General features: G+C 36.9%; 1 protein-coding gene, 1 long non-coding RNA gene and 2 pseudogenes across 6 annotated transcripts; 1 reads left to right on the forward strand and 3 right to left on the reverse strand.

The window, feature by feature from the left end:
* Positions 1-23,557: 23,557 nt before the first annotated feature.
* TUSC3 (tumor suppressor candidate 3) lies at positions 23,558-230,854 on the forward strand. Of its 5 annotated transcripts, none has more exons than XM_003902455.3 (11): positions 23,558-24,245; positions 95,699-95,868; positions 117,775-117,892; positions 127,214-127,354; positions 131,264-131,404; positions 144,990-145,079; positions 197,324-197,387; positions 210,145-210,219; positions 214,884-214,974; positions 223,708-223,772; positions 229,787-230,854. In XM_003902455.3, the coding sequence occupies exons 1-10, from the start codon at positions 24,108-24,110 to the stop codon at positions 223,724-223,726; spliced, it is 1,047 nt and encodes a 348-aa protein (XP_003902504.1). In that variant the 5' UTR covers positions 23,558-24,107; the 3' UTR covers positions 223,727-223,772; positions 229,787-230,854. The 5 variants fall into 5 exon arrangements, 4 of the variants coding, with proteins under 4 accessions (XP_003902504.1, XP_017817276.1, XP_017817277.1 ...); XM_017961787.2 differs by lacking the exon at positions 23,558-24,245 and adding an exon at positions 68,741-68,953; XR_001905363.1 differs by lacking the exons at positions 23,558-24,245; positions 223,708-223,772; positions 229,787-230,854 and adding exons at positions 68,741-68,953; positions 214,692-214,786 and having other exon boundaries at positions 214,884-214,972.
* Positions 155,415-156,962, reverse strand: LOC116276331 (annotated as a pseudogene).
* Positions 230,855-232,888: 2,034 nt separating the features above from the next.
* On the reverse strand, positions 232,889-237,038 carry LOC103886649. The gene is made up of 2 exons (XR_002523707.2): positions 236,400-237,038; positions 232,889-232,981 (listed from the first exon to the last, which is right to left on the reverse strand). It is a non-coding gene; the product is annotated as an uncharacterized LOC103886649 (long non-coding RNA).
* A 46,130-nt stretch (positions 237,039-283,168) lies between these two features.
* Positions 283,169-284,953, reverse strand: LOC101001775 (annotated as a pseudogene).
* Between the last annotated feature and the right edge of the window lie 3,405 nt (positions 284,954-288,358).

Genomic DNA, 288,358 nt, shown 5'->3' on the forward strand with positions numbered 1-288,358 from the left:
TGGAGCATTTAGTCCATTTACATTTAAGGTTAAGATTGTTATGTGTGAACTTGATCCTGCCATTATGATATTAACTGGTTATTTTGCTCGTTAGTTGATGCAGTTTCTTCCTAGCCTAAATGGTCTTTACATTCTGGCATGGTTTTGCAATGGCTGGTACCGGTTGTTCCTTTCCATGTTGAGTGCTTCCTTCAGGGTCTCTTGTAAGGCAGGCCTGGTGGTGACAAAATCTCTAAGCATTTGCTTATCTGTAAAGGATTTTATTTCTCCTTCACTTATGAAACTTAGTTTGGCTGGATATGAAATTCTGGGTTTAAAATTCTTTTCTTTAAGAATGTTGAATATTGGCCCCCACTCTCTTCTGGCTTGGAGAGTTTCTGCCGAGAGATCTGCTGTGAGTCTGATAGGCTTCCCTTTGTGGGTAACCCGACCTTTCTCTCTGGCTGCCCTTAAGATTTTTTCCTTCATTTCAACTTTGGTGAATCTGGCAATTATGTGTCTTGGAGTTGCTCTTCTCGAGGAGTATCTTTGTGGCGTTCTCTGTATTTCCTGGATTTGAATGTTGGCCTGCCCTACTAGGTTGGGGAAGTTCTCCTGGATGATATCCTGAAGAGTGTTTTCCAACTTGGTTCCATTTTCCCCCTCACTTTCAGGCACCCCAATCAGACGTAGATTTGGTCTTTTTACATAATCCCATACTTCTTGCAGGCTTTGTTCATTTCTTTTTCTTCTTTTTTCTTTTCTTTTCTCTTCTCGCTTCATTTCATTCATTTGATCCTCAATTGCTGATACTCTTTCTTTCAGTTGATCGAGTCGGTTACTGAAGCTTGTGCATTTGTCAGGTATTTCTCATGTCATGGTTTTCATCTCTTTCATTTCGTTTATGACCTTCTCTGCATTAATTACTCTAACCATCAATTCTTCCACTTTTTTTTCAAGATTTTTAGTTTCTTTGCGCTGGGTACGTAATTCCTCCTTTAGCTCTGAGAATTTTGATGGACTGAAGCCTTCTTCTCTCATCTCGTCAAAGTCATTCTCCGTCAAGCTTTGATCCGTTGCTGTTCGCTGAATTTTCTATTGTGTGAAATTATCCTAAACAAGTTTTAGAGGACTTCAGAAGAATGTATAAAGAGGTAAGATTAGTCTAGATTTTTATAGTTACTCATTGTTAAAGACTTCCATGGTTGAGTCAACCAAATTTGACTCACCCTCATCTATTGTATCAGAGATACTTCACTGATCTTAGAATTGACATATCTTATATTCTGTCCTTGATATATTCAGCATATAGTTAGTATTAAAACAATTACAGAGGAATGCATTGACAATCAGTATACAGAATTTGTGGTTTATTTCAACTTTTTAAAGCAAGTTATTTAAATGTTCTCATTTACCTTAATCACTGATAATTTCATTTTAAGTACTAGCTGGATTCTTGCAGACCACTTCTCACTTCGATTACTTCAGGGCGTTATTCAATTGCAAAGCATTACACTTGGGCTGTCTGTATTTCTCTTGATATATACATAGGTTCTTGATGCTATGACAGGTGATATTTTCCCCCCAGAAAATGGTTTGAGTTTCCTTTACTATTCAGATTACTCTTCTTAATTAGAGTAGGTGGGTTTATAAATTGGAGCTGAAAGCATTTGGCTCCTCCTTGAAGTGCTTGTTTTGCCATTCTTTACTTGAAATGTTCTCTCTCACATTTGCACTACTATTAACCAGAGGGCAAAAATCTTTCCCTTTTGGCAAGCCATGTTTAGACAAATTAATCCTATGAAATATAAAAGGTCATTCACTAATGTTTGTTGAATTAATCCTATGAAATATAAAAGGTCATTCCAGTAATGTTTGTTTAAGAATAAAAAAGATGAGTAATAGATATTCAAACAAAATATAAAAATGGGGACTATCCATTACAAAGATTACATTTCCAAATAAGTCTATGATTTTCACAGTAGTACAAATATTAGAATGTTCATCTTATTTAAGTGTCATTTTAAGGAGTGAGATTAATAATTTCATGCTCTTGAAATTAGTTGAATCAAATACTGTGTAAAAATTTTAATTAAATTTGATAGAATTTTAGAAATAATAAGTTCCTTAGAGATCATCCAGTTCACGGTACCAGGGCTTAGATCCTTTTCTTCCCTTATACCCATGACTGACGTCACTAACCAATAGCTGCATTTTCATTGAGAGCTTGGCAAAGTTTCTGAACAAAGAACTCCAGGGATTCTCTACCAATAGCTAAGTTGTCACTTGAGATTACACCAATTTGCCATAATTTATCTTGATCCAGTTTTTAAAAATTTTTATAGATGGAGAAACTGAAGAACAAATAATCGATGTGTGTAATGTTGTAAAACGTTACTTCCATAGCTAAAATGAAAACTCAAGTCTCCTTTCTAGCAGTGCTCTATTCTTCATACCTCATCACACTGAATTACTATCTATGTTTGCTATTGTATTGCCAATCCCAATTACACACACAGACTTACAAAGTCAGACAAGGAACATGGATATATTTACCTACATCTGTGCACCTACTAGGGAGAAGGTAAGTTATAACTGAAAATCTACTTGTGAGAGCTTCCTAACATTTAGCATGAGGCAAAAAAAAAAAAGTGCACAACATTCACACTTAAGGTTTACACAGCTGTTGGATGAGTGTACCTCCTGGAAAAATTACCAAATTAAAGAATGTATACCTCAAAAGGAGACTTTTCTTGTATTTCAAGTTACACTGCGCACAAAACAATTGCTAATCATCAGCTGTATTATATAAATAGTTTGCTGCAATTATATATTTCTGGGCATCATCCTTTTTCAATTTCTCTACCTAAGAAATTTGCAAGTTTACCAGTGTTATCATACATAATGAATATGTGTTTTTAAATTTATTATCATTTTTTGTTCTGATATAATTCACATACCATAAAATTTCCCTTTTAAATTGTACAATTCAGTGGCTTTTACTATGTTCCTAAAACTTTGGTACTATCACAACTATTTACATTTGAAAACATCCTTACAACTCTCAAAACCAAAAAAAGCCGTACATATTAGCACCTTTTCCTAATTCACCCTTCCCCTTTTTGCCAACCTCTGGTAACCCCTATGCCACTTTCAGTCTCTGTATATTTACTTCGTCTGTAGATTTCATCTAAATCTACATAATACCATATGAGCTTTTGTACCTGGCTTCTTTCCTTTAGCACAGTGTTTGGGCTTGTCTCTTGAAATCCTCCTTTCTAATTTTATGATCTGCTTAGTGCTTTTTTGTTGTAGTACCTTTTATCATGTAAAATATAGTATTTTTTCATCAAAATACCATATGTTTTTAATTTGCTGGCTCTTTTATTTGCTATAATCTCAAATTATACATGTTACAGTTTTATTTGTATAGTGTGTGATATTGGGAAAATAGTTGAATATTAAATGGAAAATAGAAAAATAGTAGGAAAAATAGAAAATGTTATCAAGGCCTTCTCAAATCTGTATTTCTTTTCTGTGTTAAAGGAACTATATATGAAATAATTATATTTATTATAACAGAAAAGTGTTTATTTTAACTAGTTGGGTTGGATTAGTATATCAAGTCACTTCTCCTTATGAAAATAGAATCTCAGCTTTTAAAATATTTATATCGTTTCCTTTTTTCCCCATAGGATTATAGACATTAAATGAACTGCATATTTGTAGGAATGGTTACCAGTCTTAGCAGCAAATTTGAACTTTCAGTGAACAACATAGGGTTAAAGCAGCTTAATGTCATTAATGATTTATGTAGGGGTAAATGTATGTACTTAAAGGAGTATTTAATGTTAGCACTGTTAATAATCCCTCTTCTTTTTATAGAATTAAACATAAATGGTATGCTCAAATTTCCATCTAAATATAAAAATATCCCATTTAAAAATAAAAGTGGAATCAATCTAAATTATACTGTTCTTTCTTCTCTGTTTGGAAATATTCATTGAACTTTGCCCATGATTCTACAAGTGTAACCTAAAATCAAATCAGTATATTAAATCTCTGTATGTAAATAAAACATGAAATAACATCTGCTTATATAACAAAACATTATGACAACAGTGTTGTGTGGTCCTGGATTTTGGCTCATTGATTTGGCTTCCTGCTCATTCTGATATACACATCTGCTGACATTAAGCTTTATTACTTATTTTTTAATTAAATTGTTGAAGCATGATGGAGAAGTCATGATTTCGAGAATAATGATCATATTATATTTTCTTACTTGGCTAATTTTAGGATAGTTTTAAAAAATTTTTAGAGATAAAATCCTAATTGAAACTTATTAAAGTTGTAAAGACATTTATATCTTTTTGTATTAATCCCAGAAATGTATTACATGTAATCAGCATTTTTTATAATTTTTCTTTGTTCAAGCTATGTAGGCTTTCAACTAAGCTTATTACTCATAAATTACAGTAACTTTTAGCTGTAATAGATTAAGCCAGGGGTCCCCAGTCCCTGAGCCACATACCAGTCCCAGTCCATGGCTTATTAGGAACCAGGCCACACAGCGGGAGGTGAGTAACAAGCCAGCATTACGGCCTGGGCTCTGCCTCACAGCTTCTCATAGGAGCAGGAACCCTATTGTGAACTGTGCACCTGAGGGATCTAGGTTGTGCACTCCTTATGAGAATCTAATGCCTGATGATCTGAGGTGGAACAGTTTTATCTTGAAGCCATCCTTCTGCATCCTCACCATCCATGGGAAAGTTGTATTCCATGGAACCAGTCCCATGGTGCCAAAAAGCACTGGATTAAGCGGACCACTGGATTAAATAATTATGTAATTACAGAAAGGTTTATATTTACTATCAAAGGCGAGTGGATGCCTGTTCTATGTTAAAATACTTTTATGCATGAAAATTCTCAAGCTCAATGAATGGTCTATTCATATGGAATAATAGTCTTGCCATATTGTCATAGATACTATAATTCTCAGTATATCTGGATGGAGAGATTGGAGGGTCCCATGGATAGAAGATTTAACAATGTCTTTGCTCACTGTCGGCTCTTAAAAACTACTACTTCACTGATACTGTCCTTGGAGCCCCCTAGTGTATACCTAATAAGATTCAGACTCTGAGATTTTATTCTTCCAATTCCCCTTTGATCCTGCTATCCTTTCCTGTCCTAATTCTTCTGTAGTCACACAATTTCTTTGTCATCCAAATTCAATAAGCACCCCTTTTCTGAAAGGCGTTATGAAACACTGAGAAAGAGGAAAAAAGAGTGAGACATGGTCTCCGTCAATAGGGATTCCTGATTTTGTAAGGATGTAGATATGTTTAAATATCTTTAGCATCATGAAGACAAATGAATGCTACCATACAATTGGATTTTCCTTCCAGTTGTGCTACTTAATGAGATTGTAACCTTGAGTAAGATATCCAACCTCTGAAAGCCTTCATCTCTTCATTTGTAAATGGGATAATTTATTATGCAAACAACTTAGTCCAGGGCTTGATACAATTCTACAAATTGTTGGCCATGGTTAGCTTCTGTTATTTAAATGGCATTTATCTATATTTCTGTGAAATCAAAAAAGTTGTATAACATGCCTTAAAACATTCCTGCCTCTGTGTTGTATTAAACCTCTGCATTGTATGATAACCAAAATTTGTATTGAATGTACCTGGAAATATAGAAACATATAAATGATAGAGGAGAGTTATCGGTTTATCTCCTATGGAGATAGATAAAGGAGACAGATACTATGGAGGAGATACAGGTTTAACTCCTCCATAGTTTTCCTCATGCATTCATATTTCTCTCTACCTATGCAATTCCATAGGTTTTTGCCTTTACCCACAAGAAATTTCCTACAAACACCATAAAATATTCAACAAACATACAGTAAGGTTTTTCTGTGTTCTAGTTCTAGGGGATGCAGAAATGAATAAATTGAAGTTCCTGTCCTTATAGTCTCATTGGGAGAAAATAAAAGTAAACTACTCTTAACAACGAAATGACAAAACTGACAGCCGAAGCAGAGCCTGAAACAAAGGCTATGTACAGTTATTTTACTTGGGAATTGTTACAAGAAAAGTTTGGAAGTGTACCACTCCCTCGCCAAACTGGGAAAGTGCCAAGGGACCAAAGATTGAGTCCGGCTTGACGAGTAGATGAGTTTATTAAGACTTACATACAGGGCACTCCTGGATGGCAGCAGGACAGTGCTAGAGATCCATGTCACCTCTCATTTCTAAGCTGATTTTAAGCTAATTTTCTGGCTCTTTGCCTATGGTATATGTATAATGGAACTGTTTTCCTTGGTATGTTTCCAGATAGCCTCTGGGACACTTGGGTTCTTAGGCATGCTTGCTCCTCGGCTGGGTACCATGGTTTTGGCTTACCACTGGCCTTCAGGGTTCATGCGGTGACAGTACACCCTTAACTAACCTGGTAGGGGACCTGTCACACTACCAGAGTGATTGTAGGGAAGGAGTGAGGGGCAATAGGAATGAAACAGAGAAAAGGGAAATCCTTTACAAGGATGGCTGTAAATCTACAACCAACTAGCCATAATAGCAGTTTCATTCAGTTGACGTCAACTATTGGAGACTGGCACATGATCCCATCCAAGGTGTCCAATCTTTTGCCTTCCCTGCACCACATTGAAAGAATTCTCTTGAGCCACACATAAAGTACACTAACACAACGATAGCTAATGAGCCAAAAAAAAAAAGGTCCATGCATAAATCTCATTATGTTTTAAGAAAGTTTACGAATTTATGTTGCGCTGCATTCAAAATTGATGCAGCCCGCAGGTCACTGGTTAAACAAGCTTGCGTTAGGCCTTCTGAGGCACTTTATGAAATGTGTCTCAGAACTGACACCTCCATTTGGCCATTGACTCCTCTTTCTTATTGATCCTTTTCACTATTGGTCAAGGGTAGACCCAAGGTCTTAACTGCTCTGCTCTTTAAGGTTATACATGGTAGAGTGAGTAGCTATTAGGTTAGTGCAAAAGTTATTGCGGTTTTTGCAATTAAAGTAATGGCAGAAACCGCAATTACTTTTGCAGCAATCGAATAGCTGATCTTCCAGGTAACTCAAGCTACTGGGGTTAGAAATTAGAAGCATGTTATAATATTCCAACCTCCCTTGCTTCTGATTCTTTCCTCAGTACTGTGGTAAGGCATTTCTGAAGTCTTCACCTCATTTACAGTAGACTGTTGTTGTGTCCAGGCTTCAAGGAATCAGGTCAAGAGTTTTTATACCAGGTCCAGGTAGTTTTACCAAGCTGTTCCACCACAAGTCGTGGGTAAATGCTAGTAAGTCAATAAATCCTATTCAGAGCCCCCCCCCCCCTTTTTCTCCCCTTTGAGACAGTCTTGCTCTATTGCCAATGCTGGAGTGCAGTGGTGCTATCTTGGCTCACTGCAACCTCTGCCTCCCGGGTTCAAGCAATTCTTGTGCCTAAGCCTCCCAAGTAGCTGAGATTACAGGCCTATGCCAGCACACCCATCTAAATTTTGTATTTTTTGCAGAGACAGGGTTTCACCATGTTGGCCAGGTTGGTCTTGAATTCCTGAACTCAGGTGATCCAACCACCTTGGCCTCCCAAAGTGCTGAGATTACAGGTGTGAGCCACCATGCCCAGCCTATTCAGCCTTTTTTTTTCACCTTGAGACAGTAGTCATGATCTACTCCCACATGTGTTCCACTGGCCAGATTGAGAATACTTTGGTGGGTAAGCTATTCCTCCCAAAGGAGGGGCTGTTTCCATACTCTATCTCTATAGAAATCTAATCCAGGATACAGGATTGGACGCGGTGAGGAGGAAAAGCATCATGTTTTGAAGCTCTGGCTTCACTCAGGGCTTTTGTGATATCTCTAGGCAAAAGGAAGTTCCTTTTTTCTAGTGAGGAATTTACCTCTGACAGGCTCAAGAATTCTGATGATATAAATTATCAAGCTTGTCCACACAGATGCGCTGTGTCAGTGCTTAAATGCCGATGGTTTATTTAAGAAGTGATTTCAGGGAGCAGAGAGAGGGGCAGTGAGAGTAAAAAGGGAGAAGTTAAAATCACTGCAAAGATGCATCGTTAAGTAATCTATCACAGGAGACTGATGCTCAATCCTGTAAGACTCCTGGAACTCAGAAAAGGTTCCAGATACCTTTTCCAGGCTGTTCCATCACAAGTCGTGAATAAGTGCTACTAAGTCAATAAAGCATCTGCCAGCATGATGACATAGGAAAGTTTCTTTCCATTTGTTCTCCTCTCCTAATGGTAAACGGTTGCACGATGGCATTAATCCACTGCCCCAGTGAGTGAGATCGTCTGAGTTGAGGTATTGCCCAATGCACCTGTGTAAAGCCTGAAGGAAGTGGTCACCAAAAAGATGGCTGAAGAAAGGCAGGGGAGTGAGGGTGTAAGATGAGAAGTGGCACACAGGGATCTCTGAGAGTGCTATAATGGAGGTATATACTCAGATTACAATTTCCCAGTATGTGATATATATTTTGCAGTATCCTTTGTGTTTTTACTTTCTCCTTATGTGGTTTTCATAGGAGTTTCATTTGTCTTCCAAAAATACGCAACCTCTTTGAGGACCAACACTATTTATTCTGCTTATTTCAAATTCTAAGATCACCCATCAGTGTATTCTGTTTTCTAATAGTATAGCATGTTAAATTTAACTTTTGGTTAAATAATAAATGCCTTACCAACTTTCCAAATATTTCACTTCCCAAATAATTGGCTTAAAAATCCTTAAAAAATATATATAGTTGTTAGAAGAGGAAATGAGATAAATTAGAAAGTAAAAATAGAGGCAGGGCACGGAGGCTCAAGCCTATAATCCCAGCATTTTCAAAGGCTGAGGCGGGTGGATCATAAGGTAAAGAGATTGAAATCATCCTCGCCAATATGGTGAAACCCTGTCTCTACTAACAATACAAAAATTAGCTGGGCGTGGTGGCGCGCACCTGTGGTCCCATCTACTCGGGAGGCTGAGGCAGGAGAATTGCTTGAACCCAGAAGGTGAAGGTTGCAGTGAGCTGAGATTGCGCTACGGCACTCCAGCCTGGCAACAGAGAGAGACTCCATCTCAAAACAAAGAAAAATCAGAATTTGTTTGGTTTGCATTTGATTTAGATGCTTTTTTAAATACTAAACCAGCGCACAATCCTAATACTGTTTTCTTTGCATATGTTAACTGCTGTGATCATACTGCATACTTTGTTTTGAATTCTTAAAAATACAAATATTAAATAGGAGTTAATTTGCAGTTTTTAAAAGTAATAGGTCTATTTACACAATATATTTCAATAAATCTACAAACCAACCCACCATAATAGCAGTGAATAATTTGGGATAATTCATAGACTTAATTTTCACTTACTATGTCTAATGGAAAGGAGTTGTGCTATAAATAATTCCTATATTCATTTACCTTTGAGTTTGGAATAGTGTGAACTTATAACAATAATAATGTCTTACATTTCCATAAACTCAGAGGGTCTGCGTAAACTCATATTAAAGCCTACATATTTTTTCTTAAATAAATAATAGACCACGTGGAAGTGATATCCAATATTAATATTTAGAGGAAGTTTATTTGAGATTTAAAGTCTCAAAGAGGATAATTGGTGCTTGGATAATTGTGACCATGTGTGACTTCCTTGTTCCTTTTATATTTTGCAGGTAGCTAAAGATAAAAATAGACCCAATGGAGAACCTATTTTTACACACCCAAACCTAAAGTTGATGCTATGGTAAAACTTTTTTCACTGTCATTCTCTCATGAGTGCATAGTGAAGTTTTGCAGACATGCTATAATATGTGCTATTACAACAGATTAAATATAGAAAGAGATCCCAGAATACAGTTGTCTTTTATTAAGCGAGACACTGGCAAAAATGTAAAACAATGTCACTCTTCTGTAACACTGAAATGGTAAAAGACTAACACAGTTAACTAAATTTTAGACTCAAAGGGGGGGGCCTCTGGCCTCTGCTCATGCTTGCCCAGACATTAGAATAATTTTAGAACATTGAAAGATGACATAGGAACAAAAGCCTGAAACTGTTGAAACTAACTCTCAAGATAAAAGATGAAGTATGTATACTAGAGTTTGTTAAAGATGTGAGGGAACAAGGAGACCATTAGCCAGAAACAAAGAGATTTCACAACTTTTCCTACACTCCCTGCTGATGCCCAGATATGTACGCCTTTCTTGGCCACTTCTTGATCTTTGACCCTTCTTTTCCTCTATACCTAAGTAAAACTGTACAAAGCATACAAACACTATGATAATACTTCAGGATGCTAGTGACATCTTCCTGGTTTGCTGTCTCTCTGAGATAAAGTTGTTTTCCTTGCTTCAGCTCCTTGTTTCTTGACTTTATTGGCTGTGGTAAGGTGAGCAGAACAAGTTTGGATTTCTGTTAAATTCTTACAAGTTTGTTTTAAATAAAAATGTTATTTATGTTAACAAGCAATAGGCCTATTATTATTTTTAAATAAGTTGCTTAATTGTTCTCAGTTTTAATGTGTAATATGGCAAATATTGATAGATATATCTCACATAAACAAAAGCTCTTTGGGTCCTCATTAATTTTCAAGAGTGTAAAGTGGTCCTGAGAACAAAAAAGTTTGAGAACTACTGGAGTAGATCACTGATTTTCCCGTGACAAGGCTAGGCAAAAAATCCAGAAAGAGAGCTCATGGTGGTTGGAGGATTCTGTGAAGACTTGTGGAGAAACAGACACTCACACTGGGTCTTCAATGATAAGGGGGATGTTAGCAATGTAGAATGGAAATGACCTCTAAGTCAGGAAGCCAGCAAGAGCAGAGACACAGGTGAGAAAGTGTGGGCTGGGGTAAAGAGCTTGCATCAGTTTGGCCATAATGGGGGAAAAAGTAGTCACAAAGTATGTAAGAAAAGAAACAAGAGACAGGTTGGGAAGAGAAAAACTGGAAAGCAGAACTGGTGTTTAGATATCATTATTTTGGCTGTAGGGAGACAGTGAAGGTTTTCAAGCAGGTGGTAGTAGGGTGATATAAATGTAATTCCGCTTGTGGGAAATTCATCTTGATAATGATTACATCCTATACAGAGGGAAACTAGTAAAGATTTTCTCATAGGCATGTGATATGGTTTGGCTGTGTCTCCACCCAAATCCCATCTTGAATTGTAGCTCCCATAATACCCCCATGTTGTGGGAGGCACCCAGTGGGAGGTAATTTAATCATGGGGGCAGTTTCCCCCGTGCTGTTCTCCTGGTAGTGAATAAGTCTCAGGAGATCTGATCATTTTATGATGGGCTTCCCCTTTTGCTTGGCTCTCATTCTCTCTTGTCTGCCGCCATGTAAGATGTGCCTTTCACCTTCTGCCATGATTGTGAGGCCTCTCCAGTTACTTGGAAATGTGAGTCCATTAAACCTCTTTTTCTTTATGAGTTACCCAGTCTCAGGTATGTCTTCATCAGCAGCATGAGAATAGACTAATACAGAGTCCATATATGAAATGATAAGGACCAGCACGGAAGTTTCTGGGTTTGAAGTCTGAATGATGAGGGAGACTGGGGGTATTATTCAGAAAAACAACCCTCTGCAAGGATGAGAAGAAAAGATAAACCCATAATGATTAGAAATCACCATTTGATGTTGAAGAGGTTTCTAGATCATAAATACTGAAGGACATTTTAAAGTATTAAGTGTATTTTTGTCATATTCAAATTTTGTTGTAAATTCATGGCAAAGTGCATGAAAAATAGAAACGTTTGAATAATTGATTAATCAGAATTCTTCATTTTCAACCATGCTAGTTAACAAAAAGTTTACTATAATTTGCACATTGGCATGCACTGCTTAGCTGTCACACTTAAAAGAAAATAATAGTTCTTATTGACTTAAATTGTTACTTCACACATTATGAATTCTTTTCTATGTGCAGCTTGAATACTTACTGATTTATTTAGAGACAAAGTCTCACTCTGTCACCCAGGCTGGAGTACAGTGGAATAATCTTGGCTCACTACAACCTCCATCTCCCAGGTTTAAGCAATTCTTCTTCCTCCACCTCCCTAGTAGCTGGGATTACAAGTGCCTGGCACCACACCCAGCTATTTTTTCTATTTTTAGTAGAGATGGGGTTTTGCCATGCTGTCCAGGCTGGTCTCAAACTCCTGACGTTACATGATCCATCTCCCCCGGCCTCCCAAAGTGCTGGGATTACAGGTGTGAGTCACTGTGCCCAGCCTTGAATATTTCTTTTTAAAAAACATTTTTGTATTTATAAAATTAATTTAAACTTTGATTTTTATTTTTTCGAGAGATAGAGTCTCACTATGTTGATTAGGCTGTTCTCAAATGCCTGGCCTCAAAGGAACCTCCCCTGTTGGCCTCTCAAAGTGCTAGGATTATAGGAGCGAGCAACTGCACCCAGCCTACAGCTCGAATACTTCTGGAGCTCACTTTATTCTCAGTGGGAAAGGCACTGTATACAGGAACTGAGCTCTAGTTACTGATTATCATTAGACAAAATAAATTCTTCACTTAAAATGCTTTTTCTGTCATTTTTAAACATTCCATATACATTCTCCTCTTCCTCTAACCATATTCACTTATATACACTTTGTAATGAGTAAAACAATTTTTTTAGAAATAAAACCAATATAGATGAAATCCCATTAGATAATAATTTGGTGTACTTTAAATAGAGCTTCTTGGTAAGTCCTGATTTTAGCACAGATAAATATTCTTTGACATATTTCCTTATAAAGAATTTAGTCCCTGAAATAGATGATGAACTGTTACAGGAAACCAGCTGGATTTGTTGTAATTCTTTAGCAATAAAACATAATGATTAATTATAATTTCAATTAAACACAATTTTGTTACTATAAAAAATACACATTCTTAGCTCACCATTTGTGATGTTTGAAAAAAACTATCCATTTATTTCCTTGGAAATGACAAGGTTAAAATTAAAATGAACATTTATTCAGTGAAACAAAATTATTGGCATGCAAGTTATTACCTCATTTGGTGAGTTCAGGAAATGAATTAAGAAAGCTGTGTATTTGAAGATTCAGTATATAGTTTACTCATTAATTTTAAAAGTTCGATTTAAACTTTTTATATAATTCAAAAGAGAATAATTGAAAGGAAGCCAAGTAAGTTGAATCGGTCAATGGTACCCTAACAAATTACAGCATTTTTAAACCTTGAGAAGCACAACTTCAAATACACTGTGAAGTATTCTGCAGCAAACTGCTATCTGTCCAAGTTCACACAATTTATTTGACCTAATAAGGCTAGCAAAATTATCTCTGCTGTTCACCTGGCTTCACAGCTACCTTTCCAGTGTTTTCCTGGCTTCTGTAGAACACGTCTTCAATTATTTCCAGAATCTCAGAGATACTCCCTGCATACTCCTGTGACCCTCTTGGATTCTTTTTTTATTTTTTTAAAATTGCTACAGATTGCTTGAATTAAATAGCTTCAATCATTTGTCTATATCCCTACCTTCCCTCTATATAATTTCATTAAGATAAGGTGAATTTTCTTAGTGAGTCTAGGAAAACTCTGGATGCATTATGCCAAAAAGCAGTCAGACTTTGAACTTTGACCTCAGAGCATCTGATATAACAGAATCTAAGACAATAATGTCCTCTACCTTACTCTTTGATTACTCCTCTCTCACCCCAGTTAATAGCCAATGAACAGTTCTTTGAAATTACATTTCTTAGCCCTACCACCTACTCCACTGACCTTTCCTGATACATAGAACGTGCTAAACAAGTAAGTGACATACTGTTTGTTTGAGATAACCAAATGTTCCATATAACCAAATCACATGCTGTTTTTTTTTTTTTTTCTGAAAATATTCAAAGCACAAACACAAGTTCTAAAATGCAATCGCACAGGTGCATGCTTTTCAGTACCATAATTCCATTTAGTAAATCTTTTACTAAGCGATTCCTTAATACTGTGTTTCAAATGTAAATTTACATTGACTTTGATAGAAATTCTAGGGCAGAAATCAAACAATAATGAAAAGATCATATGCAAGGCTTTTGATAAATGCTACTAAATTATATGAAAAAAGGGCAAAGTTAATTTAATAAGGAAAATGGCATTAAGTTGAGATTTAACAATATTATTACAGTACTTTAATTACTGTTGATTACATAGACATAGCTATTTGAAATTTCACTTAAGATACAGTTTAAAAATAATTGAATGAAATTTACTGTAATATACAAAATCAGTTTCGCTTTAGAATATTTCTAGAAAACAGTCATAGAAAATTTGCTTTAAATAGCCAACTGTTTGAAAAATACTAACATTACTTAGATGTACTATCTAACATATCAGTATGTTTAGAAAAATGACTAGGATTAAATATAAATGCATAATATTTCTAGGCATTGGTTTTCTGTGTTTTTGGAGCCTTCGGGATTTTCCTTTTATAATGTCCTCTGTAGAATACAGGTTGCCATATATATAGTAGTTCTGTGAAAAAGTTTTTTACATTCCTGTATTACATCTTATACGGTACTTGGAATATGGGGCTGAAGTCTCCGCTTACATCTTTGCTCTCCACAGAGCAGCTATAAGGACACTTTGACAAGTCACTGATCTGCTTGCTTCTCTAAAGGAAACACGCTGAATATCTGTGCATTTTCTCAGATGAGGACTTGGCTTATCATTTCTTTCTTGCCCCTACTCCTGTATTTACCCTAACGTCTGGTGTAGTGGATAAGTTCATGTCTGAAATTTGGTTAAATATTTGTAGAACAGGTACTATCTTATAATGGGAGTTGATATGTAGCATTTACAATGTGTTAGATGCTGAAGACTTTGCGTGTATTCGCATGTTTCATCTTCATGGTACCATTATTATCCTCATTTTACAAATAAAGAAACTGAGGCACAGAGACATGAAATAATCTGCCCGAGGTCACACAGCTAGTAAGAGACAGAGCAAGGAGTGCGGCTCCAGGGCTCATGCTTCCAAACACTCTAATGATTAGAGCAGGGACTAAACAGACAAATCAATCATGGTTCCTCTCTTCAAAGTGTTTATCATTCATCAGGAGGGAAACAAACATATTTTCAATGTAATAGTAAGTGCTCATAATAATACTAGTACATATTAAGAGTGTATCTATTCTGAGGTTTGTAATAAGTTTTTCGTATGTATGGTTTAATTTCATCCTCACAAGAGTCTTCTGACTTTTTAAAATTAGGAAATAAAGATAATTTTACCCAACGTGAGGAAGAACTGATCAGCTCCTGACCGTAAACTCACTCCTTGTGTGTGTCTGTGTCCTTAATCTTCTTGGCATGTGATGACAAACCTTGGGTGTCTCTCAGGAAAACACTGCTTCAGTGTGACCTTCTGGGGACATTCCACTGGAAGAGGGAAGAAAGCCTTAGGTGAGCATGTGTATAACTCAGGTAAACACACTGTGTTTGCTTACCTCCTGGGTGCTAGTAGGCCACTGTGCATGTGGGCAGCTTACCCTAAGGGAAGAATCAAGGGAAAGAAGCTTAAGTTGCCAGAAGCAGGCCAGCAAATAAAATCCTAGGTTCAAAGTCAAAGGGGCATTAGACCTCCAAGATGCCTGCCTGGGCCTCTCCCAGGTCTACTTTCCTTTCCTTTCACTCCTGCTGTAAACCTGTTTGTTTATTTATTTATTTATTTAGAGACAGAGTCTTGCTCTTTCCCCCAGGCTGGAGTACAATGGCGCTCATTGCAACCTGCATCTCCTGGGTTAAAGCAATTCACGTGCCTCAGCTTCCCACGTAGCTGGGATTACAGGCACCCGCCACAGTGCCTGGCTAATTTTTGTGTTTTTAGTAGAGACAGGGTTTTGCCATGTTGGCCAGTTTGGTCCCGAACTCCTGACCTCAGGTGATCCACCCTCCTTGGCCTCCCAAAGTGCTAGGATTACAGGCATGATCCACGGTGCCCGGCCTAAAGCTTTTTAATAAACGTTCGCTCCTGCCTTAAAACTTGCCTTGGTCTTTTCTTCTGCCTTATGTCCCTCAGTTGAATGCCCCTCATGCTCTCTTCTGAGAAGGCAAGAATTGAGGTTGTTGCAGACCTGTATGAATTTGCCGCAGGTAACTCAGTTAACCTCCACTATTAATGTATTTTGGTGCCATGTAACTTGGATACCTTCTGCCTGTAACATTTCCTCTATGTTTTCTGAAATGTAAGGTATACTTACTTTCTGACAGGTGAAATTTCCTAGAGATAATTTGGAATTGTACTGACTACTTGCGGAACCTTTGACATTAGCAAGATGTTCATTAGATAGTTACCATCAAAGAAAAAGGAAAGAAACTGTCATGAAACTGTGCTGTCTATAAAAGAAATTATTTTATTTCAGGTAGAAGATGCCATTTCCATTTTGCTTCAGGGTCCAATAATCGCTGACTTTTTAATTATATGGCTTGATAAAATTGTCAATGACTTCCTCTTTTTTGTGTGTGTATATGTCAAATGCACCTAAATTTTCTTTCTTTTCATTGCAGATAGGAGATAACTAGCTTAGTATAGTGATTTTTTTTTTTTCTTTTTTTTTTTGAGACAGAATCTCTCTCTGTCGCCTAGGCTGAAGTTCAGTGGTGCCATCTTGGCTCACTGCAAGCTTTGCCTCCCGGGTTCATGCCATTCTCCTGCCTCAGCCTCCGGAGTAGCTGGGACTACAGGCACTCGCCACCATGCCCGGCTAATTTTTTGTATTTTTTTTTAATAGAGACAGGGTTTCACCGTGTTAGCCAGGATGGTCTCGCCCTCCTGACCTCGTGATCTGCCTGCCTCGGCCTTCCAAAGTGCTGGAATTACAGGCGTGAGCCACCGCGCCCAGCCAATTTAATATTTATCTGAACTTGGCTCCTTTTTACTTATTTTTTCTGTTTCTGTTCCTCTGCCCCTCTTTTTCTGGGACTTGGGAAATTTTAAAGAATAACAGATCAAAAAATTCATTTTCTTGGTATACACGAACTCTGGGAATAACTAGCATAAACATTCAAATTGCTTAAAAAAAGAAAAATAGTGTGTTTCATTTACTTTGTAATTGCGGAAGCTGAGAAGTACATTATGTAAATCAAAGAAAATGAGGCAAGTCTCAATCATTTTAGGAGGTTTATTTGCCAAAGTTAAGGATGAGCCCAGGAAAGATCATAGATCCACAGGAAAAACTGTGGTCCATGTTTTTCTGAAGAGGGTCTGGGAACCTCAATATTTAAAGGAAAAAGGGCAAGTATTGGGGAGAGAGTAAGAAATTTAAAAAGGGTGTGGGCAGATATGAGATAAAAGTTCGCATTTTTTGAGTCTTTGATTAGCTTTTCACAATTTGCATGTGATGCGGTGATACGGTTTGGTTCTGTGTCCCCACCTAACCCTCATCTTGTAGCTCCCATAATTCCCACGTGTCATGGGAGGGACCCAGTGGGAGAAAGTTGAATCATGGGGGCAGGTCTTTCCTGTGCTGTTATTGTGATGGTGAATAAGTCTTATGAGATCTGATGGTTTTTAGGGACAGAGTTTCGCTCTTGTTGCACAGGTTGGAGTGCAATGGTGTGATCTCCACTGACTGCAACCTCTGCCTCCTGGGTTCTGGCGATTCTCCTGCCTCCACCTCTTGAGTAGCTGGGATTACAGGTGCCTGTCACCAGGCCCAGCTAATTTTTGTATTTTTAGTAGAGACAAGGTATTGCCATGTTGCCCAGGCTAGTCTTGAACTCCTGACCTACAGTGATCCCCTGCCTTGGCCTCCCAAAGTGCTGGGATTACAGGCATGAGCCACCACGCCCAGACCAATCTGATAGTTTTAAAAATGGGAGTTTCTCTGTACAAGTTCTCTTTCTTTGTGTACCACCATCCACGTAAGATGTGACTTCCTCCTCCTTCTGCCATAATTGTGAGGCCTCCCAGCCACATGGAAGTGTAAGTCCATTTTTCTTCCCAGTCTTGGGTATATCTTTATCAGCAGCATGAAAATTGATTAATAGAGAGGGGTAGAGGAATAGTCACTTATGCTTTTGTCTAGCTCAGTGAATCTGCATTTTTACATAACCTTAATATAGGGCAGAGGAAGCAATCAGATATGCATTTGTCTCAGGGGAACAGAGGGATGACTTTGAGTTCTGTCCCTTGTTCAGTACCTGTGAAGATAAACTATCAATTTACATTGTTAGGGTGAAATTCAATAGAATGGTTTTAGGGTAAAGATCTTAAGGCCTACAAGGAATTTCCTTGTGGACAGCTTGTGAGGGAGGTATTTTACCTTTGTTGCTGTCTTATTTAGGAACTATAAGAGTTAAAGAAGGGAGAAACACAAAAAGCAGCTCAACAGTCAAAGGTAGGTTTATTTTGGAAAATAAACCTGAGAGGGGCTTCTGGCCAGCTTCAGTCAGGAGCACTGTCTCCTACAGGCTAAGAGTATTTAAGGGTTCACGGTGAGAGAAGGCTCGGAATGTTTCTGTGTGGAGAAGTTTATTGCGGGGTTGGAATGTCTCCCGCCAGACGGGAGGTTATTTGAGCGCAGTTTGAACATTCAGCAGTCTATGAGTGGTTGAAGTATGGCTGCTGGGATTGGCCAACACTCAGCTGTTGTTACATGTGCATATTAAGTGAGGTTTCAATTTTGTCTATTAAGCTAGATTACGGTTCATCCACAAGGACTCAAATATAGGAGTATGGAGTCCTTCTCAGGCCATATTTAGTTTGCTTTAACATTTCTGAAATTGGTTTCATGTGTTAAGTAAATTATCACTCTTTCTATGATAACTTTTTAAAAATATAAAAACATATTCAAATAAATAGAATGATATATAGCAGGTTAGATTCTGGAAAATAATTCATGTAAAACCATTGAGACTGTATGGGTCTTGGAAAGTCTTTGTGCACTCCAGTTTGAAGGCTTATGTTTTAAAGCAAGGATCAGGAATTTGGGTTAGCTGTAAATCACTTTCAAGAGTTTGGACCTCCTTTTGAACCTAGTAGAGTGTCACTGACGATCTTTGGAATAAAGAGAGTGACATGATTACTGCTGTGCTTTAGGGAATAAACAGAGAATGGGTGGAATCATGCATTCATTCAACAAGTGCTGTACTCTGGGTAGCGTGGACCAAAAGGTGTAGAAAACAAGGTCTCTACCATCCTAGAGCTTACGTTCTAATGAGAAAAGACAAACAATTATAGGGCAGAGGAAGCAATCAGATATACATTTGTCTCAGGTGAACAGAGGGATGACTTTGAGTCAGCTAGTGATGGATGCTATTGAAAACATAAAGCAGGCTCTATTCTTGACAGAATGAATACATACCCCGTGTCCCATGGAGTTTACATCCTAACGGGGAAAGACTAGAAATAAATGAAACAGTAGGATAATGTCAGGAAATGATAATAGCAATACTATGAAAAGTTAAGGAGTGTGTATGTCAAGGGTAAGGAGTTCATTTTTAAGACAGGGAGGTTTGGGAAACTAGGAGATGACATGTTGGGAGATCAGAGCCTTGACCTGAATAAAGTGATGAAATACACCATGGGAACATCTATCTTGGTCAAACTTGTCCAACTCGTGGTCTGTGAGCTGCATGCAACCCAGGACAGTCTTGAATGTGGCCCAACACAAATTCATAAACTGTTTGAAAACATGAGTTTTTTTGCAATTTTTTTAAAGTTCATCAGCTAACATTAGTGTTAATAAGTGTATTTTATATGTGGCCCACAACAATTCTTCTTCCATTGTGCCCCAGGGAAGCCAAAAGATTGGACATTACTGATCTAGGTGAAAAGGGTTCCAACAAAGGGAACAGCAGTACAAAGTGTAGAGAAAGAGTATGCATGGCATATTTGGGAAAGCAAGACAGCTAGCCTTGCTGGAGCAGTATGAGAAAGCAGAAGAAAAATAGGAAATGATGTTGGGAAAGGTAGCCTGGTAGAAGGTGATGTAAAGTCCTCAGGGCATGGAAGATTTTGCATTTGCTGGTGAGGAAAGAGATGATACTTTACACTGATTTATGTATTAAAAGGATCACACCAGACACTTTACCAAGAAAAGAATGCAAGAGGGCTGGGCGCAGTGGCTCACGCCTGTAATTCCAGCACTTTGGGAGGCCGAAGTGGGTGGATCACCTGAGGTCAGGAGTTCGAGACCAGCCTGGCCAACATTGTGACACCCCATCTCTAGTAAAAACCCAAAAATTAGCTGGGTGTGGTGGTGGGTGCCTATAGTCCCAGCTACTTGGAAGGCTGAGGCAGGAGAATAGCTTGAACCCGGGAGGTGGAGGTTGCCATAAGCCGAGATTGTGCCATTGCACTCCAGCCTGGGTGACAGAGCAAGACTCCGTCTCACAAAAAAAAAAAAAAAAAAAAAAAAAAAAAGGAATGCATGAAGGCAGGATTAAGGAGTCTTGGATTATGCCTGTATGGGAGGATGGTGAGATTGTAAGTGAGGACTAAGCTCTGATTTTCTATCTTGCCCAAATTTCTTCTAAGGGATCTGGGGAGTCATGCCCTACAAACCATAAATTCTCATCAGATGGGTTTTATTTGACCCTATATATCATGACTGACTTTTCAGTCTGACTATGGCATAATAGTATGAGACAAGGAAAAAGAAAATATTTCCTTGCCATTCCTTGAAATTGCCCTGCAAAGTCTCTTGTGGGAAAAGTCCACATTCTACACAGAATCCCCTTCTCCCTTTGTCTTTCTTCCTTTCTTTTCAGATCCAGTAAGATAATCAGCTAAGAGCCAGGTACCCTTTCAGGTCTGATAAGAAACATGTTACAGCCTGCTCTCTCTCTGAAGTCTGCTATCTGAGATTCCTCTGCACAATAAACCTTGGTCTCCACAATCCTTTACCTTAACCTAAACGTTCCTTTCCATTGGTCCCGGGTTTTCAGATAAACTCAACCAATTGTCAGTCAGAAAATGTTTAATTTTATCTATAGCCTGCAAGCCACACTCCACCGTGCTTTAAGTTGTCCTGCCTTTCTGAACCAAACCAATGCATTTCTTAAATGTATTTGATTGATGTCTCATGCCTCTCTAAAATACATAAAACCAAGCTGTACCCTGACCACCTCGGGCACATGTTCTCAGGACCTCCTGAGGCTGTGTCACTGGTCATGGTCACTCATATTTGGCTCAGAATAAATCTCTTCAAATATTTTACAGAGTTTGACTCTTGTCATCAACATGAGTCAGGGAAGGAGGGTCAACTAACAATGACATCTCATGTGTTTCTAATGAATGCTAGAGTTACAAAATGGGAAATAGAAAACAAATTCCCAGGACCTTGTAGAGGAAGCGTAACTTGGAAACTGAATATAAAGGCAGCATGTTTGGGGAGAACGGGAAAATGGAAGACAGCTCCGAGGCTCTGAAAATTGGTAATTAGAAGGATGGAAGTACCATTGTTTACAATAAAGAAATTGCGACAAGTTGGGGAGAGAAAGGGAAAGATGATGAGTTGTGATTATGTTGAGTATATCTAGATGTCAATATTTTACTCATAAAGATCATAAATTTACTTGTCTCCAAACAGACAGAAGTTGAGGCCAGTTTTATGTCTCAAGGAAAAAGCCAGGAGCCATTCTTTTAGGAGTATTAAAGCAAAAATACACAAGAGGTAATTAGCCTGGGGTGGTTGTGTACCTGGAGCTCTTATGTAAGCACATAGGAACTCATCTTGGAAACGGTTCTTGTAACTGACTTATTAAAAAACTCACGAGCCTCAGGGAATCACAAACAGCTAACAGGATGACTCCTTATACAACTAGGGACCTCCCATCAGACCACAGCCATATAAGTAAATGCCTTATTACACCGTGACCAAGTAAGGGAAACATAGCTGTAGCCAATCAGGTAATTTCCTTACTTTGTTTCTATGTTTAGTCTATTGAAGCTTCCTCTCAGGCCACTGGAGCTGAGCTTTCTGAACGCTTCTGGTTCAGAGTGCTAGAGATATATGAATTGTTCTTTGCTGAAATAAGGTGTAAAGTTTATTTTGTCTAAAGGTTTTCTTTTAACAGGAGTGATAATTCGGGCAAAATGTTCACATAATAGAAATGAAAAGCCTGCGATATAGAAAAGTGAGATGTATTTGTAAACTTCTTTAACAAAGGCTTCCTAGCATAAGCATGGCTGTAGAGCCAGACTGTCAATGTTGGAATTCTTTCTGGGCCTTAATTTCTTTATCTGAAAATGGTTACAATGAGCCTAGGTGATGGGGTTGTTGTGGAGCAAGCGTTCTTAATCTGGAGTCCACACAATTTCAGCATCTGTGAACTTTGTATTGAAAAAATTGTAACTGTATGTCTATTAACCTCAACAGTTTCAGTTTTCAATTATAAAGGCAGGCAACAAACCACAGTAGTATTAACAGTACCTACAGCTTTGTTTCCTATAGAAATTAAAGATATTGTCATACTCAGTAAGTTGTTGCAGATATCTCGAACCATTATATGTATATATTCCTTAAGTTTTATATATATATAATATTTTTATATTCTACATATATTTTTGGAGACAGTGTTTTGCTGTCTCCCGGGCTGGAGTGTGGTGGCATGATCAGAACTCACTGTAACCTGAAACTCCTGGTCTCCAATGATCCTTCCAGCCTCAGTCTTGGAATAGCTAGGACTACAGGTACTCCCCACCATATCCAGCTGTTAATTTTTTTTCTTTTTTTCCCTAAAGACAAGGTCTGTGTTGCCCAGGCTGCTCTCCAACTGTTGAACACAAGCAAGTCTCCTGCATAGGTCTCCCAAAGCATTGGGTTTACAGGTGTAAGCCACTGTGCCTGGCTAATCCTATATATTTAATTTCATGCATTTAGAAATATGTGCTATTTTAAGACTGCGTGTACAGGTTTTATTACATTACCAAAGGTGTTCATGGCACAAGTGAAGAAATCTTTAGGAGAGTAATAAAAACCATGATGCATTACAACAGATCAGGCCCGGTATCAAACGTTCAACATACAGTCTGCTGCTATGGTTCCTTTTTTTTTTTTTTTTTTTTTTTTGAGAGGGAGTCTCACTCTGTCTCCCAGGCTGGAGTGCAGTGGTGTGATCTCAGCTCACTGCAACCTCTGCCTCCCGGGTTTATGCCATTCTCCTGCCTCAGCCTCCCAAGTAGCTGGAACTACAGACGCTCCACCATGCCTGACTATTTTTGTATTTTTAGTAGAAATGGGGTTTCTCTATGTTCGCCAGGCTGGTCTCTACCTCCTGACCTCAGGTGATCCACCTGCCTCAGCCTCCCAAAGTGCTGGCATTACAGGCGTGAACCACCATGCCCAGTCTGCTATGGTTCTTAAAATATTCAGAGAATAAAAATTGAAGTAAGGCTATTCGTTTTTATATTAAAAGTACCTAGTACAGTGCTCTGTACTTATGCATTCCCTGGATGCTGAATGAGTCACTAAATGAATGGAGTCTAGGCTGTGCCTCAGGCCTTCCAGTTGGGGCTGGAAGAGCTGTGAAGTTCTGAGACGGCTTCTGTGCATTGGGGGCTCTGGAGTATGTTAGAAGGTTTCGCAGGGCTCTGGAGGAGAACAGCTGTGTTCCTAATCACGATCGCAATGGGAATGGAGATTGCAGGGGAATGTAGGGGCCAGGTTCTCATTCCCCAAAGCTTCCCCTTCATCATCCAAGAAGGCACTCAGGTCTGTTTGTGCAAGGCCCCAGGTAAAGTGCTGGGCTACCCAGTAACTGGGTTCGGTAGCAGGATGGCCTCAGATTGAGGTCCCAGGGCCAAAGAACCGCCCCTCTCCCCAGCGTGGGTCCAGGAAAGACAGGCTCCAGGCGGGAGCACACGCCGCGCCCCTGGAGCCCGGCTCCCTCGCCACGCCCACTTCCTGCCCCCATCCCGCGCCTTTCCAGGTCTTCTCCCGGTGAACCGGATGCTCTGTCAGTCTCCTCCTCTGCGTCCTCGGCCGCGGCCCGTGTCCCTAGCAAAGCCGCTGCCACCCCGGAGGGCCCAGCCAGTGGGCTCCCGGAGGCTGGCCGGGCAGGCGTGGTGCGCGGTAGGAGCTGGGCGCGCACGGCTACCGCGCGTGGAGGAGACACTGCCCTGCCGCGATGGGGGCCCGGGGCGCTCCTTCACGCCGTAGGCAAGCGGGGCGGCGGCTGCGGTACCTGCCCACCGGGAGCTTTCCCTTCCTTCTGCTGCTGCTGCTGCTCTGCATCCAGCTCGGGGGAGGACAGAAGAAAAAGGAGGTAGAATGGATCCCCTTGGCCTTCCCCTGTGGGCGGGGGCGGGCCGGGGTGGGCCGCGTTGCCAGGCAGCCCTGCCGTGTTGCTAGGCAGCCTGGCCGCCGGCGTGGGCGGTGCCGGCGCTGGGGCGGGAGCCGCGTGGGTGGGAGGCCCTGGGGCCTTTCCGGGACGTGGAGTTAGCAGGGTTCTGACTTGAAAAACCACGGCAAAGCGTGCACTTGACTCTGCTTCTGAGCATCTCACACCTTTCAGACCCTGGACGCTTTTATTCCCAGCTGGAAACCCAGCTTGGAGCAATTGTGTCACTAAAAGGGGTGTGTTGGATGTGAAAATACCCTTTAGAAGTATTTATAAGCCTGCAGGGACTATTTGTTCCTCGTTTTCTTACTCTGTTCTCTTCATTACCCATTTCAAGAAGCAACAGAACCTGTCCAGAGTGTGTTTTAAGTTACTCTGTATGTTTGTTTTTCTTTATGTTGAACTCGGTGTGTACTTGTGAGAATAAGCTTACATTATTTATTTTATGCAAGTACAACAGAACATATTGAGAGTGTGTTTTAAGTTGTCCTGTATGTTTATTTTTCTTTATGTTGAACTCAGTGTATACTTGTGAAAATAACCTGACATTTATTTTATGCGGATTTATTTCTGAAGTTCATTCAATCTGATTTCAGTCTTAATCCAGCATTAACCTTGAAGAGGGTGAGGTTTGAAGTGACTGTATTTAAAGTAGTTGTAGTGTTTGCAAGTTCCAGTTATCCGTAATGGATAGTTGATCTAGCTGCTTCCGCAAAAATAGTTATTTCGGGAATGTGACTAAGGTTTCTAATTGTGGACCATTTTGGTAAGAGTGCTCTGCTTATACAATTGAAGATAGTTTTTTCTAGTTAAGTTGTACCCCCTTACAGGGCTCAAAATCTGAATTGGGTTTAAGATATTAACAAAATTTTGATAGCTGTGTAGAGACAGTGAAAAAATATCCTCATATGCTGAGTAATTCTGTTTCCCTTTCTCTTTATTCTTTGTCTGAAACAAATACTGTGCGTTCCATATCAACTAACGTACGTCTCCTCAGCTTTTAAATTTTAACATGAAAGTAGGCCGTATGAAATTACTGGTGAAGTTCTGCTAAGGGATTTAGATAACCACTGTTAAATTGAAATGGTATTTACAAATATAAATTAATGATATATTTTTTAGCACTTGGTATTTGTATACCATATTCCAAGAGTTTTAGATTTAGTAGTTCACGAGAAAGGTAGAAAAGTGAAGAAAAAGTACACAGCTTTTTCTGGATTACCAAAGCAGAGGGCAATAAAAGATGATGAAGAACTCCATGGAAATTGTGATGTTTTATCTCCTAGGAAGATCCCTAGGACCACGCCAGTTTTCTTTTGAAGGGTGTGAACCCCAAAGTATTTAAGACGGGCCTCAATTTTTTTTGGTCAAGGTTAAGGATGCACTGGTGACACAGCCTCCGGGGGTCCTGATGGCATGTTCCCAAGGTGGTCAGGTTATAGCTGGCTTTTATACATTTTAGAGAGACATAATACACTGATCAATACGTGTAAGATCTACATTGGTTTGATCTGGAAGGGTGGGACAACTCAAAGGGGGAGGGGCTTCCAGGTCATTGGTAGATTTACAAATTTTCTGATTGGCCGTTGGTTGAAAGACTTGTTACTAATAGAAAGGAATGTGGAGACCAAGGTTTTATTAGCCAGATGAAGCCTCCAGGTGGCAGACTTCAGAGAGAGTAGATTGTAAATGTTTCTTATCAGACCTAAGGTCTGTGTTGATGTTAATGCTGGTTGGCTTTTCCCGAATTCCAAAAAGGAGGGTATAATGAGCATGTCTGGCCCACTTTTCCCATGGTAGCGTGAGGTGGTTTTTCTGGTAATCTTGGGAATATGCCCTTGGTGGAGAAGAGGGGCCCTTTCAGATGGTTGGGGCAGAGGTCGGAGGATGCTTACATTTTTGTTTTTGGTTTACAAGGGGGAAAAAATCGTAAAAAGTGTACATGTTTACAGCATCTGAGTATCTCCAATGATAAGATGACTTTAATATATGAAAACGTTTATTGATTTAGTATAATTAAATCTAAATTACAGTGACATCTGTTTCTGTTAAAATATTTTCATGAAATATATTTTTAAAATGAAAAACCAGGGAGAACATTGTTGAAAATTAAAAAAGTTTTTCTTGCAAAATTAGTTTTATTTCTCCTAAGCAGGAGTGCTTGATTTCAATTTATGACGCTATTACAGTGTATATGTATTTTACTGAAGGAAAAGAACAAAATAAGAGCTTAAATAGTTGATGTTTTCAAGACTATACTTTCAGGGATCGTTTCTATAGTTGGTTAAATAGTTGGTGTTGTGGTACTTGACTCAATAAGCATGTGTATTTCTGAAATATAGGCCATTCCGTATCTGGTAGTCACTAAGTTCACAAACTGTGATCTCTTACAGTATTGGAAGGGAAACACTCTTATATTGGAAACATTAAGCGGGTGGTCACCAATGTGGTATTTTCCTAGTGATAGCCCTGGGTTGTTTTGACTGTATGTGGTCTCTATCTTGCTGACTTTAAAACCTGATGCCTATGATAAGATTTGACACTATGAAACCTGAAAGTGTAGCAGCTGAAGCTTAATTTACTATTAATATAATAAATATTATTGACATATGTACCAAAGTAGTTGATTTAGCATGAAGAGTGTTTTTCTTCCTTCTAGAGAGGAAGCCAAATTGAAGTCTTAAAGTTGAGCCTGGAATCAGGAATGGACATTAGTTGATTTAAAGGAAGTAATATTTAACAGACAAACGACGAACACTCTGAATTTTAGTTTGCTTGTTTTAAAATATAAATATAATACTCATATCTCAGGTATCATGTATACCTGTATATAACATCTAAAATATATAACTATATGTATATAAAGACTGTATATAAAATGCTTAGTGCAATGCCTAGGATATAACAGATGGTCACTAAGTGGTAGCTATTACTATATGTTCCTCATTTAAATGAAAGCGTTAGTATAATAAGATTCTGAAATGCAGTAAGGGTTTTTAAATTTTTTTTTTTTTTTGCTAAAGAAACTAACTTTATAATAAATTATATGGTCTCTGGAATAGTCTGTTGCTTATTATGAAGCACTGAGAATTCCAAATTCTCTTACGTTGTTTGAAGATTTCCCAGGAAGAGATTTTGTATCATAGAAGACTTGATGGTATCCCATGGATTTCTGTGTGTGTGTTTATATGTATTATGTTTATGTTTATACACATCCACATATGCTTCTTCATGAAGACATTTTCATTCATTAAAAACAATGTTTTGTTATATTCCCTATTTGAGAATGTGGTTGAGAGAGTTAAGTGAATAGGCAAAGAAGATTGGAGATTTTTATAGTCACTTTTCTTAATTACATTGAATATAGTCATTAAAAACTAATTTCTGAATCCTCACTGATGTTAAGTGATGTGAGTTTCTGGGAGACTTTGGCTTTTTAGTAGTGTATCATTTGCCTATCTAGTGCATCTTGTGTTTCTTTTATTTTGACAGTTTCTCTCTTTCTTATATCATTAACACTTACCAGTTAATCAGCTTCACTTAGAATTGTTTTAATTTATAATGACCTCTTCTGATAATGTGAAAAGTGCTCCAATTCTATAATTATTTCCAGTACACTTATTGACTTTGCCATCATCAAAAGCAGCTGTTATAATAATTTATCTTATCTGCAAAGAATATGAGTAGCTGATAGGCCCTGATGAATATGCAATATGAAAAATTGAACAGCTTATAAATATTTTCTGAGTGATAAATTGACTAAGTAAAACATATTTCAATTGCCTTTGACATAACTTCTATATGTCATTAATGTTTTTAAGTGCATTTTATACTGAGATGTGTAATATCCAGTTAGTTTTCATGGCACATTTGTGAAAGGGAGACTTTCCTATCTTAGCAAATCATAAAAGGGGAGAGGAGGAAGGTAAGCAAGGGATGTTACCTTTAAGCAGAGAACTTAAGTGGAAGAAAAAGTTGGCAGTCATCACACAGGAAATCATGGTAGTTATGCATTGATATGTATGCATATATGCACAGAATATATCGGTGCAGGCAGTTATTTCACTTAGGTTAGATTATATGTATGACTACCCCTTGAAGCATGATTGGAAATAGCCAAAGCTGCTTGTCAGGAATGCCACAATGTCATGGATGACAACAGAAGACATGGGATTCTTGTGTCACAGTTGAAGGAGAGTTTATTATAGCAATAGAATAGTCTCTATGTACGTATAGTTATATATTTTATATGTTATATACGTATTATATGTTACACCCACGTATACGTAATACGCAAGATACAGGTTTTATATTTTAAAACAAGGAAACTAAAATTCAGAGTTTGTCATATACCTGATGTCATACAATTAGAGGCTGAGTTGTAACTGGACCATCTATCTGTCTGACTTAAAAATCCTTGGTGCTAAGTATTGCTGTCATAACTATTAAATATTACTTCCTTTAAAGCAACTAATGTCCACAGCAATAGATGGTTTATTACTCAGCATTTGTACTGGTTCTTTGAGCTTCAGTTCACATTGAACAACATGAAGGGGGGTAGGTGATGCCCACTCGTGTGGTGAATTACACTGCGGGAGAGGAACCTTCCTTCCATTTAAGAAACCAAGGTCTGTGAAAATGGGCTGTACGCTTATTTGACCTCTTTCCTAAAGGGAGATGTTATCTTTATTATACTCAAAAGTAAACACTCATTTTTCTGGAGGAGAACTCTGTCTTCTTTGACTGTGTGCTATGTACAAATATCCTTGAAAAGATGGTCCAGAACAAGTCAGTCAGTCCCTACACTAACAAGTTGTGTTAGAAACCCATGAGGAATTGTCTGTCTACGTAAGAGGTAGGAGCTTGGTCAAAAGACAGCATTTTCAGGATATTTTTCTTCACATACACCACCAGCATGTTTAGTCCCGTATACATGCCCTGTTCCACACATAAGGCACAGAGAAGGGGAAAGAGTGGAAACGGAACTCGAGCTAAAGAGTGATCAACTCTTAACCTTTGCTGCATTTACTTTTTTGTTCTCTCCCTCTTTAGGCCTAAATACTCACTGACTTTAGATGTGAGTGTGATCTGTTATGCCTGTGACTGCCGTGGATTGTTTCAGTGATCTTCAGGGTTTATGTGGCATATCAGACTATCTCAGACTATCAAATATCTCTGATATTTGGCATATCAGACTATAGATTGCTCATCTCCCTAAGAATCCCTCCTGGAGTATCATGCTAATCCCACCAGGATAGAAAACTGACTTTTCGTTAAGCGTAGGAATATTGTGTTCCCCAGCTGGAAAACAAGTACATGAACAAAGGTTTATTTGTTACATAACATGTGTGTATGTGTGTAACAAATGGATATTTCTCCTGGTCTGTATCCAGTCTTTGTTTCTATCTGTTGGGCAAGATTTCTGCAGCTTCTCAAACTGAGTATATCTGAAAGGGAACTCTTGATCCTTCCCTCTGCCCATCTGGCCCATCTGTTTTCCCATTGCTGTTAACAGTGCTGTTTTATGGAAAACAAATTTTAACATTGTAGCACATCATTTTTTATCTAATCACTTGCCGGTATAATATATCTTTGTAGTTCTTGCCCTGTATTTTGCAGATAGTACACAGGGATGCTGGCTTCATATAATTTCTTGGGGAGTTGTGCATGGACTTTCTATTTTACAACAAATATTACTGCTTTTTTTTTTTTTACATAGATAAGTAAGGCATATATAAATAGATTGAATGTTAAGGCTTCAAAAATGTTATTCAGAAGAATAATTTTTTCTTCTTTTTTCGGGACGTGGAGTTTTGCTCTTGTTGCCCAGGCTGGAGTGCAATGGTGCGAACGTGGCTCACCTCAACCTCTGCCTCCCGGGTTCAAGCGGTCCTCCTGCCTCAACTTCCCAAGTAGCTGGGATTATAGTCATATGCCACCATGCCCAGCTAATTTTGTATTTTTAGTAGTGATGGGGTTTCTCCATGTTGGTCAGGCTGGTCTCGAACTCCCGACCTCAGGTGATCCGTCCACCTCGGCCTCCCTAAAGTGTGGGGATTACAGGCATGAGCCACTGCACCTGGCCCAGAAGAATAATTTTTCATGGTAATTGGTATCTGTTTGCCTGCCTGCCTGCCTCCCAGTTGGCCTGTCTCTCATTTCTTTTTAATGTTGGAAGGCACAAGGTCAACAAGTTTAGAGAGTGTTTTGAAATCTGTTATAAAAGTCTTAAGATATGATAGCATCCTGTTAGTTAATGAACAGAAAAAAGTTAAAAATAAAGTGAATTATTTACTGGTATATTTATTATTATTAAAATTTTGGTTAATCATGTAAAGATGCCTACCAAGTTTGATATTTGAAGGTGAAAAATAAATTTTCTTTCCAATTCATGTTACCATGAGAACTCAAGTACCTATAATGTAATGGAAAGTGCACTTTAGTCTAGATTAGGTAAGTTGTAACATTGATTTTATTTAGTGGAAATACTTGTTATTTTAGCAGTATAATTTTTAGGGACGGCATAACATTGTTGTCATTGTGATTTGATTCAACTTTTGGAAATATTTTGGTACAGAGTTTTCTCTGCTTGGAAACAGATAAACCATTGGCAAGTTAGTTTCTAGGAGTTTTGCAGTAAAAGCAAAGGTCATACATTGTGAAATCTTTTTGCTATTCATATTAAGTATTAAATTGAATGAAATACCTCAGGATAACTTACTGAGTTTAATAACTTGGTGGTTGATAATAAGGCTTAAATTATATCAGAAAAATAAAAATAAAACAAGCTGTAAGCACACAGGATGCTAGGCATTTGACTTAGTTGGATTATTGTCATAGATTGAATGTTCATGTTCCCACAAAATTTATAGGTTGAAATCCTAACTTTGAGAAGGTATTAGGAGGTGGGGCCTTTGGGAAGTGATTAGGTCCTGAGGGTGGAGCCCTCATGAATTACATTAGTGCCCTTATAAATGGGACCTCAGAGCTCTCTGGTCCTCTTTCCACCAAGTAAGGATACAGTGGTGAGAAGATAGCTGTGTGAGCAATCTGCAGTTAAGAAGGGAGCTTTCACCAGAACCCGACCGTGCTGTAACTCTGATCTTGGACTTCCAGTACCCAGAACTGTGAGAAATTTTCCGTTGCTCCCTAGTTTGTGGTAATTTGTTATAGCAGCCCAAAGGAACTAAGACAGTCACATATAATTTTCACAGTATCTTTGCATGATAGTTGTGACAAAGTATTTGTCTAACTTTTGTCTTTGTTCACGGTAGTTTGGTTTGGCTTAAGTATTGAGAGAAGCTGGGACACTTAGCAGCCCCAAGCAATAATTCGTATTAAAGATCATCATTGTTTCAGCATCTTGCAAATTATTGTTTTAGACGTGAGTATATGATACAGTTGTACATGACTTTGGGGAAGTTTCTTTCTTCTTTATGGAGGACACACAAGGAAGGGAAATTTTCTTAACCTGTCTTTGGACTGTGTGTATGAGAATGTGACGCTTGGGTTGCTGAAACCATCTTATTACCTCGAAAGTACAAGCCTGAGGGCAAAAACCATTGTTGAAAAATGGGAAGAACTGGGTAGTTGATGACATGTCTTAGCCTTGTAATTGCTCTCTCAACTTCTTGTTTTGTGAGTTAATAACTTTCATTATTGTTTAGGACATTTCAGATTGGATTTCTGATTTTTTAATCTAATATCACTCTACTAAGGGAGGTGTTGTTGAATTAAGAGTGTTGCGCATGATTGTACAACTTGTATGTTTACAATTTTACTCCAGAATTCTCCTTCTACACTGTGTTTTAATAACTAGCTATATAACCCTATTTGTCAATTAGACATTAAATATCAGTAGGAGCTTGTTGAGGTAGATGTAGCCCTCCCTGATCCTTCAATCTCAGTGATTAGTATTAAAAAGTATCTGTGTGTGTTTGAAAGAGAATTTTCCATGTGTTCCTTTTATTGAAATAAGTGTTTTTATTGAGTGAATTGAAGCTCTCTGTTAAATAATGTATGAATCAAAAAATTGTAGGAAAAAGATTGGAAAAAAATTTAATATGTACCTTAAAAATTGTTAGTCCAAGGAATGGGTGGAAGAGTAATTTATACCTCAGATATATTTGCTGCATACAATGTGTTTTCAATATGAATGCTTTTAAAGTACTTATTTCTTATTTTATTTTTTGAGACGCAGTCTTGCTATGTCACCCAGGCTGCACTCTACCCATTCCTTGGACTGTGAGTTAAGATTAAGGAAAAGAAAATGGGACCTCCCTTAAGGAAGAGAGAATGCTGATTGGTCCACGTTTTTAGAATTTTCAAGGGGAATAAAATTTTTTCTCATACTTATAAAAATGAAGTAGTTGTGCTGTTTCTTGCCGTGGTTTGCTGTACATTTTTCCTCTTGGAGCATTTGTGAGGAGGAAGGATGACTGAATCAAGGTTGAATACTATCATAATTAGGTGTAGCAGGACAAGCTGCAGACAAGAACCCCTCAGATACCGAATTGTACAAGGAAAGGGCTTTATTCAGCTGGGAGCATCGGCAGACTCACGTCTCCAAAAACCAAGCTCCCCGAGTGAGCAATTCCTGTCCCCTTTAAGGGCTTACAACTCTAAAGGGGTCCCTGTGAGAGGGTCATGATCGATTGAGCAAGCAGGGGGTTTGTGACTGGGGGCTGCATGCACCAGCACCAGGAATTAGAACGGAACAGAACAGGACAGGGATTAGGTCAGGAGTCGGTCTTTACCGACCAGGCCCAGGGTGTGACGCCGGGCTGTCTGCCTGTGGATTTCATTTCTGCCTTTTAGTTTTTACTTCTTTTTTCTTTGGAGGCAGAAATTGGGCGTAAGACAATATGAGGGTTGGTCTCCTCCCTTAATGGCCCTCTAATTCAGCTTGGGTTTCCATTGACAGCCACATGAGTCGCATGCTTAGATGTTGGAGCGTAGAGTAAATCATAAGAGAATAGTAACTGTAGAATATGATTTTTAAAAATACTGCATTATAGAATGTTAGAGCAGGAAAGTCAGGTTTCAGGCTAAATAACAAAGCTGGGACTAAAAACAAGGTTTCCTTATACCAGAGTTTATGTTACTATGTTCTCATGCTTCATTACAAGAATTTATGCTGTCAGGGTCTTACCCTCCTACCCTGCGCCCATCCCCTGTTCTTTCACCACTTTCATACTGTTTCATGACTATCATGATTCTTTCCTCTGTCTTTTTGTAGCTGATCTTTTTTTAATTAATTAATTAATTTTTTTTTTTTTTTTTAAAAGAAAGAGTCTCACTGTGTCACCCAGGCTGGAGTGCAGTGGCACGATCTCATCTCACTGCAACCTCTGCCTCCTGGGTTCAAGTGATTCTCGTGCCTCAGCCTCCCAAGTAGCTGGGATTACAAGTGTGTACCACCACACTTGGCTACTTTTTATATTTTTAGTAGAGACTGGGTTTCATCATGTTGGCCACACTGGCTTCAAATTCCTGACCTCAGGTGACCCGCCCACCTCGGCCTCCCATTGCTAAGATTACAGGGGTGAAATAAAATGGTGACTTACAAAGTGTTAAGGACCTTATACAGGTTCTAGAAAAAGAAATGTGGATTCTAGTTCCTTTGATTTAAATTCTGTGTTCTTGGTAAAGTCACTTAACAGTTTGGAGCGGCAGTTTTCCTCAAATGTAAAACGAGAGGGTTGAACAAGATCAGGATTTCTGAACCTGGTAAACACAGGAAAAGTTTCCCATTGGTCCTCTGAAATTACATACGTTTTTCATTTGTGGAATAAATGTGTTTTTCTGGCATAGCTATAATTTTTATCAGATTCTAAAAATGCCTAGAAACTGCTAGAGTAGACTTTTTTAGATCCTTTCTAGATTTTTAAGATTATATAAAATATGGTAATAGAATGATTTAGGTAGTTTCTCTATATATCAAAGCTAATTTTGTGTTTTAGAAGTTGACTCATGGTAACAGTCCTGCTTTGATTTGATTACAACTTTCTTATCATAAAGAAGCCTAAATAACATTAATTTTCAGCAATTTAATTGAGTTATATGATCCGTAGGGAATAACAAAAACTAATTGTGGCTGAGCTGTGTAAGTTCTTTTATTTGACTATCAAATAGCAATTAAATTTACACTCTCATTATTTTTGCCTGTTTCAAATACCTAATCTCCAAAGCCATAAATTAAATCAGTAAGCTACTTTTGTACAGTGCTGTAGTTTTCAAAGAACTTCGTAGGTGTTATAACCACAGTAACTCATGAGAAACAACATAAGAAGTTATTGGTCTAAGTATAGTCATTACTGGCAGACTCTTGTGTTCAAGGTACGTGTTATAAGAGTAATAAACAAAATATTCTGCAAGCTTTTAAAAAGGAATGGGAGGGTACTTGTTGTATTACTTCCCCTTTCTCTGTATTCCTTTTCCTTGAAAAGTTACTTCTGTTGAGTTGAGTTAGCCTCATAGCGTTTCCCTATATAGTTCATAATCTTTGTTTTTGGATTTTCACAGGGTTCCATCATGACACAGTAAATAGATGATCCCAGGGAACTGTATACTGTGTTTTACTGATTCTTACTAAAGTAGAAACTTCTTGAGTACGGAGACTTCGTTGATTTGATGTCTTTGCCATTACAGTTATGGCAGAACCCCAAAGTAGACAAGCCTTTTGTGTTTGATTGCTGTTTGGCTGTTGATTTCTTAAGCATATTGTAAGTGTTTTTCATATTATGTATCTTTTGGTGATTTTTACATAGAAATACTATTATTGATGTAAGCAGTACAAAATAAATATATTTGAATATCATTTTCCTAAAATATGGCACATGTTATTGAACAGAGTGCCAAGTTATTGAAGTTTCTCCAATATGTGAGGTGAGCTGTCATTTTTTTTTCAACAAATATTTATTGGTGAATACTACATGTTAGGTAGGTACTGTGCTGGATTTTGCAGGTAGAGTGATGAACAAGGCGGCCATTATCCCTGATGTATCCTACTGCTCATAGCTCAGTGGGAGATTCAGACAGAAAATCAGGCAGTTATAATGTAATATGAGAGGAGAATAAACTGGGAAATAATGGGTGCTATACTAGCATATTGGTGTGAGCTGAAAACTAAAGAGCTAATCATAGGAAATAACCCAGTGAAGAGGGCGAGTGCTCTAGGCCAAGAAAAACAGCACTGGTAAAGGTCCAGCAAGTTCAGAGAACTCAGAACTTGATATGGCTAAGTTTAGAATACACTAAACTTAGGGTGGGGGAATAGTGGTTGAGGCCAGGGTGGAAGTGAGGGTCAAATCTTGAAGACTCTTCTTAAGCCATGTTAAGGAATCTGGATCTGAACTTGATCCTGAAATCAGTGGGGAGAATTGCAGGGTTTTATCTTGGGAGTGTCAAGGTGAGGTTTATACTGAGAAGGATTGCTTTGGCTGTGCTGTGGAGAATAGCTTAGGTGGGAATGCAAGACTGGAGAAGAGGCTTCTGCAGATGTCAAGGTGAAAGGTAATGATGACTTGAAATTAGTTGTGGCAGCGAGAATGAAGAAAAATACCTGGATTTCAGAGCTGTTTAGGAGCCAGACTAGATAGTACTTGGTAATTGGTTGTGTGTGGAATGAGAGCGAATGAGACAAGGGTGATGACTACATTTCTTGATAAAAGGGAAATTCTATTATTGAAATAGGAAACAGGAGAAGGAGATTTTGGAAGGGAGATAACATGTTCACCTTTGAGAATGTATGAGATGCCTGTGTGAAATCTAAACTGAGATGTTTGAAAAGCGGAATATGTGGAGATGAAGCTTTGATCTGGGCGGAAGATAAAATAGACTTGAAAATCATTAGCCTAAATGGGAATTGAATTCATGGTGGTGGATAAAAATCACCCAGCCAGAGCACATACAGTGAAAAATAGAGGACCTAATGCAAACGCCTCAAGGATACCAATATTTCAGTGTGCTGTAAAAGGGATGCTTGCAAAAGATCCTTGGACTTTGTTGGTGGAGGAGCTTAGAAGGAAATGCAGCAAAATTTTGGATGTCACAGGAAGAGAATGTTCCAAGGAGAGGTCAACAGTGATAACTTTGGACTTTGCTGCTGGAGGAGCTTACAAGGAAACACAGGAGAAGTTTGGATGTCACAGGAGGAGAATGTTCCAAGCAGAGTTCAACAGTGGTAAGTGGTGACTACTGAGAGGTTAAATAACAACTGAACAGTTCTTTGGATTTAGCAAGAACAGCTTCACTGCAGTGTTACAGTGGGAACTAGAATGTGATAGGTTAATTAATGAGTGGGTTGTGAGGAATTGGAGGCAGCCAACACTTCTTCTCAAACAATTTGCTGTGAATGGGAAGAGAGTTAAGTGGTGGTAGCTGGAGAAGAAGCTGAAATGAAAATAAAGAATCTAGTGTCAGGTGACTGAGAAGGTAGGAGGAAGGAATGGGAATTGGAGAACAGCTGGTAGCATTACCCTTATATGGGAATGTGGTGGTTTTTAGGGTTGTTTGTAGATACTTCGGTTTTCCCCATACATATGGTAGTGTCTTAGGCCATTCAGACTGCCGTAACCATCAACTGGGCAGCATATACACAATACAAATTTTTTTCTCACAGTTCTGGGGCCTGGGAAGTCCAAGATCAAGGTGACCTCAGATCGGTGTCTGGTGAGGCCCACCTTCTCAGAGATGGCCCCTTCCCTGTCTTCACATGATTGAAAGGACGAACGAGCTCCCTTGAACCTATGGATTTTTTGTTTTGTCAACTCTTCAAAGCCCCACCTTCCTCGTATCATCACAATGGTGATAAGGTTCCAACATAAGAATTTTGTGGGGATACAAACATTCAGACCCTAGCACGTAGGATTTAACTTTCCTAATATTTTGAACTCAGCATGGCCCCATGAGTTACTTTACCCTGTGAAATGCAAGGCGATGTGTTGTGTGTTATTGCTAGGCAGAAGCTTGCAGCATCATTGCATGCCGTATTCTCTTTTCCTGTCTCATGCTGGGAATGTTTGAGATGGTGTATTTTGTATCAGCCTGGGTCCCTGAGTGACCAGGGTGAGCAGCCTCCCTGACAACTCACAATGAAGAAATATACTTTTATTTACTTATTTTTAAATACTAAGATATGGAGCTCTTAGTGCACTAAAGTCTAACCTATTTGGATTGTTTCAAGGACTGTTGACTTTTACATTTTACTATAATTTTTTTTTTTTTTTTTGAGATGGAGGCTTGCTCTGTCACCCGGGCTGGAGTGCAGTGGCGCAGTCTTGGCTCACTGCAAACTCCGCCTCCCGGGTTCATGCCATTCTTCTGCCTCAGCATCCCGAGTAGCTGGGACCACAGGCACTCATCACCATGCCCGGCTAATTTTTTTTTTGTATTTTTAGTAGAGACGGGGTTTCACCGTGTTAGCTAGGATGGTCTCGATCTTCTGACCTTGTGATCCACCCGCCTCGGCCTCCCAAAGTGCTGGGATTACAGGTGTGAGCCACTGCGCCCGGCCAACATTTTATTATAATTTTAAATAGCTACTGTGGAAACAGGTAAATTGACTCAGAAAGCAGTGAAGCGCTGCTAAATCATGTTAGGGGCCATTTGAGTTTGGAGTTTTGGCAAAGAGATTAAAGGAACACACATAGATAAAGAGGATGGAAGGTGATTTTGAAAAATTTACGTAAGATTTCTCCTTGATTAGGTAAGTGGGTGACAGTATTGACAGCATTGCAGTCTTTTTTTTTTTTTTTGGAACGGTGTCTCACTCTGTTGCCCAGGCTGGAGTATAGTGGTGTGATCTTGGCTTACTGCAACCTCTTGCCTCCTTGGCTTATGTACCACCATGCCAGGCTAATTTTTTTTTTTTTTAAAGACATGGTCTTGCTCTGTTGCCCAGGCTGGAGTGCAGTGGTGGGGGATCACAGCTCACTGCAACCTTGACCTCCCAGGCTTAAGTGATCCTCCCACCTCAGCCTCCCTAGTAGCTGGGACCACAGGCACGTGCCACCATGCCTAGCTAATTTTTTTGTATTGTAGAGACGAAGTCTCCCTGTGTTGTCCAGGATGGCCTTGAATTCCTGGGCTCAAGTGATCCCCCTGCCTTGACCTCCCAGAGTGCTGGGATTACAGTATTACGGTCTTAAAATGAGAAATTGTTAGGCAGTTAATGGTAACCTTCGTTTCTCTCATGTTTTACTTCGAAGGTCTCAAACCAATTTCCTGATGTTTTGATATTTTTATGAATCAGATAAACCTTTTCATGTTTGTAATATTTCATAACTGTTGGGATATTGCGTCTGTCTGAAGAATCTTGTAGAAGTTTAGCAACTTTTGATTGTTTGTTCTGAGGAGCCTTTTGTTTAGAAGTATTAACTTTAGCTAAATTTCTTATGGACTTTTTCAGCTGTGGGTCATTTTATGAAATATAAGCCAATGTTGATTTATAATAATTTATAGTTCTGTGATAACATATATCAATAATGTATGCTTTCTGGATATAAATGATCAAAACCTTTAGCAAATAGAGGTAAAAATCAATTTTTCAGTAGGCCTTCATACCTAAGATGGAAATGGAAAAACAGCAGCAATAAGAACAGCTAAGCAGAAGTCTGGCTTCAGAGATCTCGGAGATAAGAACTTCCCAGCGTTTTCTTATAACCTGGAGGGGTAGGAGGGGTATCACTACACAGTTACTGCATGAGGTTTCAGTACTGTAGTGATTTACCAACACTGTTATCTTATGGTTTTCTTCTGAGATGTTATCATTCATGGATTGTATATAAGATATCCTGTTCTAAAAAATCCTATCTCTTAGTGTGGCGTAGCTGATAAAACCGCTTTGCAATTTATCTTCCCATCCCTCTTCTCTCCTCTCCCTTAAGATGAATAATCCACTTTAAGCATTGAGAAATAGGATATAAAGTGCAAGGGTGGTTTGTGGGTATATTAGTTTTATATGGATGCATAAAAAATTGCCACAATTTAGTGGCTTAAAATAGCACCCATTTCTTATCTCCTAGTTTCTAGATGTCAGAAGTCTGGGCATGGTGCAGCTGGATTCTGTCTCTGTTAAGGGTCTTAGGAGGCTAAAAATAAGGTAACGTCAGGTTGCGTTCTCATCTGGATCTCTGGGTCCTCTTCACAACTCATTCAAGTTATAGGCAGAATTCAGCTTTTTGTAGTTGTAGGAAAGAGTTTCCTGTTTTCTTCCTGCTTGTGTTGCTCTGAGTTCTTTGCAGCCAACACCAGGTTCTAGCCATGGAGCACCATCTGTAGGCCGTTCACAGCATGGCTGTTTGCTTTATTCCAGGTCACTAGGATGACTTTCTTGACACTTCTTTTAAAATGTTTACCTGATTAGGTGAGGCGAATCCAGGAAATCTCTCATTTAAATAACTCAGAGTTAATAGATTAGGGACCTTATGTTTGCAAATATTTGCCATAGAAGGTAACATAATTGTGGGAGCGCTATTCTGCTATATCACAGGTCCTGTCCATACCCAAGGGGAGGCAGTTACATTAGTATGGTTCATTGGGGATTATTTTATTTATGCCTGCTAACGTGGGCAAGCTTATAGTTTTAGATTTTATGTAGTTTTAAATGGTGGCTTATAAAATCCACATAAACAGGCATGATAGTCAATGTATAGGGCAGCATTATTTAATGTAAGACATTTACCGATGACTATAAAATTAAATTCATGATAACTTTATCATCACTTTGCTTCTTAAATAACTTTATGTGTGTCAGTCAGGGTTCAGTCACAGACGCAGGACCAGAAGAAGGTGAATCTCTCTATCTCTCGATTAATTTGCAATGGGGTGAACCTGTTAAGTAGTCTCCAAGAGGCTACTGTTTGCATGGTGATGTTGGAGATTGTGGTCTGAGGGCAGGCGGTTGGGAAGGAAGATTGCTGTAACATAAGGAAGATTCAGGAACAAGCTGGAATCCCAGCATTTTGGGAGGCTGAGGCGGGCGGATCACGAGGTCAGGAGTTTGAGACCAGCCTGGCCAATATGGTGAAACCCTATCTCTAGTAAAAATACAAAAATTAGCTGGTGGTGGTGGCGGGCACCTGTAATTCCAGCTACGCAGGAGGCTGAGGCAGAAGAATCGCTTGAACCCGGGAGGCAGAGGATTCAGTGAGCGGAGATTGCGCCACAGCACTCTAGCCTGGGTGAGAGAGCCAGACTCCATCTCAGTGGGGGAAAAAGAAACCAAAAAAACAAAAAAGAAAAACAAGGTGGAACTTACAAGGGTGGACTGAAACCATCCTCAGAGTAGTTTTAACACTTGTAGTTAAGTTGCATGGTACTGAGAAAATAGTTGTTCACAAAAGTAAGCAGTTGTAAATAAGAATTATTTCAAGTAGTTCACGTATCTTGTAGTCTCAGAATACCTATTAAACTGGTCCAGAAGTTTGGAAGATTAATAGATATTTTTCTTTTCACGGGGATATGAACAATTAAAGTTCAAAATTAAAATTTACAAATTTTCATTGAGTCTGAAACAATTGTTTGGTGGGATATACTTTTAAAATACATTTTCATACATTAAATGCTTTAAAGAAATGTTTGCCTCTTCCTCTCCATTATAGGATAAACCGTTATTAATCTGTCAGACATTTACTTGAAGTTTCAAAATTTTAAAAAGTGTTTAGATTTTAGTTTAGATTTTTTTTTCTACTTTTTGTGACTGGCACGTCGAATATTAGAAACCTCGTAACTATGGGGAGGGAATTTTCAAATCGAGGTTATGAATATTATGGAGAATAGTAGATAACTAAGTTTGGGCAGCCGTGTTGTTTTTGAGTTAACATTTCTCTATCAGCTAAAACAAAAAATAAAGATAAAAAAGTGATTTATTGTCTCATTCGAAATATTCATATAAAAATCTTAATGTCATCCAGCTGCCAACAGAGTAGTAGGATACAAAAGAAAATTATGGAATCCACTATCTACCATGTTATTACTAAGTCTGAATAGTGTCAAATATGAAGATAATGCCTTAATAAAATTAACAATTTATGTAGTATTATCCTCTACTGTGTTGAAAGATACTTACATCTTTTTAATACCCCCTTTTGTTTGTGAATATGCAGTGCCTATTTGAACACATTTTTCAACAGCTTTAGAGCTACTTGTTATGTCATTTTCCTTCTGTGGCTTTCATTCTTTTATCAGGTTTTATTATGTTTTACATCCGCTGGTGTCTGGTGTGCCAGAGCTGTTTACCATATGAGTTTTCTCTTCCTCACAGACACAAGCGAGATGACATTTCCCAGTGTCGCCCGTGTTTACATGGGACAGTGGGACAGAGTTCTAGGCGATGGAGTGTAAACAGAAGTGATCTGTGTCATCCGCAGCCTGGCCCGTCAGGATTTCCCCATGCTGGTGCTGCAGTGTCCACTCCCACCCTGTTCTAAGGACTCAGCTTGTTTGCATCACAAGCTTCCCTGTGTGGTTCTGTTAGTGTGTCTCTGAGACGTGGAAGATAGAAGAGAAGGGGAGAGGCCACTGTTCTTCATAGAGAGCTGAGGCTCATTCATGGGCAGATACGAGGTTTGAAGCGTTGTTGAGGGAAGTCCAGGATGACCATTGTATGCATTTCATATGGTTGCTGTAACACATTATCACAAATTTAGAGGCTTAAAACAACAGCAGTGTATTATCTTACAGTTCTGGAGGCGGGATGTCCGAGTCAGTCTCACTGGGCTAAAGTCAAGGTGTCTGCAGGTTTGTTTCCTGCTGGAAGCACTGAGGGGAGAGCCCTGTTTTTTTTTTTTTTAATCTTTTGCAGCTTGTGGAGGCTGCCTGCATTCCTCTTGATTTCTTACTTGGCATCATTCCAGTCTCTGACTTCCATTCCCACATCTGAAAAACTGACTCTGATTTTCTTGCCTTCCTCTTACAGAGACCCTTATTATTTTGGAACTATCTGACTAATATAGGTTTATCTCTTCCCATTTCAGGATTGTTTGTTTAGTCACATCTTGTGTCAGGTAAGGTAACACATAAGCAGTTTCTTGGAATTAGAACATGGACATCTTTGGTGGGGTGGAGGAGGTCCCACTTTTCAGACTACCACAACTACCTGCTAGCTGTTGCAGACCAAGGTAGTTGGTGGAAGCTTTTAAGAAATTCACACACTCCAGGTGGGCTTTTGAGAATCACCTGCTTTGGAGCTATAGGCAGAGATTGTATCTGTTTTCTTTAGCTTTGTTTCTTTTGTCCTCCAGTGGTGGTCTAAGCTGCAACTGATTCTCTGTATTAAATACTTGAATGCTTGTAACACATGCGTTGGTTATTGTGTTTCTGACTGCAGTCTGATACAAAGCTCTTTCCCTATAACTAGGCTGGGAATGTAAAGAGGGACCTGGAAAGCCATGTGTTGCGGATGGCAGAGCAGCCATCAGCCTAGGTGTGGGTGACTGTGTGGTACAGTCTTCTTGCTTTCCTGAATTTGGCCCTAGACTGTTATATGGATGTAAGCCACTAAAATTTTGGGGTCTGTCTGGTACTACAAAACTTTGTATAGCTGAATTCATTCTTACTAATGAAGATGGCTTATTGAAAACTGAATACCAAAACAACTTTCATCGCTTACGATGTATTTAAACACACCTGATTTAGAGTAGTACATTTTCCTTGTATTTTGTGTCCATCATTTGTTAATAAAGCCACTCAGCCCCGGAACTAACTTATTGGGATATGCATTCTCAGTGTCTTCTCTAGGCAGCATTATCAGAAGATGCTACAGTTTGCGTATTTAGAGCAGTGATTCATGTGATAGATTTTCTTGCCATGACTAGACTAAAACGTTGCATTCAGAAGCCATTCTTTAATAGTATGCCCCCTCTTATGTGAGATGCAGCAGCTTTATTGCCAATGTGTGTCTGTCATCAGCTTTAATTTTTTCCTGGAGCTCAAAAACAGATTTTAGTGGTTGGTGTTTTGAGGAAAACAACTTTAAATCACTTTATTATTCCTCGTAGGATTATTTTGAACATGTGCTATTGTTACCATTTGAAGATGAGGAGACCTGAGTTCAAAAATTTTTGTCACATGGTAACACAACTGCTAAAGGAAAGAGCTGAACCACAACAAGTGATCATGAAAAAAGTTACTTTTTTTCATCATATATTTCTCAGAGGAGGTATATGTACTTGTTTATCTGGCTTCACGGAAGACATATATTCTTTTTTTTTTTTTTTTTTTTTTTTTTTTTTGAGTCAGGGTCATGCTCTGTTACTCAGACTGGCGTACACTGGCACAATCATAGCTCACTGCAGCCACAGCCAACCTCCTAGGCTCAAGCAGTCCTCCCACCTTAGCCTCCTGAGTAGCTGGGATTATAGGCATGTGTCACCATGACTGGCTAATTGTGTGTGTGTGTGTGTGTGTGTGTGTGTGTGTGTTTGTAGAGATAGGATTGTACCATGTTGCCCAGGCTACTGTTAAATTCTTGGGATCCAGTGATCCTCCGGCTTTGGCCTCCCAAACCATTGGGATTGCAGGTGTGCCCGGCCAACACATATTCTTAAAAGTTGTAACATGAGTTGTATTTTGGTTTTCACTTAGTGATAACCACCAGGAGGGGCTTTTATTGCATGTGCTCTTGGCTAAGACAGTGGCAAATTGGGAATCTGCAACAAATTCTAGTCATAGCTCTTTTAACTCAGTGATCTTGGTTAAGCCACCGTATCTTTCTGAGTCACAGTACTTTCAGCAGTTAAGAATTAGACTTGAGCCAGATCAAAGATTCTTTGAACTCTCACATTTTATCATTCCTTTTAATGAAGGAACTGGAAAACATTTCAGGGCAATGGGGAAGGGGAAGCATTATTTTCAGAAGAACACTGAAGTTAGTATTTTTTCAATTAAAAAAAAGTTCTTCCTCACTTACTGTTTCTTTACTTAGCCACCAAACATTAATCACTGTCTTAGTTCTAGCACAGTAATTTAAAAAGTTTTCCTATCAAATATTAGCATAAGGTCCTTTGCATTATATATCTTGAAATCACCCGTGGAACCTTGCCCAGAGTAGATACTTACTTATTTAAATTTTAAAATAGTAGCAAACATTTTCAAGTACTTAAGGTTCCTTTTCAGTAGTTAAGTATTATAATCCTAACAGGTCCTCAGTTGTCAATGGCTTTGCATATAAACATGACTAGCTCTCTTGTATCACTTTTTAAATATCAACTTGATGAAATCCTTTGTCATATATAAGATTGCAGTCAAGCATGAGAGTGACCAAAAAATAATGTGACATGATGAGTTGGGATAGATGATAGGGTGAAATGAGGATGGATGTATACATAGGGACAACTTTTGTAAGTGTTTGCAATGTAACAAATGGTTTTTGCCTCTCTACAAAATTTTGTGGTTATTGTGTGCACATCTCCTGTGGCATATGCCGGACTAGAAAGCACTAAGAAATTACTAAGATGAATGCCATGTTTGCATTTGGGTTGCTGGTAATGAAAGACACATTGAGTAATGTGTGGTACCCCTTATTTTTGTCCTCTGTAGGCCTCCACTCCTTTTTCTCCTCTTTGTTTTCATATTAACAACCCCCTTTTAATGACCACATTGGTAGCATATTGTCAGGGAAGGCTACACATATTACTCATTCCTCTTTCATGGTTGGCACAAGGTTGGGAAAGTGACTAGAGCCATTCTCTGAAATGTGTCCAAATGGAACTAGCAGAATGATTACCTTGCTAACTGGCTTATGAAAATGGAAGAATGTGCTTTTAGTTTGTCTCTCACTTCTGGCATGAAAAACTCTGGTGTGCAGACGCTAAGCAAAAACACAAAGAGAAGAGGTATTCATTTATTTCATAAATATTTAAGCACTAACTCTGTGCCAGTCCTTCCTTGTTCTGGGTGCCATCAGTGCAGAAATAAACAAAACGTATAAAAATCGTTGCCCTCATGGAGCTTCTATAGCTGGAGGGAGTACTGACAATACCAGTTAAGTTCTTGTATCTGGTCATTCCTGAAACCAAATTTATCTTCATACCTTCTTATTATATGAACTTATAAAGTCCATTTTGCCTAAACTAGATGAACTAGGCTTATGTCATTTGTAATTTAGGATGTTTTGATAAACATGAAAGACATAACTTCTTTCAGCTTTCATTAAGAAGATAATACAGAATTTAAAAATACATAAATTCTTTTTTTTTTTTTTTTTTTTTTTTTTGTTGGAGTCTCGCTTTATCGCCTAGGCTGGAGTGCAGTGGTATAATCTCAGCACACTGCAACATCCATCTCCCAGGTTCAAGTGATTCTCCTGCCTCTGCCCCACAAGTAGCTGGGATTGGTGCATGCCACCACACATGGCTAATTTTTGTTTAAAAAAAAAAAAAAAAAGTCTTATTGATATATTTGTGTAAAACGTTGTCATGTCTTTTCACACTTTTTTCCATTTTTGGTACTTGGAGATTACATTATCCTTTATTTTTTTTTCCTCATTTCATTCTAAGCTGTAACCTCATGGTTTCCTCATATTTCATTCTAAGCTTTAACCTCAAGGCACATGGGTTTACTACTTTCTTTAGTCATTCAGGAGGGAATAACTATTTTGTTTAGTAAATATTGCCAAGTAGACCTGGTTTACAGTAGATAGTTTTGGTAAGTCATTGTGTGGATTTTTACATATTAAATGATCAAATTTTAAAAATTATGAAAAATCAGTAAGTTTCCTTTATTACTGTAGGATTAAGAGTATCATGCAAAATGTTTATTTATAGTCTTATAATTGTTGGCATTTTTTGTCCCATCTGCTTCTACATTTGGCATACCTAGTACTGTAAGATAGAGAAGCTACTAAATTCTTTTAGTCATTCTTCCATTGCACTGTTACAGCTCTATGTAGTTTTTCTTGCTACTTGCTGGAAAACAACACATGGGCAGTTTATTTTCATAGAAAAAATATACTCCATAAATGTAGATGAATTGAGGTGAGAGTCAGAGAGTTTCCTTGTGAATTTGAGATAAAAAATTACAGCATCATGATAATGAAACTACCTTATTATAGACACACACAAAGTTTATTTAACTTGTCTTAGAATATATGTATAATTATCCTGACATCTGAACCTGGGCAAAGATAATAGCTTGTGGTCAGAAGGAGCCAGGTATTTAGAAGGAGGGTGACTAAATAATTTATCATTCAAACCAGGACACGTGGGAGAGAAATAAAGTGCAAGTAATAATTTTACTGAGATGTTAGGAGCAAACTGGGGCTCTCCCTGGACTAACGGGGACATCTGGTCACCTGAGTTAGAGGTGGGGTAGAGGGTTTGAAAATGGATACATAGTGTTTGATGCATTTTTGTTGATTAGGATAATTTTTAGGAATGTCAGTTGAAAATTTTTCTTTCTTGTCTTTTTGTATTCAAATACCATGTTACACTCTTGTGTATGATTTGTAATCCATTTAGTGCGGACCAAGGGTTTAACATGTTGCTCTGGTTGCTTTAGTGCTGCTTATTTCTCTGATTTTTAAATTCAGCATTTAAAATTTTGTCATACTACTTTAGTCATTTCATTGCTTAAGAGGCAATTCATTTTCTTTAAAAATAAATAGGTATATTGTATCCGTTATAAATAATTTTGGATCCTATATATATTGATGGAAAATTTTGCTCAAATAGAACCTTCAGGTTTATAAAAGATTCCCACATTATCATTACTCTTGGTTATAGCTTGTCTGTCGCATTATCAATTCTTGGCTACTTTCTCATTGTAGGGAAGTTCTGATTTTGCATGTCATGTGTCATCTGTGTAGAGTGATTTATTTCACAAAACACTCCACATCTTTTTCCAATGTTAAAGCAGTATTGTTTTATAATGTATTTTACACACACACACACACACACACACACACATGCACATTCTTACTGAAACACATCTAATTGAATGTTGACTAATTTTCCTAATGATGCTTGCTGGAAATTGGTTGAAAGATTGTATTCTTTGGTTTGAAATAAGCTGCAACTATATTTATAGCATGTGAAGCTACATAAATTCAGATAGAGGCCTATGTCATTTTTTCCCCTGTGTGAATCAAAAGAGCTTGGAAGAAGAAATTGGAAATGACTTTTAAAACATGTAATTGTTTAGATTTAATTGAGTGGCTGCAACGATTTATATTTTGTTGTTACATTTTAACGTAGTTGAACTAATGATAACCTCAATTTAATATTTGCTAACTGTTTTGCATGTATTATTTCATTTAAGCATCATCACAACCTTAGCATGATTTTATTGTATAGATGAAGTTCAGGAGTTGAAGTAATTTGCCTGGAATCATGAAACTTGTAATTGGGCCAGTATTCAAATGCAGAATTGACTTCAAAGCTGTTCTTCTGATTTAAGTACCCTTTTATCTGTGCTTCCCATACTGAAGAAAGAAGAGAGTGAATGCATACCTCTGGGAATGTGGAGGTGCAGCATGAAGCTGCCTGATTGTTCAAAATATATGTTTGATCTTATATATAATAAAACATTTTGCAAACTTTGCTTTCTATTCCATTGCCTATTAGTATTTTTTTTTTTTTTTTTTGAGATGGAGTCTTGCTCTGTCGCCCAGGCTGGAGTGCAGTGGCATGATCTTGGCTCAGTGCAACCTCTACCTCCTAGGTTCAAGGGATTCTCCTGCCTCAGCCTCCTGAGTAGCTGAGATTATAGGCGCCCGCCACCACACCTGGCTAATTTTTGTATTTTTAGTAGAGATGGGGTTTCACCATATTGGCCACGCTAGTCTTGAACTCCTGACCTCAAGTCATGCACCCGCCTCGGCCTCCCAAAGTGTTGGGATTACAGGCGTGAGCCACTGCGCCCCATAGCTATTAATTTTGTTTTTTAATGAAATTGCTTATTTTTATACTTTCAGTTGAATACAGGTGTAACTTTGAGACATGGGTTTGGTGCCAGAGCACTATAGTAAAGCAAATAGTATAATAAAGAGACCACGTTTTTGGGTTTCTCAGTGCATATCAAAGTTTTGTTTAAACTGTATTGTTGTCTGTTAAATGTGCAATAGCACTCTATCTAAAAAGTATATATACCTTAATTTAAAAATGCTATAATGCTTAAAAAATATGATCTTCTGAGCCTTCAGTGAGTCATAATCCTTTTGCTGGTGGAGGGTTTTGCTTCTTGTTGATGACTACTGACCAATAAGGGTACTGGCTGCTGAAGGTGGGAGCAACTGGCAATTTCTTAAAATAAGAAAGCAAATTAAGTTGGCCACATTGACTCCCTCTTTATTTCATGAAAGATTCCTCTGTTGCATGGAATGCTGTTTGACAGAATGTTACCCGTAGTCTGACTTTTTGCAAAATTGGAGTCTGTCCTCTCAAACCCTGCCACTGCTTTATCAACTAAGTTTATGCAGTGTTCTTTCTCCATCAGAGCTTTTGAGTGACCAGGTGCTTTGGCTGTGAACTGTAATATATTGAGAGGAAATCTTTTTTTCTGAGCAGTAGGTCTTAATACTGGGCTTCAAATATTCAGTAAACTATGCTTTAAACAGATGTGCTGTTTTTCATCCAGGCTTTTTTGTTCCTTTTATAGAGCACAGGCACGATAGATTTAGCTTAATTGCACTGGACCCTAGGCTTTTCCGAATGGTAAATGAACGTTGGCTTCAACTTCAAGTCACCAGCTGCATTAGCCCTTACCAAGAGATTTAGCCTGTCCTTTGAAACCAGACATCGACTTCTCTCTAGCCGTGGCATCGCCTTCCAGAAGAAGGATGTTTAGTCTACTCTGAACATCTGTTGTTTAGTATAGCCATCTCCGTCAATTATGCTAGCTAAATCTGGGTAATTTGCTGCAGCTTCTTGCTGCATAAACACTTGCTGCTGCTGCTTGGACTTTTTGTTACAGAAATGGCTTCTTTCTTTAAACCTCATGAAGCAACATCTGCCAGCTTTAAATTTTTCTTCTGTAGCTTCCTTACCTGTTTCAGCCTTCATTGAATTGAAGAGAGTTAGGGCCTTACTCTGAATTAGGCTTTGGTTTAGGGGAATATTAATATTGATCTGATCTATCCAAGCTATTTAAACTTTCTCTGTATCAGCCATAAGGCTGTTTTGCTTTCTTACCATTGATGTGTTCACTGGAGTAGCACTTTAAATTTCCTTGAAAACATTGCCTTTGCATTCACAGCTTGTCTAACTGTTTGATGCAAGAGGTCTAGCTTTTGGCCTGCCTGGGCTTTCCACATGACTTCCTCACTAAGTTTAATCATGTTTAGCTTTTGATCTAAAGTGAGAGACATGTGACTCTGCATTTCACTTGAACACCTAGAGGTCATTGTGGGGTTATTCACTGGCCTAATTTCAATGTTTTTATACTTTAGGCAATAGGAAGGCCTGAGAAGAGTGGAGGTGGGGATTGGGTGGTTGGTGGAGCAGTCTGAACACACATGACATTTATCGATTAAGTTTGCCGTGTTTTACAGGCACCATTTGTGGTGCCCCAAAACAATCACAAAAGTAACATCAAAGATTACTGGTAACAGATTAACATAACAGAAATAATAATAATAATAAGGAAAAAGTTTGAAATAATGGGAGAATTACCAAGATGTGACATAGACACTGACTGAGCACATACTGTGGGAAAAATGACACCCATAGACTTGCTTAATGGAGAGTTGCCATCACCCTTCCATTTGTAAAAAATGTGGTGTCTGTGAGGCCCAGTTAAGCAAAGCACAATAAAAGGAAGTATGTTTGCTTAACTGTTGCTTCAGGATAGTGCACGCGCTCTCTCTCTGTCTGTTTGTGTCTCTCTCTCTCTCTCTCTCTCTCTCTGTGTGTGTGTATATATATAGATATATTAACTATTGCTTCAGGATAGTGTATTTATATGGATATATATATCTATATAGAGAGAGATTATATATATCTAGAGTCTATAGATCTATATATAAACTCTATATATAGTTTATAAACTCTACATATATATAGATCGATCTATATATATAGGTCTATCTATAGATCTATATATATATATATAGTTTTTTTCTTTTTTTTGGTATTCTGTCAAGTCACTCCTGGGAGGCCTAGGATTCTTCTGTTTGAGAAAGGGAGTCAGAGCTGCCTTCCAGTGGAATCCACATCCAGGGTAATTACCAGCTTTAACCTTACTGGGCTTGTTTGTGTCAGGCAGTTAAGCTGTTCCTACATAAGAGTGTGGTGGGAACTGCTAGGTTGGCTTGCCACACTTCCATAGATTCTGCTGCTAAAGATAGAAGGAGCCCAATGGGTTTGTAATTCAGAGCACAGTAGTTAGCTCAGAACCTAGCTGGCTCAGGTTCAGATGGTCTCTTCTTCCCCCCTCATCCCCTGAGGGCAATGCAGAGGGAGCCGCTGTTGGATGCTTTAACTCAGTGAGTCTGTGTCACAGCTGAGGAAGTTGTTTATGAACCCTCAGACTTTTAAAGGGGCTGCTAGCAAACCTCTAATTTTGCCGTGCAGGAGATACAGCTTTATTATTCTGGTGAGGAAACAAAACAAATCTGTCTTCTGACTCAGGGAAGCCCTGCCTCTGAAGCCTGTTGTGTTTTTTTTTTTTTTTTTGCCAACATCATCTAAACGTATTTTGGAAGAAGACTGCAGAAATGTCATGGAGAATTGTTTCGCCGGAACATTTCATCTTGCAACTTTCCTGACAGTTCCAAATATGGGGGGTGATAGGATGGGGAAAGCATATTATCTTCTTCACAGTAGAAGGTAGAGAATGAAGAAGCTGGCTAAGCCAGTCCTCTTTTTGGTAATTTTAGGCATTTCCATGCCATTTTTTGGTGATGTTTTGTTCCTGGAAGATATTCCAGACTTTTTTGTTTGAATCCTTTTTTGTCTTGGATGGACCTAACAAGAGAAGTTCAGCATTCACCCTCAAGGGAAGCTTACTGGCATTCAATTGTTAATCCATTTCACAGTCACCTGTTAGTGTTTTGTACACAGTGAGTGCCCTTAGTAATTTATAGTGTCCTCCTAATTCCTTCCTCCCACGCTTCCTCTTGGGTTTCTCCTTCTCTCTCTCTCTCTCTCAATCTATAGAGAGAGATTCCACTTTTTGCATTCTTCACTGTTGCCACCAAAAGTATACAATTATAAATAAATATGATGAGTATGGGTAAGTTGTATAGATTATGGAGTTCTCACGAGGCATTATATTTTAGTGGTCATCTTACATTCTTACATGTTTTGTTGTCATCCTGCTCTTATTTATTCCCTAAAACAGTGTTCCTCAGACTCTCTCTGTTGCTTAGGCCCTTTCCTGTAACAGGAAGATTGTTTTCTATTTTTACCTATTAGGTTAGGGTGGGTCTGGACAATAGGAATTATTTAGTAAAGCATTCAGCTGCTTCTTCACCCCTTGAGAGGAATTTATAAGTTGGTAATTTTTCTGATAACTGTCTCACAAAGCTTACTTTTAGGGTTTTGACCCGTAGTTGCTTCCCTGAGAGCTAGCTTTTATTTGATAGCTAACATTTTTTCATTTTCTCTTGAGAATTTGAGAGAGTTTATACTACAGAGAAATGGATCATTGAAACACTATTTTAAGCTACGTGTTACACTTTGTGTTCAAATGGGTTTTTATCTAGGTGTAAATCGCTTGGAAAACATTTAGAGCAATCAGCCAATTAGAACCTAATAAACATATTCAACTTTATACTTTCAATTATAAGGAATGTTTCCTGCTGTGAAACTATTCTAGTGTTATTACATTTTAAGGTTATTGTGAAGGAGAAAGAAGAGTTTAACTTTGGGATGGTTCTTTTTCTGCTGTGCTTCATTTTTATTTAAATATTTCTTGAATTATTTAGAAAATTTTTATACTTACTGTAAACTTACGCATAGCAATTAATGGTTTAAAAATATTAGATTGTCATTTAAAGTGCACATTTTATGTGACATTATGAACTGAATAATTTTGGGATAGATGTATACTTTTTTGTATTTAAACCTATACTACTTTATGTTTGGAATTAAAAGGAATTAAAGTGGATTTTGTGTACTTGATTTTTAACACGTTTTAAAAGGACTAAGGCTGCTTTGTCACGTAGCCAATGTGTTGTATTAAGATTCCTTAGTGAGAATTACTTGATTTTATTTTGCAATGGTATTCAAACTTATTTTTCAAGTCAAATGGAATTTTTATGTGGCAACTAATTTAAATATTAAGCTACATATCTAATATATATGTGTACATTCATTGTTTCATTGTAAGAGGATAATATATATTTTATTTCAAAAATTCTTCTGAGGCCCGGGTGTGGTGACTCACGCCTGTAATCCCAGCACATTGGGAGGCTGAGGTTAGGCAGATCACTGGAGGTCAGAAGTTTGAGATCAACTTGGCTAACATGGTGAAAACACATCTCTATTTAAAATATAAACATTAACTGGGCATGGTGGTGGGCATCTGTAATCCCAGCTACTCTGGAAGCTGAGGCCGGAGAATCACTTGAACCAGGAGGTGGAGGCTGCAGTGAGCTGAGGTTGTCCCACAGCACTCCAGGTTGGGTGACAGAGCGAGACTCTGCCTTCAAATAAATAAATTCTTCTGAAAGGTACTTTTGCAAATATTATACATAGTTTATATCATTTTTTGTGGAAATTACACATGTTCATGCCTAAGATTTTAAAAATTGCTTCCATGCCTGAGATTGAAATGAATTTTACATTGGGAAAAGTATTATAAATGGATAATCAAATTTATGATTTATATATTCAGTAATATATTGTGAATTGACATCATAACTGAATAATATTACTGTTTGAGATTTTGAAACTGATCTCAGCTTTTACCTCTTGAAATTTAGAAGTTATGATGAAATTTCTTTATTTGAACCTACCTGTTACTAAAGTTTCCATTTTAATTTTTCTAATTACAAATATCCTGTTAAATAATGAATCAGTTTTTGAATTATGTGTGCAGAATTCTTGCTTGTTTATGAGAGACTGGATTATTAGTTCATTAGTTGATGAACTAGTTTTCTTTTGGTAGGTAATTAAGAATCCACTACTTTTTCTATGAAGGTGTAAACATGGAGCTACTTGAGGGATGAGACTTAAACCAGTCTTTTATGAATTTGCTTTTTACTGTTATTTGGAAATGTGTTGAAGATTACATACCTTTATGCTATAATGAAGGACATTTTGACCACTTTGAATATCTACACTTAATAAGTTTCTAAAAATTTATATTTACATTTTAAATGGCAATTAAAAATTAAAGCTCAAAGAGACTGAACATTAAAGATGCTATAAATAACATTGTGAAAGTTGATCATACAAATTGGGTCAATCTTGGCACACCCAACTAAAACAGAGTCAAGAGGCTAGGGGGATAAAGCCCTGGTCCCATAACATTGCTCTGCTAGCCTGCTGCTCAAACTGCCTGCTGTAACCTGAAACCAGTTTTATCTAATAGCTGCTGGAACAACCTGCTGCAACTCGATTAGTCTTATCCCTTACAGTCACTCACCAGCTCCCCAGAACTTTACTAGAGGCAGTGACCTTTCTTTAAATATGATATGTGACACTTCCCCTTTTTATAAAACCTATAACCTTCTCTTTGTTCTTCAGACATATGGAAGACCACTCAGTCTATATATACCCCAAATTGCAATTCTTGCTTCCCAAATCAAATGTTATATTTAGAGATTTGTCTATACGTTTTTATTTTGATTTCAACAACATGTAAAGATACATATAGCTAGGTGACCACAAAATTGATCACTACAACTGGAATACATTTGAGAATGAAAGGAGATGCTAGTAAAAATTGCCCCATGGCAATAAGAATAAACTAGAACTGTTCTAAACAAATCTAATGCAAACAGGGCGCGATTTTATGTTGTAAAAATGAAATTAAATAGTATACTTTAGAAATCTTTTAAAAGCAATGTAAGACATTAAACATTTAATATTTGATCATGGTGATTATAGAATTCAGAATTATTTTCAATTCTGTGCTTTTTGGTTTAAGTTCATAGTCATTTTGTAATAAAATGCAGAACTAATAAAACTCACTTTAGATTTGAAAGCTGGAGCTAGTGCAGAGAAGATAGACAGTGACGGTAAAAAGTGAAAGTCATGCTACATGAGGATTACTGGAAGTAATTTGCTAAGTTTAGCTTGGAACATGAAAAATAATAGGCTTATCATTGTTCCCTTTGAATTATAAAAATGTGTTCTGTAGTTAAGGCTTATTCTTTGTAGCTCCAGAGGGTAAAACTAGATCCCATGGATGGTAAATATATGCATTCAATGTAAGAAAGAAGAATTTTGTAATGTCCTTATTTTGAAATGGAATCGGCTGCTTAGTGGGATAGCAGGATAGCAAGCTAATTTGTACTGCAAGTGTTCACTTTTGGTGATCAACTGTCAAGGTTGTACATGCCGTATTGTGTGGGAGGTTTAATTAGATTTAATTAAAATGGATTTTTGTTTCTTAAGCAACTATTGGAAGAGTACATTATGAGAAGTGTAAGCCATTTACATATCTCCTAAAACCAGAAAAAAAACCCCACAAACCCTTACTTTATTAGAGAAGAGATCTTTCTTAAAATGAGGATGGAGTTTTTGGAAGGAAAAATCAGGAAAGGAAATAAGGAAGAGGAGTATCACCTTAGTAAGCAGATATGCTGAATTAAATCTTATGATAGATAGTGTCACTAGTTTGTCCTCTCTATTACAGGGGCAGTATTTTGTGAGAATATGTTGTTTAAACAGGTACTTAAAGGAAGTGTAATCAAACACAGTGGCTTAACTGTTTTAATATTTCTGTGGGAATTTAAAATATTTAGATGTTTAATTGATGTTACACTTATTTAATATTTCCTTAACATTCTTAATTGTCAACCTTATAAAATTATTTTTATGGTTAATTTGAGTGATTAGAGAACCAATGTGTTGGTGTGTAGTTAGTTATAAAATTATTAGTCTCAGCAGAACATTGACTTAAAGGCTGAGTGATCCAGAAGGATAGGGGTGTTTGTTTTGTTGTTTTCCCCCTCCTTTTTTTGTATTATAAAAACAAGAAAAGATTCTGCTTACATGTAGGAATTGTCTTATAATTCTCTTATCTGTTTTGATTAATTTGGTCATTGATCATGCTTTAAATGAGTGCTAGCCCTCTTACATGTTCAGGGGAATCTAAAGGTAAAGAAAGTACATCCTATTCAGAGACTCTTTAGTGAGGGAGACAGACAGGAAAACTAACAGCAGCAATGTAAGTGCTATGATAGAGCTGCTTTATAACCTAAAGAGAAGTCTGTATCTCTGAATGGTAAGAAATGGAAAGGCTTCCTAGGTAATTTACTCAATATAGTTTTGACCAATGAAAAAGAGTGTGACATGATGGAGGCTACCCGTTGGATCTGGAATATGTGTGTATGGGTGGGGTTGGTGAAGGAGGACGGTGAATGGAAAATCCCAGGTAGTGAGGGTAGGATTCATTGACGTAAGGCAGTCTGAAAGTATAGTGAAGTTGAGGGAATTTCAAATAGTGGGATCTTTTACATGTACAGGGTTCTATTGGGATTCACGAAATGAGTCTGGAAAGATGTAATTGGAGGCAAAGCCTTGAAAGATCTGAAATACTGTTTGAAGTGTTTGAAGTTTATATTGTAGGAGACATAAAGACATTGAATGATAATATACAGATATATGAGATATTACATATCTGCGTGTTAAAAAACCTTTACAGTAGTGTAGAAGGAATTTTGTGTTAGAAATACTCTAAAATAAGATTCTTGAAATCAAGGTTATGAAAGTATTACATTGGAAGAGATAATGAAAGGCTGCTGCTACTATGTTAGAAATGAAGAGAAGGGGATAGAGTAAACAATTCATCAGTTGCCTAACTGGCGTTAGGATTAGAGTGGCATTAGGAATACAGATGTGGGAGCTATATAGTGGGGCACATTAGTTCACTTTTAGATCCATGGCATTTGAAGTCCTTGGCAATTTCATTTAATAAAGGTTCAAGAGAGAGGTACAGATTTGAGATCGATAATGTTAGCAGTCTTGCCAATGCACCACAGTGTGGCAATTTCTTATTGTGAGTTATCACCTGGAGTTCTTTTTCTCACCACCTGGAGAAGGAAGAAACGTGGACACAAAGGGTGAGGTTGGAGCGAAAGTTTAATAAGCGAAAGATAAGGGGACCTGGAAGAGGGTTGTCCTTTTTGAAGTTGAATGCAAAGACTTTTATAGGAAACTGAGGAGGGCTGGGCATCTCATTTGCATAAGGTGTGAATTTCTCATAGCTCCACCCTGTCCTCCTAATGTACCCATGGGCCCTTAGCTTGACTCACTCCCTATTGGTTTGTTCCCCTTACAGTGGATGTTTTAGGGGATGGAATTTTCCATTGTGGGAATATCTGGGCAAGTCACCTGTGTAGCCTGTCTTATCTGTTCGACTGTGGGAGTGTCTTAGTCAAGCCCCTCAGTGTCTGTGCCTGCAGACTGTTCTTTTGTTTGAAAAGATTCAACTGAGGACCCACCCTAACTGCCTGCGTGACCGTGACTGGGTTTTTTCCTTTCTCCTCTCTCAATAATAGCTGCCATAATGCGTAAGCGGATAGTTGAAGCCATGAAAGTAGGTGGGATCACCCATAGAGTTCATACAGAGTAAAGAGAGAAAATGGCTGAAGGAAATGGAATTCTGAAGAAAATCAGTGAAGAAAGTTGAGAGGTGGTCAGGGAGTTACGAGGGGAACTAGGAGTGTATGGTATGTCAGAAACCAGGAAAAATATTTTAAAGATGGAATGATTTACGGTGCTAAATACTATGTTCATATAAAGTCAAATCAGAAAAGTATCTATATATTTGCTTGTTAAAAGGTCATTTTTAGTTGGTCAAAAACAATTTAAGTCAGTAGTGACTGCGAAGGACTGAGTGTTGTGAGTTAAGAAGTGAAGTCAAGGTGAAAACAAACAGCTTACTTGTTAGAGCAGCTCATATAAGTAGTGGGGTGGGGAACCACACCATTAACTTGGAGTCAATGCAGGTTCAAAAGAGGAGTTGGTTCTTGGGTGGGGTGGAATGGAGAGACTGCTTCGCTTTTATAGGAAAACATCAGAGGGAGCCACTAAAGTAAGATCCGAGGGTGGGATAGAAGAGGGCTAAATGATTGATCAAGGTCTGGGAATGAATTGGTTTCCTGGAACATGAGTAAAGAGGGTTGCATTACCTCAGGCCCAGGCAGGACACACACTTCTATCTAGATCAGGAGGGCTAGAGGTCAGTGGTGTGGACGCAGGTCATTTGGAGTGAGAAACTTAGGAGATTAATGCAACATGGTTTCATTTTTCTCTATGCAGTAGGAGTCAGGAGAACTGAATGCTGTTCAAGTATCTGTCACTCAAAGCTGAGCATACGTGTTGCTGTGGAGCTGGGGCTGATACGGACGAGCATTTGGGGAGCAGGATCAGTGGGTGTTTAAGTGGTAACAGCATTAGTTTAAGGCAGTGGTTTCATTGTAGTTCTTAAACTCCCACATTCAGCATTATTGGGAACTTCTTGGAATTAAAATTCTTGGGCCGCATTGACCTCCTGATTTTGAAATTCTTAATTTGGAAAAAATAAGCCATCCTAGTGATTGTGATGGATGGTAAAGTTTGAGAACTGCTGGTTAGGGGATCACACTTTGAAACCCACTGTTTTTCTTAATATGTTAACAGCCAATTTTTCTTACTCCTTCGATATGCCTAACATGTTTTCTTCTATTAAAGAAGCTTTGTTTTATTTTGTCCTGAAACAAATTATTTAATAGTAATTTCATAATTAGCTTGCTGTGTTAATTGGATTATACTACTTATAAGTTAGGATTCGTCTAAATATGGCACAGAACTGAAACTAATGAAATTGTTAGTGGACCTTATTCCTTACATTGCTCACCCTGTATCCATCCTGATCTTGACTTTATTTTTTTAAGAAACTTCTCTCTGGATATGCTAGCATTCCAGAAAGGTACCTTTTTCACTAAAGGTAGCATTGTAACATTGTTTTGTTACTGCTTCCATCTTTTACCTTAAAAAAGCATCCACAGTCTTTTCACTCCCTTCATATTTTTAAATCTTTTAGTTGACATGTAATCATTATATATATATTTATGGAGTACAGAGTGCTATGTCCCTGTATGTATCCAATGTGTAATGATCAAATCAGGGTAATTAGCGAATCCATCACCCCAGATATTTATCATTTCTTTGTATTGGGAGCATCCAGAATCCTCTCTTCTAGGTCTTTGAACATATACAGTAACTTACTGTTAACTGTATTTACCTTACAGTGCTATAGAACACTAGAACTTACTCCTCCTATCTGGCTGTCATTTTGTGTGTATTAACCAACCTCGCCCTGTCCTCTCCTTCCCCCTACATTTCACAACCTTTCATAACCATAATTCTACTCTCTATTTGTATGAACTAATGTTTTTCACATATGATTGAGAACATATAGTATTTATCTTTCTGTGCTTTAGTTTTTAAAATTTAAGATAATGTTCTCTGGGCTCATCCATATTGCTTCTAATGACAGGATTTCATTTTTTTAATAGCTAAATAATATTCCATTATGTATATATGCCACATTTTCCTTATCCATTTATCTGTCGGTAGACATTTAAATTGATACCATATCTTGGCTATTGTGAATAGCATTGCAGTAAACGTGGGGCTGCAGGTATCTTTTTAATATACTGATTTCCTTTCCTTTGGATAAATACTCAGTAGGATTGATTGCTGGATCATTTGGTAGTTCTTGTTTTTAGCTTTTTGAGGGACCTCCATACTGTTATCCTTAATGGGGGCAACAATTTATATTTCCACCAATAGTGTGTAAGAGTTCTGTTTTCTCCACATCTTCATCAATATTTATTTTTTGTCATTTGATACTTGTCATTCTGGGATTAGATGTTATCTCACAGTGGTTTTGATTTGCTTTTCCCTGATGATTAGTGATACTGCACATTTTTTCAGATACTTGTTGGCCATTTGTGTATTCTTTTTAGAAATGTCTATTCAGATCTTTTGTTCATTTTAATACTAGATTATTTGTTTATTTGCTCTTGAGGTGTTTGAGTTCTTGTGTATTCTGGATATTAGTTCCTTGTTGGATGAGTAGTTTGCAAATATTTTCTCCCATTCTATGGGCTGTCTCTTCACTCTGTTGATTGTTTCCTTTGCTGTTCAGAAGTTTTTTAGTTTTATATAGTCCCATTTGTCTATTTTTGTTTTTGTTGTCTGTGCTTTTGAAGTCTTATCCATAAAATCTTTGCTCAGACCAATGTCCTGAAACATTTTCTCGGTGTTTTCTTCTAGTAGTTTTATAGTTTTGGGTCTTACACTTAAGTCATTATATTTTGACTTAATTTTTGCATATTGTGAGAGACAGGGTCCAGTTTCACTTTCTGCAAGTGGACGGACATTCAGTTTTCCCAGCAGTGTTTATTGAAGAGGGTGTCCTTTCCCTGGTGTGTGTTTTTGGCACTTTTGTTGCAAATCAGTTGGCTGTGAATATGTGGATTTATTTTTGGATTGTCTATTCTGTTCCATTGGCCTTTGTGTCTGTCTTTGTACTAGCACCGTGCTGTTTTGGTTATTGTAGCCTTATTGCATTGTTTGAAGTTGGGTAATGTGATGCTTCCAGCTTTGTTCTTTTTGCTTAGAATTGCTTTGGCTATTCAGAGTGTAGTTTATCATTATATAATGACTTTCTATGTCTCTTCTTATTTTCTTACTAAATTTAAAGTCTGTTTGTCAGATACAAGTATAGCTACTCCTACACCCTTCTGGTTTCCATTTACGTGGAATATATTTTTGCATATACCTTTACTTTGAGCCTGTGTGTGTCTTTACAGGTGATACAAGTTTCTTGTAGGCAGCATACAGCTAGATCGTGTGTTTTTAATCCATTTATCCAGTCTGTAACTTTTAATTGGGGAATTTAAAACTGTTTACATTTTGATTCAGACTCTACATTTTAACAAGGTCCTGGAATGACCCATATCCATGTTAAAGTTGGAGAAGCACTATTTTAGAGAATGGCATAGGTTAAGATTAGCATGTGGATCAATTTTGGTAAACGGATCAATTAGAAACATAAAGATGAAGTTTTAGGAAGGAAAAGTATAGTATAAAGAGGGGTTTAACATGAGGTTATACAGGCGAATTACAAATTAAATTTTAAATTAATGTTAAATTTGCCTCGAAATAGACAATTAACTTGCTGCCACATTGGAATTTATAAGTAATGTACTAGATCTATAAGCTAATGTTATAACCTATATTAATTACGTTTGTAAAGTTTTTAAAACATCTTTACAGTATAAGGAAAAAATGTGTATCTGAGTATTTTATTTTTTGTAATCTCTTATCATAATCATAATCATTATAATCTTACAAATAAGCATTTAGCCTTAGACAACTTAAGTAATATAATCAGTGTCCTACCAAAAGTGAGTTAACGGTTGAGCCAAGCCATGAATGAAATTCTGATTCTAGAACTTCTTTTGGAAAAGTTCGAAATAAGTATAAAATCTCACTGTCCCTAGTGAGGATAGAATAGGAAAGAACGGATCAGCTTCAGCTTAACTTAATGTAGACTTGACCAAATTTTTGGTAGGGGTAGATTTCACTTCATAATGTTTGTCTGTAATTTCATAATGCTTCTCTGAAAACTCCATTTAAATTTTAAGTTAGGCACCACTCTATTAATGTTCTGTTAAAAGCATCTGTCTTAGTATTTAGGAGGTCACAAATTGTATAGTAAAAGAGATGAGAGATGACATTTATGGATATTTTAAAATTATCTTAGATAATTCCAGTGTACAGCTTGCCAATGCTTTACACAGGAGTTTCTGATTGGACTTTCCATTCTGCTCTGGTTTCAGGCCTTTATCTCTTTAAGTCTTTAATTTTGCAGATGAGGAATTCCAGAGGATCTCCAGAGAAGTTTCATGGCCAGTGGCAAAGACAGTTTATGGCAAAGTCAAACCCAGGCTGCTTCTTATACCAAACTCAAGCTTTAGGCCATCAGGCCTAGTGAGAGACGTCATGGGTGAACATTAGCTTTTGTTTTCTTTCTCCCCTGGATCTAACTTTCTTCTCTTTCCCAGCATCTAAGAAAATAAATTCTTTCTTGCCAATTCCCCCATTAACATTTAATTTTTCTTTTGAATTTTATTTACTATTTTTAGAGGTTCTAAAATAGAAGGAATTTCCCTGAACACCAGTCTGCCATGTTGTTCTATGTAGGGGCTTCTTCAAAGTATTTTATAATTATTTATTTATTATTTTTATTATTGGTTTTTGTTTGTTGCTTTTCTGAGACAGGGTTTTGCTCTGTTGCTCTCGTGCAGTCTTGGCTCACTGTAACCTCTACCTCCTGGGCTCAAGCAGTCCTCTTACCACAGCCACCCGAGTAGCTGGAACAACAGGTGCGTGCCACCGTGCCCGGCTAAATTTTTTGTACTTTTGGAGGAGACGGAGTTTTGCCGTGTTGCCCAGGCTGGTCTCAAACTCCTGGACTGAACCAACCTGTGTGCCTCGGCCTCCCAGAGTGCTGGAATTACAGGCTTGAGGCACTGCAACCAGCCTATGATTTGTTTTGGAAGACCTTATATAAACAAGTAGGAGAAATCTTTGCCATGCTGAGTTCTTACTGAGAGGTGACAACGTGCTAGCAGCCCTCGCTGGCTCTCCGCACCTCGTCGGCCTCCGCGTCCGCTCTGGCCACGCTAGAGCCCTTCAGCCCGCCGCTGCACTGTGGGACCCTCTCTCTGGGCTGGCCGAGGCCGGAGCCGGCTCCCTCTGCTTGCGGGTAGGTGTGGAGGGAAAGGCGCTGGCAGGCACTGGGGCTGCGCGAGGCGTTTGCAGGCTGATGCGAGTGGGTGCGGGCCTGGCTGGCCCCGCATTTAAAGCAGCTGGCCGGCGCCACTGGCTCCAGGCAGTGAGTGGCTTAGCACCTGGGTCAGCAGCTGCGGAGGGTGAGCCGGGTCCCCCAGCACTGCTGGCAGTGCACTGGAATTCTTGCACGGCCTCAGCTGCTTCCCCGTGGGGCAGGGCTGGGGACCAGCAGCCCACCATGCCTGAGCCCCTCCACCTGCCCACTCGCTCGCTTGCTCCCGGCGGCCAGAGCCTCCTCCACGGGCACCGCCCCCTGCTCCACAGCACCCGGTCCCATCGACCGCCCAGGGGCTAAGGAGTGCCGGTGCACAGTGCGGGACTGGTGGGGCGCGGGATCCACTTGGCTAAGCCAGCTGGGCTTTTGAGTCGGGTGGGGACTTGGAGAACTTTTATGTCCAGCTGGAGGGTTGTATATGCCTCAGTGAGCACTCTATGTCTAGCCCAGGGTTTGTGGAGGCACCAGTCCGTTCTCTGTGTCTGGCTAATCTAGTGGGGACTTGGAGAACTTTTGTGTCTAGCTAAAGGATTGTAAATGCACCAATCAGCACTCTGTGTCTAGCTCAAGGTTTGTAAACGCACCAATCAGCACTCTGTAAAATGGACCAATCAGCAGGATGTGGGTGGGGTCAGATGAGGGAATAAAAACCGGCTGCCAGAGCCCAGCCAGCAGCCGCAGCCTGCTGGGATAACTTTCTGCAAGGTCGAAACTCTGTTCTTTCGCTCTTTGCAATAAATCTTGCTGCTGTCACTCTTCGTACACACTGCATTTATGAGCTGTAACATTCACTGGGAAGGTCTGCAGCTTCACTCCTGAGGCCAGTGAGACCACAAACCCACCGCAAGGAAGGAACAACTCCAGATGTGCCACCTTTAAGATCTGTAACAGTCACTGCAAAGGTCTGCAGCTTCACTCCTGAAGCCAGTGAGACCAGGAACCCACCAGAAGGAAGAAATGTCAGACACGTCTGAACATCTGAAGGAACAAACTCCGGACACACCATCTTAAGAAATGTAACACTCACTGCGAGGGTCCCCGGCCTCATTCTTGAAGTCAGTGATACCAAGAACCCACCAATTCCGGACTCTACCTTTAAAGTACTTTAAGAAAGTATGAGGCTTGGCATATAGGAGGTGGTGAACAAATGGTGGTTGTTTTTATTTTTGGCATCATTAAGTCCTTTATTTGGTTATTTCAGAAAAAGTATTTGAAGATTTAAAAGTTGCCAAAAATGAACAGGTCATTCCTGGGAGTTTTTCAGTTTAATCGTTTGAGGTTTTAATTAAATTAGTTTTTTTAAATAACTTATTAAAAATAGTTTATCAATTTTTAAAGGTTTGGATAAATTGAGGGTTTATTATGTCTACATTTATGTATTTAAGAAGTTATCCTCACTTAGAAAGGCTTTCTCCTATGAAACATGTCATATAGAATAGGTTTTTGGGCAAAGTTTTATCTCTTTGTTTATTAATTTCTGTACCAAAGTATCTGTTGGGTAGTTACTGTGCAACAGGCAGTGTACAAAACTCTGGAGAAATATTATGAACAAGATGTGAATACTTCCTGTCAATGTTAGTTCTGGTAGAAGACAGACATGTCAAGCAAGTAAAGATACAGTTAAATGTATAAATGCTGTCATAAAGTGCCGTTAAAGGAAAATAATAGATTGTTGTGAGAGAATAATTGGGAAAGGCTTTACTTTTGACTTGGGGAATCCACATTTCAATGGAGATCTGACTTTTAAGTAAGAATCTTCTAGACAGAAAAGTTCTGTGTAGGGGAGGAATATATGTTAGTTACAATGCAGAATGAGCCAAGGGGAAAGTGGTTATAAGAAGATTGGAGTGATAGGCAGAGGCTACAACATTGTAGCGCCTTCTTAGTAATGTTAAGAAGTTTACTTTTTAAGTGCTAAGAGTAGATGGTCAAAAGTTTAAATCAAGGAGGTGACATGATCTCTTTTACATTTTAAAGTAATTACTCTTCCAGTAATGCAGAGGAAGAATGGGAGAAAACGAGTGAAAATGGGGAAAGCCTTCAGGAGGCAGCTATAGTAGTCTAAGAGATATTGAGGGCTTGACTAGGCAGCTAATAGTGTAGATGGAAAGAAGAGAAGGAAAGTTAGTCATTAGACTTGGAGATGAAGGAGCTGAGGAAGGAAGGTAATGGCAGATACTTAGTAGATTCTTGACTTGGATAGTTGTTTTCCACTTAGTAAAATGGGAAAAAGTGGAGGAAGAATAGGTTTTGAAAAGAAGTCAGAAGTTCAGTTTGGATCTGTAAATTTTCCTATTCATTTAACAGTGTAGCTCTCAAGGCAGACAATTGCATATTATAATAGCAGTAACAACTAATGCTTATTAAGCTTTTTCTGTGTGAATAGCACTTGATACGGTGTGGATATTTGTCCTCTCCAAATCTCATGTCAAAATGTGATCCCCAGTGTTACAGGTGGGACGTGGTGGGAGGTGTTTGGGTCATGGTGGTGGATTTCTCGTGAATGGCATAGTGCCCTCCTCGTGGTAATAAGTGAGTTCTCATTGTTGGTTCATGTGAGAGCTGATAGTTTAAAGGAGTCTGCCACCTCCTCCCCACTCTCTTGCTCCCTCTCACCCTGTGATACATTGGCTTCCCCTTTGTCTTCTACCATGATTGTGAGCTTCCTGAGGCCTCATCAGAAGCCAAGCAGATGCTCACACCATGCTCGTACAGCTTGCAGAACTGCTGGCCAAATAAACTTATTTTCTTTATGAATTACCAAATTTTAGATATTCCTTTGTAGCAATGCAAAATGGACTAACACAGCACTGTTGTGAGTTCTTGTAAATGTATTATCAAGCCTTATAACAAACATGTGATGTAGGTGCTACTCTTAATCCTCATTTTAAAGATGAGGAAAATGAGGCAGGATGAATTATTTTACTTAAGCTAGTCAGTCAGTCAGTGTTGTCATCAGGATTAAAACTCAGGCTTTTTGGTTCTTGAGCCCATGCACTTAAAACCACTTAGCTATAGTGCTTATGAATTTTGAGTGTGAGGAAAGGTCAGGTTTGGGGGTATGAACATTTTTTGATTCATTAGCCTAAAGATAATACTTAACATAAGCTCTTTATTATATATTAATGTGCTTTCTTTAAAAAAATTTTTTTTGAGAGAGAGTCTCACTCTGTTGCCCAGGCTGGAGTGCAGTGGTGAGATCTTGGCTCACTGCAGCCTCTGCCTCCTGGTTTAAAGTGATTCTCCTGCCTCAGCCTCCCGAGTAGCAGGGATTATAGGCACATGTCACCACGCCCGGCTAATTTTGGTAGTTTCAGTAGAGATGGGGTTTCACCATGTTTGCCAGGTTGGTCTTGAACTCCTGATCTCACTCAGGTGGTCTGCCCGCTTCCGCCTGCCAAAGTGCTGGGATTGCAGTCGTGAACCACCACACCCGGTCAGTATATTAGTGTGCTTTTAAACAATGTTTATCACTACTAAAATAATGTGAACTATATTTTCACCATGCGAGTAGCATTAGAGCATTATTATACTTCACTGAGATATCCAAGTAAGCCATTAATAATTGTGTATACATCATTTACATTCCGAGTTCACTGTTGTTTTTTAAACTTTTAAAGTTGAAACCATTTGAGTTATTTGTCATGTGTTGTCCCAAAGATTAATTTAATAATACAGTTGTAATCCACACAGCCATAATTTTTTCCTCATAGGTCTGTTATCTGTGCCTTTATTTCGTGTAGTCTTTCCTCATTTCTGCCATTATATTGAAATTATTTTGTAATTTTCAGTTTTCCCCTTTCTACATCCACGATCCTTTCCTTTGATTCTTTATGCTCTGTGCACTATTGTTTACCATTGTCCAGTCCCTCCTTTCTTATTCTCTTCCTTGCAATTTAACGGCTACCATCTCTTTTTTTCCCTTCTTCACCAATCAGAATGTTAATTGTGAGGATCTACCATAAGCATTAATCTACACTATAAAGTTGTTCCTGATCATTAAAATCAGTATATCTCCCTGTTAACTATTTCTGTATAACTAACTTTGGCATGTACTAACGATACTATATTATGAGATATTTTATATATCCTTCCTCCCCAACTTGTATACTATTTGTATACCCTTTCTCCTTGACTTGTATACCCTTTCTCCCTGACTTGTATATTACTGTAATTACACGTTTACTAGGCCACTTAAAGTTGTTCCACAGCTCTCTGTGCAATTTTTAATTTGCCTTCTTTTTTTAGATTCCTTTTTTTTGGAATGGTTTCAGTTTAATCTTTTCATCTGTTGTTAATTCCTTCCACTGTATTTTTTATTTCAGATGTTGTAGTTTTCATCTTTAGAAGTTTGGCTCTTTTTTATATCTCTGTACTTAATATCTTGAGCATGTGGATTACAGCTTAATGTGCTTCTCTGGTAATTTTTAACATCAGTGTCAGTTCTGGGTTGGTTACGATTGATTGTTCTTTTTCCTTATGATGAAATGTATTTTCCTGCTTTTTTGCATGCCTCAAAATGTTTAATTGGATGATAGGCATTGTGCATTTTGTTGGATGCTGGATAATTTTATCTTCCTGTGACTATCATTGAGGTTTGTTCTGGCTGTGTTGCAAGCAAGTATTTTGATCCTTTAAGTTCTTGATTATAAGATTTGTTAGGCAGGATTGGAGCAACATTCAGTGTAGGGATAATTATTCCCTGCTATTGCAAGAGCATCTGAATACTCCACTAATGTCTTATGAATGAGATTTTTCAGCCTGGCTGGTGGGAATAGGCACTGTTACTGGCTGTGTGAGTGCTGGATACTACTGTTATGAAGCAGGTTTGCTGTGCACTAGTTATCAACTTGAGTTTGGGGAGATGGAATATCTTTTTATGCAACAAGTTACATGAAACCGATTTATTACTTACGGACAGGCAGCAACGGACCACAGAAGCCTAGTATGCATTGCTGGTTGCCCACGGCTCAGGGAGACTTCATGGAACAGATGGAGTTTTGGCTGTGTGTGCATCATCTGCACTGCAATTGAGGGACCCTGGTAGGTTTTATACTTTGGGGCAATATTATACTCTGGGCTAAAGCTCTGAAGGACATCCTGTTTCTAAGACGGACTGAAACAGAACTTGGGCTACTCCCACCGAGTCCCTCCCTAGCTCAGAATCTTGCATTCCCATCACATTGTGCTTCTCAAACTGCAAGTGAGAAAAATACGGAAAGCTGGGCTCTGAAGGCCATTTGGAGAACTGTCCTGTAGTTCTCCTTTTACTTTCAGATAGATACTTTTCCCAGCCTCTGGTAATTTCTTTACATATAGGAGTTGATCAGCTCTCAGCTGAATACTCATGGGGAATCTCTAGATTTCCAGGCTTCTCTTTGTGTAAACTTTTCCTCCCTAATACTCTGCCCTGTGATTCTAGGTGCCTTGGTTACCTGGACTTTCTGCTGTGTTTCCATAGCTCAGGAGTCAGCTGATCTCTGCCTGTACTCTCCCTCTCTGTGCTGTAGGCTTGAATCTCTCTCAAGGGAGTAGGGTGGAACAGTCATAGGGCTCACTTTCCTCCTTGTCTCTTAAGCATCAGTGTCTTTTATATCCTGATGACTGGAGTCCTGAAAACTGTTACAGATATTTTGTTTCCTTTTGTTTGTTTGTTTGTTTGTTTCAGGCAGGTAGGCAAATCAGTCCCTTTTTTTGTATCTTGGCCAGAAGTGGAAGGAGTATATTTACTGTTGCTGTTTCAAAAGCATCCGGGGATTGATAAGGGAAATGGGAGGAAGTCATTTCTAAGCCTAATTTAATACAATGTAATACTTATTTTAGCTTTCTACTTCTGTAAGATTTTCTCAAAAATTCAAGAAGTAAAATTCTTTTCTAGTATGTGTATGGAAATAAAAATAGACATAAGATAATTTTTTTAGTCTTCAAGTTGTACTTCTGCTATCTTTACTGTGAGCATTAAAATGACAATCTTGATAAGGTCCAGGTATGCCATAGGAACTTAGTGATTTGACCAATTGACTAGTAACGGTCCCAAAGGTATATCTTTAACATATTTCTTCAGGACTTTAGAATTAAGGTTATGGGTAAAATAGGTCCAAGGTTATAGCCAATATTCTTACATGTAGTTAGAAAGTTGTCTAGTCTCTCATCTAAAGTAATACAACATTTATTTTCTCAGAATGAGTTTACAAGAGCCGTTAAAAAATCTAAGTATTCTTTCCTATTTTATAGTCACACGTTCTAATTGGGAACATATATCCATCTATAATAATGAAATGAAGTTTTTGAAATGGTTGTATTTTTAAAAGTTTACTTCATTTGGATAATTGCTCAGAGAAAGAAAAATATGCCATGTTTTTAGGGGTGTTTTAGTAAAAAATTATTTGGAACGTCAGTTAACATGCCATGTAAGAGTAGTACAGTATATGGGTTTGAACTGCACACATCCATTTTTACACAGAATTTTTCTCAACCAAATGCAGCTAAAGACCCTGTATTCCTGGATGCAACACCTGTGGATACAGAGGGCCGACTTTTCTTATATGCAAGTTCTGCAAGACCGACTGCAGGGCTGGAGTATATGCAGATTTTGGCATGTGGGGTGTCCTAGAACCAATACCCTGTGTATACTGAGGAATGACTATAATTTTAAGATACTGTGGGACACACTGACTGTAAGTTGTAACGTTAATTTTAACATTGTTGTTATGTTGATGTCTTCATACGTTAATTACAGTTATATTTTTCTTTATTTGATTTTATTTAATTGATTTATAAAGAGGTGTTGAGAGTGGGAGATGTGGTGTGGGTATTCGGAGAGTTTATTTCTTAACTGATTGGATATAATGTTTTGGTTGGGGTTGAATATAGTTGTGTTACTGATAACTCTTTTTCTCCCTTCCCTAAATGTTAAATGAAATAAAAATCTTCTAATTTTACTTAATTATTACTTCAAATAATAGAAGATCTTTCTTGATTTAACATAGTTGACTGGAGTTTCTGATAGATACTGTGTGGTAGGTAACAAGGTTAATAGTCCAATTTAAAGCTCGGTTAGGTAGCACCAATTGAAAGTTAGTACATAGTTGTGGAAGGCTAAAGAAAAGCTGGGTCAGTTCAGCAGAATTCCGACTTGTCTGAGAATGTCAGCAGAGGTAGTACAGTAGGAAGAGGTCAGAGATACAGTGATAAATAGAATATGGAGATGAGGTAGCACCTTGTCCAAGGTCAGAATCATGACAGTAGAGAGGCTAATTTTATAATAGAGATTTGCTGCAGATTTTAATGGAGGTGATTTAAGTTTCTCTCAGTCCAACTCAGGATCTGTCTACACTGATTTTGAAGCCTGTGGCCCTTAGATCTTAAGAGATCTAAATTAATATCATTTGGTTCAGCAGAGTATAATCTGGGAAGCTTTTCCTCAAGGTAAACTTCATATTCTTCTTGAGCCAGTTGGACACTGCATTCCTAAATACTAGTTGCTAGTATGTGTATGTTTTTCAGTTATGCTTTGCTAATTTATTGAGAACATTCACACATTTTTTTCTTTTCCTTTAAATTATTCTGTTTGGCACAATGAACTTCAAGTTAAATAAAATTCTTTGCAAATCATTTTTTAAAAGAATGAAGCCTATAAAATACTAACATCTAAAATACTGCTTGTATAAGCTTTGAGCATTGGATCTGTATAGTAAGCTAAATACACATTGATATTAGATTGACAGTAGTTAGAAAAACAAAACCTTCATGAATTTGTTCTTTGAAAATGACCAGATATCTGACATTAGAATTAAGACATACACTTGAAAGCATATGGCTGAGTCTTAATTTCTTGACCTCTAATGATTTCGTACTTTATCATTCATCAGAAATGAGTATGGCCTACATTTTTAAGGCATTTGGAATTCTCAATTGGTAATGGGGAAAAAGCATTAGTTAATATTGTCCCTTAATTTTAGATAATAGTATATAGTAAATGTTTATTGATCAGCATTTATATCTGTATATTTACACACATGCACACACAACACTTATTCTGTGTCTTAAGATTGATATTTTCAAATTGCTTTTCACGTATGTTTGTTTCTAGATGCAACGTAAATAATTACTTTGAGCATCAAGTTACTTCAAGAGTTTCTGGTTGGGTAAATCTGGTTGGAAGCAAGAGTTTGGAGAGCATAATATCAATTGGGATTTTGTTTGATCTTTGTCATTATCTAGAACCTTATCTCTTCCCTGTCCTCGCACTCCATCCAAATGTTTATTAATTAATACATTGAAAGTTTTTCTTCTGGCTTTTTTCTTTTTCAATACATATTTTTGCATGATACTTTACCATTAAAAATAAAATACCTTTTTGTTTGCAGTAGATTTATATTCACAGCAAAGTTGAGAGGAAGGTACAGAGATTTTTTTGTGTATCTCTTGCCTCCACGCATGCATCATCTCCATCATTATCAATATTCCTACCAATGTGGTACATTTGTTAAAATTCATGAACCTACATGGATACCATCATAATTACCCAAAGTCTGTAGTGTATTTGGGTTCATTCTTGGTGTTGTATATTCTATGGGTATGGATAAATGTATAATGAAGTGTATCCATCATTACAATGGATAATGCCCTAAAACTCCACTGTCTCTCACCTATTAATACCTCCTCCTTCTCCAGTCTCCAACTTCTGGCAACCACTGATCTTTTTACTGTCTTCATAGTTTTGCCTTTTTCAGAATGTCATAAAGTTGGAATCATACAGTACATAGCCTTTTCAGATTGGCCTTTTTCATTTAATAATGTACATTTAAGTTTTCTCTATGTTTATTCATGGTTTGATAGCTCATTTCTTTATAGCACTGAATAATCTATTGTCTGAGTGTACCAGTTTGTTTACCCATTCATTTACCAGAGGATGTCTTGGTTGCTTCTGAATTTTGGCAGTTATGAATAAAGGTGCTACCAACACCAATTTACAGGTTTTTATGTAGACATAAGTAGTCAATTCCTTTTGAGTAGATCCCAAGTAATGCGTTTGCTGGATCAAGTGGTTAAAATTATAGTAATTTTATAAGAAATTGCCAAACTCTCTGTACCATGCTGTATTCCTACCAGCAGTGAATGAGAGTTCCTGCTGCTACACATCCTCTCTGGCAGCTGATGTTGTCAGTGCTCTGGATTTTGGTCATTCTAATAGGTTTATAATTGTCTTAATTTGCATTTCCCTAATGACATGTAATGTGGAGCATCTTTTTATGTGCTGGTTGCCATTTGTGTATCCTCTTTGGTGAGTTGTCTCTTAAGGTCTCCCGGCCATTTTAAAATTGGGTTGTTTGCTCTTATTGATGAGTTTTAAGAGGTCTTTGTATATTTTTGTAACAGTTCTTTATCAGATGTATCTTTGGCAAATATTTTCACCCCATTTGTGGGTTGTCTTCTTATTTCTTTGACCATTTCTTTTGGATTTTAAATTTTAATGAAGTTTTAAATTTTAATGAATTTTAATGAAGTCTAGTTTATTATTTATTTCATGGATCCTGCCTTTGGTATATCTAAAAAGTCATCGCTATACCCAGTTATCTAGGTTTTCTTTTATGCTATGTTCTAGTAGTTTTATAGTTTTGCGTTTCACATTTAGGTCTGATTCATACAGAATTAACTTTTGTGAAGGATGTAAAGTCTAGATTCATTTTTTTGCATGTAGATATCCAGCCGTTCTAGCATCATTTGTTGAGATTATCTTTGTTCCATTGTATTGCCTGTGGATTTTTTTTTTTTTTTTGGTCAAAGATCAGTTGATTATGCCAGTCTGTTTCTTGGCCCTCTATTCTGTACTATTGATCTGTTTGTTATTTTGCCAGTATCCCACTGTCTTTATTATTGTAACTTTGTGGTATATCTTGAGGTTGGAGTTGGGAAGTATCCTCCAAGTTTGTTCTTCTCCTTAAATGTTGGTTGGCTATAATGGCTTTTTTACTTCTCCACATAAACTTTGTCTGTCATCACTTACTAGTTCCAAGAGGTTTCTTGTTGATTCTTTTGAATTTTCTGCAAGATAGTCATGCCATCTGCAAACAAAGACAGTTTTATGTCTTCTTTGGTAATCTGTGTACCTTTTATTTCATTATCTTGTCTTACTGCATTAGCTGGGACTTCCAGTGTGATGTTGAAAACAAGTGGTAGTGGGGACATGAACAATGCTTTTTAAAACAAAACAATTATTTTGTAAGCTTTTGTCCTATAAAATTCTAATTCATTTTCTAAATATATTTTCTTTTAGAAAGCTATACTCTATGGAAGACCATTTGACAGTAGGGAGAATAATGGCCTTTGTAATGACAGCAAAATAAAATAATACTGTGGTAGTAATAGTAATTAAGAAAAACGTTGAATACTGAATTAGAATAAAAAATAGAGATGCTTCATCTAAGGACAAACAGGTTTGATTAGGATGTCAGTAGGCTTAGAGAATATGAACATAATCCTAACCCACTGAAAGGAAAATTAGAATTGGGTAGTGATTCTTAGTTTCTTTTGTGTGTAAATTTCTCTTCATTACATTTTTATCATTATTGTGACTGTTAAGTTTGTTAGGCAAATAGAAGATACTGTTTTATTCTTATTTGCTTTGTCTTACTGAGTTACAGATTAAAATAAATTGAATGGGAGATAGAGGAGAGGGATAAATATACATGAACATTTGAGGAGGTGACTCAGTAATGGTTATAAGATAAGAACTATGAGATACTGTTTTGCCATGTAAGTTAAGAATTAAACTCACACTCTCTTCTTGCACCCTCAACAAATAGCTCAGCTACTAGCTATAGATTCTAAACTTTTTAATGTTTATTTTGTTAGCATTATTGATCTTGCTTAAAAAGGAATTTTATTCTTTGTAGATTAGTTGAATGTGCTATCAGTGTAAAATTGTTTAATAACAATAGAAATGATGAACCCAAATTACAGAATAATAATTTTACATATTGAGAGCCAGTGTGTACAGATACTGTACTAAATACTTTGTATTTAGTGGAAATAATATTTTTTTTCTCAGAAGAAATACACAAGTTCACTGAAATCAAGAGAAGTAATTCAGAGTGCAAGCTGTAACACTAGAGAACTGTGAAATATGAATTAACTTTGATAAAGGTCAGCAGATTTGTTATAGTATCTATAGGTAGTAAGCTTAAGGTTAGTCTGTTACCTAAAAGATTCTTAGGAGGAGGAGTTCTTAACTCATTTCCAAAGACTGTTATTTTAACAGACAGTATTTGAATTTATTATCATGGCTGGGTAATTTATATTTGTATTTGTCAGGCTATAAAATGTATTGTCTCCTCCCCCTTGCCTATAAAAAAACATTTCCTCAAATCGTTCTTGGATCAGTATGCACCTATAGTAGAGATGCAAGGCCTAAGTGTCTAAAGCAGCGGGTCTATAGTTTGAATGGATCTAGGGAGAGATCCAGGCACAATGAACAAGAAATAATTTAGTAGTGACTCGCTTCTAGTGGCAGAACCTGGCAACCCAAAACATTACAGCAAAACTCAGATGCTTTCTTAGGAGAATTTTTGGTGGTTTTACAAGTTAATAAGCTGGAGTCCACACAGCTGATCAAGGGTAGAAACTGGGTTACTTCCATAATTATTTATATTTAAATTTGATACCTTTTTCTTAGGTTTATTGTCTATTTATAAAATCTATTCTGTAGCAGTAGGGGCATTGCTTTATTATTAGGTTCAAGGCAAATCTTAGGAGACTGAGAAGGAAGTAAAGAAATGTACAGTGGTAGTATGTATAGTAATGTTGGTTCTAATGTAATGAATGGTACTGATTAAGAGCTTGCCTGAGTTTCTGAAGTATTTATGGGTTTTGAGACTTTGTGACTTGCTTTCTATCAGTTTTTATGGATATATTTGTGTTGTGTGTATATATTATATAAGAATATATTCATATAATATTGTGGTTATTTATATTGTATTTTTTTAGTTTCCAGAATTAACTGATACGCAGAACTAGCATTTATTTGTACATTATAATTTGTATCAATTGAGCATCCCTGATCTGAAAATACGATGTCTGTCTGAAATCTGACCCTAAGCCCAAAACTTTTTGAGCACTGACATGATGCCCAAAGGAAACGCTAATTGAAGCATTTTGGATTTCGGATTTTAAGAATCGGGATGCTCAGTCAGTAGCCATCCTGAAAATATTCCAAAGTCTGAAAAAAGTCTGAAATCCAAAATGCTTCTTTTCTTGAGCATTTTGGATGCGGGATACTCAGCCTATATATAGGACTTGTCTTATGAATAAATCTGTTTTCTTATTGCCTGTTGTTCGTGCAGAACTATTTAGTTTTTGTGGATTCTAGCAGAGAATATATGATTAAAGTTTGATTTGTCTGGACAAAATTTCCATCATGAATTTTAATACAGTTATGAGGAAAAATACTAAATAGGTTTTATTTCTCCACAGTTTATCAAATGGGTTTCACTTTTTTACATCTTACATTTTACATCTACTTGTGAAAAGTATTGTGTTTATTTAGAGGGGATTTCTCTTGGTGGAAGGAGGAAGTAATGCAGAGGTCTGAGATAAGTAACATGGGGTTTGCAGTCAGACAGGCACAAGTACCTATCTTTGTGATACTGTGCAAATTGCCTAATCTTGTTGAATGGAGTTGTAATAGTTGCTCTCTTTTTGGGCTGTGAAAATTAAAATATTATGTGTGTATGTGTATATATATATGTGTATGTATATGTGTGTATTACATACACACAAAATGTGGGTTGTATGGAACCTAATATGGAGTGTGAGTTTAACTTATATTGGCAATTTTTATTATAACTTGTTATTGTATTTATTTTATACAAAGAAAAGAGGAACTGAAAGTGATCCATGGAAAAGTAAAAGTAGATTATTACCATATAACATAAATAAAAAATAAAAACCTAACTGTTAATAAAACTTTAATGTTAGTAAATTAGGGGAATATTTTATAATATCAAGGTAGGGAAGATGTTTTGAAATAAGACTCAGAGGAGTACAAGTTATAACTAAATGGATTCAGTTGGACCACAGTAAAAAACAAAAGTCTTTGTGACAAAGGAGACCATAAATAAATTGATATGTCAAGTCCTAGACAGACGATATCACAGTTGCCACACATGTAGTTAATTACTAATACATTACTAGTTAATTACCAATAAGGAACAAATTAATAAGAAACAAGAACCCAGTTGAAAAATAGATAATCCGATCAGAGTTTATTACCAGAACTTGAGTTGTTAATAAACAATATATGTATAATATCATTAATCATGGATATGAAAATTAGAAGAATATTGAGATGCTATTTGTTACTTATCACCCTGGCAACAGAATGCAAAATGTCTGACAGTATTAGTGTTGATAAGTATGTGGGAAAATGGGAACCCACATGTTGCTGGTAGGAGTTAGTTTGGAAAAACAGTTTGGCAATATCTTGTAGTTGGTTAGTAAGTTTTTGTATTCCATGGGCATATTTGACAGTCTGGTGAATGAAGCCAGTGTACTTCTTTGCAGAAAAATTTTTTAAATACATACAATATATAGGATTATAAAAGATAGTCATATTGTAATATCATCACAGTATAAAAATATATAGTAATATTTTAATGAAAAAATTTTATAACAAGAATTTAGTGACAGGTCTGATAACTGTTACAATTTCAAAATGATGAACGTGAACTATATCTTGAGATATCAGCAACAAATGGAATGGAATAGGAAAATACCTGTGATGCCTGTGGTTTACCAAGTCACAGGGACTGCTAATTCTAAGTTTTTTTTGCCTCCACTTATAATTGAAATGTTAAATTTTAGAGACTTATGTAAATGAAGATGTTTTTTCCCCCTTTTCATCAGCTCCTTGAGTTAGAATCATAGAACTAACTCAACTAAAATGCCATTTTTAAGAACCCTTTTAGAGTGACTTTCACTCATGAACAGTGATAATGATTCTATTATTGATTATAAGAAAAGTGAGAAATCTTACGTGACCGTTAAGAGAAATGGAAACATGCAATATATTAATATGATGGGGTGCCCTACAGCAGTGGAAATAAATGACTTACCTATAAGCGTCAATATGCAGAGGTTTCTAAAACAAAAGTTTGAATTAGAAGTTTTAATGTGATATTGAGACAGAGTATTATGCAAATTAAAGCCATATGTCACATTTTATTGTATGGTTTGTGATTTTATGTACCTGTTTATGTGTGTGTCTTTATATACACATAAAGACAGGTTTGAGAAAAATAATGTTTTTAGTTTAGTGGAAGAGAAGGAGAGTAAGATGGGATAAAGGAATTCAGATGTACCTGTAGTATTTTAATTATTTATGTTAAGAAATAAACCAAATAGATTGCAAATAAACAGACCTTATTCAATGATAATTGTCATTGATGAGTACATGGGTGTTTGTTTTATTATTATTTGTACTTTTCTGCACTAAAATAGTTCCCAAAATTCTCAAAATAATAGTTATTAACAAGAAAATATTTTCTTCTAATTATTGTAAATAAATATTTTAATAAAAATACAAGTGGCACCAAGATAGATTATCAGTTGCAAAGGGGATTAACTTTTGTCATTTGCCTCAGGTACATGTGGGTTACTCAATAATTACTGAATTGATTGTTTTCTAGTTAATGCCAAGTCTTTGTTGCCTTTTGATCTTCTATTTAGAATGTCACAGTAAGCCTTTGAACAGTGGTTGATATTTATGGTAGCAGAATGTAAACTCCCTGAATATGGTTAGGACTGTGGTACTCTGCAGTAACTTAATAGCCCTAAATTTTTCTATATTTGGCATTTTTATCACCAGAGAATCTCAAAACTTTATCTTACAAGACCCAGGAAAATGGTTTTATTTCTTGGGCTTATATTGGTTTCTTGTATCTCTCTTTCTTTAATGGTTCACTAAATTAGTTTTGAAATATCTGGGATTGCTTTCTTCAGTTTTTTTGGTTGAGAGATACATAAAGCTCTGGTTATTGTAGAGAAGTTCTGATACTCTAGGTCATTTTTACTGAAATGAGCTAAGGTGTTAGTCAGTAAAGATGATTGTAGTAGTGACTGTGGAAGTTAGAATATAATGGAACATCCTTATTTTCTCACATAGCAGCCTGACCCCAAGCGTGAAGTGAACATAGCTTCCCAAAGAGTAGAATCAATCAATATATGGGAAGATTAGTATAGGAACAGCAAAGAAGCACAGAGTAACTAATGCCGCTGCCTGGCTTTGTTTCATATCTTCTTCTAGAGGAATCAAAATTACTTGTCTTTTAGCTACTCTTTTTTTTGGATGTCTCTTAAAGTGTCTCGAACTGGCAATAACTGTTGTTCTATTGTTTGTAAAGCAATACAGGTAAAAATTTCAAATCACATGATTTTAAAGTAAAAATATAACCATATATCTTCTCCTCTAGAAGGAAACCATTATCAATTTGCTACACAGTTGACCCTTGAATAACATGGGTATGAACTGCGTGGGTCTACTTATACATATATTTTTTTCAAATCAATCTATTGGAAAATTTTATGAAGATCTGTGACAATTCAGCAACATTCTCAGATGGAGTGCATTGCCTACAAATACCAAAAGAATGGAGAAAAAAGTATGTCAAGAGGGCATAAAATGTATGTACATACTAGTCTATTTTCATCATTTATTACTATAAAATATACGCAAGTTTATTATAAAAAAGGTCAACACTTATCAAAACTTAGACACACAGTTACAAATCACACATGGCACCACTTGCAGTCGAGAGAAATGTAAACATAAGGTTGCCATATTAAATCACACCTGCCTAAAATTAACTGTGGTACATAATAGGCTACTGTCATGACTTTGTAGCCACGTTCTGTTGCTACTGGGGTGAGCTTAAGTGTTGCAGTAGCCACTTAACATGCCTTATGACACCGATCATCTCCATGTGGGCATTCCATCTCTCCAGTGAGTTGCATATTGCATTAAACAGTGATCACCCGAGGTTCCCCTGTATTTTTCATTCTGTTTAGTGTAATAGTGTAAAGCTTGAGTAACACCATGGGACCCATACAAAATGCCACTAGTGATGCTGGAAGTGCTCCCAAGAAGCAGACAAAAGTCAAGATATTACAAGAAAAAGTTGAATTGCTTGATAGATAGCATAGATTGCAATCTGTACCTTTGGTTGCGCCCATTTTAAACAGATGATTCATCTTGTAAGTAGGTGACAGAAACTTAACAGTATGAGGAAATACAGTACAGTACTATAAATGTATTTTGTTTTATGATTTTAAAATAACTTTAGCTTACTTTATTGTAAGAATATTGTTTCTAATACATGTACAAAATAGGTGTTAATTGACTATGTTATTGGTAAGGCTTCTGGTCAACGGTAAGCTTTTAGTAGTCAGTTTTTGGGAGGTCAAAACTTACACATGATTTTTGACTATGTGGGTGCCCCTAACCTTCCCATTATTCTGTATTATTTCAAATATTCAGCATGTATGTAAAAAAGTTAATGAGTGAATAGGTACACACAAATTGTGGATATTCTTGTAGGTAAGTCTGTTTCATCTTGTTAAATAACTGTAATACTGTCTTGTTTCATACCATATTATGATGTAATCAAATTCCTCTCTGTAGGCATAAATATTATATCCAAATACTTGGAATTATAAACAATGCTTCAGTGAATATCATTATATATATACATGTGTACTTTGTCTGATTTTTTTTTTAGGGTAAATTCCTAGAAATGACATTGCTGAACTAAAGGAAACACACATTTAAAACTTCGTATGTATTATAAATGTGACTTCTTGAAGGATGTTAACAGTGCATAGCCATATTGTATTCCTTGATACAGTGCATTTTCCAGTGGTATTTTTAATAAAACATTATGTGTTTGTGTGTGTATATTTATAAAACATAGCACAGTGTTTTATAGTATATTTTTCCAGTTAATATTAGCATTAAACATGGTATCTCATGTGCAGACTACCCGCTAGTTTCAGTAGTAAGCTTTTACCCTGGGCTGTTCTCTCTGATCATAATCCCAAGTGTTTTAAAAAGGATATTTCTCCTGCCACAAATGGTTGGGGGAGGGTGTCTGAACCAAGGAAATGTGTGGACCAGGAGAGAGCTGTGTTAATTCTATTTCTGTATTTTCAATACATTTGTTTCATTACTTAATTAGTTATACAGATATTTATTTAATGAGGCAGGCACCGGCCTGGTCACTGGGCATACAGTGATGATAAAGGCAGTTCTGGGCTCTCAAGAATTTATAATTTAGTGATAGAAACTTATAAGTGGCTCAAAACAGGCAACTCATTTACAAACTATAGTTATACATTTGTAAAGTGTGTGTACAGTTTACATACATTTGTAAAATAATTTATTATAACAAAGCAAAATAGAAATAAAGATGACAAAGAATTTTATTGAAACATTTCACCCCCTAGAAACAACTGTCACTAAGTAAAATTTACTTCTCCCCTAACGTTTTGTTATGAACTTTTCAAACATAAAGGTAAGTTGAGAGAATTTTTAGTGAATACCCAGGTGTGGACTACAATTAACAGTTGACTGTGCTTGCTTTATCGCAACTCCATCTTACGTGTCAGCAATCATTCTTTCTTTTTAAATGCATTTTAAAGTAAGCTGGAGACAAGTGTCCTTCCTTCAATATGCATAACGTGAATTGTTATTTTAAACAGCACTATGTTTCAGTGAAACCTATATTGATTGACTATATGCTCTTAAAAATGTAGAAATTTTGGACTTTGACATTTCCTCCCTCATTCTCTCCCCTGTCAGCAGATATTTGTTAAATTACTTTGTCTAGTTATGGAATGTAATGTAAGTGTCATATCTTGAATGCCCATATAATTTATCTGAACTGGAATATTTTTGATAGTTGTGCAGCGATACAGCAAGTGCAGTTTGGGGTTTCCTTGGCAAACCAGAATGGTGAGATTGTCTATAACAATCAATGCTAGAGTTGTTTATTCTTGGTTTTACATTTAAATGTATTCCTTTTAATTAGCACTATATTCAATATTTAGTCTTTTACCATAGCTTATTTCCTGAGTTCTTGATTTTTGATTCATCTGTTGGCCGAATTTTATCCATAGCTTCTCTTTTCCTGAGTTCCTTATTTTGATTCAGTTTTTGATTATATTTTACCTTCAAGAGGTTCCTCTCTTTTCCATGATGGTCTAATGTGTACTGAATTCCTTAATTTTTTTGCTTGCGTTGGTACATTTTATTGGTGCTTTTTGTAAACAGTAAATTCCAATATAAAATAGTTGTTTATCTTACAGGGATAAATTGAACAATAGTAGGGACATCCTAGGGCTAGGGGTGAGCCTAGAATCTTATCTCTAATATTACTCAGTCTTCCACATGAAGTGCGTGCAATGTAAGAAGTGTCTTCAGAGATTTTCACCTTTGTATATTGATATGGTTTGGTTCTGTGTCCCCATCCAAATCTCATCTTCATTTGTAATTCCCATGTGTCACAGGAGGAACCTGATGGGGGGTGATTGGATTATGGGGATGGTTTCCCTGATGTTGTTCTTGGGATAGAGCGTGAGTCTCGTGAGATCTGATGGTTTTAAAAGTGGCAGTTTTTCCTGTGCTTGCACTTCACTTCTCTTGCCTGCCATCATGTCAGATGTGCCATCTTCCCCTTCCATCATGATTGTAAGTTTCCTGAGGCCTCTCCAGCCATGCATAACTGTCAGTCAATTAAACCTCTGTCCTTTATAAATTACCCAGTCGTGAGTATTTCTTTATAGCAGTGCAAAAACTGGCTAATACATATACCTTTATACAAAATAACCAAAAGAAATCTTTGATTCTACCCCAAAAAACTTGACTTGCTCTTGCCATTTGGAGGAAACTTGGTAGAACTAAACACTATTTCAGTTGATGAAAAACAAGCATTGGAAATTTTTTAAAGTACATTTAAAGCTTTGTTCTTGGCTGATTTTCTGTTGGATTCTATTGAATTTTTCTTAGTTTTAACAATGTAAGCATTATATATTTTACTGACTGATTTGTGTGAATCAAGAATAAAGTCTCTGAAAAAATTAACTCAGTTTTGCAATTTATGAGTATAATTTATGAGTATAGTTATGTGGTTTTGTTTTCCCACATTCTGTTAGTAAAATTTTTTTCAGCTGTGACACATAATATATTGCCATTGATAGTGAAGAGTTATACACAATGGCTTCTAAAGCAGTGCAAGATAATTTTATGATATAATGTATTATTACAATAGAGTACTTGCCATACTCATTTACACTGGTAATAGCCATCTTGCTTGGATCTGTGTTCCCAAGAGAGGCAGGCCAGATGGCTGTGTATAGCTGGAAGTAGATTTTCCTCTCAGCTTTTAACAGCTGCCCTCATTTCTTATATCTGGTACTTGTTTTAAAATGAGCTATTTATTTATAAATGAATGTCCAACAGAAGGATATGAAAGAGTTCAAGAAAAATGGTGACAGAAGCTAATGCAGTGGTGGAAAAAAAAATGGGATGCTCATTTGACCCATTTTATGACTGTCCCTGATTAAAATGACTTCGTATTTTGACTCTTTCAGAGAAATTATCATGGTTCCCATTATAATGATACTGTCTTTTGACAGTAGGGTATTGTACTTAAGCAATTTTATAGTGAAAAATTGTCAGGGGGACAACAAACATTAAAAAAAAAAACATGTTTTCACTGTCTATTAAAAATAAAACAGAGTAACTCCCAAAACAAAGGGACCATTTTAAACTATTTACATGACTTCATGACTTATCTTTATGAACAAACAGATATGCTTTTGTGATATTAATATATTACTATGAATCTATTACCTTCTATCATTCCACTTACCGTTGTGATAGAATTTTCTTACTAGTCACTGACCATGTTTCATTTTAGTCTCTAATATTTTATTGCATTATTATGCTCTTTATTTCCTAGCTGTTTTTATTTTTGTTGCTGTTAAACACACAACTATGTTTATATGATTTAACTATTTTTCTTTTGAAAAATTTTAAGGTATATTAAGATGTGTTGAATAAGTTATAATCAGTTTAATGTATTTAGTATCATTGTTTTTATGAGAGGCTTTACATTTTAGGCATGGAATTTATTTCATAGTATACTTTGAAATTCGTAAAATTCCATACCTTCTCTGATCCAATTTTGTTCTTACCACAAGTATCAAATGCAAAATATTTCAATATACTGCATGATGTTTGCTCTGATAAAATTAAGGTATAGCAACATCTAACATTAGAATTCTTAAAATTATTACTGCAAGGGGATAGTTAAGTTTCTTAAGGAGAAACAGTTCTGGTATTTTCAATGTAGAATTTAATGTTGATGTGTTTATGTGAATTCACTGCTTCCTTTATTAATTTTTATGAATAAGGAAATCCTAGCAAACTTAAAATTCATATTAAATCTTTGGAGTATTAATTTAACATTTGGCAACAGTAATTCTTAAGTTCTTGTTGTTATACTGATTTTATATATAAGTGAGATACATATGCAAGTTTCAGAAACAGTTGTTACTTCAAAGTACTCTTTTCTACCTTTAAACCAGAGAATAAACAGAGCAAAGAGACTGGCAAATTGAAGTAAACCCCTTTAAAAAAGTGACATCTGAATATGGCTACTATGTTACCAATTCCTATATTAGAGTGTAAAAGTTTTAGAAATTTTCCATTCATTTAGTAGAGGTATAGGGAGGACTAGAGGACCTCTCAGGAGCCACCAGTGTTCAGGACACTCTGCGGGGTATAAACATGGTCAAAATGTGGATCTCTCCTCAGGGAAACTTTCTGAGAAGAGTTCAGGTTGATAAACACACAACTAAAAGAGTGTTACTGGAATTATTTTTAATGTGTCTTGAGAAAAAGTTCACTTAATTGAATATTGTGGTACCATCCACTGACAGCTTCTTTTTCAAAAAAAGTGTGATGTCAGAATAACTTAATTTCTCCATTTCTCGTTAGATAACTTTACACAAAAGATCTTTAGGATCTTCCCAGAGGTGGAATTGGTTTGGAATTTTATAGTATTTCTTTCTTTAATTTTATAGTGCTCTCTATCAAATATTTTAAATAACTTTTTTTTTTTTTTTTTGCGAGAGTCTTACCCTGTCACCCAGGCTGGAGGGCAATGGTGCGATCTTGGCTCACTGCAACCCCTGCCTTCCGGGTTCAAACGATTCTCCTGCCTCAGCCTCCCAAGTAGCTGAGACTACGGGCACCTGCCACCACGCCCAGCTAATTTTTGTATTTTTAGTAGAGACGAGATTTCACCGTGTTGGCTAGGCTGGTCTCAAACTCCTGACGTCGTGTTCTGCCCGCCTTGGCCTCCCAAAGTGCTGGGATTACAGGCGTGAGCCATCGTGCCTGGCTACCTTTCTACTTTTGAATGTAATGAAAATTGTTTTCTGATGGAATGCTGATTACATTTTCTCTAGAGATACCATGATTTGCTGAGTTCTTAACTGATTAACCTCTTGGAATTTTTGCTTTCTTTATGGCTTGTGTGCTCTATGCATTTTATATTTCTGATACAAATGGTGTATTTGTTTTATTTATTGTATAGCTTATTGTGGTTTTCTGAGTGCCTTTAAAGGTATTGGTGGTCTTTACTGAACTATCAGTTTGTAATGTAGATAAGGTGGTATAGTGCTTAACCTCTGATTTTTTGGTTCCTGGAAGCATTAATTGCCCTTTATATATTTTTAAATCTGATAAGTATGACAATATTAAATATGAATATGGGGAGGCTGAGGTGGGCGGATCACAAGGTCTGGAGATTGAGACCATCCTGGCGAACACGGTGAAACCCCGTCTCTACTAAAAATACAGAAAATCAGCCAGGCGTCGCGATGGGCGCCTGTAGTCCCAGCTACTCGGGAGGCTGAGGCAGGAGAATGGCGTGAACCCGGGAGGCGGAGCTTGCAGTGAGCCGAGATCGCACCACTGCACTCCAGCCTGGGCGACAGAGCAAGACTCTGTCTCCAAAAAAAAAAAAAAAAAAGAAAAGAGATATGAATGTGGATTTTTAAGATCGAATTTCCAACATGGAAAATAACTTTTCTACTAAATGCAAAACGATATGCTTCTGGCTGCTTATGTTTGGTGTATCATTGGGTTTTGATTGAACTCCTTAAATATTAGAGTCTTGAAAAGTAAAGGCTTCTTTCCCGCTCAGAGACGCCTTTAAAAATATGAGAAGAACAAAAGGGGTCATGAAATTGTTTCTGTGTGTTACCAGTTGATACCTTCAACATGGACTTCTTGTTCTCATTCCTGATCCGCATGCTGTGAATTACTATAAGCAACATTATATTATGGCTATTTTGGTGATTACCTGCTATCTGAATGTTTCTAGGGAGAAAATGTTGAAAGAAACAAAAAATAAGTTAAAAATATTAAATGAGTGAACTCTTACTCTATTTAAGCTTCACTTTGGAATGAACCATTTTATTATGTACTGTTTAATGTAATGTACTATTTCTTGTATTTTTGGTTATAAATTGGTTATTGTAGTAAAATGTTAATTGAGAAACAATGGAGTGTGTCATAATTTGGAGATTGGCATATAGATTATGCCAGCTTGTTTATTATAGTGAGTTGCTGTAAAGTTAAGCCTTCGTAAAATATTAAGATAAAAATATAAGAAAGAAAAAATATAAGAAAGAGGAATGGGCATCTGAATTTACTATGACTGATTCTGTTAACTTCATTAATAGATGTGACCTGCAAACCTTTGTTTTTTATAAAGTAACAAGGATGGGTTTGTTTTGTTTTTGAAGATTCTAAGTTACAGATTTCTTTTTCCTTTTCTGATGTGATAGGTTTATGGCATCTTTGTCTCTATGTGCCGTCCTTGTACCAGTAACAGACAAAGCCAACTGTTACCCACTCTTTACTGATAGGATCAATCTAGGCTTCAGAATCTTCTTCACTGAATTTAAAGGAGCCACAATATCAGTTAATGTTCACAGAAACAATACATTCTTTACCATCCCTTCCTGAGTTGGCACTAAGGCATTTACTTTACAGCAAAACTACAGCCATCACACATCAATATAAGCTGTATTTTATATATACATATATATGATATGTATGTGTGTGTATACACATGGACACTTTTTAGTGCTAGAGTTTATTTGCCTTAAGGCCTTGAGAATGGGATCTGTCTTACTTGTGCCAAATTTGAGGACCATGAGATAATCTATCTTTTCATGTAATGTGTGTGTGTGGTTTTTTTTTAAGTAAATTTAGCACAGTTCTTCTCTTGTAATACTCAGAAACATTAGGTAACTCTGAGATTTAAGATATTAATGAGATTTTAAAAAATTCCCACTGCAGATAATTCTTTTAGCAACGTGATCTGTGTTGTTGATAGATCATGACCTGAAGAAAAGGAAAAGAAATTTGAGTGTCTTATCATTTGTAAGATGCTGTGCTAGGAGTTTTCCACACATTGGCCCATGTAATTTTACAAACATCAAGTCTCATGAGATCTGATGCTTTTGTAAAGGGGAGGTTCCCTGTACATGCTGTCTCTTGCCTGCTGCCATGCAAGCCGTCCCTTCGCTGTTCCTTCATCTTCTGTCATGATTGTGCAGCCTCCCCAGCCACGTGGAACTGTGAGTCCATTGAACCTCTTTCCGTTGTAAATTACCCAGTCTCGGGTATGTCTTTATTAGCAGCGTGAAAACAGACTAATACAAATACATATAGCATTATCTCAGTTTTTGTAAGGGTTGTATTATATTCCATCTTATAGATATTTCTGTCCTCCTTTACCTACAGAACACTCCTTTTAATCATGAACCTTTTGACCCAACTTTCATTTTTCACTGGGAATAGGGAGCTGAGATCCATGAGCATAATTCTCTTCAGAAGACCGAAAGGGACACCTGAACAGAGAAGTTTGAATTACGCCTTTGAGATCTATTTTAGAGATTCACTCACTTTCCCTGTGTTATCTCCCACGTGTACAGGAAGTATACGTTTGTTAAGCTTCTACTGTTTTGTGATTTATTTATTTATTTTTGGTGGGGGTCTGTGTTAAGAACTCTATGAAGGATAGAAGAGAAAATTATTCTTTTCTCCCCTAAAGACCTGAGAATTCTCAGATTATTTAGTACCAAAATTTTGTTTCTGAGAGAATTAAGTATTGTCTCTGCATTAGCTCATAACACATATTATTTTAATTAAGGTTTCTGTTTTTTTAATCACTTCATGGAAGCACTGAGTCTATAAGGACAAGCAGAGAACAGTTAATCTAGGCTGAGATGGGGGTCTTTAATGTTGGATGAGGCTCACTTATGTCCACTAGCCTTTGCATAAGTTTGTTTAACATTTCTTAACATGCACTCATTGACCAGGCGCGGTGGCTCACACCTGTAATCCCAGCACCTTGGGAGGCCGAGGTGGGCGGATCACAAGGCCAGGAGATGGAGACCATCCTGGGTAACACGGTGAAACCCCGTCTCTACTAAAAATACAAAAAATTAGCCAGGTGTTGTGGCTGGATGACAGAGTGAGACTCCATCTCAACAACAACAACAAAAAAAAAAATGCACTCATTTAAGTGTACAATTAAATGACTTTCTTTAACTTTAGTGAGTGGTACAACCATCAGTAGAAATCAGCTTTAGAACGTTTTATCTCTTCAGTAAGATATTTGTGCCTGTTTACAGTTAATCCCTATTCTTACCTCCAGGCTTAGACAACTGCTTATCTACTTCTTGTCTTTATAAATTTGCCTTTCTAGACATTTTATATAAATGAAAAAACAAAATGTGTGGTCTCTTGTGTCTGGCTTCTTTCAGTGAGTGTAATGTTCCAGAGGCTTATCCATGTCGTGGCAGTTACAACTTTGCTTCTTTTTGTTTCCCAGCAGTATTCCATTGTGTGGACCTACCACAGTTTGTCTGTCCATTCAACAGTTGATGAACATTTAGGTTTTCATGATATTTAAATTTGAAGTCATGCTTGTACAAATTTGTAAATTGCTTTGGACATAGTGATTTGTGAAATGCCAGATTATTATTATTTTTTGTTAAGGATATAATTACATAATAATTTATAATGAAACAGACTCTTTGGATTAGAATTGAAATTTCGATTTACTCTTCATATGTATTGAAAGTATAGAAATACAGCTATTCAGGCCATTATTAAAAAGACCAAAGGAAAAAAAAAAAAAAACAAAAAACGAAAACCACCCCCAAATTCTGAAAAGGCTGCGTAGTAATGGGAACTCTTGTACACTCTTGGTGGCAATTTGAATTAGTATAGCCATGATGGAAAACAGTATAGAGATTTCTTAAAAAACTAGAAATAAAAAACCATAATATTCAGCAGTCTCAATGATGGTCATTTATCCAAAGGAAAGGAAATCAGTATATCAGAGAGATATCTGTACTCTCATGTTTATTGAAGCATTATTCACAATACGCCCGATGTGGAATCAACCTAAATGTCCATCAGCAGGTGAATGGATAACAAAAGTGTCGTATATATACAATGGAATGTTATTCAGCTATAAGAAGAAGTGAAGTCTTGCCATTCACAGCAACATGGATGAGTCCAGAGGACATTGTGTTAAATGAAGTAAGTCAGGCACAAAAAGACAAACATCACATGTTCTCATGCATATGGGAGTGAAAAAGAAACCAAAAACCAGATTGAGCTCACAGAAGTAGAGAGTAGAATTACGCTTATTAGAGGATGGGAAAAGTAGGCAGGAAGGGAGGATAGGAAGAGGTTATTTAGCCACAAAATTACAGATAAGAGGAATAAGTTCTGATGTTCTGTAAGCAGTGTAGAGTGAATGTAGTTTTCACTAATATGTTACATATGTTCAAAAAGCTAAGAGAGGATTTCAGATATTCACAGCACGAGGAAATGATAAATGTTTGAGGTGATACATATTCTAATTACCCTGATTTAAATCATTACATATTGTATATAGAAATATCCCTCCATACCCATAAATATGTATAATTATTATGTGTCAACTGAAAAGGAAAAAAGAAAATACAGGACATTTATATACTAAAATATTATAAAATACTACAAAAATGAGTTAAACCCATAAGTACTGAAATGAAAAAATGAAGAGAGGCTGGTTAATGGATATAAACATGTAGTTAGAAGGAATAAGTTCCACAGTTCAGTCACTTGAACTTGTGGACTCAAGTGATCCTCTGGTCTCAGCCTCTTGAATAGCTAGGACCATATTCACACACCATGAAGGTCGACTCATTTTTTAAAAAATTTTTGTAGAGTTGGGGTCTCACTGCTGCAGTCCAGGCTGGTGAAGGAATAAGTTCTACTGGTAGGTAACAGAGTAGGAAGGTAGAATAAAAGTAGATAATTTAGTGTGGTATAGGAATAGGTTCAGAAATGAAGACTCTTAAAGAATAAAAGTAGAGATCTTGATTTTTTTTGCTTTTTTTCAGTAGTGACTAATTTCTATTTTAGAAGTTTATAGTGACATGTATTTTTATACAAAATTTACTCCTAGAAATTTGCATATTATATATGTCTTCCAGAATATCAGGCCAGGTGCGGTGGCTCACGCCTGTAATCCCAGCACTTTGGGAGGCCAAGGCAGGTGGATCACCTGAGGTCAGGAGTTGGAGACCAGCCTGGCCAACATGGTGAAACTCTGTCTGTACTAAAAATGCAAAAATTAGCCAGGCATGGTGGCGCATGCCTGTAATCCCATCTACTCTGGAAGCTGAGGCAGGAGAATCATTTGAACCTGGGAGACAGAGGTTGCAGTGAGTGGAGATAGCGCCACTACACTCCAGCCTGTGTGACAGAGTGAGAGTTCATCTTAAAAAAAAAAATCTGTTTTATTGATTTTAAAATAAATTCAAATATGTTAACACTATCCAGCTCAATTGGAAATATTTTTCATTCATTCTGGCTGTGCCGTGGGTGGCAGGAAGGAGAGAGCGCTGCAACAGTGCTTGGGGGCTCTGACCTCGAGACTCCCTGAGCAAGACCGGTAACACCCCTTGGGGCTCTGCCGTTGCTGGCATCTCTGAGATTTTAGGTGCCGCTGCGTTCCCCTCATCCAGATGTCGATTTCCAAGTCAGAAGCAGGTCGCTGCATGCCTGGCCCAGCCACAGGCCAAGCATAGAGTTGCAGGGGACATGGAATCTGGGCCAGTAGCACGGGGCCAGCACAGCCTGCTAGGCAGAGTGGGCAGAATGAGCCCACCGAAGCCTGAGCAGAGGCGCCGCTGGCCACAGAGATTTCCGGCTAGCAAAGGGTCATGGAAAGAATCCTGTGTAATCAGCAGGCAGAGGGAGGAAATACATGTACAATAATCCACTCACTCATACAAGTCTACATTTGTTTCTGTATCTATCTGTAAAAAATATATGTATGTATATATGTATGTATGTATGTAATATAGATACACACATATATATATATATTTTGAGACAGAGTCTCGCTGTGTCACCCAGGCTGGAGTGCAGTGGCGTGATCTCGGCTCACTGCAACAGCCGCCTCCCAGGTTCAAGTGATTCTCTTGCTTCACCCTCCTGAGTAGCTGGGACTGCAGGTTCATGCAACCACTCCCGGCTTATTTTTGTATTTTTAGTTGACACAGGGTTTCACCATATTGGCCAGGGTGGTCTAACTCCTGACCTCGTGATCCACCTGCATGGGCCTCCCAAAGTGCTAGGATCACAGGCATGAGCCACCGCTTCTGGCCTATATTCCTGTTTTAAAAGCCACAGATTAATATGGATGCCTCCAGCTCCTATCCAGTGTCACAAGATTCATTCTGGCCCTCCCCCTTTCCTTACTTGTGAGTTCTTTTCTGACAGTGATACCAAGCCAGATGTATATTTATTTCTTCAGCTGTGGTGTACTCACAGAGTAATAGAAGTGATAATACATACCTTCCTGAGAAACAAAAATAAATCGAGTATGTTATTTGTCTACAGTTTCTTTTTCTCTTTGGCTTTAGGACTATCCAGCTAAATACTGTTTTCCAAAGTTATGTTTATGTTAGTAATGCAGTCAAGTTCAGTAGTTGAAGTTTGGTTTTCATTTTGGAACCATCCTCCCAACCCTGGCTGATCATTTAAAAATGTGTAAGGCAGAAGTCATTTTTGTGTTGTTTACTGTTGTGTTGTTTAAAGACAGGGATATGTTCTGAGAAATGTGTCATGTGCAAACATCGTAGAGTACGCTTACACAAACCTAGATGGTATAGTTTACTACACACCTAGGCTGTATGGTATAGCTCCTAGGGTGCAAAGTAGTACTGTGCACAGTAGTACTCTACTAAATATTGTAGGCAGTTGTAACACAATAAGAAGTATTTGTGTATCTGACCACGTCTGAATTTAGAAATGGTACAGTAAAAATACAGTATAAAAGATAAAAAATGGTCCACCTGTCTAGCACACTGTCCATGAATGGAACCTTCAGGCTTGGAGGTTGCTCTGGGTGAATCAGTCAGTGAGTGGTGAGTGAGTACGAAGGCCTGGGACGTTACTGTACACTACTGTAAACTCTCTAAACACTGCATGCTTAGGCTGTATTGAAAAATTTTTCTTTGATAATCAATTAACCTTACCCTACTATCACTTTTTTAAAAAGTTTTTAATTTTTTTAACTTTGTGACTCTTGTAATAACTGTTAGCTTAAAATACAAATACATTTTATAGCTGTACAAAAATATTTGCTTTATATCCTTATTCTGTAAGCTTTTTTTCTGATTAAAACTTTTTTCTTTATACTTTATTGTTGAAAACTGAGACACAAACACATACATTAGCCTAGGCCTACACAGGGTCAGGATTATCAATATCACTATCTTCCACCTCCACATCTTGTCCCACTGGGGGGCCTTCAGGTGCAATAACAGTTATGGAACTGTCATTTCCTAGGTTAACATTCTCTTCTGGACACCTCATAAAGGACCTGCCTGAGGCTGTTTTACAGTTAATTTTAGAAAACAAATGAGAAGAAGTACAGTCTAAAGATAAAAAGTATAGTAAATACGTAAAACCAGTAGCAAAGTTGTTTGTCATTATCAAGTATTATATACTCTACGTAATCCCATGTGCTATATTTTCATATGTCTGGCAGCCAGTAGGTTTGTTTACACCAGCATCACCACAAACACAGGAGTAATACTGGGTGCTGCAGTGTTACCATGGCTACCCATCATTATTAGGCGGTAAGAATTTTTCAGCCCCATTCTAATCTTCTGGGACCATCTTTGTGTATGGAGTCAGTTGTTAAGTGATTAATGTCACTATGCGACACATGACTATATTTCTGTGGGTTTTGGCAAATGCAGTCATGGCTCTACCACTAGTCACGAGTCGGAACACTTCCATTATCCTATATGCTGTGTTTTGGAAGAAATTATTACAAGTTGTTTGATACTTAAAATTCAAAGAAAAATCTTTTCGTGGATTTTACTGATATTCTAGTCTAGTTTAAGGGAGAAATGTGTTTGAATAATCAGGCAGTTGGGATACTAAGAATAGGAGAGAGATTTCAGTTCTTCCTTTCACTATGATTTGAAATTTATTGCTGTTCCAGAGCATGGATTTGTTTTTCTAGCTTTTAAATAATTGATATTTTTCATGTAATAGATTGAGACTTTTAAAAGAAAAATAATTCACAAAATGTAATCAAATACATTATATGCTCTTAAAATGCTACTTTTCTCTGTTATAATTGCTCTCTGCTCTTCCTAGTTTACCCTATAAGCAAAAAGAAAACAATTTAGAAATGACAAAATTTTATCCTAGTTTTAACATTGATTAGTCTGGAAAGAGTTTTATTCCGTATACTTTTTTTTTTTTGAGACAGAGTATGGCTCTGTCGCCCAGGCTGGAGTGCAGTGGCGCGATCTTGGCTCACTGCAAGCTCCGCCTCCCGGGTTCACGCCATTCTCCTGCCTCAGCCTCTCAAGTAGCTGAGACTACAGGCGCCCGCCACCGTGCCTGGCTAATTTTTTGTATTTTTTGTTTGTTTTTTCAGTAGAGACAGGGATTCACTGTGTTAGCCAGGATGGTCTTGATCTCCTGACCTCGTGATCTGCCTGCCTCAGCCTCCCAAAGTGTTGGGATTACAGACGTGAGCCACTGTGCCTGGCCTATTCCGTATACTTTTTAATCTCTTGTATAGGACAGATTATATTTATGAATAGATCAAGGATAAAGGACGAGATATAATTAGTAACAAAGAAAATCAGAGTGTTCAGAATTGTGAAAAAAATGGCTCAATTTTGTCAGAAATAACAGTGCAAGGCTCAGGCATGAGAATCCCTTGAACCCTGGAGCTGGAGGTTGCAGTTTGCTGAGATTGCACCATTGCACTCCAGCCTGGGTAACAGAGGGAGACTGTTTCAGAAACAAACAAACAAACTGTAAATTAAAATAAGATACCATTTTTGATTAATTTGGAAGTGTGTGTGCATATGTGTATACCATAAAGAGATACAGAAAATAAATAAGAATGAATACCCTAATCTGGTGAGGGTATAGTGAATCTCACACTGTAATATGTTAATAGATTGCAGATAACGTTAGAATTTCACACTTATACAGTGTTTGTAAGGAAGTGTAGTCACGGTAATGAAAAATACCAATTTGTCAAGATTGATGCAAAATGATGGGACTAATAGGCATTTTCTTTAAAAGTTTTTTGCAGAATATTTGTAATGGGAAAATTACATATAGTTGGAATTCTACATTTTTGAAGATGTGATTGTGTAAAAGTTATATTTTACATTGATTTTTTAATATTAAACATGACCGTGTGCCCTGAAATCTGTAGTACAGTGGTTCTCAATATTTAGAAAAATGACATATTTATATTTGCCTAATTCTGAAGGAATATAGTATGATAACTAGAAGTGTAGTACAAAAAGGAGTTCAGTTAAGCCAAGTTAAGAGTATGCATTCTTGTGTTTTGTTTATTTTTTAAAGGCACTTGTAACTTACCCAGTCCTTTGTTGTTTAAATAAGAAATATTCCTCTGTGAGGAATTTTCATTTGTGATCAGCCTCATAAATGAGTTTCATACTACCTTGAACGTGGGAAGCATGGGAAACAGGAGTACCAGACTCAGAAATCTCATTCCTTTCAGCATCCATGAAACTGGGGCTGGCTTCTTTGATTACGTAAAAGTAAAGTGAAATCTTTGACCCTTTGCAGTTATTTACTGTTTTCATAGGTACATATTTGGTATAAATGGGATTTTTAAATAAGAAAAACAGTAAGATTATTGTAGAAATTCAAAGAGTATTAAAAGAGTGTGTGTGGTGTGTGTCTGTGTGTGAGAGTGTGTTGTGCCTGTATTTAATGAGAAAAGTATAAAATACTGAGGTAACTCGTAGGTAAGTAACTTTGTTAGACCAATTCTCTTCTACCCTCATTAGTGGATTACCCTGCTTGATTTCCACTCTTTTCATAGAGGGTCACCGTCTCTAAATATTTAAAAAGTAAATATTTGTATACTTTTTATCTTATTATTTTAAAATGTTTTCAAGGCTCAAAAGAATTTATATAGTGAGTTAGTTCATTGCATGTATTGGTAAGTATTGGAGACTTTAAATCTTATTAAATATATAACAGTTTTCTGTAAAGCAAATACTATTAAATTATGCTTAACATGGAAAACAACCTCACTTTGCTTCTCAAAGTTAAAACTAAGAACGATTAGGAGAAGTCCTTGTGTGTCATTTTCTGTGGTTTTTGGTGTATTGATGAGGCAGAGAAGTAAGTTTTCATTTTCAGTTTAATGAGGTTATTATTTTACTTTGGAAATATATATATATATAAAATACACATAAATATATGTAAAAATATGTAATACATATAAAGTACATTTCCAAAGCTATGTATATATATTTAACTCAGACTGCAAATATATATATAGATTTATCTATATAAATTATCTATATAAATTATATATAAATCTGTATATTTATATATAAATCTAACTAAATGCAAGTAATCTGTTTCGAGGTTAAGATCAATTTCAGTTGATGCCCTTTGGTTGTGGCAAAATTGTGTCTTAAAAAAACAAACACAGCCAAGTCATTAACTATTATTTTTCTTTTTCATACAGTTAGCATGCATGCATATCTGAATGTTCTGTCTCTGCCAGTTACTATGCTCTTTGGCCAAGTTACTTTCGTTTCCTTCCTCCCTTCCATTTCTTTCCATTTATCTTTCCTGTTCAGGTGGGTGCAAAGCACTGCAACAAGTCTTTTACCTTAACTCAGGATAAGATGTCTACCTTGCCTTCTCTCTCCTTGGTGTGTATATGCCCAGTCTCTGTGAGCCACTTTTCCTTTTTCGCTTGAGAGGAGAGGGGAAAGAGATTGCTTTTCTCTCTGATTTCTAGAGTAGAGCTTGGTTAAATGGCACAGTTCAAGCCTTTCTCTCCTGGTACTAGCTTGGTTTTAAAATGGCAGGGAATTTCTTTTTCTTGTAGGAGTACAATGTTGTAGAGTTGTTAACTTCTCAGACTTGTTCAAGTAAAATGAATGATCTAAAGATAAGAGCCTTTTTTTTTTTTTCGGTAGAGACAAGGTCTTGCTATGTTGCCCAAGCTTATCTTGAACTCCTTGGGCTCAAGTGATCCTCCCACCTTGGTCTTCCAAAGTGCTAGGATTAGAGGTGTGAGCCACCATTCCCAGCCTATAAGAGCCTTCTGTACAGAAGCTACAGTGCTATCTCCTCCCAAACTTCCCTAGGAACAGAATATTACTAGTAGCCCAGCTCCACCTGTGCTGTCTCCCAGTTACTGTGCCTCCCAGACTAGCCGCCATACTGACTTTTACCAGAGTAGATCCGTTTTTCCTATTTTTGACTTTAAGTAGAATCATACAACACTCTTTTGTGTATAGTTTCAGCTTTGTATTTGTAGGGGTGGTTGTGAGATGGTAGTTTTTGTTGTTTTGTTTTCCTTTTGCTGTGATGTTTGGCTAGAGAAGAGTAGAGCAGTTATTATTTTGTTTTATTGGGCTTCCCCTTTCTTTGGCTTTTGGATAGCAAGAGCTAACTTTTCTTGAGCGCTTTTTTTTTTTTTTAAAAATGTCTTCCCCTATTGGCATTCTTGGATTGCTGACTTCTCTATCAACTGGTGTGGGATATATAAGGCCAAAAGAAAACCCAACGTTAGAAAAATATGTGTCTTTTCTGTCTTTCTGGGAGCAGAAATATGGTCTTACTTTTCTATAAACTTGGATATCATTAGGAAAAAGAAAAAACATTTTATGCATTTATATGAAATTCAAACAAAAGGACTTTAACTCTTTTAAATGTAAATTTCTGTGTTTAATTGCAGAATCTTTTAGCTGAAAAAGTAGAGCAGCTGATGGAATGGAGTTCCAGACGCTCAATCTTCCGAATGAATGGTGATAAATTCCGAAAATTTATAAAGGCACCACCTCGAAACTATTCCATGATTGTTATGTTCACTGCTCTTCAGCCTCAGCGGCAGTGTTCTGTGTGCAGGTAATTTATGTATTTAAAAAATATTAAAAACTATTATCCATGGTTTACATATGTATTTTTAATGTTCATTTGAAGATAAATATATGTAAGATAATAAAATAGTTGTTTAATAGTCAAATATAACTATGTGCATTTAAAAATGAGCTGAAAAATCAGTGTATTTTAGAAAATGATATGGATAGGCTAATATTCTTTTATTGTGGGCATGTAAAATATTCATTGACCAGTTGCACATATAGTCATAAAACTGCTTTATCATGTTTATATCCTGCAGGTTACCTTGTAGGTCATTCAGTTATAGCTATGCTTAATGAAGTAGCCCCCTTAAATATAATCAATTTTTAATTTTTAATAGCACTCACTTTTACCTAGCATAAGTATAGCATAAGTAAAGTATAAATACTTGTCCAAAAGTATGCAATAAACACTTTTTTAAATGGAAATTTTTATTTTGAGATAATTGTAGGTACACATCTTTTACCCAGTTTCCTCCAGTGGTAACCTGTTATAAAACTATAGTACAAATTCTCAAGTAGGGTATTGGCATTGATACAGACAAATGCGGAACAGCTCTATTACTGCAGGAATACTTCTTGCCATTTAAAGTCACACCCACCCTCCATTGTACTTCTTACCTGTCGAATTTGACCTCTGACCTCTGGCAGTCACTAATCTGTTCTCCATTTCTATAATTTTGTCATTTCAAGAATCTTATGTAAATGGAATTATATAGTATGTGACCTTTTGGGTTTGGCTTTTAAAAATTTGCCGTAATTCCCTAAAAAAAAGTCCAAGTTGTTATATTTCTCAGTAATTAATTTTTCAAATTACTGAATAATATTCCATTATATGGATGTACTGCAGTTTATTTAACAATTCATTTGTTAAAGGACATCTGGGTTGTATTGTAGAATGGTATGAATTTCCAAGGGGCATCTGTTAAGTAACTGTGGTAGAGAAGTGGTCTTGAGATCTGTTGTTACTGAGCCAGGAGAGCTCTGTAATCCATATGATAGTGGGCAGAGTGGACCAAAGAGATCTCAGGGTGACAACTAAGATGAAAAGGCAAAGAGGAGTTTCCACAAATATTTTTCAAGAAAAACTATTCAAATTATATTTCTGAGTAATAAATGAAGCCTCAGAGGGAGTTGTAGATGCACTGAGAAAGGCACCCTGTCATTTGCGGCCATCTTTTTTTTTTTTTTGTTCTCACCTGAATTACTCCTCCTGAGTCCTTCTGTGTCATGTACGTTTGGACCACTTCTGTAACACTGCCGTATTCTTTATAATTGTATAGGATCTTTGAAGAGTTCATAGTTACAATTTAAAAATCATAGGACTTTCCTTTGTCAGACTTCCTTGCTTTTTTCTTTTCTTTAAAAAAAAAAGTGCAATTTTCTTCTAGAGTTAGCTTGCATTTAGATTCTTCAGTTGATTTTCCTTGCTTAAAGGCTGGTGAATGAGCTGTTGGCTTCCTTGTAAGCCCTTTTAGCAGATAATTCTGCTCTTCCTTCACACAGTCAGTTTATTCACAAATTTTGGAATTCAATTCTCACCTCCCTCAGTGCTAACATCAAACTCCTCGGCCAAATAAAGTTGTTAATTAAGACTACTCGATATAATTCTCACCTCCCTTAAGTGTTAACTCCAAACTTTTTTAAAAATCAAATTATACTGTAGGGAATATTCTTCATAATTGCTAACTCTTTTAGATGTATTCTTCTACAAAATTGCTCATCTCTTCCAGGGTTTATTACAAATTCTGAGAACGAAATATCCTCATCGAAGGATATTACTATGGATCAGGAGGCTTAAGAAGAAAATTCAGTGGAAGGGAAATAAAAAAACTTATGTAGAATCAAGCAAGTTGCTTGTATAACAGAAGTTTTGGTGATGTGTTGAAGATTAATATATAACTGGACTCCAGTTAAATGAAAAATTGGTAAATTACAAAATATTTTGAGAAGAATGATGAATAACTTATGATAGTGATGTATTAACCAACATCCATTCTGCCCCAACAAAATAAAATTATTGTTTATTTTGTGTGAACTATTGGGGACACTGTGTTAAGTCATTTATATATACAGTATATATATAGATATATATACACAATCTTACGTGATTCTCATTGTGAGAGTTAGATATGAACAAAACTCGTCTTATAGATGAGAATGTTAAAGCTGAGAGGTTATAATTTTTCTAAAGTGACACAGCTAATAGCTGTTCAGGGTTGGGATTTGTGACTCCAGAGCTGTTAGAATTTAATGCTTTTCTTAAGTGCACATGTTCATTATTGTCCCTATTCTGTAAACTGTAATTGTATCTTGTTTTTGTGTTCCTAACCAAGATTATTAGTGTTTTAGGGCAGTGATCCCTCTGCCAGCATATCCTAAACTTGTATGATCATGAAAAGCTTTGATTCAGGGGTGTGTCTCATGATGGGGACTGGTGAATTGAATACAGCTGGCTAAAATCATGTGGAAAAGAGCGTATCACCCTTTTGTTTCATTACAGAGAGGTCACACCTCTCATGGGTTTAGAGTGTGAAATTAACAGATAAGGTGAAACTTGGGTATAGATAAAATTACCCTTGTATATCACTTAAAGCACTTGTAAGTATATTACTTTATTTGGGTTTGGTACTACAACCCTTATAATTTCCTCTTACCTTTGATAATATTTCTTCATGGTCCTTCATTTTTAAGTTTCCTTTATTTACTTGACTATGTGAACAAGGTATTTCACCTCTTTGTCAAGACTGGGGAACTGTCATGCCATTCACATGTTCTTTTTCTGGTTTGGCTAACATGAGACATGTTTCATTCTTGAGTGAATCATGACCAGTTTGGTATAAATGATGCCCTCAAGTTATTGCTGAGCTATGTAGTTTAATTTTCTTATATTTTATATTGAAGGCATATGATATAACTTCACTGTGTTAACTTTCTTTTTAGGTGTCTCTTCTTCAGACAGGATAATCCCAACATTTTTTTACTGTTTACAACAAACATTCATTATATATGTGACATTGTAGCATTCCTTGAATTCTTTTCTATGTTCTATATTTTTTCCATTTAAAGTCCAGCTGTAGTCTCTTCATCTTTTTAATTTCAAGCTTACAGAAAATTGAAACTAGTACAGTGGACACCTGTGCTACCCTTTACAAAGATTCACTAATTATTAATGTTTTGCCACTTTGCATTTTGCTCTAAGTATAGGTAAAAAAAAATAAGTCAAATATTACCAAAAAACTACCTATGAGTTACATACATCATGGAATATTGTCCCTAAATACTTCAGTAATACATCTCTTGAGTTTAAGACTGTTGTGTGTGTGTGTGTGTGTTTTTTTTTTTTTTAAAGACCCAGTCTTGCTGTGTCACCCAGGCTGGAGTGCAGTGGCGCGATCATGGCTCACTGCAACCTCCGCCTCCCTGGTTCAGGTGATTCTTCTGCCTCAACCTCCCAAGTAGCTGGGAGTACAGGCACCTGCCACCATGCCCCACTAATTTTTTTTTGTATTTTTAGTAGAGATGGGGTTTCACCATGTTGGCCAGCTGGTCTTGAACTCCTGACCTCGTGATCTGCCTGCCTTAGCCTCCCAAAGTGCTAGGATTACAGGCATGAGCCACCGCGCCCGACTAAAGCTATTCTTCTATAATTAGAACACCATTATAACTTTTAAGTAAATTAGTATTAGTTCAATGATAAAATCTTACTACATAGTTTAAATTTTACATTTGTCTCCAAAATGTCTTTTATTTCCTTCCCCTACCCCCATGCCATGTGATATCCATTCGAGGTTCATCTGTTACATTTGATTGTTGCACCTCTTTCTTTTAATCTATAACATTTCCACACTTAAAAAAAAAGTCTGAGTTTTAATGATGTTGACTTTTCTTTTTTTCCCTGAGGAATCCAAGCTCCTTGCCTTTTATGGTGTCCCTTGCTCTGGATTTGTCTGATTGTTTCTTCATGATTATATTCAAGGGAAGAGTACTATAGTGGTTAGTTGGAATACCTTTTATGGTATATTATCAGGAGGCCCATAATATTAGCTTGTTCATATACCAGTGCTGAGATTGATCACTTGATTAGGGTGATGGTTGTCAGATCTCTCCACTGTACAAGGATATTGTTTTCACTTGTATTAAGTATTTGGGGAGATAAGTGGCTTGGGAGGAAGGATTCAGGGTGATCATGTGAATATCCTGTTTCTCAGAAGTAATGTTTTACCCAGCACTTGTAGCATTCGTTGATAATCTTTGCCTGAACTTGATATTACATTAGTGATCGTGAAATGGAGATTTTCAAATTCTGTCATTTCTTCTACATTAATTAGTTGTCATTCTTCTGTAAAGGCAAGCTTTGCCAACCTCACTTACCTTTTGTTTTGAGTATTCCAACCAAAAGATTCCTTTCATTCCCTAATCCATTACTAGGATTATTCTTCAGGTTCAAATTGTCCTAAATTTGACCAGTGGGAACCAACTCCTATATCATGGCATATCTCCTTTAGTCTGCTTTCTAGCACAAGATATTCTAAGCTTACTTTGTATGTTATCTGCCGTGGAAATGTAATCAGCAGTGTTTTCAAGGAGCCCTGGTTCCTCTTAGTAGAAAATGATATTTAGAAAGCAAAAGCTTAGCTACATGTACACTTTACTGCTGAGGTAGTGTCATTGCTTTGAGGCCTTTTTAGTGGACAAAGCTAAGAGATACGGTTCTGTGGGGATGTGCTTGTGTATGTAGATGTAGATATGTATTTTAAAATTACGACTTCAATTAGATACGTATTACTGTAGCAGGACATTACATGTTTTCTTCTCTCTTTCCCTCATTCCATACTTTTATCTCCTTGGCCTGAGACATTAATACAGGTGTAGCAGAATCTGTCTTGGTCCATAAAGAAGTCATCTAGGGTAGTTCTCTCATCCATAACAACTCAGTGAGTTGAAGCTGATGTGAATGCTTAAGTGAGTTGAGGCTGAAGTGGTATTATTGATGACTTCAGTGAAACTTAGTGATAAATTTCTTACCACCTGTTATAGATGGAATTGTTTCTTTCTAAAAAGATATGCTGAAGTCTTAACCCCCAAGTATCCCAGAATGTGGCCTCATTTGAAAATAGGGTAGTTGTAGATGTAATTAGTTAAGATGAGGTGATACTCAGGCAGGGCAGGCCTTTAATCCAATATGACTGATGCTATATCAGTGAAAGAGCGCTTTTTTTTTTTTTTTTTTTACTAAATTCTATTTTATTACATTGTTATAGACACACAGGGAGAATGCTTTGTGATGGCAGAGGTGGGGAAATGGAATAATTTAGCTGGAAGCCAGGGAATGTCAAGTATTGACAGCCACCACCAGAAGCTAGGAAGAGGCAAGGAAAGATTCTCCCCTTCAGTTTTAAGAGGGAGCATGGCCCTACTGATACCTTGATTTTAGACTTCTAGCCTCCAGAACTATGGGTTTTGTTTTGTTTTAGCCATTCGGTTTGTGATACTTTGTTATGGCCACCCTGCGAAACTAATACACCACCTTTTACCTGTTGGATGATTTTCACCATAGACAAAACATCCCACAGGGGATGCATAAACACAAGTCAGTTATCCCTCTGGGACAGCTCCCCCAGGTATCTGAAGGCCAGCCTCATTTTAGAGAGATCTCTACAGTGATCTGAGGGCTATATGCTTCCATAAACACTTGAAGGTCTCTTATAACCCGTTCCTAGGTATAGTTCATCATACCTAGTGTGGTATTGGAGCAAAGACAAGATAGTATTAAACTTTTGCATGAGAAGTCCAGCCCTGGGAGTGTATGTAGTGCCCTTGTGAAGTTTTGCTTACAATCATTGAGGTCTCACAAACGGGAGCTTCATCATAAGAAACGCAGGTTGGCAGTGCCTTCAATGTAGCCTCTTGGCTGGCTAGTAGACTTTGGTTGCTCCAGCTCAGTTTGATGAAGACATTGTGTCCACAATCCTAGACAGACTGGCAGGGAGTAGTTAGTCCAACCTGTCTTATTGCTATGGCACTAACAGGCCATCCGTTATTCCCTCCTAAGAAAGACTGAGCTATCGCCATGGGAGTGCGGCTGAGAGGAACATGAGAGAAAGGGTAATTGATATTTTGCGTGGAAGCCGGGGTCTTCCATTAACACTTCCATAAATTCCTTCTTAAGATTAAGAAAAATGACAAAGTTAGTTCAGACCCCACTGGTGGAAGATGGCAGATCCAGCAGTTGATGGTTTCAGAGAGCTGCACCAGTATGTTTTTTCATGTGAGGAAGTCTTCAAAGGTGGATCTCAAGGACAGAAGATTTTACTATCCCTCCCTCTCCTTTACCTCCTAGGATCTGAATTTTCATCTTCACATACTAGAATTTTTGCTTGCCCTCATAAAATCAGGGTCTCCATCTGAGTATCTGTAACTTCATCTTTTCTCCAGTTATCCCCTGCTCACACGGACATTATTAGATGTTCATCTGGAGAGTTTTAGTATGAAAGATACAAGGGCCTTTCAGTGAAATTTATAGAGACTGATTACATCCTTCACTTTGGCCTCCGTAGGCCACTGCAGGAGGGCTTAGTGTGTAATACACTCAGCCAAGTGGTCATTATCCTTATTTACTAAGACCATGTCAGTAAAAGAAGAGAACCCAGTGACTGAACCCAGATTAAATTTGAATTTCCTAAGTCTTTTTTTTTTTTTTCAAAGCTAGGCTGCCACCCAGGGGATATACTGATTGAGTTTCCTCAAGGTAGCTGTCAAGTGGGGAAAGGAAGCATTATCCCGGGAATGGTCAGGACAGAATCTTGAATTTCCAAAATAGATCTGAATAATGCCCGTGTCTCTTGTATTGATTATTTCTTAGGAAGCAGCCAAGAAGAGATGACCTCTTTCTTGGGATAGATGTGTTGAGTCACCAAACTGCCTTGTTAAGGTGTGTGGACAAAAAGAGGAGAGGAAGTCGAGTCACACATGTTTTCATGGTAATTTTTGAGGTGGCTCAAATGCATGTCGCAATGCTGGATGCTAGCAGATGTTAGGGCATGTGGAATGACTGCTGAATACTTTACCTGTTGGCTTATGTTTTGGTGACTTTTGTGGCAAAAGGCACGGTATTATTAGACTGTAAAATAGTCTAGAAAGCCAGAAGTGTGACATATTTTAATTTAAAAATTCATAATGGAATGACTAGAGTTAACTAGCACAATGTACTCCAACACACTACTCTCACAGTGAGAGTCTTAATAGTAGCAAGGTGCCAGTGGTAGCCCCAAGAAAAGGACAAAGGCTCATTAAAGTCAGTTTGCTAAGAACAGTTGGGTATGATGCCTTCACTAGCATGGCTCCTGCCCTGCAAGGTAAACAGGCCATTGTTTGATAAGAGTCTCAAGTCTGGTATTCATTGCAGCTTCTGCATAAAGTTCCACTAATGGAGCCAGGTAGCGCTGGTGGTGATCTGGTAAGTGTAAGTTTAATCAGCAGCTTGATTCCCTATGGCTTATCAGATTACGGGTCCTCACTGTGGGCATCTTCGTTAAGTGACCTGTTGGTGACAGCTCGGCCTGTGTGATTTGTTGTCCAGAAGATTGATGTTTCAAAGAGAGGTATCTTTATCTCTTAGTCTGTAGTCTTCCAAGCGGCAGACCATATCGTTAGGCCAGTGGCAATCGTCAGTGCAAATGTAGGAAGATTTGTCAAAGTGGGTCTTGGTCAGGACTGTGAGGACTTGACTGCCTTGAGTTCTGCCACTGAGCAGAACAACCACACCTGCTGTTGGTGTTACATAGCTGTTTCTGAGGGAAATAGCCACAGCAGCCCATCAAACAGCATCAGATTTCAACTTAGCAGAATCATCAGTAACCCAGGCCCAGGCATTTAGGGAACCTCTGTGAACTGAGGGCTCCACTGGGCCATTGACTTTGAGTTGGGTGGCAGAGTTAGGGATAAAGTTTCCCACAAGAGATGGCTGCTGTTTTTTAATGTAAAACTGATGGTTGCACTTTGGGAGGCCGATGCGGGCAGATCACGAGGTCAGGAGATCAAGACCATCTGGCTAACACAGTGAAACCCCGTCTCTACTAAAAATACAAAAAATTAGCCGGGCATGGTGGCGGGCGCCTGTAGTCCCAGCAACTCGGGAGGCTGAGGTGGGAGAATAGCGTGAACCCGGGAGGCGGAGCTTACAGTGAGCCGAGATCGTGCCACTGCACTCCAGCCTGGGCGACAGAGCGAAACTCTGTCTCAAAAAAAAAAAAAAAAAAAAAAAAAGGATGGTCAGGTCAGCTGCACTCTGAAATATACCATTTCCACAAGCAAAGACTGGTGGACGCTTCATACTTTAGTCATCAGATCCCAGTAGACCAACCCCAAAATAGAGATATTAGGCATTTATTTGTACTTGGTGGTCATGTCAGGCTGGTGCTGTCCAGAAATCAAATTGGGGTCGGTACGTGGAAGACAACTCATGTTGCCATAGGCATTAGTCAGCACAGTTATCAGTCATGGAGACTGTAGTTTGAAGCAGTCATTAGGTTTGTCTGTCCCCAAAGATACAGGGTGTGGTTTATTGGACATTTGCAGTGTAGCCTGTTGGATTGTTTCATTTTCAGAGGACACTGATTTGTGGGCTGGTCTATATAAATGATGAAGAAGAATGCTCCAGTGGGAGATTAACTTATTTCAGTACCTAAAGAGTTCAGTAAGGTGTTGGGCCTTCTTTTTGGGGGTCAAATCTGAAGAGATAACAGTTTTTCTTTCACTGCTTGAGAAATTGAGTGTTTGTAGTCTGTTCACATAGTCCCAAGAAATTTTATTTGGTGCTGTTGAGATATTGATGCCAATCCAGTTTTCTTACTTTGAATGTGATTTGTTTTTTTGCCTTGCCGGCCAAAGTATATTTTAAATTTTTTCACTGAAGGCTGATAATTTTGCTATACTACGTCTTACATTTGACTATTCTGGGTTGCCTTTTTCAGGAACGCAAATAACTCTTCAATATGTATATAGGGACTTTATTTTTAGAAATGTTATTGTATCGTAGTTTAAAATACCAGTTCTCTTTCATTGTTTTTTCTACCTCAGGGACTCTAATTCTCCATGTTTAATCTTTTAAAATCTGCCTCATTCCCTCTTAAACTTTTATTTTGTTTTTGTTCTCTTACCTGCTTTTAATCCTATTCTTAATGTCCTTTATTTATTTTCAGTCAACTCTATTTTTCTTTGAAGACTTTGTAATGCAGACATCATTTCTACATGGATTCTGTTTTGCTTTTTTGAAACATACTGGTTTCCTGAGTCTTACTAACTGTGATGTAACATCTTTCTGTTTTTTTATTTCCTTCTATTTCTAGTTGTTTAATTTCTGATTTGAGATTTTCTGTCTTCAACTGCTTGTTTAATGATATTTACTTTAGTTTGGAGTATTTTGTTTCAGTTTTCTCTTCATAATTTTGTTTTCAGGGAAATTTTTTATGAGTTGAAGAATTTTGATTCTTTCTGATTTCTTTTTGTAGTAGCCTTGTGTAGATGCTATTGATCATTTGCTGCTTCTTAAAAAATTTTTTTTTCTTTCTTATACCAGACTAGAAACCATAGTTTACATGTGGGTGGTGATGGCTAGACTTTTGGGTGGCCTACTGATTTCTTAATTCAAATATGCCTTCTCCTCATAACGTGAAATAGGTTGAGTTCAGCAGGCTTATTTTTCTCCCCTGCTCACTTCTTCCTCCCTTCTCTTTTTCTTCCTCTCTCCTCCTCCTTGCAGTGGCGTATTCTGATTCTGAGATGATGTATGTTTCCATCGGTCCCTTAATTTCCATGACTTCTCTGTTTCACTGTATTGCCAAGCTACTAATGCATGTCAGCTTCTTCTAAGTTGTCCCCCACTCCCCACAAAGCAGTGCATTCTTAAGACTGCCACGTTTGTTTCTGTATACTTCCAAGCCCCTTTATGTTCCGCAGTAGCCACTGTTCTTCCCCACCATATAGACCTGTTCTCAGTGTTTTCCAATTCAGATGAGATTCTCTCTTTCTTGGGGTGATTCCCACCCCACCCAACCCCCCATATTTCGCCTCTGCTAGGATCCCTCTTACCCGTTTTTCCCCATATAGTCTCCACCTTCCTATTCTTGCATGGATTACTGAAGTTACAGGTGTTCATTTCCTCACTTCCGTTTACATTTATATTCTGTAGGATTCTTTTTATCCCAGTTACTGTATTGGCATTAGTAGTTTTGATTATGCTTTTTGGAGAACTACGTGGTTTTTGGAGTTCTTTGTTATCATTATCCTACAGGAACTCAGTAATTTTCACATACAGTTTTAATCTTAGTAGGAGAAATTGGAATCTGACCATAAAAAAGAAAGTTCTTTGAGGACAAACTATTTGTTTTCTTTTTTTGTGACCTGACAGGGAGTCACTGTTGGAAATTTGGAGACAAGAGTCTCACTCTGTTGCCCATGCTGGAGTGCAGTGGCGTGATCTCAGCTCACTGCAACCTCTCCGCCACCTGGTTTCAAGTGATTCCCCTGCCTCAGTCTCCTGAGTAGCTGGGATTACAGACATGTGCTACCACACCTGGCTAATTTTTGTATTTTTAGTAGAGACAGGGTTTCACCATGTTGGCCAGGCTGGTCTCGACCTCCCGACCTCAAGTGATCCACCCATCTCTGCATCCCAAAGTACTGGGATTACGGGTGTGAGCCACGGTGCCCGGCTAAGGACAAATACTAGCATTACAGTGATGATGATGATCATGTGTAGATACAAGATCACGTGATGTTCAGGGCTTCATTGATGATCATGTGTTGATGCTAGATCACGTGATATTCAGGGCTTTGGACTTTCTATGTGCTTAGTGGGATGTTATTGAATGAAATGAATGAGAATTTTTTGATATTGATGAAAAACTCATTGAAAAGTTTCTTGATATACAGATACAGGAGTAAATATATAAAACAGTGCTTTATTTCTCTAAAAATGCTTTATTTATATAGGTTATAACTGAAATAAATGAAAAAATGACTTAAAAGTATAATCTTGATAGCTGCACTTAACCATTTAAATTAAAGATAAAACTTTCTGCATTTTTATATCTAGAGCTGCAACAATTATATATAATAAAGTCATAAATTGCAATTAATCTTTGTATTATTTTTAAGCATTTGTCCTTGGTTTCCATGATTTCAGTTTATATTAGTCATTAACATATTAAATGAGATTTACTAGTTTTCATGGTCTCAGACCTTAGTCCTCAAATAATTTCTCTTAGATGCATAAGAATCATTTTGGGTTTTTTTTGGACTCATGAGGATGACTTAGTACAATCCAGTCAATACAAGTAAAACCACTTCAGATATGCCCCTTTCTTGTGATAGGTTGTTGTCTTTGTCACCGTAATACAATGAACAAAATACGATTCTTTTTATTTATCAGAAGATAGTGATTATCATGAGCCCATGCAGAAGAGAGTTAACATAGCAGGCCTGAGATTGTTATCCTTAGAAAGGGGAGCGGAGCTCCCAAATTTGGCCCTTGCCTGTCATGGGAACATGGATTTTGGGACATTTTCTACCACTCCTTAGCTGAGAAGGGTGGTTCACTGTCCCTGAACTGTTTACAAACAATGTGGTTAATGCTGAACACCTGCTTTTTTTGTGTGGCTCTGGAATTTTGCCATCTGCTCTACAGAGGGCATCCATATGACCAACCTTCTTGGGCATTGAATCTGTAATGAAGCTCTCTGGTAGACAACACTTTACATGTGCCACAATAGAATTGATCCTGTGTGACCTGACAGGGAGTCACTGTTGGAAATTTACCTAGTTCACTTCAGACTATACCATGTGCCTTTTCCCTCTGCTGATTTTGCTTTGTGTCCTTTCACTGTAACAAATCTCAACCATGAATGTGACCATGTGCTGATTCCTCTGAGTCCCCTTAGTGAATCACCAAACCTGGTGATGGTATTGGGGACCCCCAACGCAGAACCATTTAATAATTCTGAAATGTTTTCTCCTGGTCTTGGCAAGAAGTTATATATTTAATACTCATTTTAGTTTTTATTTACTTTTTCAGATCTGTAGAATAAGCCTCCCCCATCCCTTAAGAATCTTGAGTAGAACTAGAAATAAAAAGAAACCTTATTTTATAAACTTGTGGGTTTTTACTGTGGAACTGGATACTAGTATGATAATATTATATCAATGCTGGCATATATTTTTGAACCATTTTTATTGAATAGTCACTATGTATAAATACTCTCCTGGATCCTAGGGGAGATGATGGCAAACAAACTGACCTAGCTGCTGCTCTCATTATCTCAGAGTCTAATTCGTAAATGTCATGAAGGGAAAGCACAGAGATTTATGAGAGGATCCTGGTTTTTCCTGTTAATTTGTGTGTTCAAAAAGTTTAGTTAAGGGAGTGATAATTGAAGTGTTAAGTTATACAGAAAGACGAGGAATTCATAAGGCATGTTTATCTGCTCCCGTTTACTAGACATAACTCTTTGCTATGTGTACAGAGTGTGCCATGTGTGCTCTGTAGCTATAGAAAAGTTGGGTTGAGGCTGGGCGCAGTGGCTCACACCTGTAATCCCAGCACTTTGGGAGGCCGAGGTGGGTGGATCATAAGGTCAAGAGATTGAGACCATCCTGGCCAACATGGTGAAACTCCTGTCTCTACTAAAAATACAGAAAATTAGCTGGGTGTGGTGGCATGCACCTGTAGTCCCAGCTACTCGAGAGGCTGAGGCACGAGAATCGCTTGAACCCAGGAGGTGGAGGTTGCATTGAGCCAAGAAGGAAGGAATTTCACAGAAATCCTGTATCAAGAGTAAGTCTGGTTTATGAAAGGAAATTAAACAAAATTTGGGTCTGGTGCAGAGAGTGAGAGGGGAAGAAACTAGAAGTAAGGTCTGCGAATGCAAATAGTCAATGAATTTTAAGCTAGATGCTGAACACCCCAAGGTTTGCATACCCATTTGCCATTTACTAGAGTCTTTGTTATGCCTCATGTTTTTAACCTCATGAGAACTCTTGAGAGAGATTACTAGTATTGTCATGCTAAAAGGGGGAAATAAACAAAGTATTTGTGACTTTCTCAAGTTTATACATTATAAAGTGGAAAGCCAGTCCACAAGTCCCGATTTTCAGAATTCATGTGTTATCTGTGTTCTTTCTACTTGGCCACATCATAATAATGAGTGTAGTATTACATTGTTTGGAAGTCATGTGAAAAGTGTTACGGTTTTTTTATGTGTATCTAAAGGCCTTAACAAAAATCAAACCCAGACAGAAAGAGACACAAGGAAATTTTTGGAAGTGATGGAAATGTTTATGAACTTGACTTGAGTGTATACTTATGTCTACACTCACCAAATTGTACCCATTGTATACATTAATCGTGTGGGTTTTTTCCTATACCAGTTATACCTTAGTGAAGCTAGGGGAAAAGAATAGTCCAAGAGCATTCCTTCAGTGTTTAGCGTAAGACATTCCTATGGTGGGCTGGCAGTTCATTAATAAAATTAGAGATGTCTGGAACCATATCACTGGGTAGAAAAGTTGCTTGTAATGGAATTTTGTAGTATCAGAAGATAGATCTCTCTCTATATAATATATAATTCATATACTCAGTTAACTGGTTAATCAGTCGTCCAAGTAATAGTAGTCCAATTATTTTTAAAAAGTATGTGAATCTCTATGCCTTTTGTTCAGTTTTGCTGAGAATCTAAAACTCCTCTAAAAATAATCTATTAAAAATAATTTTGATGAAAGAAAAGTTAAAAAAAAATGAAGATAAGTATGTATAAATACACGAAAGGATTCCTGGCACACACTAAACTTCCATGAATGTTTCTTGTGATGGCAGTACTTTCAGTTGACCAGAAAAGACATAATCTCCATCTCTTGTGACACAGTTTCTGTAATCTTATGTCTGCCTTTTTGATTCATTACAATAAAGGTCTTTAAAGTCAGCATATATTCTGTTCTTTACCACATGAAGCTAAAGAATAGACTTACTGGGAAGTCCTGCAGGATTTAAGGTATGAGTTAATGCTTTCCTCATTTTGACTTCTCAGGTTTTACTATATATATATATATATATATGAATTTATTTAACAGATATTTTTTCAGTATCATGATAGTTCCTGGGCATGTTATCATAAACAAGGTTTACATAACTTTGTTGTTTTGTATTTATTATTTAAGATTATAAGTGTTACCATAATGGATTGAAGTATCTTGAGGCAGTGGCCTGTATGTCTTACCTCTTCCAGACATTGAATTAATTCGCCCATTTATTCATTCATTTGTTAATTCTCTGTCATTAGTTGCACAAATATTAAATACATATTATGATCATACATACTAGATAAATGATATGGTTTGGCTGTGTTCCCATACAAATGTCACCTTGAATTGTTCCCATAATCCCCATGTGTTGTGGGAGGGACACAGTGGAAGGTAATTGAATCCTGGGGGCTGTTACCCCCATGTTGTTCTCGTGATAGTGAGTTCTCACATGACCTGATGGCTTTATAAGGGGCTTTTCCCCCTTTCTTTGGCACTCCTTCTTCCTGCCGCCATGTGAAGAAGGTGCCTGGCTTTCCCTTTGCCTTCTGCCATGATCATGTTTACTGAGGCCTCTCCAGCCATGCTGAACTGTGAGTCAGTTAAACCTCTTTCTTTATAAATTACCCTGTCTTGGGTATGTCTTTAGTAGCAGCATGAGAACAGACTAATAGAGTAAGAAAACTTATTAAAGGAACAATGTGTTAATTGATTTCCTTACTATTGTATGACATTCTTCTTGGCATACCACATTTAAGGTTTTATATGTTACTGTTAGTTTTTTTTTAAGGAGAACTAAAATTCCCTAGACTTTCAGAAGCCGAGTGCTAACTATGCATATTGTATACACTTCAACGTATTTTATGTTCATATACACTTTTGCTTTAAAATATGTATTTGGATCACATAGGTTACTATTTTCCAGGGAAAGATCTACTTAGGTCTGATGAAGAAAATGGATGCACAGGAAACAGCTTTAAGAAGCACAACCTCTTTATCTTATGTCTAGTGAATTATTCAGTCAGTTACAATATGGTAGTGAACTGTTGATTTCTCAGCTCTTCAGAGGCCTTGGGTCTATTTAATATATTTCAGTATATTCAGCTGGGCCCTGGTATGTATAGCACAACCAGAGGAGCAGCTGTGTTAGAAATCTTTGTGCAGGGTGTTACCAATTTATTTTTCTTCTCAGGGTACCAGAACCTTAAGTAATAGGTGAGTTCGCTCACTCCAGATCTATGTATATCACTGTCTGTAGAATTTTTTTTATTTGGGGTTTTATTATGGCATAAGTGCAATTCATTTTACATATATAACTATAAAGACATACAATGGTATTTTCATATGAATCTGCTATAAGAAGTTTGATTAACATTAAAAAGAGAAGCTATGCTTCTTAAAACAGCTCTTTTCATGGGAAATATATTAAATATGTAGAACTGTAGATGAGATAATTCTTTTTAGTTTTACATAACCTTTTAAAAAGCATTATAACATAAAAAATTGTAGCATTTAGATTAAGTGATTTTTTTCCCCATAATAAAATATGGAGAAGATTTAATATAACACATTTAACAGAACAGTACCCTGCAGTTATTGCTTAAGCCTTCCTGTATCCTTTTGACGCAGCGTGACTGCCCTCTTCAGGTTGCATAAGTATATATTAGAATTTACGGCATTCCCTACATTTGTGAAGTTAGGCCTTTACTATTACTATAACTACTACAACAAAATATTTTTTAGATAATAGTGTTGGAAATGTGGTTATTTTAGTTAAGTGCTTGGAGTATTTGTGGTTTTTAACTTCCAATTTCAGATGGTAGTGAGGTCAGAAGTGTGCTTATTGTTAGCACACGTAATGTCTCATTTCGCTCATCAGTCCAGGCTGACAGAAACATAGCAAGGATCCTCTGAATGTCTTTATCTGTCATTAGTTAGGTTTTCTCTGTCCCCTATTAAACGTTAAGAAGTTGGGATATGGAGGGCACATAAGGGAATGGGGTAAGCACCGGGTCTTTGTTATTGGGGCACATTTTTTTTTTCTAATGAATCTTTTGTACTCTGAAGAGATATCGTTAATATTAAAATACATGTTCCTCGGGCTCATTTATTTATTTTAAATGACATACAGATCTGTTTAGTGATCTATTTCTACTGAATTACACACAGCAGAAAAAAGCCCCCATTTGCCTTGTCAGTGTTAAATTTTCTGTAAGCATTGTACTTGAGTCAAGAAAATGTAATTTGTAGGCCGGGCGCGGTGGCTCAAGCCTGTAATCCCAGCACTTTGGGAGGCCGAGACGGGCGGATCACGACGTCAGGAGATCGAGACCATCCTGGCTAACACGGTGAAACCCTGTCTCTACTAAAAATACAAAAAACTAGCCGGGCGAGGTGGCGGGCGTCTGTAGTCCCAGCTACTCGGGAGGCTGAGGCAGGAGAATGGCGTGAACCCGGGAGGGTGGAGCTTGCAGTGAGCTGAGATCCGGCCACTGCACTCCAGCCTGGGCGACAGAGTGAGACTCTGTCTCAAAAAAAAAAAAAAAAAAAAAAGAAAATGTAATTTGTTTTGGCTCCTGTGGAATTCTTTATTCTAGCCAGAGCTATTCCTAAGTATATTGTCTAGAAAATGTTGCTGGATGCTATGGCCTGCTAGGTTGCAGTGGAGAATTTATGTGAAATAGTTTACATCTTCATTTACATAATATTTTAATAGCCTCATATGTTTTCCCAGCCAGGCCATTATAGTAACATTGAAAGTGGTTTCCAAACCTTCATTTTCTTCTCCTCCAATGTATCATACGTAACGTTGTGAGATACAGCATTCTGAAATAGTATTTTGCATAGTCTTCTTTCAGAAACACTTGTTTACTATTTACAGAATAAAAGCAGTGTCCTATTTATCTTTCTACCACTTCCAGTCTTTATTGTCTAACCTGAAACTTACATTCTATTACTTGAACACAGAATACGCATTCCAGGCAGGGTAGTCTTTGTTTATACTGTGTCTGTTACCTTGCTTTTTTCTCCCTGCCTTTCTTGCTTATTCTAAGTGTAGTCCTTCCAGACATACCACCATTATTTTCCAGTTTTTTTTTTTTTTACATTCATACTTTGTTGAACTGTTCCAGCTCACTATGATCTCATCCTCCTCTGTATGCTATATAGCACCTACAATCTGCATTCCTCTTTGAAATATATATACTTTATTTATGTACTAGAGTGCATATCTGTTCTTTCCTCTAACCTCTTAAAGGTGGAGACTGTGAGGTATACGTCTTTATTATTGCAGCACATATGAAAATGTTGAGTATCAGTTTCACTGATGACTAAGATCTGGATTCTACATTTGTTGTGAAATTGTCGTTACTAACAAGATATCACATGATGATGTAGTCACTGTAACCTTTGAATCATGAACATTATTCCTTTGACAAACAACATATGTTTGTGATAGTACAGATTTAAAATTTCATTTTTTCTTCCCCTCAACACCATAACTAGAGTAAAAGAAATCTGCCTTAAAAGAGACATTATCCAGTGACATAAATCTGACTAAATGAGTTGTAGTAGACTCTCTAGAATTCAGAAATTCTAATGTGGTAAACTTAGCTTTAGGGTATTTATGATATAGTGACTGGTTATGAAACTGTATTATTCATCATCAGTATCATTATACCTTTATTAAATGCAGCTTCTGTACTAGATCCTAGCCATTGGACAATATGTAATAAGAACAGCTATGCGTAAAATCAGTAGTGCTACACAGTCGCTGAGAATTTCTGTTTCAGATAGTTGCATCAACAAGTATTGTAGGTGTAGAGATTTGAAGTGACTTCCAAAGGAGGGGCAGTTTTTGAGCAAACTTCTGAAAGAAGGGAGGACATTCTAAGTGAAGTCTTTCATGCACGTGGTTAAGAATGGACATAGTATGTTCATGAAACAGACTCTTTGAGTGTGGTATTTTTTTTATAAAGACATAGATTATGTAAGTTGTGGTTAAGGTATGGAGGATTTTGACTTTTATTCTTTTATTCTTCCTGTTGTCTTCATTACGTAGGTAGTGGGGAACATTTTTGGATTTTAGAGCAGAGGCTGGAATCTACAAATTGGTTATTGGGAAATGAAATCTGAAAAAGTAGAGTAATATGGAGTACAGAGTTCGAAGGCAAATTGAATTCATGCTCTTTGACTCCCCATTACTTTATCACATTTTATTTTTTAATTTTTTCTTAATTACATTTTAGTATTCAATACTTGTATTATGTTAAAAGTTTTCAGATTGTAGTACTGTTCAAATTTAACCCTCTTAAAACATAATATTTTAATGAAAACAATGTTATGTGCTTCTCGTTTATAAAAAAGAACTACAAAAGAGGACCTTGCACTCATCTGATTTGCACATAGGTAGGCTAGGCCAGAGATGATCACTGTTACTGCTTTGTGATTTTTTTCTTCTGTTGTTTTTTAAAAATAGCTCTAAATGTTATTCTTATAACAACATTTTATACAGTAAACTTATCTTTACATTCTTGTTATGATAGATGAAGATTTAACTAATCTCACCTTTCATTGCTTTTTTTTTCTTCTTTTATTTATCATTGTAACACTAAATAACATCTTTGTGTTTTTTGTTCATTATCTATAGATGATGTTTTTTGATTCCCTCATTTGTGATATGAAGATTAGCACGCATATTCTTCCCCATCACCTCTTCTTCTTCTCTTTTACCTACCAAATTCTGTTGGCTATCCTTCTATACTGTCGTAGTTTATATTATGTACATTCCATACTGTAACCATAATTATTACATCTGTGTTCTCTGTATAGGTTGATTTAGAAAGTTAAAAGGGAATAAACAGCACTTACATTATTATTTCTGCATAAACAGCATCAATGGCAAAGTAGTAGGTTATTATGATTCCTTTTCTGTAGCGCCATTGTTTATAACCCCTGACCTGCACAAAATATTATATTTAAATAATCTTTCTAATCAGTTGATCAAAATTATGATACATTTTAGTAAGGTGCATATTTGGACCTTGTCTCTTATTTTTTTTGTTTTAGTTTTTATTTTTCCTGTTGTGGGAATAAATACAGTTTTCTTACTATAGATTTAATATGTTGTAGCTCTTTCTGATTCTAATGATTATCCTTAGAATCTATTCTTTTCATCTTGAAGTCTAAAATTCCTGTTCTAGTTTGTACTGGTTGCATCATAGCTTCACAGACTACAGCTTCTTTATACCTTCTCCGCATGCTACCTCAATGCATTTCTAGTTGCCCTTTTTCCTCTCTTATAGTGCTCTATCATAGTATTAAGTTTTCTTAGTTTCTCATTCATACTACCTTTTCTATCAATTATATTTTAAGTTAATTTTCTAAGAATGTGGGGGTAAATTTTAGATTGCTTACATTTCCGTGAACATGTTTATTTCAAATTTATTTATTTGTCTCAACGTGCAATTCTAAATAGAAAATAATATTCTGAATAAATTCTTCTATTTGCCGGTATCTAGTGTTGCTAATGATCAATCCATTCCCAATCTCATTGCTTGCCCTTGTCGAGGAAATTTTTTTCTCTGAACACTTTTAGGATCTTCTTTTTTATCCATGCGTTTTGGTATATCCCGGTATCTCTCCAGGTTGTTCTTTTCTCATTTCTCTTGTTCAGAACTGGGAAATGATTTTAATTTGAAGATTTAATCTCCTTTAATTGTATTGTTTACAGAAATACCATTTTCTCTGTTTCATCTCTCTTCTATTTCTGTGACACCGGTTTGAAAAAGGACTTATTGGATTATATCTCTAGGTCTTTCTCCTTCCCTCATATGTCGTTTTTGTTTTTGTTCTGTGAATTTTATTCGACTCTGTCGTCTAATATTGGTGTTTTATTTGAGCAGTCATATTTGAAATCTGCATAAATGCTCTCTCTTTTACTATCTTTGTTCCTTTTTTATATGATATATATATATATTTATTATTTTTATTTTTTCTTCTGTGAATACTGCTGAATAAAGCAGTCTGCATGTTTCACTGGGTATGTCGACAATACAAAGGCCTGACAGATTCTAGGGGTTGTGTGTGCAGTGACAAGCCTTAAAGAATAAGATGACTCCCACTGAACAAAGCATCATCTTGTTATCACTTACCATAAAAACAGTACTTTCCTTAAACCTAGTGTTTCTCTGTAACACAGTGTTTCCCTGTAACAGTCACCTGTATGTACAGGAGTCCATGAAGAACTCTTTGTGTTACCCTTTGAGACTTGGGGGATAGGGAACTGATGCAAATGAAAATGAACTAATAAAGTCCCTTGTCTCTGACCCAGGAGTCTTATGTCTTCTGCAAGCATCCATGAAATAGTAACAGGCTAGCTTGTTAGCTTGCATTATATATGTGGTAAAATCTCAGACCCTGCACAGTTCTTGACAAATATCTTTTTTGACAGAATTTTTCTAAGTATGTTAGTTACAGTTCCACTTTCTTTATAATGTTTTCTGATTGTTCTTTTAGAGTCCATTTGTTTTGAGAAGTTTTTAAGAAATCGCATAAGGTTTTCCGATTGTTCTTTTAGAGTCTGTTTGTTTTGAGAAGTTTTTAAGAAATCGCATAAGGTTTTCCTCAAATACATGATTTTTTGGGGGGGCAGTGGGTGAAGGCTAACATTGGGACTGGTTGGGGAGGGTGCAGAAGTTTGGTCTACTACTGAGTATGAAGTTGTTTAATTAAAACATCTGTTTTTAGCTTCTTGTTTTTTTTTAAATCTCCAGACTCTGCTGCTTCTGAATCTAATGTTTTTCTAGCTTCTTATTGCACTGTAATCTCCTTTGAGAGTTTAACTTCCTCTCAAAACTTTTCACCAGCTTTCTGTTTTTCAGATGTTTGTGGAAATCTTTCTGCTGCTGACTCTGCCCCAAGTCCTTTTGTTATTGTTAGATGGTACCTTTTTATTTACTTTCATTTTGAGGAGGGGAAGGAGATAAACTCCAGAGAATAGTCAACCATACTGAAGAAGCAATTTTATTTTTTAAAAATGTTTTAGCACTAACTTGTTGCCTTTTATTTCTATTACCATATTTACATCTTCCTATAAATGCCACTTTTCTGTTTCTGTTCTCTTCCTACATCTAAATATAAAGTTTTATCATCTGGAAAATTAGGAAAATATCTAATAAAAATGTGTTCAAAATAGAAGCAAGTATCATCTTAGAGAAGGAATGTTTGTGGCAGCTGGTTTAGCTACAAAGAGAAATCTTTGCTTCCTGTTGGTTTGAATGTAAATGCATTTTTAGATAAATGGAATGAATAAGGTGGAGTATAGCTATTTTCAATTTTAAAACTACTTATGAATTTTGTTTTTCTGTTAAACCAAGTTGCAAATATTCTTAAAAATTGATCTTTGCATTTTACTAAACATTATTGGTAGATACATGTGTATAGGGAATGCTGCAAAATGTTTTTATTCCCTAGAGTAAGAGTTGGCAAAATTTTTATTTCAAGGGCTAGGCTTTGTGGTACATGTAGTTGCTATGTTGTTGTTACAACTTTGCCCTTATAGTACATAAGCAATATGTAAATGAATAAATGTGGCTATGTTGCAATAAAACTGTATGTATGAACATCAGAATTTGAATTTTATGTAATTTTCATGTCAGAATACGTTTTAAAAAAAAATACATTTTAAAAACTATGGTTTGATTGCAGTCTATACAAAAACTGGCCAGTGCTTGTCCTCGGCTTGTCTGTTTTAATAACTGCTTTGTAGATGCTTCAGTACTGATGTGTTTCTACTATGACCCATTGTTCTTATCAGGCAAGCTAATGAAGAATATCAAATACTGGCAAACTCCTGGCGCTATTCATCTGCGTTTTGTAACAAGCTCTTCTTCAGTATGGTGGACTATGATGAGGGGACAGACGTTTTTCAGCAGGTAAAAGAGTTATATCTTATTCATATATTTAACATAGGTGTTTGTGGTCGATACATTTTTGTTTGGCACATAAAAATAAAATTCATTCATCGCCTGAACTCAGAGAGGTTGCAGTGAGCCGAGATTGTGCCACTGCATTCCTGTGGGGGATAGAGCAAGACTTTTTCACACACACACACACACACACACACACACACACACACACACACAATACAATTCATTCAATACGTTAATAAATACAGTATTTATAATAAATTTTGTGATGTGATTAACATAATTATGGCTAAACTGATTTTCATAATTGTACAGGTCTTTGCCATTATGATAAATTCATTTTAACTTTTGCATCATACAGGAAATGTGTTTTTTCAGCATGCAGTGGCAGTTTACATGCATTAGTCTTATTTTGGCATTTAATTATAGGTGGTAGTATATTATAGATAGTATTTTGCACAGATTTGTGACATTTTATATAAAATTCATTGCAAATTTTACTTAACTGTTATTTTTTCCAATGGGGCAGAATTTTACATATAGAGGGTTAGATATTTATTTACAAGTATTTTCTCTCTGTTATGGATTGAATTGTATACCCCCAAATTCATAAGTTGAAGCCATAGCTTCTGGCGTGACTGTATTTGAAGATAGGGCCTTGAAGGAAGTAATTAAGGTTAAATGAAATCATAAAGGTGAAACCCTAGTCCAAAGGGACTGGTGTCCATATGAGATGAGGAATCAGGAGCAGGAGTGCATGTGCACAGAGAAAAGGGCCATGTTAGAACACAGTGAGAAGATGGCCACAGGCCAGGAGGAGGAGCCTCACCCAAAACCAACTCTGCTGGCACTTTCCTCTTGGACTTTGAGTCTTCAGAACTGTGAAAAATAAATTTCTCTTAAGTCACCTACTCTGGAATTTTCTGTTATAGCAGCCCAAGCAAACTAATCAGCGTATTGACCCAGTCTTCTCGCTAGAGCAAGGTGTTGGACTTGAGACCGGAATTCTCATTATCATCAATGTTGTCATGCTTGTAACATCATCATTGTTGACATCGAGAGCTTATGTCCAGGCACCGTTCTAAGGGCCTCTTACGTATTCATCTAGCTTCACAGTGAGAGAAGTGTTGTTACTGGCTCCATTTCATAGGTGAGGAAATAAGGAGTGAAGAGACTGTTGCTTGTCCAAGGTCACCAAGTTAGTGTAATGTGTAACTAGAATTTGAACTCAACTGTCTGGCTTCCAGAGCCCTAGTCCTTAATCATGCTATTACCCTGCAGTTTATTATTTATTTTTTAACATGTTTTTACTGTGCGATCAATCCATTTAAAATCCAAAACTTACTGCCATCCCGGGGTTAATCTTTTCGGGTATCTTGGCCTATTTAATTTTTCTCACATGTGATACTCTTTGGCATAATGCTTACCAGGTCATGGAAAAGCATGCAGTTCTGTGAAGAATCTCTCTTACTAATTGTAAATCACCATTAGTGAACATTTATACTTATTTGCATCCAGATCATTTGTTCTTGCCAGTTTCTAGTTAAATAAAATAAATTCTCTCTTTTTGCCTTCAGCACTTCTTCTGTTAGTATTCTTCACTTATTTCCTCCAAATTTATTTTGCCTTTTTAGGTTGTTTCTTTATATTCATCCCTTCAGCAAATAGTTTTGCTCCTATAGTGCCTATTCTATAGGAGCAGTAAATTTGGCAAGAAAAACATACATAGTTCTCCTCTATGAGCAGCTTACAGATTAGGAAGCTAATAATAATAATAGTATCATAATAAAACATATAAATATGTAATTTCAAATAACCTTATAAAGAATAATTACAATACTATAAGAACCAAATATTATTTCATGTAAATGATAGATCTCTATAGAACCTCAGGATAATTGGCCTTAGAGCTCATCAGATAGAAGTGCTATTCAGTATATACTTGAATCCTCTCTGTCATATTGGCAAACAGTCTTCTAGGTCCAACAAGACTGCTAGAGCACGGTCTTGAAGCCCATGACTAGACCTGTGGACTAAATGAAGACAGTGAGTTGGGTTAGTTTAGTTTCGTTGTATCTTTGTTGTGCTATTTTTGTTGATACTATGTTATCTTTGTTTTGTTGTGATACCTAATATACTAAGTACATACTTAGCATATTAAACATCTTATTTACTTTTACAAATATGCTTTCTCCTACTTTTATTAAAACAATGCCTTTATTGGTATGTCTTTTGAAAAATCCTTAACAGAAACACTCATTTTTCGCTTTTTAAAAGTACTTTTATTTCTTAACTACTGTAAGAAACCAAACTGCCAAAACACCATGTATCTGATCCTTGGTGTCATTGTTGAGGAAGCAGTATGGTGTGGGTGGGGACTACAGCAGATTGGAAAGGGGATGTGCTTGACCTCAGTGGGAGAGGTGCAGCCCAGCATCAGCTTTGTAGAAGAAATGTAGGTCACATGTATGTAGGCCACATGTAGCTAGATCTCTTTCAAGAAAAGACCTAAATAATAATTTTTATATGAAATTTCTCTCTTTAAAATGTTGGCAGTTAATTCATATTTTTTTTAAAAAAAACTTTATGGGATATTGTTATCTTTGTGTTGAGTACTGAATGTAGGCTGCTGGTATATAATAATATAAATAAATGGTTATATATAATCATTAAATTCTTTTGTTTGCTTTAGACATAATTATTCTAAAGTTTGGCCTATAAGAGTTGAAGTCAGTTGTTTTTAATTGTAACATTTCCTCAGGTTAATTTTGATTCAGCAGGAATCCTGCTATAGAACTGCCTTGTCTTTCCCAAAATCTAGCCCTTGGGTTAGCAACAAGAGTTCTCATTTTAAAATGCAGAAATGAGTAAAAGTTATAGCAGTTAATGAGTTTTATGAGGAATTTTAATCTACAACAATAGAGAAGTATATGTTTTGCTTCAGTTGAGAAGCACTAAAATATTTTTAATGCTTATTTTTTTCCAACTGACTATTAAATCATATTTTGCTGAAGTACTGTCTCTGAATTGATGTTTTAAAGCACTGTCAGCAGTAATGTGGTGTCTGAAGATAATATTAATAACAAGTGCAGAAACTTGGTAATTTCTAGCTCTTTGGGGACTTACTGGGAAAGTAGCTTCAATTATATGTGATTCCCATAGGAATGGCTGAGGCTAGGTGTCTGATGACAGGCCAGTGGGTTAATGAACATGGTGTGTTGGAAGGAGCGCTCAGCTAGGAAATAGGTCTATGTTGTGCTCTGCTGTGGGTAGCCTTGGGGAATTGGGTATTTTAATTAAGAAAAAGCACTGAATTGTATGAATTTTTAAGAACCTCTGAAGTTTTACCACATAAGGCCTTAGTATGGATTTTCTGATAGTTTTCATGTGGGGAGTGAGGAAGATGGGGACTTTCAGCTTTATAATTTTGTATTTACATGGTTTCTGTAGATGTCTCTTGTGTATCCATGAGAGAAACAAACATGAACAAAGTATGGAATGGGAGAAGCACAGGGAAGAAAGAAGGAACTGGTAACTGTGTGCTTTGTTCAGTTTAATGAACGTCCATTACATGGAAGCCCACTGCTGGGAGAGTGGAGTAAGATAGACTGCTGATGTACAGGGCCATGTAACACTTATTATATACATTAGAGACATACTATTTTTATTTACTTATTTATTTTTGAGATGGAGTCTTGCTCTGTCACCCATGCTGGAGTACAGTGGCGCGATCTCGGCTTACTGCAAGCTCTGCCTCCCGGGTTCATGCCATTCTGCTGCCTCAGCCTCCTGAGTAGCTGGGACTACAGGTGCCCGCCACCATGCCCGGCTAATTTTTTGTGTATTTAATAGAGACGGGGTTTCACTGTGTTAGCCAGGATAGTCTCGATCTCCAGACCTTATTTTTTTCCAACTATTAAATCATATTTTTATATGATATAATTTATATATAATTTATGTATGATACAATTTATATATAATTTATATATGATATAATTTTTATATATAATTTATATATAATAGGCTCCTCAGCCTCCCAAAGTGCTGGAATTACAGGCGTGAGCCACCGCACCCGGCCCCTATATACATTAGAGACATATTTTTATATATGTTATATATGCATGTTATATGTTATAATCTGTATGATGTTTATACTGTATTGCAGGAGCTTGTGTTTTCAAATCAGTCTTCTAATGAACTTATTAAAAAAGGTTTATGAAAAAAATATTGTTAAAGCCTGGCAAACATGGTGAGAGCCCCGTCTTTACTAAAAATACAAAAATTATCCAGGTGTGGTGGTGCATGTCTGTAATCCCAGCTATTGGGGAGGTTGAGGCAGGAGAGTGGCTTGAACCCAGGAGGTGGAGGTTGCAGTGAGCCAAGATCGTGCCATTGCACTCCAGGCTGGGTGACACAGCAAGACTCCATCTCAAAAAAAAGTTTTCATTAAATGGAGGTAGAGTTCAGAAGGTATTATGATATCCTGGTAATGAAGTGTCTAGAGTCAGAAAACCTGAGTTCATTTTCCAGCTTTACTTCTTCATTGCTGTATGACCTTTGGTAAATCACTTTATTTTTATATGCCTCTACTCATCTGTAAGAGAGGGAAAATAATATTACCTTTCTCATAAGACTATTGGGAAGATGAAAATAAGACGTTAGCGTTAGAGTAGGTAGCTACGCAGACATGAGCAGGGCAGCAGAGGGTCCCTCACCCCAGGATGTCAGGTGACCATCATTTGATGATCAGGTGATTGTTTAACTGTCTTGCTAAAATAATAATTGGTTGCAGCTGGCTGCTAGGAAAGGCAATCTCTCAGTAGATAGAAAACACCTGAAGATGGTGATCAGCCGCTTCTTGATGAGATCTTAGGACTTAAGCAGGCTCAAGCATGCGCACTAAGAGACAAAATGGTGGCGTTTAACTGTTATACGACCTGCCTCTGGGAGCACTCGACTAGTAAGGGAAAAATGCCTCAAACGAGCATGCACACAACTTCAGTAAACACACTGCATACGGCCCCTCCCAAGTGCTGGCAAGCCACTGTGCAGGCACATAGCCCACCCAAAAGGAAAAGTCAAGGGAGAAGAGACAAACCCTGGGGTTATGTCAGTGTATGAAACCCCAAGTCAAAGGCCAAACAGTGCACTTTGATGTCTTGAAGTTGCCCACCTGACCTTCTTCCAAGTGCGCTTCTTTCTATTTCTGCACCAAAACTTTTAAGTAAACATTCACTCTTGCTCTAAAACTTGCCTCAGCCTCTCACTCTGCTTTATAACCCTCGGATTCCTTTGAGGAGGCAAGAATTAAGTTGCTGCAGACCCCTACGGATTCACCACTGCTAACACTAATATATGTAGCTGTTTAGCTCTGTGCCTGATGCATAAATATATGCTAAATAGTTCTTATTACTATTACATAACATTAGCAATAATACTGGTGTGTAGCGTTCCCCCTTCCTAAAACCACCTTATTTTTGCATAAGTTGGTTAAATCTAAATTCTATAGAAATAATTAAAAGTTGTGGTAAAGGAATGAAGAGAAAGGAAAGAAGCGATGAAAAGATGACCTGGGAATCCCTTTGGAAGGGCTAACTGCTTAAGCATTGTCTTAGTTCTTTTTGTTCTGCTACAACAGAATACCTTAGACTGGCTAATTTATTCAACAGGAGTTTGTGGGGAGGGCAGAGGCAGAATATGATGGTTTGAATGTTTTGCATTCAAACAATGAGTAAACAACATTCAAACCATCATATTCTGCCCCTAGCCCCACCAAACTCATGTGTTTCTCACACTCAAAATACATTGATTTTGTCCCAATACTGTCAAAAGTCTTAACTCATTCTAGCAGCAACTCAAAATTCCAAAGTCCCAAGTCTTAACAAAATCGGATACAGATGAGACTCAGGACATGATTCATCCTGAGGCAAATTCCCCTCCAGCTGTGTATCTGAAATCAAACAAATTATCTACTTCTAAAATAAAATGGTAGAGCAGGAATCGAATAGACATTCCCTTCCTAAAGGGAGAAATAGGCAAGAAAAAAAAAAGGGGTAACTGGCTCCAAATAGGCCCAAAACCCGATTGGGAAAACGCTATTAAATCTTAAAGCTGGAGATTAATTTTTTTTCATTCCACCTGCCATCATCTGGGCACACTGGGGCAAAGGTTGAGCCCTCAAGGCCTTGGGAAGCCCGACCCCTATAGCTTTGCCAGGCCCAAGCCCACACAGCAGTTCTCCCAGGCTGGTGTTGCATGCTCTTGGCTCTATAGTTTGGGGTTTCAGCAGAGGCCCTGCAGCCGTAGATCCACTAAGGGGGATTTTTTACAATGGCTCTGCCTCTGCAACAGGTCTCTACCAGGGCTCTTGGGCTCTCCGCAAAGTCCTTTGAAATCTAGGTGAAGGAAGACATACCTCCTCAGCTCTTACATTCTGGGCACCTGCAGAGCTAGCCCTTTATGGATGCTGCTAAGGCTCATGGCTTGCACCCTCCAGAGTAGTGGGTTGAGCAACACTTGGGCCTACTTGATCCATGGTGAGGGCAGCTGAGGAGAACTACACTAGAATGCAGGGAGTGGACACCCCAAGTGGCTCTGAACAGTGAGCTTTGAGGCCCCGTAGATACCCTAGGTCTTCCCCTGAAGAGCTCTGAAATGCCTTCAGGGTCTTTGTCCCATTGTCTTGATGAGTAATACCTGGCTTCCTTTCCATTTCTGCTAATCTCCTTATAAATAGTACTAGGCCACATTCTTGATACTCTCTCCTGAACATGTTTTTTATTGTTTACATACCCAGACTGGGAGTTTTCCAAATCTTTATGTTTTGCTTCCCTTTTAATTATAAAGTATGTCTTTAAATCATTTTTGTCTTTTTGTATTTTATATGCATTTGAAATAAGTCATACTGCATCCAGAATGTTTTGCTGCTTAGATATCTCTTCTGCCAAATATCCTCCTTCATTGTTGTTAAGTTCTGCATTCCATAAAGTCCTAGGACACAGACACACTTCAGCTCAGTTCTTTGCAGTTTGTAACAAGTATGGTCTTTTTTTCCAGATTTCAATACCTGTTTCTCATTTCCACCTGAGACCTCATCAGAATGTCTTTTACTGTCCATATTTCTTACCAGCATTCTGATCGTAACCACTTAAATCTCTGAGATGATGTAGACTTTCTCTGCAGCTTCCCTCTTCTTCTGAGCCCACTCCAGAATCACCCTTAGTGCTCCATTTATAGCAACCTAGGCTTTTTCTAGTATGCTTCTCCAGATTCTTTCAGTCTCTACCCATTATCCGGTTCCAAAACCATTTTCACCTATTCAGGTATTTGTTGTAGCAGCATCCAGTGCCTCTGAGACCAGCGTTTGTCCTAGTCCATTTTGGACTATTATAACGGAATACCTGAGACTGGATAATTGTAATGAACAGAAATTTATTTCCCATAGTGCTAGAGGCTGAAAGTCCAATATTTAACTACCAGCATCTTGCAAGGCACTTCTTGCTGCATCATCACATGGCAGGAGGTGAAAGTGTGAGACAGAGTCAAGAGGACGCTCAACTTGCACTTTTACAGTAGCACTAATCCCACCCATGAGAGTGGAGCCCTCATAGCTTAATCACCTTTTAAAGTTCCCACATCTTAATATTGCTACAATGGCAATTAGACTTCAACATGAGTTTTGGCAGGGACAAACATTCAAACCATAGCAGACATGGACCAACTATTAATCTTTAGCAGTAGTGTTTGAAGAGTACTAATGTAGATAACATGGAGGTAAGTAATGGAAATTTGATTGCATTTGCAGTAGTAAAAATGAGAAATTTTTGATATAGAGCCATTTATTTTGGGTATTCAGCTTGTTTGTGCTAAGTTGTGTGAAGCTCTATAAAATGATTTGGAGCTGTCTTGTAAATACGACTGCTGTAGCCACAGTTCATTTATAGGGCAAGACCTGTTTTGATCTTGACTATATCCTTGGTTATTAAACTTCGTTGTTATGGGGAGCTAAGCTTTTACTGTTGTATCGTTTGCTTGATGTCAACTGTGATCTAATATATATATATTGATTTTTGTTTTTCATTATTAGAAAATACTGAACTATGTTGCAAGTCAAGGGCTGAAAAATCTCTTGGCCTTTCATTTTAAAACCTTTTTTTGGTGGCCGGGCGCGGTGGCTCAAGCCTGTAATCCCAGCACTTTGGGAGGCCGAGACAGGCAAATCACGAGGTCAGGAGATCGAGACCATCCTGGCTAACACAGTGAAACCCCATCTCTACTAAAAAAAATACAAAAAACTAGCCGGGCGAGGTGGCGGGCGCCTGTAGTCCCAGCTACTCGGGAGGCTGAGGCAGGAGAATGGCGTGAACCCGGGAGGCGGAGCTTGCAGTGAGCTGAGATCTGGCCACTGCACTCCAGCCTGGGCGACAGAGCCAGACTCCGTCTCAACAAAAAAAAAAAAAAAAAAAAAAATTAAATAAATAAAACCTTTTTTTGGTAATTCCTGGGCAACAGAAATTTTATTCGTATATATATGTTTGTAGTTTATTCCTTACTGCAAATTAACCTGATACATGTTTTTAGATATTATATTGTTAAATAAGCACCATTTATATTAGGGTAGTGTTCTGTTTAGTATACTTTTCGAATAGAAATTACTTGTAGAAAATATTTCTGAAATATAACCAATTTAAGACAGTTGAGTTAATAGACAAGTTGAGCGGAAGAAGAGTGTTATTGAGGATTTCTTCTTAATTCTCTGGTAAATTTAACTTGTTTAGAGCAGAAATGTTGGTTTCTCTTTCATAGTCATCATCATTACACAAAAAATAAAGTCTTTTACATTTGTAATAGGGAATTCAATCTACTTGTAGTTTGTTGGAAATTAATTCCATAATATGCTTATTTTTTAAAAACGAATTCCAGTACTTTTTAAAAATAACTGCTTAGGAAGTGAAATAATTCATGTAATACCAAATTGCTATATTTCTACTTTGCACTTTCAGACACTTTTTTTACCCTAATTATAGAATTCAAGAAAGGAAAAAGAATGAAATGACTTATAAAATATAGAGAATATAATGCATGGTATGAATGATGTATGTTAAATGTGAGGATTCAGATAACTTAGTCAAATTTACAAGTTCTTTTTCATCCAGTAGTGAATTAAGATAAATAAAAACAGAAATTTACCTCTGGAAAACCACTTGGATTTTCATAATAAATGCTGTTTTCCCCAAATTTCTACAGAAAAAGCATAAAATGTTGGATTAATGATCTATAATGTGGGGATGATACTATATTTAGTATTTTTTTCCTCATGTTTTACAGCTCAACATGAACTCTGCTCCTACATTCATGCATTTTCCTCCAAAAGGCAGACCCAAGAGAGCTGATACTTTTGACCTCCAAAGAATTGGATTTGCAGCTGAACAACTAGCAAAGTGGATTGCTGACAGAACGGATGTTCATGTATGTTTTTATTCCCCGCAGTTTTAATAATCGGCTGGTTGGTTGGTTTGTTTGGAACATTTTAATAAGGCTACACTAATATTTTTGAATTTCTCTATCGTTATTTCTCCTTGCGTAGAGAAAACTCTGTTCAATCACTGCAAATGATAAGTTGAACTTGGACTGTTAGGTGTATTCAGATGGTTTTTAAAATAATGGTTCATTGATCTTTTAAAAGCCATTAAAAAGTACAAGAGTTAAGCACAAGGTAATTTCAGAGGCTAAAAAACATATTTGAAACGTTTCAGTGGTAGTAATCAAGGAAATTCTAATTAAAAAGCAAGATATATAATTTTTATCTATCTTTTGGGCAAAGAGAAAAGGTTAATAGCCACCTTAAAGCTATATGGGAAAATATCTACTCAGATTTACTGCTTTTGAGACTATAAATTGGTGTAACCATACTAATAGCATGTGTCATGTCTTTATATAATATAGCTTAACAATTCCACCTCTACGAATTTAACCTAAGGATGCTATCAAGGATGATTTAAATTTTTATCCATAGAAATTTTGAAAATAATACTCATTTTATTGGGAAAAATTGGATATGAATCAAATGTCTAAAAATAAGAATAAGTAAATATACTATGGCATAGCCAAAAAATGATTTACAAGAATATTTTACCTAGAATGAAGCTTAAGGTGTAAAAAGCTTCCAAGTAGGTTAGAAAAATAGTATTAGTTAATGGTATGATCTATTAGTTTGTTGTAAAGGGTAAATATGAGTATAGATAGACATATACAATTTATTATGGAAGGAAATGAAGCTAAATGTTGATGATAGTTGATACTTACTTGGAGATTTTATGACCATGTTTTCCCTACTCTCACAACTGTTTTTGACAGTAAACAATTGGAGCCAGTTATTTTAAAAGTATGTTCATGCAGGCAGTAATACAGAAGCATTAATTTTTACTATAAGGTAGAAACACATTTATTCTGAGTCAAGGTGGTAATCGCCCATATGGTACCAGAGTCATTGTAAAATTATATCAGTGGTTTTAATGACATTTTGGTGAGTAAACTTATTTCCTAATTCTTGTCATTTTTTTAATGATTTGGCAAATATTTTGTTATGTAATGTATCATTTAGTTGGTGTAAGACATTAAGAGTAATATTGAAAGGGTACTATTGTTTCCTTATAAGAAATACTAAATTTTAATCAGAAATTATTCAAACCTGTCTCCCTAGCAGACTTACACATTTAGTCGATAAACTTTAAAAAAAAAAAAAAAAAAAGCCCAAAAAACTATATGTGGAAATAATTTCTAAAATGTTTTAGAAATGAAAACAGTACAAATAATGCCAATGTATATCCTTTATTTAGGTTCAGTGATTGATAACATTTTATTCCATCTGCTTTGTGATTGTCATTATCCCTGCTACCCCCATTGTCTCTTTACCTCTGCACACATGCAGACACATATACAGTTTTTTCTTTCTGAAAAAAATAAGGGTGAATCGCATTTTGAAAGAAATAAGCAAAGCAGTTATCAACTTCATAGGTTTACATTTACATATTACTTTTATTTGAGCTACCACTACCCATATTACAATTTTGTCAAGCGACCTAGTAATATCCTTTACATTTTCGCCCTTCAGTACAAGATTTGATCTACAGTGAGATATTTTGTTTAATTGTCATGTCTTTTAAGCTTCTTTTAATCTGGAATATTTCTATAGCCTATCTTTTCTCTTTAAAAACATTGACACTTTGGCCGGGCGTGGTGGCTCGAGCCTGTAATCCCAGCACTTTGGGAGGCCGAGACGGGTGGATCACGAGGTCAGGAGATCGAGACCATCCTGGCTAACACAGTGAAACCCCGTCTCTACTAAAAAATACAAAAAACTAGGCGGGCGAGGTGGCGGCGTCTGTGGTGCCAGCTACTCGGGAGGCTGAGGCAGGAGAATGGTGTAAACCGGGGAGGCGGAGCTTGCAGTGAGCTGAGATCCGGCCACTGCACTCCAGCCTGGGCGACAGAGCGAGACTCCGTCTCAAAAAAAAAAAAAAAAAAAAAAAACATTGACACTTTGAAGAATATAGTCCTTTGCTACTTTTTAAATAGAGTGATCCTTATTTGTTCTGCCTCATGTTTGTTCATGATTGACTTCTGCTCATGCAGCCTTGAGTATAATACTATATAGGTCCTGTTTTGTTTTAATCACCTCAATAAGCACGTAATGTCCATCTGTCCTTCACTGGTGATATGAATTTCAAATATCAAGATGTTTCCCATTTTTTCATGGTATAATTACTGTTTTTCTTGGTAATAATAAGCTATGTGGAAATACCTTAATATCATGCAGATATCCTCTTCCTTCAAAATTTTCTTTTAGATTTAGCATACATCGATGATTCTTGCCTGACACAGTTTTTACCATTATGGTTACAAAATGATGATTCCAATTCTAGGTCTTTCTTCATATTTGTATTTGGCCCTCAGCATTCTACTGTAAGAGTCCCACTCCATCCATCCATCCATCCATCCATCCATCCATCCATCCTCTAATTATCTGTCATTGGTATGAACTTATGAATTGTGTTTTCTGAGTATTTTGGATTTGACATTCTAAAAAATCTTTCCAGCTGGGGAGAGTGTACCTCTCTTGGGGCTAGCCAGTTCCTAAAGATAACAAGCCCAGCCAGGAATAAGTCTTTGATATACTACTAACCAGTCCATAGCCACACTTCCTGTCTCTGGTCCGTACACCCTAGGAGACAATATTCCTCTGCCTTAATCATCTCAGGGCCAGGTACCAGACAACTAGAGACCACTCCTATAGCCCACAGCCCACCAAAATTATTTAAACTAGTCAATCCTAAAGTGTTTACTCTGCCCTGCCTTGCCTTTCCTATGCAAACTCCAAAAACGAGAGTGGCTTAACTTCCCTTCACTTGTATCTTCTGCCACCTGACCACTCTGGTGTCTCTCCCATGTGACCCTGTATGGCGTAGCATGCCTCTTGTTTCCAGGAGACCTGTGAGTATAATCAACCTTGTTTTCATCTGATCTCCTATGTCTCCTGTCCTGGCTGCACCTAACTGATGTCTTGTAAAAGAATACAAGACATGTTTTTCCTCTGGTGGTTTGTAATTTACTGCTATTCTGAACTATTTTGGTACTAAAATTGTTGTAGATTTGACTAGTGAGAGCCTCTTGTTGCTGGCCCCTATGCTCTTATGACATCTTTCCATCATTTTTCTTTTAAGTGTTTTCTTATTTTATGACATAACAATTTATTCCAGGCTCATTTTGTATCTACCTATCTATTTTGCCCAGCACTCAATTAGTCATCTCTTGTAGGAGTCCTGCTTTCTTTTAGTAGGGAATGTTATTGGAACCAAGATAGGTATACACATTAGAAGTCATGAGTTCAGACCAATTAGATCTATTTCTAAAGATAGTCTTCATGTTTTAAAGGATACCATCAAAAAAGTAGCCCACAGAATGGGGGAAAATATTTGCAAATAATTTTTCTATAAAATACTTATAGCTGGTGTGTCTATCTCTATGCATTATATATATGAATGACTCTTACAACTTAAAAAGAGAAAACCCAATTAAAAATGGGCAAAGGATCTGAATGGGAATTTCTTCATGGAAAAGATACAAATAGCCAATAAGTACATGAAAAGATGCTCAGCATTGTTAGTCAGCAGGGAAGTGCAAAGTCATTTTACATAGCCATTATGTTTTAAGGCATATATCTTCGACTCAGAATGTAAGTAGTGCTAGTGCCACATGTGAAAATTTGGATGGCATGTTTCTGAGTTCTCTGTGTTGAAAGTCACGAGGACTGGAATATGATCAAGAGAAGAATTTTATTTAACTTTCACTTTTAAAATTTCCATTGCATTTTTGCAGATTCGGGTTTTCAGACCACCCAACTACTCTGGTACCATTGCTTTGGCCCTGTTAGTGTCACTTGTTGGAGGTTTGCTTTATTTGAGAAGGAACAACTTGGAGTTCATCTATAACAAGACTGGTTGGGCCATGGTGTCTCTGGTATGTTAATACATTGTGCTTTTTTTTTGTTTGTTTCCTATTCTTTGTATAATAGTATAAGTTGTATAATATTAACATAATGAGCCAGATTATAACTATAATAGAACTCAAGTCTGAAAGAGAAGTAACTTTTTAGAACTTGGATAATGTAGTTTGAGTTTTCTGTCAGCCAAAACTATGCTATCTTCCTTCAACTTTTCACTGCTAAAATGTACTGTCCCTCTGTGTTTTGCACAAGTGCTAAATAAATACGTGTTGAATACATCTAGAGATATGGTAAGACTTGATCAGTATTAATAGCTCAGAGTAATTTGCAAGTGGTTTGGAAATTCAGCTATTTCTGAATTTCTTATTCAGCTGTTCCTTTTCTGACAATTGTTTCTTGTGTATCTTCTATGTGACTGATATTTGTTAGATACTGGGGATATAAAGTTGAGAAATACACTCTGCGTATGAGAAATGCATTCTGGGGATACAGAGTAATCAGCAAATGGAGTATAAGATTATGTGTGCTATCATGGCAGTAAGTAACAAAGTATTGTAGGAACACACAGGAAAGAAACCTAACCTAGAGTAAAGGGAATCATGACAGGCTTCCCAGACTGTGACAAGAGCTGAATTCTGTAGAACAAAATGAAATTCTAAAGTCGTTAAGGCCAAGTGTTCAACGTAAGTGAAGCCTGGGATATTCGGAGAACTACAGTTGTGTGGGGCTACAGCAGTGATGGCAAGGTAGGAGGGGGCAGAGATGACATTAGAGTTCAGCAGTTCCCAGCTCATAGCCACTAGACAAAAATCATTAGGATTTTATACACAAAACAGTTCGGGTATAATTGAAAATAAAATCTCTTTCACAATAGGAAGGAAAAATGTAAGGTACTTAAAAATAAATCTAACAGAAAATGTATGAAATATTTATGAAAAGAATGTTGAAATTGAGACTAGATACATATATGTAGATAAATACGTTATATATTATGTCAATGTATGTCTATTATAGATAAGTATTATCTGTAATATAATAATAAAAATGTTATTATATTAAAGATATAATGTATTATGACTACATACAATGTATTATATCTATAATAACATAATAGATTTTTTACAGCTAATTGTCAGTTTGTTTCTTTTGCTTTCTGGCAGTAGCCCTTCATCGTTCCTATTTTATTTTTACTAAAAAATTAGGGGTCTTGATGACTAAGTTGGAAGTGATAGGACAGACTGAGAAGCCGCCCAGGCAAGAGTCACCTTGAAGCAATTTCATTTTCTGCAGTAATACCTAGAGCTTAGAAATTCAGACAGAACCTCTGTGGCTTTCTAGTAGATAGTCAAAATACAAATTAGATGTTTGGCCTTTTAAGAGCAAGGAAGATAAGATTTTTTTTAAGGAAAATTTCTTAATGTTGTTTTCTCATTTTTGATGAATGAGTTAAAATGGATTAATTAATTGTACTGTATTTAAAGTTATTGGACACTACAGGTGACCTTAATTACCTTAGTCATTAAATTAAAAAATGTTTTGGCTTTTTTCCATGCTAGTTTTCAAGTTGCTTCACTCAGTAAAGCCTCCCAGGTTTCTTGGTAAAAATGCAGTACTCTCACTGTCTCGCTGGAAAATTAAAACTTCTTTGGTATTTAAGAGTTAATGTCACATCAAATCTTGTTACTGCTTTAGTCTACCAAAAATTGATATAGTCTCATCTGTGAATTACATTCAAATAACATTAACATACTTACATTATTCTTATTCCTCAAGAAGAGGCCCAGAGCTATTGCATTGTAAGCTAGTAATAATTGACATTACTCTTTACGGATCTCTTTCTTCTTTGGGGTATGCTTCATAACTGCGCAGAGGAATTTATATTGGCCTCATTTATAAGAAAGGAAACAAAGATTCAGTAATCTCAACTTGCAAAAGCTTACATAGCTAGAAAGCGATTGAACTGGGATTTGATCTTACTCATCTGATTGCAAGTTCTGTATTGTTTACACGAAGCTGGGCTTCTTTAAATCTGGACATGTATCTTATATGTTGGTCATTCTACTCAGTAGATACAACGAGCCATTATGACTGCAAATAAATTCACAGAGGAACATTTATACGATATATAGATGTTAAATACTTCAGTTGATCAATTTTCTTGAAAACCTCTGCTATGTTATACATATTTTTTATTATTATTATTTTGCTGTTTTACTGTGAATCTTGGAAAGTGAATTAACTTGGCATGGAAGAAGATAAATTCCAAGATATCTTGGCAGGTATGCCTGCTCCCCAGTCACAGCCTTTTAGAAGTCAATAACAGGCTGCAGAGAACAGACATGTTTTCAAACAATGTGTTTTAAAACACTACCCTGATAATATAATGTTAAACAACTTTTGTAATACTTTTCTGCATCTCTTCCAGTTTTTCTCATTAATACAGAAATACTTCTGTTTGATAGTCTTTGGCAACTCTTTAAATTATTTAAACAATGAGATTAAATATATAATATATAAATTACATTATATATTTTATGTATATAATTTATATTATATAATTTATATTACATATATGTATATATAAATATGTAATTTGGGTCTTCTTTACCATTTCTGCCTGATACCACCACCATTACCATCACCACCAAAGTTGATTGTTGCTTATAAATTGAAAAACTGAATTTGTTCATATGCAATTTTTCTTATCCTACTTTTGAGGTTTCCTTAGAAAGTTAAGAGACTGTCCAAAATGCTGCCCTATTCATTCAGATTCTCAAACATTTGCCTATTTAAAATAACTAATATCTCATTTTTCCTTGAAAGTAAGGAAAAAATATATATATTTTTAAATTTGCCAAAATATTGTCATCTCACTTATACAAACTCTGATGAAAGCCTTTGACTGGACAGTAAAAGGACTGCTCTTAAAATAAAACAGTAATGAACCATATAAGAGTAGATAACTTGCATAGAACAACAAAAAAAATGTGTACAAAGGAAGGGAAATGAATGAGAGAAATGTCTGTTACAGAATCTCTAGCCCCATGCTAACTTTTTAGTAAAGAACAAGTCTAGGTACAGTTAGCAGTGGTGTCTTTTAATCATTTAACCTATACAAAAGTACTTCCAAGGAAAATTATTTACTATTACGAACACTTAGTCCTGGGTAGACTGTATTCTAAGGCTGGTATTATTTTTTTCTTTTTTTACTGTGTTATTTTATTGTATGTGACTTAAAGGTAGGATAAGAATGAAGTGTATGCTGAGGGAGAGGAAGTTATCATATGCTTTAGGGTGTAGGATGGAGACAGAAAAGTTGCAATTTTCTGAAATAGGAAATTAATATATGTAAATATTAATATATGGAAGTAATATGTACAAATATATTATTTTGCAATATATTTAAACAATGAGATTAAATTTGCAGTATATTGCAATATATTGCAAAGCAATATGTGCAAATATTAAAACATACATATATGTTAGAATTTCCTGGTTCTGAGTTTTAAAAAAGAGCTACAGGTATTCATAACTAAATCTTCCTGGTCTCATGCTTTCTAAGGGGGAAAAATTTTTATTAACTACTATTTATAGATCCTGATGATTGTTTGTGGAACAGAATATGTATCATTGATTGGTTCTGCTTTCACTCCCTTCTGCCTTCCCTCACCCCCTAAACATGGAGGATGATGGACAATAAGCATATACATTACTGGCTTTATGATAAATTTAAGGTAGAATTATTGAGTAAAATATTGAAATATACTAGTACATAATTTCAGAGATTGTAGCATAGATACGTAGTTTATGGTCTTGGGAAAACAATATTGACTTGGAACCAAAATGAGTTAAAATAGTATGTTTTGTAGCCCATGATGAAGATCTTCATGGCAACCTAAAGGTCTTCATAGGTTACTGTCATTTTAAGCCAGAAAATATTAGTAGGATAAGTAGTAACATTCATTTTGAACCCAGGAAAATATCCTAAGGATGTGCTTCTAAAAGCATGAAAGATAAAGCATCATTAAAATAATCTAATAACACGACCTTATTATCACAGTAAATCACCGTAGGATAGAAGCTGTTTTCTACCTTTTAATACTGTGTATTGTAGGATGATTCATATACCCTCATGTTTCTGCTGCCCCAAATAAATTATGTCATTTTAATTAATTTTTTTGAAATCTTTAGCATTGGAGATTACTATGCAGCATTATACAATATTTACATTCATGAAAGATACTTTGGCATGTACTCATTGTGATTTATCAGTAGAAATTTATTTCTTGTGACCATTCAAAGCTACAGATGACTTTGAGTTCAGATGGGGATAGAAAAGGGTCTTTTTTCATCCAAATTTATTTGAATAAAATTACATAACTTTTATTATATACATATGATCTTTATTTTGTTCTCTTTAAAAATGAGAAGCAAATAATTTCTGATAATATTTTTTTCAATAAAGTAATGTTGTTTTTGGATGGCCCCAGACAGTTTTGCTCATCAGGCGACTATGGCAATTGGCCATTTGGAGTTGGGTATGGTTTTTGCAAAGAGGTATTTCTATGTGTAGCCATTTGTGTAGAGTTAGGAAAACAGAAAATAAAATGAATTCGTATATTTTTAGGATATACTTAATATATCTAATTCTTAATTTTCTGTAGTAAGAGGAAGCATTGGCCTCAGTAACTCAAAGTACATTTTAAAATTACTCATATATGGATAGATTTTAGCATTTGAATGTTGTTGGCTGAGTCTTTGCTTATCTTAATATAAAGTCACAATTGAATAAGCCTCACTGCGAAGTTCCATGCATGGATCTACTACACTTCGTGCACGGCTCATCTCCTTAATCCAACTCAATAGGGGTTATAAATACTTGTTGAAATTGTTATCCTCAATGCATAATTTCCTTTCCATGGAATTAAAGACTTAAGCTTTTTTTTTTGTTGCTGTTGCTGAAATGACTGTAAAGATACTTCCCACCTTTCCCTTTTTTTTTTTTTTTTCTGTAATGAATGCAGTATATCGATTGAGTTTAAATGAAAGAAATAATGGTAGTATTTCTGTTTAACACTGAAACCAAGTTATAAAAAATCAACAGTAAATAATTCACTTGTGAACAGTAGAAATGCATAGTGTGTAAATTCACTGATTTGCATGTCTGCTGTTACTCTGCTGATTTATACCACCTGTTTATTAAATAATGTCATTAAATTAAAAACATTTTTATATTTTTAAAAACATGGAATACACAAAGGATTGTATAAAATGTGTATAGGATATTACATATTTTCTGCATAGTTAGCATTAAAAATTTCACTTTCACTAGCAGCTTATTTTAATATTCAGCTGATGAAGATACCTTCAGATTAGCTCGGGGTCTTATTTAAATTTTGTATTTTGCAGAAGAAAATGCAAACTTTTGATTTGTAAAGCTATATCAACTGCATAGTGGAAATCTGTGAAATAATTATGAACTCAACGTGTTGAAAGCATATAATGATTATTTTTCTTTTTAAAATACAATGTGAAATGTTTTCCCCAAACCAAATCGCTTATGAAAGTTCACTGTATAGAATAGTTAAAAGCAAAGTTGCTGTAGTTGAAGTGAGTGTGAACATCTTGAGCCTTTGGAGAACTGTGGGATCTGAGCAGTTTGTTTTGAAAAACAAGGACAATAGACGCTTAAAGGTGGGTGCCTTGAGCCGGTGGTGTTCTCAGCTCACCACAGGGCTGTGGAAACCTCTAGATGTGAGAAAGATAACACATGGTTGTGTTCAGTTGTGTTTATTGAATGCTTGCCTGTTATATAAATGTAGTGTTCTCCGACTTACATGAAAGTAAGTGTTCTCCGACTACAGTGAGGTGTAAGGATTGGTATCTGTTTTGCACATGGAGCCACAGCATTTTGAATTGTACCTCGCATGTAGAAAGTGTTAATTATTCGTTGAGTGAGTGAAAGTTACGTGAATAAATAGGTTTAAGGACGTTATAAAACATGGTTGTTTTTTTCACTGTTACTTAGAGCATTGTAGGTCATGGCTGGGACTAGTACATTTATTTTCTAGAAATCTTATATATTCACATATTGATCAGTCTTAGAATAGTGATTCTTTGTTTCAGTGCATTTACCTTTTCTATGTTTTTCATGTTTATTCATTTATTGACCATTCAACAAGAGTTTGAAAGCTACGATGTATCAAAATCTGTGAAGAACCATGTGGAGATACAAAGATAAGACAAGTTAAAAAGACTAGCACATGAGCCCTGCCCACAGGGACCTTACATGTGTAGTGGGGAAGGTCAATCAGATATGTACATCAGTAACATACAAATGCTTTGATGAACATATGTCCAAAATCTTGGTGTCCCAAGGTGGTGGTATTTGTGACTCTCAAAGAAAACCCAACTGTACAAAACAAAATACTTCCAAAAGCACTACCTTTGAAGGTGTTCTTTGAATTAACTGCAACAAATATCTGAGTAGCTGTTTTATTCTTGCTCTTTTCAGGATTATTGTCTAGAGTCACATTTGTCCTGAAGCCAGAGTTCAAAAAGAACCATTTCTGAGGCTGTATGAAACTAGATACCAGAGTGTCTGATTCTGTGGAGAAGCAAAAAAATAAGCTGAGTTTTTGGTAGAAACTTCACAAGTCTCAAGTCTCGGAATGTGTGCTGGTGGTAAATGGATAAAATGCCCAAGTAGAAAGTCTTGTGAATTAGAAATTACAGTTTGGGACCCACTGGTCTCTTGCTGGAAAACCTTTAGTGGCTGAGATCAAATGTAGACAGAACTTTGTTGGGGCCATAATCCAGCCATGGCTCAGTACATTCCCCAATTAGATTAGGGTGATTACACATCACTATTAAGGTTGACAATGTCAAGGAAGTTGAACTTTAAACCAGTAAACAAAACCAACACGAGAAGAATGAGAAAGTCTGCGTACTCCAGTATGGGTCAAATCCATTGTTGAAACAGTTGAATCCATTGCTAAAGCAGTTGAATCCATTGCTAAAACTTTCATTCCATGATGACTCTTCTAAACAATTGAGAAGAAATAATACTAATCTTAGGTAAACTTTTCTGTGAATAAAATAAAGAGGAAATGCCTCTATTCTCTGAAGCGAGACTAACTTTGATTCTAAAATCTGACGGGGACATATACAAATAGAAAACTGATAGGCAAGTCTTTCTCATGGATATAGATGCATTTATTCTAAACAAAGAAATTACAGACAGTAATAAATAAGAATGGTAGTACGTTGTCAAGTTATTTCACTAATACAAGGATGGTTTACTATATGAAAATTATCAGTGTAGTTCTCTATGCTAATAGTTAAACAGAAAAAAATATCATCTTTGATATATGCATATCAGCACTTAATAGGTTCAGTGCTTATGTGGGAATAAGAGAAAAAGCAAAATAGAAGGAAATTTCCTTATTTTGACTTAAAAAAAATACAGTAAATGTCGTATTTGGCAACTTATTGAAATTCCTGAGATAAGGAATAATACAAGATGCCTGTTCTTGAGTATTTTACTGGGACCCTGAGCAGTGCATTGAGACCAAAACAAAAAACCTACACACATCTCAGTAAAAATAAAATTGCCCTTGTTCGCAGATGATTTGATTTTGTACATAGAAAAAAAATTAGATCTAATTCATAAATTCAGTAAGATTAATGAATACATAGTAAATCATAATTCATATAATGAATCATAAAAGAAGTTTTTAAAAAATCTTTTGTCATAGCATCAAAAAAAATCTTAAATCAATCTAATAAAAGATATGCACACTGAAAACTGAAAAATTTATTCAAATAAATTTTTTAAAAACTTAAATGGCAGGTTAATCTGTTAATGGATTGGTAGACTAAACATTGTAAAGATACCCAACTTGATCTTGAGCAGAATTTCTGCAGATTTTTTGGTGTGGAAATTGACAATGAGATTTTAGCAGCGGGTAATGAATAGAGTAGTTTAGACAATATTAAAGAAGAATAATGCTGGAGAACTTACACTTACGGGTATCAACAATTATTATAGATCTTTAATATTTAAGCCTTATGGTATTTATTTCACAAAAAGCCATCTGGAACAGAATCTATAGTCCAGAAACATACTCACACTATAAAATCACTTGATTTGTAACGAAAGTGGCCTTACAGTGCAATGAGTAAGTATAGCACTTTTGATAAATATTGCTGGGCCAACTGGATATCCATATGGGAAAAAGATGAATTTCAACTTTTACTTCCCACCATACACAAGAGGAATCATGAATCTAAAAGTAAAATGTGAACATTTAGCAGTTTTAGAAGAAAGTATGGATATGTATCTCCATAATTGGTGGGGGGGCAAAGATTTCTTAGAACATAAGAAGTGGTAACCATAATAGAAGCAGTAATTGATAAACTGAACTACATTAAAATTAAGAACTTCTGTTTGTCAAAAACACGATTAATAAGATGAAAAGAAAGACAAGCCTCATGTTTTGGTGAGGACTATTTGCCATGTATACATTTAACAAAGAACTTGTGTCAAGAAATATAAAAAGCTTGACAAAACAAGAAGAAAAAGACAACCAAGTTTTAAAAGAGGTAAATGGTGTGCTGGGTACTTTACAAAAATGTCCAAATTTCAATAAACATGTGAAAAGGTATTCAACCTTATTAATCAGGGAAATGCAAATAAAATGACAATGTGACACTATCATGCCTCTACCAGAAAAACTAGAATAAACACACAGAGGTACACAGCTAATACCAATAATTGGTGAAGATGGATATCAACTGGATCTCTCATGTACCGCTATGTGGAATATAAATTTCATTCAACCTCCTGAGAAATGTATTTGGTTATATTTATTAAAGCTGAGTACCTACGTACTCTGTGATACAGAATTTTCAAGAAAATGTTCCTTACCTTGGGCAGGTTATGTAGATGATGATTAGGAAGAGACACAGGAGAGCTCCTGTCTTTCTGATAGTGTTCCTTTGCTTGATTTCAAAGCTAGTTGCAAGGATGTGTTTGTTTTGTGAAAATTAATCTAGCTATAACTATGAATCATGCCTTTTTTGTATGAATATAGTTAAATAAAAATATTTTAGTCAGATTAATTGCAAAACTAAAACTTCCAGATTGCTGAAAGTAGTGAAATGGTGACATGTCAGTTGTTACAACCAAAAAAGGATGCATCAGTTATAAGAATTTTGATAAACTGAAACCTAGGCTCTTTTGCATTTTAGAAGTGCATGTTACTTACTGTTTTGTTGTTTCTTATGAAAAGTGCCAGAGCTGTATGAATAAATACATTTGTCACTACTTCAAATGATTCTGCATGTTATTCCAGGTTTGAACCTGGTTTTGTTTTATTAAACCATTTCCTGGCATCTTGAATAAATCATGTATTAAGATGATTTTTTAAACTTGTGACATACCATAACTAGTATTGCTACTGCTGTTGTCTCTTTTCCTCCATGTAGAATGTAAGCTTCTTGATGACAGTTTTCTACCTTATATTTTTGTTCATCGCTGTATTCTCTGCTTCTAAATCAGTTCTTAAATATATAGTATCTTGAGTGAATAAATGAATCTTTTTTAAATGTCAGGGCACATGCTACTTATTCAAGATTTCTAGCTGACGATGGGAAGCCTCTTGATTTTACTTAATTCTTACATCTCTAGTGTCTGGTGTACAGTAGTACTCCAGTAAGTAATTGTTAAATAAATAAAACAAACTGGAAGGGTTCTGTGGAGAACCATCTATGGGCCATGAGTTAACCCTGTTTTAGTAGAAGATTGACTGGGTTGACATAGCATTAACAAGATGTGGATGCAGGCATTACCATCATGGATGCAGGGGGAAGGAGGAAGAGTGGCCTGAATGGAGAGTGCAGTGCCAGTTAAGGCGTGCTAGCACATGGAGCCATTTAGGAGTATGGGAGCAAATTGTGGAGGGCTTTGGAATAATAATAATATTTATTGAGCATGTGTTGTGTATTGTGTGCAATTTTTAAGTACTCTACATGGATTAACCTACTTAAAACCCCTGCAGTTTAGGAAGATTGATACCAGTATTATCCTAATGTTTTAGATAGGAAACTGAGGCCCAAAGCAATGGACTTGCTCAAGGTTGCACAGGTGCTGAAGATACGTCTGCAACTTGAGTATTACAGTTTACAAGCCTCCATTCCCAACTATTATGATAAAGTTCTAGGCAAGGTACTTTAAACATAACAGTGGTAGGTCTTAAGAGCATAGAAGGTTCTTGGGTAGATACTCCTGTTTGTGAATATCTTAGTTGGTTAAATATTTTTTAGCCAAAGAAAGACTTTTTATATTCTCATTCTCTCCCTCTCCTTCTCCCCCTCTCCCCCTCTCCCCCCACCTCTCCCCCCACCTCTCTCTCTCTCCCTCCTCCATCTCCCTCCTCTCTCTCCCTCCTCTTTCTCTCTGTTTCTCTCTCTTTCTCTGTCTCTGCCTCTCCCCCCTTCCTTCCCCTCCCCCTGCCCTTAGGAGATGTTCAGGCTGGAGTGCAGTGACATGATCTTGGCTCACTGCAACCTTCACTTCCTGGGCTCAAGTCATTCTCCTGCCTCAGCCTCCTGAGTAGCTGGGACTACGGGTGCACGCCACCATGCCCAACAAATTTTTGTTTTTTTTTTATACAGACAGGGTTTTGCCATGTTAGCCCAGCTGGTCTCACCCCTGGGCTCAAGTGATCCTCTTGCCTCACTCTCCCAAAGTGCTGGAATTACAGGTATGAGCCACCACGCTCAGCCAGTTTACCTGCTTTCTTCATTTTCTTTCTAACTCTGACTTGTGCGTCCCAGTTTCCTGGGCAGCTGTTCATGAACCAGCTTATGGGATTATTTTCTATGCCTGCTTTTCTTCTCCCACCCTACCTACTGTCCTAGAACAACTTCATCCATTCCTATGACTATAGTAACCAACTATGTGCTCACAATCCCCAAATCTATAGCTTTTTCCTAGATGACTGTTATTAAACAGTATATGCAAGTGTCTCGTAGACATCTCAGTGGTTTTTTGAAGTGAATGTTTTGAAAGCACATTAGAATCAGTCATTTTAAAACTGAACTCCAGATCTTTGTAACCTGCTTCCCTTTCGCTTACATGCTTCTGTCACTCTGTATCTCACTGGGCCATACTACTCTGCTGCTCCAGTCATATCAGAAACAGTGGGGTTAGTTTTGATTCTCTTATTTTCTATCACATCACTCAATCACCAGAACTTACTGACTCCACCTATTAAATATTTGCCCTGTGTGTCTGCTTCTCTCAATTGTTACCTGTATCATGAAATAGACCACAGTAGTCTCTCGTATTTATGCATCAGCCTCCAAACTGATGTCTCCAGTCTATTCTCCAAACTGCGATTAGTGCCTCCTTTCTAAAATACATACTTCACCATGTGCTTTTGTAATTCAGTATTGGAATATTATGGAATCAGTAAATGGAGGGAGAGAAGGAGTGAACATATACATAAAAGCAAAACCAAAGGTATATACCATAGTTACTGTTGCTGTTTTAGTGACAAGGGTTAGGGCATAAAAAGATAAAACTGTAGTATTACCAAGTGTTTATTAAAAACAAAAGGTAATTTGTTTATACTATAAATGTTTTTGCTCACAAGATGTATCTTTTCCTGGATTTTTTTTTTTTTTTTTAAGATAGGGTCTTGCTCTGTTGCCCAGGCTGGAATGCAGTCACATGATCATGGCTCACTTCAGTCTCGACCTCCCAGCTCAGATGATCCTCTCACCTCAGCCTCCTGAGTAGCTGGGACTACAGGTGCACGCCACCATGCCTGGCTAATTTTTTATTTTTATTTTTATTTTTATTTATTTATTTTTTGTAGAGATGGTTTTGCCATGTTGCCCAGACTGGTCTCAAACTCTTGAGCTCAAATGATCCACCTGCCTCAGCCTCCCAAGGTGCTGGGATTACAGGTGTGAGCCACTGTCCCTGGCCTGCAGTTTTTTTTAAGGGCTCATTCTGTTGCCCAGGCTGGGTTTGAAATCCTGAGCTCAAGGGATCCTCCCATCTCAGTCTTCTGAGTAGTTGAGATTATAACCACATGCCACCATGTCTGGCTCCTTTTTCTGGATTTTAAAATATAGTCTGCCTAAAACACTATGTTATATTTATAGCATAAATAATCAACTTTAATGTATACTCCAAATTTACTGATACGATACTCCTATACATTAAATATAGAATTTATTTCTCTCATATAACAATTTCAAATTTTTAATTGATGTTTTTAGATGGGGAATCACTCTCTGTGCTCACCCTGGGCTTAATAGTCTATCTAGTGTGTTTACCAAGTTTAAGTGAAAATATTTTATAAAATCCTGACTCAGAAAATATTCCAACCTAGGTTTAGTCTGTAAGACAAATCTGGCTTTTAACAAGTCTGAGTTAATTTCAGAGTTATTCTCAAGAAAGTCAGAAAGGGCTTCAGATTAACCCCTCTAAAGCTGTGTCATTATGTGTTGCAACACTTTGGCTGCCAAGCAGAAAACACAATCCAAATGTATTTTCTGGGTTTAGATATTGTTTCTTATTTGCCCCACTTTACTTCTTCCCTTTTGTATCCTTTTCTTCTTTAAAAATTGTGCTAACCTAGAACATTTAGACTCCCAGTCATATGTTGCTCATTCTTGTCTTTGGTGTTTGTGGTGGTGGTGGTGGTGATGGTACTGGTTTTGGTACAAATGCCTATCAGAGCCAGGAAGCTGAAGTAAGGAGTGATTGGGCAAGATACAGGACATCAGGAAGTCCAGGTACTGTTTTGACCTAGAGAACATATTTGGTCTAAAGGAGTCCCATTTCATTAACTTAAAAATATTTTATGATTTAAAGAAAACACGCTGACACCTCAGTTACACTGATTGAACTGTGACTTCTGGTTTATACATTCTCTGCCCACCCTCCCTGCAATGCCTTGATCTTTAATATTACTTTTCCAAATACAGTTTTTTCTGATACATCCAGCAGGTATATAATCTCTGTGAGTTATTCCTGGCTGTGTCTTTTTGTGATTTCTTCCATCTCTTAACATCTTCTGAATTTACTATGTCGTATACTTTGCTGAAAGTATTTAGGTACTTAACAGAGATTTAAGTACCATAATCCAAGAATGTAGGCTTTTGGTTATCCAAACTAATAGAAGAATGATGTTTAGAGGATATAGAAGATGATTATCATGTCCTTTAAAATATCACTAAAACATCAAGCGTGTCATCTGTGCTTCTGACTGGCTCAGGTGAGCACATAATATCAGATTGCCTGTCACCAGGTCAGATGCTTTACATATGTTACCCGATGCAGTCATTAACATATTTCTTTAACCAGAGCTGGCATCCCAATTTTATAGATATGGAATCTGAGATATAGGGAGAATAAGTAACTTACTCAAAGTCACATAGTTAATAAGTGAAAATTTTTTAAATGGGTGAGCTGATATATGATTTTTAAAAGGTAGTTTCTTGATGACCATTGTGTTTTAGAAATGCATTATTCTGGTATTCTTTGGTTTACATATTAATACATTGTACCCTGTTTTTCAGTGTATAGTCTTTGCTATGACTTCTGGCCAGATGTGGAACCATATCCGTGGACCTCCATATGCTCATAAGAACCCACACAATGGACAAGTGGTAAGTATAATTTGTAAGCATGAATATTCTGAAGTTTAATCCAGCTTAATTTAGGAATAAGAAATTATGTTTAGTATTTAGTAGGAAAATGTGCTGTTTGTAATTCAAAATATATATTCTTTCTAATTTACTACCTGTGTCACAGATATACACATACGCATACACACACACAAGATTACTTTTTTTTAGGATGAAGGCCGCTTTAGTGTTGATTTTAAAAATTAGTATCTACCGTATCAAATATACGTGCATACACTATTTTTTCAAGTTTATCTACTGCTATGGCAATAATATATAACCGCACTAGAGGAAATTGGAACAGTTTGTAGTCAGTGTCCCTCCCATCCATGGTAAATTTAATTTTCTTCAGAAGAGATTAATTACGACATTGTCAAAAACCCTAGTGGTCATTGTATTAGAATGTTAGGAGCTTTTTGCCACAGAAGTAAAAGTGAAATTGATGTGCTGTTACATTAGTAGCAGAGTTCACATTAGTGACTGCCACTGAATTCACATAACTGAGTTTGTTGCCTTCTGCTTACGTTCCATGAGTAGGAAATACTGTGATAAATCAACATAGAAACATACTGTCTTTGAGACAGTATTAGGGTGGTGAATTTGAACAGTTTTTCATTTTCTCTCTGACTTTTTCTACTTTTTCTTTTGGAAAAGGTACATATTTTCCTACTACAGTGGTGAGGGAGCTGAGGTATTTATACACCAGATCTCATCAGTCATTTGCTGAGTGCTATTCTCTTGGCAGAGTTATTACTTCTCCAGCACTGGTGGACTTCATCTGTCAAAGAAAGCCAGCCAGTCAAAGAAATGCAGGTGCTGGTGGTGGAAGTCAGGCTGGAACACACTAAGCCATTAAGGGCAAAGAAACATGGGCAGTGTACTACTCATAGACTGTATTTACTACAACTTAGGTTAGTTTATTCTGTTTTAGTAGATTCCAACGGAGAGGACAAAAATCATGAAAAAAACACATTTGGTATTGGTTTTATTTCAAGCTATGCTCTGGAAAACAAAGCAACAAAAGTCTCATCAATTAAATATAGTTTTATTTATAAGCCAGTATCATATGTCTTGTAAACAGTCCTTCAGAAAAAAGTATAAAAATATATGCATATTTAAGAACATCTATCTCTATAAGAAATTTTATCTTTATTTCACATTTTAACAGGTCTTTTTAAAAATTTTAGATTGATGGAGTACATGCGCAGGTTGTTACAAGAGTATATTGTGTGGTGCTGAGGATTGGGCATTGCTGAGGCCATCACACAGATAGGAAGTTTTTCAGATTTTGGCCTCCTTCCCTCACTCCCTCTTTTTGGAGTCCCTAGCATCTGTTCTAATGTATATGTCCATATGCACCCAAGGTTTAGCTCCCACTTTTGAAAACATACAATATTTGTTTTCCTGTTTCTGCATGAATTTGCAACTCCAGCTGCATTCATGTTGATTCAGAGGACGTGATTTTGTTGTTTGTAATGGCTGCATAGTATTCCCTGGTGTATATGTACCATATTTTCTATATTTAATTCACTGTGGATGAGCACCTAGGTTGATTTAATGTCTTTGCTATTGTGAATAATGCTACAGTGAACATACAAGTACTTGTGTCTTTTTGGTAGAACTGTTTATTTTCTTTTATGTATATACCCAGTAATGAGATTGCTAGGTAGAATGGCAGTTCTCATTTTAGTTCCTTGAAAGATCTCTAAACTGCTTTCCACAGTGGCTGAACTAATTTGCATTCCCAGCAGTGGCGTATAAGCATTCCCTTTTCTCCACAGCCTTGCAAACATCTGTGTTTTTCTGACTTTTCTATAATAGCCATTCTGACTTGTGTGGTGTCTCATTGTAGTTTTGATTTGTATTTCTCTGATGATTAGTGTTGATGAGCCTTTTTTTCATGTTTATTGACCACTTGTATGTTTTCTTTTGAAAAGTATCAGTTCATATCCTTTGCCCACTTTTTAATGGGGTTCTTTATTTTTTGCTTACGTTTTTTAAGTTCCTTATAGATTCTGGATATTAGTCCTTCATCAGATGCATAGTTTGTATTTTCTCCTGTACAGGTTGTCAATTTACTCTGTTGATAGTTTCTTTTGCTGTGTAGAAGCTCTTCAGTATAATTAGGTTCTACTTGTCAATTTTTGTTTTATTTGTGATTGCTCTTGAAGACTTAGTCATGAAATGTTTGACTAGACCAGTGTCCAAAAGGATATTTCTTAGGTTTTCATCTGGGATTTTTATACTTTTAGGTATTTTTAAGTCTTTAATCCATTTTGAGTTAATTTTGTATATATGGAACGCTAGGAGTCAAGTTTCATTCTTTTGCATATGGCTAGCCACTTACCCCAGCACCATTTATTGAATAGGTGTTTATTCCCCATTGTTTGTGTAGACTTTGTCAAAGATCAGGTGGTTGTAGATGTGTAACTTTACTTCTGGGTTGTCTGTTTTGTTGCATTGGTCTGCATGTCTATTTTTGTACCAATACTATGCTGTTTTGGTTACTGTTGCTTTATAGTATAGTTTGATGTTAGGTAATATCCCTCTAGCTTTGTCATTTTTGCTTAGGATTACTTTGACTATTTATGCTATGTTTGGGTTCCATATGAATTTTAGAATAGCTTTTTTTTTCCCTAATTCTGTGAAAAATCATGGTAAATGGAGAGGAATGGTACTTAACCTGTACATTGCTTTGGGCAGAATGGCCATTTTAATGATAGTGAGCCTTCCAATCCGTGAGCATGGGATGTTTTTCCCTTTATTTGTGTCATCCGTGATTTCTTTCAGCAATGTTTTGTAGCTCTCCTTATAGAGATCTTTCACCTCTTTGGTTACGTGTATGCCTAGGTAATGTGTGTGTGTGTGTGTGTGTGTGTGTGTGTGTGTGGAAGTTGTGAATAAGAATGTGTTCTTGATTTGATTCTCAGCTTGAACGTTATTTCAATAACTCAAGCATTATTTAGAAATGCTACTAATTTTTGTAGATTGATTTTGTATCCCGAAACTTTACTGAAATCGTTTATCAAGCCTTTTGCTAGAGTCTTTAGGGTTTTCTAGATATAGAATCATATGGTCTGCAAAAAGAGATACTTTGACTTATTCTTTTCCTAAATGGATGTCTTCTGTTTCTTTTTCTTGCCTTATTGCTCTCATGAAGACTTCCAGTACTATGCTGAATAGGAGCAGAGAGTGGACATACTTGTCTTGTTCCAGTTCTCAGGGAGAATGGTTCCAGCTGTTATCTCTTGTTCGGTATGATGTTGCCTGTGGGTTTGTCTTAGATGGCTCTTATGATTTTGAAGTATATTCCTTTGATGCATTTGAGGATTTTTATCACGAATAGATGCTGGACATTACTGAAAGCTTTTTCTGTGCCTATTGTGATGATGGTATGGTTTTGTTTTTAAATATGTTTATGTGGCATATTACATTTATTGATTTGTGTATGTTGAACCAACTTGGCATCCCCGAAATGAAACCTCCTTGATTATAGTGAGTTAACTTTTGAATGTGCTGTTGGATTCAGTTTGCTATAATAATATTTTGTTGAGGATTTTTACATCTATGTTCATTAGTGATATTGGTGTATAATTTTTTGTTGTTGTTGTGTCTTTGCCAGGTTTTGGTATCAGTGCTGCTGGCTACATAGAATGTGTTAGGGAGGATTCCTCTTTTTTTTTTTTTTTTTTTTTTTTTGAGTAGTTTCAGTAGGGTTGGTACCAGTTCTTTATATATTTGGTTAGTAGGTTTTTTATTACTGATTCAATTTCGGAAGTCAGTATTTGTCTGTTCAAGGTTTCGGTTTCTTCCTGGTTCAGTCTTGGAAGAGTGTATGTTTCCAGGAATTTATCTATTTACTCTAGATTTTCTAGTTTTTGTACAATGAGGTATCAATATAGTGCCTGAGTATCTTTTTTATTTCTGTGGCATCAGTTGTAACGTCACCTTTGTCATTTCTGATCGTGCTTATTTGGATCTTTTCTTTTTCTTCTTTGTTAATCTAGCCAGTAGTCTTTTGATCTTGTTTATCCTTTCAAAGAACCAACTTTTGGTTTCATTGATTCTTTATGTAGATTTCTGGGCTTCAATGTCATTCAGTTATGCTCTGATTTTAGTTATTTATTTTTGTCTGCTACCTTTTGGGCTAGTTTTTTCTTGTTTTTCTAATTTCTCTAGATGTGATGTTAGATCGTTGAGATTTTTCTGTCTTCTTGATATAGGTATTTAAACACTATAAACATTTCTCTTAACATTGCTTTTACTGTATCCTAAAGATTTTGGTATGTTGTATCTTTGCTGTCATTTGATTCAAAGAATTTTTTATTTTCTGCCTTAATTTGTTATTTACCCAAAAATCATTCAGGAGCAAGTTGTTTAGTTACTGTGTAATTTTGTGTTTTTGAGATTTCCTCTTGAAATTAATTTCTATTTTTATTCCACTGTGATCTGAGAATATGCTTGGTATGATTTTGATTGTTTTGAATACTTTGTGACCAAGGATGTGATTGATCTTTGAGTATGTTTCATGTTCAGGTAAGATAAGAAGAATGTTTATTCTGCGGTTGTTTTGCAGAGTATTCTGTAGATGTCAGTTAAGTCCATTGCATTTAATTTAAGTTCAGAATTTCTTTGTTAATGTTGTGCCTCAGTTATCTGTCTAATGCTGTGATTGGGGTCTCGACATTCCCCCACTATTGTTGTGTGCCTATCCAAGTCTTTTTGTAAGTCTAGAAATTTTTTATGAATGTTTTATGAATCTAGGTGCTCCTATTTTGGATGCATATATATTTAAGATACTTAAGTCTTCTGAATGAACTCTTTATCATTATGTAATTACCTTCTTTGTCCTTTTTTAACTGTTGTTGATTTAAAGTCAGTTTTATCTCATATAAGTACAGTCTCTGCTCTGTTTTGTTCTTCTTTTGAGTGTTAGATCTTTATCCATTACTTTGAGCCTGTGAGTATTGTTACATGTGAAATGGATCTATTGGAGACGGAACATATTTTAATGCAGTTTTCCACTGTCTATTAAGTGGAGCATTTAGACTGTTTACATTCAGCGTTAATACTGATATGTGAAGTTTTCTTCCTGTTGTGGTGGTGTTAGCTGGTTAACCTTTAGTCTTGATTCTGTAGTTGCTTTATAGGGTCTCTGGGCCATGTGCTTATGTGTGTTTCTGTGGTGGCAGCTATTATTCTTTTGTTTCCATGTTTAGAACTTTCTTAAGTAGCTCTTGTAAAGCCAGTCTTGTGGTAATGAATTTTCTTAGTGATTGATTCTCTGGGAAAGATTTTATTTTTTCACTTATCAGCTTATTTGGCATGAGATGAAATTCTTGGTTGGAATTTTGTTTCTTTAAGAATTCTAAAAGTTGGCCCCGCTCTCTTCTGGCTTGTATGTTTTCTGACAGGAATTCCTATGTTAGCCTGATGAGGTTCCCTTCATAGGTGATATGACCCTTTTCTCTAGCTGCCTTTAAGATTTTTCTTTTGCATTGTCCTTGGAAAGGCTGATGACTATTTGCCTTGGGGACAGTCATCTTGTGTAGTTTCTTGCAGGGAATCTCTGCATTTCTTGTATTTGCACATTCATTTCTCTAACGAGATTGGGGAAATATTTGTGGGTTATCTCCTCAAATATGTTTTCCAAGTTTTCTGCTTTCTCTTAAGAATGCAAAATGAGTCATAGATTTGGTTGTTTTACATAATCTCTTATTTCTCAGAGGCTTTGTTCATTTTTTAAAATTATTTTTTCTTTATCTGACTGGGTTGATTTGAAGGCGTGATCTTCAGGCTCTGAAATTGTTTCTTCTGCTTGATCTAGTCTATTGTTAAGACTTCCAACTGTTATTTGAAATTCCTGTAGTGGATTTCTCAATTCCAGAGGTTTAGTTTGTTTCTTTCTTACTATATCTTTGTTGTCTTTCAAATTTTGAATTGCTTTTCTGACGTGCTTGGATTGGATTTCAACTTCCTCTTGGATCTCATTGAGCTTCTTTGCCATCCAGCTTCTGAATTTATATCTTTAATTTCACACATTTCATCCTGGTTAGGATCGATTGTTAGGGAGCTAGTGCAATCCTTTGGACATTACAAAAGACGAACTTTTTCAATTCTTGTACTTCCTGCACTGATTCCTTCTCAGAAAGAACTGGTGCTGCTTTTTCTTTTTGAATTTGCTATTGTTTGGTTGGGGCTTTTTGTTTTTATATTCTTTTTTCCTTGAAGGTTTGACTATGGCGTATGGTGTGTATAGTCAGTTGGCTTTGTCTCTGAGTGCTTTCATAGGGCCAAGACTTTGTACGGTTTCCTTGGTTGTAAATAGGTTTCTGTGGTGGGTTTCACAGGCTCTGAGTGTTGAAGCAATGTGGTTTTGTTTGGTGGTGTAATTCAGAGTGCAGTCCACTGGATGACACTTAAGAGATAAGGGCCTGCAAATAGGATCTTAGTTGTGCTCTCCACTATTGTATTTCACTGCATCCACAGTAGTACTCTGGGGAGGGAAGGCGGGGGCGAGATATGACTGCCTCTCTGGTTTCTGAGCTTTGGCGGTAACCCATTCAACTACTGATGCCTTTCCAATGTTTTCCTTGCCCTGGGGGTGGGTAGGGGGCGGGCTCTAATGGGCTATACTTCTGCCTCCTGTAGAGCAGTCCAGGAGAGTCACAACTCATTGGAAACCCACTGTTCTCTGTATTTGCGCGAGTCAGAGCGAGTTGTGGAGTGTGTTCACTGGTGGTCTGGTGATGCAGCAGATGAAGGGCAGAGGATCCTGACCAGGGCAGCAGTGGAACCATATGTACAACTGGTATATTTTCAACCTGGCAGCCCAACAAGCTTGAGTTCTCCTGATCTGGTGGGTCTCCCTCCAGTGTCTGCACCAGGAGCAGGCCCAACCGGCTAAGCTTGTCCTAAGCCTTCTACACCCAGATAACTGTTCTAGACATTTGATGCCTTGGGACTCCTTGGGGAAGAAGCTGCAGCTGGCTGTCAGGCTGCATTCATCCCGGACTGGTCTTATGGAAGGGAAGATGCCCAGCTCTGATGTCAGCACATGAGCCCATGCCACAGTCTTCTCTGTGTTCTGAGACTGAGGGCTGCTTCCCCACTCAAGCTAAGGCCACAGATCTCAGCTTGGTATCCCTGGGTGGTGTCGTCAAGTCCTGGGGAGTTGGGACCAGATTCAGGGGTTTGTTCTCTAGCCCCTGGATGTCAGGCACCAGCTGTGCTGCAGGAGAACAGACTGCTCCTAGGCCTGCAGCAAAACACTCAGATGGGGTAATGGAGGCTGTGCTGTGGGCACACTTCTGCAAGATCACTCAGGCAGGCAGGCTTAGGAGAGGCCATGGGGTTACATGGATCAGATGCACCCCAGCCCTGTGGCAATGGTGGCTCTGCTCTCTTCCAGCCTAGCAGACAGCAGGAGCTACAGCCACTCAGTACAGCATGGCAAGCCTTGGGGCATGGACACCTATGGTCCCACATTTTGCTGCAGCTGCACTGCACAGTGAAACATTTGGGGATGTATGCAAGTTTGAGCTGTGCTTCTGCCTGTTCTCTGGGTGGCTTCCCTGCCAGTTCAGAGGTCTTTGGGGGTCTTGGGAAACCTGTGGCTGGGATCCCAGAGGTATGTGGTGGGAGTGTGGTGCCGAAGTTCCTTCACTCACTGCTTCTTCAGGTCTGGTTCAGTACAGGGGGCCGGTCCTAGTGCCCAGCGACTCTGAGTGGCCTCCTAGCTTCCTCCCTCTTTAATCACAATGTCCATCTCCTCTCTGTTGACCTGATGCTTTCTCACAAAATCTTTATTCAGAGTGTGATGGTTTATTTGATATTTTGGTTCCGCTTGGTGGAATAGACAGTTCCCGGCTGTTTCTAGTTAGACATCTTGAAGATTTAAAAAATTCTTAAACAGATGGATAGATAATTTGTTCCCTTATCAGAAAGTTTATTATTGATGCTATGTCAACAGGGCCTTTGTTTTGAATTGTATTTTTCAGAAGTGGTGTTCACTGCAGTCCTCTGAGCCATTTATTTCTACTGCACATTGACCTCAACATCAACAGTGTACATTTGGGGAAAACACTGTTTAGAATGGCACATAGTTTGTGGCAATCAACAGAATCAGTGTATAACAGACCTGTATCAGCTCTGATATTCTGATTCTATCTTTAATAGCTGAATTTTCCAACTGCAGTGAGCAAATTGGGCCTGACAAGCTTAATAAAAGACAGGAGTATTTTGTTGGGTGTTCTTTTAGTTCTTTGTTTTTTTTTGAAAAATTAGTGGTATTTGTAAGGCTAGTGACTCCGCTCACATTTTCATGTTAATTGTGAAATCAAACATGTCTAGGAAAACCTGAAGATAATTGACAAAGTGTTTCTTCATTGAACTTAAATGTAAATGAACACAGAGAATATAAAGAAAATTAATAGTGCAGGCAGTGTGGTGCTGTGCTGATTTGCAAGTTTATTTGTTTGTCACTATTAAGATACTATGTAATGGCACAAGTCAAGTACTAATGGTCCACTGAACAGCATGAAAGTCAACACAAAAGCAGTCATTATTGTGTAACTAAAGGGAAACTATACAAACGTATGGTTACACAGGACATAGAAACAATTTCTGTTGTTAAAAAAGCAATAATCTTTTAACAATATGCACTTGACGAAATAAAACTTATGCGTAGGCTGTAACTCCCACCATGAACAAATGCGTTACTTTCAAGATTTGGATTTTAGCTACTGCTTGACAAGAATTTCTCTGGGTTTGCCAGATATAGTCCAAAAATTTTCACTGCATTATAATTCAGTTGTGAGTAAAACTGAGTGTTATATTCTACATGCACATGCAGAACATTTTATTGCAAAATGACCTGCTGATGTAGTCTAAAATTTATCATTGAGGCATTTTTTTCCTATTTCTTAGGCAACCATATTATACTTTATCCAACTTTTTTCACTTTTATGCCTCAGGGGTTTTGTATATGCTAGGTCTTTGAGAGCCATTAAGGATCATATAGACTGATTTAGATTAAATGTAATGCTTTCAACAGAAATATTTACAAAGGGCATTCAGTAGCTTTATTACAGTCTTCATATCACCAGCAAAGAGAATGTTAACATTATCCTAAACCAAAAAACCCAGCAAGACAAGAGTAATTGACACACATTAAGGATATACGGAAATCTTGGTGGTAGTATTTGGAATTGAGATTCTTCCCTTTTATTTATTTATGCCTTTATTTTTCTATCCACCTAACGTATCTGTTATGTACTCTGTTTGCGCTAGTAGTACAGATATATCATGCAGCTCATTGTCTGGTGGGGATACATAATATGATATCGGTTAGCCTAAAGTCTCAGTCTTCAGAGCCTCGCTTCTTACTGAGTTGCATGATATTTGAGACTGGCATTGTTTTAGAATTTTGCCTCAGCACCATGGTCATTTTATGGCTGTGACACTGCATCTGATCTCTTACAAACTCTGCCTTATCTTTATATTCCTTTTTATTTTTTCATATTTGTGTCTGCCTCTTCATTCCTTCTTTCCACCTGGTTTTAATTTTTAGTGTCACCATTTAAACTATATGCATTCTTTATCCTAACATCTGACTGAATCTTGATTGCCAGCCCAGACTGCTCTTATACCTCCCTTCAATTGTTGCTACCTACCTATGATCCTGGCAATTAATTACAATGAAGAACCATGTGAATTGTACCCTTACTTCATAACAAAGCATTCACACATGGTAGATACTAAATTAACGATATTGCATAGATAAATAAATCTTTCTTTGCAAATAGGAACTCAAAGTATATCTTTAGCCTTTCAAAATGTTAAGTGGATCAGAAAAAAATTGTTTTCTCTGCTAACATTTGTTTGTAATTAAAACCACATGCACAGTAGGATTATAGAACTACATAATGCGAATGTGTCTTAATATGTCAAACTTCATCTAATATAGTTAATTATTCTCTGAGTATCAAGAAGAAATACTGCATCAGAGGAGAAAGTGTAAGAACAAAAAGAGAGAATCAGTGCTCCCACAGAGAAAGGGATAAACTACTTGTTAACTTTTTCATATTCTTTAAATTTTTTCCTGTTAGGTAAATTGTGTAGTACATTGGAAAGAGTCCTATGGTCTTAAAAAAAAAAAAAGAAATTATTTTCACATCAATGAAGTTAAGTATAATTATATTAAAGATAATTCATAATTATGTACATTCAGGATTGAAAAAAACATTTTTCATTTATAACTCTACAATTTCAAAACAAGATGTACATTTCAATAACTCAGAAAAATTCTTTTCAATGCATGTTTATCAAGCGTCATTAGGTTTTGATTCCATATCATGCTAGTCTATGATTTTAGTAAGTTTTTCGTAGCCTTACATGAGATGAACATTCAAAAACTAACACTTAGTATTCTTTGTTTTTAACTTTTAGGTTCAAGGGTACACGTGCTGTTATATAGCTAACCTGTATGTCACAGGGGTTTGATGTACAGATTATTTCACTGCCCAGGTAATCAGTATAGTACCTGATGGGTAGTTTTATGATCCTCGCCCTCAAGTAGGTCCTAGTGTCTGTCGTTTCTGTCTTTTGTTTTTTGTTTTTGTTTGAAATAGAAATTTATTCTCAGAATAATACACAAAAGCACAGGTTGAAGCTACTGTTAGGAGGCTTCCCTCCCTTCCATTTCCTCCTTCCCCCTCCTGTCTGTATGCCAGGGAGGACACAGTTGAAGGAAACATGCAATCACAAACAACAATCAGCTCTAAACACGAAAAAGTTTGGTCCAAAAGAACTCAGCATAATTAATCCAGTTACTTTGTAGAACTTCACTGGGTAGGATGAAGATACTGCAGATGTAGTGTTTCCAAGGGCGGTTCATCAGTGCACCAGGGGTGCCTGCTCAAGGGAGCTGAGGACTGAGTGTGTGCGGGGGACCTCTTCGGCCTGCTTGCTGGACCTGGGGTTACAGTCACACAGCCAGGCCACTTGATGCCACTCAGTGCTGGGGGATGACTCATCAACGTCATTTACAAAATCTTCTGCCCTTTGTTTGCCCTTTGTTGTTTGCCTTTGTTTTCTGTAGCTGCTCGTCTTGTCTTGCACACCACTCTTCCAGCTCCTTTATCATGTTTTCTTTCCACTCTGCTTCTTGCTTCTGAGAATAGGCAGCAAGTGCTTCTAAGCGTTCCATTTTCTCTTTTTTCCATTTGCAAATATTTTCAGGCTGTGATTAGAATCGATCCACTTGTGAAATAGCTGCATAATTGTCTCTTGGACCATTAATTTCCTGGTGGTAGTCACCATCATCACTCCGTCAACAGCATCTGGACCCCTAGCTGTTTGCCTTGTGGCTGGGGCCAGGGGGCGACACCATCCAGGATGTCGAAGGTGACCTTGTTGTTCTTGATACCCGTAGTCTTGCTCTTTTGCTGTGCCAAGAAGGCCGCTGCTGGGTCTTCTTCACTGGTGCCGGCCACTCCATTCCGCAGGACAGGATCCCCAGGGGTGCCAACAGGGACACCGAATAGATCTTGCTCAGCCATGTCTTGCAGTTTAATGGCACAGACACCAATGGTAAGAGACAAAGTAACCAATCCACCGACACCATGCCTGGCAATCGTGGTTGTGGTACCAATTGGGAGAGGTTGTTCCTTTCTTTGTGTCTATATGTACTCAGTGTTTACCATCCACTTATAAGTGAGAACATGCTCTATTTGGTTTTTTGTTCCTGTGTTAGTTCACTTAGGATAATGGCATCCAACTCCATTCATGTTCTGCAAAGCACATGATCTCATTCTTTTTTATGGCCGCTTAATAGTCGTGTATATATATATATATGTATATATGCACCACATTGTCTTTATCTGTTCTACCATTGATGAACATTTAGGTTAATTCCATTTCTTTGCTCCTATGAGTAGTGTTGTGATGCACATACACGTCTATGTGTCTTTATGGTAGAACAACTTACATTTTTGGGGGTGTATACACAATAATGGGATTGCTGGGTCAAATGGTAATTAATTCTGTTTTAAGTTCTTTGAGAAATCGCCAGACTGCCTTCCACATTGGCAGAACTAATTTACACTTCCACCAGCAGTGTATAAGCTTTCTTCTTTTCCACCATCTCGCCAAAATCTATTATTGTCTGTCTTTTTAGTAGCCATTCTGATTGGTGTGAGGTAGCATCTCATTGTGGTTTTGATTTGCATTTCTGTAATGATTAACGATGTTGAGCATTTCTTCTTATGCTTGTGGGCCAGGTGTTTGTCTGCTTTTGAAAAGTGTCAGTTCATGTCCTTTGTCCACTTTTAAAGGGAGGGGTTTTTTTTGTTTATTTTTCTTACAAATTCTGGATATTAGACCTTTGTCAGATGCATAATTTGCCACCACTTTGTCCTATCCTGTAGGTTGTCTGTTTATGCTGTTGATAACTTCTTCTGGTGTGCAGAAACTCTTTAGTTTAATTATGTCCCATTCGTCAATTTTTCTCTTTCTTGCAGTTGCTTTGAGCGTCTTCATCGTGAAATCTTTGCCAGATCCTATCTCCAGAACGGTATTTCCTGGGTTATCTTCTGGGGTTTTATAGTTTTGGTTTTACGTTTAAGTATTTCATCCATCTTGAGTTGATTTTTGTGTAGGGTGTAAGGAAGGGATCCAATTTCAATCCTCAGCATATGGCTAGCAAGTTATCCCAGCACCATTTACTGAATAGGGAATCGTTTCGCCATTGTTTGTTTTTGTCAGGTTTGTCAAAGATCAGATAGTTGTAGGTTTGCAGCATTACTTCCAGGCTCCCATTCTGTTCCATTGGTCTGTGTGTCTATATTTGTACCAGTACAATGGTGTTATGGTTACTGTAGCATTGCAGTATAGTTTGAAGTCTGGTAATGCCAAATGCTTCCAGCTTTGCCCATTTTTGGTTCCATATGAATTTTAAAATAGTTTTTTTTCCTAATTCTGTGAAGAATGTCCTTGGTAGTTTAATAGGAATATCAATGAATTTGTGGATTGCTTTGGGCAATGTGGTCATTTTAACTATAGTGATTCTTCATAATCATGAACATGGAATGTTTTTCCATTTGTTTCTATCATCTCTCATTTCTTTGAACAGTGTTTTACAATTATGAAATATTTCAGAGATCTTTTACCTCCTTGGTTATCTGTATTCTTAAGTATTTTATTCTTTTTGTGGCAATTATGAATGGGATTGCATTCTTAAATTTGGCTTTCACCTTGGATGTTGTTGGTGTATAGGAATGCTATTGATTTTTCTACATGATTTACTATCCTGAAACTTTGCTGAAATTGTTTAGCAGATCAAGGAGCTTTTGGACAGAGACTATGGGGTTTTCTAGGTATAGAGCTATATTGTCAGCAAACATAGATAATTTGGCTTCCTTTCTTTTTATTTTGATGCCTTTTATTTCATTTTCTTGCTGGATTTCTCTTGCTAGGACTTAACAGTACCATGTTGCATTGGAGTGGTAAGAGAAGGCATCTTCATCTTGTTCCAGCTTTCAAGGGGAATGTTTCCAGCTTTGCCCATTCACTGTGATGTTGGCAGTGGGTTTTTCATAGAGGGCTCTTGAAATATGTTCCTTCAATGTCTAGTTTGTTGAGGATTTTTAACATGAAGGAATATTGAATTTTTTTGAAAGCCATTCATGTATGCAGATGATCAGGTGGTTCTGGTTTTTGTTTTGAGACAGAGTCTCGCTCTCTTGCCTAGGCTGGAGTGCAGTGGTATGATGTTAATTCACTGCAACCTCTGCCTCTTGGGTTCAAACGATTCTCATGCCTCAGCCTCCCAAGTAACTGGGATTACAGGTGCTTGCCACCATGCCTGGCTAATTTTTGTATTTTTAGTAGAGACAGGGTTTCACCATGTTGGCCAGGCTGGTCTAGAACTCTTGGCCTGAAGTAATCCATCCGCCATGGCTTCCCAAAGTGCTGGGATTACAGGTGTGAGCCACCGCACCTGGCACATGTGGTTTGTTTTATTAGTTCTATTATGTTGTACATCACATTTATTGATTTGTGTATGTTGAACCAACATTGCATCCCAGAGATAAAGACTTCTTGATCATGGTGGATTAACTTTTTGATATACTGCTGGATTAGTTTGCTAGTATTTTGTTGAGGATTTTTTGGTCCATGTTCATAAAAAATGTTGGCCTAATGTTTTCTGGTTTAGTTGTAACTCTGTCAGTTTTTGGTATCAGGATGATGCTAGCCTCATAGAATGGGTTCTGGAAGAGACCCCTCTTTATTTATTTATTTATTTATTTATTTATTTTTTGCTGTAGTTTCAGTGGGAATGGTAGCAGCTCTTCTTTATACATCTGGTAGAATTTCACTTTGAATCCATCTGGTCCTGGGCTTTTTCTTGTTGTTAGGCTTTTTATTACTTACTCAGTTTCAGAACTTACTGTTGGTCAGTTCAGGGATTCAGCTTCTTCCTGGTTCAATCATGGGAGGTTGTATGTTTCCAGGAATTTATCTGTTTCTTCTAGGTTTTCTAGCTTGTGTGCATAGAGGTATTTGTAGTAGTTTCTGAGGCCTTTTTTTTATATTTCCGTGGAGTCAGTGGTAGCACCCCTTTTGTCATTTCTGATAGAGTTTATTTGGATGTTGTCTCTTACTTTAGTACTTTAGTTAGTGGCCAATTTAACTTATTAGTTTTCCACTATTGGACTGTGTGGTTATGTCAGTCTCTTCATAGGTCTCTAAGAACATGTTTTATGAATCTGTGTGTTCCTCTGTTGGGTGCATATATGTTTAAGATAGTTAGGTCCTCTCGTTGAATTGGGCCGTTTACCACTATGTAAAGGGCTTGTCTTTCTTGGTCTTTGTTGCTTTAAAGACTGTTTTGTCTGAAATTAGAATACCAACCTCTGCTTTCTTCTGTTTTCCATTTGCTTGGTAGATTTTCCTCCATCTCTTCACATTGAGCCTGCAGATGTGATTGCGTGTGAGATGGATCTGTTGAAGACAACTTACCATTGGCTCTTGATTCTTTATTCAACTTGCCACTTTGTGCCTTTTAATTGGGGCATTTAGCCTGTTTACATTCAAGGTTGATATTGATATGTGTGGATTTGGTCCTGTCATCCTACTATTAGCTGGTTATTATGTAAACTTGTTTGTGTGGTTGCTTTACAGTGTCGCTGGTGTATGTATTTAAGTATATTTTTGTAGTGGCCAGTAATGATATTTTCTTTCTACATTTAGTACTCCCTTCAGAACCTCTTTTAAGGTGGTGCTGGTGGTCACGAATTCCCTTAGCATTTTCTTTCCAAAAAGGATTTTACTTCTTTGCTTATGAAGCTGAATTTGGCTGGATATAAAACTCTTGGTTGGAAGTTCGTTCGTTCTTTTTTTTTTTTTTTTTAAGAATGCTGAATACAGGTCCCCAGTCTCTCCTGGCTTGTAGGGTTTCTGCTATTTTAAGCCTTATTGGGGGTTCCCTTTATAGGTGATCTGGCCCTTCTCTCTAGCTGCCTTAACTTTTTTCCTTTCATTTTGACCTTAGAGAATCTCATGATTGTGTGTCTTGGGATGGTCATCGTATATAGCATTTCACAGGGGTTCTCTTCATTTCCTGACTCTAAATGTTGGCTGTTGGGCCCTCTAGCAGGCTAGGGGAAATTTTCATGGATGATAGATATCCTGAAATACACTTTCCAAGTTGCTTGCTTTCTCTCCCTTTCAGGGACACCAATGAGTCGTAGATTTGGGTCGCTTTACATAGTCCCATTTTTTACATAGGTTCTGTTCATTCCTCTTTATTGTTTGTTCTTCATTTCTGAATGAGTTTCAAAGAGCCAGTCTTTGACCTCTGAGATTCCTTCCTCAGCTTGCTCCATTCTGCTGTTGATACTTGTGATTGTATTCTGAAATTCTTTGAGTTTTTTAGCTCTATTACCTCAGTTTAGTTCTTTGTTGAAATAGCCATTTTGTCTTTCATCTCCCGTATAATTTTATTGTATTCCTTAGAATCCTTGGACTGGGTTTCAACTTTCTCTTTAATCCTGGTGATCTTCGTTTCTATCCATATTCTGAATTGTATTTCTGTTATTTTAGCCTGGTTAAGAACCATGTTGGCCAGGCGCAGTGGCTCATGCCTGTAATTCTAGCACTTTGGGAGGACGAGGCGGGCGGATCACCTGATGTCAGGAGTTTGAGACCAGACTGGCCAACATGGTGAAATCCTGTCTGTACTGGAAATACAAAATTAGCCAAGCGTGGTGGCATGCGCCTGTAATCCCAGCCACTCAGGAGGCTGAGGCAGGAAAATCACTTGAACCTGGGAGGCTGCAGTAAGCCGAGATCATGCCATTTCACTCCAGCATGGGCAACAAGAGAGAAGCTCTATACAAAAAAAAAAAAAAAAAAAAAAATGATTGTCGGGGAACTAGTGTGGTCATTTGGAAGTAAGAAGACACTCTGGCTTTTTGAATTGCCAGAGTTCTTGCGCTGGTTTCTTTTTATCTTTGCGGGCTGATGTCCTTTCAGTCTTGGAAGTTACCATCCTTTGGATGAGTTTTTTGTTCTTTTATCCTCTGTGATATCCTTGGGGCCTTGATTATGGTATAAGGTGGGTTTGGTTGACTGGCTTTGTTGCTGGAAGATTTTGGGGGACCATGGCTTAGCTGAAGACTCCCGAGCTGCATGCCCTAACTCTGGGGCGCTGATTTCAGGCTCTAGCTTTGTTCTCTGGTTCCTCCTGATTACTAAAGGGGGTGAGTTGTTCCCAGATAGCTGGTCACAACACTCCCATGAGTGGTGTCAGCCAAAGTGCTTGATGGGAAGATGGCAGTGAGATTTGTGCTGGTTTACTCATGGCAGCAGCAGCAGCAGCCTGGCGGGGTGCGTGCTCGTTGGCCAAGCTGAGGTGTTGGGTGTGCTGGTGTGCTGGCATCCAAGCATGTGTTTGCACCATTGCCAGTGTCAGAGCAGGGGCAGAGATCTTTTGGGCATGGGACTGGTGCCCTCCATTCACACAGGCAGCAGTGGCAGTGCAGCGTTGGGGGCAAGGCCACTAGTGTCAGTGCAGCGGTGGTGTCAGTGGAAAGAAAGATTGGGCACAGGAGGGCACGCAGTTAGCACCCTCTGATGTGGTTTGGTTGTGTCCCCACCTAAATCTCATCTTGAATGTTAACTCCCACGGTTCCCACATGTCATGGGGGGGACCCAGTGAGACATAATTGAATCATGGGGGCAGGTCTTTATCATGCTGTTCTCATGATAGAATAAGTCTTACGAGATCTGATGGTTTTATAAAGAGGAGTTCCCCTGCATTAACTGTCTCTTGCCACCATCCATTAAAACGTGACTTGTTCCTCCTTGTCTTCTGCTATGACTGTGAGGCCTCCCAAGCCAAGTGGGACTTAAGTTCATTAAACCTCTTCTTCTTCTGTGTCTTTATCAGCAGTGTGAAAATGGACAAATACAGTAAATTGGTACCAGTAGATTGGGGCGTTGCTGAAAAGCTACCCAAAAATGTGGAAGTGACTTTGAAACTTGGTAAGAGGGAGAGGTTGGAAAAGTTTGGGGGCTTTAGAAGAAGACAGGAAAATGTGGGAAAGTTTGGAACTCCCTAGAGACTTGTTGAATGGCTTTGACCAAAATGCTGATAGTGATATGAACAATGAAATCCAGACTAACGTGATCTCAGATGGAGATGAGGAACATGTTGGGAACTGGAGCAAAGGTGACTCTTGTTATGTTTTAGCAAAGAGACTGGTGGCATGTTGCCCCTGCCCTAGAGATTTGCACAACTTTGAACTCAAGAGAGATGATTTAGGGTATCTGGTGGAAGAAATTTCTAAGCAGCAAAGCATTCAAGAAGTGAGGTGGGTGCTGTTAAACATATTCAGTTTTATAAGGGAGGCACAGCATAAAAGTTCACAAAATTTACAGCCTGACAATGAGATAGAAAAGAAAAACCCATTTTCTGAGGAGACATTCAAGCCAGCTGTAAAAATTTGCATAAATAATGAGGACCTGAATGTTAATCCCCCAGACAATGGGGAAAATTTGTCCAGGGCATGTTAAAGGTCTTCACGGCAGCCCCTCCCATCACAGGCCCAGAGGCCTAGGAGGCAAAAATGGTTTCGTGGGCCAGGCTCAGGGTTCTTGTGTCATGTGCAGCCTAGGGACTTGGTGCCTTGTGTCCTTTTTGCTCCAGCTGTGACTAAAAGGGGCCAAGGTACAGCTCGGGATGTGGATTCCGAGGGCACAAGCTCCAAGCCTTAGCAGCTTCCATGTGGTGTTGAGCATGTGAGTACACAGCAGTCAAGAATGGGGGTTTTGGAACCTCTGCATAGATTTCAGAAGATGTATGGAAACACCTGGATGTCAAGGCAGAAGTTTGCTGCAGGGGTGGGGCGCTCATGAAGAACTTCCGTTACTGCAGTGTGGAAGAGAAATGTGGGGTCAGAGCCCTCACACAGAGTCTCTACTGGGACATTGCCTCGTGGAGTTGTAAGAAGAGGGCCACCATTCTCCAGACCCCAGAATGGTAGATTCACTGACAGTTTACACTGTGTGTCTGGATCCCTGCATCCCTAGTATGAAACCCACTTGATCATCTGTTCAGGTGGATTATCTGTTTGATAGGTTGTTGGGTTCAGTTAGCTAGCATCTTGTTAGGAATTTTAGCACCTGTGCTCATCAGGGATATTGGTCTGTAGTTTTCTTTTTTGGTTATATCTTTTCCTGGTTTTGGTATTAGGGTGATACTGGCTTCATAGAATGATTTAGGGAGGGTTCCTTCTTTCTCTGTCTTGTGGAATAGTGTCAGTAGAATTGGCACCAATTCTTCTTTGAATGTCTGGTAGAATTCTGCTGTGAATCTGTCTGGTCCTGGACTTTTTTTTGTTGGTAATTTTTAAATTACCATTTCAATCTTGCTGCTGTTCAGGGTATCAAATAAGCTAGGAGGGTTGCAGCTTGCCAGGAATTTAGCCATCTCTGTAGATTTTCTAGTTTAGGTATGTAAAGGTGTTCATAGTAACCTTGAATGATCTTTTGTATTTCAATTGTGTCAGCTGTAATATCTCCCGTTTTATTTCTTATTGAGCTTGTTTGGATTTTGTCTCTATTTTTCTTGGTTAATCTTGCTAATGATCTATCAGTTTTATTTATATTTTCAAAGAACCAGCTTTTTGTTTCATTTATCTTTTGTATTTTTTTGTTTCAATTTCATTTAGTTCTGCTCTGATCGTGGTTATTTCCTTTCTTCTGCTGAGTTTGGGTTTGGTTTATTCTTGTTTCTCTAGTTCCTTGAGCTGTGACCTTAGATGGTCTGTTTGTGCTCGTTCAGACTTTTTGATGTAGGCATTTAGGGCTATGAACTTTCCTCCTTGCATAGCCTTTGCTATATACCAGAGGTTTTCATAGGTTTTGGCTGTCTTTGTGAGGGAGCCAAGTGCCGGGGGTCTAGTTGGCTGTATTGCTACAACTTTCTCAAATGCATATATCTTGACCACAGAATCAGAATTTTACTCATCTTTATAATTCTCTCTGTAAGGCTGCACATATCTGTTGAATGAATGAATGAATGAGCCAAAGAAAGTGCATGTAAAACGACCAGACCTAGTGGGTTATGTTGATTACCTGTTTAGGTCATAATGCTGCCTGTGTTTTCCTATGTATTTATAAAATGGAAAGGACTTTGGTTTTGTTTGCCTGTTTTTGGAGTAACTTGAGAAATTGTTTTACATTTATTTTTATTTATGTAGTAACTAGGAGACTTTACTGTATACAATGCAAAGATTATTATTTGTGAAATTATTTCTAGCTATCTAACAATATCAGTGTTAATCTAGTTAATAAATTACCTTATACAGGGTATACCAGAGCTTAATATCTTTGAAAAGTTTTGGACTTATCCAAAATATATTTAATTTGGTTTACCCCAAACTGTGTGTTGAAATACAAAGTTAATATATACCATACAAATTTAAAAACAATTTAAAATATTTCTTTACTATAACTTATACTCTTTTATTTTATCCCTTAAAATGAAACTTTAAAAATACTATTGAAGATTATAATATTCAAAGTAAGCCTTGTTCCTAAAATGAATTTTATAATAGATGTCTAGCAAAGCTGCTATGTTAATAATGCAAAAATGCTGTAATTTTCTCCCAAATTAGCAATTACTGTGAAAAGCAACATTTTATTTCTGCCAAGAAATAAAATTATTGTGTTCTACATCAAATTCTGCAAAAATCTGTTAAAAACTCTGTAAGTTAGGTGACTTTACAATTTCTTTCACTAAATGTATGAAAACAATCAATTATGAAATAAGTAGTAACTATATATTGCGTCTGAGACTTGATTTTCTGTTTATATACTTACTAAATCCTTGAGTTGTAGTTTTAGGTTCAAAATATAAACTCAACTTCAACTTCAGGAATGCTTTTCCCATTATATGAGACTGCCTCAAACCTCATTTATGGTTTAGAAATGTCTTTATTATGTTATCAAGGTAATCTCTACGGCACCTAAATTGTTTATACTATTACATCTCAGAATATTTGCTATTAGTTAATTAGAGTATCTGACTATATTAGATATTTAAGATATTTTTTCTATGCCATTCTCTCATTACTAGGTGAAAATGAAATTTTTTTATATGTTTGACTGTGATACATCTTCATTATGCTCTTCTGTTGCTTACAAATAGAAACCTTTATTGTTCTCCAGTTTGCTTATCAGTTAACATATTAAGTTCTAAAAGCATGGACCATTCTCTTCTTTTCTTTTCTTTTTTTTTTTTTTTTTTTTTGAGACAGGGTCTCCTTCTGTGGCCCAGGCTGGAGTTCAGTGGCGTGATCACAGCTCACTATAACTCCAAAATCCTAGGCTCAAACCATCCTCCCACCTCAACCTCCTTAGTAGCTGAGACTGCAGGTGCATGCCACTATGCCTAACTAATTTAAAAAATTTTTTTTTTTTTGTAGAGACAGGGTCTTGCTGTATCATCTAGGCTGGTCTTGAATTCCTAGCCTCAAGTGATACTCCAAAACTGGCCTGCCAAAGTGCCCGGATTACAGGGGTGAGCCAACCATGGGCAGCCATCTTCAGCCTATTTTAAGTTAGCAATTTTATTAAAATACATTGTAAATATAACTAGCAGTCATTTAGCTGTAACAACTATTCAGTGAATTGTAATGTATATTTCATTACTGGTTATTAAGTCATTGCTGAAGGCATTCTCATTGTTTTTCATTTTCTCCTAGCACTTTCATTCACTGTAGTTCTTGAAACTTTTAGACTTCACTCTCTCACAACTCCTTCTTGCTCTCTCTCTACTATTTCATTGATGGTAGTAAAACAGACGACTTGGATTTTAGTCTCCATCTGTCAGTATTCAGAATCTACCATAAAACCTAGCATTAACAATGGTCATATGATCTGATATAATTGATGTGACTTTTAAAAAATGCTGTTTGCTCCAGTAATAAGATGATATGCAGCAAGTAATTTCCTTATTAATAGTTGTATTTTCAAATCAACTTTAGATCCTGATAGCACATGACATTTTCCCTTCAATATGAGTTTGAAAGATGAGGAAGTTGACAAGAGCGAGAAGCCACTGGAATACTTTGTTGCTTGTTAGATTTAGTGCAGTTTACAAAGAGTATGGACTTTGTTTAGGCAGTGTACAGGAAAAGTCTAATTCAATGTTTTATAAAGCACTTAGAGGTTAAATAGAACTTTTGAAATAGATTTTTTTGGCCAAGTGGTTAGGCTTTCAACAAGTGCTATAGAAGCAAGAATTATATAAGCATCTGCAAAAGCCTCTATATAATGTCTCGCTAGCCCATTTTTTAATAAACAGGACTTGAGTCAGCAGAAAGGGCATTCCAATACTGCAATATGAGAATCTTTTTATAATCTTTTTATTATCTACTTTTGAATAGAATCTATTATTAGTTGTAGAGATTAAATACCCTGTCCTTTGCGTATTCCTTAGATTGAAAACAGGACAAGATTACAGTGAAAGCAGCAGCTTAGGGTATGAAATTCTAAATCCAAATACATTTCAACTCCAAATAATCTCTGGGTCCAGAAAGCCAGTTGCACTGACTCAGGAAGAAGTTTGTCATGCTTTTCCACCAGACATACTCACACTTCGAGTCATTTATTTAATTCAATTCAATGAATAACTGCTGTGTGCTTTTCCCTCTTTGTAGCTCTGGGGATGTAATAATATTCTGGTTTCAATTCCTGTATTTGTGAAGTTCACAATTTATTCAGGGCTGTAGGTGATTCTACAGATAATTTCTGATAGAATATGAGACTAGCTATTATCATAATATAAGCAAAGTGCTGTGTGAATAGAGTAAGTAGGAGTGAAAGAGCTTTTTCCTTAGGCTGGATATTGTAGGAAAAAAATTAAATTTCTTCAGTTAATGGACAAGTGGAAAGATAGAGAGGACAGAATGAACAAAGGCCATATGCCTTGTTGAGGAAACAGAGAGTAATTTGATGTGGTTAGTGCCTGTGAGTGTTGAGAAATGAGACTAGAAAGATAATTTGTTACTAGATTATGAAGGACCTTGAAAGCTTTGTGGTAATTTGCTCCTAATCATCTGAGCAGTAGGAAATCGTGGAATGATGTGAAGAAAGAGTGGTGTTGGGTAGTTACCTAAGAAACTGTTTGTCTAACAGAGACAGATGTCTCTTTCAGTGTTTGGCTGAAAGAGAATGTTTGTTGTCCGTTTTCTGGTCCTTTGGCTAGAGAGAATGGCTGGAGCCTTTTTTTTTTTTTGACTTTGCCTGTTGGTGTTTCTGGGTTGCCCGCTTCTCCAGTAACATCCAGTCCAGGATATATTAAGTAAGAATCATAGTGTTAGTCCGGAGATCCCTATTCTGTATGCTTTCTTCTCTCTGCCTTTCAGAATCTTATGTTTGTTTTGTATGTGATATCCAGGGTGCTTGGCAGTATTTAACCAGAGAGACAGACACAAGTACCTCCATTCGTCTTGTCTGGAATTAGAAATCTTGAATGGACTTTAAAAAATGTTATAGAAGTAAAATATACAACTAGTGTAATACATGATCTTAAATGCCTATTTTAATAAGTGTATATTTCTCTGTAATAATCAATATAAAGCCTTTTTATTCCCCCACATAATGGCTTCCATTCCTCATAGGAAGCCACTGTTAGGATTTTTATCACCATAGATTGCCTTGCCTTTGCTTGAAGTTACCATAAAGTGAATCACATAGTATGTGTCTGGATAGTTCTACTTAACGTACTTTTGAAATTGAAGATGATTTGTAAAATACCGTGTGTGTGTGTTTTTTATTTTTAAAATTTTGCCGTAGAATAATATAAGAATAGTGCTGCAGGAAGGAAGTTAATTTTGTAGTCGATATAGTAGCCATTTTGCGTTTGGGGGTTGTTTGATGGTTCAGTACAGAAGTAGGTGCATGGAGATGCTGAATTCCCCACAGTTGTCATCAGTCTGTTAATAAAGCAAAGCCATATGTATTAGAATGTAACTGCAGTAAGAAAAACTTTGCAGTGTTTCAGAAGGAAGAAGTAGAAGAAGGATATTTATAGGGCTTTGGGATCTGCGCTTAAATGGTTTAAGGTGGGCTTTTTAAGACAGGCAGCTTATGTGGATTAGGCAAATTCTGTGACGGAACAGTTTAGGTTTGTTGGACACTAAGGCAAGAGTCTTAAAGTGAGCTGTTTATGCAGGTGTATGGACTGTTGTCTCTGATAAATTGATCTGTGAGAATTTCTTGAAGCAAACAGTAGGTTATTTTTTTGGTTTATAGTCTTATCTTTGCCAGGCAAAGATTTCCTTTAACAAACTAGTAAGTCATGTTGACACAGATGGTCTCAGTTCTCAGAGATAAGAGGTTGTTGATGAATTTGAGGTTTTTAAGGCCACTCCAAGGTAATGGAAATGGGATGAGAATGGAAGAGCTATCATATAAGGGACCAATCAGGGGTGTGTGGAGAACAAAATCAAGAGAGCCTGTTTTCTCGGCCTGATGGGGCTTCCTTCTGTAGACTCTTTTTGTTTACTCTGGCATGTACTCTTCAAAGACTTTTCATAGATATTTCAGATGGAAAAGACTCTAATGTTACCACAGCCAGAATCTTCTGTTTGAGTAAGAACCCTTTTTGTAAACATCAGTATTAAATAATAGTTGTTGAGCCTCTTCTTAAACAATTTAGATAGGGAACTTGCTTTCTCGGGAGACAGCCAATTGTAGCTTTAGAATGCTTTATTTGTTGAGAAAATGTTTCATATATGGAGCTGAAAACTGTTCCTTTGAAATGCTTAATAGTGCTTGCTTTCCTCCCTCTGAAATCTCATGGTATAAATACCTTCCAAGTTTCGCATATCAGCTGAACAAATATTTGAGGTGGGCGTTCACACTGGACTCTCTTTCTAGGCATCTATTTCCAGCTCTTTCAGCAGTCATCATGCCACAGATTGGTAGAGTCTCACTATCCTGATTACTGTTCTCTGCTTTGCTCTCCACTTTGTCGGTGTCACCATTAATACCTGCAGTGTTCAAGTTGAATATTATTCTCCAGATGCATTCTGAACAGGGAGGAGTGAAAGTATTACCTTTCTTTCTGTGTACCAGACTTATATTACTTAAAGTAACAAATTGAAACAAACAAGCAACAACAACAACAACAAAAATAACTTCTTTTTAGCTTTTCTAATAGCTTCATCATGGTTCACTTGGTTTCAGCATTGCTAGGCATAGTTTACAGTGATTGAGAGTTTCAGAAGATGAGGTGAAATTGTTTATGTGCATGATGCCAAGAAGTATACTGTCCCTGTTTACTAATTAAACAAACAACAGCCATGCAATGGAGGTAGCAGTGAGGCTATCTTACTGTTTGTTTAACTTAAACCGTAGTATAGGGAAGAACTGCTGAGATTCTTTCATGTTGATTCCCCAAATGATTATAGAATCTCATTTTAGTTGCATAGCTTGCTATTATTAGGGAAGAAAGTGTCTTTCTAAACTCTTTATGAATTCAAGAATGTTGTAGAGGAAGTATCAGGGGACATTAGTATAGCTATAAACTTTAAAGAGATTTGTGACTTGAGCCTAATTAATTATAGATTTCAATATTACAGAAATAGAGGTAAAACAAATAACATATTCCAGCTACTCTATACTTTTAATTTCCTTTTCTGAACCCTTCTAAGTGGGAATTTTTTCTTCAAATTTAATGTACTTTGGGTTGCAGTTGAGTTGGAGAATTTGAAGCTGGTCTTGTTTTTAACATTTTAAAAATATTCATTAGTGATATTGAAAATAACAGCTTTGGGCAGCCTTGCTGTCTTTGGCTATTTGGGTTGCTATAAAGGAATACCAAGACTAGGTGATTTTTAAAGAAAAGAGTTTTATTTGGGTCACCATTCTGCAGGCGGTACAAGAAGCATGGCACCAGCATCTGCTTCTGGTGAGGGCCTCGAGCTGCTTCCACTCATAGCGGAAGTTACGGGAAGCCGGCATGTGTAGCAATCACATGGCGAGTGAGAGGAGGAAGTTCCGGAGTCTCTTAAATCATGGGAACTAATAGCGGAAGAACTCATTCATTACTGGGAGGGTGGCACCAAGTCCTCCATGACCCAAACACCTCCTGTCAAGCCCCACCTCCAACTTCAACATGATATTTGGAGGGGACAAACAAACATACAAGCCATAGCACTGTATTCATTAGCTCAGTCGCTCAGCAGAAGTTTACAGAGTGTCTGCTGTATGCTGCCTTAAGCAGTCTGGCTTGGCACTGCAAAACAAGTGATGAACAAAATAGATAAAGTTATAACCTCAAAAAGCTTTTATTTTAGCCAGGGGACACACAGTGAAAAAGCAAATATGTGAGGTGGTAGTAAATACTTTGAGAAAAGTAAAGCAGAGTGATAGAAGGTTGAGGAGAATGCTTTTTTATAGTGTTCTGAGAAGGCCTATCTGAAAAGAAGTCATGTAGGCAGAGACCTGAAGGAAATGAGAGAGTGATTTATATAGTATCTGGAAGATGGAACAGCAAGTGCAGAGGCCCCAAAGTGGAAACATTCTTAATGGTTTTTTGGGTTATTTTTTGGAATAGCAAGGAAGCCAGTATGATTGTAGTAATGAGAGTGAGGAAGACAGTGGTAGATATGGTGACAGTGACAGGGTGCTGTGCTGTGGGGCAGGGGCAAGAGCATAGGTTGACATGTGTTCTATGTAAGGTCTTGTAAACTCTGTTAGGGACCTTGAATTTTAATCTTAGTGATGTGGAAGCCATTTGAAGGATATCAAGCCAAAGAGAGAGAGAATCTGACATTTAAAAAATCACTTGATTTTGAGAAAGATAGCTACATAGTTTTATTGGTTATTTGTTCTCATTCAGTTTATGGCAACTGCTAAACTAGACTGTAACGCTGGTTCTCCACAGAACACATAAATACCAACTAAAGGAAACTTTCTTTCTTCTTTTCTTTTCTCTTTCCTAACCTACCGCCCCTGTGTCTGTCTGTACATCCAATCCTTCCCCTCTTTTTCCTTTTGGCAGCAGATACATGATGCTTGGGATGTAAAAAGAATGAGCTTTGTTTCCTCCTGTATTGACCTAACTTTGCTATCAGAGAGTTTTACAATAGGAAGGATCATTACTTCTTACGTTTGAATTTGTAGATAAATTGGGAATCAAAAGGGTTAAGTAATTTGCCCAAAAGCACATAACAAGTTAATCACAAAGCAGTTAGAATCCTTTGTTAATCCTATATTCTTTTAAAAAAAAATAGCCCTTATTATTTGGTTTCACTTATTATATAACTTATTAGGTTTCTCTGTGGCATCTTATATTTTATACCTTTATTTTATTAGTGTATTATTATTATTTACATCTTTGTATTTTCATGACCCATTTCTTGAAAGATAATTTAAAATGCCCTGGGGGCATGATTTTTTTTTTTTCTTGGACCTTCTTAACAACAGGAATTGGAGCCATAGTTACCAAAACAGTTATATTAAAGAAAGAGTACAGAGACATTGATTTGATGATGAAAGGAAGCACTGCTGGAATGTTTTCTTAGCTTCTTAGGATGAGTGGAGTTTCACAGTGGTATATTTGTTTAAAATAAAACAGATTTACTTGGAACAAAAACTAATTAAACAAGAAGACTGCTCAAATTTTTGTTATGGAAAACCAATCCAAAATCTATTCATTTTTATGAAACCATTTGTAGAAATCAGAATGACTATAGTATTCCATTAAATTAGATTGATGACCTAACAGTAATATGTAGTGTATATAAATAAAATTTTTTATAAACTGAGTAAAATATTTTCTTGTATGTAACCAATTTTGGTGAGTAATATGTCAGAGCTACCAGACTTACCTTTAAAATGATTCTTCACAAAGTGCTGATAGCTTGCTCTCATAAAAGTTTCTCAGAAGGCTGAGTTCGAACATCCTTGAGCATGACTCTGTGTGATAGAGTGGAAGAAACAAGGTCTTTGTGCATCTCTTCGATATTTAGTGGGTTTTTATGCATCTATCCTGTGTAATACTGCTTCAGCCCAATGATGATGGCAGGTGGGCCATCTTCAGTCCGTCAGAGTTTCTAGGTATTACAGAAATAGCTTTTCTTTTGGTTCTCATCCCCTCCTTCATGCTTTATGACTTACATATTATCAGGTAAAACTCTGCTGCCTTTCTTGCTAGCGTATTTTGAATCTCTGTGCTGTGACGTAACAGAGGCATCCATTTTTCACTACTTGTTTTCTTATATTTTGGAAGTTTGGATTTTAGATTCCAGTTAAGTACTCTTTAAAGATACTCATATTATACATGGTTGGATCTCTCAAATTTTAGCTGTGAGTCTAACAAAAATAGTTACCCTTTGTACCTAATTAAATCAGATTGTAGAGACAGGAGTGTTAATTCCTATTGTCTCAGTACTTCTGATGTAGTAGAATATTGCATAATGTTTCCCTAAATTTTCAGTAAATAATAAATTACTGTTATTGCATATATATGGTATATTTTGGTAATATTTGTGTGTTTACTGTGTATTTTCATTTGAGAGCCTAATAGTGTTCTTTGCATTTATGTTGTCAATAAGTCAATTAAGGAAGCAAAGGAAAATAAAGTGTTATTTTTCATGAGCAGCATTCTCTTTTGCAGTGCTTTCCTCAGGAAATGAAAGAAAGATTTTTCATAATCTAACAAGAACATCCAATTAGATATTAAAATATTGGTTTTAAGTAAGCCAATTAAGAAAGTACCCTTCAAACTTTTTTCATGACTTTGCTGTTATCAAACAGATGTCGGAGTCATAATATGAATACTTAAAAAGGGTTTGAAATGTCAATAGAAGAAGCTTCCACTCTGAAATTCTATTTGCAGGAGTGGAGAAAAGATAACAGTATTATCAATTTCGTGTTGCTCATACTGAAATGTGGATTTTAATATAAGATGTTAATATACTAATAAATATTTCATAACTTGAAAATAATTATGCCTTCTGTATGGATGAAACAAACTACATTGAACTCTTGATTGTACAAATATGATCATGAGCATTTTCTAAGCACTCTTCCATTGTACAATGACATTTTAGAAAATTAAAGTACTTCTAGAGAAGCATGTATTTCAGCTATCAACTTTATTCTTTTACTATTTTGTCCTTTTAAATTTGGGAAGTTGTAGGGCACATGAAGTTGATTCAGCCATCCAGAGCAACATAAAGAAGTGATAATTAGAGAAATGCTACTTCTGATCACTGAGTCATAAGTTATCATTTGTTGCTATAAAAGGAGTATACTTTATGGGTTTTGGACTCTATATTTTTTTCTGAGTGCTGACTTTTTTTGAGTTACTATGTCTCAAAGCTTTATCACCATTGGTTAGTAGTCTACTAAAAGTCTGTGAAACTAACCTAATTTTATGTCAGATAGTATTTTTTGAGATGCAGCCACTTTCATAATTCCTACATAAAGTAATTGAACTGGTAATGTAAATCCATATACAAGCTGAAAATGCTTATGCCAAGCTATTCTCAATAAGCTTTAAAATTTACATTTAAGAAATCTGAAATTTGGTTATGTTGGACTTTTGTTTCCTGTCCTGAACTTCTGCAATAAGCATTGTAGTAAAGAGTCCCATCATGTCTTTTCAGCACTTGAGTACAGGAAAAGAATGTGTAAGTTTTGGGCCTTACGTTTTTTAAACCTATATTTTTTATATTTTAGCAAGTCATTTTTGATCATCTGTTAGGACAAACACCACCACTAAATACCAGAAATCAAAGCACAAGTCATTTTTCTGTCTTGATATTTTCCCAGGCCTGTAGGGGAAATGACATGTAAGTAGACAACAGCCATGCAGCTTGGTGACAATCAAATATAATGTTGAATGTACTTCTGTGGGAGCAAAGATGGAGCAGCAGCTTATTGCCTAGATGACTCTATAGGAGATGTGGAAAGGGAAATGGCAAAGCTTAGATGTTTACATTTAAGTGAGAATTTGACATGTGCATCACTGGGTGTATGAATTTTCTACAGCTGCCACAACAAAATGCCACAAACTGGGTAACTTTAAAACAACACAGATTTGTTCTCTCACAGTTCAGGAGGCTGAAGTACAAAATCAAGAGATTATCAGGGTTGATTTTTTTGGAGGTTCTGAGGAAGGAAGCCAAGCGTTCCTTGGCTTTTATTAATAGATGCCTCACTCCAGTCTTTGCCTCCATCTTCACATTCCCTTCTTCTGTGCTTCTCTGTGTGTCCTTTTCTGTCTCTTGTAAAGATACTTTCATTGGATTTTGGGCCCACCTAAATCCTTAACTAATTAAATCTGTTTCCAAATAAGGTCAGACTCCAAGTTAATTTTTGGAGGAGGACATGATTCAATCTCATTACACGGGGCAGAGTAACATAAGAAAGTAAAGAAAATACCCAAAGGCCTAGAGGCATGTAGAGTTATTGGTAGATTCAGGGTAATAAACTTAGAGGAAATGGAATAAATGGAGTGCAATTGGAGGAAATACTGAGAAAGTTGATTGGGAATAGAATGAGAAAAACCTTGTGTGCCACAGAAGATGTTTGGACTCTGCTGTAGGCATTTGGGTACCAGAAGCCTGTAAACCTTTGAGGTGCATGAGCAGATATGTATTTTAGAAAAGTGACACCAGACTGAAAGACTTAAAGGACTAGTTTGAAGACGGAAGTAACATAGAATGGCTTCCTAAATGAAAGTGTGGTAGTGATTTCAGAGTGATGATTATTAAGCCTCATCTGTGGTTCAGCGAGCAGTGTTAAGAGAGGGTGGAAATGATTTTGAGAAAGCTTTTGGAAGCAAGTTGATAACATATGCCATAACTAACAATTTTGGTGGGGAAGAAAGATTTTTAAATAAAGAATTGGGTTAAACAGTCAATCAGTGTTTATTTAATAATGCTTTCTGTCTAGCATTAGTCTAGATACTTTGGAGATTATAATCATGACTTCTATTTCAAGATCTTTATGAGATTCCTGGAGTCATGATACTGATAAAAGTGAAACAGAAAACAATCCAAATCAGTGTGTAAACTTGATGATTCTGACTGATAAATACATGAGAATTTCAGATTAGAAAAAGATCTGTGTGGAGTTAGGTGCTATAAAAAGGGTTTCCTGAGTCTTATGTATAGTAAATTAACAACTTCTGATCTAAATTGACAAAGTAGTACTTAATTTAGATTTGATAAATTATATTTGAATTGGTTCAAAAGAAGATAGAACTCCAACTAACAGTTATCATTACGACTGGAAGGCAGATATAAAAATGGTGTTTTTATACAGGAAAGAGCCTGACTAGAAGAGAGAGGATAGCCAAATGTTAGATTGTATTATGTTTGGGAAGGTATCCTGCATCCAACATAACCTATCTTGGAAGATCAGGTAGGTAAATTTGTATTCACTGCACAGCTAATTAGTTACTATTGGAAAAAAGTTTTTTGTTAGTAATATTAGCTCAACAGTAATATGTAGTTCTTGTATTTTTTAGAAAATAAAAGACTGGAGGAGTGCCAATTTGAAAGCTTTTATCCCAATCCAAGTATGAGATGAGTCCTGCTAGAGAAATTAGATTTTGTATATTTTGACTATTTCACATATTTCCTCGCTCTTCTTTAGCTGATTGAACTAGCTCTGGTTAATCCATATTCTTACATGTATTTTATGCCTTCTTCATTTTTCCCCTCTGACTTCCTCATTATTCCCAGCCAGAATTGAGCTCCAGACGAAACTCCCATTGAGACATTTATATACTCCATATCTAAGAGCATGGGGAAAGCCTGAATGATGTGAAAATGTGGACGACGATGATGATGATGATAAATACCTCTAAAGTGTTAGGAGCTTTGTGTGTTGTCTCCTTCAGTCCTTATATGAAATTGCCACCATTATCTCCCAATTAGGTAAGGAAAATATGGCTTAGAGAGGTTAGGTAGCTTAATTTAAATAGGGTTCCACTGGAACTAGACCTATCTAACTGCATAGTCCAGATTCCTAATCACTTTAATATAGCAGACTGGCTCACCTACATCTTTTCCTTGTTGCAATCCATTAAATTATGGCATTCAGATTCAGCTTCCTAAAACGACATTTTTCCAGTTATCACATCTCCTTTCTGTTCAAAAGTCTTCCGTGCCTTGCTTATACTTAACAAAATTCGTTATTTCTCTCCTATTCCAGGGTCCCTCCAAATGTACTGACAGCCTCTTCCCCTCGGTGGACTTCCTACAGTCTATACTGTTTTTTACCTTAGTGCTTTCCTCCCTGCCCTTTTCAAAGTCCTGCCTCCTTTTTCTTCTGTTTACTGAAATCTTACTTTAGGTTTTATCTGGAGGCTAGAATCATCCTGTGATGATCTCTCCCAAGAAACTTTGTTTGTTTCTCCACCCTTCCTCTTCATTGAATAATGCTTTATTTGCTACCACTTATGCTACCTAATTTTTTGCTTGGCTTGTAGTTTAGATAATATACAGTTATTTAAGCTGGAGTGTAAACTTAAACTTCGTGAAGTCAGAAATAATTATTTCCTCATTTTTGTGTTTTCGTAGTATAGGGCCTCGTGCTGTTTCAGCCTAGATAAAATGAAGAGTGGGGGTGGAAATGAGTTCGGACCCAACAAGGGCCTTCATTCTACAATGAGTAATCAATCTGTGGCTTAAAATCAGCAGATTCATTGAATGGTCCAGAAATTCCTATGGCAGGAAAATATATAGCTGACATGAAAAAGGAAATAGTTGTTTACCTCTCCACTGTCATTTTTCCAGTTATGTTCCAGAGGTTGGCTGAGCAAACCCCCAGGCTACTTATTAAAATGCAGATTCCAGAAAACAGGATCCAGAAATACACTTTTGTAGCAAGATTCCCAGGTTATTTGAGTGAAATTTCTACAGGATCCTTATATATAGGCATAAAAATGCACAAATCATAAATGTGCAGCTTGGTAATTTGCATGAAGTGAATCTGTATGTGTGTGTGTTTATGTATATGTATATATATATATATATATATATATATATATATATATATAAAACTAGCACCAAAGCAAGAAATGGAATTTTGTCTGCATTCCAGAATTTCACTTTCCTTTGCAGTTAACATATCTTCCACCCAAGTCACCCCTCAAGGGTTTCCTGAGTTTTCTGTATAGTAAATTAAGAACTTCTGATCTAAATTCAGGCTTATCTCTGATAATGTAGAAATTAAAACAGTAGTCCCCAAACTACTACCTCCATTTTCTTCGCTTTCCCTTTTTCTTGTCCTCTCTTCTCACTACCATCATTTTCCTTGGCAATAAAAAGTAATGAAACATTTCTCCTGAAAAATTCCTATAAGATTTTCCTCGATGTTGACCTACTTAAGCTGAGGCAATATCTTAAGGGTTCTCTCCCTTCTTTTGTAGGATTCCTAGAATTTCTTCATTAGGCATAGAAGATTCTGCTCTTTTTTTCAAATATTATTTAGAAGACTGAAAGGATGAACATAATTTCAAAGGATCTATGCCATTGATAATTTAGTTTACTTTTTCTAAACCAAAAGCTTATCTCAGAAAAGAGGTTAGTTACTAGGTTTTAGAGAAACAAGAAGGTATGTGTGTGTGTGTGTGTTTATTGTATGTATATATATTTGTATAAATCGCATTAATGCATTAAGCATTAAGATTCTTAACTTTGGAATTTGTGATAGTTCAGCATCATACTTAGAGAATTTACCATTGCACTGTATAGACATGGTTTACTAAGCAAATTAAAGATATAACCTGTTTTGTCTGATCTGCTCAAGAAAATAACTTTTCGTGAACAATAGTGTCTTATTTATATCCATAAAGATAATGCTAATTGCAAATATATTTTACCTGTATATTTAAGCTTTCCACTTGAGAATTATAGTTGACAATTAGAGTTACTCTACAATTTCAGAGTATATTTTAAAATATATAGCTTCCTCCTCCCTGCCATCCCCAGTTTGATTGTCAGGTTTTTACTATAGTTTTAGGAACTGAAAGGAAATAATAAACAAGACACTAACTTTATGAACTTGATAAATATTATTTTTGTGATTTGTTCAGACCTTGATTTTTAATGTTTTCCTTCCAAGAAGAAAAAATATTAAGTTGCTGTGCACAGTTTCTTCACATAATTTTTATTTTCTAGGATTGAATATATCTTATTAATAGTATTTTTAGAAAATACAATCTTATTTTACAAATATTGAAAAATATTTCAAATAAGTAATAGCTTATTTGAAAAATAAGATTAGAGGCTCTTAAGGGACTTCTAAAGATTATGTAATTCATTCCTCATCTTCAGACATAATCCTTGTTTTAATGCTTTTGTTCAGAGTACTCATGCTGTTGATTCTTTTAGCAAACTATCTTTGTATTATCGTTTTTCTCTTTAACTTCTGTCACTACCTGTTCATTACACTTAACCTGCTCTTTTCAGAACCATTTGAAACCTCATAAAAACATGTAACAGTTCTAAAACCAAGATCTTCAACTTGAAATTCACATCATTGAGTTTAACTTCAGTTTCTCACCTTCTCTTATTCCTGCTTATTTTGATCTTTATTCCTTAGCCGTTTTCTTAGATCTCTTTTATGTTCCCATTTCCATCACCCCTTTTAAAAGGATTTACGTGGTCTCCAAAGGACACTAAGATTTCCTGCTCCAGAATCTCAATCATCCTTCTTTTCAACCGTATCTTCCTTGCCAATCCCCAATCCTTTTAAGCTTTACTGTCTGCTTTGCTGCTACTTGTAAAATACTGTAGAAAGTCAGAAATAACGTTTTGATTTAATACATTCCACAGCATTTGTTCCTAAAGTTTCTCAACTGCACACCTTTATTCTCGTCTTCACAGGTCACAGTAAAGGTCACTTTAGATGACCTTATTTCCTGTGTGAACTGCTAGAAGAGTTATCTGTGTCCATTAAGTTTCTTCATTTCTGGTTCACTCCACAGCACAGTTCAGTCTGGCTCCTTTATTCGTAGCTCCATTGATAATTACACTCTCTAAGGTCACCAGGTATTTCCATGTCGTTAAATCAGATGGATGTCCACAGCATTTATAAGTAATTCTTATTTTTCTAGTATATTGCAAACTTGATGGCAACAGTAAATATTTTTGCTTTTCTTTAAAGAACATGTTGATCCCAAATAATCCACAAATGCTTTTTTGTAAAAGTCGTAAAAGATTCAAAGAATACGCAACTATATAAAAGAAAACATAAAAGCCTCCCTTTCGTTATTCTCTTCCCAATTTATCATACTCATTCCAAAGGTAACACTGGTTTACAGTTTAATGTGGTCTCTTCTCATTTCTTTTCTATGCTTTTCCACACATATTTACACTTGCAAGTATATATAATACATGTGTTTAATTTACATGCGTGTAAGCATTTCTAGTTAAAATTAACATTTTTAAAAGTAAAATCTAAGCGTACTGTTGCTATTATTGTTCAAAAGAATGCTGACAATAAACATAAGGCATTAGTAGCATCGATTAAAAGATTTTAAGAAAACTAGCATAATTTTGTCAGTTGTAATAGATGTATTAGTTTGCTAGGGCTGCCGTAACAAGTACCACTGACTGGATGGTTCCAACAACAGAAAATGTATTTGCTCAAGATTATGAAGCCTACAGGACCCACGAGTCAACAGGGCGAGTTTGTTCTGTGGTCTTTCTTCTTGGATTGTAGATGGCTGCCTTCTCCTCCCTGCTTCTTCCCATGGTCTTTACTCACTGCACGTCTGTGTCTTGATCTCTTTTTACCAGTCATATCGGATTAGGGCCCATCCTAGTGACCTCATTTAATGACCTCTTTAAAGACTCTACCTTTTTAAAGACTCTCTCACCAAATAGTCATATCCTGAGGTACTGGGGGTTTAGGACTTAAGAATTTTTGGGAGGGACTCAATCAGCCTCTAACAGAGCATTAATATTCAGTTGACACTTGTTCAACATATTTCTCATGAAAATAATTGGTCACTTATTCACACCCTTGGTCTCGTTTGAAAAGTACTTAAGCAAATACCAGTTGCATGTTAATGGCTTACTGATTTAAGTTTTATTTTAGTGAAAGTGCACCTTGAAGGATATTATCTCTTCATTGAAGCTACAGACGTCTTACACAATTAAGAACAACTTTCAGTAACGTCTACTTCATGTACTCAGCATGAGATACGTTATTGGTGGTACAGAGCATTTTGAAGACAGTCTGTATAAATTGCATTGTACAACTTAAAATGCTCTATTATTGGAATATGAGGATAGAATTGTGTAGTTCTTTACCTCAAACACACTTATAAAGGATTTGAATGATTAATCCATAAAGTAAATTTGTGTAAATAACAAGTGTACCAGTATATATGTTGTTTCTAAATTTTGATTTTTGAACCCCAATTTTATTGAAGTTATTATGCCATCATCTAAAGATAGAGGGTTGTAAAAAATGACATCTCATCGCTATTTCCAGCCAGAAAGTGTTTTAATTATCAGAAATTTCTACATTACAATACAGGCACTACATTTTATATAGTAGTTATATTTGGTAGTTTGTAACTGCTGGAAGTGGTTATTAAAGAGAAACTTTAGAGGTGATACTAACATGGTTCTGAAATAATTGTAATAATGAAGAATTGTGAGCTATCTTAAAACATCTGGTATTAATCCAGATGTTTCAGTACTACATAATTTCCAAGGTTATACTTTTTTCTTAGTAGGAATGCTAAATATATAATTTCTTGTCCTCTGTCTGCTAGTTTAAGGTTTCTTTCAGTTTGTTCAGTTTGATAAAGAATCAGTAAACTTAATTGAGAAGATGAATGTTCAAAAGAAAGATGTATATTAAACCCAGAGAATGTCTAAAGTGAGAGCTATATAACCAATTCTAGTAGATACTGGTTTTCTATTTTCAGATACTCAGAACTGAATTTTGCATTTTATTGTTAATAGCTCTCTTGGTAGGATTTCTTCCTCTTTGTACCTCTTTATAATTTTAAACTGGATTATTTTGGAAACTATGATACAACAATAAAAGCATGGAATTGCACATTATACAACTCTGCATTTGAATGCAGATGCCCCTTGACACTTCTTGATTAAGCAAGTTATTTAACCTTTTCTGTAAAATGGAAGAATCTGTACACCTCAAGGTTTTTTTTCTGTTTTGATAATTAAATTAAATAATCTTTATACAGTCCACCCTAATCCAGGACAATCACTGAGTGCTTGAAATCTCAGATAGTAGCAAACTCTATATATATTGTGTTTTTTCCTAAACATGCATACCAGGATGAAGTTTAATTTATAAATTAGGGACAGTAAGAGATGAACAGCAATAATTAATAGTAAAATAGAACAATTATAACAATATTCTGTAATAAATTATGTTATGTCGATGTGGTCTGTGGTCTGTCTCTCCTTTACAATGCCTAATTGTACTATACCCATTCTTCTTCTTCCTGTGATCTGTCAACCTGATAACTGAGTGGCCCACTAAGTGACTAATGGGAGGGTAGCATGTACAGTGTGGATGTGCTGTACAAAGGCACGATTCACACCCCAGGGAGGACACAACAGGATGGTGTGAGATTTCATCACACTCCTCAGAACAGCCTGCAACTTAAAGCATATGAATTGTTTGCTTCTGGAATTTTCCACAGAATATTTTCGGACTGTAGTTGACAGCAGTTAGCTGATACCACAGAAAGTAAAACCAAAGATAAGGAGGGACTACTGTACATTTCCTGATGTAAAAAATAAAAAATTATTTCACATTTTTCTAGCAGTAGTCTCTGTTTTAGAAAAAAAAAAAAAAATGCTTCCAGATTATAAATGTAAAACCCATGGGCATACTTTTCTGTGGATATGATGGAACAATTCTCATTTGGTTCTCCTAACGTTTTCCAAATAATATTTCCATGAAAACGTATCTCTTTTTAGTATTGAGGTATGATTTATATACAAAAAAAAAGCAAAGATCTTAAATATGCAATGTAAAATGAGTGTTGACTGTGCTTAAATATTCTAATGGAAGGGGTGGGCGTGGTGGCACACGCCTGTATCCCAGCACTTTTGGAGGCCAAGGCAGGCAGTTCACTTGAGGTCAGGAGTTCAAGACCAGCCTGGCCAATATGGTGAAACCCCGTCTCTACTAAAAATACAAAAATTAGCTTGATGTGATGGTACACATCTGTAGTCCCAGTTACTCGGGAGGCTGAGGCGGGAGAATCACTTGAGCCCAGGAGGTAGAGGTTGCAGCAAGCCAAGATTTTGCTACTGCACTCCAACCTGGGTGACAGAGCGAGACTCTGTCTCCAGAAGAAAAAAACAAAAATTCTAATTGAAGTTTTGTGAATGTTCTTGTTTTCATTGATACATATTTCTCATTAAGGACGAATCTGAGGGATTTCATATAAATTAACCAGCTTAAAAAAAGACCAGTTTAAGGAAAAGTTGTTCTTCATTTTTAAATTAAGCATATTTACAGTGTCACACACTCTTATAAGTAAGTATGATTTTGATATTTGCAAGTCAATGTAACCTTTTTGAAATCTATAAAGAAAAAGTTGTCAAAAATAGAAGTATATTTGATACAACCAATTTATGGGTAAAAAATTGAATAAGTGTGTATAAGTGCTGTGTTGTAATACACTGATAGACTTGTGATACATTAATTACTAATGATGAAATAGACTTTGAAATCTCTGGAGAAATATTTTAATTATATACTAATAGTATATACTAAGTATCAAATATCAATATTTATTTGTTAAGAAACTTCACTGGCAAAAAACTCCTTACCAAAAAAGAAAATAATTATTTAATGAGCTCAGTGTAAATATGAAATGAGTAACTCTGGTTTTATTAATTTTAAAGAACATTTACTACATAATTATTTAAATCATCACTCTTTTTCTCTACTGTTTATGCGATTTTTTGAGTTTAACTGTTCTTCATACCCTTTTGAGGACTTTAATAATAGCTTCATTTGAGAAATCAAAAAAATAGAGAATTGTAATTAGATGCTCTGAATTTTAAAAATCCCTGAATATTTTACTGTAGGGTTTAAATGTATTGTATTATTTAATTGTTTTAAAATATATTGAAGGATGTATTTGAAGCCTGTTCTCCTTTATTGTCTTCTGTAAATAATATCATTTTCCCTGCAATAGACAGAATTCTGGATTTACGGCTTGAAAACAACACTATGACATTATAAATCCATATATGTTTAAAATACAGGTCAAATGTTATAGATAGTAAGTATTGGAATAGTTTAATAGCAATAAATATTATCCTGAGGCAAAATTTTAGGAAAAAATCTTCATTAAAGGAGGTGGAATTTGAATTAGCCTTAAAATCAATGTGAATTTTGGTCTGTCAATAAGAGGAAACATCATTTTTTGAGATGAATCAGGAAAAGAGATGGAACAGCCTTAAGAACCTGTATAGAGGTCAAAATGGGGATAGGATTGTTTGAGAATAATGAAGAGACTGCTTTTACTGAAATATGTGATTTTGTTTATAGAGATGTGAAGAAAATTGTACATAATCTGGTATCCCAATCATGTCTGCCTCCAAACTCCTTCCCAGTAAGACCAGCGAAACAATTTTGCTTTCCATCCTCTATTAATTTCCTTGTCACATTGTACCTGTTTGAAATCCTGTCTCAATATTCCTTACTTACCTCAGTATAATCTACATTAAAATATTCTGTTTATAGTTAACCATCTCTGGAGTCTTTCCATGTCAGCCTACTGTAATTTCAACTTTTGTGTTTCTCTAGCACTTATTTGGACATATAGCTAAATTGACCACCAAAATTCTATTCTTCATTTTGTACCATACAACTTAATTGCCAATTTTATTAATTTGTGATCTGCTGAGTCCTATAGCAGCTCTCAAGAAGAGAAACACTTTTATCCCCAGTTACGAAGGAGGTTAACTCAAGCACAGATTTACATCTTACTCTACTAAATCTTGAGTGTTAAACAAAATACTTAAAAGAGAATGAAGATTCTATTTTGCCTTGCATGATTAGACATTTTTAAGTATATATACTATATTTCCTTTTGAGCCAAGACACTATGTTTTATATTTACTTGCATTTTGTATTTTATGAAACAATATCTAAATGCTGAATATTTATTGATTGATTGATTGATTCAAAGATGTTTGCATTGATTGCCAAGGGATTTGAATTACCTCTAATCAATTTTAAGTTTTCAAATGTTTGTGAGTAATAGATTGATGAAAGTAGTGATTTTGGAAAATTTAACTAGAAGTGAGGAATTGGAAAGTAAAGATGAGTGATAATCCAAGCATGATACGTTAAACATTCAGACAGAATCATTTGGGTCAAAGTAATAGAAAAGTGGCTGTAGGAAACAGGAAATGCCCATTAGCTTTGTGATTGATTGTAGGGCAGAGATGTCAGAGTTGAAGCTTAGGTCATTAGAATAATGGTTGTAATATTGATAGGTTCTTGGTGTGCTGGGAAGATAAATTTGTTTGTGTGGAGAATATTGACATTTATTTGTACGGTTTTGATTTTAGAGTGTTAGGACATTCAAGTGGGATATCAAGTCAGAAACTGGTACTTACTTCATAAATTGTGAAAATATAGACCTGTCTGGGATGGAGTCTTTCATGTAAAAGAGCTGTTGAATTTAAGGATACACATCTTCCAAAGGAGAGAAATATAAAAAGAGAATAGAACTTCATGGACAAATAACGTATCTCTCTTGTGATTAAAGTACAATTTACCATTTTGGTGACCTCTTTAATTTTCATAAACTTAAATATATAACTTATGTTGATTTTATTTGAAATTCATATATCCTCAATTGAACTTAAATATTAAATGGTCTATATTTGTATTACAAATACTCAAATATGTGTTTACTGTGAATTTGGACGTTAAAATAACTAAATCTTTACATCCTATCAGTTTTAATGTTGTTGCTTTTTGTATAAAAACACACAGTAAACAAGAAATCTTGTCATTCTTCCTTCAAATATATACACATATATATATATATTTTTTTTTCTTTTAAAATATATCCAGGATCAGATCACTTCTTACCACCTGCTGCAGGATCAGATCACTTCTTACTACCTGCTGTCGAACTGCCTTACGTCATCAGCATCTTTGGTCTGGATTACTGTAGTAAACGTTCCCTAGTCTCCGTGCTTCTATTCTTGCTTCATTATAGTCTGTTCTTGACATAGTTCATGTCACTCTTCTCATAGTCTTCCTTTTATGACTCACCATATAATTCAGCATAACATCTAAGTCTTCACCAGCACATTAACCCTCTTACTGTTCCTTGAACATATTTCTATCTTAAGGCCTTCGTGCTGACCATTATTCCATCTTTCTTGTATGTGCTTCCCCCAGAATCCATATGACTAACTGCCTTCCCTTGTTCACAACTGTGTTCAGATGCCAAAGACAGTCTCTGTGGTGTTTATCCTGACCCTCTTCCCATTTAAATTGCAACCTGCTCCCCATTGTCAATACTTCTGACTCCCTTACTTTTTTCTGGTTTTCCTTTTCTTACAGCACTTTGCACTTACAGTGTACAGTTCATTTTATATTGTACACATACACATATTTTTAGAATCACTGTTTTTTGTCTGTCATCTCCCAAACACATACACACACAGCCCCATGAGGCCGGAGATCATTGCTTTGTTCACTATTTTATCTCACATGCCTAGGAATGTAACCTGCCATGTATTAGACACTCAATACCTATGTGTAGAATAAATAAACATGATAACATACAACCACAATAGCTAACACTGAAGGCTTACATCACACTTTTCTAAAAACTTTAACTTACTATAACGACCTTAATGAAGTACAGATCCTTTTATCCCCATTTCACATGCCAGGAAACTGCACCATATGTTGGCTAAATAAAATGCTCAATTGCACACAGAATTCAAGCCTAGAAGTCTCGCATGGAACCAGAGATCCAAACCATTAGAGTATGGGATTTCTGTTAAACGTGATTATTGTGTTTAGTGCTATAAAGTTTTGTGTTTGTTTGTTTTTGTACAGACAAGCTCTCACTCTGTTGCCCAAGCTGGAATGCAATGGCATCATTATCGCTCACTGTAACATCAAACTCCTGGGCTCAAGTGATCCTCCTGCTTCAGTATTCTGAGTAACTGGGACTAGAGGCACTGGCCACCACACTCAGCTAATTATTTTTTGTAGAGACAGTGTCTCACAGTGTTGCCCAGGCTGAGTGCTATAAAGTATTTGTAGTAGAAGCAGAAGTGATACATCATTGTTAAATATGGTGTATATATATATACACAGAACATTTCTTATATACCTTGATTCACACTGATAGTTTACTGATTAAATATAAAAAATGAATTTTGTTCATCTGTAGCCTTCAAGTAGCGAGCTTAAAGAAATATAAAATTACCTCCAAATTTAAGTCTCATTAGGCAGCCTCAACAAGTAACACTCATTATTAAACTCAGTCTGAAGGCCTGCAAAGCCATGGTACTGTCAACCATGTTATATAGGCCTAATATCTGAATCCTTAGGGCCATTTTTATTTCTTAGACACGTTTCATTTATCATACTGTTGTATTTCATATCAGATGTCAAGATAAAGTCTCTGATGTCAAAGATTTAGAAGCAGTGACTTTGCAGATTTGCTCATCACAATGCAGTGGTCCTGGACATACAGAGCAAATGGATGACATTAGAGTTCCAAAGCTGCTGGCATTAGGTGAGCTTTAGGGGAAATGTCATTCTTGAGACCATATAAGAGAAGTTTCAAGAATGTAAAGTAAAGCTATCTGAAGTACTGGACATAGTAGTTTAGGATTATATAATGGCACTGAGAGAGAGATTTTGATTATATTGCAATTGAGGCAGTGACCACAAATAAATACAAATCCAGATAATGATCAAAGGGCAATATAACAGACATGTGAAAAGGTTCCTTATTAAAGAGTAATTCCCTGGCCACCCAGGGTTCTTGTCATCCATGTTCATGTGCTTATAGAATTGTCAAAGCATTTTCATGTGAATACTGAGAGTATTATGGACATTCATATTCATAGGTACATCAAAAGAAAATGTAAGAGACAGACTGCTTTAAAGAAGACAATGATTCTTATTTTTTGTTTAAACACATTTTATAGACTTTGCTTGCTAATAACATCTTTTTTTATCTCCTAATCACCCCTAAGTAAGAAAAAATGTTCTGTACTTAGAAAATGAATTATACAGTGGTTACATAGCTTTCCTGGGGAAATCATTCAATTTATTGGCAAATCTAGATTAGGGCACAGAGAACCTGTTCCTAATTCATTTCTTAGACGATCACAGTACAAAATATTTGGTGATATGAAATGAGTAACTTCATCCTTAATGCAGAATTATGAAAATTTTAAGTTATTTAAGTTTTTTTCGGTTTTGTATTTTGGATTTACATTTATAATAATGATATGAGAATATTAATGTTCCTTGATATAGTTGCTTTTTTCCCCCCAGGATAAAAAGTAAAATACACACACACACATACACAGAGATTATATTATACTTTTCATGTATACCCAATGTGACAGCTACAAAAGCAATTCCAGCATAGATATACATATTTTCTGTATCTTACATTAAAAGCTATTCAGTTGAATTTTAAAATGCTGAAGGATGTAATACTTTTTCATTTTGAACTTTTAATTTCATTTACTTGCACAAGAAAATTCTATGCAATTATATATTTCCATTTTTCTTTGTTAGTGAACAAAATGAAATCTATAAGTCTAGAAATGTATTATCAACAAAACACAAATTACTAAAATTACTTAAGCAGTTCATGGGACAGACTTTTAAAGTTTATATTTAGAAGAAACTTCATCTTATTGTGTTGTTGTATTTTTGTTCTCTCAACATTTATTTGGAAAATACAGTAGAATGAGAAGCTCTCTAATTGGTCCTATTAACAGTTTTGATCAAACAGTATAAAGTGTTTCCTGAAACAGTTTATTCCCATTAGCTGTCTCACTAGTGTCTGGGGCTTAGGGTTGTTTTGTGTTATCCTAGGATCCTAGGAGTTTTCCATACCTACAGTCTGTGTTTTTGTTGACTGACTTTCTACGGAGGGGCAGTTACCGTGAATTATTTCAGTATATTCTGCTTAGGGTTTCCTTACTATTGATGGGTTTTGTTTTGTCTCTTTTTTTTTTTCTTTTATCTTTAACACCTAGACTGCCAGTCTTATTGACAGTGTAAGAAAGGTAAAGCTCACCAAGAGAGCTATTTCTCCATTTTACTATCAGGACAGATAACTTTTTATGAAGAAGGGACTGAATAAGACCAAGCATGGGGCCACAGTTAACCAAAAATCCGTGGACTTAATCCAGTCTCTGGTTAGAAGCTACTAACCCACCATTTGGTTCTTCCATCTCCAAAAGGCTCAGTTTCTCTCTTCCTGTAATATTTACCATGCGTCTTATAGTATTCTAGAGACACTCTGAAAATACTAGACAGGATGACTGCAATCTGAATTTTCAGAAATATGTTAGTTGTTATGTGGTGTTGCTTACCTGCCTGATTAACTTCATGTATGTAGAGTCTTCTATTGCTTAGGCGCCATTTGCCACAAGCTCTCTATATGGCTTCTGTCTGTAGAGCTCTCAACTCCCACTGTTCCAGTGGAAATTTTTTAATTAAAAAACAAATCATCTTACACTATTAAGATATTTTATCTGGATATGTAGCAGTTCATTTATTATTTTAAAAAACTTTTAAAATACTAGTGAGAAGTTTCTTCTTCTTCTTCTTACTAGTGAGAAGTCTTCCCTGAATATATAGCCTTTCTGAAAGCTTTTACAGTATTATACATTGCACCTTCCCATACAGCCTCCCACAAAATGTAGTTATTTAGTGTTATTTAGTCATGGCTTATAGCTCTTTAGTAGTACATATTTCTCGTCCTACCACAGACCTGATGTATTGGAATTTCCATATATAGAGCCTGAAAATCTGTTTTTTAAACAAATATCTCTGGTCAATTTCATGCACACATTATTTTGAAATTCTTTTGAGAACCACTAACTTAGGTTAAGTATCAACCCTTTTGATCCTCAAATAGGAAAATAAAATTCCAAGATGACTTTTTGGAGTATGGTTGGGCCAGGTAAGGATTTCGTATTCCACAACAGATTTGCAGTAAGTTCAGCTGAGACATTGCTAAACAATGTCCTGCAGCTTCAGATGAAAAGAATGGTGGCTTATTGCTGACACCTCACAGAGAAAAAATTCTTTGAGTGGCAAGTAATCAAGATTTGTCACTGTTTTCATGAAGAACTGTTTTATTTCTCTGTTGTAATCATTTTTTAGTGGAAGCCAAATATTTAATGAAGTGCTTAGGAATTTCCAGCAGAAGGTGTGTGCAGCGTCTGGGAAATCAAACAAGTGGCATTCTTTGTCACCTGGATGGAGATGATACCCATTTATATCTCGTCTTTCCGGCAAATCCAGAAGGACTTGGCCTGAGTATTTTATCATCTATATCACATCTGCCATTTGGTGTAGAGCCTAGTAAGAACTAATGCTGCCTCAAAGAAGACCCCAAGGATAGGACTACAAACATGTAACTAGTAAGAAACAGGAATCTTTTATTAGAATGTTAGAGTGGGATTTAAGCTTACTTTGTGCAGTTACAGTGATGAACCAAGATACTTCCTGTCTTAAGAGTTCAAAAGTATCCTTTCCTGGACATTAGTATCCTAAAAACAAAACTGAAAAGAAAATAATTCGTAGTATTTTAGCACACAAAGGAGACTTGGGACTAGTATCATGACTACATTCCCACTAGTTGATAGGTTTTGAAATGCTATCTTATTCACTTAGAATTACTGAGAGGTATGAACTGAATTTTGTTCCTCTAAAATTCAGATGTCGAAGTCTTAACTCCCCAGATGTGACTGTTTGGACATGGGCGTTTAGGAGGCAATTAAGTTTAAATATGGTCATGAGAGAAGGTCCCTAATCTGATTGGATTGGTGGCCTTAGAAGTAGAGGAAAGTATCGAGATGCCTACCTGTCTCTATCTGCTCACAAAGAAGAGGTCATGTGAGCACACAGTGAGGAGCTGGCTGTCTTCTGCCCAAGGGGAGTCCTCACCAGACACCAGTCCCATTGGCACCTTCATCTTGGACTCTGAATCTCTTGAACTGTGAGAAAATTATTTCTGTTGTTTAAGCCATCCAGTCTATGGTATTTTGTTAGGGCAACCAAGCAGACTAAGACACTCAGCAAAAATAAACTGATTCTGTCATGCACAGAAAAGCAGATCCCTCATTTTATGTAGACATTGATCAGGAAAACTAGGACTTTTCTACTGGAAAATCTTAAGTAGTTAAGATGAATTTCAGAGATAGTTAGGTTCATTTAAAAACAGTAAGGCAACCCTCTGACTTCTGAGAAGTGTTGTCAAGGATAATACAAGGTTTTTTCCCTCTTGTTTTTAGGTTGACAGTAAATTATCATATTTTCTTCCTTTTTTTTGCTATTGCAATAATTTCTGTATTCATAAAGATTACTGAATCAGATGCTAAACAACTGAGAGATTATCACTTAAAAGATTTTCTCAGATTTTGCGTGTCCATTGCCCTTGTTCTGGCAGGTAGTGAATAAAGGACTGAAACAGACTGAAAGGATTTACACTAGTACTTTTTCATGATGTTTTCAAGGAGGATGAAAGAAAATAGATGGAAAAAATTTGCATATCATTTCATACTGATTTGCGTAAAACTGCATGACAAGATTGGACTGAAAGAATTCATATAGTTAGTCAGAGATAATCAGCCTTGTTTCCTCTAGCTGCAGACAAGCTCTTGGTTTATTTTGCAATCATGTATTATTTTAAAATGCAAGAAGAAAGGACCAAAAAGTGTTTTTGTGGATTTGACCCAAACTGAGACAAATCACCATTTGGGTATCATCCAACACTGTCAAATCTTAGTTTCATTTGTCATTAACTTAATGTTATAAATGGGCCTTTTTAAAATAAGTTATAATTTAAAAAATGATCAAAATTCAGAAATTTCATGGGATTGATTTAAGCATTTTAATTTTTTTTTTTTAGTAGGGATTATATGCCAAAGCAAAGCAATACCAGCACTGCTTTATCAGTGAATAAGAGAAATAATTAATTTTAACACTGTGTATTATTGTCTTCAAAATAGCTATTTTCTGTCAAATATGTATTACTGAACAACTTTTTGCACTCTGCTTATATTAGAATTTGGTTTTGATCCAAAGCCCATTTAACTAAAGCAGTCATTGTTAGGGTTAAACAGGCTGGTTGTTAATATGTTTTGCTCTCAAGGCTAATAATATCAGGTTGGTATATAAGGGATTTGCATAAATTTACAAAAACAAATTACTCACTGTCAAGAGAATTAACTCAGATATAGTTTGCTATTACTGAATTAACAATGGGCATAAACCAGTGGAGACTAATTTTATCTAGGAATCATATGTCCTAAGACATTAAAATTTGGAATCTCATTTGAATCTTAGATGATTGGTGATGATGATGGTGGTGGTGGTGGTGGTGGTGATGATAGATTACATTTATTGACTTCTTACTGTGTTTCAGGCATTAGGCTATTTTATATGTATTATCAATTCACTTGTCACACTTTATTATTTTGATCAAAGAGCTTAACAATTTGAAGTTTAGAGTAATTTGCTCAAGGTCTTTCTTGTGAAACTTGACTTCAGGGAATTTGACTAAAATCTATTTTATAAACTACTGCACTGCACTGTTTCCTTCGTGCTGTCAGTTTCCAATTTGCAGATTAGGAAACTGAGGCCCAAACTACTGAACTCATTAAGTAACCACTACTTCTTTAAATTGAATGGCCATTATTAGCACTGGAAACTGACTTCTAAGTTCAGTTTGCTTTTTGTTACCATAGCTACCTTCTCAAGTAACAACCTATTGGTCCACCGTAGCCATTCTTATTTTCAGAACATGTGTTTAAAAAGATTCCTTAAGGAGTATTTACTACCAGCAGAATTTAAAAATGTTGAAAAAGCAGAACATGCTGACTGGTGTCATGTTCCCAAGAATTTAGTAATAACTTAAGTGGAATCAGGTTTATTTCACATACTGATATAGAGTATATTTGGCTTCATTTCCATTTTATGTTTACTCATTCTTGGTATTGCCATATAAGAGATATAGAAACTATATTAAGCAAAATATACAATTTTTTATTTTCAAGTATGTTAGTTGAAATTAAGAACATAATATCATTCATATATATTGTTTTCTCACATTATGCTATACCGTTTTTCTTCTACATAAAATTGGGCTTTAAGTAACTCATGAGTCATGGCAATGAATTTTCTTACAACCTTATTTTTATGAACCTTTTTTTTTATTGAACCACTTTTTATTTTATGTTGGTTCATATGCTCTATGAAATATTCAATGAGGCCAGGTGCGGTGACTCACGCCTATAATCCCAACACTTTGGGAGGCCAAAGTGGGCAGATCACTTAAGGTCAGGAGTTTGAGGCCAGCCTGGCCAACAGGGTGAAACCCTATCTCTACTAAAAATAAAAAAATTAGCCAGGCATGGTGGTGTATACCTGTGATCCCAGCTACTCAGGAGGCTGAAGCAGGAGAATCGCTTGCACCCAGGAGGCGGAGGTTGCAGTGAGCCGAGATCATGCCACTGCAATCCAGCCTGGGCAAAAAGTGGGAAACTGTCTCAAAAACAAAAGAAAAAGAGAAATATTCAATGGCCTACACAAATAAAAAACATTGATATTAATGGTTTGTTGAAACATTTGTTCCTGTGGAAGAATTGATATGTATTCATTATCAAAGCCTGCACACATTTTTTTCTTGACTATTCACCTGATCTGAAAATGCATTGCCCTTATTAATACAAGTTAAATATATATTTTGGAATAAATTATCCTGAGTTACTGCTATTTCCCTCACTCATGAGAATTAGTAAAAAAATCAGAGAGGAAAATAAATAAATGAACATCATGCTTTAGCTTTCAGGGAATTCATTATTCAATATTCCCTCTTTGAAAAGATTTTGAAAGTATATACCTCTGTTAGAGACAAATTTTTAAGACCAGCTTAAAATCGCAGACCTAAGGTTAATTTTAAGTGAATTAAATCATTGCTTTAAGGGCCCCATAAATGAAAACTAACTATCTAAGGTCAATGTTTAAGACTTTTGCAATACTTACTCATTCTTATTCTTGTGCTTACTCTTATAGCTTTTGGTGTAAGCCAGTAATCTCTTTGTTGCACATTAGTAGATAAAATGTAATCTTGTAATTTGTGTGTGTAAGCTGCTTGAGAACATAGGTATTTTTTCCTATAACTGCTGGATTTCTGTTGCCTGAGGTGGTGCCTGATACATACTAATTGATGAATTAAAAATTTGCAAACAAATTCAAGCTAAGTAAATCCTGAAGGCTCTTAGGGTATCTACTTTTGATGTGATTTTGAAGACAAAAATAAAAAGATGTACAAAAATCAATGTTTTTATAGTATGTTAGTATACATTCCTGAATGTATTTTATAGAATGTTAGTATACATTCCTGAATATTATCTTTTAAAACTATCAGTTCAACACACTAAATTCACTTACGAAAAGGAAATGAATTTCTGAATGCTGTTTGTTGAGAAGATAAAAACGGCTTTTCGGCCTTTTGGCTAAGATCAAGTGAACAAGATACAAAATTTGTTGAAGTGGAGACTACGAAATGATTTCTGTTTGATCAGTTACACTATTGTATATCATACTATCTTATTTGACTTTTAGGAAAGTATCTTGAGGAATATCCTCTTAATCCTATTTTAAAGATAATTGAGGCCAAGTAGTTTGTTCATAATAACAGTTAGTAGGTGGCGAATTCCGGACTGTCTCCAAAGCCGTTCCTCTCTCCTGCTTTATGTATACAAGAAATAAGCTACAAGGGTTACAGATCAGTTTCATGAACCAAGTCTCTAAGGACAAAGTGTGATTTATTTTAACCTAGCTGCATTTTTAAATTGAAAAGAAATACGTAGGTTTCTGGTTATTGTGACTGGAAGCACAAAATGCATTGCATGATATGATGCTTTTCTCACACATTTGAGAAAGCATTGAAGTGTTTTGAGCAAAGTAATGATAGGATAGTTTTGGCAGTACCATCTGAATGACAAATCAACTCCAGGGTAGAGGCAGGGAGAATAAAGGAGGCTGTTGCAATCGTCTAGGCAAGAGATGATGACTGGTTGGATCAGACAGATCTCGGGGCATTATTTTTTAGCCTCCTTTGCTAGTTCTTCCTGGGAGGGGTGAAAAGTGGTTGAATTTGGAATGAATTTTGAAAGTAGAGCCAACAGTATTTTTTGAATGACTGGATATGTGGAGAGGGAGGGAGGGAGGGAGGAGGAAGGAGGGAATAAAGAGTGAAAGAAAAGTAAGGACAGAGACACAAAGGTGATTCCAGGATTTTTACCTAAACAACTGGAAAAATTAAGTTATTCTCCTGAGTTAGGGGAGAATGGGAGAGAAGCAAGATGCTGGGACAGAAAGAGAGGCAGATCAGGAGTTGCGTTTTAGCTGTTTTCAGACTTCCAGTATATCAGACTAGATACCAATGTGAGAATCATCAATATAGACATAATTAAAGCCATGAAATTGGATGAGAACACCTGGGAAGGCTGAGTAGAGAGAAGAGGCCTAAGCCTTTTGAGCTCTGAGATACTCCAGAGTCTAGAATGTAGGAAGGGAAGAGCCTCCTCCTTCCGGAGGAGGAAGAGCCAGTGAGGCAGAATCATCCGCAAGACTGGGGTTCTGGAAGTCAAATGAAGAAAATATTAAAGAGAATGAGTGGTTAGGTGCAGCAGAGTTTTCAGGTAGATTAAGTCCAGTAAGACTTAGATATGACCATAGGATTTAGTAATGGGGGAGTCCATTGATGACCTTGACAAAAGATTGATCAAAGAATATTCTGTTACTGAAAATAAACAGAAAGGATTATAAACCACTCACCTAGAAGACGTCTGAAGTTATTCTCTTAGGTTTGCGATCCTCATAGAGGCAAACTACTTTGCAGTTGTTATGTAAATTTGGTCATATTATCCTGTACTGTTAAACTCAGATATGTTCGTCAGTTATTTAAATACTGATTTTAATTACTTTAACTGTCAACATTTAATTAAAGTTTTTACAAAGTTTTACTTGAGGTTCCTCCTGTGTTTTGGTAAGTTACTATATGGTGGAAAGGGCATACATACCTATACAAACAGTCCTAGGTTTCAGTCCAAACTTCACCGATTAGTAGTTGTGCAGTCTTGAACAAGTTAGGTAAATTTTTCTAAGTCTCAGTTTCCTCATTTGGAAGTTGACAGGTAATAACTACTTTATATGACTGTCAATTAACAGTGGACTGGATAAAAAAAAGTGGTACATATACACCATGGAATACTACACAGCCATGCAAATGAAATTATGTCCTTTGTAGCAACATGAATGCACCTGGAAGGCATTATCTTAAGCAAATTAATGCAGTAACAGAAAACCAACTACCACATCTTCTCACTTGCAAGTAGTAGCTAAACATTGAGTACACATGGACAGAGAGGGGAACAGTAGACCCTGGGGTTTACTTAAGGTTGGAGGGTGGGAGGAAAGTGAGGATTGAAAAACTACCTATCAGGTACTTTGCTCACTACTTGGGAGACAAAATCATTTGTACATCAAATCCTGGCGACATGCCATTTACCCATGTAACAAATCTGCACATGTACCCCCTGAAAAAGTTTGAAGAAGAAGAAAAAACAAGATACTGTGAGCATACTATCTGAAGCATATGATACAATTATACATCATAAATGATGTAAAAGTTGAGTCATTGATTTGTACTGTAAGCTGCTATATTTTTTCTCCAGTATTTTTTAATATAAATAGAAAACCTAGACAAGGACGTTTATTTAAAACAACTGCATAGCAACTGATATTCATAAGAGAGATTAACAACAGAAATAATCATGGGAATCAATTTAGAAACCAGATAATCTAGATGGAGATTTGTGTTGGATTTTCTATAATCAACTGTTATCAACTGTATGCTACTCAATAGGGTAAAACAATTTTAATAATTTTGTTTTGAAAAAATGTAAATGCTATAATGAATTATGTGCATTTATAAAGCTGACTCCTTATTTTAAAAACTTTGATAATGTGGGAAGTAGTGATTAGACATTTGGTCACTTCTAACTTATTTTAAAGGATGAAAAGTCATAAAAATGTTTTGTTCTACTTTGTACTTTTGCAGTAATTCTACAGGAATCATATTTAATGTGTGTATGTTTGTGATAAATCCCTTAACACGTTATATTGTTTGCTTTTGATACTAAGATGCCACCTACAGTGTGCAGTAGTATCATCAACCAACATTGTCATCTAATTTCATTTAACTAATAATTATTTAAAATAAGTGGAACCTAGTAGGAAGTAATAAAAATTTAATTAGTAAAAATCTAATTGGATTTTTCCATTGTTTATTTTCATGACTTAAAACTACAAAATAATTATGAGGCTTTCTCAAACTGTAATTTCTGTTTCTTTGTCTTCTTTTATAGAGCTACATTCATGGGAGCAGCCAGGCTCAGTTTGTGGCAGAATCACACATTATTCTGGTACTGAGTATCCTTTTAAAATGTTGATGAATTGAAAAGGGCAAACCAGAGCTACATGTTATTAAATTGACATTTTTCCTGGCAGTAAATATCAAGATTTTTAAAATACATTAAATTTTAAGCTGTTCTGTATGACTAATTTTATTTTTTTGTTAATTATTTCCTACTACAGTGTAATTTGTTACTATTCAGTATCATTAACAGATCATAATTTATTTTTTACTGACTGTTGAATTTCAAAGTATTACTCTTACTCTGCATTGATGATCTTTGGCTAGATTTTTTTGTGAAATTTATATGGCTTTTCCCTATGGCATCTTAATGGTGAGAAAAAAGTGCCTTATGGTATAAATAGCAGCTTAAAAAAGGGATTATCATCATACTGCTTCCCTTAAATATATGGTATGTCAGAAGGAGATTTTGAGTGGTTCAACATGCCTTTTTGGAACATACCAGACTGAGTCAGACTAAGTGTTGTGAATCAGATCATACAATGTAATTTATGATTTAGATTTAGAAGGATAAAGAATGTAGCACGATAAGAAATAGTAGCAGGATAAGAAAAAGGTAAGGTTAAGCATCTAATCTGAATATTCTTAGAATGAAATAAAATTAGTTTGGACACTGTTTTGGGGGAACATTAATGTTTGTGTGAGTCTTTTGAAAATGTTTGAAATTTAAATTCATAGTGTTGCTTGAACATATTGTGTCATTATGAGAATTTAACGTGTGCCTCTAGTATCCTTTATAAAATTTGATTACTAATATCCTGGTTACTAAGATTCATATTCAAATGAAGTAGTCTAGACCAAATTCTCCAGTACTATATATAACTAAAGCTGTAAACTTTTAAGTATCTTAGAATTTGTCCAGGCCAAACCTCATTTTATATGTAGGAGAACTAGAACCCACAAAGGGCTCGTGTTAGGGAAGCCTACATGAGCTAGGATTAGAATTCAGTTTTCTTTTTCATGGTCTATTGGTTGTGCAAGTACTTAAGTTTTATGTACAATACTTTATTATGGTGTGTGTTGTATAATTTCATGAATGAATGTTAGTCATGCCTACTCTTTTTAATCTGGATGAAAAATACTATCTTTTTAACAACACTGAAGTTTTTGGATTTTATTACTTTGTTGTGTCATAACAATGCATTTTTAAAAATCTACCAGCAAAGACTGACCACTTCAGTTTATTCAAGCAACCTGTTTTATTTGCTTACTGTGTTTTAGGCACTGCATGAAGTGGTGGTATACAGTGATTACTGTATGGTGGGGAAAGAGGGATGGAAAATGTTTAAAGCGCTTGGAATTCTCGAGAAACTGAAAGTCTTCCTTGTTTGTAAAATCAGGATTAGCAATACTAACCACACGGCATTTTTGTGTGAAGAAAATGAGCCAGCACACATTAAGCATGCAATAATCACAAAAGGCTAGTTGGTTTATTCCTCTCTCTGTTTTTCCTTCTTTCTTACTCGGAACTTTGGTGGCCACAGATAATATGCATAAACACATATATGTGGGTTGATTCGTAGTGATATTGTTTGGCTGTGTGTCCCCACCTAAATCTGACCTTGAATTGTAACAATACCCACGTGTCATGGAAGGGACCCATTGGGAGGTAACTGAATTATGGGGGTGGGTTTTCCCATGCTGTTCTCATGATAGTAAGTCTCATGAGATCTGATGGTATCATAAAGGGTCGTTCCCCTGCACATGCTCTCTCTTGCCTGCTGCCATGTAAGATGGGCCTTTCACCATGATTGTGAGGCCTCCGCAGCCATGTGGAACTGTGAGTCCATTAACCCTTTGTTTCCTTATAAATTACCCAAGCTCATGTATGTCTTTATTAGCAGCATGAGAACGAATACACCTAGCTTTTGACAAAGGTGTAGATGACCGAAAAAAAAAAAAAAAAAAAAAAACATCTTCTAATAAAACTTATCAAAATTCTAAAACTTGAACTGTAAACAGTGAAATGACTTAATTTTTCTAGAGCAAAATTTTTGAACCCATTAAATCATATAACTTGTAATAAAAATGCACTGTTTTTCAAGGTTTAATGAAAATGAAGGACATGAAGTTGAGAAGAAAATGATTATAAATCTCCTTTATATTGCAGGAGAACTAAAAGATACCTTTCTAAAACTCATTGAACAACACTGACCGTCTTCTTCCTATGTCTCAATTCTCACCATTTTTATTTCTCCCACCCTTGATTGTGCATGTTTGGATACATACATGAAATTGGGCATATCTGCAGCCCATTTCTTGCTTCCATTTGTTTACTTGCCTGTATGCTTTATGGTTTCAAAATTAAGAAACTACTATGAGGAGTACTTGTTTGGCTCTAGTTTGTCTCACAGACTGGAATCGGAAATACAAATTTTGCTATATTTTTCAACAAATACTGAATTTCTGCACACCAGCTTTAATATGGTAAGAGAGCAATGCTTTCTGCACATCAGAGGGGCCTTCGGTGAGAAAAGGAAGTATCTGTATATGTTTGTAGACATACCCACTCCTCCCTATTAAAAAATAAGGGCAAAGCTGTATTTACTCTCAACTTACTATTTAAAGATATTCAGGAAGCAAAATATGTTAACATTAAAGCAAATTGATAGAAACATAAAGCATTTGTTGCAGGTAAGTTTTTAACTCTAATTTATTGAATTATTGTAGTTTCTTTTTTTTTTTTTTTTCCTAACTTGTTTCAATCCATGATGTAGCATTTCAGCGGTATACTTTATCTAGATAAAGTGATGAGTTTATTGAAACACATCAGGAATACTGAGCAGAAGGATGAAAAGCTGTGTTGAGATCATCATTTTATTGTATGGCAGGAATTCTCCAAGGTTTCATTTCATGGATCATTGGCATCAAGCCGAAATTTAGGATTCAAAGAAATTTCACAAGCAGTATGAATTTTTTCATATAGATCTTAACAGTGATACATAAAAGAAAAGCCCCATTCTCTTTTTGCTAATAGTCATTATTTGTTGCTTCATTTTTCCTGTGTTTTTTTTATTTTAGACATATCTGTTACTAAGGAAGAGAAAAATTCTTTTAAAATGCTGGACTCCTTATCAGTAAAACTTTAAAAGAAGTCCAGGCACAGTGGTTCATGCCTGCAATCCCAGCACTTTCACTGGCCAGTCACTGTAGCTGAGGAGTTTGAGACCAGCCTGGGCAACATTAGGGGGAACGCTGTCTCTGCAAAAAATTACAAAATTAGCCAGATGTGATGGCATACACCTATGGTTCTAGATACTTGGGAGGCGGAGGCAGGAGGATCACTTGAACCTGGGAGATCAAGGTTTTAGTGAGCTGTGATCACACACTACACTCCAATCTGGGTGACAGAGTGAGACCTGGTCTCAAAAAAAAAAAAAAAAAAATTCAATAATTTCTGATTCTAGTTTCATTTGATAGTCTACTGCTGCTTTTTGAACAATCTTTTTTTTTTTTTTTTTTTTGTCATTTGTGTATTTTTTTTTTCTTCTGGCAAAAAGTTACAAATACCAGATGATTACTTTTCATTTATCTGTAGAGAGAACATTTCTATCTTTTGGATTTCTCGTCCTAATTTAGTAAGTCAGATTATTAGATGCAGTTGCTATATAGAAAGATTTGCTGAAAAAACCTAGGAGAAAACAGATGGAGTTATTTTGTATCCCAGGTTACAGATTGATATTTACTAAGAATAAAATTGTCTCCATATCAGTAGTGTTTCATTTTTTCAGTACCTTATTTAAATAAAGAACAATTCTAAGTCGTCTTTGAGAGAAAACTGTATGAAAAAATAAGAAACATTATATTTTCATATGGAATATATGTAAACCATCTAAAAGTAACTTACATAGGACTTTATGTTTTTGCAAGTAAATTCATTTTTATTTCACTTATTTTTCCTTTTTTAGTGTTTTCACCACCTAATGCAAATGTGAATGAGATATTTGCTGTTTACAGAAAGGTAGGATGACAGAAAAATACTTAAAATACAGTGAGACAAATATGCAAAGGAAGTAGCAAGAGAGTAGCTAACTCCCTATCTAGAGAATTGGCACTGACTTTTCAGCTGGATGTGGAAGTAAAAAAAGGAGTTTCAGAGACAGAGAAATGAGTGAGGAAGCTATTTTAGTAGAAGATACAGCAGGTAGACAATCATAAAATGAGAGTGAATACTCTTTATTTCAGGAAGATAAATACATCAAGGCTGGAATACACATTTTGAAGAGATTGGTGAAAATTTGATTAGGCTGAACAATGAAAACCTTGCTGAGAAATTTGAATCTTAGCTACAGGTGGTAGATGCAGTGCAATTAATATGCCAATTTTACATATTTGGCATCGGGTAACCTATGAATTCTTTCTGAAGTATTACGAGGTTGAGCCCCACATGTCTTCTTGATAAATTTGGCTGTGGAAAGGGAAATAGTGGTGTCATGCCTGTTTAGGGAACAGAAAGCCAATGGAGGTTTGCTCCAGTAATAATATTAAGGATAGGGTAGAGAAGGCAGAGCAAAGGAAGCAGGAATCGCTGGCAGTCATTCTGGCTGCTGGCAATGGTTTATCCTCAAGGATGAACCTAAGTAAAGGAATGGATGAGTGACTCAGCTGCTGTTTGAGAGGAAGAAGAATCAAAATTGATAATAAATGTCACAAGTAAGATTCAAGAACAGAAATCAGAGATGATTCTGAAGTTCAGCTATGTGTTGTAGGATAGAAATATGGAGGAAGACAAGGTTTGGAGGGGAATATTTAGCCCAGAAAAGTTCCTAAGATTGATTAGGCCTCATAATTGGTTGATGAGAAAGAGATTAGTTTGTTTAAATTGCTTAAGATGATAAAGCCAATCAGTTGAAGAGTCAAGAGCTTAAAACTTTTAAACGCATTGTTTTTCTACTTAGTAATATTTTGCCAATAAATCAAAACCTCTGTGAATAGACCAGTAATATTCTAACCAAATTGTATATTGTGTGTATTTGTTGTATACATCTGAAAAGATCATTTTAATAAAGATACAGTGGATATGTTGATTTTATTTTTTATTTTTATTTTTTGAGATGGAGTCTCACTGTCTCCCAGGCTGGAGTGCAGTGGCAGCGATCTGGGCTTACTGTAAGCTCCACCTCCCGGGTTCACTCCATTCTCCTGCCTCAGCACCCCAAGTTGCTGGGACTACAGGCGCCCGCCACCACGCCCGGCTAGTTTTTTGTTGTTGTTGTTGGGTTTTTAGTAGAGACGGGGTTTCACCATGTTAGCCAGGATGGTCTCGATCTCCTGACCTCGTGATCCGCTAGGATTACAGGCGTGAGCCACCGCGCCCGCCCATATTTCTTGAGTTACTCTATCATATTTTTGTATAGAATAAAACATACTCTAGCAGTGTAAAAACAAATATGTGTGGGGCATATGTAAATATAAATACACACATACACGGAGGTATATGTGCCAGGTGCTGAGGTACAAAAGTCACAAAACCCCACAAGATGTCTGATGGTGTGGCATTTACAGTCTAAAGGTAGAGGAAGACACACAACAAATGAAAGGGCCAATAATTCTTGTTACAATTATGTTCTTAAAAGTTTTCAAATGTCCACAATTCAGTAAGACTCAGGCTTGAGGCACATGGATCTTAAGTGGAATATCATGAAGTGCAAATATGCAGTTTTTGAAACCATAGTTGGAAGAATTAGTATGTATATGAAATTATGTTTAAAACTTTTTTTTTTTTTTTTTTTAAGACGGAGTCTCTGTCGCCCAGGCTGGAGTGCAGTGGCGTGATCTTGGCTTACTGCAAGCTCTACCTCCCGGGTTCATGCCATTCTCCTGCCTCAGCCTCCTGGGTAGCTGGGACTATAAGCGCCCACCACCATGCCCAGCTAATTTATTTTTTAAATAGAGACAGGGTTTCACCATGTTAGCCAGGATGGTCTCGATCTCCTGATCTTGTGATCCACCTGCCTTGGCCTCCCAAAGTACTGGGATTACAAGCGTGAGCCACCGTGCCCAGCCTAAAACTCTTTATATAATTTCCCAGAGTAGAGAGTTTCAGCTGTGGTGATCCAGTGATAAAATTAAGATCGGATATGGTTTTGATTATAGAATGTTCTTAAAATTCAAACCCTCAGGTATGATTTTAATGAGATAACCTGAAATCTGCTTTTCTTACTACACCTATAAATATGGCACAATAAAGCAGACATGTAATTACAAGTAGTAGTTTTCCAAAATAAAAAGGCACCTTCGTTTCATATTTAGAGAAACGTTTGCAGAAATGTATGATTTTATTGTCCTAACTAATCTGCCTTTTTTTTCTATCAGTAGGCAGTCCTGGAGGGGCAGAACTAATGTCATTTAAAAATTTATTTAAAATTTCAATCAGATCAAATTAGTTTCCATAGACAGTAATGTTCCCACTGAATTCACCAAGATATGGTCTCTCTGTATGAGTGGATACAGAACACCTGAGTTCTAGGATCAGCTTTAGTGTCAACTACCTAATCTCTGACCTGCCACTGCCCCTTAATTCTCCACATGTTTTTTAAGTTAGAGGATCTCAAGAAAATGACATGAAATAAATATTAGTTGGAAGTAAAATTATTTATATAAAAGTAAAGGTTATACCAGCAATTTAAAATGTTTATTCTTATAAAGATCACATTGCATTTTCTATGAGCAAAACATTTTTTTCAATTTATTATGAAATAATATGATTTCATTTGGCATCTGTTTCTAGTCTATCATATAGTGAAAACATTGCTTTTAATATGTTATATCCAAGGAGAAACATACTATAGAAAAAAATTAATGATAGATGCAAGTTGATAATTTTAGATTTAGATTCCTTTAAGTCTTCTATAATGTGCTAACAGTTTTTTCAACGTCTATTTACATTTATCTTTAAATTGAAAACATCTTGAGTCCATTCCTAGGAGCAACAGAAAACTTATCATATGCATTTGAGAAGGGATTATAATGTTTTGTAAATGTATTTGTTACTATCTCTGTAGAATGCTTAGTGCCTCTGGGTATTGTATGTAATTTCCACAAATAGCAGCTTTTTTATGTGGGATCATGTCAATATTTTGACTAAGCGTAGGAAAATGATCAACAGGATCAGCAAAGAAACTGGAGTGTGCACAGTAGTTTAAATATATATTGCTATGATATTAATAAAAATGTGCAAAGTAATACAAAAACTAGGCCAAAGTATGTGTGTATAGGATAAAGGGTAGAGGTCCGTCTGTTATTTTCTTTTAATGTTGGGATATTTCACTGAGGCACAGCTAGATGGCTACACCCATCAATTTAATGACCAAAAAGAATAACATTCTTTTTCGTCAGAAGTAGAATCTTGTCAGATTTGGAGGTTCTTTCATTAATCATTCGGCCTTCCACTCAATGCCACATAAGAACACTGAGAGATGATCATCTAGCTTCTTCCTCTGTATAAAAAGGAAGATTTTTACGTTACAAATGTAATTTTCCCCAAATGGTAAGTATTATGCAGTCTCTTTTTCAGCCGAAAATGTTTGAGTTAATACAATGAAATTTAAGCCAAATGATTCTCAACTCTTAAAGGCCTTGAGTTAAAACATACATCTTTAAGTAATAGAGAGGGAGGGTTAGCAAGCTTAAAGCCATTTTAGTATAATTCATATGTCTTAATTTCAGCCATCAGGTTTTTAAACGGCTCACTGCTCTTTTCTTGTTAAAGCTTAGAAAACTGACTTTTGCAAGAAACATTATGAGGAAGAGATCATAGTTATTTACTGACCCTGCTGATTTCTAACAAAACATTTTACCTTGAGGTTGTATATAACCTATGTCTGGTAATCCCTTTGCTTTAAAATTCCCACTTTAAGGTTGTGTGCACAAATGTTTACTAAATTCTTGCATTTTTAAAAATTGTCAAGTAAGAAGAAAGCTAAATTCCAGTGAGACATAATGGTATACAGTGTTTTTGATACCACCTTAAAACCTTTACAGCAGGGGTTGGCAAACTAGGACCAGTTCAGGCCCAATCTATCCTGCCTGCTATTTTTGTAAATAAAGTTTTATTGGGACACAGAAACAGCCATTCATTTATATATTGCCTGTGACTACTTTTGCACTACAACAACAGAGTTGAGTAATAGCAACAAACTCCATATGACTTGCATAGCTGGAAAATATTTACTTTGTGACCCTTTACTGAAAAAGTTTGCCAGTTTCTGCTCTGTAGGCTGTGGTCAATAAAGAAAACAAAAATCCACAATTTTATTAACTCACCCATGAACAGTTACTGTTTTTATCTTTCATTCCCTGCAATCATTTCTTTGTATTTGTTTCAAAGGAGTCAAGGTTTTATACATACTTTTCTACGTATTATACATACATATACATCTTTTCATTTGGTATGGTGACAAAATTACTATTAATATATCTTGCTTTGTTATTAAGAATTTTTGTGACTTTTTTATATGGCTAGTTAACCTATTACAAAAATGTCCCATATGTTATAGACATTTACATTTTAATTTTTTACTATGTAAATTGTTCTAAAATAGATTTTTGTATGTATATTAAGTTTTTTAGTATTTTGTATTTTGTCTTATTTGGGAATAGCTTTATAGGAGTGGAGTTCATGGGCATACTTCTGGCACATATAATTAATGATAAATGATGATTTGCTGAGGTTTTTGACATGCTGAAATCTTAAAATTTTGATGTTAGACTTGGTGTTTCTGGTCCCTTTCTGTCCTGTTGATAGGGAGTTTGCGTATTTTTTTAACTTGTATAATTTGAAAAATACTATATTGTTACTGCATTGGCTCCTAACAAAAATAGTAAATTATAAAAATGTGATTTAAAGCAGTGTGAAACTTAAGTGATATAAAGGTAAAATCATAGACATGTTTGAAATGGCAATTTTGTAAGTTATTGCAAACTTATTTGTAAAATCTAGAATATATTTATGGAGTAGTAAAATGTATTTGAATGCTCTGTGCTTTATGAAAAAGATTTTTATGCTCAGCATAAAGATGTTTCATGCTGAAACTGGGCTAGCAATTATGTTCTTTGCCTAATGCTTGTTATCATTTTCATTTAATCCTGACATCTTACTTCATTACTTTTGTGCTTTTTTGCTTTGCATCTTTCACTCTTTAGTTTTGTGACTTTTAGCAAGTTGTTTAAACTTCTCTGGGCTTCAGTTTCCTTATTTGTAAACAGATGATAATATCTTCATCAAAGAATTGTTGGTACTGGGTAAGATAGTGGATGAAACAAAGTTCTTGGCCTTTTGGAGCTAAAATTGTAGTGCTAGAACAAAGACAGTAAACTGTAAAATGTATACAATCTGAAATTTCTTTAAAAAACTGTTAAAGAAAAAAAATCAGAATAAAGGTGAGAAGAGGCTTCTCTAATAAGACTGCATTTGAACAGAGGCCCAGTGGAAGTGAGGGAGTAAATTACATGGCCATCCCAGGGAAAAGTACCTCAGGCAGTGGGAATAACAGGTTCAAAGATTTCCTTATTACCTGACTTGCTTTGAAGGTATTAGGAAAAAAGGCTAGAAACCTAGGAGGAAGATTTAATTTCTAAAGCAGGAAACAAGCACCAAAACTCATAAAGGAAAAGATGAATCAATTTGGCCACATTAAAATTAAAGCTTCCTACATGACAAAATAATTTAAAATACAAACTATAAAGGAGAATCAGAATGCAATACTTCAGTCAATTCCTATCTAGAAAAAAAAAAATGTTGTCCTCCAAGTTAATAAGAAAAAGCAACTATGCTTTTGGAAAAATGGGCAAAAAAAAAAAAGCAGTGTACCAAAGACTAAACCAAAAAAAGAGGAATGAACATATCAAAAAATGCTCAGAACCAAGTGAGAAGCTATTGATACAACTCTTTCCTTACCAGTTTGATAAAACCAATAATTGGTAGTATTGTGTTAGTGAAATGTAAGAAAACCTGAACATTGCTCTTTTTAGAGAACAGTATGATTATACCTAACAAATTTGAAAATACACTTACTGAACCTCTCAAAAATTCCACTTCTGGTTGTGGACCATAGAGAATATATCGCGCATATACACTAGGAGACCTGTGAAAATATATTCTTTGCAGGAATATTTGTAGTAGCAAGCATTTGGAAACAAATGCCATCAGTAAGATAAAGCAATAAAATATGGTATACTCTTACGAAAATATACATAATTTTCTGTTACCACATTGATTTAATTTAAGCGATTGAAATGAGAAACATGTTACTGATAGTTTTCAACATTGTAATAATACGGAGAGAAAGTAGTAAAAATGTTAGGAAGATACATTTATAGGGACATGTTATACTTGGGTGACCATAGTTAATGCCCAGTAAAATACACTTTTCCCTGAGTTCATGTCTTTGTGTGTGTATGAACCGATACATATATTTGTGTACATGTGCATTTGTGTGTATAAAATTGGACTGTAAGAACATGTTAACATATGGCTTTACTCCCATTAAAATTGTCATACATTTTATTTTGTAGGCTTTATTTTCCCCAGTAATAGAAATACTGCCATTTCCCCCATGATTCATTAATGGAATAGAGGAAGCTGCTTAGCAAATGGAATCATAAGATGAATGTATGTTTTCCTTTTAATGTCTACATAAATTCACCTTAAATGCCATTTATGTTTTGAATAGTTAAAAATGTCATAGCAGCTGGGCACGGTGGCCCACAACTATAATCCTAGCACTTTGTGAGACTGAGGCACGCAGATCACTTGAGGCCAGGAGTTCAAGACCAGCCTGGCCAACATGGTGAAACCCCATCTCTACTAAAATAGTAAATCTATCCAGGCATGGTGGTGCACTCGTGTGATCCCAGCCACCTGGGACGCTGAGGCATGAGAACTGCTTGAACCTGGGAGGCAGAGATTGCAGTGAGTCAAGATCGTGCCACTGCACTGCAGCCTGGGCTACAAAGTGAAACTCTGTCTCTAAAAATTTTTTTAAAAATTTAAAAAGTCATAGTAAAATAATCTGCAGTTCTATTTGAATTATTAAATATGTGTATTTAAATGTGTAGATAAAAATTTATGCATGAATATAAAAGGTATTACAGAAAAAATGATTAAAGGGGAAACTCAGTAACTCCTTGTTAAGGATCCATATCAGTCACATCTATCTGTTCCAGAAAACTGATATGAACAGTTTTAGTGAAACAAGTTTTTAATTTTTATCATGTTGTTAACAATGTCCAATGTCTATGGATTCAGGGTAATGTATACAAGTAGATGGTCCAAAATACTTCAAGAATACAAAACAGTCATTCTCTTAAAATATTCTTTTCAGGCTACTGCTACATGATTGAAAGGCAGGAATTTCATAAAAGTTTCAGTGTTTTTCAAGCTGTGTAGCAGGGATCTCTAGAAGTTTAGTGCTAGTCTATGGTATGTATGTGTGTGGTGGGGAGGGCTGACACTGTGCAGGGGTGGCAGGGGCTTTTTCGCTTGCATATGTTAGGCTTCCAAACAGGTTTTCATTTTCCTTTTTCCTAGAAAGAGTTCCAATGCTAAAACAAATACAATAGTTTGAAAACCATTTGTATAGAGAGGTCATGGAAGCATAAATGCCTTAATAGAGAAGTCAGGCATTTATCATTATCCAGAAGTTGGATAATACGGTCATGAAGACGGACTCAAATATGAGCATTATAAATAATCAGAATTTCAAAGACTCACAGAGGAAATGTTCTCTGCAGAATTTTCTCACACCTCCTCCACTTGATCGTATATTGCCCAATATTATCCTTTGAGCTTTTGTTGATAGATCCAGCACAGGAGATTTATTGATGCTGTTTATACACAAATAGCAGTAGAAACAAATACAATGGAATCATAATGAAATTAAGCAAATTGAGGAAGTTCTGGCCTGAATTGTTTTATTTTTCTCTTCAATTTTTAATCCATTAATCGCTTGGGCAAAATACATAATAAATATATTTTCAGAATTGATGAGTTCTAAAAACTTAAGAGTCGATGATGTCAAAAATGTTGTAATAACATGGCAAAGAATGTTTTTATGAAGGTGAAAATTTCCCATCATTTTCTTAATTCTGGCATTATTCAACATAGCATGAATATATCCATCCTGTTGGAAGCAGGTATTAAATACAAAAGTAATTTTGTGATCTCATTCTTAAGGTATCAGTTAGCTGACTAGCTCAGGGTCCTGCTAGATTCATTAAATTGTTTTATTATAATGTGCTCATTTGCTTTTGTAAGATTTTTAATTTTATAGCCCCAGATTTTCAAGTGACATGACACCTGAGCTTCATAAAGATTTCAGCTAAACAAAATCTATGAAAAAACACATTTAGAAGAAAAAGCTGTGTGCACACAATGAAAATGAAATGTGTCAATGACATGTGTCATCATGTCTATAAGCAGTGCATATCTTTATGTATAATGTGAAATGTTGTGACTGGTTTTGAGAGTCCATATAGTTTATATGTGCTATGAAAATCCTGGAATTTAAGAACCTTTAGCATTAGCTTCTCAATATATCACAAATTGAACTTTCATGTTATAAATTTTTTAAAAATTATGGCATATTTGCTCATGCAAAGAATGGTAATTTTATGTTATATAAAGATAATTGATTTTATTTACCTCTTTGTACACTTATAATTTAACCATTCTGGAACATTGTGTTCAGAGCCAGAAAAATTAACAGATTTTATTCACATCTGTGTCTATGGCTTCCTTGACAACTACTGCAGATGCCGCTATCACCATGGGGATGGTTCTTCTAAATGAAGCAGCAACTTCGAAAGGAGATGTTGGAAAAAGACGGAGTAAGTCTCTGTGTTGCCATTTTTGTAATTTCGTTTTAGTCTTAAGATTCATTTAAGTCAAATGGGAAATACATAAAAGCCCTTTGTAAACAAACTTCTAAAGAAATGTTCTGGTTTGAAGAAGATTTTAACTTTTTTCTGTTTCTGGGATGTGTTTGTATAGTTGCAAATATATTTCTTCCAAAAGCGGACGGGGTAGTTTTCTGTGGAATTGCATATAAAGTGGAGCTGTCCTTCACCCTTGTCAGGGTGCTCTAATCCATCCCCGCGAAGCCATAGTGTTTGTTGTAATTCCACGCGGCACAGAGAGATGGAAAATTCTGGGGACAGAGTCTTCAGATATTTTATTGTCATATAACATACTCTCTCTGCTACAAGAATCAGGGGTGCACTCAAAGCCTGACTTAGATGAAACTTCTCCATAGGTATTGTACACTGACATATATTACCTTTCCATTCGTTCCAAAGCTGCTTTTAACATTTTTTAAAGGGCATCTGTTGATACTGTCTCTTCCAGGGTCTTTGCCTTTTCCATTGATACACCAAGATTTACAGCTCCATCAAGTTTTCCAGCATTATGTTTTTAAGCAAGTTAATTCTGTGGTTTTTCTTTCATGGGACCATTTCTCTCCGAGTTGTAGAAAAACATATGAGGTTATTGAGAAGTAAAGAGTTTTCTAGCAAAAAGAGAACACATAGGGAAAATGTGCTCTGAGGAGCAAAGGACAGTCGCTTGTTTCCTGCCACAGACCTTTTTATAATTAATATCAAGTCCCTATATGATTTGATATGTCCACAGACCTATCAGTTTTTCTGTTATTATTCTTTGCATTTCTGAACTTTTTAAAACCCAAAATTTATGTATGAGCAGCATAGGTATCTGAAAGAGTATTTATTAGGAAATTTAAAATAGAAATCCGGACTTCGTGGGTTTTTAGCTAGGGTGACATGTGTATAAACAAATCATAGTGCTTTCTAAATACTTAAAAGTCTTAGGGGTTGAAATGTTTTTGATGTAATACACAGTTTAGACTGCCCTCTTTTCCTATGGTATCTATTAAAGAAACTACAAAAGAAATGAGCACATTATCATGTTGAATATAATTTTATTTATGTATCTTTTGAATAAACATCATGTCCTGAGGATTGACATTATCCCTATGAGGACATACTATTTTTTTTTAATAATTTCAACTTTTATTTTAGATTTGGGAGTATATGTACAGGTTTGTTCCATGGGTATTTTGGATGATACTGAAGTTTAAGTACGGATCCCATCACCCAATAATGAGCGTAGAATGCAACAGGTGATTTTTCAACCTACACGCGCCTCCCTCCATCCCCACTCTAGTCGTGTCTGTTCTCATCTTTATGCTCATATGTATGCAATGTTTAGCTCCCACTTTCCAGTGAGAACATGTGGTATTTGGTTTTCTGTTTCTGTGTTAATTCACTTAGGATGATAGCCTCCAGTTGCATTCATGTTGATGTAAAGGACATGATTTTGTTCTTTATGCCTGCATAGTATTCCGTGGTGCATATATACCACATCTTCTTTATCTAGTCCATCATGGATGTGGTATATATGCACCATGGAATCGACGTAGGTTGATTCCATTTTTTTTTTTTTTTTTTTGCTATTGTGCATAGGGCTGCAGTAAACATAAGAGTTCATGTGCCTTTTTGGTGGAATGATTTATTTTCCTTTGGGTGTAAACCCTGTAAGGGGATTGCTGGGCCAATGGTAGCACTACGTTAAGTTTTTTGAGAAATCTCGAAACTGCTTTCCACAGTAGCTGCTCTAATTTACATTCCCGCCAACAGTACAGAAGCATTCCCTTTTCCCTACAACCTCACCGGTATCTGCTTTTTGACTTTTTAATCATAGCCGTTCTGACTGGTGTGAGATGGTATCTCATTGTGGTTTTGATTTGCATTTCTCTGCTGAATAGTGATAATGAACATTTTTTCATATGGTTACTGGCCACCTGTATGTCTTTTAAGAAATACCTGTTCATGTCCTTTTTCTGCTTTTTAATGGGGTGGTTTTTTGCTCATGGATTTAAGTTCCCTGTAGATTCTGGATACTAGATGTTTGTCAGATGCATAGCTACCAAAAATTTTCTCCCATTCTGTAGGTTGTCTGTTTACTCTGTCTTCTTGTTTTGCTGAGGCTCATTAATCAGTCCCACTTGCCAACTATTATTTGCAACTGCTTTTGGAGACTTAGTAAAAAAAATTCTTTGCTCGAGCCAATGTTGAGAAGGGCATTTCCTAGGTTTTATTCTAGGATTTTTAAAGTTTTAGGTCTTACATTTGAGTTAATTTTCATATATATGGTGAATGGTAGGGGCCAAGTTTCATTCTTGTGCATATGGCTAGCCAGTTATCCCAGCAACATTTTTTGAATAGGGAGTCCTTTCCCCATTGCTTGTTTTTGTCAGCTTTGTTGAAGATTGGATGGTTGTGAATGTGCAGCTTTATTTCTGGGTTTTCTATTCTGTTCCATGGGTCTATGTGGAGGACATCCTCTTAATTATGTGTTTGTTGTATATCCTGTCTTAAGGTAAATAATAGTAAGAAATGTGTAGTAAATTTTTAAATCTTAGAACATTTATTAAATAATATGATACTGAATTTATTAAATCACCATTTCCAACTTCCCTCTTTGTAGATGTTTCTTTAACTCCAGCTCCCACCCACCCCTAAATGGTTTATTCATGTTATGTGTGTGTATGAGCGTGAGCTGGAAAACATTTTAAAACTTTTAAATTACTCCTTTTTGATGTGATTTTTGTTTTTGATGTGGCACAACTACTATGATTAGTGTTTCCCAGGTCAGAATGCGTCTGCCTCACCACAGCATTTTCTTTCCAAAGGTGGAGTATCTCATGTGACTGCCATGGTTCCTTTAATAGTTACTAACCCCTCACTACCCTCAGTTCCTCTCCCTTGCCATATACAAGTACTTGAGTAGCATTATTTTGTTCCACTGCATAGGATCAAGTAATTTTCTTCTGTCTTACTTGATCACATATTTCGAGCCTCATTTCCCATAGAGCACAACCCAGGGGAGCTACTAAAAAGGAGCAAAGGGAATGAAAAGAGTGCTTTATTCTTCTTTTGAAAAATAAAAAAGGAGATGGAAGGAAAAGAAAGAAGTGTTCGATAAAATGCCAGATTTGGGAAAGTATAGAGTAAATCATTTTGTAATTCATGATGGGTTTAGTAAGATTGTTCTACGCAAAGTTGTTATGCTGTATCTGGGTCCTGGTGTCTGTCATATGGGGATATTCTATAATTTTCAAAAACTTATTTTATGATATTCACAAACTCATTTTTTGCTTTATTTTCTCCCAATATTCATTTGAAGTTCAGCTGCATGAGTGTTGTCTGAAATGAAATGTCAGAGGCTACACTTGGATGCTATTAAATGCTTGTGATGTTTCACAATTCATATTGAAAACTTAGAAGATATTCCTGCAGAGTTGCATAAAAACAGACACATTTGCAGACCATATTTTGACAAAGCTGTACCTTGTGTACTCCATGATTGCCAGAATTGCAGTTAAACTTGGTTTCATTTATATATTGGAAAAAATTTTTAAAATCATAGTTCCTTATAGAATCATATAGATCTGTTTGATTTTCCTTATTCTGCTTTAGTGTTTTTAATCTTTTAAAATCTTTTTTATTTTACAAATAATTTCAAATATTTGTTTAGAATTCTCTGAAATAAAAGGTGTATTGTGCAAATATTTGTTCTTAAAAGATGTTTAGATATTTCTTGAGATTAACACTAATTTCTACTTACAGAACATATTTAAGTATTTAAATTTTATAAGCATGTTTAGATTGTACTAATAATTGCAATGAATCTTATTTAATTAAATATCCAAAATATATGTGCAAAAGAAACATATTTTATTATTCATCTGCTTTACAGTAAAATCTTCTCAATCATAATAAAAAGGAAATGAGAAAATAAAGTACTTTTCCTATTGTTAGCTTTCCTGGGACAGAGGAATATTGAAAACCTAGACCACAGCACATTTGACTTTAACATGTGCCCTCAGTTTGTTTGTAAGACAGACAACATTTTGACACTATTACCTGCCATGGAGGGAGTTTCCTCCCCTCTGGTTCTCACTTAGACCGTATTTTCTCTCTCCAAGCTTTTATTCCTTGCTTTCTATAACATGCTCTCACTGAGGCGATACTAACGAATACCTAAAGTTACTGCCTAGCATCTGAAAAGATTAAAATTATATTAAGCATTTTAACAATGCAAATGTTCCTGCTAATATAGCCAATGCTTAATAATGCAAGAGCCAATAATCTTGTTTGTGGTTTATAACATGGTTTGTTTTGATCACTCTGGGGCATGTTAGTACTTGTAAGAACTCTATACGAGAAGAAAACCTCCAGAAGACTTAGATCAGTCAATTTTGTTGTTTTCATACCCCAAATAGTACATTTTCATTGAGAAGAATGTGGAAAATATTGAACACATTGTATTGTGGATAATCTGGTTTGTTGTACCTGTATGTGCCATGAACTATTAAATGTAAGTATACTGTAATTGAATGCATTTAAAAATATAAACAATTGGGGTTTCATTTGCATATTTTTAGACACTAATGGTATTTTCTGTCTATTTCTAGTAATTTGCCTAGTGGGATTGGGCCTGGTGGTCTTCTTCTTCAGTTTTCTACTTTCAATATTTCGTTCCAAGTACCACGGCTATCCTTATAGGTAATATCTTTATACTAACATGAATTTTTTAACTAATAGAACAGAATTTCAGTGGTTAATAGATAATTAAGGATGAATATAAAGTTGTTGTGTAACTTTTAAATTCAGTTAAGCAAGTGTTTGAGCACCTGCCATGTGTTCAGCATAGTAAAGTACACAAAGGAGATATACGACATACTTCTTGTTCCCTGACAGCATATAGTTTATTTTTAGACATACATATTTTTATATAACAAATGAGGTTGAAGCTCATTTTGATGACTTCAAAATTTTATCTTCCCTTAGTTTGTCATGATTTTGACTTCATTCGCAAGATGGTTTTCTCATATAATTCACTGTTCATTGTCTAATAAACTTTGTATTATCTTTGGAATTCTACAAAATTTTCACTTTTCAAAATAAGAGCCAACATGAAAGGGAAAAATTAAGTGATAAAATAATCTCTGGTCATTATAAATCATAATGAGTATCTCGTAAAATTTTCTACAAATTGTCATAATTGGAGGTGGAAAGATATTGAAAATTCAAAGACCACATTATTATTACCAAACTATACTTTCGCTAAAGCACACTGTAGTAGATGTGCCAGATTACAGTTGTTCACTTTATGAATTAGGCCTGTATTCATTCTTGAGCTTTTTCCTCCAAGTTTTCTTAAATAACTTTCATTTTCTCTTTCTCTAGGCAGTCCTTCTTTTAGCTTAGCTCATCTCTCTAATGAGTAAAAGCTCAGTATTTCGTTTTTCAGAGGTTTTGAAGATTCTGTTTAGGTAATAGAACCAGTGATATGTTGATAGAAAATAAAAGCCTCTCAAAGCCTACATTTCTCCTGCCTGTGAACAGTGGACATTTTTAGAACATTTCTACACAGATCATAGTAACAATATATAGCATTATCAGGGAGAAAACTAATCCCATAAAAGGGAGATCTAACCATGGGATTATAACACAAGAATATGAGTCTTCAGCCCCACCCCCTCTATTTTCATAGATGGCCAGAGGTACGTTTCCAATTCTCTTCTTCCCATAGCCATTAAAAATAAATATACTAAGGGAATGGAAGAAATATGGGTATCAGATTTCCTGACACCCTGCTTGCCATGTAAATTTTTAAAAATACCAGTTCTGAGGACAGCAAGAGTTACGAGAGAGGCAAGCAGAGTCTTAAGATTTTTCATTTTATTCTTGACTTTAGATAGCCAGCCAATTTTGGTGTTGATAATGTGAAATAATCAAATCTAAGATTAAGTAATACCCAAGAAAGATGAAGTTTTCTTTTTTCTTTCACCCTGCTCTAGGATTGAGAATCATGTTTCTGTATGATTGGTACTTAGTTTGACATGTGTTCTATAATGAAAGATGTAAAGTAACAAAAATAGAAATACTCTATTTTATCTATGATGCCAAAAACACTTGAAAATTAATCCATTTTCATCTCTAGTACTTAGTTTCAAAGGAAATATATATCTTTCTATGAAAAGATAAACTATACAGTAAGTGATACTGTGAGATTCTTAAGCCCTAATTAGTTGACAGGAAGTAGGGAAGGGTAAAGGGCAAATTCTAACTTTCCTCATATATCAGAGCATGTAATGATACCAAAATATCATTCCCTATCTAGATTATTATCTGACACAGTAATATAACTAGGAAAAGTGCAGAAAAAATATTTTACTCATTTTTTTATAATGTTGCATTTGACAGTACTATTTTTGTTACGATATGAAGAGTTTAAGTTTGTACTTTTTTTTTCAAGTAGTAGTTGTCATTTAGTGTAATAACTCTCCAGTGCTCTGGGGTTTTGTGGCTGTTTTTTAACTGAGGTTGGACATAGAAATTACCTGGGGAGCTTTTCAAAATACATATCCTTGGCCTCTCCATAGATAGGAATAGTAAGCACATCTGAACCAGCATATATGCCACTTACATTATTTCTGTGTAAATGTGTCATTTGAACATTCTTCTTATGTAACCAATCCCACACTCCTGTCAGCTCCCCATCAACCTAACAGGAGATGGATTTGCCTTCAGCAGGCCTCATAATGCTAGAAATATAGATGAAACTCTTGTAAGAAGTCAGAGATGGAAATTATGCCTTACAGTGGTGTGTGACTGTGAAATTTGACATAGTTTAGATGAAAACCCTAACAAGGAGCTGCCAAGAAACAGAATCAGAAGAGAGCCTATCAAAGAAGCTTGGGACACCAGGTGTGCTAAACAGTGTGCCATGCTGTGTGGAGAAATGGCAGGCAGGCCTCTGACTGCTGTAACAGCTCTTCAGAGTGCTCCATCATTTGCTGTGCTATTGTGTGGATTTACCAGATTGACCTAGACAAGCTAAATAGTTTGGTTGCTCTGTTAGGCAATTTTAGATTCAAGAAGCCAAAAGGCAATCGGAGTATGTTAGATAATGGGAGGTTTATCGGAGAGAGATACGGAGAAGCAAGGAAGACAATTAAAAATGTACTTGCCACATAGCTAGATCTCACAGATGTTGGAAAAGGTTCAGAAAATAGGTCATTCAACAACAGAAATCCATTGCTTCAGAAGTAACTCAGTGACTAATCTCTTGCTCCAATTCTTCCACTATTATTACTGAGTAATGTCTGTATACCATTCTGTTCAGCTGATTAGAGCCTTCTCTGTCCCTTAGACTCCCACCTATGCTACCGGTTCTCACTCTCTCGACATGATTTTGTGCATTTTCTTTTCTAAGAGGAAGGGAATGATTGGCTAAGTTTTTCACTCCCCAGTATTGGGCATCTGATGTAAGTAGAACTTTCACCCCAGTCTACCTCCTATGCCATAGTCTATCCTCTGGAGTCCTTGAAGGTGTCTCCTTTACCACCTTTTGTTGGAGCTATTCAAAGAGCCCAATGAATTACATTATGAATTACATTAATTTTCTGTTTTCTAAGCACATCCAACAGAAGCCAAATACAATGACAAACACCTATGAAAGAAAAACACCAAATATGTGAACAGAGTAGTATTTAATTCAGCTCATGTATTTGGGAAAAAGGTGTTCAAGATAGATCTTTGATCCTAAGAGATGGTTCTCAAAACTCTGTGGCTTCTTATTCCTATACCATGTGCAACTGAGTCAGAATCTGCAAGTGTGGGTTTTAAGAATCAGGTGAATAGTTACCCAGGTGAATCTGATATAACCATTTTATGAGCCTGTCTTAGGGAACTAAGTGATAAAGGATTTCCCAATTGCCTCTCAGTTTTAAATTTGAGTTGTTAAACAAATGCTTTATAGACATGCCATGATGTTTACTGTGAAGTCATCTGTTTGGAGAAAGTACATACAACCATGAACCAGGGAATAACAGTGTAAAGTGTCGAAAGCTAAGTGGCAGATCTGTTGTATGGAAATAATTGAGAAAGATCACTGTGGGTTTGAGAAAGGAAGGCTCCAGAAAAAGGCTTGAAGTAGGCTAAAATTCAACAAAGCATTTAGACAAAGAAGAGGGGCTCAAGATATTTCATGGACAGAAAGTCATAATTTGTATACAGAGAAATGGGAAGAGAAATATATTCATGGTATCTTTTGAGGATTATGAGTATACTAAATAGTGAACATGTTTCTGGCTTAAAATGCATTAATTAGACAAAGAACTATATGAAAAGGAAGATATATACACAAAAGGAAATATTCCTAAGCAATCTGGGTGAATTTTACAACAGTTCTCTAATTCAGATTCTAGAAATTTGCAAAACGAATAATTTTTCCAGGTGAGTTTTTGGGATTATTTTTTTCTGGAACATCATAGTGTTCTGGGATTTTAGTACTGCACAGGATCATAGAGATCATATCGTTATTATTCATTTTACAGATGCGACCAAGAGAGTGTCTCTATTTAAAGACAGTAAAGACAGAAGCAGAAAATCTGACTCTTAGCTCACATGTCTCTCCTATGCCATATTTTGTGTAGAAAAACATGATTTGTATATTCATGTAAGTGGAAAATTATCCCAGAATCAAAGTTGAAAATAGCATGAGGTCAAATGTATAATGACATCAATAATGTGATAGCCAAAGCCTCTAAGAAAAATGTTGACAATTAGATAAATGTTCAGCACCAAGATAATAACTTACTTTGGCCTCTTGAATTAGTTCGAGAGATGACGATTTTACTCAAAAGGAAATCTACAGAAAAACTAAGGGACACTGACAAAATCTACTTATTAAACAAATTTAAGTAATTTTTATATCTTATTATTTACTAGTGAAAGCTGCTATAGTTTACATAGATGTGATGCCCTTTTTATATTTTTTAATCTTTATAATACTCTCTCTCTTCATGTATCCTCAGATCATATCTGAGCTTGTTCTTATGAATTTCATGACTTAGTTATCGAACTATTGTACTGTCCAATTTAAATAATCCCTGTAATTATAGCTTCCCAGAGCACATTAAAGCCTTCTACTATGTCCCTTCAGCTCTTTTGAAAACTGTCATTTATCTATTTTCTACATTCTATTGAAATACTGGGAAATTGTTTAGCAAACTTCCATAAATCCTTATGGTGCTCATAGATAACCCTTCTTACGATCATTCATATTTGAATTATTTTGCTCTCAGGTGCTCATAGATAACCCTTCTTATGATCATTCATATTTGAATTATTTTGCTCTCAGGTTTACATAGTATAATTTTTCCCTTCATGACATTTACAGTATCCTTCCAAACCAACAAAATACAGTGGACGGGGAGAATTATGAACAAAAACAAGTTTTCCATTTAAAAAGTTTTAATCCCTTTTGTTAGTCTAGCACATGTATATATGCTAAAGTCAAATTAGTAATAATATATTTTACTTTGAGTCATCGTTTTATTCCATGGCATTATTTTCCTTTTAAATAAGCTTTCGTTTCCTTCTCAGTTGTTTTATCCATTCTCTTGTGAATGATTATGATAATTGCCTGACAAACAGCAAAAACAAATGTTACTAAAAGACTGCAGAGAGTATATACCAGAGATTTGGGTACACCCTGAGCCAAATTACAAAAACGTGACAGTACAGGGAAAGCAAATATATATCTATTCAATTAGTTAACTAAAGAAAGAGCAAAGGTGATGGCAAAAGCAAGTGTCAAAGAGGGAACAAATGAAGGAGAAGAAGAAATAATTCTGATACTAGTTGAAAGGTGAGATGCTGATAAAGAACAGAAAGACCTTTTCCCATAGAATTATCCTGTGATTAACATAGTACCACATTGTTCAAAAATATTTTTGTATTCCTGGAAGCATTTACCTGTGGCACCAGCATTATATGTTTTAAAAACTGCTCACATCAGATAAAGGCAGTTTGTAGAAAATGAGAGGAGGAGATGCAGGAAAGAAGTATTCTAGGAAGAGGAAAATCCACAACACATATTCCAGAAGGTATTTCCTGGCCTTTGGTACTTCTGCAAAAACATTTGTAGATGTCCATTTTCTAAGAGCATTAGACTGTAAAACAGTAAATCGTAAACCCTAGGAACCCAGACCTGAACCACTCCAGCCATCCAAGACAGAAATACATTGAAGTAGGCTGACAAGAGGAGAAAAATAGTTTCTCAACCAAGACTGTATCCTTGACTTTCCCAGTTTTAACAGGAATACATGTTGCAGAGATCAATTACTAATACAGATGCACGTTGTTCTTCACAGTAACTCTTGGGAAGCTTCCTACTTTAGATCATACCTGTACTTGGGATAAGACACTTGAGTTACCCTTCAGTGAAAATGCACATTTGAACATAACACCTTCTACTTTTTTTTTTTTTTTTAAAGAAAATCACCTTTCGTAATGGCCTTTAGCCTCCAATGCCAAAGTAGTTGCTTGGGTGTTATGCATCCGCCTTTTAGCCCTCAATGTCTTCATTTTGAATTTTTCTAAATTATAAACTGTTGTGGCACTGATACACAGGACTATATCCATAATTATCTTTATGTACAGAACCATGATCATAATTGTCTTTGAACTAATTTTTTAACATTCTGTCCTCACAATTTTTAATTTTATTTAAAATACAGTCCTTAATTTCTTCTGTATGAAGTGATGCTGTTCTGTTTATTCATTTTTATTTTAATCTTGAGCCTTATAAAACCTTAAACATCTATGCCCTTCATATTTTTTCAGTACTTCATAGTACTTTCAAAATTGCTGTTTTCTTTGCTGATACATGTACCTGCTAAAGGGATAAATATCTACTTTTTAAAATATTTATCCTATATTCTTAAATCTTCCCTAAAGTTTACCATTAACACTTTACAGCATGAATCTGTTTCATGCCATTACTAAATTCTCTCAGATTGTCTTCTAAATTTAATATACAAACTTTCCCGATTGGAATCCCCAGTGTGCTGGTTACTGACTGTGTGACCTTGGGCAGGTTAACTTTTGTCAACCTAAGTTCTCATTTATAAATGGAGATGATTTGTCATATGTCGTTCAACTATTACAAACATTCCATGAGAGAATGCTTGCAAATCACTTAGCACATTGCCTGGTACATAGTACTAATTATTTAAATTCATTTTTATTTAATCTTTTGCTATAAAGTTTTTCTTTATGCTAAAGATTAAGTAGTTTTGTCTTATTTTTGATGAATGTAATCGGGCTCCTGAGTCTCTTGAAGCTGTCAGTGAAATAGGAGGGTTACTATGAATTTGATCTAATTACCATCTGAGCCATAGTTCAGAAAGGAGGAAATATTACTTCAGTAGTAGCACTGAATTCATTTTATATATTACATGAACTTTGGTGCTTGCCCCATTTTCTAAGAAGAGCAAAGTGCTAGCAAGGACATCATATTCTTCACATATGGTTAACTACCTTATCAATATTTTTCACTGGCACTCTGTGTTCACAAAAGTTTCCTTTAGAAGATGTCTGTAGTAACATCTAAGGTACATCAAGTCTGTTTTCTCTGTTAGGAAAATAACATGAGACATTTCTAGTAATTCTGTCACTTTGCTTCCTAACTCTTCATTAGACTCTGTCTTAGGCAGGTAGTATAATCTAACAGAAAAATAACAGTAATTAGGAGAGGTCCCGAGTTCAAGGTTGGGGTTTCATTCTGTGTATTAGCTAGAGCTCTAGCTCTGCATTTAGACAAATCTAGGTTTGAATTTTGGTTCCTCTTAACTTTGGGTCTTAAAGTTAGTTACTTAACTTGCAAGTCTCATTTTTCTGCAGCTCTAGTTACTTCTCTATCTATCTATATTGAACTTGGTTAAGCCTGTTTCTTGATCTGTAAACTTGGTATGATAAAACCTACCTCAGAATTTTATGGGGATAAATTATATAATCCATTTGTAGTCCCTGAAATGTAATGGGTTCTCAATTAAAAAGTACTCACTTTCACCTACCTCCTCTTCAACTGTACTAGCCATGTCAGCAATTGACTATTCAGTCGTACTTTATTGCATTATGTTTTTCATTAAGTATTCATTTACAGTTGTTTCATGTGTTTGTCTTTTTTCTTCTAGATTATAAGGTATTTGTGTCTTTGATAAATACCTTTTATATATCTCCAAAGTGCTATGCACATAGTAGGTGCTCATCATATACTTGTTAGTTGAATCTGTTTACTTGAAAACTTTATTCCTTGTCTACTTCCATTAAATGCAATCGGAACCATTAAAATAGAAATAGAGTGAAGATTACTGTCTTGCCCCAGCTCCAGAAGATACAGTTCATATGAGATGACACCCCCTGGAGTTGTCAGGTTGTTCTTCATAGCTGAAGGTGTGTGGAAAAATTAGTTTTTCCCCAAACTTGAGCTCTAAAAGTAACTATCATGGCTGGGAGTGGTACCTCAGGCCTCATGCCTAGCACTTTGGGAGGCTGAGGCAGGAGGATTGCCTGAGGCCAAGAATTTGAGACCAGTCTGAGCAACACAGCAAGATGAGTCTCTACAAAAAAATTTTTTAAATTAGCCTGGCATGGTGGCACATGCTTGTAGTCCCAGCTGCTGGGTAAACTGAGGTGGAAAGATCGCTCGAGCCCAGGAGTTTGAGGCTGCAAGTGAGCTATGAGTGTGCCACTACACTCCAGCCTGTGCCACAGAGTGAGACCCTGTCTCTAAAAAATCTTTTTAAAAAAGAGGTATTGCCGTTCCAATTCTGAGCTGGGTGATATCAAGTGAAAAACAGAATATATAAATTAAGCTTATAGTGGACACAAAGTGCCTTCCATTGTCTTAAAACAAAACTGATAGTTCCTAATGTCCTTGGTTACCTTGAGATGAACAAAAATGGAATGGTACTCAGTAAGGAAATGTACAGAATAACAGCTAAAAATAAAAGGCATTCATAACAATTTTGAAGAAAGTATGATAATGAACAAGCACGGCAAGACAAAAATTCCAGAATGTAGAGTGTATAGCAATATTGCATTCATTTGTACATCTTAACAACCTTAAGCTGTACAAATAGAACAATAATATCTAAATGGTGTGATGATCAGCCCATAGTACACATCATTGATGAGAATTTCACTGGTATTAACCTTTCTCATACTGAGTCCTAGCTTTGTAGAATGACTTATAAAGGTCCAAGGATTTAGAGATGATTAAGAGATAAGCTGGCATTCTGTAAAGGCACCATTGTCTATCCCCTGTCTTATCTAGATAAAGAATGTAGTGCTAAATCTTGTAATAATATTGTACAAATGGAAATTCAATCTTAAGGATTATTTTTTCCATATTGTTGTATTTCATTGTGGTGTATTGGAAAGTGATCTGGACTTTGAGTGAGAAGATGTGATTTGGACCATGGCACTTAAAAACTCTATAACCTCAGGCAAGTCTTTTAATCTTCTCTGAGCCTCAGTTTTCCTCATTTTCAAATATAGAGACTATAACATTTATCTCATAAGACAAGTTATAGTAAATTACTGTTTTACAAATGTAAGATAACTTAACTTTTAACTGTGAGAGTCCATATTCCAGTCTTACATTATTATGTTTATCTGCTCTAGGAAAAAGTCCTCAGATAAAAATTTCTACCAAAAGACTGACACGTGAAGTTAATCATTTGACAGATGCAATCCTTCCACTCCCAACAAATATACTTTCTTAACTTCTGTTTGTTATCACTTAGGGGAAAAAGGCAGTCAACAAATATGTTTAATTCTGCCTAAGAAAAATGTAGCCAAATCTTTTTTCCCATTAACAAATAATGTAAGTCTTAATATTCAAGGTTAATAAAAAATACGAGTGTTCCAAACAGTTAACTTACTGAATACTTTAAAATCAACATTTGCTAAATTCAGAAACAGATAGTAGGTTCATATATATATATACACACACACACACACACACACATATATAAAATATAAATTTACGGTAATTTTTTGCAGAAAATTCACAGTCCAGTTTTTGGATCCGACACTACACATCCCACCCCCTCAAGCCCAGAAAACCAACGGTCTAGGCTAACACACATCAAAAGCAGCTCTAGAGACTTAGTTCCATTGTGGTAATACAGCTTTCTTACTCTGGCAGAAACTCCATACCATTCAGCAACCCACTGAAAGCAGGGCAGGAGGATTACAGGCGTGAGCCACCACGCCCGGCCAGGCCTAGATTTCTTCAGGCCTTTTTGGAAGACCATGTGTTTCAGACTCGAAGACTTTTCTGGGTTTAGTAATCTTGTGTTACAGAGAAGAGAGCCCCAAGACTTTCAGCTAAAGAATTCTAGCTAAGGGCTACAATGTCCTTCTCTCTAGCATTCTCATAGAACACATGTGAATGTAAAGATTAAAAGGAATAACTCAGTGAGTTGCAATATCCACAAGGTCAATGGATAGGAATGAAAATTCACCCACTGGCTTGTCTGTTTGGTGAACAACCCAAACCTTTTTTCCCCTTTGCACTTTTTTGGATACCAAATGAAATCTGAGCAACTGCCCCTTACCCACATAAGTGATTTCTGTGAGACAGATGACATTGTGTAACCACCGGGTCTCCCTGACTTCCTCCCCAGTTTGAGAACAGGAAGAGCAGTGCCCCGAAAAATTCTGTCGAGCTGAAGATACGAGAATCTAACCAACTCCCACTTGGACACAGTACATTTGTTCCGGAACACTGTGTACATTCTGGTTTTTCCAAATATGAGAAACAGATGGAGTCATTAATTCAACATAAATAAAAAAAAAACCAAAACAAACAGCAAGCCATTATTTGCTACCTGTTCAGATATTTCACAGAAAGGGAAAAGCAACAAACAAGCTTTTGATATATCCTCAGTCTCCAGTAACCACCAGTGACCAAATCCAAAGTTCTCTTAATGTGACCTTTCTAGCATTTTAGTTGACAAGCCCCTCTTGGCAAGTTTCTACCCTGGATTTTGTAACATGACTTTCTTACACCTTCCTTTTTTCTTTGAGATTATTTCTGAATCCTGAATATACATTATCAATTCCTGACCTTTGTCCTGAGTTCTAGAACCAGACCTGGATACCACATTAACAGTTCACCTCAATACGTTCAAAAATCATTATCTGCCTCCAGATCTGTTTCTCCATTCCTTTTCCCCATTTTCCCTGACACTGTCATTCTCACAGTCATGCAAGATGGAAATCTTGGAGTCATTTTGTGCTCATCCCACATCCTCATCCTGCTTTGTGTTATTTGGTCTACATTACTTTTCTCTTCCCACAGTTGCTGTCTTAAGTACGTTGTATCTTTTTCTGACTATCACCGAGCCTCCTAAATTGTCTCCCAATGTCTGTCTAGTCATTATCCCCCATAATCCATCAGTTATTGTACGGTAGTGTCAGAATTGTTTTAAGATACGCACTGATTATGTTGCTTCTTCATTAAAATGCCTTAATAGCTAATAAAAAGGAGGAGGGGAAAGCTAATACATGTTCCTTCTAGAAGATACAGATAGATGAAGAAAATATATTTGTAAATCCCAACACTCAGGTCATCAACTATCATCAGTTTAGCCTGTACATATTTTGTAAGCTGCTTATTTTTCTTTTATACATCATGAGCATATTCCAATGCAGTTAACTACATTCTACAGTATATATGATTTTACCAGCTATATAGTAATACCATTGTATGAATTGCCACAACTATTTTAAGTTTCATGCCATTCAGCTTTTTATGGTATATCCTTCAGTACACCCTCTGGTTTAATACAAGACTCAGTAACTGCTGTCTGTGTTAGTTTATCCTACAAACTAAGAATGGCTTCTACAGTTTTAAAACATCGGGGGGTGGGAAGTCAACAAAGAATATTTTGTGACATGAAAATTATGAAATTTCAGTGCCTATGAATAAAGTTCCATTGAAACGCAGCCAGGTGTGTTTTATGTGGTGTTGTCTGTGGCTGCTTTTGTACAACAGCTCAGTTCAGTGGTTTCAGCAAAGACCCGTGGCCCACCAAAGTTTAAAATATTTACCTTCTGGCTCTTTACAGAAAATGTGCTAACTCATGGCCTCGCCATGCTGAACACAACACTGAGTATGTTCTCGTACTTTGATACCTGTCCCCATCCAGCTTCTGTGGTCTACGCTGCTGTCCCTTTATCTTACTTGTTCTCAGAGTTTTGCTTTTTCAATTCTTGTAACACCATCATCATATCGAACATGTCACTGTATCATACTTAATCATACCCAGGTCTTTCTCTCCTTTAGCTAAAAGAAACACAAGGGCCATGACTTTCAATCATTTCATTTTCTGCAACACGCTTCTATGCACAGAATTCTAGTACACAATAGTTGTTAAATGCTGATTGAAACAGACTTCTGGGGGCCCCGAGTTTAAGAAAATAGCTAACACTTGCATGTTTCTCTAGAAAAATATTTTGAATTTCAAGTAATAAACTTGCTAATAAACCTATGGAATATGACTCCTCAGCACATCAAAGACAATATATTCATCTAAATCGTGGTTTTCTACCATGAGGGAGTGTTGAGGAGAGAGCCAGCCTTAAAGAGAGAAATGGTTTGAAGTTGTCATCCCATTCCTTCTTTGTGCATCCCTGATGGACTTTAAGCAACAATAAAGTGACACAGACTAGAAAGGAATGGTTGCTTCCCTTAGGCTAGGGGAAGTGGGAGCTTCTGGGGTCACATTTGTGCTACTCCTAGCCTTCTATCTTATCCCTTGTGTGCAACTTGCTACTCTTGCCAACTAGCTTCCATTTTCTATACTACCTGAGTTACAGTTGACCATGCATATATTCACTTCAGAATAAGCAAATAAGCCAGTCACAGCAATTAGTGCTATGCACATGCTGACTACTACTGTGAATAACTACAGTGCGATTCATTCATGACTGAGAGTGGAGCGGACTCCATACAGAAGTTGATGGTGGTACCCAAGGCTGCTTCTCACTCACTCTGGAAGCAGACCGCAAAACTGAAAAGCACACATAAGGAGAATACATTCAGTTTTCAGTATTCTTGACGGTTTTTTTAAAAAGTATGATACAAAGGTATTTATACATTTTTGTGATAAACATTATTAGAAAAAACAATATCTAAGCACTGCTGAACCATAAATCTGTAAGAACTATTACACTGTTAGATTATGCAGCAAAATTATTAGACAGATAAATGTGAAAAGGGAAAAAATACATGTCCGATCTTGATTAGAAATGAGAGACTAATTCCTCGAGTGATAATAATCAATATAAAACATTCATACTGGAACATACCTTGGACATTGTTTATATAACGAAAATAAAATGAAACCTAAAATACTGATTAGAGAACAGCAGTCCATACTTTTCTCAGAAACGTCTGAACCAGCCAAACATTTTTGACATTTTTGTGCTTCAAGTGTTTCCAGTGTCTTGTACAAATAAAGACATTTTTATAACATTTTAAAATGAAAATGATAGCTTTGAAAATAAAACCATAGAAAGTACTCTACTTGTTAGATGTATCCTCTATTGTAGGACAATTAATCAGTTTCAGATTAAATATATACTTGTCATTTCATGATATAAACAACTGATTGTTATAACAGCTTAAAATTACTATTTCAGTTTTGAAAACCATAAAATGAAAAAAACAGCATAACTAAAGATTATATTAATAAAGTACTCACAGAGATCCTTTTACTCTGATTATACTTAAGTATCATAAAACTCCTAAAAAGTTAAAAGGTATAAAATTACCATTACAGATCAAATTAGTATTTTTGCTTTCACAGGGGTAATATCATTAGCAATAATAAATATTATCTTTAGTGCTCCATAACTCGAAAATTGCAGATCCTTTAAAAACTAAACAACAAAAAGCTACAAATCCTTACTTTTAAGTATCAGTTTATTTTATGATTAAGGTTTCTTTTTTCATTAACCCTCGTTCTTCAGTTAGCTTCATCTTCAGAGCAAGCTGATGATAGCTTGCGTGCGCTAGCAGGATGAATGCTATCTTTTCAAAACATAATGCCACAATTAATCTACAGCTGGCACATCTATCTGCTTTACCAGAAGTGTTTTTAAGGATTATGTGGATTGAACAGCAACTACAGCTTAAGACCCTGACGAGGTTTACTGCTGACGTTCTTCTTCATGGAGATGGTCACCTTTATAGTACGCTTTATTCATTACTTATTATCTTGAAAGTAGAGGTGATGTCTCATTGCGTCCTGATAGCATCATATCATTTTTATCTTCTAATTTAACAATTTCTCAGAAACAGCTAAGAAGAGTAATTTTTCTGGTTTGTACTGTGCTATGACGTTATTTACATTTTAATTGATGCTATATAATATACACTGTATATTATATAATTTAAATATATATTATATATATTTCATGTTTTATACTAAAGTGTTGTATTTTAAAATATGTATTTATTTTTGCACATAGTTCACCAGAATCCTAAAATATTAGCACCGAAAAGAACTTTGGGAATCATCCAAAACAAACGTTCTTTTCACTAATGAGGAAACCGAGGTTCAGAAAGACAAAACAATTTATGCCTAGGATATTATGATTTAAACATCCAGATAATAAAACTTACCAACTTTGGACATTTTTCCAGCTACATGTTTTTTGTTATTGTTGTTGTTTTTTGTTTTTTGTTTTTAACTACAGGAACTATTGATTTCATTTTTGCTTTCATATTTAATTAAAAATTGGTTTGTCTCTGGTTGCCTTGCAAATTTGTCTTGTGTTGTCAAGACTCAAAAAGAACATGCCACATGGTAGCAGAAAGATACAGATATAAACAAAAACTTCATAAATGTTATTTAAATTGATTTACCATCTTACAAAATTAAATTTTGTTTCATAAAGCTTTGCTTAGGGAAGTTTAAAAAAATAGTTATCTTTTATATGTACAAGTATCTCTGCTGATGTTTCATCAGAAGTTTTATGATTTATGTATACTCTTTTTGGTTGTTCAATATGATGAAATTGTAAATTATATTAACAAAAGACCAAGTGATTACATTATACATTTAGAGAAAAAATATTTTTAGGACATTCAAATGACCCACTTCACATGTTTGTTTCAGTCCATTCCCTTGTATTTCTTCTACATTACCATTTTAAATGCTGATTTAACTATTGCTCCAGCCAGCAGTGAGAAGAATGTTTATGTAAATTTAAACCACAAATTCAAGTTTTCAGCATCATCTCTCACCTGACCCTGTTCCCACCCTAAGCCTGATCTGGTTAAAGGCACTAGTTCAGAAAAATTGCCCTGATGTAAAAATTACAATTAGCTGAATACAATTATGACATTTTAATGTTACATTTACATGTGCTAATTTAGAATGGAATAAAAAGCATACTGTATTTTCCTTATGTTCAGCACATAATAATTTTCTTTCTTTTTCAGCTTTTTAATTAAATGAAGCCAAGTGGGATTTGCATAAAGTGAATGTTTACCATGAAGATAAACTGTTCCTGACTTTATACTATTTTGAATTCATTCATTTGATTGTGATTAGCTAGCTTATTCTTGTGTACTTTTTTTAAACTGTGGGTTTTCCTAGTAAATTTAATTTATAGAAATCAATGGTAGCATTTAGTGTTCTACAAAGGAAATATCAAAGTGTTTTTCAAGCCTATTATATTCAGTATGTGCCACAGGATTGAAATAAATGACAATGTAATTATGAATTCATGTTTTAGAACTGTTTACTCATTAGTAAAGGACTGCAATGTTAGTAAAGAAAACCTATGACATGTATGTTAAAGATTCTTAGTATTGTACAGGGATAAAGCAAATGCATGAAAATATGTCATGTACTGAAAATTAAACTTACTGCAGTTTCAGTTATAAAGGACGTGCACTGTTATAAATAGTCTTTTGTTATTATTAACTAGATAAAGGTATATAGGACAGGGAACTGGATGAGTGGTACCTATAATTTGGATGCCTAAGCAAGGCCTAGAGCTTCTTCTTGAGATCTGAATCTAAAGTAAGTACGCATTAGATCAGTGTGCTTCAAAGGCATCAGACAACAAAAGCAACATACCACAACTAGGAGTTAATTCTCAAACTTTAGATGTCATCTGGGAATACAGACTTACAAGTAGGAGCAAACTTAACACGCTATGTCCATTTTCGAGGTCACAACCCACTATGTCCATTTTCCTCATGTGTTTTATGGAACCAGCTTTCCATCAAAGCCTCAATCCTCGAATCCAGACAAAAGGTGAATTATCCTAGGATTAGTGAATGATTCAGTGAAGTTCTCTTGAAAACAAATGTAGGAGTGTAACGTACTATTATGTTTGATTCCTGTTTTAGTTTATAAAGTACTTACACATAATTATGGTATTTCTTCCTCACAATAACGTTGTAAATTAGTCAGGAAATGTAAATTTTGTCTGACTTATAGAAGTGATGGAAGCTGAAAGCCGAAAATAAAGTTTATAGCCAGGCCTTAGAACTCTCAAATATGGATTTTTATATTCTGTGGAGTTACCCAAATTATGGTTTTAAGAAAGCAGTTCTTCAGTCAGTTCAGTGTTTGCTTTCTCTTTTTAAGGTTTGTTATCTAATTTTCATTAACATTTGAATAATAGACCATGGAGGATTGTTTTCATTGCAAGTTCCAGCTGTATAGCCCCAAACAAGAAACAGGTATACAACCACTGAGTTTACTTATTTAAATCTATGAATTTCAATGAAGAATGGAAAATACAGAGGCCTACTGGGGCATGTTTATCAAGTTATATCCCAGGGCAGTGTGTGTGTTAGCAGGATGAATGGTATCATCTTTTCAAAACATAATATTCAGTTAAAATCACATAATTTTAAGTTTATAGTCATAATCCCAAATCTGTTACTAAAAATAACATTAATTTTCCCAGTTCTTGTACTTAGATGAATAAATTTAGTTTTGGAATAACATTTATGCAAAAGCAATAGATGACCTTAGTCATTTGTTCACTGCCTATCCCTAGCCAAAACTTGACCTGTAATTCTTAATTCATTGCAGATTTTTTACATTTTACTCAAAACTTCGGAGATTACATAGAGAATCTCAGGTCAAATTTTACAAGTATTAAACGTGTTAATTGTAATCACTTTTGTTTATATCCTTAAATCTCAGAATTATCTTGCAGTTAATATGCAGCTGATTAAATGATATTACAAATTATCTCTAATCTCACTGTAAATCTTTTAATCATATCAAAGTCAGGTCATTCTCAGACACTATAACTAAGATAAGTAGTACTTTCCTATACCATATTAGTAAACGTTTTCTAGCTCCTATTTTGTAATTTCCTATGAGCATTTAAAATTTCCTCTGAGCATTTAAAATTAATTGAGCAATTAAAATTTCATGGTTTAAAAAGCTGTGGCTTCTCTATAGACAACTGTTACATTAGGGAAGTGATTCTAGAGCAAAATATACTGCCTCAGTATAAGTCATTACTGACTGAAAAATGCTCTAGGCAGAATTGCGAAGAGTGGCTCAAACACATAGTTTGCTTACAGAATGTAACATGCGCAAAATTACATACATATGATGTGTTTACCTTTGCTAAACAATGAGAATTGAATAATTGATTTGTACCTGGTATGTTATATCCTCCCCAGTGTCACTTTTTAACCAGACTCACTGTGTATTCCAGGCTGTCATAAAAATTGATTATATGTTTAACAATAATTTTTCTACTACAGTGGAGAGAAAAATCCTAATTATAAAATTCCACCTAAAGGAGTTTCACTTTATAATAACATCTGATTAATAACTTGTTGCATTTTGCTCAACATACTGTTCCTGGCATTACATATTCACATGAGTAAGCCCAGTAGCATTTTGTGCTTACTGCAGTTTTCTTTTACACATGAAGTAACATCCCTTGTCAATTACAATTCAGCAAGCATGGTGATTTGGGGAGATGTTGCTGTAACCATAGAGTTTGACAAGTATTCCCTTTCTTGCTATCACAAGAACCTCCCTAAGGGTACATGAAGGGAGTGGTTATTCTAAATAAGGCATGACATTTTTCAACCAATGACATTAAAAATTGTGTTTTAAAAAGGACTGGTCACTGGGGCAAATACATTAGCTAGAGTATCTAGGGACAAAATATTTGAAATGACGCTTGAAGACTCAATGTTCTCAGAGTCCATAGAGCTCATTAAGTTTAAAATAGTAAAACAGTCTCTTCATACTCTAGCAATATGCTATATTGGATCAGACCAATATATGTAATAATGTTTTCTCTCATAGTACGAAAAGGATGAGCATTGTAGCTAGTCACACTCAAAGGGTACAAGTATGCATTCATTAGCTCCTGAATTCCCTGATATAATTCATGAGCATCTGCCATTTATGAATTTTCCGTATTCCTCTATGTCTGAAATACATGCATATATTTATATCACATACCAAGGGTCCAAGTACTATATAAAGTTTTAACAAAGCATCTCACCTTCTGGCCCTAATAGGAAAATCATGTCACATTTACCCAAATGTTGATACATCTTCTATTTCCATTAAATATTATGCATAGATGTGAGGAAAAATGACAACAGGGAATTCCAGGTGCATACCCATCCTTAGAAAAACTGGAAAAAAAAAAAAACCTGTCAGACTCCAACTTATTGGAAATTTGGTTAAAAAAAAAAATTACCAAACAACTACTTAAATTAAAAAGGCAGCTGAAACTCAGCTGGATAGCTTAATGGCATTTTATCTTGATTCCCCCTCTTTCCTCCTCAGTCAGGAATGGTCTTGAAGACTGCAGCCTGCATTCCTTATGTGGGCTCCTGGCTTTGGAGGGACCAGAATAGACCCCATTCTTATTTGACCTATCTAGGGGCTTGCCTTTGGTTCATGTAACTCAGAAGTCTCTCCAGGTGAAAAAGTGACTGTGCTGAGAATGATTTCTTGAAAGCATTGAAAGTAAATGAACAAGCCACTGCTGCCTGGAGAAGAGATTGCAATTGGGACAAATAGCCACACGCTGAAAGCCTGGAAAGGAGGAGCTGGGTAGTGAAATAATTTGGAAAATAAGGACTTGGAAACAATCCTACATGTAACAGGGACTCTGGAAGGATGTACCCATACCCAGGGCAGGATCCATGTTCAGAAAAGTCCTGAGAAGATTCTAAGCTTTCACCTCATGCTGATACTAGTATTTACACCCAGACCAAACACGAAGTGAAGACTAAAACAGAGTTGTAAACAGCCCGGATAAGTGTTGAAGGAGTTCCCCAATAGAGAACCTGTCTGTAAAGGTGAGGAGAGTATATTTTCTTTTTATCCTTTTTTTTTTCCTTTTGTCTCCAGGCATTTAAGGAAAGTTCTGTCAAACTGCTGACTGACCACTAAGCTAATGGAATAGATACTACACAGACAACACGTGACAGTTTAGAAAAGCCACTAAACAAATCACTACTACACAAACTGCAATTCATAACAAGCTATGATAACAAAACTTGGGGAGAGGGCAGAATCTAGTTTCCAGAGTTGCCACATTATAATGTTCAGGCTATCCAGTTTATAAAAATTTAAAAAGTGAGGCATATAAAAAGACAAGAAAGTCATCTTATTCACAATAAAGAAATTAACAGAAACTGACCCTGAGACAGCACTGGCACTGGACTTGCTAGACAAGGACATTAATGTCTTCAACATACTCAAAGAGCTAACAGAAACCATGGACAAACAACTAAAGGAAACAAAGAGAATGATATATCATTAAAGAATATCAATAAAGAGATAAAAATTATAAAAAGGATAGGAACAGAGGAAGTCAAATTGTCTGTTTGCAGATGACATGGTTGTATATTTAGAATACCCCATCGTCTCAGCCTCAAATCCCCTTAAGCTGATAAGCAACTTCAAAGTCTCAGGATACAAATTCAATGTGCAAAAATCACAAGCATTTGTATACATCAATAACAGCCAAATCATGAGTGAACTCCCATTCACAATTGCCACAAACAGAATAAAATACCTAGGAGTACAACTTACAAGGGATGTAAAGGACCTCTTCAAGGAGAACTACAAACCACTGCTCAAGGAAGTAAGAGGACACAAATGGAAAAACATTCCATGCTCATGGATGGGATTAATCAGTATCGTGAAAATGGCCATACTGCCTAAAGTAACTTACAGATTCAGTGCTATCCCCATCAAACTACCACTGACTGTCTTTACAGAATTAGAAACTACTTTAAATTTCATGTGGAACCAAAAAAGAGCCTGCACAGCCAAGACAATCTTAAGCAAAAAAGAACAAAGCTGGAGGCATCACTCTACCTCACTTCAAACTACAACTACAAAGCTACAGTAACCAAACAGCATGGTACTGTTACTAAAACAGATATACAGACCAATGGAACAGAGCAGAGGCCTCAAAAATAATGCCACACGTCTGCAACCATCTGATCTTTGACAAACTTGACAAAAACAATGGGGAAATGATTCCCTATTTAATAAATGGTGTTGGGAAAACTGGCTAGCTATATGTAGAAAACTGAAACTGGGCCCCCTCTTCCTTACACCTTACACAAAAATTACCTGAAGATAGATTAAAGACTTAAATGTAAGACCTGAAACCGTAAAAACCCTAGAAGACAACCTAGGCAGTACCATTCAGGACATAGGCATGGGCAAAAAGTTCATAACTAAAACATCAAAATCAATAGCAACAAATGCCAAAATTGACAAATGGGATCTAAACTAAAGAGCTTCTGCGCAGCAAAAGAAACTATCCTCAGAGTGAAAAGGCAGCCTACAGAAGGGGAAAAAATTTGTGCAATCTATCCATCTGACAAAGGGCTAATAATCCAGAATCTACGAAGAACTTAAATTTACAAGAGAAAACCCCATCAAAAAGTGGGCAAAGGACATGAACAGACACTTTCAAAAGAAGACATTTATGCGGCCAATAAATATTAAAGAAAGCTCATCATCACTGGGCATTAGAGAGATGCAAAGTAAAACCACAATGAGATACCATCTCTCGCCAGTTATAATGGTAATCATTGAAAAGGAAACAGATGCTAGAGAGGACGTGGAGAAATAGGAATGCTTTTACACTGTTGGTGGGAGTGTAAATTAGTTCAACCGTTGTGGAAGACAGTGTGGCGATTCCTAAAGGATCTAGAATCAGAAATACCATTTGACCCACCAATCCCATTACTGGGTATATACCCAAAGGATTATAAATCAATCTACTATAAAGACACATGCACAGGTATGTTTATTGCAGCACTGTTCATAATAGCAAAGACTTGGAGCCAACCCAAATGCCCATCAATGATAGACTAGATAAAGGAAATGTGACACATATATACCATGGAATGCTATGCAGCCATAAAAAAGGATGAGTTCATATCCTTTGCAGGGACATGGATGAAGCTGGAAACCATCATTCTCAGCTAAATAACACAGGAACAGAAAACCAAACCATATTTTCTCACTCATAACTGGGAGATGGACAATGAGAACCCATGGACACAGGGAGGGGAACATCACACACCGGGGCCTGTCGGGATGAGGGACTAAGGGAGGGATAGCATTAGGAGAAATACCCAGTGTAGATGACAGGTTGATGGATGCAGCAAACCGTCATGGCACGTGTATACCTCTGTAACAAACCTGCATGTTTTGCACATGTATCCCAGAACTTAAAGTATAGCTTTAAAAAATTATGAAATGGAGTCAAATATAAATTTTGATGTTGAAAAATATAATGATCTTAAAATGAATCAGTTGAAATAATAATAATATAATAATAATTGGAAAAGTCACTAGAGAGGCTTGACAGGAGAATAGGCAGAAAAAAAAAAATCAGTGAACTTGAAGCTAGGTTAGTTGTTGAAATGATCCAGTCTGAGGAGACAAATGAAGAAAAAGGAACACAGACTAAAAGACCTGTTAAACACCATCAAGCATATTAAGTATGAACAGGAGTCCCAGAAGAGAGAGGAAAGGACAGATAAGAGTATTTGAAGAAATAATGTTCAAACTTACCAAATCTGAAAAAAGACATGAAGCCAGTATCCAAGAAGTTCAACAAATTCCACGTAGTATACAAACTGAAAGAGATCCATACCAAGACACATTAAAATCAAACTGTCAAGAGATCAGGAATCTTGAAAGCAGGAAGAGAAACGTGACTCAACATGTAGAAGAAATCCTCAGCAAGATTAATAGCCAGTTGCTCATTAGAGGCCATTGAAGCAGAAAGGCATTTTAGAGTGCTAAAAGAAACCATCAGCCACGAATTCTGTACCTCGCAAAGTTATCTTTTTAAAATGAAGGATATAATAGTACCTTCCCAGACAAAGGAGTCAGTTCTATGTAGACGCACCCTATAAAACTTGCTAAAGAGAGTCCTTCAAGCTGAAAGGACAACTCAGAGCCATACAAAGAAATGAAAAATATTATTAAAAGAAATAAGTGCATAGATTAAATATAAAAGACGGCATTATTTTTCACTTGTAACTTTGTTTCATGTAATTTAAAAGATGATTGCATAATACAGTAACTGTCAATCTTGTGAACCCATAAATTAAAAACTCTACAATATATAAATGAACTGGAAAACTAACAAATATATGGAAAATAAATGATGTAAAACAACCAATGGATCACAGAAGTCACAACAGAAATTAGAAAACACGTTAAGAGAAATGAAAACAAAAATTCTACATACCAAAATTTATGAGATGCAGAAAAAGCAATGTTCAGAGGGGGATTTGTAGCTGGAAATGTCTTTATTAAAAAAAAGAAGAAGAAAGGCGGGGCGCAGTGGCTGACACCTGTAATCCTGGCACTTTGGGAGGCCAAGGCAGGCAGATCATGAGGTCAGGAGATCGAGACTGACTAACACAGTGAAACCCTGTCTCTAGTAAAAACATAAAAAAAAATCAGCCAGGCAAGTGGTGGCAAGTGCCTGTAGTCTCAACTAGTTGGGAGGCTGAGACAGGAGAATGGCATGAACCCAGGAGGCAGAGCTTGCAGTGAGCCGAGATCACACCACTGCACTCTAGCCTGGGCCACAGAGCAAGACTCCGTCTCTGTGGAGTCTATAAATAAAAAGAAGAAAGATCTTGAATGAATATCTGAACTACACCTTAAAGAACTGGAAAAAGAAAAACAAACCCAAAACAAGCAGATATATAGAAATAAAGATCAGAGCAGAGCTAAACAAAATAGAGAATAGAAAAACCATAAAGTCAACGAAACCAAAAGTTGGTTCTTTGAAATGCAAACAAAATTGGCCAACCTTAAGCTATGCTAAGAAGAAGATTCAAATTACTAATATCAGAAATGGAAGTGGGAAGATTAATACCCACCTTGCAGAAGTAAAAATGATTATAAGAGAATAATTGTATACCAAAAGTTAAACAACCTAAATGATTATAGACGTATTCCTAGAAACAACCAAACTACAAAAATGTACTCAACAAAAACAGAAAATCTGGACAGACCTCTTAACAAGAGATTGAACTGGTTATCAAAAACCTCCCAATAAAGGAAAACCCAAGACCGGATGACTTCACTGGTGAGTTACACCAAATATTTAAAGAATGAACACAATCATTCTCAATTATTTCAGAAAATAGAAGAGATAGTAACACTCCTTAATTCTGAGGAAACTATTACCTTGACACCAAACCAAATACACTAAGAAAACCATCTCCTATGTAATTAAGTATCTCTTAAGACAGTACGTGTAAAAATCCAACAAAATACTAGCAAACAATCAGGCAGGATATTAAAAGTTTTATACAGCATGACCAAGTGGGAATTATTCCAGAAATGCAAAGGTGGTTCAACATATGAAAAACAAAATCAGTGTAACACACCACATTAACAGAATGAAGAGGGAAAGCTACATAATGATATAGTTGATGCAGAAAAAGCATTTAACCAGATCTAATACCCATCATTTAAAAGTGAACACAAACACTGAACAAAATAGGAATAAAAAGAGGACTTTCTCAACATTATCAGGTTGAGATTTGTGAAAAACCACCAGCTAACATAACATTGAATGGTTAAAAACAAAACTTTACACCTGAAATCAGGGACACGGCAAGAATGCCCACATTCACCACCTCTGTTCAGCCTGATACTGTATGTTCTAGGCAGGACAATTAGGTAAGGACACAAAAAGACAACCTAATTGGAAAGGAAGACAATACTTATTTCCTTTCACAGATGGCATGATATATATAAAGTAAAACGAATTTTTTAAATGATTAAAAATAAATTCACCAGAGTTGCAGGATACATGGTTAACATGCAAAATACAATTGAATTTCTATATACTAGCAAAGAACAGTCTGAAAAAGGAAATTAAGACAATCTCATTTATAACAGAACCAAATAATAAAATACTTTGGGACAGATTTAACCAAGGAACTAAAAATACAAAACATTGCTGAAAGAAGTTAAAAGAAGACTTAAATAGAAATACATCAAGTTCATACATTGAAAAACATAATGCTGTTAAGATGGAAATACTCCTCAAAATGATCTACAAATTCACTTTCCTATTATAATCTAATGGCCTGGCCTTTTTGCAGAAATAAGAAAACTGATTCGTATGAAGATGCATGGGGTCATGAATAGCCAAATATTGAAAAACAATCAAGTTGAAACACTCACACTTTCAAAACTTAATTCTACAATAATAGAAACACAACTACCAGGTCCCAAACATAGGCACTAATATAAGGATAAACATAATAGATTAATAGAATGGAATTGGGAATCCAAAAATATACCCATAACCTCTCTACTGATTTTCAACAAGAGTGCCAAAACCATCAGCTGAATTTCCACGTGCAAAAGTAGGATAAAGTTGGACCCTTACCTCACACTGTATACATAAAAGTAACTCAAAATGAATCAACAATATAAATTTAAGAGCTAAAATAGTAACACTTTTAGAAACATGGGTGTGAACTTTTTTTGACCTAGGGTTTGGCAATAGGTTCTCGGATACGACATCAAAAGCACAAGCAACAAAATAAAAATATAAATTAGACCTCAAAATTAAAAACTTTTGTGCATTAAAAGCACTATGGAGAGTGAAAAATCAACCCATGGTAATAGAATATTTGCAAATCGTGTATCTGTTAAGGATCTAGTATCCAAAATATATAAAGAATTCTTACAAATCCATAGCCAAAAACAAAATCTCAATTAAAAATGGAGTTTAAGGGTCAAATTTTGTCTCCTCAAAAAAGATAAGTTGAAGTCCTGATCCGAGTACTTCCGAGTACATCTTTACTTGGAAACTGAGTCACTGCAAATGCAATTACTTAAGATGAACTCATACTGGAATAAGGCTCCTAATCCAGTATTACTGGTGCCCTTGTAAGAAGGAAACCATGTATCGATAGACACAGGGAGAAAACCATACAAAGATGGATGACTGGCTTGATGCATCTACAAGCCAGTAAATGCCACAGATTGCCAGCAAACCAATAGCTAGGAAGAGGCAAGGAAGGATTCCCATGAAGGTCTCAGAGTTAGCCTGGCTTTGCCAACACCTTGATTTTTTACTTTTAGTCTCCAGAACATTAAGACTGTAAATTTCTTTTAACCCATCCATTTTGTGGTACTTTGTTACAGCAGCTTAGGAAACTAATACAGTGAGCAAAGGTCTTGAGTAAATATTAGAGTAAAATATACAAACGTTAACAATCACATGAGGCACTCAGTGTCGTTAGTTACTCCGGAAATGCAAATCAAAATCAAAATGAGATATCACTTCATACCCGAATGTCTGTAAAAAAAAAAAAAAAAAAAAAAAAAAAAAAAAAAAAAGAAAATATTGGTGCAAATGTGAAGAAAATGATGCTCTCATACACTGTGGGAATTTAAAATGAATTGGCCACTTTGGAAACAAATTAGTAGTTCTTTTATGAATGAAACAGACCATATGACACAGCAATTCCACTTAGGTATATATCCAAAAGAATTGAAAGTAGGTGTTTAAACAAAACTTGCACAACTGTTCATAGCACTATTCACAATGGCAACAGGGAGAACAATCCAAATGTTCATCAGCTGAGGAATGGATAAACAAAATTGATAAATCCGTGCATGAGAATGTTGTTTAGCCATTAAAAAGTTACAAAGTACTGATACATCCTGCAGCATGAGTGAACTTTGAAAACAAGTGAAAGATGCCAGACACAAAAAGCCACACAGTATATCATTCCTTTTATATGAAACGTCCTGAATAGAGAAATCCATACACAAAAAGCAGATGTGTGGTTGCCAGGGGTTGGATGAGGGGTAGGATAGGGAGTGACTATTTAGTAGTTTGAGGGTTTTTTAAGGGGGTGATGAAAACATTCTGGAGAGTGGTGATGATTGCATAATATTGTAAATGTATTTCATTCTACTCATTTATACGTATTAAAAAGTTTAAAATGATTACTTTTGTGTTAACAAGCATTTTACCGCCACCACAACACAAATTATGCATATAGCGATATAAAGGTTTTTAACAACCTAATGATGCTGTTCAAGAAGACGTGGTTCTTTTATCCGAACTTCAGTGTCCCAGTTAGCCTTGTCATAACCAAAAAGATTTACATATACATATATATATGTATACACACACACACACACAACTATATATTACACTCTCTCTCTCTCTCTCTATATATATATATATATATATATTCCATAATAATGAAAAAGCACCATTTAATTCTTTTAAGGGAAGGAGTCATTGCACCTGAATGGATTCCTTTTCCTGTTGTATTTGGGCCTTTATGTAGGAGTGAGATGTTTATTAGTGGAAAGCAAGAGAAAATGGACAGAGAACAAGATAGTCCAACAGATGCAAAAAAATGAAATATATAATATTTAAATAATGGGATGAGGTTAATGATTTCTCAATTATTAAATTTTACTGTATAGTTTGACCATAGAAAAGATGTGTTCATCTAATTCACTATTCTCCAAATACAGAATAGTTTCTCTGTGATAAAGCACTGGTATCTTATCACTGCAGAGAGGGTAGTAGCCTTGAATGACGTTTTAACTGGTGATTGCTTTTATATCAAACACTTTTCAGCTGATTATGAACAACATTCAGCCTAATTTTAAAGCTAAAATTAAAGTTACCTGGGGCCTCAGTTTTACCTACAAACATATAATGTAAAGGTGCTTTTTTTTTTTTCCTGTGGCCTCTCAGGGAAGAAATAATTCTACCTTTAACACGTTTTTATTTATTTTATGAATGGGCAAATATCCTTAAAAAAGGAACACACGTCTTACCACTTGTCTTGGGAGAGAAGGCTGTTGCTTGATAACTAGGGAATACTATTTTTTAAGCACCTTTGCAGTACTTGACATGTCATTTATGTTTTCAGTTGTCAGCCTGCACAAGTTTCTCATCTGCCCATGTGTATCTATTCATATTGGCAAGTTTCAACACAGCCATCTTTTAAAGGCTTCATTGTGTTACTGATATTTAAGTTTTAAAATCCAGCATTTCTGTGCTAGATCCTCAAATCAATTTTTACATTCTTTTGTAACTTATAGTAATATTTTTGCCTCATCCCTATACTCAGTTGGCAGTGAGCTATATCATGACTTAAGTAACTTTATTACCAATTGTGCTGTATTCTACCATCACAAAATATTCTTTTAAGGCACTCTTCAGATACTATCATTTTAATTGGTGTCTTCCAGAATGATTCTATAAAACTCTTTAAGATGAGCCTTTTACTGTTATGTGAAAAAAACAGGGTAACGTGATGGACAAAAAAAAAAATTGAGACTGAAATTTTAAGTGTAACACTATCACGTGTTTATTGAAAAAGAAATCATTTAACTTCTGTGTGTTGCTATCTCTGCCTTTAAAATATAGTAGTGGTACCATATCTAATGTAGACAGGTTGTGAAATCCAAAAAATATATTTTACATGTTCTTGGTTTTTTAAGTCTTACAAAGTTCTTTTCCAGCTAGAATCTTCTTTGAAGAACAGGAAACAAAGAGAGAAGACTTTTCCTGGCCTCGTCTTAGAGTCTGGAATTGGGTAACTAAAAGATAAGTCAACTACTTCTTAAAATTTCCTGCTTCCAATCATATCAAGAATAATATTTCAAAGAAAGCATACTAATGAAAATTCAAGGTATTGTATAACTTTCACCCCCCTTTCGGGGCTGGGAGGGGTTTCCAAGCTGTACCCAAAGTTGAAGGAAAGGAAGGCATAGTGTGCCTCAGCAAATTTCCTGAGCTCCGTATTTCCTTGACTGCAGTTTCTATTACCCATAAAAGGGGATTTATCATATCTTGGTGCCAAAGCTCAAAAATTACTGGGTAAAATATATACATCCCCATGTATGCTGCTTAAATATACACATGAAAATATAATTCAGGTTTTCACTGTGCTATATTTAAGTAGGTAAAACTGGAAAGTCAGAATCCCTGAATTAAAGCAGACAGGAAGTATATAAATGATAGTACTTCCTTTTTATACAGTGCCTGTACTTTTTGAAATTTTTGCACATAAGTAATTTTATTTGATCCTGACAACTTTACATACTTGATAAGACAAGTATAAGCTTTATAAATGTCTAAGACACAGACAGACAAAGGTAAATGCTTAAAGGTTAACTGAAGAGTACAATGGCAATTAGCTAACTTCTTGAATTATCTCCTTTTCAGGAATTCTCTTAAAATATTATATACAGATATACACAGACACACACAAAAAGTATATATTCATAAACATTCTTAAAATATTAAGGCTATCAATGAGAAGTCTGTCAGTCCCTTGGAGGAATTGGTATAATTTCATTGTAACTGGACCAGATTAGAAATGATCAACAAAAAATCTATTCCTAAATTTTTTAAATAAAAAGAGCATTGAAAAACATCTTGATTTCCCTCTTCTTGCCCCCTACCAATCCTAGTAGGACTGTGCTTTCAATCCGAGACTGTGCTTTCAATCTGCGTGACATCAGACTCAGAGCCCACACTTTAAGGCGGGGGAAAAAAAAAAAAAAAAACCACTGGCTAATACCACCCCTGTTTCCAAATAATTAGGAATTACTTCCTAAGTACCAAAGCTGCCTCTCCTACCTGATTTCCATCAAGACCTGATTTACTACACTTATTCTGAAAACTGTAATTCATTACTAAAGGTAATCTGACCTGATGAGGTGAGAGTATTACCAGTACTGGAAAACATTTTCCCAATTACAGTTTACTTTTAGGATCCTGGAAAAACAGATAAGGAGACAAAGCAGAAATGTCTGGGCTCTCGTATTAGATGTTATTGACTAATCAGCATGTGCCAAAGGAGGGGGGGGGACTAAAATCAAGCCTGACCCACAGAAGAAAAGTTAATAATTTTTTTTTTTTTAATACAAGCATCTTTCCTCTTTTACCTGCTTCCCACTTTCATCACCATTGTGTGAACATAATATAAAAGGAGCCAGTATTATTAGCTAACAGAATAACTTGTCTCACCCCTTTCTGTTCCAAGTAGTTGACAGGGCCATAATTCATGATTCTTTATATATCATTTAGAATCCTTATTTACCTAGATTTTACGCTAAATAGGGAAAGTGTAAATTTCCAAATCTGCTTTTCCCAAAACATACCTTTTCCTTAGAGAAAGGGCCCTATAACTGGCCACAAAAGGAATTTCCTCCAAAATTAACGTGGTTAGGCTAGTGTGGCTATCTGGGAATGAAACATCAAGAAACTCTTCATGCAAATCATTCAGACTTGAGTTAGATACAAAACAATGAATACAGATGAGACACTTATACTTTTCTGTCCTTCTGAGTTTACATTAATTATATTTGAATATGAAACCCAAAAGGCTATTTAGTTCACAATAATATCACCTCTACATAAGCTTTAGAAATTCCTCAGTGCTAGGACTACAGTTGGAATACTCTATTTCAGTTACATTCACATTCATCCTGGCTAAGTACCAGAAGCAGGCCACCCACTGATTTTTTTTTTCACATTACTTCTAGTAACAGAGTAACTGTATACAAGTTTAGGTTATCCAGAGAGAAATACTGCGGCCAGTAGTATCAGGGGGAAACCCCATGTATCTACAACAAGGGAAACCAGGACCTTGGATAGAAACTATATGATTGGGGGGCGGTTCCAAGACACTCGAATAGGAACAGCTTCAGGCTACAGCTCCCAGCATAAACAATGCAGAGGAGGGTGATTTCTGCATTTCCAACTGAGATACCGGGTTCATATCATTGGGGCGTGCTGAACAATGGTTGCAGGACAGTGAGTGCAGCCCACCGATCAAGAGCTGAAGCAGAGCAAGGCATCGCGTCACCTGGGAAGCGCAAGGGGGAAGGGAATTCCCTTTCCTAGACAAGGGAAACCATGACACACAGCACCTGGAACAATGGGTCACTCCCACCCTAATACTGCGCATTTCCAAGGGTCTTAGAAAACGGAGCATCAGGAGATTATATCCCACGCCTGGCTCAGAGGGTCCCACGCTCACAGAGCCTCCCTCATTGCTAGCACAGCAGTCTGAGATCTAACTGCAAGGTGGCAGCAAGGCTGGGGGAGGGGCACCTGCCATTGCTGAGACTTGAGTAGGTAAAGTGGCCTAGAAGCTTGAACTGGGTGGAACCCACCGCAGCTCAAGGAGGCCTGCCTGCCTCTGTAGACTCCACCTCTGGGGACAGGGCATAGCCAAACAAAAGGCAGCAGAAACATCTGCATATGTAAATGTACCTGTCTGACAGCTTTGAAGAGAGTAGTGGTTCTCCCAGCATGGAGTTTGAGATCTGAGAACAGGAGACTGCCTCCTCAAGTGGGTCCCTGACCCCCGAGCAGCCTGAGAGGCACGCCCAACTAGGGGCAGACTGACACCTCACACGGTCAGGTACCCCTCTGAGATGAAGCTTCTAGAGTAACGATCAGGCAGCAACATTTGCTGTTCAGCAATATTCACTCTTCTACAGCCTCTGCTGCTGATACCCAGGCAAACAAGGTCTGGAGTGGACCTCCAGCAAACTCCAACAGACCTGCAGCTGAGGGTCCTGACTGTTAGAAACAAAACTAACAGAAAGGACGTCCACACCAAAACCCCATCTGTATGTCACCATCATCAAAGAACAAAGGTAGATAAAACCACAAAGATGGCAAAAAAAAAAAAAAAAAAAAAAACAGCAGAAAAGCTGAAAATTCTAAAAATCAGAGCGCCTCTCCCCCTCCAAAGAGGGCAGCTCCTCGCCAGCAACAGAACAAAGTTGGACACAGAATGACTTTGACGAGTTCAGAGAAGAAGGCTTCAGACAATCAAACTTCTCTGAGCTAAAGGAGGAAGTTCAAACCCATCACAAAGAAGCTAAAAACCTTGAAAAAAGATTAGACCAATGGTTAACTAAAATAATCAATGTAGAGAAGTCCTTAAATGACCTGATGGAGCTGAAAACCATGGAACCAGAAATACGTGACAAACGCACAAGCCTCAGTAACCAATTTGATCAATTGGAAGACAGGGTATCAGTGACTGAAGATCAAATGAATGAAATGAAGCGAGAAGAGAAGTCTAGAGAAAAAAGACGAAAAACAAATGAACAAAGCTTCCAAGAAATATGGGATTATGTGAAAAGACCACATCTACGTCTGACTGCTGTGCCTGAAAGTGATGGGGAGAATGGAATCAAGTTGGAAAACGCTCTGCAGGATATTATCCAGGAAAACTTCCCCAACCTAGCAAGGCAGGCCAACATTCAAATTCAGGAAATACAGAGAACACCACAAAGATACTCCTCGAGAAGAGCAACTTCAAGACACATAATTGTCAGATTTACCAAAGTTGAAATGAAGGAAAAAATATTAAGGGTGGCCAGAGAAAAAGGTCGGGTTACCCACAAAGGGAAGCCCATTAGACTAACGGTGGATCTCTTGGCAGAATCTCCACAAGCCAGAAGAGAGTGGGGGCCAATATTCAACATTCTTAAAAGAATTTTCAAACCAAAATTTCATATCCAGCCAAACTAAGTTTCATAAGTGAAGGAGAAATAAAATCCTTTACAGACAAGCAAATTCTTAGATATGTTGTCACCACCAGGTCTGCCCTACAAGAGCTCCTGATGGAAGCACTAAAGAGAGAAACGAACAACCAGTACCAGCCACTGCAAAAACATGCCAAATGGTAAAGACCATCGATGCTAGGAAGAAATTGCATAAACTAATGAGCAAAATAACCAGCTAACATCATAATGACAGGATCAAATTCATAGGATCAAATAAACATAACAATATTAACCTTAAGTATAAATGGGCTAAATGCTCCAATTACAAGACACAAACTGGCAAATTGGATAAAGAGTCAAGACTCATCAGTGTACTGTTTTCAGGAGACCCATATCTGTGCAGAGGCACACATAGGCTCAAGATAAAGCGATGGAGGAAGATCTACCAAGCAATTGAGAAACAAAAAAAGGCAGGGGTTGCAATCCTAGTCTCTGATAACACAGACTTTAAACCAACAAAGATCAAAAGAGACAAAGAAAGCCACTACATAATGGTAAAGGGATCAATTGAACAAGAAGAACTAACAATCCTAAATATGTATACACCCAGTAGAGTAACACCCAGATTCATAAAGCAAGTCATTAGAGACATACAAAGAGACTTAGACTCCCACACAGTAATAATGGGAGACTTTAACACCCCACTGTCAACATTAGACAGATCAACGAGACAAAAGTTAACAAGGATATCCAGGAATTGAACTCAACTCTGCACCAAGTAGACCTAATAGACATCTACAGAACTTTCCACCCCAAGTAAACAGAATATATGTTCTTCTCAGCACCACATCCCACGTATTCCAAAATTGACCACATAGTTGGAAGTAAAGCACTCCTCAGCAAATGTAAAAGAAAAGAAATTATAACAAACTGTCTCTCAGACCACAGGGCAATCAAACTAGAAATCAGGATTAAGAAACTCACTCAAAACCAGTCAACTACATGGAAACGGAACAACCTGCTCCTGAATGACTACTGGATACATAACAAAATGAAGGCAGAAATAAAGATGTTCTTTGAAACCAATGAGAACAAAGATACAACATACCAGAATCTCTGGGACATATTTAAAGCAGTGTGTAGAGGGAAATTTATAGCACTAAATGCCCACAAGAGAAAGCTGGAAAGATCTCAAATTGACACCCTAACATCACAATTAAAAGGACTAGAGAAGCAAGAGCAAACACATTCGAAAGCTAGCAGAAGGCAAGAAATAACTAAGATCAGAGCAAGAAATAACTGAAGGAGCTAGAGACACAAAAAACCCTCCAAAAAATAAATCCAGGAGCTGGTTTTTTGAAAAGATCAACAAAATTGATAGACCGCTAGCAAGACTAATAAAGAAGAAAAGAGAGAAGAATCAAATAGATGCAATAAAAAATAATAAGGGGGATGTCAACACCAACCCCACAGAAATACAAACTACCATCAGAAAATACTATAAACACCTACATGCAAATAAACTAGAAAACCTAGAAGAAATGGATAAATTCCTGGACACATACACTCTCCCAAGACTAAACCAGGAAGAAGTTGAATCTCTGAATAGACCAATAACAGGCTCTGAAATTGAGGCAATAATTAATAGCCTACCAACCAAAAAAAGTCCAGGACCAGACGGATTCACAGCCGAATATTACCAGAGGTACAAGAAGGAGATGGTACCATTCCTTCTGAAACTGTTCTAATCAATAGAAAAAGAGGGAATCCTCCCTAACTCATTTTATGAGGCCAACATTATCCTGATACCAAAGCCTGGCAGAGAGACAACAAGAAAAAGAGAATTTTAGACCAATATCCCTGATGAACATCAGTGCAAAAATTCTCAGTAAAATACTGGCAAACCGAATCCAGCTGCACATCAAAAAGCTTATCCACCATGATCAAGTGGGCTTCATCCCTGGGAAGCAAGGTTGGTTCAACATATGCAAATCAATGAACGTAATCCAGCATATAAACAGAACTAAAGACAGAAACCACATGTTTATCTCAATAGATGCAGAAAAGGCCTTTGACAAAATTCAACAGCCCTTCATGCTGAAAACTCTCAATGAATTCGGTATTGATGGGCGTATCTTAAAATAATAAGCGCTATTTATGACAAAGCCAAAGCCAATATCATACTGAATGGGCAAAAACTGGAAGCATTCCCTTTGAAAACTGGCACAAGACAGGGATGCCCTCCCTCACCACTCCTATTCAACATAGTGTTGGAAGTGCTGGCCAGGGCAATCAGGCAGAGAAAGAAATAAAGGGTATTCAATTAGGAAACGAGGAAGTCAAAATGTCCCTGTTTGCAGATGACATGATTGTATATTTAGAAAACCCCATCATCTCAGCCCAAAATCTCCTTAAGCTGATAAGCAACTTCAGCCAAGTCTCAGGATACAAAATCAATGTGCAAAACTCACAAGCATCCAGTAACAAACAGAGAGCCAAATCATGAATGAACTCCCATTCACAATAGCTTCAAAGAGAATAAAATACCTAGGAATCCAACTTACAAGGGATGTAAAGGACCCCTTCAAGGAGAACTACAACCCACTGCTCAGTGAAATAAAAGAGGACACAAACAAATGGAAGAACATTCCATGCTCATGGATAGGAAGAATCAATATCGTGAAAATGGCCATACTGCCCAAGGTAATTTATAGATTCAATGCCATCTCCATTAAGCTACCAATGACTTTCTTCACCGAATTGGAAAAAAACTGCTTTAAAGTTCATGTGGACCCAAAAAAGACCACGCATTGCCAAGACAATCCTAAGCCAAAAGAACAAAGCTGGATGCATCACGCTACCTGACTTCAAACTGTACTACAAGGTTACAGTAACCAAAACAGCATGGTACTGGTACCAAAACCAACCTTGCTTCCCAGGGATGAAGCCCACTTGATCATGGTGGATAAGCTTTTTGATGTGCAGCTGGATTTGGTTTGCCAGTATTTTACTGAGAATTTTTGCATTGATGTTCATCAGTGATATTGGTCTAAAATTCTCTTTTTCTTTTGTGTCTCTGCCAGGCTTTGATACAGGCTTTAGTATCAGGATAATGTTGGCCTCATAATATGAGTTAGGGAGGATTCCCTCTTTTTCTATTGATTAGAACAGTTTCAGAAGGAATGGTACCATCTCCTTCTTGTACTTCTGGTGGAATTTGGCTGTGAATCCGTCTGGTCCTGGACTTTTTTTTGGTTGTTAGCCTATGGTACTGGTACCAAAACAGAGATATAGACCAATGGAACAGAACAGAGCCCTCAGAAATAATACCACACATCTACAGCCATCTGGTCTTTGACAAACATGACAAAAACAAGAACTGGGGAAAGGATTCCCTGTTTAATAAATGGTGCTGGGAAAATTGGCTAGCCATAAGTAGAAAGCTGAAACTGGATCCTTTCCTTACTCCTTATACAAAAATTAATTCAAGATGCATTAGAGACTTAAATGTTAGACCTAAAACCATAAAAACCCTAGAAGAAAACCTAGGTAATACCATTCAGGACATAGGCATGGGCAAGGACTTCATATCTAAAACACCAAAAGCAATGGCAATGAAAGCCAAAACTGACCAATGGGATCTAATTAAACTAAAGAGCTTCTGCACAGCAAAACAAACTACCATCAGAGTGAACAGGCAACCTACAGAATGGGAGAAAATTTTTACAATCTACTCATCTGACAAAGAGCTAATATCCAGAACCTACAAAAAACTCAAAACAAATTTACAAGAAAAAAACAACCCCATCAAAAAGTGGGCAAAGGATATGAACAGACACTTCTCAAAGGAAGACATTCATACAGCCAACAGACACATGAAGAAATGCTCATCATCTCTCAGCATCAGAGAAACGCAAATCAAAACCACAATGAGTTACCATCTCACACCAGTTAGAATGGCAATCATTAAAAAGTCAGGTAACAACAGGTGCTGGACAGGATGTGGAAAAATAGGAACACTTTTACACTGTTGGTGGGACTGTAAACTACTTCAACCATTGTGGAAAACAGTGTGGCGATTCCTCAAGGATCTAGAACTAGAAATACCGTTTGACACGACCATCCCATTACTGGGGATATACCCAAAGGTTTATAACTCATGCTGCTATAAATACACATGCACACTTATGTTTATTGCGGCAGTATTCACAATAGCAAAGACTTGGGATCAACCCAAATGGCCATCAGTGACAGACTGGATTAAGAAAATGTGGCACATATACACCATCAAATACTATGCAGCCATAAAAAAGGATTAGTTCATGTCCTTTGTAGAGACATAGATGCAGTTGGAAACCATCATTCTCAGCAAACTATCTCAAGAACAGAAAATCAAATACCACATATTCTCACTCATAGGTGGGAATTGAACAATGAGATCACTTGGACACAGGAAGGGGAACATCACACATCAGGTCCTATTGTGGGGAGGGGCGAGAAGGGAGGGATAACATTAGGAGATATACCTAATGTAAATGGCGAGTTAATGGGTACAGCACACCAACATGGCACAGGTATACATATGTTACAAAGCTACACGTTGTGCACATGTACCCTCGAACTTAAAGTATAATAATAATAATAATAAATAAATAAATAAATAAATAAATAAATAAAAAGAAAATGTGGCACATAAACACCATGGAATACTATGCAGCCATGAAAAAGAATGAGTTCATGTCCTTTGTAGGGACATGGATGCAGCTGGAAACCATCATTCTCAGCAAACTATCTCAAGAACAAAACACCAAACATCGCATGTTCTCACTCATAGGTGGGAACTGAACAATGAGAACACTTGCACACAGGAAGGGGAACATCACACACCGGGGCCTGTTGTGGGGTGGGGGAGAGGGGAGGGACAGCATGAGGAAATATACCTAATGTAAATGACGAGTTAATGGGTGCAGCACACCAACATGGCACATGTATACATAGGTAACAAACCTGCACGTTATGCACATGTACCCTAGAACTTAACAATATAATAAAAAATAAATTAATTAGAAAAGAAACTATATGATTGGGGTCTCGCTTTGTTGCCCAGGCTGGTCTTGAACTCCTTCCTTTAAGCAGTCTTCCCACCTGGGCTTCCCAAAGTGCTTCCCAAAGTCCAAAGCATGAGCCACTGTGCCCAGCCCACATATCCATTTTTATAAAAAATAAAAAATATCCAGAAATATCCTTTTACCAACCGTATGATTAAGCAAACATGAGAACTCAGGAAACAAAATGATGCAAAAGCTCAATGAGCATTGACACCACTGTAATACGGAAGCTGTCTAAACATTATTGTGACACTGGTAATTAAGACAACATAATTTAACATTTCAGTAAGTACTTTAAGAACTTTAGTAATTACAATATTAATACGTTCTTACAATTTACATGGATAATTGCTGAAAAGAGGAAGAGTAAAAATGTGACATTTTCCTAGGATTTGATAAAAATAATATCAAAAATTAGTCTTAATTGCATGTTTTTAAAAAGATCAACTATTTTGGATAAGTATAAAAGTCATCATTTTATGTTTTACCATGATCTGTAAATCCAAATTCCTAGAGGAAACTCAACATCTACCTCTAATTATAACTCTCACCAAACTAGACAGAAGGGAACTAATAAAGGGCAACTACAGAAAGGCTATAGTCAGTGTCATACTTAATGGTGAAAGCCTTAATGCGTGCTTTCCTGCTAAGATCAGAGACAAAACGAGTGGTCTTTCTCACCATGTATATTCAACAATGTACTGGAGATTCTGGAAAGAGAAACAGAATTTGAATTCTCTTTTCTTCATCCTCTGGCCTTACACCAAACTAGCAATGTATTACACCATTCAGAAAATGAGTAATACGGTGATGTCAGCAACATGGCAAAACAGGAGGCTCCTGACTCTTGACTCACACACACATGCACCAAACAAACATATGTTCATGGGTCAGTTCCCTTTCAGAGAAAATCAGAAAGGAATTCAAAGATTCTGATGAACTGGGCAACTAAGAAAATAACATCAAATGGGTAGGCAAAGCTGAGGCACACTTGGGCATGGACCCCACCCCCAGGTACTGCACAATACAATTGGAAAGGAATTCCTAACACACAGCTGTTGCCCGAGGGGAGGAGAGTTCGAACCACACATGCAGTGTCCTAATTCTAAGTTTCCCCATGGTTTGGCTCTTGATTGACCAACTTGGAACAAAGGGGACTAGAAATACACAAGTGTCTCTAGACCACAGAAAAAGAAGGGCAGTTTTGTACGGACACACAAACACTTGCAGGGGCTTCATTCCTAGGAAGAGGGCAGAGAAAGGGATAAAACTCAAAACTTCCCAGTTTCTCTGGAAGGCACTTGCCAGCATACTCTGCCGCCTGTTGCTGCTGACCCGTTAGCTTCTAACTAGTCTGCATGAGAGAGCTAATGGGGCCAACTAACGTTAGACTTCCAGCAGCCTGAGTAGGACCTGGGCGCTTTCTCAGCCCCCTTCCCTGGCTCACCCCAGCAATAACTTCAGGTCTACTGTTTCCTCCTAGAGGAAGTTTGGGTGGGCACTGAGCACCCCAGCGTTTTAGAGCTACCACCTCAGGGACTCGCCACATTCTAAATCTAGCTCTGGGAGCAGGGGAAACAGAATATGTAAGTCTCCCTAAGTGACAAAGTGAAGAGATACGTAGAGAATATGCAACTATTTCCAAAGGCTATATCCTTGGGAACAGAATAGAGAAGAGGCTGAAGAGCAAAGCTCCCTGTTTTACCCCAGTAGAGTTAAAGCACAGTTTTCCTGTGGCTACTTAATGGCCTAGCTTCTAACTAACTTGTATCAGGTAGTTAAAGGGATAGACAAACAGAAGCCCTCCAGCAGCCCGAGCAGAAGCTTCGTACTTCCTGAGTGTCCTTTCCCAGGTTGCCCCAGCGATGTAGATCGAGGTCTGCCCATTCTTCCCGGAAGGAAGGGTGCAGTCTGAGCACAGGTGCAGGCATTTGCCACAGTTCCTCTCCCAAGCTCAGTGTAGAGAGAATGGAAATAGAGCACTCACTCTCAGCTTCATCATGGGGATTACAAGGAAGTGGAACCCCAGCCTTTCCAGTTGCATCCAGTAGGTCTGGCTCCTACCTTACCTGTCTCATTGTACTGAGAGTATAGGCACATCCTAATCTTCTGGGGCCTACCTAAAACAAACACAGCAGTTTGGACCAACAATGAAGAGACCCACACTGAGATACATCATAATCAAACTGTCAAAAGATAGGGAATTCTGAAAGCAGCAAGGGAAAAGCAACTTGTTACATACAAAAGACAGTAAGACCATCGGTGGCTTTTTCAACAGAAACCTTGCAGGCCACAAGGGAGGGGGATGAAAAAAAATTCAGAAAGAAAAAAAGAAAATGGAATCAGAACAGACCAATAATGAGTAAAGAGATTGAAACGGCAATAAAGAGTCTTCCATCAGAGAAAAGCCCAACACCAGATAGTGTCACTAGTAAATTCCATGAAACATTCAAAGAGTTAATACCAACCCTTCTAAACTCTTCCAAAAAACTGAAGAAGGAGGTATGCTTCCAAACTCATCTTATGAGTCTGGAATCACTGTTATACCAAAGCCAAACAAAGCTACTGTAAGAAAAAAAGAAAAAAAAACTGGACGGGTATGGGGCTCACACCTGTAATCCCAGCACTTTAGGAAGCCGAGGCAGGCGGATTACCTGAGGTCAGGAGTTCCAGACCACCCTGGCCAACATGGCACAACCCAGTCTTTACTAAAAAATACAAAAATTAGCTGGGTGTGGCGGCAGGCACCTGTAAATCCCAGCTACTTGGGAGGCTGAGGCAGGACAACTGCTTGAACTCCGGAGGCAGAGGTGACAGTGAGTCGAGATTGTGCTTGGGCAACAGAGCGAGACTCTGTCTCAAGAAAAGAAAAAGAAAACTACAACATCCTTGATAAACACAGATGCAAAGTCCTCAGCAAAATATAAGCAAAGTGGCCCTGTAGTCCCAGCACTTTGGGATGCCAAGGCAGGAGAATTGCTTGAGGCTGGGAGTTCAAGACCAGCCTGGATAACATAGCAAGACTGCATCTCTACAAAAAAAAAAAATTTTTTTTTAATTAGCCAAGCATAGTGTCATGTGCCTGTAGTCATAGCTACTTGTAAGGGTAAGGCAGGAGAATCACTTGGGCTCAGGAATATGAAGCTGCAGTGAGCTATAAATGTACCACTGCACTCCAGCCTTGGTGACACAGTGAGACCCTGTCTCAAGAATAAAAGAAACTAGTAGCAAAGTGAATATACTAATACATTAAACATTATTCACCATCAACTGGGATTTATTTCTGGGATGCAATGATGGCTCAACAATGTGCACCAGTCAATCAATATAATTCACCATATTAACAGAACAAAGGACAACAATAATTTGATTAATCTCAATAGATGTAGTAAAACCGTTTGACAGAATTCAATATCCTGTCATGATAAAAACTTTCATCAAATTAGGTATAGAAAGAACGTTCCTCAACAAAATAAAAGCCATGTATGACAAGCCAAAAGCTAACATCTGAATAGTAAAAAGTTGAAAGCTTTTTCTCTAAGAGAAGAAACAAGACCAAGATGTCTACTCTCACCACTTCTATTCAATATAGTCCTGGAAGTCCTAGCCAGAGCAATTTGTCAAAATAATCAAAAGACATTCAAATTGAAAAGAAAGAATGAATTGTGTCTCTGATAATATGACGTGATTTAAAACCCTAAAGACTCCAGCAAAAAGCCATTAGAACTAATAAACAAATTTTGTGAGGTTGTAGGATATATATCAATATACAAAAAATCACCATTTCTATACACTAACAATGAAGTATCTGAAAAAGATTAAGAAAACAATTCCACTTACAATAGTATTTATTTTTTTCTCACATACATGGGCCATGGTTTTATTTCAATGCTCACATCATTTCTACAAAGAAAGATTGGTCTTAATTTAGGGTTCAACATCCTAAATTGCTTTTCTAGAAAACTGTAGCCCAATTCACAGTACAACACCTTTTTTTATTATCTTGCTTACTTTGCCTATTGTCACCACTAACTTCATTAGTTAGTGAAAAGATAGCACATATTTTGCTTTTGTAACTTAAAAAGATTATTCACATACCTTTTCCTGTTATCTAGGGCTTTGAGCCCTCTAAATTTCTTAAGGGCAAGAGCCTGGTTTTTGCTGATTGTTACATTTCTAGATCCCCTTTAGTGTCTGCTATTGATGTTTATATATAATAACTACATAATTGACTTACTGTTGTGGATTAATCAATACTTAGTGGTGGATATGAAAACTCTGATATGTTATTTCAGCTTGTGAATTTTAACTTCTTTGATATGCAGTAGCATTAATGAGATAAGATACTTTTCTGAGGCTAAATGTCTTTTGCTGTTTACTCGTTAACAAGAAAGCCACGGTGGTTACTAGGTAAGAATGACTGAAATTTGTATGTATCATCTTGAGGAAGTTACCCCAGCACAACCTGTTTCCATTAAACCTATTGGTTAGTGGCACTTAAACTATATTCTCCAGAGACTTATATACCCTCAGTGAACTTGGAACTTTCTTAGGTAGGAAAAGAAAAATCTATTTCTTGTCTGAACATTGCTGCCAGTGGAAAAAAAAATAGCATTAAAAAGTATAACACTTATGAGTAAATTTAACCTGTGGTGAAAGATCTGTTTACTGAGAACTATAAAATATTAGTTAAAAAAATGAAGGCACAAATAAATAGAAATGTATCGCATATTCATGGACTGGAAGAATATTGTTAAAATGTTCATACTGTCCAAAGTATGACATTTTTTAATGTGTTATCCACTAGCAGATTCGATGCAATCCCTATCAAAATTCCAATGTCATTTTTCACAAACATAGAAAAAGAAATCCTAAAATGTATATGGAAGCACAGAAAATCCTAAATAGCTGAAGCAATCTTGAGCAAAAAGAACAAAGCTGGAGGCATCACACTACATCATTTCAAAATATATTACAAAGCTATGGTATTCAAAATAGCATGGTACTGCCATAAAAACAGACACATCGACCAGTGGAATAGGATGCAGACTCTGGAAAAAACGCAACTTATCTATGGTCAATTGATTTTTGACAAAAGTGCCAAGAACACACAATAGAGAAAGGACAATGTTTTTAATAAATGGTGTTGGGGAAACTATAGAGGAATGAATTTGAAGTTATATCTCATTCCTTATGCAAAAATCATCTCAAAATGGATTAAACATAAGACCAGAAGCTGTAGAACTACAAGAAGAAAACAAAGGAGAAAAAGCTTCACGGTAGTGGTGTGAGCAGTAATTTCTTGGCTATAACTCCAACAGGACAGGCAGCAAAAGCAAAAATCTACAAATGGGATTATGTGAAACAAAATCTGTATAGCAAAAACAGCAGTAGAGTGAAGAGAACGCACAGATGGGGAGAAAATGTTAGCAAATTATGCATCAGATGGAGGGCTAACAGATAAAATATATAAGTAACTCTAACTACTCAGTAATAAGAAAATAAATAACCCTATTTTAAAAATGGGCAACGGACCTGAATAGACATTTCTCAAAAGAATACATGTAAAAGGCCAGATATATGAAAAAATGCTCAATAACACTAATAATCATGAATGTACAAATTAAAACCATGAGATACCACCTCACAACCATTAGAATGCCTATGAGTTTTAAACAATGAAAAGATAAGTGGTGATGTGGAGAAAAGGGAACTCTTGTACAGTCTTTGCTGAGAATGTAGATCAGTACAGCCATTTTAGAAAACAATATGGAGGTTCCTCAAAACACTAAAAATAGATTTTCCAGCACTCTTTCTTTTGGGATTGAAAATAAAATGTGGAAAAACAGGATGTCCAACAAATTTGAAACTGTATATAAAATGACTGCACTCCCATGTTCATTGCAGCATTATTCACAATAGCCAAGATACGAAAAAATTGAAGTGCCCATCATGAATGGATGTGAAAAGTGTTTTATGTGTGTGTGTGTGTATATATATATACACATATGTATGTGTGTGTGTATATGCACACACACAGACACACACCACGGAATATCATTTAGCCTTAAAAAAGTAGGAAATTCTATCCTTTGCAACAACACAGATGAATCTAGAAGACATTATGCTAAGTGAAATTAGCTAGGCAGAGAAAGACAAATATGCAGGATCTCACTCATTGTGAAATACAGAAGAGTCAAACCCATCGAAGCGGAGAATGGAATGGTGGCTACCAGAGGCTGAGGAGAGGGAAAGGAGAGATGATAGTCAAAGGGTAGAAAGTTTTAGTCAGGAAAAATAAGTTCTGGTTACCTATTGCACAGTGACTACAGTTAATAACAATGTATATTTTTAAAATTTGCTAAAAGATTCGATTTTAAATATTCTGAAATACAAAGAAATATGTGAGGTGATGGATGTATGAGCCCAACTGGATCATGCCACAATACATACATGTATAGAAACATGACATTGTACCTAATATATATATATACAATTATTTTTCAATTAAAAATGCATTTTTTAAAAAGGAAAAAAGGATAATGTGTTAATCCACTAAGGAATGAATTTCTAACATATTAGCTGCAGTATACACTGCTTGGGTGATGGGTACACTAAAATCTCAGAAATCGCCACTAAAGGACTTATCCATGTAACCTACACCTCCACAACTACTGAAATTTTAAAAAGAAGATCTATTACCCATATAGAAAGAAACTACAGATTAAGAGACTAATAAAAATCTTCACTTTTGTAACTCACCTACATATTGGTACAACCAATACGTTGCTAAGTCAAGACAGAAATGGTAAGTTTCCTCTGCTTTTAGGGCTTAGCCTAGATGTCTTTAAAATATAAGCATTAGCGTATTAAAAGTACATTAATTATTGTGGATACTATTTTTTCATTCTTTTGTTTTTCTATTCAGCCGCCATTTAACCTTTCTTGAACTACCCTCCTGACTTTCTTTGGAAAACACCCCTCTGAGACTCTCAGGATGGGGTTGGGGGGGAGGCGTTATTCCTTCTTTTAGAGACATATAAACTGAAAACTGGTCAATCTGAGCATTGCAACAACTCTCCACTCCCTTATCTCCAACGCTGCCCCTGCCTCCTACACACACACTGATTATTTAAAGAGATGGACAATAAGGTTATTAATGGGCCTCAGGTGGAGCTCTGCAATCTAGAGCACCTGGTGGTACAGAACAGGTGCCTAACATACCACCAAGCATTCTGGCTGCCATAATGAGCTCACATGCCAGGAAGTGAAAAGAGCTAAATTCAGTCCTGATCATCTAATTCATCCCCCTGGATAGAGACGTCTCAGAAGTTCTATGCTGCATGATCCAATTGCTTGTTTGTTTAAAAAAAAAAAAAAAAGAATTTTTAAAATAAAAATTAAAAAAAGAATTTTATTAGCTAAAATATTTAAATGTATTATATGACAAGCAATTTAACTTAAATAGGAATTGTTAATTCTTTATAAGTTCTTGAGATGTTTTCAAAATTGTGTATTTGTATAGTTACTCTGACCAAAGCTAATAAATTTTGTATACAATGAAATGATTAAATTTAAACCTTTTAAATTTAAACGATTTTTAAATCTATACTATACTCCAGTTTAAGACGGCAGACTAAGCACAAATGTTTCACACCTCTAAAGAGTCCACTGCAACTTCATTATACGCAAGCTTGTCCCAGATAAAAGCCGAAAACAAATTTTAAATTGAGGCCATATGACACTATCTCAATGAAGTAGTAAGTTATTAAATATTATCCTGAAAATTTATATGAATTGAAAACATTCTTCTGAAAGGTACAGTCTGTCTCTGTATAGACTACTTTTAAGTGGAAAATATTTTACTGTCTTTAAAATGAAAGACAAAATAATGTGAAAGCTACGAAAGAGAAAGTACTCAAAGGACAGTAGGAAAACTGAAAATTCTTGTTTTTCACAAAGATTTGCAATAGCAACCATTTCTTCTCTTTTAATCTAGAACCAAACAAGGATGTAGAACAGAGAAAAAAAGATTGCCTGGTGCATTTCTAGTTCCCTTATTTTTCACTCAAACATGCACACAGGTAGACACACTTGAAACATACAGAAAACTCATTAAAGACAGACTAGGGTGTGCCAGGTGTGGTGTCTCACACCTGTAATCCCAGCACTTTGGAGGGCTGAGGCGGTAGATCATGAGGTCAGGAGTTCAAGATCAGCCTGGCCAAGAGGGTGAAACCCTATCTCTACTAAACATAAAAAAAATTAGCCAGGCGTGGTGGTGGGTACCTGTAATCCTAGCTCCTTGGGAGACTGAGATAGGAGAATGGCGTGAACCCAGGAGGTGGAGGTTGCAGTGAGCTGAGATCGTGCCACTGCACTCCAGCCTGGGCAACAGAGCGAGACTCTGTCAAAAAAAAAAAAGACTAGAGTGGAATAAGATGGCATTCGAAGGTAGTAGGGAAGTCATGAACTTAATAACTTTGGGTCTGTGGTTTGCTATACTCAATGCTTTTTATGTCCTTTTAAATTTTACCCACCCTACCACACTGCATCTCAAGACTGAGAACTTTAGCATTCTCCAGGATATCAAATATGCAGGTAGCTGTATTTTCACTTCATCCTCCTGTGAGTTAATTTATAAATTTCCTCTGGGTAAAATCAGGCTACCAATTACACCATTTTCAGAAAAATATTATTTCATTGTGTTGTTTTATATAGAATGTTAAATTCTTAGAGTTCTTTTAACTTAGTTTCAAAAATAATTCTTACATGTAAGCAAGCTATTTTTGCAATCAGCATCATACGCACTAATTAAAGAATAATGAAAATATTCATGTGCTGATTAATGTTGGATTAGAATCAATCCTTGACAATAAAACTAGGCATGGAATATAAAATGCAATGAAAATACAAAGTACATGATGATTTGGTCTGCGTGAAATCCTGTCAACGGATTATATATTTATTGTTGATTGTTGTATTTCCTAGAGTATCTGTGCATCAGTCTATTAAAAAATTTGTCAGGAAAATACATTATTTGAGGGATTTTATGATGTCAATGAAAACTTTAGAATAATAAGACCACTACCAGTGACTTCCGTATATTTTGTCACAAAAACCGATCAGTTCTTATTTCTATGATATGTGGTTCCCAAAGATGAGAATTTGATCCTTTCACCTCATAGGAGCTGTTTCCTAGATCGAATCTTAATATGCAACAGAAATCAATCGACCACAGGGTATCTACTGTTATACAACTTATTCCTCTTTATTCTAGATTGGAAGTGTCCATGAAAATATAACCTGCTTCCCAGAGGTGATATTAAGACCGTTCACATAATTTCTTCCCATTCTTCAAAGAATTAATATGTGCCAGGTTGAACTTTAATCACGAGCCCAATATTTATTAAGAAACATGATTATTTACTACTTGGAGAGATGAATGAGATTATGTAGTCATACTAGGTAAATTATTATTCCTCAGATATTCCTATTCTCTCTCATTTACAAAGGATAATTCTGAAGAAGTACATAACTTTCAAGGGAACATTTTCAAACTCCCTGAATAGTCTGACCTGCCCCTTGTCCCTCTGTAGTCCTTCCTTTCATGGGGTTGATGAGGGCTTTAACAGACTACGCCTGTGAGGACTTTTGAAAACCAGACAAGAATATTTGGGATAAAATTCTGACTAGAAAGACATGTTTAGACCTTGAACACTAATTAAACTAAATTCTGGTTGTTTTACATTAGAATACAAGCATTCTTCCATTCTTGTGGTGGAGGTAAGTGCTTATTTAAGAGTTAAATTTCACCTGTAATCCCAGCACTTTAAGAGGACAAGGCAGGAGGATCGCTTAATGTCAGGAGTTTGAGACCAGCCTGGCCAACATTGGGAAACCCCGTCTCTACTAAAAATAAACAAATTAGCCGGGCATGGTAGCAGGCACCTGTGGTCCCAGCTACTTGGGAGGCTGAGGCAGGAGAATCTCTTGAACCCAGGAGGCGGAGGTTGCAGTGAGCCGAGATCGCGCCACTGCACTCCAGTCTGGGTGACAGAGTGAAACCCCATCTCAAAAACAAACAAACAAGCAAACAAAAATAAACAACAAAAAAAGTTAAATTTCAAAACTGGTTACAAAAAAACTAAAGAAAATCAGATCCTAGTCCAAACTGCCTACCTGAGGGCTGATGGAAGCATCAAGGAAGCATACTATCAGGTGAAAGGTTAATTTCTCTCTGCAGCCTTTTATTTAATCAGTCTCTTAGTTCAAATAGAGTGTGCCAAGAATGCTGTAGGTTCTCAGGAAACAGGGCTTAATGGCACTGATGACGGCACTGAGAGATGCTAACATCCTCACCGTTTTAGACTAAGTAGGTAAGTTGGAAAGCCACTCTCTTAGTGATGAGGGCGAGGGGCTTGAAAGAAGTTATTATTGGTGTTTCTACGATTCTCAGCCATTTTGGGATACAAGATGAGTCTCATTGGCAGGTGTTAGATTATTAGGAAAATTAAGCAGATGGCACTGGCAAGCTACACCTCCCCTTTCCTCAGCTGCCAGGAATTCTTACCCTCAGGCTTAGCTTCACATATGCTTGTTGAAAAGCTCTTGCCATTTCAACGAAACAGAATCCGTGTCATCGTTCAAGCATGCCCGTGACTATGAACCAATAGCATTATCCACATTTTCTCAGAGTGTTAAGCAAACACCTTTCTGTTTTCTGTGTGTCACCCAGAACCTGCCACAGTGCATTCCACCGAGGTGGCTTATGTCACTGACTCAGAGGAGCAAAGTGAGTGTATCTCAGCAGTTGTTTGCAATGTTCAGTGTACCGTAATATGGATCTGATATCCTACGTCATCACACGGTCAAGAGCTGCCAAGCCTCCAGTCTCTACACAATGAAATCATAGAAAATAGCATTTTCAAGAATGGTGTTTCATATCGTCTCAACCCAGTCGACTTTGGTAACATTATTTTTGTTTTTTTAATTGTACGTTCATTTATCAGCTAGTCTTCAGAGACAGCTCACAAGTTTGACAGAGGATCTCATACAGATCCCTAATTAAGGCCATTAACATAATGAAGCCATGAAATTTTATGAATTAATAGCATTCTGAACGTTCAAATCATTCTAACAAAAATAAACAAAATCATATAACCTGTGACTGTGCCAATTACATAGTTGTATATGCAGATATATATATATAATTAAACTACAATTCTAAATCTATTGCACTGAACAAAATTTAAAAGATCTATCAAACATTTGCCAGGAGCCGAGAACTATGAAATGCACTGGGGCTGCGATAAGAAACAGGACATATAGAGTCCCTGCTCTCAATGACCTTAAAAATAACAAGGAAAACGAAAAGCAGATGACAATGAAAAACGGTATGGAAAGAAGACACCCAACTGATGCAGGGCAGACACGCCCCCAAATTGGGGCTTACCCTGTCAGGGTTCTTGACTCTACCCAGGAAAGCATTAAAAGTGAGCTGGTGGTGGTAGACAGCAATGTTGATTGAACCAGAGCTGCTCCTTGCAGACCAGTGCTAACTCCTAGGCAGTGCACCCAGAGCCAGAAGCATATGGGTTGTAGGCAGCCGTATTTATACCCACTTTTAATTATACTCAAGTTAAGGGGCAGGTTATTCAGAAATCTCTAGAAAAGGGGTAGTAACCTTGGGGTTGTTGCTATGAATAAGGAGTGGTAACTAGGGTCGTTGTTACGGCCTTTTTCTTCCCCACCCCCCGAAGAGGGAGTCCGGCCCTGTCGCCAGGCTGGAGTGCAGTGGTGCGATTTTGGCTCACTGCAACTTCCGCCTCCTGGGTTCAAGTGATTCTCCTGCCTCGGCTTCCCAAGTAGCTGGGACTACAGGCACACGCCACCACTCCCAGCTAATTTTTGTATTTTCAGTAGAGATGGGGTTTCACCATGTTGGAAAGGATGGTCTCCATGTCTTGATCTTGTGATCCTCCTGCCTCGGCCTCCCAAAGTGCTAGGATTACAGGCATAAGCCACCATGCCTGGCCTTGCCATGGCATTTGTAAACTGTCATAGTGCTGATGGGAGTGTCTTATACTAATGAGTAGTGAGGGTAACTAGAGGTTGCCTTCAGTGGCACCTATTGTTTCTGGCCAGTTTCTTCACTTCATCCTGTCTGACCCAGGAAGTAAGGCCTGCCAGTCTCCTACCTCACAACCTCTACCTCGAAGGGTAGAGGTACCGGTGCAACGTTTAGTGATAGTGGAAGGATGGTAGGAGTTTGCCAGGAAAAGCACACAAATTATAGGAGAACTGGTAAAAACTCAAACTTGAGAATCAAGGCATATTTGAAGATATGAATTTAGTTCAACATGGCTGAGATGTCACAAGTGAGGAGAGGAGGGGGCCACACAGGTGACTGGAAGCAACTGTGAGGTTCATATCCTGAAGGAGCCTGAAAACTTCTTGAGGAATAGATACTGAGCCCATCAACAAGCCACTGAGGTTTTTAAGCACGGGAGAGGCGTGGTTCAATTTGCATTTCAAAAGTGGCACTTACACTACCACACGGGGAACGGATTGGATGGGGGCAAGTATAGAAGAGACTGCAATAGTCAAGGTCAAAAAGTGAACGAACTAAACCCAGGGTAATGGAAATGGGGATGGAGAGAATAGAGATTTTATCTTAGAAAAAAATTCACAACGTTCCCCCACGCAAATAGTTGATGGGAGTTGCCAGCTGAATTACCTTCGCCAATCTGTCTGCCCTACTGTTTACCTATTTGCTATTAGAGTTGCTGATGTAATGATGAAAAATAACCAAAGGCAAAGATAACATGCTAACTGGGTAACCAGCCTTTTAGTGCCCACCCACACTCCTGCACGCGCGCACACACACACACACAGACACACACACAGATGCACACACACGTAGGCATCTTGAAATATGATTATCCATAGTGCAATATGATTATCCATAGTGGTAAAAAAGCAGTAATCCTATCATTATGCACAAAATTAGTAGAGGTCCTATGAGTTGTTTTCACAATATGTTAATTTATATACATAGGCCTGCTCATCTGAATGTGTTGTTTACATTGCATTGTAAACTGGATTAGAAATCATCTGATCCAGTTTCTGCTTGGATGACAAGACTGGGGAGACCACTGTTTCAAGAGATACTGCTCCATCATTGGCCAGCTCTGTTAGAATTTCTCTTTTATATTAGGCCCGATTTTCTCCCGGTAAGTTTCACATCATTGCCAATGCTCAAATACAAAACCATTCCCTTTCTTCTTGTCTTACATGTAGGAAAAACTAATTGAAAGTGAGAAATTGAGAAAGTTCATTTAAGCTCTGCCTTTTACATTGTAAATAATTCACCACTTTGACCTATTGGTAAGGTCATAGGTCTTCTGTTGATTGTTTTTGTATCTTCATAAAATAAGTACATGCTCTTTCACCATTTCAGCTCATCAACCGGGCTTCAAACAAGCCATGATCTCTCAGGTCATCCATGAGGCCAACCTGCATCATCTGTCTTCCAGTGTGAAAACTCAACCCGTGACAAAGAAATTACTGAACTGTTTCTTAGCATTTAAAGGAGCATCCAAGACATTCCTTTTTCTTTCTAACATAAAAAAAGCCATAGATGTGTAGGAGAGTGTCGTGGTTCATGGGTTGGATGTCTGTTTGCCAGCTGGATTTGTACTTGGAAAACAAATGAATCTCTGATTAGCCAACCTGTAACACACACACACACACACACACACACACACACCCTCTACCCACCTTTAATGGAAGTCATCATTTATTTAATATTATGAACACCTAATATGTACCAAGCAATGTTTTCAAACTTAACAGTGAATGAGGTACAAATAGGTTGGTTCTCATATTTCTGTGTAAGAAACGAGTAACATCAAGACAACTAAGTTAATAAGAAACATGCATAGTGGTGTATTCAAGGCAAAGAATTAAATCGGGCTGATGTTACTGAGTGGCCACTTTCAAGTGGGAAAGAGATTTATCTCAATAGATCATTTTTGAGATACAAACAGTGACTAGCTTACTTCTCACCTGTACTGACAGTTGAATTTTAGCCTAGAGTAGAAACACACAGCCATAATGAGAAGTCTCATATGAAATTCATGATCCGGGACCTCTAGAGGACACTTGACACTGCTGAAAATCATATTGCATTTTTCTGGTCCATTGTATACCTACTTCTTTTTTTTTTTTTTTTTTTTTTTTTTTTTTGAGACAGAGCCTAGCTCTGTCACCCAGGCTGGAGTGCAGTGGTGTGATCTCAACTCACTGCAACCTCTCCCTCCCAGGTTGAAGTGATTCTTGCGCCTCAGCCTCCCCAGTAGCTGGGATTACAGGTGCACACCAGCGCATCCAGGTAATTTTTGTAGTTTTAGTAGAAATGGGGTTTTGCCATGTTGCCCAAGCTGGCCTCAATTTCCTTGTCTCAAGTGATCCACTTGCCTCAGCCTCCCAAAGTGAAGGGATTACAGGCATGAGTCACCATGCCTGGCCACCTACTATTTCTGCATAGCCCCAATATCTCCTTGTCTCACCCTCTCTAAGGCGCCTGCCTCCTCTTTCTCTGGGGGAAAACAAAAATAAAAGCAATGAGAAGAGATGTTTCCTAAGCTTCCAACAACCAATCCTACCCATTTTGCTGCCTTCTCCTGCTGATCTGGAGGAAGAACTTTCTGTGCTTCTACGTAAGGTACCTCTTTCCACTTTTGCACTAGATCGTTTGCTCTCTGACTTACCCTGAGATATGCTCTCCTGTCTCTCCGATAGTTCCTTCTCTCCTCAGTCAATCTAATCATCCATCATTTCAGCCCACCAGAGTATGGAAACTCTGTTTCTTCTCACACAGCAGCATCCAAGTCCCTACAGTGACTACAAGACTCGACATGATTCAGCCTCAGTACGTGCATGACCTTAGCTCCTCCTCCATCTTCACTCCTTTTCCCCTGTACTCCAGCCATGCACACAGCATAGCACACTTCTACCTCAGGGCCTTTGTACTTATTTCTTCTGCTCTGACCTATCTTCCCCAAGGTATCTACACAACTCACCCCTGACCTCTCTTCTTTGTTCCCATGTTGCTAGTGCGATGTTCCCTACACCTGTGTAAAATCCCCACTGTTATTCTGCCATTCACTATCTCTCTTGCCAGCTGTTTTTTCTCTACAGCATTTGCCATTATTTGAAACAGCACTTGGTTTATTTATTTACATAATGTATAGTCTGTGCTCCTACACCCTACTAGAATATAAGTTCCATGAGGGCAGGATTTTGTATTAATGCATAGCTTCTTTTGGGGTTTTATCCCCAAAATGTGGAGCAAAATCTGGCACATATAGGGTCTCACTAACTGCTGAATGAACTGAATGCATGCAACACATAGCTAGTCTTTTTAGAATCATGGGAAGGAACATTTCAGGCAGATGTCATAGCTCATAAAATATCCCAAAAAAGGGGAAAAGCTTTGTGTGTTTGAAGAAACCAAAGGTCAGTGTGGCTAGAGCAAAGTGGGAAAAGAGAAGAGTGGTCCAAGATTCTTCCTCCTAAAGAACAAAGTCAGTTGACAACTACCTTTCCTTGCCCCAAGCGTTGCCTGCTATATCCTGATGCTTTCTCCCTCTGCTGGACAGGACCTCCCATTATTCATTCCTGAATGAACTACATATTTCAATTACAGCACTTCTGAAACACAATACATTCTACTACATAATGCAGATAGAATTAAACTTACAGAATCTGCTTAGGACCTCAGCATCATTTGGGCCCTTGAGAAACACTCTCTCCTTGGTCATTTTTGACTCTCTGCCTCATCCCATTTTTTTGAGGATCCACCTTTTGTTGAGGATAAGTCCTTCCACAATAACACAGCCACTCTTATTTTCTTTAGTAAACTTTACCCTACAGAGGTGACTGTTGGGCCTTCCATCTTTCTAACTGCAAAATCAGACTGCATTTTTATATACAAAATTGATGATTCCTCCCAAATAGAGGGGTAAGTCTAACATAATTTGAATTCACTGGAACTTCTTGTCAAGAACTATAAATGGTTTGAGATTCTTTCCTTCTTGCAATCCGACAACTTAGCTGGCCACCATTTCATGAAGGTAGGTAGAAGGCATTAGGTTCCTTGTTAGAGATAAAGGATGGTTTATTACTCAAAGCAATAGCCTAGCCAGAATAACAGTAATTTTTTTCTGGTTTCATAAATGCCAATTCTTAGGCAGCAACACAAAGAGGGCCCCATGACACCTGCATGTGAGTGTGCTGCATTATAGGAGAGGAAACCTAAGCTTTGGGAACCCACATTTTTTATAGTTGACAGTAAGCATGTTTGCCCTTTGATCCACGGGGGGAAAATACCTTTATTATACCAGACAGTAAATATGTCTGTCCTTTGCTCTAGAGAGAAACTATCTTCCATGGCTGTTTTCTGGACAAACATCCTCTAAAAGACAAACCAAAACAAAGAAAGTCACAAGATACAGATAAATGTAAAAATCCTATGATGGGTTATCTCCCAACATCTACCCCTTGTTTCTCTACCATCCTGGATTCTGATGAATTTTCCTTGAGTATGCCACTCTAATAACCACTCTAATTAATCTGACAGAAAGAGGTTGGAACACATACTTTCAATTTGTCTTATGTAGTACTTAATTGAGGCTATTACCAACAAGACTCCAAGCAGCAGTAGTGACCTCAATTATGGCTCCTGGGATCCCAGGCCTAACCAGCTAAACAAATCCCATAAACCATCAGTTTCTGTATCGACCTTTTCACTTGACCCAAGGCATTAATCCACGTATAGCAGGATGTATTAGCATTTGCACAGACCCTGCCTTGGCTTGCAAGCAGAAAATATAGGGCAATAGTATCATCCATAACAACCCTGGCCAGTGAGCTGAAACTGATTTGATTGTCTTCCAGGGCAAAGTTGGCACCACTGATCACTTGAGCTAAAATCAGGGACAAATTTTGTATCACCATTTCTAATTGAAGGACTTCCAATGCACAGATAACTGCCCACAGGTTGCACATAAAAAAATGTGTCAGTTACCCCTCCAGGAAGCTCTTTGGATAAACCAAGGACAGCCTCATTTTGGAGGGATCCTTGAGGTCATCTGAGAGGTTTCTTATGACCACCCTAAGGTATGAGTCAACGTGTTTTCAAGGAGAGAGTAACAAATGCATGGCTTCACACAAGAAGCACAGTTCTTGTGAGGACACAGAGTCCCTGGAAAGAAGGCACTGTTTACATTTGTTGGAGTGGCCCAAGTAGCACCTACATCAGTTTTTGGGCAAAGGTCCCAGGGCCTCCAGTGTGGCTGCCCAAACGGCTGGTGAGCCTTGGCATTTCCAGATCAGTTTGCATAATGCAGTCAATCCTTATTCTGGAGGGACTGCATGACGCCAGCCAGTCCAATCTGCCCTTTATGTTCGTGGGGGGCATTTGTCTATCCCCCCAGAATGCCACAGGGTCAGATGATCAAACTCAAACAGCCACAGTGGAACCTAAATTAAATCAAGAGTGGTGAAGCACCACCACCTGACTGCTTAGTGTAGGCTTCCAAGAATGGGTTTGTGCAGTACCCCAAACCATGTGGCCTCACCTTCAGGTAAGCTGTTTGTTCAGCTTCCGGCAGGAGTCCCAGGTCTGGCTTGCATGGTGGCCTCTGCATCAGAAATACAGGGTCCTTTCCTCTGTATCCAGTCTATGTCAGTGGATATGTTAGCAGGCCTGATGCCATGATGGATTCAGGCAGCCAAGGTGACATCCTGGGTGGTGCAAGCTCAATCAGCTGCTCACTTCCAGGTGGTCTTATCAGAAAACAGACTCATGTGGTGTATCTACATGAGTGGTCCACATGTTTTGATTAACAGCTGTGAATTATTTTCACAGTTCTTGATCCCAAAGAGGACATATTGAATCTGTCGGTCTGTGGTTTTCCAAGTGGCATGCCAAACAGCTGGGCCACTGGGAACAGCCTAAGAGTCAGTAAAAAATGTAACAAAGTTCACCAAGGACTATACTTGCCAGACCAAAGAGAATGGCCTTGAGCTGTGCCCACTTACTAGAGAGAACCACGTTCATTTTCTGCATAGCTGCCACTGAGATTCAACAGCCCCAGCAGCCTTGCTGATATTGTTGTAATTCAACTCAGCCAAACCATCAGTGAACCAGCCATAGGCATTTAGGGGACCACTGTGGACTCAAGGCTCCACTGAGATAGCAGCTTAGCCTCAGGTGACAGAAAAGGAGATAAAGAATCTACCAAAAAGATAGTTACCATGTTTTATGTAAAGTTGCTGCCAGGATGCTAAGAAAGTGCTGAGGCCAGGCTGGTGGCATTCATAAATATGCTGTTTCCTTTCGCCAGCCAAGGCCTGTTGGGCCCTTCCCAACTTGTCATCGATTCTGAATTGACCCTCCCACCGCCAAATGACAATATCAGTTCAGCAAGTCACAAGACCTCTGTAGGTCATGTTTTTTTATGACAACAAGAGCCAGAAGCTGCTTTATAAAGGGCGTTATAATTTGCTACTTTGAGCCTCTGGTAGAGAAGCAGTTTCCATTCAGCATACCCACTGGGGTCAGGACTTATCCTCTCCCTGGCTGCACTGTCTGTCTCAAGGAGTGGACAAGTCCAGACCCTAGTGGGCACCTCTGAATGGAGGCAGCTTCTCTTTATCAGAGGCACAAAGTAGCAAATCATTGGTCACTCAGGATGGATGTTAAGGCTGTGGGTTCCCAGAACGGAAAGCATATTTCAGTTTGCTGAACACCTTTCAGTGGAGACTGTTGGTTTAGGCCCTATTCAAATTATGCTTTTTGGATAAGCCAATGTAAAAGATAAGCAGATCGCCCAAGAGAGGTACATTCTATCTCCAGTTCTTAAAGAGCCCAAAAATGTGGCATCTTTTTGGTTTTTTTTTTTTGACTTTAAGGTCTGACGAGACAGCAGTCTTCCTTGACTGCCAGAGGGACTCAGCATTGTGAATCCACCCACATTGTTCCATGAAAAACTTTACTTGGCAAGCACTTCTTTTGCAGTTTTTCAGAATTTATCAGTTACTCCCACCAGAGAAAGTGTGATAATACCACAGTCAGGGCCATTGAGGATGAATATTCTGACTTGGTAACATACACATAAGAAAAACTTTGGAAATTAAAGAACAGAAACACTTGTGCTAAATCCTCACCTGCTCCTTGGTGACAAATTGCAGAGAAGTTTAAGCAACACCCAGGGAGTACGGCAGCCATACATTGGAGACCTTCCCACGTGAATGAGAACTGATTCGGATGCCTTGGTGCTGGGCCTATGGCAAAATAGGTTTCAGCAGCGTCTAAGACAACACACCAAGTGCTATCAATCTGTGTAATGAATTCAATCACCTTTACAACGTCTGCAACTGCTGATGCGTTTGGAGCAATCACTGAATTCAAGTTGATTACCCCTGGGAAACTCCAGTCCTGTTAAGTTTTTTCCACTGACTGTATAAAGCTGTTGTATTGGGCTAATGCATCTCTTGCTATTCTTTCTACCTCTAAGTCCTTCAACAAGGCTATGATCTTCCTTTCCCCCAAGATGCTGTATGATTTCTGATAGAACACCTAGGAGAGGAAAAAAACATAAGGTATGGAGCTATTTCTGTGTCCCACTAGGAGTTCTCTACGTGTGGCTCTTCTCAGTCAAAAAAATTGTCTCTGGCAGTATGGGACAAAGAAGTACAATCATATGACACACCCATGTCTACTATACATTCATCTCTACAAGCATCAACAACAGAACATTGAATAGGCCCATAAAGTCACGTTAACCTTCTTTTCGCACCATGAACCCTTCCCCAACCTCATTAGCTGAATCTAGACCCATTTTCTTTCATGGGTCTGCATAGGATAGTTCCCTAGGTGCCCATACCCAAAAAGCCATAAAAGTTTGAATCCTTCCCCTGTTCAAAATTCCCAAACATACTCCAGTAGGTGGATATAACCTTTGATTCCACCTTGGAAACAGACCTCAACTCCACCTCTAATCTTCTGTCTCCTTAAAGTGGCTGAGATCACGGTAGAGAAAGAGTGAAGGATAGCACAGACAAAGAGGGAAGCTCTGTGCAAACGGCTTCACATTTACCTTTAGTTTTGAGCAGCATAGCAGCAGCTTTGGTTCAACTGAAGGAACTGCAAATATGTTCATCCCAGCCAATACTCTCCTGGGTGGAGGGGTCCTCTTGTTTACACCATGAGAACCCCAAAACTCGTCAGCAGTCACACTGTTTTCCAGCTGGGACCACTAGGTTTGCATCCTCAGGCCAACTAATACTTGACTGGCTCTTACAGGGGCAACATTTTAAAGGCGTTCCCTTTAATATGGGACACCTGCAACTCTATTTTCATGCTAATATCACTTAAGCTCTTGCCTTATTTCAATATAAAGACTATAGAAATTTTCCATGGTGGGGAGGCTGCCCACAAGAATTTATATAGATTTCATTGGCTCAATATCTCATTCTCCAGTGGGTCTCCTTTATCAACATTGTAAATCCAATCAGGAGCAGTAAGAGTCAGAATACTAGTCAATGTCTCTTCTATGGTTTCTCCAAGAGTTTAACTATATCAAGAAATCTCCTTGACAAGGCTAATGCTCCCTTATAGCAGCCAGGATGCACTGCAAAACAAACAAACAAACAACAAAACCCAAACAAAAATAACCACCTCTAAGTCCGTGTACAGTTGTCTTAAGTGGATCCACAATTGGCCCGGTGAACTGCAGGAAGGACTGAACTGGAAGAGGGCCCAGCTGCTACCATTCCTCCTTAGCATACGTCTCAAGGGAACCAGCCAGCGTTCTAACAATTAGCCTAGTTCAGCCCCTAATCATGGTCCCAAAGATTCCTCCTTTCACACTCAGTATACACATTCAGCTATGCAACTGTTGTCAGAAAGAGGTGGAAATTTTTGCTGACCTAAGATAAATCTTAGTACTAGTTGCTATAATTCAGTGCACCCGATTAACCATCAGTTTCTCAAAGAAGTTCCTCTGCCTGGAGGAGAGTTGACAACAATGACAGTATTTGTTAGATTTTTTGAACCTGCTTCCTCATATTGTCAGCTGTGACCACCTTCCCAGTTCCTCATCAGTGGGCAGTGGTGAAGTTCTATTGATCGTCCAGCTAACCATACAATTTGGTCATCATATTTACTATCAATTCCCATGGACTTTTCTCAAGCCTTGTTCATCAGCCCATAAGGTCCTCATTCTTTCCCTTCTAGAAAGGCAAACCTTTTTCAGCATCCCACACTTAATGCCAGAACTGTCGAGAACTATGAAGGGTCTGAAATCTCACTCTCGTTGCAAGCTAACAAGTGTGGCTGCCCCAGTTTCATGGATGTTGATAGACCTCATAAGACCCCAGGTCATAGATAAAAAACAGTTCATCGAACAACAGCAGCGGCCAGAACATGTGCATGTTTGTGCCGGTTTCCTGAGCTCCTTGTACCACAGGTCAACACAAAGAGGGTCAGATGGCCCCTGCACATTCAGTAGGTTGCACTACAGGAGAGGACCCTGAGAGTTTTGGGAACCCCAATTGTTTATAACAGGCAGCAAGCATGTCCAAGGGGACATACTCCTCTTCCAAGGTTATAAGCAAACATCCTTTGCTACAGAGGAGACACTACCTCTATGTCCACAGCTGCTCCTTGAATGGATAGTCCAGAACACAGGGAAATCAGTGCCACGCTCCCAAAACTTAGAGAAACATAAAAGATTCATGGCAAATTAGCTCTTTGTAGCTTTCTTCTGACACCACCACTTGACAACATCGTAGATGACATTTTCTCTTAGGGTGAGCACAGTAGCTCTTGCCTGTAATCCCAGCACTTTGGGAGGCCAAGGTGGGCAGATCGCTTGAGCCCAGGAGTTTGAGACCAGCCTGGGCAACATGGCGAAAACCGTATCCACAAAAATACAAAAATTAGCCAGGCGTGGTGGCTCATGTTTGTAGTCTCAGCTACGTCGGGGGCTGAGGTGGGAGGATCACTTCAGTCTGGGATGCTGAGGCTGCAGTGAGCTGAGATCATGCCACTACACTCCAGCCTGGATGACAGGAGTGAGACCATGCCTGGAAGGAGAGGAGAGGAGAGGAGAGGAGAGGAGAGGAGAGGGAGGGGAGGGGAGGGGAAGGGGAGGGAGGGGAGGGAGGGAGGGAGGGGAGGGAGGGGAGGGGGAGTGGGGAGGGAGGGGGAGAGAGAGGGGAGAGGACAGGAGGGGAGTGGGGGGGGAGGGGAGGGAAAGACATTTTCTCCTAGGGATGAACAGATTTCAGAGCAATACTGATTTTATGACTACTTATCCCCGGCCTGTACTATCTGCTCACCTGTCAGCCTGCTCTGTAGAATGTAGAAATATAAAAGCCTTCTTAGTATTTTATGCACACTGAGGTTATCTATGAACAGCTATAGTAAATAATCTTTTTCAAACACAAGAAACATACCACTTGTTCTTAACCTGCTACAGTTTTCATTGTCTTCTATTGGTCTCCCTCCACACCCTAAGATTCTACAGCATGCTTCTTCTGAAAACTCCAAGCAATACGGCTAGAGACTTTTCTGGTCACTTAATCATCTATACAACAAACATTTATTGAGCTCTTATTACATGCCTGCACTGTTTTAGCTGTTATAGGAAAGGGGTCCCGATCCAGACCCCCAGAGAGAGTTCTGGAACTCACACAAGAAACAATTCAGGGTGAGTTTGTAAAGTGAAAGCAAGTTTATTAAGAAAGTAAAAGAATAAAAGAATGGCTACTCAATAGACAGAGCACTCCCAAGGGCTGCTGGTCGCCCATTTTTAGGGTTATTTCTTGATTATATGCTAAACAAGGGGTGGATTATGCATGCCTCTCCTTTTTAGACCATATACTTTAACTTCCTGATGTTGCCATGGCATTTGTAAACTGTTGTGGCACTGATGGGAGTGTAGCAGTAGGGACGACTAGAAGTCACTCTCATCGCCATTTTGGTTTTGGTGGGTTTTGACCGGCTTCTTTACTGCAACCTGTTTTATCAGGAAGGTCTTTGTGACCTGTATTTTGTGCCAACCTCTTATCTTATCCTATGACTTTGAATGCCTTACCTGTCTGGGAATGCAGCCCAGTAGGTCTCAGCCTTATTTTTATTTTTTTTTTTTTGAGACGGAGTCTCGCTCTGCCGCCCAGGCTGGAGTGCAATGGCCGGATCTCAGCTCACTGCAAGCTCCGCCTCCCGGGTTCTCGCCATTCTCCTGCCTCAGCCTCCCGAGTAGCTGGGCCTACAGGCACCCGCCACCACGCCCGGCTAGTTTTTTGTATTTTTTTTAGTAGAGACGGGGTTTCACCGTGTTGGCCAGGATGGTCTCGATCTCCTGACCTCGTGATCCACCCGTCTCGGCCTCCCAAAGTGCTGGGATTACAGGCTTGAGCCACCGCGCCCGGCCGGTCTCAGCCTTATTTTACTCAGTTGCTATTCAAGATGGAGTTACTCTGATTCAAACGCCTGTAACATAGCCACTGAGGAAAAACAAAACAAAACAAAACAAAAAACCTGTGAAAACTGGCAAAAGTCTTATTTTCATGGAGCATGCATTTTATGGGGCCGGGGGAAGACTGAGATAAACAAGTAACTAACTAAATAAATAAAGAGCTAAGTGTAACGGAGAAAAATAAGGTAAGGAAAATAGAGGAACTTAACTGGGGTCCTGTTGCTATTTTGCAAGATGGTCAGGGATGCCACCTAAGATAGGGTGATGTTTGAGCAAGACCTAAGGTAGCTGAGAGTGACTCATGTCACTGGTTAGCCCGGGCAGAGACAACAGCAAGTGAAAGACCTTAGGTCCTGAGCTTCCTGGGCATTTTTGAGTCACACATAGAGATTGTGTGGCTGGAGCAGAATAAGGACTGTGTCATGTGCTAAGAAATGCAATCAGGGGTCAGGCACGGTGGCTCACACAAGTAATCCCAGCACTATGGGAGGCCGAAGCAGGCGGATCATGAGGTCAGGAGATTGAAACTATCCTGGCCAACATGGTGAAACCCCATCTGTACAAAAATTTAAAAAATTAGCTGGGCATGGTGGCTTATGCCTGTAGTCCCAGCTACTTGGGAGGCTGAGGGAGGAGAATGGCATGAACCTGGGAGGCGGAGCTTGCAGTGAGCTGAGATTGCACCACTGCCCTCCAGTTTGGGTGACAGAGCGAGACTCGGTCTCAAAAAATAAAAATAAAAAAGGAAATGGAATCAGGGAGGTGGCAGGCGGTATCATTAGTAAGATTCTAAGCCATTGTCAAGATTCTTGAATCTTATTCCGAGTAAAAAGTAAAGTCCGTTGAGGGTTTTGAGCAGACAAAAGACTGCTCAGACTAATATTTTAAAGGGATTATTATGACGGTTGTAAGGTGATAAACATGGTATAGGGATGGCAGTGGAACAGGAGACAAAACATGGAAGCAGGAAATCAGGAGGGATTTTATTAAACCAGGTGACAGGTGAGGGTGGCTTGAATGCAGAAGGAGGCAGAGCGGCACTCAAAATAGGTGGAAAAGTAGAGGGTTTGGATATGAGGAAAAAAAGGAGGAATCACGGATGACGGCAAGGTTGGTTTGTTTTTCTTTCTGAGCAACTGCTTGAAAAGAGTTTTCACATAACTTAAACTGACCTCGGGATGATTGCCAGAAATGAGGTAGAGTGGGACGAAGAAACAGGAATTTGGTTTTATTTATTTTTTTGAGACAGATTTTTGCCTTTGTCGCCCAGGTTGGACTGCAGTGGTGTGATCTCGGTTCACGGCAACCTCCGCCTCCAGGGCTCAAGCGATTTTTGTGCCTCAGCCTCCTGAGTAGTTGGGGCTACAGGCACAACACCATGCCTGGCTAATTTTTGTCATTTTACTAGAGATGAAATTTCACCATGTTGACCAGGATGGTCTCGAACTCCTGACCTCAGGTGATCCACCCACCTCAGCCTCCCAAAGTGCTGGGACTACAGGAGTGAGCCATCGCACCCGACCAGGAATTTAGTTTTAGACATGCTAATTTTGAAATGTCTAGTTGATACTCGAGTGGGACTATCCAGTACACAGTGTGTATGGGAATCTGGAGATCAGAGGAGAGGTCCAGGCAGGAGACAGAAATTTGGGAATTGTCAGTCTATATATGTATTAAAAGCCATGGAAAGTAGACGAGATCACCTCGGAAAATTGTGTAGATACAGATATGGACAGACAGACCTCAGAGGACATTTAACTCTGAGCACTTGGCAGATGAGGAGCCGTCAGCTGCAGAGACTAAGAGGCTCAGCAATGAAGCCGGAGAACTAAAAGGCAATGGCGTCCTGGAAGCCAAGCGAAATAAATGTTTTGAAAAGGAGAAGATCATCAGCTAAATCAGATGCTGCTGCTAAGTTGGGTGACGTGAGGGCTGAGTGCTGCTCATTGGATCTGGGACTGTGAAGATTCTTGGCCACCTTATCAAGAGCGAGCGCAGTAAAGTGGCTCAGCTGGAGTTAGTTCGAGAAACAACGCAAGAGTATTTGGAAGTAGGGAACTTACACAACTCCTGAAAAAATTGAAAAAACATGTTCAGTTAAGATGCAAAGGGGCTGGGCATGGTGGCTCATGCCTGTAATGCCAGCACTTTGGGAGGCCGAGGTGGGCGGATCAGGGCAACGTGGCAAAACCCCATCTCTACAAAAAATATAAAAATTAGGCGGGTGTGGTGCTGTGCTACTGTAGTCCCAGCTACTCAGGAGGCTGAGGTACAAGGATTGCTGGGGACCAGAAGGTGGAGGCTGCAGTGAGTCAGGATAGTGCCACTGCACTCCAGCCTAGGTAAGAGCAAGACCCTGTCTCAAAAAAAAAAAAGCAAAGGAATGAGACAGTAACTGGATGATTACAAGGGGTCAAGGGATTATATATATATATATATATATGAGTACATATTTTTGCTGTTAAAAATGATACAAGACAGGTGTCATGTAATAATGCAAGGAGGGAGGCAGAATTTCTGGGGCAGTGTCCTGGAAAGGTGAGAGGGGTGGGATCCAGAGCTCCGGTGGGGCATCTAACTCTAGGGTTTCTCACTCTCCTAATAGAGTGAAAATGAACAACTGTTCTCATTTTCATGGGTCACAGTCAGGTGTTCCTGATAGTAAAGTTAGAATTATTCTAACCTGGTACAAAAAAGGACATAGTCTGCTTCTGTTCTGCTAGGAAATCCCTTTCCTTTGATGAAAATTACCTCCAATGCCACATGAGGTGTTGGTGTCTTTTAAAGACCCAGTGCTTGAGCGATATTTTTTTTTTTTTTTTTTTTGAGACGGAGTCTCGCGCTGTGTCACCCAGGCTGGAGTGCAGTGGCGCGATCTCGGCTCACTGCAAGCTCCGCCTCCCAGGTTCACGCCATTCTCCTGCCTCAGCCTCCGAGTAGCTGGGACTACAGGCGCCCGCCACCACGCCCGGCTAGTTTTTTGTATTTTTAGTAGAGACGAGGTTTCACCATGTTAGCCAGGATGGTCTCGATCTCCTGACCTCGTGATCCACCCGCCTCGGCCTCCCAAAGTGCTGGGATTACAGGCTTGAGCCACCGCGCCCGGCCGAGCGATATTTAAAAATCGTTATTCACATGTTCAGAATCTAACCTGAAGGGCCCAGGAATGGAGAAGGAAAACTCACTGGTGAGAAAGGAGGTCAGACAAAGGAAGTAAGCAACATCAAAAGCGCTCGCCACATTCACAAGTTTGAAATGCACAATTTTGCAAGGGTTCATTTTAAGTACTTTTGCCCGTTCGAGTTTTGTTCCTGATGTGAGGGGAATAAGAGACTCAAATAAATATAAATATTCACATTGAAGTGCATGATTTAAAAAGTCATATTAAGTCTAGCTGATGAGATCTCAAAAATATGGAATAGGGATCATTTATTACCTGTAAATACCATCTGGCAGACTGGTATATACTCATTAATACACAATCTCCTAAATTAAGATGCAGAAAAGTCCACCGCAAAGTTGCCTGAAAATGAAGATGGGAGAAAATGTAACTCTATCCCCCAGAGACTAATAAAAATCATAACTACAGTTATTCCTGACAGTTAACAAGACGGTGTTCAACTCCCAGCTAACCACAAAGACAGGCATTTGGTGAAGATATTCAATCAATCTCATTATCCCAAACCCTTCAGTATTTCTGAGACCCGCTGGATTTCTAAACATTTCATGGATACATTTTTACTATTTTGCTTGGAGCTTAAATCCTGAAGTTTTTGGGAGATTGGTGGTATAGAGTTGAGGGGCTGTAACAGGAACAGTTTAAAGACTGCATCAATGTGTGGGGTGGCTGAGAGCATGTTTGTTGAAGCTGTCATATTTGTGTGATGAAGGAGTTTCACAAATTATCTTGGAGAAGTCACTGGGCTCTGTTGCTATTTTTGTTAAAACCTTTTCATTAGTAGCCTTGAGAAAAAAAAAAAAAAAAAAAAAGAAATACAAAATGACATGTCCATTTTGGTATCTTGTGTTTTTTCGTAAATATGATGGCTCAGTGTCTATAGATGGCTGGGTAAATGGGAGGCAGTATATGGCAGGCAACTTGATCAAACACCCAGAGAACCACAAGGATAAAAGCACTGTGAGGGTTGTGAGAGAGCTGTGCGGGGCTGGGTGTGGCAGTCCATGCAGAACGTACCCTCGCTGTGCTCAGAGGGGTTCTAGAGCCACAAGCGAACCTCCTGACACCATGAGATGAGTTTTTTCTACTTTAGATGCTCTTGTAGCTGGGTATAAATAGGCAACGCTCTTCAAGAAATTGAGTAAACAAGGATCCTGAAGGCTATAGTGGGGATTTTGAAATGGGAAAGAGGACTCAGAAACCATGGGGAAAAGACATGAACAGCTGCCATTAGATTTGCTTTTAGTCTCTTAGCTCTTCCTATCAGGTCCCAAAGGTTTCACTTCTGAAGATTCTTCTTCCTTGAGAAGAATCTCCGGCAATACTTGCATGGGAGAGCGTGTGGAGCTGGGAAGCTGCAGTGCTGTTAAACGTGACTCTTGTTCCGTTCGTGCGCTTTTGAAGACACACCACATAAGAGTAGAAGGAGGGATGACTGAGACTTTGGTTTTGGAAGATGATTCATTAAACATATTTTAATCATAAGCGAAATTGAATTTTGTAAATTACTGGGTGAAATCCCACCCCATTATGGGTATGAAGAGCCCTAAATAATTATCAGGTAATTAACACGCCTTCTTTCTTGTCTAAACATGAGATCTTAATAAATGTTTTGGTCCATGGAGCTTAAGTAAATTACACTGAGATTGAGCTACTCCTGAAAGATTAATTATGAAAATTGTATATAGGAAGAAATATAAATAATTGCAAAATTTCTTTTCTTTTTTGAGAAAGAGTCTTGCACTGTCGCCGGGCTGCAGTGCAGCAGTGTGATCCCGGCTCACTGCAACCTCTGCCTCCTGGGTTCAAGCGATTCTCCTGCCTCGGCTTCCCGACTAGCTAGTATTACAGGTGCACGTCACCAGGCCCAGCTAATTTTTTGTATCCTCATTTTTCCTCATGCTGGACATGGCTATAATTCATCTATTGAATAAACAAACACAGGGTTAATTACTTTTTTTTTGTCCAGAAATATGCCCCTACTGGTCATATAATCCATCTGTGGCCAGTCTAAGGACCATTAATCAGATAAAAGACAAAATTCATATGTAACTCAAATGAAGCTTATCTTCTCAAAAGAAAAGCAATTTGTGTCATCAAGTACCCAGAATGTGGCTAAATGTAGCAGAAAATCACTAATTGCATTCATACTCGGTGGTCATTCCAGCAGAAAAATTTTCTTAAAAAAATCAAGAAGCATATGCAATTAGTAGGTGTATACTATGTCACCTGCAATAATTGCTGCATAAAAAGGACTTATTTTAGGTAAATGTGTGATTCAGTAAACAACTTATGGTAATATTGGCTGAATGAAGACAGAGAATTAAATATAAGACCAAGGTCACTGTTGATGTTCGCTCCTCTCTTCTAAAAGTTTACCTTCTTAAGGTTAGTTACCTTCTTAAGGCTGGTTACCTTCTTAAGGTTGGTCATCATAACCAGGACACTAAGTGAACAGTGAGCAGTGAGTCATTTCCAAATTTCCTAAAACGTACTTTATTAAAACAAATAGAATTTATCTTTCAGGCAATGCAATTCTGTGGCAATTTTTCATCATACTTTCCAAGGAAAAAAAAAGTAAAGCCTAATATTGCATTGAAATGCACAAATATATCTTAGTAAATGTAGTACTGTCATCCTGATTAGACAGACAAGCATACATGTGACAAAAATCAATCACTTCTTTCAACATGCACTAGAACTTCTGAAATCAAAACATTTCAAATTGAAGATGAGAAAGGTCACAGTAAGCAAGGAGACCTAAAGAATTTAATATAACAATAAAATACATTTTTCTTATGTAAGGGTGAAATACAAACAAGCAGGAAATTTCAGTAGCATAAAAGGTTAAATAGATTTTTAATTTTTATGTTATATTTTACCTTAAGTTCTGGGATACATTGCTGAATATGCAGGTTTGTTACATGGTTATACATGTGCCATGGTGGTTTGCTGTACCTATTAACCTGTCATCTAGGTTTTAAGCCCTGCATGCATTAGATATTTGTCCTAATGCTCTCCCTCCCCCTTTTCCCCCACCCACTGACAGGCCCTGGTGATGTTCCCCTCCCTGTGTCCGTGTTGTTCAGCTCCTACTTATGAGTGAGAACATGCATTGTTTGGTTTTCTGTTCCTGTGTTAGTTTGCTGAGAATAATGGCTTCCAGTTTCATCCATAACCCTGCAAAGGACATGAACTCATTCTTTTTTATGGCTGCATAGTATTCCATGGTGTATATGTGCCACATTTTCTTTATCCAGTCTATCATTGATGGGCATTTGAGTTGGTTCCAAGTCTTTGCTATTGTAAATAGTGCTGCAGTAAACATAAGTGTGCATGTGTCTTTATAGTAGCATGATTTATAATCCTTTGGATATATATTCAGTAATGGGATTGCTGGGTCAAATGATATTTCTCATTCTAGATCCTTGAGGAATTACCACACTATCTTCCACAGTGGTTGAACTAATGTATACTCCCACCAACAGTGTAAAAGTGTTCCTGTTTCTCCACATCCTCTCCAGCATCTGTTGTTTCCTGACTTTTTAATGATCGCCATTCTAACTGGTATGAGATGGTTAAATAGATTTTTTAAAATGTTTACACTGTTTATTCTGCTTATAGTTTCTTTTGCTGTGCAGAAGCTCTTTAGTTTCATTATATCCTACTTGTCAATTTTTGTTTTATTTACAATTGCTTTTGAGAACTGAGTCATAAATTATTTCTTAAGGCTGATGTCCTGACTGGTGTTTTTTTAGGTTTTCTTCTACGATTGTTATAGTTTGAGGTCTTACATTTAAATTTTTCGTTCATCTTGAGATAAGTTTTGTATGTGGTGAGAGGTTGGGGTTATTCTTCTTCTTCTTCTTCTGCATATGGCTAGCCATCTATTCCAACACCATTTATTGAATAGAGAGTACTTTGCTCACTGCTTGTTTTTGCTGATTCTGTCAAAGATCAGATGGCTATAGGTACACAGCTTTGTTACTGAGTTCTCTATTCTGTTCCATTTGTCTATGTGTCTGCCTTTGTACCAGTACCATGCGGTTTTCATTACTATAGCCTAATAGTATGCTTTGAAGTTGGGTAGTGTGATGCCTCCAACTTTGCTCTTTTTGCTTAGGATTGCTTTGGCTATGTTGATTCTTCTTTGGTTCTACGTGAATTTTAGAATAGTTTTTTTTCTTCTAATTCTGTGAAGAATGACATTGGTAGTTGGATAGGAATGACACTGAATTTGTAGATTGCTTTGGGCAGTATGGCCATTTTAACAATATTGATTCTTCCAGTCATGAGCATGGTATGTTTTTTATTTGTTTGTGTCATCTGTAGTTTCTTTTGACAGTGTTTTCTAGTTCTCCTTGTAGAAATCTTCCACCTCCTTGGTTAGATGTATTCCTAGGTAATTTGTTTTTGTGTGTGTGGCAATTGCAAATGAGAGTGTGTTCTTGATTTGGCTCTGAGCTTGAATGTTATTGGTGTATGGAAATGCTCTGATTTTCGTACACTGTTTTGTATCTGAAACTTTACTGAAGTTGTTTATCAGGTTCCAGGAGCCTTTTGGTGGAGTCTTCAGGGTTTTCTAGGGTATATAATCATTAAGTCTGCAAAGAGAGATAATTTGACTTCTTCTTTCCTATTAGGGTGCCTTTTATTTCTTTATCTTGCCTGATTACCTTGGCAAAGACTTCCAGTACTATGTTGTATAAAAGTGGTTGAGAGTGGGTATCTTTGTCTTGCTGTAGTTCTTAGGAAAATGCATTCAGCTTTTGCCTGTTTGATATGATGTTGGCTCTGAGTTTGTCATAAACGGATCTTATTATTTTGACATATGTTCCTTTGATTCCTAGTTTGTTGATGGTTTATTATGAAAGGATGTTGGATTTTATCAAAAGCCCTTTCTGTGCCTATTGAGATGATCATGTGATTTTTGTTTTCAATTCTGTTTATGTGACAAATTTATTGATTTGCATGTGTTGAACCAACTTTGCACCCCAGGAATGAAGCCTACTTGATCACGGTGAATTAACTTTCTGATGTGCCACTGGATTCAGTTTGCTAGGATTTTTACATCTATTTTCATAATGGATATTGGCCTGTGGTTTTCCTTTTTCATTGTGTCCTGTGAGATTTTTGTTTCAGGGTGAAGCTGGCTTGATAGAATGAGTTAGGGAGGACTCCGTCCTCCTAGATTTTTTTGGAATTGTTTCAGTAGAATTAGTACCAGCTGGTACTACCTAGAGGATCAAGGTATGTTTGAATTATGGTTTGAAATCACGTTTACATGTCAAATTTACAAAAAAAAAAAAAAATCAGTTCTGAGCTAGAAGTTGTACTACTGAAGTTCTCTGGTGTAATCATTCTCACCCATGTCATATCCCCTTCCTTAAAGTTGAGGACAGATGTTAGAAGTTCAACAAAGCTGAGCTGTCCTCAACTTTGGAGGTGAAGGTAAATTCCATGGCTAGATGAGCAGTTTTAGCACATAGCATCATTTGATGTGGAGTCAGTGTCATCATTTTTATGAGGATTCAGTCTTTTATAAATGGCTTCAATAACATTCTGCGTATTTGCCATTTCACTCCCAGGTGGCAGGCTGGGGATTTTCTCATTGGCTAATGTGTACATCACATGGACTAAGTCAGGGACACCTTCCCCCTGCTTCTTTATGATTTCTTCTACTCTGCATTCCAGGTACTTGTCCAACTCTGCCTCCTTCTTCGCTGTTTCTGCTGATACTTTGGGTGCATTTGGAAAACAGATCAAAATCGCGCTCATGTTGTCTCGACTTCCCTTGTATAAACAGGTGTCGACTACTTCATTGCAAACTTTCTCAGGATCATCAGTGACTTCAAGTCTGGATCTTAAAAAACCACAGAGCTCTTCATTTCTTATAACATCCCAGATATCATCACATGCAAGGTTAGTGAACTGATCATCTTCTTCAGGTCTTTCAATATCATGGACTTCAGGCTCTGGTGAGACAAGCTGCTCAGTAGGACCTTTCGATGGATACATTTGTAATCAAAATCCCCAAGGGCTATCGATACAGCCAGAGAGCCTTTCACATGCTGAGTTATTACAGAGCCACCTGCATTCTGAATTCATTCTTTTTCCAGCAGATTTGCAATTTGTGAAGAAATGAACTTTCTGTTCCTACAAAGTAAACCTCTAGAGTCTCTACAGTTGGTGAAATAAGCATGTTGGGGAGAAAGTAAGACACTTATAGCTGTTGACCCACTTCTATCTGCACCATCTTTCTTCTCTAACATAACTCTCATGTGCTCATCAATCTCCAGGAAACCTGTTCTGATTCCATTCTTTACATTTTTCACAGAAGGGGCTCCTGCAGACCCTTTAAAACCCTGGTTATTGGCGATGTGATCTAACAAATGCTCACAGCAGTATTTGGCAACCTAAGAACCATGATGCCCGTCCTACACAGCAAAGAATGACCATGTTTCAAGTCTAGTTGGCAAAGCAATCACAGCCGTATGTGCATCCTCCATTTCAATACGCCAACCTTGCATGCTGCTTAGCTCATATCGCAACTCATTACCCTGCCCCTGGGCATTATACTCTTCCATCTTTGTTTGTCTAAAAATGCTCCCATTATGTCATAATCCTCTAGGACTGTATTAAAAAGTCAAAAAACAACAACAAAACCCCGAAAAGTAAAACAACAACAACAACAACAACAAAACAAGGCTGTGGAGGCAGGGAATGCTTATACATTGTTGGTGGGAATGTAAATTGATTCAACCACTGTGGAAGGCAAAGAAATTAAAACTTTTAATGTCTCAAAGAACATAAAACAGAACTACCATTCGACCCAGAAATCCCACTACTGAGTATGTATCCAAAAGAAAACAAATCGTTCTACCAAGAAGACATATACTTTTATATTCATAACAGTGCTGTTTACTATAGCACCATAATCAACCTAGATGCCCATCCGTGGTGCATCGGATAAAGAAAATGTGGTACATATACATGTTGGTCTACTAAACACCATATAAAAGAAGAAAAGTATGTCCTTTGCAGCAATTTGGATGCAGCTGGAGGCCATTATCCCAAGCAAATTAACACAGAAAGAGAAAAACAAATACTGCATGTTCTCACGTATAAGTGGGAGCTAAACATTGAGAACTTATGAACATAAATATGGCAACAACAGACATTGGGGACTAACAGAATGTGGATAGAGGAGGGAAAGCAAGAGTTGCAAACCTAACTTTTGGATACTACGTTCTATATCTGGGAGACAGAGCATTTGCATCCCCAACCTTAGCATCATGTGATATAACCATGTAACATACCTGCATATGGATCTATTGAATCTAAAATGAAAGTTGAAATTATTTTTAAAAACTTTATACTAGTAGGATTTTAAAGCATCCTACATATACTAGCTTTTGAACATATGATTAAAATACCCATATCATTTTATTGTAGAGATTAGGGAAGCTTTATTTTCTGACCAGTATTAGAAAAGATTTGAGTAACAATTACCTACAATCTTTATGCAAACTTCTTTCACCTGGTATAATATGTTCCTTAAGAAACTTAAGAACATTTCAAAGACTTTTTGTTTCAAATATTGGTTATTTTAATACTAAATTTTATTCTAATATATTAAACATAAAAAGAATATAGCTGTTTCAAAAAATGCTATTTCCAGAGCACTAGGGGATAAAATGATACATTTACTTCTGTAACCCTTTCTTAATATTCCTTTGTATTTTATTACTATCAGTGAGAGTTTTTGAATTGGACAAAAAAAGCTTCAGGGGTTAGAAAAGTTCTCTCAATATATGCCTCTCGTTGGCCAGTTCTGCTTCTAGCTTTTTAATGAGACTGTCGAGAATTATTCTCTTACTGAACGTCTTTCCCTACTCTCAGACCTGCCATCATTCCATCTTACTTGAAGCTAAGATCGCGGAAGACAGAAGTAGCCCAAGAGTCACTTTCATAGTTCCCAGGAGTAAGAGTGCCAGAGATGTAGCTGGGAACTTGCCCAATGGCTTCTCCATTTTTGACAATTGCTAGGCTCAGGTGTCAGTCAGTGTTAGCTTTGGCCTGCTGCCACCCAAGAAATTCTGCCTCATTTGGAGCTCTTTGTCACCCGGGTTACTAATTGTGCTTTCAGGGATTCTAAAGCTCATCAACCTATACCGGTTGTCTTTTTTAAAAAAAAGATAACATGTATTTATAGACTACAAACAAATTATACACATACACACATATAATTAAGATATATATAATTATAGCTATTTTGTATAATATACAAAATAGTGCCCCTGTAGCTAAACCCAAGTTTGGCTGCTTACTGCTTGAAAGGCAAAACTCAAGAGACAAGGGTTGGTGGGAGGAAAAGCAGGTTTATTTAGAAAGCCAGCTGACCCAGATGATGGCAGACTATCATGCTAAAGTACCATCTTAAGTCATTCCAAATTTTTGGCTCTTTTTACATCAAGGGCAGGAGGAAGATGGAGGACTTGGGGCAAGAGGTAACTGATGACTGTAGGTATCTGGGCAGCAGCAAGGGTGAGAGGATGTTGGGAATTTCTTTTCCTGGTCAGGTCACAGTGTTTCCATAAATCTTTAACAAAACATAGTTGCTTGTGTGTACTTTTCCTTTAAACTCAGTGTTCTTTCTGAAAAACTACATGATTGCGGTTTTTGTATATGATCTCAGTGCTCTATAATTATCCTTGCCTATGTGTGGGAATAGGTAAAGGTCTCTTAAACAAAAATGAAGTTAGTTATGTTGGTTTTTGCTGCTTTGGTGTTATACCTATTTGAGGTGGATACATTCCAAGTCCCCGTAGACACCTGAAACTGTAGATTGTATCTAGTCCTATATATGTTGTTTTTCCTATACATACATACTTACAAGAAAGTCTAATTTATAAATTAGGCACAGTAAGAGATTAGCAGCAACAACAATAAAACGGAATAATTGTAACAATATGCTGTAATAAAAGTTTTATGAATGTATTTTCTCTCTCTCAAAATACCTGATTGTACTGTATTCATCTATTTTCAGTGACCAAGGGTAACCCAAACCATAGCAAATGCAACCATGGGTAAGAAGAACTACTGTAACTATATTACTTAACAGTTCTCAACATTTGGCTTTCTTCTCACTTGGCAATGCCAGACTTCTCCTTGCCTGAAGGAAAACATTCAATCCTATATCCCTCCTATTTTTTAAAATCCTAATACTTTTCAAACTCTAATATGCATACAAATTACCTGGAGAAAACACCTTGTTAAACCTCCTAGTTAAAATGCAAATTCCAATTAAATAGTTCTGGAATAGACAGAGATTCTGAATTTCTTACATGCTATATAATTCTATGCTGCTGGTTCAGGGATCACACTTTTGGTAGCAAGCCTTAAACAGTGGTTCTCATAGTGTGCCTTGGACCAGCAGCAGAAGCATCATCTGCAGACTTGGGGGACATGTACATTCTCAGGTCCCACCCCAGACCTATTGAATCAGAAATTTTGGAGGTGGGGCTCAGAAATCCACGTTGTAATAGGTCATTAAGGTGATTATGCTGCCCTTTGTAGCTAAAGAACCCCTGGCTTAGAGTATTGCATGTTAACATATTTCCTCCATGCCAATTCATTATACACAAGATGTTGAATACTCTGGTGAAGAAAATCAAGGTTAGGAATGGTGGCTTCTGTCTATAATCTCTGCACTTTAGGAAGCTAAGGTGGGAGGATCACTTGAGCCCAGGAGTTTGAGAGCAGCCTGGGCAACATAGGTAGATGTTGTCTCTACAAATAATAAAAAAACTTAGCTGGGTGTAGTGGCACATGCCTGTGGTCCCAGCTACTTGGGAGGCTGAGGTGGGAGGATCACTTGAGCCCAGGAGGTCAAGACTGCAATGAGCTATGATGGCACTACTACACTCCAGGCTGGGTAACAGAGCAAGATCCTATCTTGGTGGGGGGCCTGGGAGGAGGCAGAAATCAAAATATTTTATCCCCAAATATATATCTTTGACATATTTTGAGATGGCTGCCACATGGCCAGCAGACTGAAGTTGCCCTGCAAAGCTGTCTTTTGTGGGGGAAATTTGCATCTGTTGAGAATCTCCATTAAGACCACCAGGTCTT

The sequence above is a fragment of the Papio anubis genome, chromosome 8 (assembly GCF_008728515.1).
Source record: "Papio anubis isolate 15944 chromosome 8, Panubis1.0, whole genome shotgun sequence".
Classification (NCBI taxonomy): domain Eukaryota; kingdom Metazoa; phylum Chordata; class Mammalia; order Primates; family Cercopithecidae; genus Papio; species Papio anubis.

Coding starts and splice junctions, on each gene's coding strand:
- TUSC3 (XM_017961786.3), top strand. CDS start 68,756: ATGCAGCTAAAGACCCTGTATTCCTGGATGCAACACCTGTGGATACAG. Junction 95,869..117,774: donor CGGCAGTGTTCTGTGTGCAG/GTAATTTATGTA, acceptor TGTTCTTATCAG/GCAAGCTAATGAAGAATATC. Junction 197,388..210,144: donor ACACATTATTCTGGTACTGA/GTATCCTTTTAA, acceptor CAACTACTGCAG/ATGCCGCTATCACCATGGGG.